This window comes from Artemia sp. Qi Xiang Cuo, chromosome 18 (assembly GCF_049724085.1).
Source record: "Artemia sp. Qi Xiang Cuo chromosome 18, ASM4972408v1, whole genome shotgun sequence".
Taxonomy (NCBI): domain Eukaryota; kingdom Metazoa; phylum Arthropoda; class Branchiopoda; order Anostraca; family Artemiidae; genus Artemia; species Artemia sp. Qi Xiang Cuo.
This window is the reverse complement of record NC_142811.1, coordinates 8,671,269-8,953,273: the sequence shown is the minus strand read 5'-3', so window position 1 is coordinate 8,953,273 and position 282,005 is coordinate 8,671,269. Positions and strand designations below refer to the sequence as shown.

General features: G+C 35.7%; 3 protein-coding genes and 1 non-coding gene across 9 annotated transcripts in view; 2 read left to right on the top strand and 2 right to left on the bottom strand.

Annotated features, from left to right (window-relative positions):
• The first annotated feature begins 11,363 nt into the window (after positions 1–11,363).
• Positions 11,364–11,555, top strand: LOC148941172 (U2 spliceosomal RNA). The gene has a single exon (XR_016143312.1). It is a non-coding gene; the product is annotated as a U2 spliceosomal RNA (small nuclear RNA).
• Positions 11,556–39,768: 28,213 nt separating this feature from the next.
• Positions 39,769–158,522, top strand: Cdc23 (cell division cycle protein 23). 3 transcript variants are annotated; one of them, XM_089104485.1, is made up of 11 exons: positions 39,769–39,787; positions 70,076–70,240; positions 105,072–105,184; positions 113,778–114,010; positions 122,628–122,805; positions 124,933–125,112; positions 128,734–128,898; positions 132,601–132,847; positions 140,256–140,457; positions 150,469–150,540; positions 158,421–158,522. In XM_089104485.1, the coding sequence occupies exons 2-11, from the start codon at positions 70,170–70,172 to the stop codon at positions 158,454–158,456; spliced, it is 1,497 nt and encodes a 498-aa protein (XP_088960611.1). In that variant the 5' UTR covers positions 39,769–39,787; positions 70,076–70,169; the 3' UTR covers positions 158,457–158,522. The 3 variants fall into 3 exon arrangements, with proteins under 3 accessions (XP_088960611.1, XP_088960610.1, XP_088960612.1); XM_089104484.1 differs by lacking the exon at positions 39,769–39,787 and adding an exon at positions 51,125–51,241; XM_089104486.1 differs by lacking the exon at positions 39,769–39,787 and adding an exon at positions 58,035–58,180.
• A 6,839-nt stretch (positions 158,523–165,361) lies between these two features.
• Positions 165,362–206,643, bottom strand: Naxe (NAD(P)HX epimerase). 2 transcript variants are annotated; one of them, XM_089104620.1, is made up of 3 exons: positions 206,608–206,627; positions 191,303–191,412; positions 165,422–166,369 (listed from the first exon to the last, which is right to left on the bottom strand). In XM_089104620.1, exons 2-3 carry the CDS (start codon positions 191,408–191,410, stop codon positions 165,665–165,667), a joined length of 813 nt encoding a protein of 270 aa, XP_088960746.1. In that variant the 5' UTR covers positions 191,411–191,412; positions 206,608–206,627; the 3' UTR covers positions 165,422–165,664. The 2 variants fall into 2 exon arrangements, with proteins under 2 accessions (XP_088960747.1, XP_088960746.1); XM_089104621.1 differs by lacking the exon at positions 191,303–191,412 and having other exon boundaries at positions 165,362–166,369; positions 206,608–206,643.
• Positions 206,644–251,386: 44,743 nt separating this feature from the next.
• Positions 251,387–282,005, bottom strand: part of LOC148941169 (secretion-regulating guanine nucleotide exchange factor-like) — a 74,437-nt gene continuing 43,818 nt past the window's right edge. Inside the window, exons 6-9 of one of the 3 annotated variants that reach the window (XM_089104386.1) lie at positions 265,082–265,237; positions 259,814–260,143; positions 254,724–254,840; positions 251,387–251,666 (exon numbers count right to left, since the gene is read on the bottom strand). In XM_089104386.1, the coding sequence (XP_088960512.1) occupies positions 251,470–251,666; positions 254,724–254,840; positions 259,814–260,143; positions 265,082–265,237 (800 nt within the window). In that variant the 3' untranslated portion in view covers positions 251,387–251,469. The remainder of the gene's footprint in view (positions 251,667–254,723; positions 254,841–259,813; positions 260,144–265,081; positions 265,238–282,005) is intronic. The other 2 variants (XM_089104388.1, XM_089104389.1) reach the window with 2 other exon arrangements.

Here is a 282,005-nt window from a genome sequence, read left to right as displayed (position 1 = left end):
TGAAAGGTCAACATCAAATGGGAAACCTCTGAGAATCCCAAAAAAGTGCTTAGATCGTTCTTTAACTGTTCCTCCGGTAATAAAGTTCTGAACCGATGTACAAAAATCTTCAGTTGCAGATTTATCGATATTGACATACCATCTGTCTTTAACAGGTTTCACACTACAAACTAATTCATGCCCAGCTATCTGATTGCGAACAGATTTGCGTTTAATCGGATTCGACAGATCTTAACACACTAGAGAGATAATAACTGTCGTATAAGTGTTAATTACTGGGGAAGGTATCGGAAGTTGAGGAAAATTCAACTGATAATTGTCAAGTTTCCCTGACATCACAAAAACCACTTGTTGTAGCTCATTAAACTTAAAGAGTAAAGAAGTATAAGCATTTGCAGGGAGACATGGCACCTCTGTAGGTCGCTTTATCACAAACATAGGTACAAAAGTGTCGCTACTGTCAAGAGATCTTAACAGAGAAACAATGTCACTAAAATGATTAGAAAGTGCATTGTTCCCCTTACGTAGTAAACTTTTAGCTTCTTTGACTATATTCACATCAAAAAACTCCATACCATGTCTTTTGATAATATCCTCCTCAATTCCGTTTAGCAAATTGCTTTGAATAAAATTCAGAACCGGAGAATATGTAAGTTCAGGCATTTCGTCAGAGCTTTTCATGGCTATCGCAATCACCACACAAATTAAAAAGTCTCAATACTAATTCAAGAAAAAATACTGAATTAATAAATATCGAAATATAGGTCAAACTAAAAGCAAAATCGATTCCATTTTATAATCCTCTAAAAGTTACTAAGAGGACTAAGTGGACTAAGTGTATTATCAGTTCAACCTTTCCAGTCTGTAAATCAAACCAAAAAAAATACCTATATACACCCCTGGATGTCCAATAGCCTGATAATCTCTTCATATTGTAAAAATGACCTTTATAAGTTAGCTTGCAAAACCAGTAGCGTTATTGACATAACTAATTATAAAACTTACAAAAACTTATATACCAAACTCATCCGTGAAGCAAAAAAAAATATTATTATTCAAAAATTACTCACTGCAAAGGGAACTTGCAAAAAATTTGGTCAACAATAAATGAAATTCTTTCAAAAAAAAGGAAACCAAGATCTATACCTATTAACCTTAAGGACATCAGTGGCAGATTAATTGACCCAATTTCAGTACTGGATGCTTTTAATGATTATTTCACCAATATTTCAAATGCTAACTCCTGTTCCCCCTCCGAGTCAGTACACCCTAGCAAGAATCCCAGATCCATATTTTTCTCTCCAACTGATAGTAATGAGGTTCTTCAAGTTATCGAATCTCTCTCTAATAGTAGTACACCTGACTTCCTTGGGATAAGTAATAAGCTTCTTAGAACTGCATCTTCCTATGTTTGTGAACCCATTGAGCATATAGCAAACCTGTCTATGATCAATGGAGTCTTCCCAGAAATATTTAAATCAGCAATTGTTATCCCGATTCATAGAAAAGGCGATCCATCTGAGATACATAATTACAGTTCTCCCTCCCGTTTACCACTTGTATTCAAAGTGATCGAGGGAACTGTTTCCGTTGTTGGTTTTTTTGTTCATGGGAGATCAACAATGCAGATTTATGAAGGTCTTTTAATAAATATTGCTTCAGGTCCAAACTGTAAAAAGCTCATTCACTCATCGACAGTCGACAGTTTACCGTTCCCAACTTGACCTTAAAAATACTGTACTTGGCTTATTTCTGGATTTTTCTAAGGCCTTTGACATGGTTGATCACAGTATTTTATTAAGTAAACTCAAGAACATAGGGATTAGTGGAATTCCTTTCTCATGGTTCGGCTCCTATCTCTCTGGTAGAGTACAGAGTGTGAGTCTGAGCGGCATGACCTCGCATTCCCTACCTGTCCGAAGGGGCGTCCCGCAGTGCTCTGTTCTTGGTCCAATACTTTTTCTCCTTTATATTAATTATTTGGTTACAGGCCTGGGCCCATCAGTGCACCCAGTACTTTTTGCTGACGATACCAACTTTTTTATCACCGGCCCTAATTTACCATCCGTCGTCACCTCTGCTCAGATTCATCTGAATAGAGTACAAGAATGATCTCTCGTTAACTGCATGACCCTTAACAGCAAGAACAGTCAGGTTGTATTATATTGAACCCCTTACAAAAAAATTGAACCTCAGCAAGCACTTGCCCTCAAGCAATCCACCGATCTCCTCCTGCAGGTAAAAGTTGCCAAGTTTATTGGTATCCACATTGGCTGCTCCCTATCATTTGCAACTCATGTATCCTGCATCAGAGCCATAATTTTGCGACAGGTAAGTATGATTAATCGTGTGAATAATTTTCTTCCCCGTGATATCCTTGTCACCCTTTATTACTTTTTTATTTACCCATATATATCATACTTCGGATCTGTTTGGGGCAACACTTATCCTTCAGTTACCAATAAATTAAAAACTGCCCAAAACCGTGCCATCAAAGCAGTTTTTTTGGCTGCCCCGACTATATCCCACCCAGGACTTGTTCTCCGATTTTGGTATTATTCCTTTTGAACAAATTATTAAAAAATTAAATTTATCCCTTGCCTACTCCGCTTACTATAAAAACCTTTCTCCCCAATTATTATCTTATTTTAATTGGAATAATTCTGAAGGCCTATGTCTCCGTTCAACCAACCGTTCCTTTATTGTCCCCAAGTGTGTCTCTAGCTGCGCCCAGCGATCCCCCATTTATAAATCTATACTTCAATGGAATATGATACCCTCCAGTATCGAGCTATCCACAAGTTGTTGCACGCTGTATAACAATGTTACTAAACTTTGATATTATAAATCTCTAAACTTTTAATCAATTTGCTTTAATTTATCCGTATTTTCTCTTTTTTTCTGTTTTTCTTTTTTTTTCTCTCTTGTTCATTTTCAATTTTTTGTTGTTATGGTCCTCAACAAGTTCGCTTCCAGGATCCATATTATTATTGGTGTTATGTTTCATCTTGTTTTTATTTCAATAAATTGAATTGAATTGAAAGCTAACTCAGGTCAACAACTCACTTGGAATAAATTATGACCTCACCAAAATAAATCCAGACAGGAATAATATCCAATTCAATTTTGGTGTTACCTCACTGAACTCTGAAACGAAACTGAGTTCAGTGCAGTTCAGTGCAGCAAAACTTTAGATATAAATACAAAAACTTTAACTATATAAAACACGAATATAACAAATGATCACTTTTACCAAAGACAGACTTGACTTACTTGACTTAAGACTCCTGCCGAGAGTTTGGCGTAGAGAACGATGAGACCAAGCGCCTTCAGGTTGACCTATCGCTTGCCAGGCTCGTAGCTTCTTCCACTTGCATATGGTCTTGGGTGAGGAATTCATCGGCTTTGTCTTTCCATCTAGTCGGGGGGGGGGGCATCCCCTGTACACCACCCCCAAAATAAAAAAAAATTAAAAAAACTAAAACCATAAAAAAAAGAAATCAAATACGAACCTTAATTTGAAACCAAAAACCCAGAAACAGTATTTAAAACAACAAATATAAACTCTAGCCTCACTCACAAAAACATGAAATCTACCGTAAATAACCCAATACAATACAAAACTTTGACCCCTTAAACATTAACTGAAACACGAGAGAAAACAGCTAAAACAAAAAAAAAGACTAGAATCCTACAAAACGAAATTTTCAATCTAATATACAAAAGTTACAAAAAAATAAAAAATTAAATACCAAAAGGGTCTAGAGATGGGTCTTCTGAGGAAAAAGAGTCTAGAGAGGGCACAACACCTACTTTCATTAGTCAGGGAATACTGAAATGCCCAAATTGGCCAACTACTAAAGCCATAAGAAAGAAAAATCAAGCATTTTTGCTTAGTCAATTTCCACTTTATTGAGCAATGTTGGTAATACTTATTATGCTCCAAAATTATACAAAACCGTTCCCTTTTTATTCAAAATTTACAAAATTTAAAGTGTTAGGTATTCGAAATTATAATATTTTCATTTATGGCTGAGTGCATAAAAGTTCATATATAGGAAATCGCGCAGTAATGTTGCTTTTTACCCTACTTTAGCAATCAGATTTCCCGTTTCAGTTCTTCTGTTTTTAAATTGAAACCCTAACATCTTCTAGATATAACGAGCTGACTAGAAGGTTTTTAACTTTTGATTTGCATCAAGTATTCATATTAAAAATTTAGATAGTATTTATTTATATTTAAATATAGATATTACGAACGATGAAAGGTAAAACAAATAGGAATTATTCTAAGACAGTGAAATATTATCTATGCGAATGTTTTGGATTTATGTCTAAAAGCCGTTATCCGCAAAGAAAAGCACAAATAAATAAAAATAACACTTGCAATAAAATACTTACAATTTAAAAGACAAAAAACAATTCTAGAATCACCATATCAAGGAAATTCAAATAAAGTACTGGTCAATATTCCTTGAAGTGACGATTCTGAAATTTTTCCAAAATTCCTGGTAAATAGTCGTTTTATTCCTGATTAGTTTCAAATCTTGTTAACCCTTGACGGGCCACAATAGGAATAAATGCCAGGAAAAATCTCCAACGCTTCCCATGTAATCTCTAGGTCAGACTATTGACGAAAAAATTTTTTTTTTGCATGATTTATTCAAAATTGTCAATTTTAGACCATGTTCTAAAAATACGACATTAGCCTCTCCAGTATATCAAAATGGGGCATTTTCACTTGGTGTGGAAGGCTTTAAAACATTTGTTTTTGGCAGTAAGGCACAGTGGAAAGCCACATTTTCGCATTCAAAAGTGGTATATCCCTATTTGCACTCTTTGTAGCGGCTCTGCTTTTCAGTCTTTTTTGGCCAGTGATCAAGTCCATCGGCTTGAGCAGATATTGCCGGTCGGATTCGATTGCGACTTCGAATGGGGCTGGGACTTGCTTCAACATCTGCGGATGATCTAGCACGTTTACGTTGGGGCATCACACGCGCCGAGGCATACAACCCTGCAACAACTTCAGACCTGAAGGCTCTCAAGATCATCGGTTCGTCTGTCCCTGAAGTCAGCGCTTTGATGTCTGACCTGAAAAGAAGCCAGCTATTGCAGACTGCTGTGTCAATAAGCCACCAGAAGATTCTCATATACCATTTTCGCGTCCAAAGATGAGTTCGGCACATTTCCACCAGCATGTCTGCTAAATCTACGCCACCCATATGACGGTTATACTCATAAACAAATGCTGGCCTTGAAACTTCAACCCTGGATTTATCCTTAACGTTCCAGCGTCTGCACGTATCCTGTGGCGTTATTCCTGCATACGTTGAAGCCAAGCAAACCGTGTTGTTATCTAACCATTTCACTACAATAACGCCCGAATGAATGTCAGTCCTGTAATCTGACGTTCCTTTCTCTCGTTTCTTCATTTCACCATCTGTGCGGAGCGGGTAGCCCTTCAGTTGCGCTTTGTTCAACGTACCAATACACGGGAATCCTTTAATTTTGAGCAAACTCATTAGTTTCAAGCTCGAAAACCAGTTGTCAAAGTAAATCTTGTAGTTCATTTTCTTTGGCAAGGTACTCATTAGACGTAAAACTATGTTGCCTCCTACTCCAAGATCTGGCTCTATGACGGCCACCTATATTTTTCTTGGACTTTCGATTTCTTCTTTGATTTTCCAGTAGTTGCTGTTACCGGTTGCTGTTGCTGACTGGAGGGTGGAGTTTCCCCCGAGTCATCGTCACTGGGTTCAGTGCTAGCCTCCACGTCATCCTGTTCCAAGAAGAAGTGGAGAGTGTCCAGTAGAGGCAACAAGTCTGCATCAGGATCATCGATAAGATCATCTGGAGACAGGAAGTCTGGATCATCGTCATCATCATCGTCGGACAAGTCAGACAACATGTCTTCTCGAACGTCAAAAATATACTTGGCCGCCTCTTCTGCGTCAATTCGGCGATTTTGAGCTCGTTTTCTTAGTCTGTCGTAAGATTCCGCCATCTAAAAAGAACACAAAAATTAGTTATTCGTTTCACAATTTTGAGCCACGATCGTCCGATGTTGTATTTTTACAACAGGAGGAAGTTTATCTTGCTACTGATCCAAATTTCAACTACAGTAATTCTAAACGGTATATCCTTATCCTTAACTATATATTTGCACATTAGGGGGTGGGGGTAGGGGGTTGGGGGTGGCGGTTTGTAAAGCGTAGCATATATTAGGTCCGTCGCCTCACTGAGGTACATTCCCCCCCCCTAAACCCCAAAAAACCACCGTCTAATATCGTCTGCGCAATGAAAACCACGCTATCATTGCCTAGTTTATAGCGGTAAACATGTCGAAAACGGGTTTTACCATGGCCTACTCTATAGTAGTTAACCCGAGAGGCCTGCATAATGCAAGAGTACCAAAAATTGTTGCAAAATTTGTCAAACATATTAATAGAAAGCCAAAATTTGAATCATTATAGAGAGAAACGGAAAAGATCTAAAATATTCTTTTCTTAACCAATGAAAAAGAATATGTGAAATAAAAACTGTCAGAAATTGTTATTTTATAAATGACAGAAATCTTTATTAAATAAATAACATTATTTGGCACGTGATGTAACTAAGTAGGACTTTTGTAATAGTATTTCTTAACAAATGCCTCACGATACAATGTAGGTACTGTAACGTGTCCTATACTTCCTTTGTTACGTTTCACCTATATTTGGAACAATCATTTTTTCTTTTGACTGTCCAAAATCATTGGTTGTATTCAACAAATTTCTTAAGATAGTGTTACACCGTAACGAACAGTAAGCAAAACTAATCACCTTTGTTGCAACTCCTTTGGTACATAAAACATTGAAATCAACAAGGTTAATGTAGCTTACTAATTACCATATAATGCAAAATCTAATTCAACGCCTCCTAGCGCAGTTGGTTATGCGCACAGGTGAAATCAATGCCGGATTAATCGTATCGAGGCTTGAATATTTTTTTTTTTTTTTTTTTTTTTTTTTTTTTGTTACCAAAAATATAAAAACCTTTAAAATAAATTTTGTTGGTGATGTTAAAAATCGATGCAATCTTATGTTTTTTGAAGATATTTTTTCTACGTCAAGATGTTCGTGGCTTTGCCAACATATAACGTTAAACAAAATTTTAATATAAAAATTTAAAATTAAAATTAGAAGTTAATATCGAACATCAGGGTATTTTTTTGTGGGGGGGGGGGTGGAGGGGGGATTTTAAACTAAACAAGAGACACTTCATGCTTTCAGTTTTGTACAAAGGGCGATACCTTAAGAACGGCTAAGGGTACTACGTTGAAATTGTCACGACATGTTCAATGGGAAATTGAACTAAATCAAAATACACCATTTTCAAATTGTTTCATTTTCTTTTGTGGGGGGGGGGGTCTTACAGGATCTTTAAACTTTTACCCGGATATATAAAATATAGTTTCGGTGTATTTTTTTTATAAAGGGGCTTGTTTTCTCTAATTTAAAGCCTTCTGCTATTTATAAATTTTTGATATACTTAGTCATTAAATCAAAGAATATGTTTTTCGTTTCACGTTTTTCGAAATTTTTCCAAAATTCCTGGTAAATAGTCGTTTTATTCCTGATTAGTTTCAAATCCTGTTAACCCTTGACGGGCCACTATAGGAACGAATGCCAGGAAAAATCTCCAACGCTTCCCATGTAATCTCTAGGTCAGACTATTGACGAAAAAATTTTTTTTTGCATGATTTATTCAAAATTGTCAATTTTAGACCATGTTCTAAAAATACGACATTAGCCTCTCGAGTATATAAAAATGGGGCATTTTCACTTGGTTTGGAAGGCTTTAAAACAATTGTTTTAGGCAGTAAGGCACAGTGGAAAGCCACATTTTCGCATTCAAAAGTGGTATATCCCTATTTGCACTCTTTGTAGCGGCTCTGCTTTTCAGTCTTTTTTGGCCAGTGATCAAGTCCATCGGCTTGAGCAGATATTGCCGGTCGGATTCGATTGCGACTTCGAATGGGGCTGGGACTTGCTTCAACATCTGCGGATGATCTAGCACGTTTACGTTGGGGCATCACACGCGCCGAGGCATACAACCCTGCAACAACTTCAGACCTGAAGGCTCTCAAGATCATCGGTTCGTCTGTCCCTGAAGTCAGCGCTTTGATGTCTGACCTGAAAAGAAGCCAGCTATTGCAGACTGCTGTGTCAATAAGCCACCAGAAGATTCTCATATACCATTTTCGCGTCCAAAGATGAGTTCGGCACATTTCCACCAGCATGTCTGCTAAATCTACGCCACCCATATGACGGTTATACTCATAAACAAATGCTGGCCTTGAAACTTCAACCCTGGATTTATCCTTAACGTTCCAGCGTCTGCACGTATCCTGTGGCGTTATTCCTGCATACGTTGAAGCCAAGCAAACCGTGTTGTTATCTAACCATTTCACTACAATAACGCCCGAATGAATGTCAGTCCTGTAATCTGACGTTCCTCTCTCTCGTTTCTTCATTTCACCATCTGTGCGGAGCGGGTAGCCCTTCAGTTGCGCTTTGTTCAACGTACCAATACAAGGGAATCCTTTAATTTTGAGCAAACTCATTAGTTTCAAGCTCGAAAACCAGTTGTCAAAGTAAATCTTGTAGTTCATTTTCTTTGGCAAGGTACTCATTAGACGTAAAACTATGTTGCCTCCTACTCCAAGATCTGGCTCTATGACGGCCACCTATATTTTTCTTGGACTTTCGATTTCTTCTTTGATTTTCCAGTAGTTGCTGTTACCGGTTGCTGTTGCTGACTGGAGGGTGGAGTTTCCCCCGAGTCATCGTCACTGGGTTCAGTGCTAGCCTCCACGTCATCCTGTTCCAAGAAGAAGTGGAGAGTGTCCAGTAGAGGCAACAAGTCTGCATCAGGATCATCGATAAGATCATCTGGAGACAGGAAGTCTGGATCATCGTCATCATCATCGTCGGACAAGTCAGACAACATGTCTTCTCGAACGTCAAAAATATACTTGGCCGCCTCTTCTGCGTCAATTCGGCGATTTTGAGCTCGTTTTCTTAGTCTGTCGTAAGATTCCGCAATCTAAAAAGAATACAAAAATTAGTTATTCGTTTCACAATTTTGAGCCACGATCGTCCGATGTTGTATTTTTACAACAGGAGGAAGTTTATCTTGCTACTGATCCAAATTCTTGCACATTTCGTGAATTTCAACTACAGTAATTCTAAACGGTATATCCTTATCCTTAACTATATATTTGCACATTCGGGGGGGGGGGTCGGGGGGTTTGGTTTGGTTGTTTGTAAAGCATAGCATATATTAGATACGTCACCTAACTTAGGTACATTCCCCCCCCCCCCTAAACCCCCAAAAATCGCAGTTTAATATCGTAAACGCACTGAAAACCACGCTATCAGTGCCTAGTCTAGAGCGGTAAAACTTTCGAAAACGGGTTTTATCATGGCCTACTCTAGAGTAGTTAACACGAGAGGCCTTCATAATGCAAGAGTACCAAAAATTTTTGAAAAATTTGTCAAACATATTAATAGAAAGCCAAAATTTGAATTATTATAGAGAGAAACGGAAAAGATCTAAAATATTCTTTTCTTAACCAATGAAAAAGAATATGTGAAATACAAACTGTCAGAAAATGTTATTTTATAAATGGCAGAAATCTTTATTAAATAAATAACATTATTTGGCACGTGATGTAACTAAGTAGGAGTTATGTATTAGTATTTCTTAACAAAGGCACCAGGATATATAGGTACTGTACAGTCTCCTATCTTTCCCTTTGGTCTTTTAAACTCTATTTTGGACCATCCTTTTATATTTTGATTATCAAAAATCATTGGTATTATACAACAAATTTCGGAGTATAGTGTTACACAGTGACGAACGGTAAGAACAACTAGTCACATAGATGTTGCAAATCTTTTGGTACATAAAACATTGAAATCAACAAGGTTAATGTATCTTACTAATTACCATATAATGCAAAATCTAATTCAACGCCTCCTAGCGCAGTTGCTTACAGGTGAAATCAATGCCGGAGAAATCGTATGGAGGCTTGAATTTTTTTTTTTTTTTTTTTTTTTTTTTTTTTTTTTTTACAACAAGGATAAAATACTTTAAAATAAAATTTGTTGCTGATGTTACAATTTTTTTTACGTCAAGATGTTCGTGGCTTTGCCAACCTATAACGTTAAACAAAATTTTAATATAAAACTTTTAAATTAAAATTAGAAGTTAATATCGAACATCAGGGTATTTTTTGGGGGGGAGGTTGTGGGATTTTAAACTAAACAAGAGACGCTTCATGCTTTCAATTTTGTACAAAGGGCGATACCTCAAGAACGGCTAAGGGTACTACGTTGAAATTGTCACGACACGTTCAATGGGAAATTGAACTAAATCAAAATACACTCTTTTCAAATTGTTTAATTTTCTTTTGTGGGGGGGGGGGGTCTTTCAGGATCTTCACCATTCTACCCTGATAGATAAAATATCGTTTCGTTGTATTTTATTGAAAAAAGGGCTTGTTTTCTGTATTTAGAGTTTTCTGCTATTTATAAATTTTTGATATACTGAGTCATTAAAACAAAGAATATGTTTTTCGTTTCACGTTTTTCGAAAATTTTCCAAAATTCCTGGTAAATAGTCATGTTATTCCTGATTAGTTTCAAATCCTGTTAAAAAAAAAACTCATATGAATTTACTATGATTTATTTTCGAAAAGCTAAATGTGCTCTCAGGCGATTAGGATGTTTTTATCAGAAAGAGAGCATGTTTTTACTATCTAAAAAAAAATCTAGAACCTTGATATGTTAATGTGAAAATGTTTCACAAAATTTGAATTTATCAAATCATACTTATTTGGATTTTGAGCTGCCTAGATCATGAAGGAGGTGCTCCTGGGGCACAATTTGCTATGGGGCAGGGGGGCTGCCCTCTCCAGACCAAAGCTTGACCCCCTCTCAGACCTCAGTTTGTCCCCTCCCTCCTCAGCTTAAATTTAGTTTCTGCAAAATATCATGTCAAACCTAAAATAAGCCTGCATAATTCAAGGATCCAGATAAACAGGTCAGTTTTGTTCTTTTAATAGCCTAAATCTTTGTCTGACTTCGGCTTTTTGAATGGCAATTTTGTCGAAGTCTTGATTGGAAAATTTTCCGTTTACCATAAAAATTTTGAGATAAACTTTGATATTATGGGAAATGTTTTATACTGTTTATAAAAATCTAAAGACAAAGTGATAAGTTCATTGAATGTTATTAGAGTATTGCAACCGAAATTAAATTTGTGACAAAGTTTCTTACTCGTATTCTGTTATAGTCTTTGACAATCCTTGTTTAATTATCGCTTCTTGGCCTTTTGGCTAAGATCAAACTGTAGTATCTGTTCTTATCAGCTTAATATCTGATACGGTCCCTACATGAGGCCCTGAATATTAAACTGATTTTTGGAAACCGGAGGGTTCTCGGGGCTTGCTCCGGTCCCTTGACGCGTTGACTCGGTATTGCAGTACCTCCGGGATCAGTGCACCCATCTCGAGGGGAAATCATAGCTCATGAACCTTAAACACTGACGTCTTGTGCGCTTCCTTATACATTGTAGAAACCATTTTCGTCGTTTCATAGCCGTTGAATATATTGAATATATATTTTTTTTGATCCGAAAAACGGTTAATAATATAGAATAATTAATTGTGAAGAAGCAAATGAACACTCTCCATAATTAAATTAAAATGCCCAACATGGATTGACGTCCCTGTGCATCTCTTTTCAAAATAGTATGCAATTATTAAATGCTGAAATTTAAATTAAACCAAGATTCGAACAGAATTGCTGAAGTGATTGTTTTTGGCCTCAGAGGGCATGGTTTTGTGGTGAGTTGTTAGTAGTAGTAATAATGACTAAGGCCCCCTTTTGTTCTTAAAGAGAAGAACGGCCACTGGGTTCTCAGAAATAAAAGTTTCGACTTTTGAGTCATATTGAGAGCAGAGTGAGAAACCCCTGATTTTATTTTCTCAAATAGGTAAACTTGCATTCAAAGGATCAAGATGTCCCTTTGTCTTTCCTTAAATTAGGCATGTTATTTTTTATCCTTTTAAAGCCACAATAACGCCTAAAAACTTACATCTATTTCCAATGCACTCTCTGAAAATGAAGGCTACTAGGAGGGAGCTGGAAAATATTGTTGGGATATTGTGAAATATCCGTGAATTTATCTTAATGAAAAAGGGTATTTCCTTGAAAGCTCTTCATTTGTCTTACATTTGCATGTAATGTCACTCCCCTCCTTCTTATCCTCCGTGGTTTCAGGCTAGAAGTCTTGGTTTTCTATAATACACGGTTCTTTCCTTGTATATTATGATCCCCTCCCTCATCTTTTTGATGAAAAATTTTGCCTTGGGGGTGTGTCGGGCTGGGAGAAACCCCTCGGGGGAATCGGACACTTCCCCGGAGGCTAGCCGTACGTAGGTCGGTACCTTGGTGGATGAAGGCTGGATAACAATGAATGTACACTTGAATATCTTCCCCAACAGACAGTTCCCCCTCCCCTGGTGTCCTCTTCCTCCGTCTTTCCTTAAATAAGGCTTGTTACTCTTTATCATTTTAAAGCCGCAATAACGCCTAAAAACCTACATCTATTATCAATACATCCTCTGAAAATAAATTCTACTAGGTGAGAGCTAGAAAACAGTGTTAGGATTTTGTGAAATTTATCTTAATGAAAAAGGGGCATTTCCTTAAAACCTCTTAATACGTCTTAAATTTGCATCTGATATCTCTCCCCTCCTTATTATCCTCCTGGGTTTCAGACTATAAGTCTCAATTTCCTATAATACACGGTTTTTTTGTGTATATTATGAACCCCTCCCTCATATTTTTGCTGAAAAATTTTGTCCTGGGAGTGTGTCGGGCAGGGACACACCACTCGGGGGGATTGGACACTTCCTCGGAGGCAAGCACCGAGCAGGTCGGTACCTTAGTGAATGCAGGCTGGATAACATTAAATGTATACTTGAATCTCTTCCCCCACAGATGGTTTCCCCTCCCCTGAAGTCCTCTTCCTTGGTCTTTCCTTAAATAAGGGATGTTACTCTTTATCATTTAAAAGCTGCAATAACGCATTAAAATCTTCATTTATAATCGATACTCCCTCTGAAAATGAATGTTACTAGGTGGGAGCTGGAAAACATTGCTAGGATATTGTGAAATATCCATGAATTTATATTAATGAAAAAGGGGTATTTCTATAAAAGCTCTTAATATGTCTTAAATTCAATCTAATATCACTCCTCCCTTCCCTACCCTCTGGAGTTTCAGGCTAGAAGCCCCGGGTTTCTATAATAGATTGTTCTGATTTGCGTATATGATAATGAAAGTTTTCTATGGCTTTTAATAGAAAAGCATCGCCGGGGATTTAAGCCACCTGGGAATTTTGTCTAGAAACAACGCAGGGGATTTTGCTAGCTGGGAGGTATGTCCAGAAAGGCATCGTAAGGGATTTTAGCTACCTGGGAATTTTGTCTAGAAACAATGCAGGGGAGTTTTGCTAGCTGGGAAGGTTGCCATCCCCAAAGATATAATTACTAAGCCTTTCAACAATTCTAAATAAAATGGCTCTCTAAATTATTTTTTTTCTGATCTGTTTTGGGGAATGATGGGCTTGGGGGAGGAGGGGCTGCTTACCCTCCATTCACTTTTGACTATTAAGAAAACACTAAAACTTCCAACTTCCAGCCAAATGGGCCCCATCCGATTCAAAGCTTATGCTACCGTCGGTTCCATGAGAACCTTATGTACCTTGGGGCATAGCTTACAACCCTTGCCCCTTGGTTCCGGGTGCGGGGTGAGGGTTTGTCCACCCTGATGACATTGTTATATGCTCTTTGGACTATTAGTAACAACATGGCTATCTCACAATTTTGATCGAATGCGTTTCAGGGAATAAAGTATGTCAGGGAGGGGGGAGGCTAGTTTTCCTCCATCACGTTAGACTCTCGAAAGGGAGCTAGAACTATAGATTTTACATCAAATGAGCTTCCTCTAAAGTTCACACGACCACCCCTTTAACAAAAACCTTATATGCCCCTGGGGCACAACTTACTACCCTTACCCCAAGACTCTTGGGGGCAGGATCAAACTCAAAAGTCTTTTTATGTGATCTTTGGACTATTTTTGAACAAATGGCTATCTCAAAATTTTTCGGATGCATTTGGGGAAAATACGACATGTGGGGGGGCTGCCCTCTGATCACTTTGACTCTTTAAAAGGGCGCTAAAACTTCCAATTTCAATTGTGTTTCCCCCCCCCCCCGGAAGTTTATACGATGATCCTTTTCATAAAACATTATATTCCCTCGTGACATCACTCACAAACCTTGACCTGAGGGTTTTTTTGGGGGGAGGGCTGTCATCCTCAAAGACATAATTTCTGGACCTTTCAAGTACGCTGAACAAAATAGCTATTTAAAAATTTTGCATGTACGTGGGAAAGCGATGAGCGTGGGGGCAGGGCTGGTTACCTTCCAATCAATCCAATATACATTTATGGATTAGCATGTGAATCCGAAACACAAGCAATGGGCATATGAATAGGTTCTCGTCACTTATTAACGGTTTGAATTACAAATAACAGACTTTGGAGCTTACAAAATTAGAATTTAGAGCTTACATTAGCTATTATTATTAGGGCTAATTAGGCATTTCATTGAAAAGCAAGAGAATCGGAGCTTCAACTAAATATTGGAAATAAATATTTAATCAATTAAAGGATTCCTGGAGTGGATCACCCTCTACCAAACTCCATGACTAAACTAAAACCGATATGACCTTCTTAGTTATAGTACAAATATAATTATAAAAAGCACGAACTCCTATTCTCTTCTTCAATGATTTCCTTTTCATTCAGAAAATCTCGTCCAGACTTTTAACAAGGACATTAAATCTCGTCAAGGCTTTTATCATGGACATTAAATCTATTACTTTTAATAATTGGGTACATTTTCGCATATTTTTTAATAAAGTTGGGTTTTAGTTTTCAGAAATATGAACATTCCCAGTTTAAAATAAATCTGATTTTATTGATAACATTTTCTTAGCTAGGTTTCTCAACCTTTCATAGATGTGTGTTGCACGAAACTCATGATTTGGGATGTTTAGTTTGCTATTTTGGACTTTTTTTAGCTAGATTTCATAACCTTTCGTAGGTGTATGTCTAGTTTTATTAATAATATTTGATTTTCTAATCAAGTTGGGTTTTAATTTTCAGAAATAAGAACATCTATGTTTAAAACTTATCTGATTTTATTAATAATATTTGATTTCTTTTAATAATTGGGTACATTATTGCATATTTTTCAAATAAAGTTGGGTTTTAGTATTCAGAAATATGAACATCTCAGTTTAAAATGCATCTGATTTATTAATAACATGTTCTTAGCTAGGTTTCTTGACCTTTAATAAATGTGTGTTGCATGAAACTCATGACTTGGGATGTCTAGTTTGCTATTTTGGACTTTTCTGGGCTAGATTTCTTAACATTTCATAGGTGTATGTCTTGTTTTATTGATAATATTTGATTTTCTAATAAAGTTGGGTTTTAATTTTCAGAAATAAGAAAAACTATGTTTAAAATACATCTGATTTTATTAATTATTATTTGATTTCTTTTAATAATTGGGTACATTTTAGCCTATTTTTTTAAATAAGGTTGGGTTTTGCTAGGTTTCTTAACGTTTCGAAGATGAATGTTGCATGAAAGTCATGATTTGGGATGTATTGTTCGCTATTTTGGACTTTTATCAGTAAGGAATATAAAGATAAATCAATGAAAAACAAAGTACCACCAAACGTCACTGACATCTTTGATCAAACAGTCAATAAACCAAATAATACCAAAGACGAAACGCATATTGAGCCTGTCGATGACACACCAGTAAAAATTGTGTGTGGCTCTAAATGGAATAATGATTGTTCTACTGATTACGAACTAAGAGAAGACAATAGCTACAGTAGCAAGAGAGAACATGGTGAACTATTTTATGGAACAGATTCAAAATGTCCAAAGTTGTTCATTGATATTAATAATTTATAATAATGTATCTACCAAATATTTATATTGATATTCTACATGTCATTATTCCATTAAATATATGTTATATATTACTTTGTTATATTCCCATTATATCTTGGGTATGCTAGCAGGTTCATAGAGGTTTTATTAGAAATTGAGTTAGGTTAACAGATAAACATACAGATAGAGTGAAGAACACATACAAATATATAGATTCAGACATGCAAACCGTCAAAGACAGACACTGAAACAAGCAGACACCCAGACACACTGGCTTAGAGAAAATTGTATGTAAGTAACAAACTCTTTCTTGAATTTATCTCTTGAATACACAATTCAGAAATCTCCTTCAAGAAATTGTAAAAAATTGTAAGTAAGTAACAAACTATTTCTTGAATTCGTCTCTTGGATACACAATACGGAAATTTCATTCAAGAAATTATGATCAAATTGTAAGTGAGTAACAAACTCTTTATTGATTTAACCTCTTGGATACACAATAAGGAATTCTCATTCAAGAAATTATAAAAAAATTGTAAGTAAGTAACAATTCATTTCTCGAATTCGCCTCCCGGATACACAATACAGAAATTTCATTCAAGAAACTATGACAAAATTGTAAATAAGTAACATACTCTTTCTTGAATTTGCCTCTTGGACACACAATATAAAAATTTCATTCAGGAAATTATAAAAAAATTGTAAGTAAGTAACAAAATCCTTGTTGAATTCACCTCTTGGATACACAATACAGATATTTCATTCAAGAAATTATGAAAAATTGTAAGTAAGTAACAAACTCTTTCTTGAATTCCCCACTTGGATACACAATACAGAAATATCATGCATGAAATTATGAAAAAATTGTATGTAAGTAACAAACTCTTTCTTGACTTCACCTTTTGGATACACAATACGGAAATTTCATTAAAAAAATTATGAAAAAATCCAAGTCTCTGATAAGAAAGTTCCAATGTTTAAATTTCCTTATCTGATTATGTCACCTTGTTATCCCAATATTTCTAACCGGTGATTGACAGCTGTCATCTTTTCCGTATCTGATGATGTCACCTTGTTATCCCATTATTTCTAACAGGTGATTGACAGCTGTCATCTTGTTCATCCTGTATTCACTGAGCATGTTGCGCCACTTCCGTTAGTATTTCTGACTCCCTGATTGGCCTAGAAAGAGGCACGTAATCTTGTTCGTCCACGGATTCTAGTCAGGGTAAATTCATTGGAGGTCAATGATCATGTCCTGGTTGTATTCACTGAGCATGTTGCGCCACTCCCGTTAGCATTTCTGACTCCTTTATTGGCCTAGAAAGAGGCATGTGATCTTGTTCGTCCACGGATTGTAGCCCTCTGATTGGCTGTTATCTTGTACTAGTTGTGTTCTAGCTCATTGGAGGTCAATGATCTTTCACTAGTCGTGTAGCAAGGCTCCCTCCTACCAGCAGGCTTAGTGGTATTGTCAACTCGTTTTGCAAAATAATTCGTTAGGTCGTTTTGAATTAAATTTGTGTGTATTGCATTTAGTGAGTAGGCTACTCCCCTAAATCCCTATTTAAATAAATATTATAATTAAGGTTGAGTATAATTTCAATTGCTTCTCGAACAACCTGTTTTATGCCTATCTCATTGCTAATAAGGGTAGTTTCTTCGAAAAGCATTTTATGGCTTGGGTTTCTAATGATATGGTTTGGGTTTTCAATCATATAGCTGCTTAAAGCAGAATCAAAAGAAATATTAGTGCTATTAGAATTTAAAGCTTTAGTTATATCTTCTTTGTGTTGTTGTAGGTGTTTTTCTAACTTTTGATGGGTTCTACCATCATAATAGTTGTCACTCTCACATGGTATATGATAAACCCCTCTTTGGAAAGTAACTGGGGTTTTAGTATTACTAGAGTTTCGGAAGTTCATTATTTTAAAATTATTAGTAAATACTACATACAGATTATTTTGTGTGAAAACTTTCTGTTTTATTTGTATTGCGGTAATTTCGAAAGTACTGGATGTTGTTTCTGGGTTTACGCCATTAAGGTTCCAGCAAGTGTTGTACAATTTTCAAGAAGATTTTTCCCGTTTAGTAGATTTTACCCTTGATCTATTAATATGGCTAGGAATCGAAGTGGCCAAATGTTAGTACTACCATTGTCATCCTTAAATTGCCAAAGATTTTCTGCGATGATTTCAGAAATTAAGGGATACTTGGACATTGGAATCTTTTGTAAGAGAATTCTGAGCGCCATGTTGGCAGCTATTCTAGTGCGTTCGACTGTTTTCAACATTGCCCGTGTACTAAAGTTATAATATATTATCTTGCTATTACTCTTAAGATTACTCTATCTTCTAGGGAACTTCTAGGTGATTTTAGTAGGAAGTGTAATGTTGTAAAGTTCAGTTCTTCCACTACCTTTACTAAGACATATTCACTCAATGATTGATTTACATTATTCATACTGTGAATTTTTTTATGCGTAACGAAGCATTGTGTGGACCTAAAACGCCATGTCTCGGATGTTGAATCTGGATTATTTAATTTCGGACAACTGATGAAGTTTATCATGTTTTTTTGGTTAATGAGTTAATATTCTACAAAGTGGAGTGAGTAACGTTCCATGTAGGTTACCTCTTTCCGATTTTTCGCTGGGACGATACGCAAGAGGTCGTCAGAGGTCGGCGTATCTGTAAATGCGTGATTTTAATTTTAACGAATGGTATATTTCTTCAGAATTTAAGTTAATTGGTTATTATCGAGATTTCTGAGGGAAATAGAATTTTCAGGGTTTTGGTTTGGGTTTTAACGTTTTAGGTTAGGATTTAGAATTTCCTGTTAGTTATATTAATTTTCTTGTTCTTGCCCTTGTAGGCATCTCTTTTTCTGTAGTGTGTTTTCTTACGTTTTAGAAATAATTTACTCCCTAGGTGTTTTTATTCTTCAGATTCAGGGTCGAATCAAAATTATTTATAATATTGAGTTTCCATCAAAGGGTGATGTACACCCTCGTATTTGACGCATCGTGGATTTTTCTCTAGGTTATAGCAAACTTTGGGAGAACGGCATTTGTCAAGTAATAAAAGATCTGTTTGAGTTGGCCCTTTAGAATTAAAGTATTTGATATTTAGATTCTTCTGTAGACGCCTTAAAGTCAGTTGTAAACAACCAAGTTGTATCGAACTTCTTTTTCTATATTTTCTTTTAACCTCCCCTCAAGCCGGACGATATTTAGAGGAATTTGTGAGTGCTAAGCCATATTTATAAGTGTGGGGTGCATACCCTTTGAGATTGTAAGTTAGTTCCCAGTTTTTCGCATATATCTCCCGTTCTTCTTCGTCGACCACCAACATAGCTACCGAGTGTATAATATTTTCCTTTGCGTTAATTATTGTAATAAATTCTGTATCAATAATCGCCTTTCGAACAGGCCTCGATTCTGTTGTCATGATCTGAAAATGATTAGTTTATATTTACGCATTTTTAAACTAGCAGCATTTATTTTAGTAGTATCATTTTTTGTAAACATATGGGTTGGTTTTGATAATGGAATTTGAGGCAGAATATGACCCACAACAGAACCAAACGTTACTTGGTGTCGAGCTACACCCCAAACTTCCCACGATTTAGGGTCCATCTATTTAATTTCGACAACATAACATGACAAGGAAGTGAGGAAATGGGCTTCATGGGTCATTTTCGTATAAATATATGTTGGTTTACATAGATGAGTTTAGGAACCTTCTCTCCTATGAACTGAATCAAACGCCGTTCGTCTGCGAGCCGGAATACAAACTTCCCACGATATAGGGTCCGTATGTTTAATGTCGACATACAAGGTTTATTTTTGGTTGTTATTTTGATTAAGTACCGTGTTTCTGCAGCCGAAGTGTTTTGGACGAAAGGCTCTTGTATTCACTCTTGTAGAGGTATAGTTGTTTTTCGTAAGTGAGCTACCCGATTGGCGGAATGTACCAAATAGGACTCTAAACACCACTTGTTATTATGAGCTAACCACGAGCTTCCCACGGCAGGCCTTTCATGTTAGCCACTAGTGTTTTGAATTCACTTATATTGCTATATAATTGATAATACTGCCTTGGGAAATACTGTATGAAACATTATCAGTCGCAAGAAAACTCCCAGTTCGACCCTTGGGGCTGATAGACCAGAAACATACTACCGGCCCCAATTGTTAACCATAAGTATCCACAATTGTTGGTACTTCTTCAATTTTTTACTTTTAAACTTACTTGAAATGTTCACAGACAGTAGATTGGGCGTACGTAGGATTATTTATTGTATTCGTGGGCTCGGGGAGTTTTGGAGTCAGTCTACTGGCTGGAGGTGTGTCCTGGTAAATTTTTATATTATTCTCCACCAAACCCCAAGCCGTCAGGCAACACTCTGCTTGCTTCCAGTTGGGCTGGATACATCGTACAGGAGTGACACAGGTAGAGTTTTATATCTAAACATATTAGGTGAATTAATCATATGCAATGTGATTTCAGCACGAGAATTTATTTTGTATATATTGCACATATATTTGTTTTCCTCCGAAAGTAGAAGGTTCATTCTCTAATTCCTCTTTTTGCACTCTGGAATCGGGAGAATTGAAAGATCCTTGAGAGCTTTGAAAGGAATCAAATGTTTCCGTAGGGTTCCTCTATTGTTTAAATGCCATGCCTTCAGGGGGATGAGGCATTTTTTGCACCAGGGTTTCCGACGATGTTTCTCGGTGTTTCTAAAGCTCTATTTAATTCCTCTTATAATGATAAGTGTGTCTCTATTCGGGTTGCTGGTGAGACCATGTCATCTGGAAATCTTTTGGGGGGACAAGGGGTAGAAATTCTATCATGAAAGAATTGGGTTTTTGGGGATAGCGTATAATCTAATTCTCCTAAACTCTCCGAGGATGAACTTTTTGGACTTTTTGGTGTTTTTATCCTCACTGGAATTAGGGACTTTCTATTGGGAACAACAAGGTTTTTCATACATAAGAATTCCTCAAAGTTTTCCTCATCACTATCATTTTCAAAATAATCTTGTTTGAAATTAAAGGGTTTTAATTAGGCCAACTTTGACTGAGGTGGTTTGTCTTCCGCGTCTGACAAATTGGCAGACGTGGGTTGCGATAGCCATCTTTCTGAAAATTTGGCTCTTTTTATTCGACTAACGTGTGCCTTATAGGTTCTTCCATTATCGGGGTTGGTCATTTTAAAAGTAAAACCGTTATCATACTTTTTGATTATTCTATATGGTCAAGAGTATTTATTGAAAAGTTTTTGGCCTTCCGTTTTAGCTTCATTCTTTAGGTAGACACAATCTCCTATCTTGAAATCTATTCCCATCCTGACTTTTGGTAAGTTTCTTAGTTCTTGACTTATTTTAGGTTTTTCCAACTCCTGCCTAATTATCTTGTAAGTTTTGCTCATTCTATTTATGAAATATTATTTGTAATCCTCTGTGTTATTAAAATATTGTCGGGATTCAATAATATCTTCATAAGGTATTCTGAAGACACGGCCAAATAATAAATAAAATAAAACTTTCTTTAGTTGTCTCCGAATAAGCAGTATTGATTATGTTGGTTAAATATGGTGAGAATTGATCCCAATCGTTTCTGTTATCTTTTGTGTAAATGCTTAAGACGTTCTAAAATATTTTATGCTTATTTTCTATTTACCATTGGCTTGTGGATGAAAGGAGATGTCACTAATTTCTCTACATTAAGAAAACTCATTAAATCTTTTGCTACTTTGGAAACAAAATTACTTCCGTTATCGCTTATTACCGCGTTAGGTATTTCAAATTTAAAAACAATTTTGCCAATGCTTTGCTTGTAGCATACGCGCCTTGATTTTTTAATGCTTTAGCAAAAGTAAACCTGGAAAAGTGATCTATAACTGAAAGAATACAAGTATGGCCTCTGTGGGAAACAGGTAAGTGTCCGCTGGTTCCATACAAGTCAAATGAGATAATATCGAAAGGGAACCTTGCTACTGGGACTCTTCCCATTGCAGGGTTAGGATAAGCTTGGTGATTTATTCTCAAATTACATGATTCACATCTATTTATAAGGTCATTGAGTTTGGTTAACGCCAATGGGACATAAAAATATTGTTTTAATTTATGGAAGGTTTTAGCTAGTCTTAAGTGTCCGCCTGTATCCAAATGAAAGAATTCGAAAGCAGGTTTTACCAAGTTTTGGGGTAAAACGGGCATTAATGAAGTTTGGTTTCTATTTTCCTCAACTGTCACAATTGTGCATATAATTTCTTCATCAAGATTAAAATAAAAATTTATCTATTTCCCTTCTAAGTTTTTTGCATTTATCGGGTAATAATCATCATTCACAAAATAGCTAATGAGTGCTAGACACATTTCGTCCTTATTTTGGTTTCTTGTTATATTTTGCAAGGATAAGGGACAATCGTTATTCTTCTTTTTTTCTATACTGTCCTTAGATTTATTCTTCTTGTATTTGTGTTTACTTTCAGTATCAATTGCATTAATTTCTTCAGCATCCGACAGGACATTTTCTGGGAATCTAATCAAATAATCACATGGTTCATTTTGTTTGCCTTTTAGATATTTGAACTCCTAATCCAAATCTTGGATTTTCATTATCCATCTAGCTAGAATTCCAGTGGGGTTTTTGAAAATACGCAAGTATTGCAGACTTTTATGATCCGAACGTAGCTTAAATTTTTGACCAAGTAAATAATGTCTAAACTTGTCCAAATGGTGGATTATAGATATTAGTTCTAAGTTTGTGGCAGAATAATTACTTTCCCCTTTCGGCAATGTCCTGCTTGAGTAACATATAACTCTTTCTTGTTTTTTCTGACCAGAGGGTCCCTGTAGAAGGTCAGAATCTTCTACTGGAATTATTTGAGAAAGAATTGTACCAATGCCCTTCGATGAGGCATCAGTCATGACCACAAATTGTCCGTTTTCGAAATTCAGTAGCGAAAACATTCGTTCGGAGGTGAGTGCCTTCTTGAGATGGTCTAAGGAAATTTGAGCTTCCTGGGACCAGGACATATTTTGGGGATTCCTTTTAGTTAATTCCGTTAGGGTTGTCACAATTTGGGCGTAATTGCGTAAATATTTTCTATAATAACCACAAAGGTCTAAGATTCCTCTTAGTCGTTTTATCGTTCACGGAGGTCTAATATTTTCGACACGTTTTTTCTTGTCAGGATCAGGGGCTATCTGACCTTGAGTCACCACTACTCCTAAAAGTTTGATTTCAGGTTGAAATAAATTTACTTTTTCTGGCCGGTATTTTAAATTGCCCTTTCTGAATTTCTCCAACGCTTTGGCTAATCTTGCTAAATGTTCTTCTGCGTTTTCTTCTACGCGTATCACATCGTCTTGGAAGTGAATGATATTTTTAAATTCTCTTAAAGGTGTAACAAGGGTCTACATAACGCGCTTGAACTTGTTTTGAGTCCAAGAGGTTCCCCTAAGTATTCATAGGAACCGCACTCAATTGTGGAAAACTCAGTTTTATAGACATCTTTTTCCGCAATCTTTACTTGGTGATAGCCGTGAGTAAGATTTAAGGAAGTGAAAATTTTATTTTTACTTGACATAAAGCCAAGAATTTCATCTGTTCTTGGTAAGGGAAATTTATCACTAACTACTTGTTTATTAAGTGTTCTATAGTCTACTACAAGTCTTTAGTCACCATTGTTTTTGGGACTAGGATGACAGGTGCTAAATACGGGCTTATACTGGGGCGTATAAGATTATTTTATTCTAATTCGTGAATTTTATTTACTAAACAATTCTTATGCTTATACGGGATACGATATGGTTGTTTCGCGACCAGTAACCCTGTGGTTTGATTTGAATGTTCATAAAATGGTATTAGTCCAATATCATCTTCAGATGTGGAAAACACATCTTTAAAATTCCATAAGAACTATATGCGTCTTTAACAGTCTTGGAAAGTATAAACAACATCAAATTGAACATTCTATGTATAATTATATTAATCGTTGAAGGATCCGTCATTCCCAAATTGTTTCTCACTGTAATTGTATTTTCATTTTTAATGCAGTGAGAACTGGAAAAGAGAATATTTGTAATGTAATTCATTTTCAGTGAAGCGCCAATGACGCAGTAGGTTTTTGGTTTTTATTTACAGTTAAGGAAGGAGGCAGTACCCAAACTCTTGTTTGTAGTGACACTATATTCGTCTTGAACAACTTTAAAAAAAGCTAATAAATTAAACTGAATATTCTATGTATAATTATATTAAAAATTTTCTATAATTTCAAGTTCAAAATTTTACTATAATTTTAATGTTTATTTTCAATATTAAGCACAAAAGAAAACATTTGTCATGCAAATGTTGCATTTTTGATTATCTCCCTTATCGTTTTCTGAAAGGCACAAATTAATATACTCAAGTCATTCTTGAGTTACGCCCTTTTGACGATCCGTATACACATAATGTGTTTTAATTAGTTAAACACCCTACTCAATATTCTTTGAAAGACTTCTCTGAATGTCCTTAGTCTTTTTGGAAAGTAAAGTTCAAAAGGCATACTTTATGAAGCTAAGAGAGGAAAGGAAATAATAAATGATAAATAAAACCAAAAAAGGGTGAGAAACGAGGATTTTGTCAGCCAGTGGCTAAATATGAAGATGAAAACGAGTAAATATTTTGACAAGGACCTCCGCCAAGTCGTCCTCAGTGCTAAAAAAATTAAATAAAAACCAACAAGAATCTTTTTTTTTCACTGAGGACGACTTGACGGAGGTCCTTGTCGAAATATTTGCTGGTTTTTCGTCTTCATATTTTACCACTGGCTGACAAATCCTCGTTTTCTCACCCTTTTTTGGTTTTATTTATCATTTATTATTGCCTTTACTCTCTTAGCTTCATACGTCATGTATAGCCAGTATGGTCTTATAAAGTATTTAAGGCATACTTTTCTCAATAACATATACTATATGTCAACAATGTAAGAACTGACCAGAGGACTGTGAGGAGGTTGACATCCCCAAAGACATTAACTGGATCTTTCAACAATGCTGAACAAAATAATTCTCTTAAAATTTGATCTGATGTGTTTTGAAGAATTGTAGATTTGGGGGGGGGGGAGGGAAAACTTGCCCTCTATTCACTTTTGACTCTTAAAAAGGGCACTAGAACTTTCAGCTTCCAATCAAATAAGCCCCTTCTGATCTGAAGTTTATACGACCACCCGTTCCAAAAACCTTATATGCCAATCTGAATTGTGTCCAATCTGAAGACATTGTTATATGCTCTTTGGACAATTTTGAACAAAATGGCTTTCTCAGAATTTCAATCGGATATGTTTGGGGAAAAGAAGATGTTAAAGAGGGGGAGCCTAATTACCCTACAACATTTTTCACTCTTAAAAGAGAGCTAGAACCATACATTTACAGTCAAATGAGCTTCCTCATTTGATCATAACGCTTGGGGGCTGTGTCAAGACCAAAGACCTTGTTATTTTAACTTTAGACTATTTAAAAAAATTACCATCTCAAAATTTCTATAAGATACATTTCAGGATAAAACGACATGTGTGTGAGTGGGCGGGGGGGATTAGCTGTCCTTTGATCGCTTTGACTCTTAAAAATAGCACTAGATAATCTGATTACCAATTCAAGAAACCCCCTTCGAGGTTTATACGATCGCTCTATCTAAAAAAAACTTATAAACCTTAGAAATGTAAGCACATAGCTTACAACCCTTGCCTTGAGGGGTTTTGGGGTTTGTCCTCCTCAAAGAAATAATTTCCCGGCCTTTTTAAGTACGCTGATTCAAATGGCTATCTGAGAATTTGGATTTGATGTGGTTTGGAAAATGATGGGCGTGGAGGGGGCTGGTAGCCCTCTAACCTTTTTTTACTATTAAAAATGCAGTAGCCCTTTCAATTTCAAATCGAATAAGTTCCTTTTAAAGTTTTTACAACAACTCCTTCTATGCGGAGTGCCCTGTTCTAAAAATAAAAACAAAATCCGAAAAACCAAAAATAATAGATTGTACCTACATCGCTCTTTACTTTGTCAGGGTTATTGAGCTACCTATGATAGGCTATTTTTTAGCTTAATGAATTCACCATCCAATGATAACCGAGTCTATTTAATAGTATTTTCATCATATTTTGCCTCAGTATATTCAGGAGTTTTAAAACATAAATCATTGACGGTTGCAACCCTGAATATCAGGCATGACCAAATCATGTACCGTGAGTAGAAAACGAAATAGCTTAAATCTTCTCTTTAAATATCAGAAACTTATTTCCTTCAAAAAATACCTTCGAGATAAGTTAAACTCTTTTTCATTAAGTTAGAATCCCATTTCAAACTTCTGTCTAATTCCTAATGAAAAAATAACCTACAATTTATCTCAAGCAGAAAACCCCTTTAAAAACACCAAATAAAAGAGACGATTAAATTCGCATCCCAGTCTAATGAGTTTTAAGCAAAAACAAATTCGTACTTTGTAAAGCTTCACATTCTTTGTTTCTGTGAACAAAAGAGACTTGAGCATTCCCAAATATTCTTGACAGATTTCAACAGCGGAAAAAATACGGGTTGACTTTCAATACAAAGGAATCACGTTCTATTGATAGCGAAAATGAGAGGGATTTGAATATTTGCGAAATCTACTTGACAGATTGTCGAACATTGTTTTAAACAAAGTATTGAGTACCTTTAGGAATGTGAAAGTTTATGATCGAAATTTGCTATAAAACTATTGGACTGTCGGACATCATAATGATAATATTTTGTTAGCACAATAAGAACGTTTGGGGTATCTCAAAAGGAGTTTGTCCAATGGTGAATTAGTTTTTATTGCTCAGAAACTAAACGAGTGATATATCTTAGCGAAATAAGTATTGATGGGCATTCGATTCAATCCTATTCTGTCGCTACGATTGAATCAGGACATTTAAGAAGATTTTTGAAGTTTTAAACTTGTACACTGCTGTATATACCAATGTAAGTCACAATAAACCTATTACATTCTTATTTATGTTTTTTTTTTCATATATGTCAGTATCTCGATTTGTAGTAGGTAACTAGATCAATGTGTCTGTAGAATTGCTCCCATAAAGAATCTAATCTTCATGTATTATAAAAGGAACTTTGTAAGGAGTTGACTCTGGACAATATGGCGACGCTTCTATGTTAGGAGTTCTTTAACAGTAACTTCAAGAGTCAATCCTTTTTCCCCCATTAGCATAATCTATTAAGATCCCCCCATTATAATCCCCTATTATAATTGGCGCGAAGATTAACTTAATTTAACAAATAACCCCCCCCCCTCATTATATTTGGTGCGGCACCTGTTAACTCGGAGGTAAACACGAGAACTAGTTATACTACGAAAAGAAAATTTTTATCTACTGAGAGGTATGGACCTATAAGAAAAGTGTCATATGTCTAAACCTAGAACCATTAAGCTAATAATAAGGACACCCTCTTAAAAATATCTCACATAGGAGATAATTAGTAGTTTTCCCCTTAGTAGGCTAAGTAAAAAGAGTCAATTGGTTGTTTTTGTGTAATTTTATAACGTTACAGAACAAATTAATTATTTAAAAAACCTGCCAATATGTCAGAAGAACTAAGCGAACTATTAATTGCGCAAAAATTTATCGCTAAAAATGTCGGAATAACGAAATCTATTCCTCAATATGACGGATTATCAGATAAAGACGAATTCAATATCCAATTGGCCCAATTTGTAGAGATAACTAAAACAGAGCTAAAAACATTAATAAGCATGCTCCTTCTAAGATTAAGAGGGCAAGCTGTAACCTTCCCAAAGCAAATTGAAAATACTGTAGGGGAAGATAACAATCTTCCAATAAATTTGGATGACAAATTACTAACAGCGTTCCGAGACAGATTTATAGAAACAAGTTCAACAAATAAATTAAAACACGGGACAGTCAAACACAGAATGTGAGTGAATACCTACACAGTGTAAGGGTTTAAGCTGAAGAAAAATTTGGAAAAGGGTCCAGGGAACTATATGAGAAAGCAATTCTACATACCTTCAAGCAAGGCTTTAACCATAAACTGTATCGCTTATTAATATCTAAAAATATTGAATCGCTAAACCAAGCCGTAAAAGAAATAGAAAGAGCGGTAGAGATCGATGCGATAGTACTACAACATAAAAAATAATCAATTAATAGCGTAGACAACTCAACCACAAGACCGTCACGTGAGGTTTCCCCTGCGTTCTTTTCAAGGGATAATTCCCCAGTACCAAATAAAAGTAGATCACAAGAACCCGCTAGGCAAAGAACTGTTCGCTTTCAGCCTACTAAAACAACTAACTATGAAAACGATTCATCAGTAATAAGATGCTATACGTGTAACCGTCCCAGACATTTGCAATGGAGTGCCGTTCTACAAACAATTACAGCTCAACAGCACCAAATTATGACAACCGTTTGGTCAGGAGAACAAACTTAAATGCCAATGGGTCAGGAAGTTAAAGGGGTAATCGTTTACGGCTACCATTACCCCACAACGCCTACCAACATAGCTTGGTATATACAAACCCTTCCCCCAACAGACAAAATAACTATCGGTTCCTAAACTCAAATACTCGACAAAACATATACCAGTACGGTGCAAGGACAGCATATCCAAATAGATTTAATAGTAATACGGGCAACAATAGCGGAAATTTTTTACCCTCGGCAAATTTTCCGACGGCACGAAATGAACAAATACCGCGAGCCGCTGCCACAAGAAATCCCAACCCGCGTAATAATACATGGAAAACTCGACCGACAAATGTCAATCAGTTAGCCAGAGAGATTCATACGGAATCTCTATTGCAAACATCAACATACGAAATTAACCCAGAGGGAAACGTATAAGGCCCCCTAGAAGAGTAGAAAGGACCAAAAAGGGAGCCAAAATCTTTTTATTTATTCAAAAGATGTTTATTTTAGAGTACTGTTTAATTCCGGCGCGAGAGTTAACATAATAAACTCAAGTGTATTCAATAAATTACCCTCGTATATAAGGCGACGGAAGAACTTTAATATTCCCAATTTAACTAGTGTAACAGGGCATAAATTGGATGCAAAAGGTTAAGTTCGCCTAGATGTGAAAAAGATAATACAATTTTTCAGACCTACTTTATAATAAGCGAAAATTTTCCATGCGAAGCCACAATCGGTGCCAATATTTTTAAGTCAAATAAAGTGCTATTAGACGTAGCAATTGAAAGGCTCATATACCCTGCAAATTCTTCTCCCCAACGAGTGGAGGAAGTAGATGACACAGTAAATAGAATAGAATCTTTTGTACCTCATTTCTTGTCTTGTGGAGGATATTGTGTTTCCAGAAATTTGCCCTCCTACGAGAGTAAAGGGGTAAATTCGAAAGACAAGCAGATTGATTCTATAAAAGCAAAAATAGGCGATATGCAACAACATAGGTCTAATAAAATTACGAAAATATCGGAATTACGGAAAAAAGTAATAAGCCCCAACGCGGCTCATGCCCAACCAACATTACGTACGGTAGATATGACGCAAAAAAACGCCAGTTTGAATGTAATAGAAAATGAACTTGAGGAAAACTGTTATGGGTTTACAGTACGAAAAACGAAAGTCCCTCCCAAAACAATGCAAAGAATTCAAATTTCCCAAATGATCGAACCGATAAATAACAAATCTGAAATATGGTTTGCGTCTCCGTCGGATTGAATTCCTGAGAATCTGTTATGCGAAGAACTGATTATATCCTATGAAAAAGGGGAAGGCTATATTTGGGTAACTAATACCCATGAAAATGATACAATTATGATAAAAAAAGGAACATGCCTAGTGCAAATTCAAGTTATCTCGGAACTTGATTTAGAGAAGTGGAACAATTCCAAAATAAACCTTGTTAACAGCATTAATACTTCAAATGACAAATACCCCCTAAATAAACCACAATTTTTAAACAAGTTTAACTTAGATCATATTACTAATATGGAACTAAAGAAAAAATTATGCGAGTTTTTAGTAAAGCGCCAATGACGCAGTAGGTTTTAAACTTTTACAGTGAAAGAAGGAGGGGATACCCAAACTCTTGTTTGTAGTGATTTTTTCTGTTTCAAGCTTGATTTGCGTATTCAATTAAAGTTTCACTCATTTTAAGATTTATTTATTCAATTACATTAATATCTATTGTATGTTTGTTTGCATTGATTGTTTATTTAATTACTGTTTGTTTTAAGTTTCATTTATACTTCAATAAGAAAATATTGTTTTTCATTTTAAGCTTAATTTTCATTTTCAATCTAAGCATTACTCGCTTTAAGATCTATCTATTCATTTGTATTATTCCTTGTTGTATGTTTTTTGCTATGATTGTTAATTTAATTTCTGTTTGTTTTGGGTTTCCTTTATTCTTTAATAGTAATTTCCGATCGTTTTGAGTTTGAATTTTAACAGGTATTTGTATCTGCTGACCTTAAGTTGAAAATGGCCTTTACTTTTCTTTGAAAACTTATTTTTCGGAAAGTTTTTTTTTTTAATTAATTCCTTAAAAGTTTCACCTTAGTACTCATAGCTTGTTTAGTAGTAATATTTGTAGTAGCAGTATTTGCGTATCATCTTTTGGTCACTTCAAGATCCCCTTCAACACGCACTGAAAGTTTCAACGCAATACTACAAATCGTTCCTGATACATTTTTTATACATCCTTTTCACAACCTGTTTTGGCCTAGCATGTTTCAATTTATTTCCATACAGTTTCAATAACCTCAAAATATTTTGCCTTAATACCCTTAGAATAAATAGTAGTAGCCTTGGTTTTAGTGGCAGTAGTAATAGTAGAAGTAATAATGATAGTAGCAGTAGTGGTAGAGTTTGTAGAAGCAGGAGCATTAAGATGCAAATATTTCCTTTTGGTTAGTTGAACATCCCCCAGAAAAAGTCCTGTTGATTTCAACTTCACACCACAAATTTGTCCTAAGATACTGCTGTTACACCCTTTTCACAACCTGCATATGGATGGCGTGTTGTCTTTCAGTTCATCTTCCACTTTCAAAATTACTTGAAAATTTTACTTTCGTACCATTATTAATAGTTGTGATAGCAGTCATAATAGCAATATTGGTATTACTAGTAGTAGGATTAATTATAATAGCAGTATTCCTAGTAGCAGAAGCCGTATTAACATATTGCCTTTTGTTCAGTTGAACATCCCTCTTATCAAATGCTTGAAGTTTAAACTTAATGAAATTAGCCATTGCTATGACATTGCTGATATGTTCTTTTGATAGCCTGTTTGTTAATATATACTTCTTGAAATTTTCATCTCAATACTCTTAGCCTTACAAGTAGTTGAAATAGAAGCAGTAGTATTAGTAAATGTCGCAGTGATAGTAGTATTATTAATAGCGTGTTGTTCCTTAGTATCCGCTGATATCAGATCAAAATTTTTGGATTTTGTGCAAATCGTGATATTGGCAAATGACTCACTTTATGGTTGTTAGGCATTTGATTTTAATTCTTATAATTTTGTCACTTAACCACGTTGGTTTTTTGGTTCTTCTTCGGCAATTTCCTTGTTTATATTATTTTGTTCACCCTGAAGAAGAGAGACGGTTCTTCTCTCGAAATATTCGCTTTGTGTGTTTCTTCTGTATTTTTGTTTGGCCTTTAAAAACCCCATTCTTGATCGTATTTCTTTCTTTACGTGCACAAATTACCTTTCGGTCAGATGATCTTCCCCTTTAAGTGTTCTCTGAAAGTTCCAACTTAATGCCTGAATTTATTTTTGATATATGCTCTTTTGATGATGTACATGTAAATAGCATCTTTTGACTTAATTCAAATTTCCCCTCAATGTTGTAATTGGAGTATTGTGGTAGAAATAGTGGTAACAGTAGCAGTGGTGGTAGTAGTAGTAGTAGTTGTGGTAGTATGGAAACGTTGCCTTTTTGATTATCTCCCTTATCGTTTTCTGAAAGGTCAAAATTAATATATTCAGTCATTCCTGAGTTACGCCCTTTTGACAATCCGTATACATATGACGTGTCTTGAATTAGTTAAACAACCTACTCAATATTCTCTGAATGCCCGTCGTCTTTTAGGAAAGTAAAGTTGAAAAGGCATACTTTTCTCAATAACATATACTATATGTTAACAATGAAAGAATTGGCCAGAGGACTGTAAGGAGGTTGACATCCCCAAAGACATAATAACTGGATTTTTCAACAATGCCGAACAAAATAATTCTCTTAAAATTTGATCAGATTTGTTCTGAAAAATTGTTGAGTTGGGGGGTGGGAGGGAAAGGTTGCCCTTCATTCACTTTTGACTCTTAAAAAGGGCACTAGATCCTTCAACATCTAATGAAGTAAGCCCCTTCTGATCTGAAGTTTATAAGACCACCCGTTCCATAAACCTTATATGCCCCGGGGCATAGCTTACAACCCTTGCTTCTCGTCTATGGGGGTGTTGTGTCCACCCTGAAGACATTGTTATATGCTGTTTGGACTATTTCGAACAAAATGGCTTTTCTCACAATTTCAATCGGATATGCTTGGGGTAAAGAGGATGTTAAAGAGGGGGGGAGCCTAATTTCCCTCCGTCACTTTTTACTCTCAAAAGAGAGCTAGAACCATAAGTAGAGATCTAAGTTATACTTCTACGACCGCCATAGGACCATGTTATTCTACGACCGTCATAGGACCATGTTATCCTACGACTGCCATAGGACCATTTTATTCTACGTTACTCTATGTTCCTTCCTGTGCTATTTGGGATTGCGTAATATGTTATGAAGGACAGGTTTCTGACATAATTTATGCAGGCCTGATTTCTACTTCATAATAAAGTTTGCATGATATAATGTGGTCAAACATGTTTTGAAAGTATGCAGTATGTTATTAAAAAATTGGACACTACAATCAGAATTGTTTGATTGACATTTAAAAAGGGGTAATGAAATTTGCGAATTGGAGTGTAGGATTTGCGAATTTCATCCTATTAAGGATTGACTTGAAATAAAAATTTTTAACAAGAAATGGCTGAAAAGTGTTTAGGGGGAGATGGGGATGATTGTGTACTGTATAATACAAAAGTGATGTTTGGACATTGTTGTTAATTTGAAAACAATCGGAATTCATTGATTGACATTTGCAAAAAAGGGGTAATTAGTGATTGGATAATTTTTTAACATGAAATCTCTAAATAAAATATTTTTGGAGCATATACTTGACGATGGAGAAAAAAGGTTAAAGTGATGAGCAATTACGAGCAAGGACTCCCCCCATTGGTACCTGACAGTAGGCTACGCATATCAAGTGGAAAATTTGACAGAATGAGGTATTTGAGGGTGAACTTGAACTAAATCAAAATACACTATGTGCACGCAGATTTTCAAAATGGCACATCTCAAAAAGGGATTTGTGTATTAAGTTGGAACTTTCAGAGAGTGCTTAAAGGGAAAGTGAATTCACCAAAAGGAAATATGTGCACGCTCAGTCCTGGAGAACAAAGGTTAAAGTGATTAGCAATTACGAGCGAGGATTCCCCCCACTGGTTCCTGGTAGTAGGCTACTTATATCAAGTTGAAAATTTGACAGAATGAGGTATTTGAGGTGGAACTTGAACCAAATCAAAATACACTATATGCAAGCAGATTTTCAAAATGGCATATCTCAAACAGGTAGATGTGTATTAAATTGGATCTTTCAGAGAGTATTTAATGGGAATTCCAATTCGCCAAAAGGAAACCAGTTCACGCCCATGCCGGTATAAAAGTGGGATAGTCAGAAGACATATCGAGATGTGGTTCCCCTACTTTTTCCTGGGAGTAGGCTACACTTACCAAATTGAAAATTTGACAGAATGAGGTGTTTGAGGTGGAACTTGAACTAAATCGAAATACACTATGTGCACCCAGATTTTCAAAATGGCATATCTCAAAAAGGGATTTGTTTATTAAGTTGGAACTTTCAGAGAGTGCTTAAAGGGAAAGTCAATTCACCAAAAGAAAATATGTGCACGCTCAGGCCTGGATAAAAGGGTTAAAGTGATTAGCAATTACGAGCGAGGATTCCCCCAATGGTTCCTGGCACTAGGATATGCATATCAAATTGAAAATTTGACAGAATGAGGTATTTGAGGTGGAACTTGAACTAAATCAAAATACACTATGTGCACGCAGATTTTCAAAATGGCATATCTCAAAAAGGGATTTGTTTATTAGGTTGGAATTTTCAGAGAGTGCTTAAAGAGAATGTCCATTCACCAAAAGAAAATATGTGCACGCTCAGGTCTGGATAAAAGGGTTAAAGTGATTAGCAATTATGAGCGAGGATTCCAATTTCTGCAGTAGGGTTCTCTGATACGCTGAATCTGAGAGTGTGATTTTTATTAAAGTTTTACGACTTTTAGAGGGTATTTCCCAATTTTTTTGAAAATGTGGCAAATTTTCTCAGGCGCCTAACTTTTGACGGGTATAACTAAACTTGGTGCAACTTATATATTTGAAATCAACACACAAATCTAATTCTTTTGCTGTATCTTTTGGTATCAAAATTCCGTTTTTTAGAGTTTCGGTTACTATTGAGCTGGGTCGCTCCTTTTTTTTAATTTAATTGGAATGAAAAATCAAAGTCTAACATAAGGAACAAGGTATTTAGGAGGGGGTAGCTAATGTCATATACAGGGTAATTTCCATTCGTGTTAGTTTTTAACAATGCTCATGATTTCTAATTGAAAATGGTTATTTTTTAACTTAATTTGGATGAAAAGTCAAAGTCTAACATCGCTTATGAGTGCTGACATATCTGATGAAATAATTTAGATCGTATGATAAATTTAATTTATTTTTTTTAATCCATTAGTTTTTCAGTAAGGACATTCGATATGCTAAAAGTGTTTGATTCAAACTTTTACCTTGAGCATCGATGTTGTTAGCAGAATTTCAAAAGGATCGCTTATGAGTGCTGGCGTATCTGATGAAGTAATTTAGGTCGTATGATCAATTTAGTAAGGACACTCGATATCCTAAAAGTGTCTGATTTAAACTTTTACCTTGAGCATCGATGCTGTTAGCAGAATTTCAAAAGGATTGCTTATGAATGCTGGCGTATCTGATGAAGTAGTTTAGGTCGTATGATAAATTTAATTTATTTTTTTAATGCAGTAGTTTTTAGTAATGACACTCGATATCCTAAAAGTGTTTGATTCAAACTTTTTCCTTGAGCATCGATGTTTTTAGCAGAATTTCAAAAGGATCGTTCATAAGTGTGGCGTATCTGATCAAATAATTTAAGTCGTATGATAAATTTAATTTATTTTTTAATCCAGTAGTTTTTCAGTAAGGACATTCGATATGCTAAAAGTGTTTGATTCAAACTTTTACCTTGAGTATCGATGTTGTTAGCAGAATTTCAAAAGGATCGCTTATGAGTGCTGGCGTATCTGATGAAGTAATTTAGATCGTATGATAAATCTAATTTTTTTTTATTTTTTAATGCAGTAGTTTTTTTTTAGTAAGGACACTCGATATCCTAAACGTGTCTGATTCAAACTTTTACCTTGAGCATCGATGTTTTTAGCATAATTTCAAAAGGATCGCTTATGAGTGCTGGCGTATCTGATGAAGTAATTTAGGTCGTATGATAAATTTAATTTATTTTTTTAATGCAGTAGTTTTTAGTAATGACACTCGATATCCTAAGAGTGTTTGATTCAAACTTTTACCATGAGCATGGATGTTTTTGGCAGAATTTCAAAAGGATCGTTCATAAGTGCTGGCGTATCTGATGAAATAATTTAAGTCGTATGATATATATTAATTTATTTTTTTTTAATCCAGTAGTTTTTCAGTAAGGACATTCGATATGCTAAAAGTGTTTGATTCACACTTTTACCTTGAGCATCGATGTTGTTAGCAGAATTTCAAAAGGATTGCTTATGAGTGCTGGCTTATCTGATGAAGTAATTTAGATCGTATGATAAATTAAATTTTTTTTTAATGCAGTAGTTTTTTTTTTAGTAAGGACACTCGATATCCTAAAAGTGTCTGATTCAAACTTTTACCTTGAGAATCGATGTTGTTAGAAGAATTTCAAAAGGATCTTATATGACTGCTGGCATATCTGATGAAATAATTTAGGTCGTATGATCAATTTAGTAAGGACACTCGATATCCTAAAAGTGTCTGATTCAAACTTTTACCTTGAGCATCGATTTTGTTAGCAGAATTTCAAAAGGATTGCATATGAGTGCTGGCGTATCTGATGAAGTAATTTAGGTCGTATGATAAATTTAATTTATTTTTTCAATGCAGTAGTTTTTAGTAATGACACTCGATATCCTAAAAGTGTTTGATTCAAACTTTTACCTTGAGCATGGATGTTTTTAGCCGAATTTCAAAAGGATCGTTCATAAGTGCTGGCGTATCAAATGAAATAATTTAAGTCGTATGATAAATTTAATTTATTTTTTTAATCCAGTAGTTTTTCAGTAAGGACATTCGATATGCTAAAAGTGTTTGATTCAAACTTTTACCTTGAGCATCGATGTTGTTTCAGAATTTCAAAAGGATCGTTTATGAGTGCTGGCGTATCTGATGAAATAATTTAGGTCGTATGATCAATTTAGTAAGGACACTCGATATCCTAAAAGTGTCTGATTCAAACTTTTACCTTGAGCATCGATGTTGTTTGAATCAAAGGTAAAAGTTTGAATCAAACACTTTTAGGATATTGAGTGTCATTACTAAAAACTACTGCATTAAAAAAATAAATTAAATTTATCATACGACCTAAATTACTTCATCAGATACGCCAGCACTCATAAGCGATCCTTTTGAAATTCTGCTAACAACATCGATGCTCAAGGTAAAAGTTTGAATCAGACACTTGTAGGATATCGAGTGTCCTTACTAAATTGATCATACGACCTAAATTATTTCATCAGATACGCCAGCACTCATAAACGATCCTTTTGAAATTCTTCTAACAACATCGATTCTCAAGGTAAAAGTTTGAATCAGACACTTTTTGGATATCGAGTGTCCTTACAAAATTGATCATACCACCTAAATTATTTCATCAGATACGCCAGCACTCATAAACTATCCTTTTGAAATTCTTCTAACAACATCGATTCTCAAGGTAAAATTTTGAATCAGACACTTTTAGGATATCGAGTGTCCTTACTAAAAAAAAAACTACTGCATTAAAAAAAAAAAAATTAAATTTATCATACGACCTAACTTACTTCATCAGATATGCCAGCACTCATAAGCGATCCTTTTGAAATTCTGCTAACAACATCGATGCTCAAGGTAAAAGTTTGAATCAAACACTTTTAGCATATCGAATGTCCTTACTGAAAAACTACTGGATTAAAAAAAATAAATTAAATTTATCATACGATCTAAATTATTTCATCAGATATGCCAGCACTCATAAAAGATGTTAGACTTTGACTTTTCATCCCAATTAAATTAAAAAATAAGCATTTTCAACTAGAAAATAAGGAGCATCGTTAAAAACTAACACGAATGGAAATTTTCCCGTATTTGAAGTTAGCTACCCCCTCCGAAATAACTTGTTCTTTATGTTAGACTTTGACTTTTCGTCCCAATTAAATTAAAAAATAAGCATTTTAAACTAGAAATAAGGAGCATCTTTAAAAACTAAGACGAATGTAAATTACCCCTTATATGAAGTTAGCTACCCCCTCCTAAATACCTTTTTATTTATTTTAGAATTTGACTTTTCATTCCAATTAAATTAAAAAAAAGGAGCGACCCAGCTCAATAGTAACCGAAACTCTAAAAAACGGAATTTTGATACCAAAAGATACAGCAAAAGAATTAGATTTGTGTGTTGATTTCAAATATATAAGTTGCACCAAGTTTAGTTATACCCGTCAAAAGTTAGGCGCCTGAGAAAATTTGCCACATTTTCCAAAAATTGGGAAATACCCTCTAAAAGTCGTAAAACTTTAATAAAAATCACATTATCAGATTCAGCGTATCAGAGAACCCTACTGCGGAAGTTGGAATCCTCGCTCGTAATTGTTAATCACTTTAACCCTTTTATCCTGGCCTGAGCGTGCACATATTTCCTTTCGGTGAATTGACTTTCCCATTAAGCACTCTCTGAAAGTTCCAACTTAATACACAAATCCCTTTTTGAGATATGCCATTTTGAAAATCTGCGTGCACATAGTGTATTTTGATTTATTTCAAGTTCCACCTCAAATACCTCATTCTGTCAAATTTTCAACTTGATATGCGTAGCCTACTGCCAGGAACCAGTGGGGGAATCCCCGCTCGTAATTGCTAATCACTTTAACCCTTTTATCCAGGCCTGAGCGTGCACATATTTCCTTTTGGTGAATTGACTTTCCCTTTAAACACTCTCTGAAAGTTCCAACTTAATACACAAATCCCTTTTTGAGATATGCCATTTTGAAAATCTGCGTGCACATAGTGTATTTTGATTTAGTTCAAGTTCCACCTCAAATACCTCATTCTGTCAAATTTTCAACTTGATATAAGTAGCCTACTGACAGGAACCATTGGGGGGAATCCTCGCTCGTAATTGCTAATCACTTTAACCTTTTTTCTCCAGGCCTGAGCGTGGACATATTTCCTTTTGGTGAATTAACTTTCCCTTTAAGCACTCTCTGAAAGTTCCAACTTAATACACAAATCCCTTTTTGAGATATGCCATTTTTTTGTTCACCTACCTATATTCATAAAGGGTATTATGTCGTTGCCTCATGGCAGCGCTTCGGCCGAACGTCAGTTTTTGCTGTTAAAGCTAGTTTGGACCCCCCCTCCGGAACAGACTGCTGCCAGAAACAATATGCGATAATGTGCATGTCAGGAGGGAAGTAACGAATCCAGAGAAAAGGGACATTCCAATTGAGCTGCTCAGGAGTGCGAGGAAGTGGAAGCGTGAGCTTAAATAATATTTTATTACTGTAAAGGTCTGTAAATAAAATTCTGTTACTGAACTTTTAGGGTGACGCCTTTAGCGCGTTGCCCCCGTTTAGTCCCATTTAGGCAAAATGGGACGGAAAATGGTAGTGTGGACTATTTTTCCTGAAAAAGTGGATAAAGGAGACAATAAGTGATAAATAAAAGTAGCTTTTAAATGTAGTAGCTCTTAAACAGAAAAAGGTTAATTGTCTGACTGATGCTTGCTTAATTTTTTTTTTCAGGTTCTTACTCAGAAAAAATCGGCTTGATACGGATAACAGATAAACTTGTACAGATTTGTTCAAAAAACTACACATCTTGACTAATTTTCCTGCTTCCATTTATCTGTCCTATTTTCCCAGAAAACGGATAGTCTGGACGCCTTATTACCCTACTAGGCAATTACGGACCGTTCATAGTGAACACCCAGAGATAACTTCGATGATTTTGATTGTAGTTGCTTCCCATATCAGTGGCCCTTTTTTACCATATCGGAAGTCAGTGTTCGACTAGCTATACAGAAATAAAAAATAAAAATTACTCTGGCTTATATGACAAGCCAAAGAGAAACTACGGTGCTAAAATTTTAGGCAGGGAGTTAGTACTTTTCTGTCGTGGTAGTACTTTTGAGCTATCCTGGCTAGTACCAGTAGTTTTGTTGAAGTGGCAACTCTGCACACAGACCGTTTCTAAAAAGTGGCTTGTAAAAAAAAATAGTTAAGGTGAGTCCAATTTGTGGCTAGATTTAGCTAGTGACATGATAACGCTAAGTTCCTTCCAACACCCATATATGGACTCACGTAAACAGCACAGCTACAAAGCCTGGCGCATATTAGAGGAAACAAAAATAATACCTAAAACAATTGGCTCAAAGGGAATGTCTTTGAAACGCATATTCGGAAGCTTTTGAAACTTTTGCGCTAAGTCGGCCACTCTCTCTCTCTCTCTCTCTCTCTCTCTCTCTCTCTCTCTCTCTCTCTCTCTCTCTCTCTCTCTCTCTCTCTCTCTCTCTCTCTCTCTCTCTCTCTCTCTCTCTCTCTCTCTCTCTCTCTATATATATATATATATATATATATATATATATATATATATATATATATATATATATATATATATATATATATATATATATATATATATATATATATATATATATATATTTATATATATATATATATATATATATATATATATATATATATATATATATATATATATATATATATATATATATATATTTTATATATATATATATTTTTATATATATATATATATATATATATATATATATATATATATATATATATATATATATATATATATATATATATATATATATATATATATATATATATTTATATATATATGTGTGTGTGTGTGTGTGTGTGTGTGTGTGTGTGTATATATATATATATATATATATATATATATATATATATATATATATATATATACGTGTTAAGAAACAGTTATCACTCCATAATATGACAAAAGATTGTGAAAGTTATATTTTTTTCAGAATTGCATAAAATGATTCATTATACTTGTAGACAGAAAGTTTATCATCCTTTCATCCTAGGGTAGAACTAACGTAAATAATAAGATTTGTGGGTAGGGGCAGAAAGTTTATCATCCTTTCATCCTAGGGTAGTACTAACGTAAATAGTAATATTTGTGGGTAGGGGCAATTGCGGGTGGGGCATTCGTACTTGAGTCAAGGTCTAAAGCTATGATATAGGTTTGATACATTAATAAACATTTATTGCTGTCAGATATTAAATAATGGTCCCGTTGTCGATATTTGAGTCTCTTAACTAAAATGGCTGCTGACCACTGTGTTAGGTGAATGCCGTGAACTTGAGTGCTTCTTCTGTTCTGAATGAAATGACATATTGTTTCAGTCTGCACAGGGGTAGATCCAGGATTTTTTTTAGGGGAGGGGGGCGCAAAATAGGTTGATTCGAAAAATCATATTTTAGGGGGGGGGCAAAATAGGTTGATCCGATAAACTTGCGTTATGAGCAAGTTTAATTAACGCAAACTTGAGCTAATTAAGTAAATTACACTACTTTAGACTACGCTAGGGGGCCCTTGCCCCCTCCCCTGGATCCGCCACTGAGTCTGCATTTGATTACTCAGATTCTGCAACAGGGAAGGTGTCCCATTTCAGGCAAATTGCTGACTCAAGTAAGTATTGGGCTGTACCTGTATCAGTGATTAAACAAATAAAAACAGGTTTTTTCAATTGAAAGTAAAGAGCAACATCAAAACTTAAAGCGAACATAAATTATTACCTATATAAAGTGGGTTGCCCCTTCATGAAAACCTTGCTCTTTACGCTCAAGTTTTTAGTACTTTTAAAAAAGCGTCTTATTGTTCTAATAACTAAAAAAAAAAGTTTTTTTAACTGAAAGTAAGGAGCGACATTAAAACTTAAAACAAACAGAAATTATTCCGTATATGAAAGGGGCTGTCCCCTCTTCAACGCATTGCTCTTTACGCTAAAGTTTTTTATTGTTTTAAAAAATAAAGTTCTGAGGCAGAGTCAAACTTTAGCGTAAAGAGCGAGGCCTTGAGAAGGGGACAGCTCCTTTCATATGCGGAATAATTTTTGTTCGTTTTAAGTTTTAATGTCGCTCCTTACTTTCAGTTAAAAAAACCTGTTTTTTTTAGTTAATTTCTGAACATTTTTAAATTAATGCAGCTTTGATTTTGGCTCAGAGTACATGAATAATTAAAACCAAATTCACATAGTAATTTTCCTTTTTTTGGTTAATTGGCTTTCTCGAAATTTTGTTCTGACGTAACTTAGGAATTAACTTACGTAACGAATTTCTATATTCGTATGTTTTTATTAGGTATATTAAAGAGTTCGCTCCCTAGTCAATGCTGATTACGTCGTATCCGTTTTGAAGTGACATAGATTAAATTGGTTTTTGATTCTCTAGAATACGAACGAGAAAGAATCCAGAAAAATCAGTTAAAAAAAAATCATAAATTAATTGCTTTAAAATCTGCCAGACATCTTTGTAAGCAGCTTATCCTGAACTTAAAGACCAGCCCAATTATTGTTTTAAAACTGGCAAATTTCCTCCTAAAAATGTAAAATTGAAGGGTTTAGATTTCAAACCTAAAAACAGAAACTGGTGGACAAATTTCAAAAGCCGTCACTTTCAAACATACCTCAGGTTCTTAGCACTTCATCGCCTGAATTGTTTTTTACTTTTTCAATATATCTGAATTTTATGACCTGAAGAACATTGATAAATTTAAAGCCGGGATTCACCAGCAGAATTTCTACAATCCAAGATTCTAGACTATTGTTTGACGTGTTGCATACACCGCATTTGGAATGCGAAGCCTATCCAGTAGTACATCCAAATAATCCAAAAAAGGATTTTTTAACTTGTAGGTTTCCGGAATTTTCAATCATACTATGAAAACGAAAGAAAAGAGGAAAAGAAGAAAAAAAGGAAAAAAGATTGTGAAAATCGTACTTATTATCCTCCTATAATAAAAATCGATGCTTGATGGTGCAATTTTTTTTCAGCATTTAGTAAAAACAGATGCGATCTAGTAAATTTTTCCTCTCCGATTTAGTAAATTCTTCTAGGCAGTGTTTCCATTTCGCCCGATTTTTCGGGAGATCTACCGAATTTCTAATCCATCTCCCGACAAAAAAAGAAGATACCGAATCTTCGGAAAATTTAATCCCCGGAAAATTTTACTTTGTGGTCATTCTTTGTTTGTTTTTTTTTTACCTGGCCGTTGTCTGTAGTCTCTTAGGGATTTTTCCTAACGTCCCAGGCAATTGAGGCAACGCGATTGGAATTTACTGCCATTTTTATCAACATTGTCCATTATCTGTTCCGCAGTGGTTGTATTGATTTTCTGTTTTTGATCATTTAAACACCTTCAAGGTATGTAATTAGCTAATTATTTTCAATTCATAAACTAACCACAGGTGTCGGCTTGCACCAAGAAGACGGGAACTAGCACTATGTGGGTCCAGCTGATTCATTAGGTTCAAAATGACCCAATGTTAATACAAATTTAAAGAAATATGACAAAAATTAGAATTTGTCTGCAGTTGCTATGTAGGACTGAAGGGGTTTGCATCAAAAACAATTTATCCTTTTTGCTGGTTGACAAGTTAGTCCCATTCCTGAAAATTATGCTGCATAAGAATGTTACTGATAAAGTCAGATTGGGTAAGCAGAAAGTGACGAATATAGTCCGCCAGGGCCAATCAGTGTATTATAAAACATAAAATCGCGAAGAAAGGACGGAAACGAGGACAATTAACACCCATTAAAAAAATTGAAATCAGCTTTACTGAAACCGAAAAAGGTAAGTCACTAAACCCACCCGTGACCCATATTTGAGACGCTACTCGTTGCCAGGGTGGTCGAGAAGTGCCATTGACAAAGAGTGGCGAGAGCATTCCGATAGTGCCAATGATGATGAAACAGTAGCTCTGACAGTCGTGGATTAGTGGAAATCGGTTTTGAGTACAAGGGACCACCGTGGAAACCAAACTTAGCAAAGTTTGTACAATACTTGTTTTCCTTGCCATTTTCGAACGTAACTTCAGAAAGACTGTTCAGCTTACTCAAGGAAGTAAAGATAGACAGATGGAATCGTTTGGTAACAGTAACTTTGGGTTCCACACTTCAGACGATACTTGGAATAAAACGTGCCGGAATTACAGCGGGCACACTGACGGTTGACCAGCCCCTCAGAAAGAGGCTAAAAGGAGTAGTAGCGTCAGCCAGCACATCAGAGCTACTGCATGATCAGAGTGGACTGCTCACATAAAAAGTCATGTGATAGACAAAGATTATGAATGTAATGCGGTATCTGAAAGTTTGCTATTTTTTTACTTCTTTTCAGTTATATAAGTATTAATGAGCTGCGACTTTGCGTTTTCTCTTTACCATTTGTGAATAACTCTGGGGATGGTGGTAAAAAAAAGTGTCCGCTTCACTCAGACTCAATGGTCAAAGACCTGGTGTCCGTAATTTGTTCAGATTTTTGGTCCAAATCCTGAACTTAGTGGGCTGTCACGTGGAGCCTGAAAGGGCGAGAAAAACGTAGGGGTCGATGAAGAAAAATGTCTTAATTAAACAGCTTTAGAGTCTGAATGAAATATGACTGCACTTAGCTTCAAAATTAAATACATTTCAAGCTTCTGGCTGCTTCTTTTTGTCATATTTGAGCGACTTGCGAATTTTCTTTCCGGAATTACAGCTGGCTCCAGTAAATCTGCTTTTTGAACTGTTAGAATGTGGTACTTTATTTGCAAGTCGCTCGAACACCTCCAAAAACTTAATACAAAATAAAACAGTTCTTACTGAAAATTTTACCGAATCCTGAGATCCATCTCCCGATTTTCTGCCGAATCCTGAGAGTCATCTCCCGATTTTCTCCCGAAAATTGTCAAGATTTTACAGATTGTATTAAACGGCAAGTGGAAACACTGCCTCTAGGCCACGGTCGCAACCAGTGGTGCCAAACGTGGTACAACTGTACCATTTTGGTACATTTCACCTCTACTGGTACAATTTAGTACAATCCCATAAAATATGGTACATTTTACAAAATTATGGTACAATGTGGTACAATTCAGTATTTTTGTACCTATGCCTGTATTCTTTGATCTACAAATATTTTATTTCATCCTGATCTGTTCGGCATAGTCAAGATAAGAGACAGACAAGCAGTCAGTCACTATTTTCCTTTTTCCGTAAACAAACACTTAACTTCCGGTGTCCAAACGTCGACAAAAACATCTTTTTTTTGTATCAACATCAAGTCTTACCGATTGAAACTGAAGCTATAATGACACTTGGATTCGTGATGGTTGAGAATCTAGTGGAATAAAAACAAAAGCCAACCACCCAAGGTGAATCTCCTCAGTTTGAAAATTTTTATTAAGGAAGAAGGACCCTGCTGAGAGAAATTAAAAGTAAGAAGAAATTTGAAATAAGGTGATCTAGCTCAACTATATATATATATATATATATATATATATATATATATATATATATATATATATATATATATATATATATATATATATATATATATATATATATATATATATATATATATATATATATATATATATTGTGGTTACTCCTTCGTTATACCTACTCTTTTATATGCTGCTAGTTTGGCTAATGCTAATGAAATAAAATAAGATGAATATATAATAGTTTAGAAACAAATTTGGGCTATATATTTGCGCTTTAGATGGGGGGGGGGTGGCAAACCATAGCATATATTAAATACGTAACCTAACCTAGGTACCTCCCCCCCCAAAAAAAAAAAAACAACAACAAAAACACTTTAAATATTTTATACGCAATTAAAACCACGCTATACATTGTATTTATCTACAGCGGTGTCTTGGATCATCCCGTAAAAACGGGTTTTTCGTCGCGTCTACAGTTTGGCATATATAAAAGAGTAGGTATAACGAAGTAGTACCTATATTACTATATATAACATAATATATTGTGCTAGGAAACCGGTCACGAAAAACCCGCCAGACGGGTTAACTGCAAGAGACCGCGATAGATAAATACAATGCAAAGCGTGGTTTAATTGCGTTTACGATATTTAAACTGGTTTTTTGGGGCTTAGGGGGGGGAGGTACTGAGGCTAGGTTAGGTTAGGTTACGTATTTAATATATTCTATCCTTTATCACCACTCAACACCTTGCTCTTTACGCTCAAGTTTTTTAGAAGTTTTAAAAATGCATTTTAGCCTATTGTTCTAATTAAACGGTCCTTGTGTTTCAGGAGTCATTCTGACAGAATTGGAACAAAATTCAAACTTTAGTGTAAAGAGCGAGATGTTGAGGAGGGAGTGACCCCCTTTATATACGTAATAATTTCTTTCTTTTTTAAGTTTTGTTGCTTCTCCTCACTTTTATATGAAAAAACTTGTTTTTTTTTTTTTTTAATTCTTTTAGATTTTAAATAATGAAGGGAAATCTGGCCCCACCACCACGGAGAACCCCGCTCCCCACGAAAATATTCTCTAGACAATTCAATCCCGGTGAAAATTTACTCCGGACAATTACTCTTAACCACTCCGCGCGTAAAATTGAGACGGAAAAGAGAAAGCAAGACATGAAAAAAAAACTTTGTATAAGAATTCTGGCAAATTCCCCCAATGCATAATTTCCCCTGAAAATTTCACTCATTGGAAAATTTCTTCACCATGGAAAATTTACCCGTGGAAAACCTCCCAGCAGAAAATTTGTCCCCCCCCCTATAATGTATGCATACAACTCAACAACAAACCCTCTGTCCAAACAATCGCCAGATTTATAACATAAAGACCTACCCCCTGGGGAGGTGGGGGGGGGGGAATCTTATACCCAAACGCATGTTTATTGGGCCTTTTAACTATTATGAACAAAATGCCTATCTCAAAATTTTAATCCGACGATTTTGAGAAAAAGGTGGGTGGGAGGGGGCCGAGCCCCCTCCCACGCACCTTGTTGTTATACACCTAATTGGTATACCTAAGTGTTATTGTTATACACCTAATTGTTATACAGATCTAAAGCTCCATAGATTCCCTGTAGGAATTTACTTATTATGGTGCCCTTATGATTATCATGATTCAAAGTTCCTCCTAAAAAAAGAGTTCTAATACTTTCAGTGAAAACAGCCTCTTAAAACAGAAATGGTCTGACTTTAATGAGCGTACAACTTCATTGTTTGAGCTACTGGGTTGACTGTTGTTCCCCACTAATTAATGACTTTATCTTAGAACATCTGGCAGAAGTCATCCTTCAAATATATCCATTCAAGCCTTCGTTTATCTGGTTTATTTTATTAACAAATATGTGGAAAATCAACAAGTGCACCATACCTTTAGTATTTTGTTATGTTTTACAAAGTGTATAATGACTGAAAATATTGCAGGAAAAAAATTTGGGCATGGGAAAAACTGTTAAGATTAGTTTTAAAACCTTGAGGAGCATAAATGTGATGATCGATAACTTGATGAAGAATAGAGTAAAATTTAAGGTACTAGACAAGCTAGACTGAGAAACATAATCGAATTTCGTTGTCAGATGAGTAAAGATTTGCCGTCTATTGGCAGTTTTTTCAAGCCTATTGGAAGACAGACGCCTCAGAATAAAATTTTATGCATTGACAAGGATCAGTCTCCAAGTCCTACAGGCCATATAATTGAGATTTCTTGTAGACAACAACCAACAACGAGGCTCCCAGAATGTTAATGGTTGTCTAGTTAGGAGAACTTCAGAAACATTGAGAAAAAGAAAAAGCATTGCAATATTCAGTAATAAAACAAGTGAAAAAGAGTCTCATACATACTCATAGATTTAGACAAATATTTGGGAACATTTTTCTGAAGTGGAATATTTAGACCGAAACAACAAAATACGATACACTCTTACTGTTGGGAGTGTTATTGAAGATTCAGAGTTGAGCCGGTCTGCGAGCACTTCTGTAGCAAGGAAAAAGGAAATTTAGTCTAATAGCTCAACTGCTATTGCTAGCTGTAGCAACAGTTTAGAAGATGACGAAACACCCTCAGTTACTTATGAAGCAGAATCACACGTTATGGCTGCTGGAGCTAAGAAAGCTACTACAAGGAAGCAGAATGACAAAAGAAAACTTACACCAAATTGGAATATTGACCTTGAGGGTAAACAGTACATCGGAAAAGGGCACACAGGGCAGCCTCGCTGTATTCTGTGTAATATCGACTTATCAGGTAGTAGTTTTCATATTAGGTGCCACCTGAGAAATCCTACTCATTTAAAAAAAGATGTCTGCAACACTTAGTACTGCTCCCATGGTACAGTTCTCAATAAATAGTATAGAAACGAATGACAGGCTTCTAAAAAGTCAGAAAATCAGGCAGGCCGAACTGATTTTATGTGGATTTCTGGCAAGGCATAACTTGGCAATCAATATTATGAAAGAGCTTCCCGAAACCTTAAAAAGAGCATTTCCTGACTCGGATATTGCAAAGGGCGTTCAGTGTGGCCCTACAAAAACTACACATGTGATGAATAAAATTATTGGAGAAGTAGCTTATGTGGACTTGTGCAACCTGATGAGAAAGAACTGTTTTTCGGTAATCATTGATGAAAGTACTGATGTGAGTAATTCAAAAAGCCTAATTGTTGTCATTCGTTATGTCGATAAAGTGAAGGAAACTAAGAATTGTGGATGGAAAAAAGTTGTGAATGACTCATTCTTGCAATTGATTGAAGTAAATCAGCGCACAGCTAAAGATATATATATATAGTGTTAACAAAACTTCTGTTTAAAGAGATTGGAATGCCAAAGCAGAATCTGATTGGTTTTGCATCAGATAATGCATTTGTGATGATGGGAGTACAAGGTGGTGTGCAAGTAAAGCTTTCGCTGGATTTACCAAACCTATTTGTTCTTGGGTGTACATACCACTCCATCCTTTTGTGTACCAGTGCAGCAAATCATAAGCTTCCTACAGACGTAGAGGAATTCTATCAGGACGACTACAATTTCATTGACAGAAGCCCCAAAAGGGCTGGTGAGTTTGTCGATGCGCAGAAGTTCTTGAAGCTTGACGAAACCTGAATCCTGCGTAATATCACAACTAAGTGGATTTCTCGACTACAAGCCATTATGCGTTATCTCGAACAATGGGATTGTTTGATACTTTTCTTCCGGAGCGAAAGCTTTAAAGAAGGAAACAAGCCAGCCAAAACCACAGCTATATATAAAAAATTGCTGTCCCCTACATTCAAAGCTTATTTTGCTTTTCTTGGACATATCCTACCATTTGTTACTGACCTTAATCAGTTGTTTCAGTCACAGGATACCAGAATTCACATATTAAACGGTCGAGTTAGTTAGCGGTATAAAGTGATTGTCAACCATTTTATGAAACCAAACTACGTGGAGACGACAGAGGCACCTTTGATACAGCTCAAGAACCCACAGCACTTACATAAAAGTAGTAGACCGTGGTAGTCGTGTAGAGATTATATTTATCAACGAGAAAATTTCGTTATCAGCTGCAACTACCTTCAACATGGTGTGTACGGAATATATTATAGAGCTGAGCAATGACATTAGGAAAGGTTTTTCAGTTCTAAATACTCCTCGGTTAAAAACTTAGACACAGTTAAACCAAAGACAGCCATTCCTCCAGACAACTCGAACTTAATCATTGTCTCACAATTTGTCCAGTTTCCAAATTTGGCAAAGGAAAATAATGTGCAAAACATTGGCAAAGAATGGAAAAGGCTGCCATTTTGCGCTGATCTCAAGAAATGTGCAGATTCTGACCCAGTTTATTTCTGGTTTAAAGTACTAGAACGATGTGATGGTCCTCAAGTCAAGAGTTTCCCATTCTTGGGTGCATTCATAATGAAAATGCTTATCTTACCATATTCTTCTGCTTGTGCCGAGAGGGCTTTTTCAACTATTAATTTAAACAAAACAAAATTGTGAAATAGACTCGGCTTTACTACTCTTAATGCCGTTCTGGGTGCTAAACGGGTCGTTACCAAGGAGTGGAAACCCCCCATGAGTATGGTGACACAACCCCAACTGGCAATATACTGGAAAAGGGTACAGAAAATCTGCAACTGCAAGTGCCGCCATGGCTTCTGACTCAGGTAGTGATGTTTAATGTCATATTTTTAATCATTTTCTGATGTATAGCTTTTGCAGTATTGTTGGAACCTCAGATAACCCAAAGCTTATAAAGACAGTTCCAGTTTAAAAAATAAAAGTTCCCATTATCCAGATGTTTAAGGTGATTTAAGAAATAGTGAACGACATGGCCTCTATTGTACTATTCGTTGGGGTATATCAAGCTCAACCTTACAAGGTGAGTAAAGGATCTTCTAAAGGCATTTTGGAGAAAAATATTGTTCCAACATTACAATCTCCAGTACATACTAGACCAGACCATAGCCCCCAAAGTCATTTCTTTAGTCAGTCTCAATTTAAAAAGAATTTTTTTTCCTCTATTGTTTGTAGTCGGTAGCTTATATTAGGGGATGGCTACAGGAACGATCCTCTCCTCTATCGAGATCTTCACAAAAGGGAAAAGGGTGATTTTTATGCAAACTATTAAATGGAAAATCAGGTTTCAGCAACTGCTTTTCGGCAATATGCTGTAAGAATACAAGGTTAAAATGCAATTTTAGTCCCTGATTTGTATTATAATCGTCATTTGGGATCAATTTCAAGCGGTGCTATAAATGGTCGTAAATGGCCGAAACGACTATTGTTGGCCTGTAGCAAAATGTTTCTATAGTAATATATGTTACTCCGAACAATTGTTTCAAGTAATGTCAGGATTAATGTACCGTATTAGAAGAGAAAGAAAAACAAAAGAGTGGAGAGAGAAAGTGAACGAAACTGTCTCATAAAGAAAGAAAAACTAGCAAAAATTCGATATTTAAAAGCCAAATGAAAATACTGAAAAAACACAACCAAGCGAATATTTCGAGAGGACAAATGCCTCTCTTCTTCAGCGCAAAACGAAATAATGTATCCGAGGAAAGTGCCGAAGAAAATACCAAAAAAAACAAGCGCGGAAAATCAATGTGAAAAAAACCAAAAAACCAAAGAAAAAACCAAAAACTTAAAAGAAGAATAAAATTCAAAAAAGCCAAAAGTTATAAGAATTAAAACCAAATACCTAACAACCATAAAAGCAAGTTATTTGCCAATATCTACGATTTGCACAAAATCCAAAAAATTATTCGCATTGTTCTGTGTTTTCAATATTTTCATTTGGCCTTTAAAAACCCCATTTTCGCTCGTTTTTCTTTATTTATGTTATGTCTGGCCAATGTGGTTTAAGAAATTATCTTTATGAAAATTTCTTATGAAAAATTTTCATAGATAGTACTTTACGTCACCGACGATCCGCGTGTTACGCGAAGCGTAACACGCGGAAAAAAATTTGAGATATGGTACAATTTTTTTATGTTTGGTACATTTTTCATGCAATTTGTGGTACATTTTGTTTTGACGTGTTGGTAACACTGGTGGCAATTAAAAAATTTGCTGTTGATTTGAAATATTCTAAAGATGGAAAAGTCTGACTTAGCTCATGAGCTTATCACAGGTATCCAAGCTTGTCAAGATCGAGGATTACTTCATTCTAGCAAGTGGTAAGACTTCTTGAAGTGATTATGGCAAAATTCAACTTTAGTGGTTTCTTGCTATTCTGAAATGTAGTTGAAATGTAATTTTCATGATTGAACCCAGGACCTTAAATATGCTCCAGAAAGGTTCTGTCAATACTGACCAGCCACTAATGGTTTGTGAGAGGTTTTTATTTGCGATTGGAACAACTATTAAATTTGGACAGAGCATAGCCTACGAAAAGGAATTGATTACTATGTTTGTCCCTATACTGATATTAGAATACTAATTGCTCATTTTATGACTAGAAAGTTCAGGGTATCAGTTATAGTAGTATACGCCCCTGTAGAACTGACTGATGGAGATACTAGTGACTCAGATGAATTTTACTTACAGTTACAGGAGCAAATAGAGAAGGTCCCAGGTAGAAACATGATGTTTTTACTTGGAGATTTTAACGTCCAGGTCGGTAAAAATAAGGATAGATGGTATCCCAGCTTAGGTAAATTTGATGTAGGAAAAGAAAACAGTAATGGATACAGACTTTTGCAATTTTGTAGGTATAACAATATAGTTATAATCAATATGGTGTTTGATCATAAAATGGATGATAAGTTAACATGGTATTCACTTGATGGTAAGACAGCAAACCTTGTTGATTATGTTATAGTAAACCAAAGACTGGCAGGATCAATACAAGATACTAGGGTATATAGAAGTGCCGTTATTGATGTTAAAAGTAAAGATCACCATCTAGTAGTGTCAAGGGTTAATTTAAAGCTGAAATATCAGAAGGGTAACTACCTCCCGGGAAGTTATGATGTTAGTAGACTCCAGGATGAGAATATGAGAGAAACTTTCCAGGAACAGTTGAATACTAAACTTGAGAGTTTAAAATTTGATAATGTGGAAGATGGTTGGAATAATTTTAGTAAAATAATTTGTGAAGTTGCTGAAGGTGTATTAGGGAATAAAGCTAGAACTGCAGCTAAGAATATTAGTGAAAAAGCTTTATGTTTAATAGAAAGGAGAAAGGACTTGTACAAGAATTATCTGAGTGATAGATTGCATGAAAACAAAACCGGACTTGTCCCAGTTAAAGATAGGAATGGGGTGGCAATTAGCGATAAGGAAAAAGCTAAAGCAAGATGGGCCAAACATTTTGAGAATTTGCTAAACCAAGATAGAGTTGCAGGAAAAAATATAGAGGAAAATCAAAAAGTTTGTGATACCTTGGATGTGAAGGAAGATTTGTTTTGTGAGAGGAATTAGCAACAGTACTAAAAGGATTAAAGAATAATAAGGCTCCAGGTGCTGATAGGGTAGTAAATGAGTTTCTTAAATATGGTGGCTCTGAGGTTAGAAATAAGTTATTGAAGATTATGAATATGATTTTTGAAAAAGGGGAAGTACCTAACAATTTTAAGAAAACCTTAATTAAGCCACTTTATAAGAAAGATGATAAAAGTGAGTGTGGTAATTATCAAGGCATTAGTCTGGTCTCTGTTGGTAGCAAATTGCTTAGTAATATGATACTTTTTAGACTGAGCGATGCCATAGACAAAGTCTTAAGAGAAGAGCAGTGCGGTTTTAGAAAAGGTAGAGGATGTGTTGACCAAATTTTCACTCTTAGGTTAATTATTGAGAAGCGCCCAAGTTTTCAAACACCTTTGGTCCTCAGATTATGAGCAAGCATTCGATTCAGTTGATAGAAGAGCTTTAGCAAAGGTCTTATCCTTGTATGGTATACCAGACAAATACATTAAAGTGATTAGTGCTATGTACAAGAATAACACTGCTGCAGTTAAGATAGGAAATGAGGTTAGCAGCAGGTTTTGTATACAAATCAGGAGTTAAGCAGTGGTTAGTGTTCTATCCCCTTTATATGGATTATTTTGATGGACATTGTTTTAAGGAGCAACAGGAAAGGCAATAGGAGAGCATAGAATCAAATGGAGAGGAAAAAGTTTCCTGGACTTGGACTATGCTGATGATTTAAGCATCCTAGATGAAAGTGTGAGCAAAATGAATGAAGTTTTAGAGGTTTTGCGAGTTCAGGGTGCTAGTATTGGTTTGAAAATTAATGTTAAGAATACTGTCATTAGGGCTAGGAATAAGTGAAGATGAAAAGGTGACATTGGGTAATGAAAAGGTTGATCAAGTGGGCAGCTTCACTTACCTTGGTAGTATTGTTGGTAGAGATGGTGGGAGCAGTGAAGATGTTGAAAATAGAATAGCCAAGGCTCAGGGTGTTTTTCTCACAGTTAAAAGAAGTCTGGAAGAATAGGAAGATAAGTTGTGCAAACCAAGATTAGAAATCTTAGAAGCTACAGTGATGACAGTGGTCAAATATGGCTCTGAAGCATGGACGCTCCAAAAAGCGGATGAAGATTTGCTAGATGTTTTCCAGAGAAATTGCTTGAGGATTGTTCTGGGTACCCGGCTGACTGACCGTATTTCAAACAATAGGCTATACAAAAAATGTGGTTCAATACCGCTTTCTAGGTCTATCATGAAAGAAAGGTTGAGGTGGCTAGAGTATTTTGTTCAGATGAAGCATGACAGATTGCCAAATATTGTTCTTTTTAGCCAACCATCTAGGGCTAAACAGAAAGCAGGTTGTCCCCGTCTGGGGTGGGAGGACGTCATAAAGGAAGATTTAAAGGAAATGGGAACTTCGTGGGCGGCTGTAAAAAGGGAGGCTTTGAATAGATTGGGGTGGAGGAGGAGCGTGTGTAGCTGTGTTGGCCTCATGCGGCTTGGTGCTGCAATGAGTTGTTAGTAGTAGTATACTGAGACATGTTTCTTTTTTCCCCTATCAGATTCTTGCCCTATACTAGGCCTAGGCAAGGGTGAATCTAGAGTTTAGAGAGGATATGGCAAATATGCCGACAAAATTGTCCAGTCTGTCTGGACATTTACAAACATAGGTCTAGGCTAAATTAAGATGCCAAAAATTTGGGTAAATATTTACCAAATCATATTATTGAGTTATGACTAAAGTGAATATAGCCTACCACTCGATGCATTTTTTTATGCTCTTTACAAATATAATAATCTTTTTTGTTGGAAATGAATTTTAGCCCCCACCCATATGTATACCAAATCAGGGTATATATTTGCACATTAGGGGGGGGGGGGAAAGTTTAAACTTACCTCTCATTTCCATCAGAAACAAAATTACCCCCCCCTCTCCAATGTACAAACATATACCCTGAGTATTCATAATTAGGTGTGGGGGCTCAAATCAATTACTGACAAAAATGATTATTATTTTCATAAAGAGCATAAAAAAGACGTTGTGTGGTACATTCACATTATATATAACTCAAAAATATGATTTGGTAAATATTAACTAAAATTTGGTTCTAGGTGTTTACCTTCCGGCAATTACCCCACCAGAAAATAGGCCTACCACATTTGGAAAATAAGGCTTTCCAAATTTGAGAATTTTATTTGAGTTATATTTTTTTTTAATTTTCCCTAGGGAGAAGGGATTTTGGTACTTGTGTATTATGCGCCACTCACTCAAGTTTATACTGTGTAAAACATTAGTTTTTTTCAGCTCAGTGCTAGACAAGTGACATAATATATGGGAAACATATGATTTGGGCTATATATTTGCACAAAAGGGGGGGGGGGGTCAAGTATTTGGACAGTTTGAAGTCAGAGAACAATTCTTTCTAGGTATATGGCCACTAAAAAATTACAGAAGAATAGCAAGGTATCTGGTAATTTTGTTAACTAAGAAAAAAAAATCCCAGTATAAAGTTTATGTAATGTTTCCCCAAGAGTTAAGTGTTTTTTTAGACCATTTTTCCAAGTATTAAGTACTGTTATTAGGTTAATATAGTGTTTCACTTAAGTGTTTAAATGATGATTGCTGATGAAAGTTTATGTTATTTTTGCCTTTGATTTATGTTATTTTAATGTGTTCATGGCTGAATATTTGGCTTTAGAATAGGCACTTATCTATCTAATATGCAGAATGGCTGTACCAGACACATTTTGCATTCAGGCCTCCTATGCTTCACCCTCCCCCCCCCGAATGTGCACATCTATAGCCCAAATTTATTTATAAAGTAACAAAGAAACTAACAAAAAAACTGATAAAGTTTGGTTAATGCTAATGAAAAAAACAACAAAATATAATGAAAATAGAATGCTTTATTAGCAAAATTCATGAATGACCTTCACAATTTTGCTGATAAAGTATTCTATTTTCATCATATTTTATTGTCACCAAACTTCCCTTCTTGACTGTGTTTTATGTAATAGACAAGTAGCCAACTATTTAATCTTTATTTAAAATCAAAAGGTTCTGGTAATTAGTGCAATATTTGTTTTGATAAGATTTAATGATCCTGTTCTTGTTCAGCTCCCTTGCTGTGAACATTTAACCAAATAAATAGCATTTGTGATTGGATTATATTTGAAGAGACAAAAAGGATAATTTATTGTGCAACCCAAGTATATTTCATAAGGAATATAAGGAATTGTAATTCTTGACCTAGATTCAGTGTGAGATTATCTTTTTAGATTTTGAAATCTCATTAATTCAGTGACATTGAAAACAATTTCTCAGACTACAAAGCTATATTTCCACTGTGATGTCACTGCCTGCTTGACTGGATTGAGTTTATATTGGGGATGGTTTTTGGCATTGATTTGGAGTGGATTTTTATCTATTGAATATTATTACCATAAGTGCAATTATGAAATAATGGACAACTTGGATATTATTTTAAATCCAATATTGAATTTTATTTCTCGATTGATGATCAATGGTATCAAAGTAGAAACAATAATTGCTAAGTCAACAAGCTTTTTCAGTCATGAAACCATTCTAAAGGCAAAGAAGGTTTTACATCAGGTGCTAGAAATTGGAACACGTTTAATTAGATGCCAAAAAGACAATGAAAATGTCCTTGACATTTGTAAGTGGTTATTTACAGCATCAAAAGAAAAACGGAAAATCCCAAAATTCGTGATATTCTCACCGTCTGAAATTCCAACAATTGGTGATGTGATTGTTGTAATGTTAACCTGTTGCATGAATGAACTTTCTCATAAAAATTGTCAGTTTGTCTTAGCTACATAAGCTACATAGGCAACTTCTGCCTGGCCCTCTTCTGCTCAGTTGTCTTGCACCAAAGACCAATCCCATCCTCCTACCTATGCTGTTGAGTTAAAAAATTGCCTGTCCAATCTTTCATCTCCACTATTAAGGAAAGATTTTATTGATAAAATATGTCCTGAAGGTGCAAATGATATTTCAGAGATGAAATGTTCTTTATCAGAATCAAAAATTGTCATTAAAAGTAAACCCACTGCCTCCTCAATTGCTGACCAGATGAAAAAGTTCCAACCTGGCCTTTTAGCCTCTGTTAAATCTCCCACCCTATTAATGTAATAAAAGACGTACCAACAGAAATGAATGAAAAAGATCTAGAGAAAACTATTCCAAAGTGTGTCAAAGCTTTGCAGTGTGGCAAGTCACGTGCCTACAAGATTTATTTTGAACAATGGAGTGATCTCAATTCTTTTCTGAAAAATTCTGTGAAGGTGGGTTGTGAAAAGTTAACTGTCCAGAATTTCATATTCATACCTAGATGGTGTTTTAGATTTTATCAACAAGGACATCTCGCTGCTGATTGTAAGAACACAGAACTGTGCTCTCACTGCAGTTCTACGGAGCACTCTTCCACCAGGGATAATCCATGTGTTCAGAATATGTTTTGCATTTCGTGTAAAGAGTCTAATCATACCTGTTACAGTATCAAATGCCCTGGCAACGCTCAAACCAATAAACGGGCAGCTAAGTAAATAAATGGATATTTGTTTTCTCTTTTGAAACATTAATGGTGGTCTTATAAAAAAAAGACCTATTCTTGAAAATATACTTCATAATCATGATATTCTGTGTTTGCAGGAACATTTCCTGATCAACCACAGCCTTAGTTTACTTGACATTAGTGCCACCTTTTAAACTTTTTCGGTTCCAGCTAAACATAGTGCTTCTAAAGGCAGAGCTTCTGGTGGTATTGCTAATTATGTAGCATCAAATCTTAATTCTAGTGTTTTATTTTCTAGTGATAGTTTTTTAGCTGTTCAAGTAGGTGATTGTGTAATAATAAATGTGTATTTACCCACAGATTACAAAGATGAAGATTTGGAGAGAGATTTTGCTTTAGTAGTTAGTAAACTTAGCTCTTGTCTTTGTGATGTACTTAAACTGAAAATCCCATGTTTGACTGTAGGTGATTTTAATTGTGATTTAAATTGCAGGTTGTCTTCAGCTTCTATCTGTGCTTCTTTTCTATTAGAAATATTTGGTGATGATTTTAAAGTTCAACAGAAATCTGCTCAGTTTACTTACATTCATTCTTACTCTTGCACATCTAACCTTGACCATGTTGTGTCATATAACCTTGATATTCCTTGTGTTGAGGTAGTTTCCAAATTTCAAGTTTCAGACAACCTTCCTATTGCTTCTAGTTTTAAACAAGAAGCTTCTCAGATTCCAGTGTTACAGGCTCATCTGTTCACGAGCACAAGTGGTATAGCCTATATTCACTGAGAGATTATGTCTTCCTCTTAAACCAACTCTGCCTGTAGGTTGACCCTTTCAGGTGGCTTTATAGCTCTTCTAATCTGTGTTGTGGCTGATTCAGGAAAATCACTATCTCTTTTACAGGTTCTAGTGGGAGATCCTGTCTCTGAATGCCTAGCCAGCACCATAAAACCATTGTTGGCTGTTATTTGGATTGCTATTGGTGCTAGTGGTGTTTGGGATAGCAGGGATTGGCTGCAGTCACTTTTTTAGGACTTGTCACTTTTTCACTGACTTTGTCACTAAAGTAACTTTTTTGTTCTTTTTGAGCTTTTTCTCCAGCTGTTTTGAGCTTTTTCTCCAGCAGTTTAGTGAACCAACAGAAGGTTGGACTTTAAAGTTCCTAGAAAAGGTAAGTTCACTCTTGATAAATAATCCTACCATTACTGCCCATAGGCCTCCATTTACTGAGCCCCTGCCCAAATTACCTGCTTAGAAGATGAACATTTTGACCCAGATTCTTAGGTTATGTTTCCAGTATTTGTTTTTCTTTTTGTGTCTTGCTGTTGCATATAGAGGTTACAAATTAAGACCCATAAGTTTAGGGGTGGTCAAAATGTAAGAAGGAATAAGCGTCTATCATTGGCTTTATGAGTTTATACTTGTTTGCGTAAATATATGAGTTGGTCAGAAAGCTTTCCAAGTTCATTTTAATGCCTGTTCTTTTTTCAGGTCAGTTTGGGTGATAGATAAGATGAAATTTTCGGAAAACTGGGTAGGTAGGGAAAACAGGACTGGACGTATAGTGCAAGAGTGGTTGGCTAAGAGTAGTGATGGTGACAGTTAATTTTACTTCAAAATATGCAAAAAAACACTCTGCTACCAAAATGGGTTTCAAACTCTTCTCCAGCATGCCGCCAAAAATGAACACAAGATGAACGCATCTCTGTGCTAAACCCTCGTCAACTCCGATTCGTTGGATCAACTTAAACCGAAAACAAGTCACAAGCTGGACATGCTGTTCCAGAGAAGGAGTTTGAACTGTTCTGCAAGAAAGATGCAGCTTCAAAGGAAGACACAATATGGGTCTTTAAGACCATGGTCAGTTCTTTTGCTGCATCTTCGTTTGATGGTGTTGCTCATGTTTTTCAAACTATGTTGCCAGGTCCTGTCCTGGAAGGCTTCTTGTCAAATGCCAAAAAAATGACGTACTTGTTCACAAAGACAATTTATCCTTATTTTGGTGAAATTTTGATTGAAAACCTCCAGATATCTGACTTTGTACTGGAATATGTTGGGACCACAAACAAGGCAAAAGAGCTCCAAGTAAGGTCCCAGTATTGGTCAAAGGATCAAAAACTAGTTATTACTTGGCATCTTAGAACATATTATCTACAACATGCCACTAGTGAGGATCTGAACAAGAAGCTCCTTCAGTGTATACCTGCAAATGAAGGACTTTATGAGAGACCGTTGATGCTTGCAAGCAATGGTCTTGGTCAATTGTTGACTTGGAAAAGAAAAAGTGGCATTCAAAAGATCTTTTAAATAAAAATACTGCAACATCCAAGCTTTGCATAATGTGTTCCAAAAAGGACTACAGGAATTTGAAGAGGACCATTCTGATATGATAATTTCTGTTTTCCATTTCTTCAGCGGAGGGTCTGCTCGTTGTGACGTTCTTGGCCAGTGTCAGCTAAAAGTTTGGGCTCCGCTACATAAGTTTGTAAAGCACGTCCCCACCAGGTGGCTTCCATAGGAGAAGCTGCAAACTGATTGATCGATCAATGGCCTGCTCTGATTGATAATTTTCTAGAATTTGTGCCAAAGAAAAAGAGCTTAAAGCACTTTATTTTAAATCCAAAGTATCTGAAAATTGTCAGTTGGCTATGAAAGCTGAAATTGAGTTTGTTGTGAGTTCTGTATTATGTTAATTATGTTAAGTGTCTACCAGTGATTATTACACTTACTCATGGATGCTAATCATACGGTTTCTTCCTGTTCGTAAACATTTCAAATTTCTGCTTTGCTTAGATTGTTTGTTCCTTGTACCCTAATCGAAGTTGTGCTTTCATTAAGGTTCTCTTTTTGTATTGGCAAATACATTAATTGAAAATAAAACTAGACTTCCAGCCTTCTTTTCCATAACCTCATGGGCTTTTAGAGGGCAATGATGATCATGAAGCAGTAATTGGGACTTGTGTAGTTCATCTGCCTGTGCTCTGAGTGCCTTTTGGTAGTCATTTTGTCACTTTTTTTAGTTGGGAAATAACTAAAGTCACTTTTTTTTGGAAGCATCGTTGTGGCCAACCCCGGGGATAAGGGAGAACTGGAGTTTCATGATGTGACTCTGCTGGAGACATGGAATCTGTCCCAGTGAGCTTGGTGAAAGATTTGTTTTGTGGCAAAGATGACCTGGGTGCACATCGATGATCATCTGCACTGTATTGTGAACAGGTGTTTTCTGTTCCTTCTAATCAATGATCCCTCTTCTGTTTCCACTGTATATGATCTTGGCTGCCGTGAATAAGCAACAACCATTGCTGGATTTAAAACACCTTGCAGGGAAGTTGAATGTAAACAGAATCACCAACTTTAAGAGGAGCTAGAGTTTTGGCTTATTTCTTGTAATGACGCTTTTGCTCTTGTTGCATTCTTTCACAACTTCTAAGAAATACTTCAACAGGTAATACTTTCTTCTTTAGATGATTGAATGTGCCTGGTGGTGTTGATTGCAACTGCTGACTCATAAGGAGGTAAGCTGGGGAAGTACAGCTATCTACAGGCATATTCCTATACTCCAGTAATCCTAGGTAGGTCATCACCATTTTCAGATGCCTTTGTCATTAGGTTCTTATCAGTCTGACTGATTTCTCAATTATGCAATTTGACTATGGGTAGATTGGAATAGATTTGATGTGGATAGATCTCCAGGCTTCTGCTAATCTTTGGAATTCTGCTAAGGAGTACTACAGGCCATTATCTGATATGAATGTCAATGGTGTGCCATATCTAGAAAAGTGAGTTTTCTACTTACTAATTGCTGCATTTAAATTTAAGCTGCTCAGGTTATCAACTTTAAATTTATTTTATTATTTTACCTTTAGCCAAGATTAAAGAAAAAAAATTACATCAAGAGTTTGAACAAACTTTGTCATTGAACTCTCTCCAAAAAAAACCAAAAGTTCATTATTTTGTAGGTGACCTGAAAGTTAATTACTTTGTATAAATATGTTAGTTTCAATTTTATTGCTTTAGTATTTCTACTGATGACAATCACTGTATATGTGATTGAAATATCTAAACTTATGCACCTGTTTTCACTGTCTAAATAAATGGCTGTATCCCCATTTGAAATTTTATTTGTTCATTAAACTCAGACAGAACTTCAGGCTGCAACTGAATGTATCTTTTTTGGAAATTTCACTGATGATCATGTTTTGAGTGGAAAAGTTAGGTATGAACTTTCCCAGGTAATTCAGTATTCCTAAGAGGATGAAGAGCCCTTCTTGGGTCTGGGGACTGGGCATTTGATTGATTGCTTTTGTCATTTGATTTTGTTCAAAGTAACTGACATTGCATACCAAACTTGCATTTTTTTCCTTATTAAACTTAACTCTCTTCTGCAGTGCACATTCTAGGAGAGCTTTCAGTCTCTCATTGTGCTCTTGCTTCACCCAAATACCTGGATGTCATCAATTATAACTTTGAACCCACTTAGCCCTTCAAATAATTCTTCCATTCTGCTCTGAAACTTGTCTTGGGGTCAAGTTATGCCAAATGGCATTATCTGCAGCCACTATCCACCAGATGTCATCATCTGGTGAAAATGTCAGTTTCACCATGGAGTTTTGATGTTACTTCTTCTATTGTATGGCTGCTTTATGCATTTGTTTAAGGTTAGTGAATCTATGCATAATTGCACACTTCCATCTCTTTTCTCTATCATTGTATTGGCTCAATCTGTGGGTTCAGCAACCTTTTTTATTATACTATCCCTCTCCATAAATAATTTCTAAGACCACACTGGCTATACAGGACGTATGAAGTTAAGAGAGGAAAGGAAATAATAAAGGATAAATAAAACCAAAAAAGGGTGAGAAAACGAGGATTTTGTCAGCCAGTGGTAAAATATGGAGACGGAAAACCTGCAAATATTTCGACAAGGACCTCCGCCAGATCTCAAGGACCTTTTAGCACTGAGCACGACTTGGCGGAGGTCCTTGTCGAAATACTTGCTGGTTTTTTGTCTTCATATTTTACCACTGGCTGACAAAATCCTCGTTTTCTCACCCTGTTTTGGTTTTATTTATCATTTATTATTTCCTTTCCTCTCTTAGCTTCATATATCCCTCTCCATAAGTGACAGCTCCAACAGCAGTTTACTTTTCAGTGCTTCAGGAACTCTTTGGGTAGGATATGCAGTTGGTACCTATCCATTCTTCTGATGTATGGTGTATTCACCCTCCAGACAACCAATACCATCAAAGACTGTTTTGTGCTGATTTTGTATATAGCCTAGTTGTTGGATTTGCTTTGAGTCAATATATAAGACAAGCTTTATCAGTTCCAAATCGATGGTTGACCTGTAGCCAATGATGGGGGCTGATGATGAGTCAACAATACAGAATTTGTGGATCACAGCTTTGCTGGACTTGTGCTACAAGGTGAATTGCAAACTCCAAAAACTGGTATCTTGGACCCACAATTGCTCTTGAGTCTTTTGACTAGTTGGGTGGAGCTTTGGTTTAAGGTTGAACTGATCAAAGATTGATTTAGGAATGATATTAGCCCATGCACTTGTATCTAGCTTGAAACAAACAGGAAGCTGGTTTTTTGTTATGAGGGTAACAATTGCTTCATCCTTCTTTTGATTCTGATTAATTACAAATGAGAATACTGTATCATCTTCTTCTGGGATTGTGCCTGTTTCTTCGATTTCTTCACCTATCATATTCACAATCTTGCTCCAACTGACTTTTGCAAAATGATTTGGCTTTTTGCACTGGAATTAAATTTTTCCTTTGGCTGGGTAAACATGTTCAGCTGAATATGCTCCACCAGTAAATTAGCATTCTTTACTTCTTGGGGTATTGCTTATGAATTCTCTCTGACTTTGGAAGTAACTTTGGGGTGACCTGCATGTAACACCATCTATTTCTTGTTTGATAGGTATAGATTTACTTCTGCTTAATGACTTTAACTAACCCTGGGTTGTTTTGTGGGTTCTACATTTTTTTTTACAGCATTTTCTAAAGTCAACGAACCCTCTTCAGCCAGGAGCCTCTCCCTGACTGCCTGGTTTCTTATTCCGCAGACAATTTGATCACAAATCATCTTATTGGGTTCCTTGTAAAAGCAAGGTTTGGCTAATGTTTATAAATCAGTAATGTACTTTTCCACACTTTTGCCTTCTAACTGGTTATGCTTTTAAAAAAGTACCTAGCAAAGAGGGTGTTTTTCTTTGGAGTGGTAAATTTCTGGAACTGTGCTATGAGAGGCTATATTTTGTGGGCATTACCATCCTCAAATTGAATGGTATTAAAGATTTTTCTGTCCTTTTCTCCTGTCCAAATTAGAAGGTAAGCGCACATAGACTTTTCAGTTTTCCCAGACAGAGGTCCAATAACATTAGTTGTGCATGTTGCTTCAATTGATTCGTTTCCTCTGCAAGGGAACTAGAGTCCCAATTTATTGTTGGCTGTTTAACATCCGTGGTAATAGAAAGATCCCACCTCTGACACCATGCAATATTTGTTTTGGATAAGATTTAGTGACCCGGCTACCCACACAATTAAATAACATATATGCAAGGCACTAGCATACAATAAGCACAAGCATAGCAGGATGCTGGAACTGGGAAATTATTTTATATCCCAAAGTTATATCCAGTTATTAAAAGCAGTGATCCTTATTCCAAATAATGAAGGGGTTGATGAGTTGTTCTGTGTTTTTGAGAGAACTAGTTCATTTATTCATATTCTACTTGCATGGTTTTTACCTGGAGTAGTTATTGTATGTATTGTTGGTTTCTTTTTTCTCTGTTTGTTCTCTTTTGATTTTTATTCTTTTTTTCTTTTATGCTTGATCAAATTCTTCTCCTTTTATAATGATGAGGATGTCTTGTTGAATGCATGGAAAATCTTAGTTCAACTGTCCATCTCCATTGTTTTGTTCCTACTGGCCAAGGATATGAACTATTGGGTCAATTCCCAATGTTATATTATTCAGCTTGAGCTCATCAAAAGCTTTGGACAAAGTTACAAGATGAAGGTGGATGCAACTAGTTCTTTGTGAGAGTTCAACCTGTCAACACCTCTCTAAGTTCAAAGCTACAGTGAATGTGACCTTTTGTCCAAATGGCAAAACAAAAACAATACTGTCCAGAATGCAGACTACGAGTTACTTCTAACTCAATCAAATGTGCAAATTGTGACTCTTGGTTCCACGCAGGGGCCGAAAAGTGTGCCAGGATAGACATTACTAATTGGAGTAACTCCTGGATGTGCCTTGGCTGCTCCACTAAATCCTAGGTAAACATTACTTCTTCTCCGGGTCTTTCTGTACCCAATTCTGGCTTCCCTCGAACGCCTCGTACCCCAGTTGAAAGAAAAAGAATTCTTAGCATCCTATGTGACCTAAGCAGTCTTACTCCTTATCATGACCCTCCACACAGCCAGCTTTCTGTTTCAACAGAAAAATCAACTAAGCCCAAGGAGGCTAGTTCAGTTGGTCCTACAATTGTCCTTGCCCCACCCCAGTACCAACTTCTTGAAGTTCTTCCCGAAGGCCCAATGCATGTATCATGCCAAACCACTGAATGCAGCGTGGATAAATATGTTCAAACGGACAGCGTCACGACATCCCCCTCATCACAAGCAGATTTTATAGAAACTTTGACTTTAAAAGAAAAGCTAACGGATGTGTTAATGCTAATTAGAGATTTTTTTGTCAATTTATGAAAATGATTCAAGCAGTCAACTTACAAATTATTCCATCACAAAGAAGGTAAATAACGCCTTAGATTCGCAACGTCAAAAAAATGGATTGTCCCCAAGCTCAATGAATATTAATACAGGAAGCAGAGGATTAAGTTCAATCATTTTAGCCACTACCAGCGATATAAACCCAAGTTCAGAAACTGTACCTGACCCCAATATCACCTCCGTTCAATCTAATTATAATCCTGACCTTGAGAACTCAAATCAGAGATTACAAAATTTGTATTAAAAGTAATGAAGTAACTAATAAAAAGGATTTCTCTACAAATAATCGCAAATGGGCTAACATAATTTTGGCAGGTATTTGCAAATTATGTGATAAATGTCATTTTGGACATGATGGTGCTCCAAGCAAGCTGCAGGAAAAAAGTATTCCTGATAATAGTGCTATAAAAAATTGCAAGTTTTTTAAGCAAGGAGATTGTAAATTAGCTCCAAAGCGCCCCTGTAATCATGGATCTATTACCCGTAACTTCAAAAGACAAAATGAAGCTAGTCCAAGAGTTTGTTCTCGATTTTTATATAACAAGTGCGACCAAAAGAAGTGCTCGTTATTGCACTTATGTTGTTTTTACCTCACTGGCAAGTGTACTAAAACAAAGTGTAATTTTGACCGCGTTCCTTTATGTAAGTTAGCATCAAGTGGGTGTTGTTTCGGGTGTGATAGCCTGCATATTACGTCCCCCCTTCCTTTTTGCGAAATAAATCGAGCTGCAAACAAAAAAAGGGCACAAACTTGGGCAGTCCCAGCTGTTACCAGTCAAGGATTCAACACTGGAAAGCCCCTTTTTTTAGGCAGCACTACGGACCTCATTTCTCCCTCATTAATTACCCCTCACTAACTACCTCCCTATCCTTTACAAAGAAACATGCCCCAGGCGTCCTCTGCTCAAAACACCCCTCCAACCCGAAATTTTACTCACGACCAGTCAAACCATCATCACAGACGTTACTGCACCAAAACCCTCCCACAATCTTCTCTTACTCATATCCCTCCCAGTCACAAGCCCCCTTGCATACCCTACCCGCTCCATGTGCCAAATATGCTGTTGACTGGTTCTGGCCTCCATCCGTCATTTGTCAAAGCAAATTCAACCTCCCTCCTCCCAGAAAGTTCCCACCCCACTTCCATTTCCCAGCACCTTCTTACCTTCCCATCTCCCCCTTTCCTCCCTACCAAAAATCCTCCCTATTCAACTACTTCTTACCCTATATCCACGAAACCCCGCCTCCGACCCATTTGTTTTACCCCGCGTGCCCACCCTACCAGTGTGACTCAGGTCTGAGACCTTTTGCATTTAATAATTGTCTTGTATTAAATCCTAATTGTTCGCACTTCCCGACAACTGAAAACAAGTCGCACCTTCCTCATCATGCTTCGTCTGTATCCTCGCCCTTCCTTCCACCTCCAAATCCCCAAGGTAAATCCTTCTCTTACCCTACTTCTCTGCAGCATCATAATATTAAATTGAAACCCCACCCAGAAAATTCTCAAACACACCAAGTATCCAATCGGTTTGTTTTTCCTAAACTTTTAGTTACTAATGCTGAAAGTCTTAATTTTGAAAATCTTACCGAACTCGAGGTGCTTTCAGAATCAAATCTAATCGATATTATAGTTATTACGGAAGTACAGTCCCATGACCCAGGGTCTCTGTGCCTGACAAATTATACGGAGTTTATGAAACTCCGTCCTTTAGACCACCCACTTGGAAAAAAAGGTGGTGGTGTTTTGTTCTTTACTAAGAGTAACCTTTACCCAATGCTTATTCGAGTCACTAGTTTCTCTGAGTATGATGAAATCCTCTGGCTAAGTATTAAACCAAAAGTTCTTCCTTATCCATTTAATATTATTGCAATAGCTGTTTTCTATTACTCCCCAAATCAAAATATCGAGTCAAAACGTAAATTCATCCAGCAATTGCAGACAAGTGCTGATTTTGTTATTTCTAAATGCCCCAATGCTGGTCTTTTTTTTGTTGGCGATGCAATTGACATTAAAACGGATTATTTTTGCTCCTCACTTAAATTTAAGCAAATTGTTGAAATACCAACGACTCGGGGAAATATCTCTCTTGATGTTATTTTAACTAATATGTATAATTTTTACAACCCTCCCTCAGCTTTGTCTCCATTAGGTTGGAGTTATCATCTTTCGATCCTTTTATCCCCCTCCTTAAATTTTAAGCATTCTTTCTTAATAACTTATGGCAGTTATCGCCCTCTTCAAAATTCTGTTCTTCTTTCTTTTGGTATGTGGCTGAATACTGAAGATTGGTCCGATGTTTATAGTTTAAAATATATTAATGAGAAAATGACTATGTTCCACAAAAATCTAATCGATATATATCATACTTATTTTCCTGAAAAAAAAATTAAAAAGTGCTCCAGTGATAAATTCTTTATTAACCCAACTATAAAAACGCTAATTAGAACCAAATTGAAGCTTTTCAAAAATGGTAAACAAGATGAAGCCAATAAACTAAGAAAATCAATTAAAAGAGAAATTCGCAAATTGGCACTATCGTACTACAAAAATAAGATAGAAGTATTGTTCACTAATAAACCAAAAAACTGGTATTCTGAGGTTAAAAAGCTATGTGGCAGGAGGTTTGAACAGCTTAACTTCAATCTACCCGAGTCCCCTGATATTACTGCCAATAATCTCATTAAATTCCTCGCTTCCATTATCCAGAGCCTTCCACCACTGTCTGACCAATTACCATCAGGTGCCCTTTCCCCTTCTTTACCCACTGTTTCCCCGTCTGAGATAGAAAGAAGAATTCAAAAACTAAGAAAGACAAGTATTTGTCCTTTGCATATCCCTTTTCCTCTTATTAGTGCCTTCGGTGATTTCTTGTCTAAGCCCTTGTCTTTCCTGTTTAACAAAATTACCGAGTCTGGGCAAATGCCTGCAATTTGGAAACAGGGTTTCATAACCCCTTTGAAAAAGAAAAACGGAAAGCCTGGTTTTGAAGGCGTTCGGCCTATAACTCTTACTCCTATTTTCTTGAAACTTTATGAAGGATTACATGTAGATTGGCTAAAGGAAAAAAATCCTACCTCTTACTGACTTGAAACAATTTGGGAACCTAAAATCCACCTCTACTTCCCATCACCTCGTTTCTCTTATTGATCACATCGGGAAAACCCTTGAAAAGCCTAATTTCTGACTAAATTTAATTTCCATTGACCTTCAGAAAGCATTCGACCTTGTTAACCACAATATTTTAATTGAGAAACTTGTCAATGAGTTCAATATTGATTCCTTACTGGTGAAATTAGTTGCCTCCTTCTTAACAAATAGATCGCAAGTTGTCAAATACCAAAACCATTATTCAAATCCTCTCCCTGTCCACAATGGCGTACCCCAAGGTACTCTCCTAGGTCCCCTCCTTTTTTCAGTAATGATCAACAGCCTCGCAAAGGAATTTTCTGACCGATGGAAATTTGTTGATGACCTAACGGTTGTTGAAACTTGCTTCAGAAATTTAATAAGTGACCCTATGAGTATCCTAATTGAAATTGTAGACGAAGCATTGGACTTAGACGTGACATTAAGTGCCTCTAAGTCCATGTTAATGCCCATTTGTTTCCTCAAATCCTCGCCCTATTTTCTTAATCCTATCCCTCCTGATATTTCCGTGTCCTCATTTAAACTACTTGGCGTCACAATTTCTTCCAATTTAAAGTGGGATATCCACGTTAAAGACATCATCCATAGAGCTAATGTGTCTATTGCCCTCCTTAAGCTCCTAAATAAATTCAGCGTCCCCCCTTCCCTGTCCTTACGAATTTACGCGTCTTTTGTCCGCCCGCATCTAGAATATACTTGTCCAGTTTGGCACCCTGGTATCTCCCGCGCAGAATCGGAAAAAACCGAATCAATTCAAAAAAGGGCCTTGCGAATAATTTTCAAAGAAGGCAATTTGCCATACTCTCTGCTCCTAAAAAAAGCTAGTCTGAAAACCCTGGAGCAAAGGAGGGTTTCGTTGTGCCTCCATTTTGCACAAAATGCCATAACCAACCTTCGGACGGCAAGTATTTTCCCCAAACGTCACTCCCCATCCAGATTACGGCCGCCTAGAGCTGTTTCTGAGCCCATCCCTACTTTGTCCCCCATTCGCTGCGTTACTTCCAGATACGAGATAACTTTTATCCCCTTCATTACAGAAAAAATAAATAAAATGTAGCAGTAGTTTCTTCCCCCCCCCCCCTCTTTTTTGTTTATTAGCTGATGGTACTGCCCAGGTTCTTGCACTCATTTGCTTGCCCCCCTTTTTTTTTACCTTTTTTTATTGTTTTTAACTCTTTTATTGATTTACTGTAGTTGAATTATTGACATTTTCTTAGTATCCCTTTTAATTTAATTGCATTTATGTCTGGCTCTAAGTTTAGTTTGACCAGTTTTTAAAGCATTTATGTCTCGCTCTAAGTTTAGTTTGACCAGTTTTTATCTTATTAATTTTTTAATTGACTTTTTACAGTTTTAATTATTGACTTTTAAATGATTGTTCATTATGGTTTTATCTATTTTATTGTTGTTCTTTGCATTTTTAGTTTAACCATTTATTTTGTCGACTCCAAAGTCCGAATTCGGCCCTTTGTGGGCTTGTGATAGCGATTTTTTTGAAATAAATATCTTATCTTTGGCTATACCAAGATGCGAGTAAGATAATTTAATGCCATGATTGCACACCAACCCAAGTGATATTTATAGAGGCCTTGTATAAAACTACAATGTACCATATATCATTACTTTATAGATATTACTTCTTCTTTAATGTAGACTCAAACTCATGAAGAGGATCAAAGAAAATAAATAAGAAAGAAGATTTACATGCCTCTCAATACTTAAGCCTCTAGTATCCACTAGCATTGTACAATTTTCTCCTCAAATTCTTTACAAGTTAAAACACTGTTTAACTTAGGAACTAACAATACTTGACAATTAGGCTAGCTTAGAAACTGTTTTAAGGTGTAGTCTGCAGCAATTTCAATTCTTTAAAAGTTACATGTATCAAAAGTTTCATAAATATGCTTTCTTTTTGAACAAGTAATAAAGCATTTATTTTTTTTTATAAAGGTTTGCACTAAAACTTCTCAAGAACAAGGAAATTATTGAGAACAACTTTAAGTTCTCTTAAATCCCCCATATTTTGGCAGATAATATTTGCATGGTGAATGGTTCCTTTTTAACTCTTGCCTAGGACCTTGTTTCGCTTAGTCTGAACTTCATTTATACCTTTGCCCAAGACTGCCAAAAAGGCAGATTGACTTCTAACTAGGCATATGCTTTCTTACAGGCTCTCTGAATTATTGTATGCCCTTGATGATAAAAGTACCAGCTGTATCCCTACACCTCAAAAATGCATTTTGAACGAAACATCTGAAGTGCAGATGGAAGATGTGTCTCAGGATAGAACATTTATTCTTTCAAAGTGCTACTTTGACCTCAAGGAATATGACAGGTAATTTAATGTAAAGGATGGACCATCTAGCCTTTGAATTTGACATGGTCTTAAAAATGAATTAAAAATTTTTCAAAATTATGAGTTTATGAGAAATTTTGGATATTTTCATTTAAAAAGGAAGCAAAATATTATTCCAATGGCGGCCATGCTGTCCAATCAACCCAACTTTTCAGTGCATTTTCTATTGTTTGGGGTCTAGCTGCATGAAGGGCAGCTTTGATCTTAGTATTTCAAGGCCTGAATCTTCTCTTGATGGTTAGCATAACACATATCCCCATAAAACTTCCAATAGAATGAAATCATAGTTCCAAGGGCTCCCCTCAAAAATAACGAACAAGATGAAATCCCAGCCTCCTAGAAGGCTTGGTGGCCAATTGAACAATATTTCACGTGATTATTGGATTTACAAAAACTTTGCAAAAACATCAATGGATAGGTTGGCTGTGGGGTAAGTGGCCCTGTCTTAATGAAAACAAATGTCATGTATGTCACACAAAAATTCTCTTCAATTCTTGGTAGCAAAAAAAAATATTGTAGGATAACATGATTGTGTTTGCTATTGGCATTAGTGGTGGCTCCTTGCTCCTTTCTAAAGAAGAATGGTCCAACAATGCTTCCAGACTAACAATGAGTCTATGATGCAGCCGAATTGATTTCCGGTAGGGAGTTATTAGTCTTTTTTTTAACAGTAGCTCCATTGTAACTGAACCCCTAACAACTGAACCCCTGTAATTGAACCACAGTGCAACTGAACCAACGTACAACTGAACCACCGTGCAATTGAACCACCATGCAGCTGAACCCTCGTGTAAGTGAACCCCCGTGCAACTGAACCCTCGTGCTACTGAACACTCATGCAACTGAACCCCCTTTAACTGAACCCTCGTGCAACTCAAGCCCCATGCAACTCAACCCTATTTAACTAAACCCCTGTGTAAATGGACCACCATGTAACTGAACCCCCGTGCAAGTGAACGACCGTACAACTGAACCACCGTACAACTGAACCACCGTGAAACTGAACCACCTTGCAACTGAACCCTCGTGCAACTCAACTACCGTACTTACATTGGGTAAAACACAAGTTGGAATCCTTACATGTTCAAACTTGTTGGAATTGTTTGCTTTTTTAAGTCTTTATATAAATTACTGTCGAGATGATTTAAAAAAATGCTCTGTTTTTTTGTCACAAAAACAAAGAAAATTGGACGTCAAACTCTTAAATCCAGGTTTATTTCTCTTTTTTATGTCTGTTAATGGGGGTTCCCTTCACCCTGTCACTTTCTACGGGTCTAAGCGTTTACCCCCTCCCCGCGGAAAATTTCCCCTCCTCCACCCACGGAAACCCCATCACCTGGAAAATACCCCCCGCGTGGAAATTATGGTTTTCAAAATTTAAAAATATTCTTTGAGTCGTGTTATTTTTTAGTTTAATTGAGAAGTTATAAGGGAAGTGGAAAAAAAGAATTTATGTGTAAATCTTCCCCCCCCCCCCCTCCGTGCAAATACTTTCTTCTCATGAAAGATCCTCCAGAAAACCCCCACACAAAAAATTTCCGTATGTTTCCCAATGACAAATACTATCTGTAAGCAATAGACAAATAAAAAAAACTTAAAAAGGATTTGGAACTTCTGCAATGGGGTTATCTGATTGTTTTTTAGCTAGAAAGAGAGGGAAATACCTTAAAGGGTGCATTTTGATGCCAAAACATCTCAGCTCTCATTGAGGCTTCAAATAAATACAGAATTAGCTCTAAGGGAGAGAGGACAGGAGGATGGTGGTAGAAATTGTTTTATAATCCCCAGGCATTTCTAGTCTTTTTTTGTAAGATGAAAATGATTGGAGACTAACCCACCGCAAGAAGTATTTTTTTCGGGGGGGGGGAGATTTTAGTAGAGATGCCATAATATCTCCCACGATTACACCACCCCTTCGAATCCCAATCCGGACACTTTTTTAAAACTCCCACGATTACACCACCCCTTCGAATCCCAATCTGGACACTTTTTCTTAAAACTCCAGGGGGGACTCCATATATGGGCATAGAGTCATTAGGGAGAATGGGGTCAATGACCTCTTTCTCCAGGTGTGTTTTTGGCACGCCCTCAGCGAATGTCAATGTTGTTATTGTTTCCGATGCAAAATGCCAAGGTCAATGTTGTTGTTGTTTTGAACAGAGTCATTAGGGAGAACACGTGGTTAATGGGGTCAATGTTGTTGTTGTTGTTGTAAGTGCACGCTCGAGGCAGATGTTATGATCCGGAAATAGTATTTGTTATTGTTATTCGAGCCAGATGTTATGAGGTTCCCGGAAACAGTTAATTAATGTCTGACAGATGACGTCAGGTTAATTAATGTCCTAGCATTTCCAAAGAGAATTGTCACCGAGAAACAGTTAGATCACACATGATGTCATGATTGATTGATTGACACAAAAGGGGAATTAATTTGTTGTTCTATAGAGAATTGATTCACGAAAGGGGAATTAATTTGGAGTTCTAACAAGAGAATCGTTTCCGAGGCAGATGTTTTGATCTTAGCGCGCGAAAAGGTTTCCAAATAATTTGAAATGCATTAGCACAGAGATGCCAAACAAAAGGAACATGCTGAAATTCCGTTTGGGGGGTAATTTTGGCGAAACCGTTTTAGCTATTTTATGGAATTATTTCGGCGAAACACTTAGAGACATTTTAAAATATGATTTTTGAAGAGATTTTGGAGGAGGTTTTGAGTGTGGTCGTTATAATACACAAGTTTCAATTGAACAGTGTTGTGAGGTCCTCTACCCCAACCCAACGGGCCCCGATTGCCCTACCCCAACCCCGAAGGAAGCCACCGGTCTTCAAAGGTCCACTGGGCTCCCAAAGGGCCCCCGGCTCTCAAGGTTCCCCCAGACCCCCCCCCCGGGGCCCAAAGGGCCCCTCCCCCCTTTGGCCCCCCAAAGGAGCCCTTCTCCTCCATCTCCTCCTCCTCCTCCTCCTCACATCCCCTCCTCCCCCTCCCCTACTCCCCCTCCTCCTCCTCCTCCTCCTCCTCCCCTCCTCCCCTCCCCTTCCCTCCCCTATTTCTTATACTTTTTTTTGTGCACTGAGACACAGAACGACCCCCTCCCCCGGCCCCTCCCCCTCCAAAGGTCTGAGTTTTCAAAGTTCATTTTGAATTTCTTTCGTTGAAATGCGAGAGTTGGAATATTTCAGTAGTGTTTCGTTGTGGTTTACATTGACACAGTTACATTTTCTTGATTTTTCAAAGTTCATTTTGAATTTTTTTCGTTGGAATGCAAGAGTTGGAATTTTTCAGTAGTGTTTGGTTGTGGTTTACCTTGCCACAGTTACATTTTCTTGATTTTTCAAAGTTCATTTTGAATTTCTTTCGTTGAAATGCAAGAGTTGGAATATTTCAGTAGTGTTTGGTTGTGGTTTACCTTGTCACAGTTACATTTTCTTGATTTTTCAAAGTTCATTTTGAATTTATTTCACTAAAATGCAAGAGTTGGAATATTTCATTAGTGTTTGGTTGTGGTTTACCTTGTCACAGTTACATTTTCTTGATTTTTCAAAGTTCATATTTGAATTATTTTTGTTGAAATGCAATAGTTGGAATATTTCAGTAGTGTTTGGTTGTGGTTTACCTTGTCACAGTTACATTTTCTTAATTTTTCAAAGTTCATTTCGAATTTCTTTAGTTGAAATGCAAGAGTTGGAATATTTAAATTGTGTTTGGTTGTGTTTACCTTGTAACAGTTGAATTTTCTTTATTTTTCAAAGTTCATTTGAATTTCTGTCATTGAAATGCAAGAGTTGGAATATTTCAGTAGTGTGCTGTTGTAGTTTACCTTGTCAGAGTTACATATTCTTGATTTTTCAAAGTTCATTTTGATTTTATTTTCGTTGAAATGCAAGAGTTGGAATATTTCAGTAGTGTTTGGTCGTGGTTTACCTTGTCACAATTACATTCTCCTGATTTTTAAAAGTTCATTTTGAATTTCTTTCGTTGAAATGCAAGAGTTGGAATATTTCAGTAGTGTTTCGTTGTGGTTTACCATTTCACAGATACAATTTCTTGATTTTACAAAGTTCATTTTGAATTACTTTCGTTGAAATGCAATAGTTGGAATATTTCAGTAGTGTTTCGTTGTGGTTTGCCTTGTCACAGTTACATTTTCTTGATTTTTCAAAGTTCATTTTGAAATTCCTTAGTTGAAATACAAGAGTTGGAATATATCAGTAGTGTTTGGTTGTGGTTTACCTTGTCACACTTACATTTTCTTAATTTTTCAAAGTTCATTTTGAATTTCTTTCGTTGAAATGCAAGAGTTGGAATATTTCAGTAGTATTTCGTTGTGGTTTACCTTGTCACAGTTACATTTTCTTGATTTTTCAAAGTTCATTTTGAATTTCTTTCATTGGAATGTAAGAGTTGGAATATTTCAGTAGTGTTTGGTTTTGGTTTACCTAGTCACATTTACATTTACTTGATTTTTCAAATTTCGTTTGAATTTATTTGGTTGAAATGCAAGAGTTGGAATATTTAAGTAGTGTTTGGTTGTGGTTTACCTTGTCACACTTACATTTTCTTGTTTTTTCAAAGTTCATTTTGAATTTCTTTCGTTGAAATGCAAGAGTTGGAATATTTTAGTAGTATTTGGTTGTAGTTTACCTTGTCACAGTTACTTTTTCTTAATTTTTCAATGTTCATTTTGAATTTCCTTCGTTGAAATGCAAGAGTTGGAATATTTCACTAGTGTTTGGTAGTGGTTTGCCTTGTCACAGTTACATTTTCTTGATTTTTAAAAGTTAATTTTGAATTTTTTCGTTGAAATGCAAGAGCTGGAATATTTCAGTAGTGTTTGGTTGTGGTTTACCTTGTCACAGTTACATTTTCTTGATTTTTCAAAGTTCATTTTAAATTTCATTCGTTGAAATGCAAGAGTTGAAAAATATTTTAGTAGTGTTTGGTTGTGGTTCACCCTGTCACAGTTACATTTTCTTGATTTTTCAAAGTTCATTTTGAATTTCTTTCATTGAAATGTAAGAGTTGGAATATTTCAGTAGTGCTTGGTTGTGGTTTACCTAGTCATAGTTACATTTTCTTGATTTTTGAAAGTTCATTTGAATTTCTTTCGTTGAAATGCAAGAGTTGGAATATTTCAGTAGTGTTTGGTTGTGGTTTACCTTGTCACACTTACATTTTCTTGATTTTTCAAAGTTCATTTTGAATTTCTTTCGTTGAAATGCAAGAGTTGGAATATTTTAGTAGTGTTTGGTTGTGGTTTACCTTGTCACAGTTACATTTTCTTAAATTTTCAAAGTTCATTTTGAATTTCTTTCGTTGAAATGGAAGAGCTGGAATATTCCACTAGTGTTTGGTGGTGGTTTACCGTGTCACAGTCACATTTTCTTGATTTTTCAAAGTTCTTTTCGAATTTCTTTCTTTGAAATGCAAGAGTTGGAAGATTTCAGTAGTGTTTGATTCTGGTTTGCATTGTCACATTTACATTATCTTAATTTTTCTAAGTTCATTTTGATTTACTTTCTTTTTTATGCACGATTTGTAATATTTTATTAGTGTTTGGTTGTGGTTTACCTTGTCACAGTTACATTCTCATGATTTTTCAAAGTTCATTTTGAATTTCTTTCATTGAAATGCAAGAGTTGGAATATTTCAGTTGTGTTTCGTTGTGGTTTACCTTGTCTCAGTTACATTTTCATAATTTTTCAAAGTTCATTTTGAATTTCTTTCTTTGAAATGCAAGAGTTGGAATATTTAAGTAGTGATTGGTTTTGGTTTACCTTGTCACAGATACATTTTCCTGATTTTTCAAAGTTCATTTTGAATTTTTTTTCGTTGAAATACAAGAGTTGGAATATTTCACTAGTGTTTCGTTGTGGTTTACCTTGTCACAGTTACATTTTCATAATTTTTCAAAGTTCATTTGAATTTCTTTCGTTGAAATGCAAGAGTTAGAATATTTCAGTAAAGTTTCGTGGTGGTTTGCCTTATCACAGTTACATTTTCTTGATTTTTCAAAGTTCATTTTGAATTTCTTTTGTTGAAATCCAAGAGTTGGAATATTTCAGTAGTGTTTCGTTGTGGTTTACCTTGTCATAGTTACATTTTCTTGATTTTTCAAAGTTCATTTTGAATTTTTTTCATTGAAATGTAAGAGTTGGAATATTTCAGTAGTGTTTGGTTGTGGTTTACCTAGTCACAGTTCCATTTTCTTGATTTTTTAAAGTTCATTTGAATTTACTTAGTTGAAATGCAAGAGTTAGAATATTTAAGTAGTGTTTGGTTTTGGTTTACCTTGTCACACTTACATTTTCTTGATTTTTCAAAGTTCATTTTGAATTTCTTTCGTTGAAATGCAAGAGTTGGAATATTTCAGTAGTGTTTCGTTGTGGTTTACCATGTCACAGTTACATTTTCTTAATTTTTCAAAGTTCATTTTGAATTTCTTTCGTTGAAATGCAAGAGTTGGAATCTTTCAGTAGTGTTTCGTTGTGGTTTACCTTGTCACAGTTACTTTTTCCTGATCTTTCAAAGTTCATTTTGAATTTCTTTAGTTGAAATTCAAGAGTTGGAATATTTCAGTAGTGTGCTGTTGTAGTTTACCTTGTCAGAGTTACATTTTCCTGATTTTTCAAAGTTAATTTTGATTTTATTTTCGTTGAAATGCAAGAGTTGGAATATTTCAGTAGTGTTTGGTTGTGGTTTGCCTTGTCACAGTTACATTTTCTTGATTTTTCAAAGTTCATTTTGAATTTATTTCGTTGAAATGCAAGAGTTGGAATATTTCAGTAGTGTTTCGTTGTGGTTTACCATGTCACAGTTACATTTTCCTGATTTTACAAAGTTCATTTTGAATTACTTTCGTTGAAATGCAAGAGTTGGAATATTTCAGTAGTGTTTCGTTGTGGTTTGCCTTGTCACAGATACATTTTCTTGATTTTTCAAAGTTCATTTTGAAATTCCTTTGTTGAAATCAAAGAGTTGGAATATTTCAGTAGTGTTTGGTTGTGGTTTACCTTGTCACAGTTACATTTTCTTGATTTTTCAAAGTTCATTTTGAATTTCTTTCGTTGAAATGCAAGAGTTGGAATATTTCAGTAGTGTTTCGTTGTGGTTTACCTTGTCACAGTTACATTTTCTTGATTTTTCAAAGTTCATTTTGAATTTATTTCATTGAAATGTAAGAGTTGGAATATTTAAGTAGTGTTTGGTTGTGGTTTACCTAGTCACATTTACATTTTCTTTATTTTTAAAAGTTCATTTTAATTTATTTCGTTGAAATGCAAGAGTTGGAATATTTCAGTAGTGTTTGGTTGTGGTTTACCTTGTCACACTTACATTTTCTTGATTTTTCAAAGTTCATTTTGAATTTCTTTCTTTGATATGCATGAGTTGGAATATTTTAGTATTATTTGGTTGTAGTTTACCTTGTCACAGTTACATTTTCTTAATTTTTCAAAGTTCATCTTGATTTTCTTTCATTGAAATGCAAGAGTTGGAATATTTCAGTAGTGTTTGGTAGTGGTTTGACTTGTCAGATATAGATTTTCTTTATTTTACACTTTTCGTTCTTAATAGGTTCCTTGAAATGAAAGAGCTGAAATATTTCAGTAGTGTTTAATTGTGGTTTAACTTGTCACAGTTACATTTTATAGATTTTTCAAAGTTCATTTTGAATTTCCTTCGTTGAAATGTAAGAGTTGGAAAATATTTTAGTAGTGTTTGGTTGTGGTTCACCCTGTCACAGTTACATTGTCTTGATTTTTCAATGTTCATTTGTATTTCTTTCATTGAAATGCAAGTGTTGTAATATTTCAGCTGTGCTTGGTTGTGGTTCACATATTCACAGTTACGTTTTCTTGATTTTTGAAAGTAAATATTTATTTATTTAGTTTAATTTAACCAGTTTGACTATTTCAGTAGTGTTTGGTTGTTGTTTACCTTGTCACAGTTACATTTTCTTTATTTTTCAAAGTTCATTTTGAATTTCTTTCGTTGAAATGCAAGAGTTGGAATATTTCAGTAGTGTTTGGTTGTGGTTTACCTTGTCACAGTTACATTTTCTTAAATTTGCAAAGTTCATTTTGAATTTCTTTCGTTGAAATGGAAGAGCTGGAATATTCCACTAGTGTTTGGTAGTGGTTTACCGTGTCACAGTTACATTTTCTTGATTTTTCAAAGTTCATTTCGAATTTCTTTCGTTGAAATGCAAGAGTTGGAATATTTCAGTAGTGTTTGGTTGTGGTTTACCTTGTCACAGTTACATTGTACTGATTTTTCAAGTTTCATTTTGATTTTCTTTTATTGAAATGCAAGAGTTAGACTATTTGAGTAGTGTTTGGTTGTGGTTTACCGTGTCACACTTACATTCTCATGATTTTTCAAAGTTCATTGTGAATTTCTTTCATTGAAATGCAAGAGTTGGAATATTTCAGTTGTGTTTCGTTGTGGTTTACCTTGTCACAGTTACATTTTCTTCATTTTTCAAAGTTCATTTTGAATTTCTTTATTTTAAATGCAAGAGTTGGAATATTTAAGTAGTGTTTGGTTGTGGTTTACCTTGTCACAGTTACATTTTCCTGATTTTTAAAAGTTCATTTTGAATTTTTTTTCGTTGAAATGAAAGAGTTGGAATATTTTAGTAGTGTTTGGTTGTGGTTTACATTGTCACAGTTACATTTTCATAATTTTTCAAAGTTCATTTGAATTTCTTTCGTTGAAATGCAAGAGTTGGAATATTTCAGTAAAGTTTCGTTGTGGTTTGCCTTGTCACAGTTACATTTTCTTGATTTTCAAAGTTCATTTTGAATTTCTTTTGTTGAAATCCAAGAGTTGGAATATTTCAGTAGTGTTTCGTTGTGGTTTACCTTGTCACAGTTACATTTTCTTGATTTTTCAAAGTTCATTTTGAATTTCTTACATTGAAATGTAAGAGTTGGAATATTTCAGTAGTGTTTGGTTGTGGTTTACCTTGTCACAGTTACATTTTATTGATTTGTCAATTTTAATTTGAATTTCTTTCGTTTAAATGCAAGAGTTATAATATTTCATAATGGTTTTGCTTTTGTTTAACTTGCCACGCTTACATTTTTTGGATTTTTCAAAGTTAATTTTTAATTTCTGTAGTTGTAATGAAAGAGTTGGAATATTTTATTAGTGTTTGGTTGTGGTTTACCTTGTCACAGTTACATTTTCGTAATTTTTCAAAGTTTATTTTGAATTCCCTTCGTTGAAATGCAAGAGTTAGAATATTTCACTAGTTTTTGGTTGCGGTTTGCCTTGTCAGAGTTACATTTTATTGATTTTTCAAAGTTCATTTTGAATTTTTTCGTTGAAATTCAAGAGTTGGAATATTTAAGTAGTGTTTGGTTGTGGTTTACCTTGTCAGAGTCACATTTTCTTGATTTTTCAAAGTTCATTTTGAATTTCCTTCGTTGAAATGCAAGTGTTGGAATTTTTCAGTAGTGTTGGGTTGTGGTTTACATAGTCACAGTTACATTTTCTTGATTTTTCAAAGTTCATTTTGAATTTCTTTCATTGAAATGTAAGAGTTGGAATATTTCATTAGTGTTTGGTTGTGGTTTACCTAGTCACAGTTACATTTTCTTGATTTTTCAAAGTTGATTTTGAATTTCTTACGTTGAAATGCAAGAGTTGGAATATTTCAGTAGTGTTTGGTTGTGGTTTACCTAGTCACAGTTACATTTTCTTGATTTTCCAAAGTTTATTTTGACTTTATTTCGTTGAAATGCAAGAGTTGGAATATTTTAGTAGTGTTTGGTTGTGGTTCACCTTGTCACAGTTACATTTTCTTAATTTTTAAAAGTTCATTTTGAATTTCATTCTTTGAAATGCAAGAGTTGGAATATTTCACTAGTGTTTGGTAGTGGTTTACCTTGTCACAGTTACATTTTCCTGATTTTTCAAAGTTCATTTTGAATTTCTTTCGTTGAAATGCAAGAGTTGGAATATTTTAGTAGTGTTTGGTTGTGGTTTACCTTGTCAGAGTTGCATTTTCTTGATTTTTCAAAGTTCATTTTGAACTTCATTCTTTGAAATGCAAGAGTTGGAATATTTCAGTTGTGTTTGGTTGTGGTTTACCTTGTCACAGTTACATTTTCTTGATTTTTCAATGTTCATTTTTAATTTATTTAGTTTAAATGCAAGAGTTGGAATATTTCGGTAGTGTTTGGTTGTGGATTACCTTGTCACAGTTACATTTTCTTGATTTTTCAAAGTTCATTTTGAATTTCATTCGTTGAAATGCAAGGGTTGGAATATTTCAGTAGTGTTGGGTTGTGGTTTACCTAGTCACAGTTACATTTTCTTGATTTTTCAAAGTTCATTTTGAATTTCTTTCATTGAAATGTAAGAGTTGGAATATTTCAGTAGTGTTTGGTTGTGGTTTACCTAGTCACAGTTACATTTTCTTGATTTTTCAAAGTTCATTTTGAATTTCTTACGTTGAAATGCAAGAGTTGGAATATTTCAGTAGTGTTTCGTTGTGGTTTACCTTGTCACAGTTACATTTTCTTGATTTTTCAAAGTTCATTTTGAATTTCTTTCGTTGAAATGCATGAGTTGGAATATTTTAGTAGTGTTTGGTTGTGCTTTACCTTGTCACAGTTACATTTTCTTAATTTTGCAAACTTCATTTTGAATTTCCTTCTTTGAAATGCAAGAGTTGGAATATTTCACTAGTGTTTGGTAGTGTTTTACCTTGTCACAGTTACATTTTCATGATTTTTCAAAGTTCATTTTGAATTTCTTTCGTTGAAATGCAAGAGTTGGAATATTTCAGTAGTGTTTGGTTGTGGTTTACCTTGTCAGAGTTACATTTTCTTGATTTTTCAAAGTTCATTTTGAAATTCCTTCGTTGAAATGCAAGAGTTGGAATATTTCAGTTGTGTTTAGTTGTGGTTTACCTTGTCACAGTTACATTTTCTTGATTTTTCAAAGTTAATTTTTAATTTATTTCGTTGAATTGCAAGAGTTGGAATATTTCGGTAGTGTTTGGTTGTGTTTTACCTTGTCACAGTTACATTTTCCTGATTTTTCAAAGTTCATTTTGAATTTCTTTCGTTGAAATGCAAGAGCTGGAATATTTCAGTAGTGTTTGGTTGTGGTTTACCGTGTCACAGTCACATTTTCTTGATTTTTCAAAGTTCATTTCGAATTTTTTTCGTTGAAATGCAAGAGTTGGAATATTTCAGTAGTGTTTGGTTGGGGTTTACCTTGTCACAGTTACATTTTCCTGATTTTTCAAAGTTCATTTTTAATTTCTATCATTGAAATGCAAGAGTTGGAATATTTCAGTAGTGTTTGGTTGTGGTTTACCTTGTCACAGTTACATTTTCTTGATTTTTCAAAGTTTATTTTGAATTTTTTTCGTTGAAATGCAAGAGTCGGAATATTTCAGTAGTGTTTGGTTGTGGTTTACCTTGTCAGAGTTACATTCTCGCGATTTTTCAAAGTTAATTTTGAATTTCTTTCGTTGAAATTCAAGAGTTGGAATATTTCAGTAGTGTTTGGTTGTGGTTCACCTTGTCACAGTTACATTTTCTTGATTTTTCAAAGTTCATTTTGAACTTCTTTCGTTGAAATGCAAGAGTTGGAATATTTCAATAGAGTTTGGTTGTGGTTTACCTTTGTCATGGTTACATTTTCTTAATTTTTCAAAGTTCATTTTGAATTTCTTTCATTGAAATGCAAGAGTTGGAATATTTCAGTAGTGTTTGGTTGTGGTTTACCTTGTCACAGTTACATTTTCTTGATTTTTCAAAGTTTATTTTGAATTTTTTTCTTTGAAATGCAAGAGTTGTAATATTTCAGTAGTGTTTGATTATGGTTTACTTTGTCAGAGTTACATTCTCTAGATTTTTAAAACTTCATTTTGAATTTATTTCGTTGAAATTCAAGAGTTGGAATATTTCAGTAGTGTTTGGTTGAGGTTAACCTTGTCACAGTCACATTTTGTTGATTTTTCAATGTTCATTTTGAACTTCTTTCGTTGAAATGCAAGAGTTGGAATATTTCAGTAGAGTTTGATTGTGGTTTACCTTTGTCATGGTTACATTTTCTAAATTTTTCAAAGTTCATTTTGAATTTCCTTTGTTGAAATGCAAGAGTTGGAATATTTCAGTAGTGTTTGCTTGTGGTTTACCTTGTCACAGTTACATTTTCTTGATTTTTCAAAGTTCATCTGAATTTATTTCCTTGAAATTTAAGATTTGGAATATTTCAGTAGTGTTTGGCTGTGGTTTACCTTATAACAGTTACATTTTCTTGATTTCTCAAAGTTCATTTTGAATTTATTTCATTGAAATGCAAGAGTTGGAATATTTCATTAGTGTTTGGTTGTTGTTTACCTTGTCACAGTTACATTTTCTTGATTTTTAAAAGTTCATTTTGAATTTCTTTCATTGAAATGCAAGAGTTGGAATATTTCAGTAGTATTTGGTTGTGGTTTACCATGTCACAGTTACATTTTCTTAATTTATCAAAGTTCATTTTGAATTTCTTTCGTTGAAATGCAAGAGTTGGAATATTTCAGAATTGTTTGGTTGTGGTTTACCTTGTCACACTTACATTTTCATGATTTTTCCAAGTTCATTTTGAATTTCTTTCGTTGAAATGCAAGAGTTGGAATATTTCAGTAGTATTTGGTTGTGGTTTACCATGTCACAGTTACATTTTCTTAATTTTTCAAAGTTCATTTTGAATGTCTTTCGTTGAAATGCAAGAGTTGGAATATTTCAGTAGTGTTTGGTTGTGGTTTACCTTGTCACAGCTACATTTTCTTGATTTTTCCAAGTTCATTTTGAATTTCTTTCGTTGAAATGCAAGAGTTGGAATATTTCAGTAGTGTTTGGATGTGGTTTACCATGTCACACTTACATTTTCTTGATTTTTCAAAGTTCATTTTGAATTTCTTTCGTTGAAAAGCAAGAGTTGGAATATTTCAGTAGTGTTTGCTTGTGGCTTACCTTGCCACAGTTACACTTTCTTGATTTTTCAAAGTTCATTTTGAATTTCTTTTGTTGAAATGCAAGAGTTGGAATATTTCAGTAGTGTTTGCTAGTGGTTTACCATGTCACAGTTACATTTTCTTGATTTTTCAAAGTTCATCTGAATTTCTTTCCTTGAAATCCTTCCCCCTCCAAACTCATAATTTCTAGGAACGTATTTTCATCATATTTAAATATTTACCTACGTACGCATCACTTAGGTTAGATTAGAGACGGACAAAAAGTTAGGTGTATGGTTAGGTTAGGTTAGATTATGTTAGGTTAGGTTAATTTAGGTTAGACTAGGTTAGCCTACGTACGCGCGCGTACGTAGGCTAACCTAGTCTAACCTAAATTAACCTAACATAACCTAACCTAACCATACACCTAACTTTTTGTCCGTCTCTAATCTAATCTAACCTAAGTGATGCGTACGTAGGTAAATATTTAAATATGATGAAAATACGTTCCTAGAAATTATGAGTTTGGAGGGGGGAAGGATTTCAAGGAAAGAAATTCAGATGAACTTTGAAAAATCAAGAAAATGTAACTGTGACATGGTAAACCACTAGCAAACACTACTGAAATATTCCAACTCTTGCATTTCAACAAAAGAAATTCAAAATGAACTTTGAAAAATCAAGAAAGTGTAACTGTGGCAAGGTAAGCCACAAGCAAACACTACTGAAATATTCCAACTCTTGCTTTTCAACGAAAGAAATTCAAAAAGAACTTTGAAAAATCAAGAAAATGTAACTGTGACATGGTAAACCACAACCAAATACTACTGAAATATTCCAACTCTTGCATTTCAACGAAAGAAATTCAAAATGAACTTGGAAAAATCAAGAAAATGTAGCTGTGACAAGGTAAACCACAACCAAACACTACTGAAATATTCCAACTCTTGCATTTCAACGAAAGAAATTCAAAATGATCATTGAAAAATCATGAAAATGTAAGTGTGACAAGGTAAACCACAACCAAACACTTCTGAAATATTCCAACTCTTGCATTTCAACGAAAGACATTCAAAATGAACTTTGAAAAATTAAGAAAATGTAACTGTGACATGGTAAACCACAACCAAACACTACTGAAATATTCCAACTCTTGCATATCAATGAAAGAAATTCAAAATGAACTTTGAAAAATCAAGAAAATGTAACTGTGACATGGTAAACAACAACCAAACACTATTGAAATATTCCAACTCTTGCATTTCAATGAAAGAAATTCAAAATAAACTTTGAGAAATCAAGAAAATGTAACTGTGATCAGGTAAACCACAGCCAAAAACTACTGAAATAATCCAACTCTTACATTTCAAGGAAATAAATTCAGATGAACTTTGAAAAATCAAGAAAATGTAACTGTGACAAGGTAAACCACAAGCAAACACTACTGAAATATTCCAACTCTTGCATTTCAACGAAGGAAATTCAAAATGAACTTTGAAAAATTTAGAAAATGTAACCATGACAAAGGTAAACCACAATCAAACACTACTGAAATATTCCAACTCTTGCATTTCAACGAAAGAAGTTCAAAATGAACATTGAAAAATCAAGAAAATGTAACTGTGACAAGGTGAACCACAACCAAACACTACTGAAATATTCCAACTCTTGCATTTCAAGGAAAGAAATTCAAAATGAACTTTGAAAAATCAAGAGAATGTAACTCTGACAAAGTAAACCACAACCAAACACTACTGAAATATTACGACTCTTGCATTTCAATGAAAAAAAATTCAAAATAAACTTTGAAAAATCAAGAAAATGTAACTGTGACAAGGTAAACCACAACCAAACACTACTGAAATATTCCAACTCTTGCATTTCAATGAAAGAAATTCAAAATGAACTTTGAAAAATTAAGAAAATGTAACCATGACAAAGGTAAACCACAACCAAACTCTACTGAAATATTCCAACTCTTGCATTTCAACGAAAGAAGTTCAAAATGAACTTTGAAAAATCAAGAAAATGTAACTGTGACAAGGTCAACCACAACCAAACTCTACTGAAATATTCCAACTCTTGAATTTCAACGAAAGAAATTCAAAATGAACTTTGAAAAATCAAGAGAATGTAACTCTGACAAGGTAAACCACAACCAAACACTACTGAAATAGTCAGACTCTTGCATTTCAATGAAAAAAATTCAAAATAAACTTTGAAAAATCAAGAAAATGTAACTGTGACAAGGTAAACCACAACCAAACACTACTGAAATATTCCAACTTTTGCATTTCAATGAAAGAAATTCAAAATGAACTTTGAAAAATCAGGAAAATGTAACTGTGACAAGGTAAACCCCAACCAAACACTACTGAAATATTCCAACTCTTGCATTTCAACGAAAAAAATTCGAAATGAACTTTGAAAAATCAAGAAAATGTGACTGTGACACGGTAAACCACAACCAAACACTACTGAAATATTCCAGCTCTTGCATTTCAACGAAATAAATTCAAAATGAACTTTGAAAAATCAAGAAAATGTAAATGTGACAAGGTAAAACACAACCAAACACTACCTAAATATTCCAACTCTTGCATTTCAACGAAATAAATTCAAAATGAACTTTGAAAAATCAAGAAAATGTAACTGTGACAAGGTAAACCACAACGAAACACAACTGAAATATTCCAACTCTTGCATTTCAAAGAAGGAAGTTCAAAATGAACTTTGAAAAATCAAGAAAATGTAACTCTGACAAGGGAAACCACAACCAAACACTACTGAAAAATTCCAACTCTTGCATTTCAACGAAAGAAATTCAAAATGAACATTGAAAAATCATGAAAATGAAACTGTGACAAGGTAAACCACTCCCAAACACTAGTGAAATATTCCAACTCTTGCATTTCAAAGAAGGAAATTCAAAATGAACTTTGAAAAATTAAGAAAATGTAAGTGTGACAAGGTAAACCACAACCAAACACTACTAAAATATTCCAACTCTTGCATTTCAACGAAAGAAAGTCAAAATTAACTTTGAAAAATCAAGAAAATGTAACTGTGACAAGGTAAACCACAACGAAACACAACTGAAATATTCCAACAATTTCATTTCAACGGAAGAAATTCAAAATGAACTTTGAAAAATTAAGAAAATGTAACTGTGACTAGGTAAACCACAACCAAACACTATTGAAATATTCCAACTCTTACATTTCAATGAAAGAAATTCAAAATGAACTTTGAAAAATAAAGAAAATGTAACTGTGACTAGGTAAACCACAACCAAACACTACTGAAATATTCCAACCCTTGCATTTCAACGAAGGAAATTCAAAATGAACTTTGAAAAATCAAGAAAATGTGACTCTGACAAGGTAAACCACAACCAAACACTACTGAAATATTCCAACTCTTGTATTTCAACGAAAAAATTCAAAATGAACTTTGAAAAATCAAGAAAATGTAACTGTGACAAGGTAAACCACAACGAAACACTACTGAAATATTCCAACTCTTGGATTTCAACAAAAGAAATTCAAAATGAACTTTAAAAAATCAAGAAAATGTAACTGTGATATGGCAAACCACAACGAAACTGTACTGAAATATTCCAACTCTTGCATTTCAACGAAATAAATTCAAATTAACTTTGAAAAATTATGAAAATGTAACTGTGACAAGGTAAACCACAACGAAACACTAGTGAAATATTCCAACTCTTGCATTTCAACGAAAAAAAATTCAAAATGAACTTTGAAAAATCAGAAAAATGTAACTGTGACAAGGTGAACCATAACCAAACACTACTGAAATATTCCAACTCTTGCATTTCAACGAAAGAAATTCAAAATGAACTTTTAAAAATAAAGAAAATGTAACTGTGACAAGGTAAACCACAACGAAACACTACTGAAATATTCCAACTCTTGGATTTCAACAAAATAAATTCAAAATGAACTTTGAAAAATCAAGAAAATGTAACTGTGACAAGGCAAACCGCAACGAAACTATACTGAAATATTCCAACTCTTGCATTTCAACTAAAGAAATTCAAATGAACTTTGAAAAATTATGAAAATGTAACTGTGACAAGGTAAACCACAACGAAACACTAGTGAAATGTTCCAACTCTTGCATTTCAACGAAAAAAAATTAAAAATAAACTTTGAAAAATCAGGAAAATGTAGCTGTGACAAGGTAAACCACAACGAAACACAACTGAAATATTCCAACTCTTGCATTTCAACGAAAGAAATTCAAAATGAACTTTGAAAAATTAAGAAAATGCAACTGTGACAAGGTAAACCACAACGAAACACAACTGAAATATTCCAACTCTTGCATTTCAATGAAAGAAATTCAAAATGAACTTTGAAAAATCATGACAATGTAAGTGTGACAAGGTAAACCACAACCAAACACTACTAAAATATTCCAACTCTTGCATTTCAATGAAAGAAAATCAAAATGAACTTTGAAAAAACATGAAAATGTAACTGTGACAAGGTAAACCACAACCAAACACTACTGAAATATTCCAACTCTTGCATTTCAACGAAAGAAATTCGAAATGAACTTTGAAAAATCAAGAAAATGTGACTGTGACACGGTAAACCACTACCAAACACTAGTGGAATATTCCAGCTCTTCCATTTCAACGAAAGAAATTCAAAATGAACTTTGCAAATTTAAGAAAATGTAACTGTGACAAGGTAAACCACAACCAAACACTACTAAAATATTCCAACTCTTGCAATTCAACGAAAGAAATTCAAAATGAACTTTGAAAAATCAAGAAAATGTAAGTGTGACAAGTTAAACCACAACCAAACACTACTGAAATATTCCAACTCTTGCATTTCAACGAAAGAAATTCAAATGAACTTTGAAAAATCAAGAAAATGTAACTGTGACTAGGTAAACCACAACCAAACACTACTGAAATATTCCAACTCTTACATTTCAATGAAATAAATTCAAAATGAACTTTGAAAAATCAAGAAAATGTAACTGTGACAGGGTGAACCACAACCAAACACTACTAAAATATTCCAACTCTTGCATTTCAACGAAGGAAATTAAAAATTAACTTTGAAAAATAAAGAAAATGTAACTGTTACAAGGTAAACCACAACCAAACAATACTTAAATATTCCAACTCTTTAATTTAAAGGAATAAATTCAAAACGAACTTTGTAAAATCAAGAAAATGTAACTGTGACAAGGAAAACCGCTACCAAACACTACTGAAATATTCCAACTCTTGCATTTCAATGAAGGAAATTCAAAATGAAATTTGAAAAATTAAGAAAATGTAACTGTGACAATGTAAACTACAACCAAACACTACTTAAATATTCCAACTCTTGCATTTCAAAGAAACAAATTCGAAATGAACTTTGAAAAATAAAGAAAATATAACTGTGACAATGTAAACCACAACCAAACACTATTGAAATATTCCAACTCTTGCATTTCAACGAAAGAAATTCAAATGAAATTTGAAAAATAAAGAAAATGTAAATGTGACAAGGTAAACCACAACCAAACACTCCTGAAATATTCCAACTCTTCCATTTCAAAGAAAGAAATTCAAAATTAACTTTGAAAAATCAAGAAAATGTAACTGTGACAATGTAAACCACAACAAAACACAACTGAAATATTCCAACTCTTTCATTTCAAAGAAAGAAATTCAAAATGAACTTTGAAAAATCAAGAAAATGTAACTGTGACAAGGTAAACCACAACCAAACACTACTGAAATATTCCAACTCTTGGATTTCAACAAAGGAATTTCAAAATGAACTTTGAAAAATCAAGAAAATGTAACTGGGACAAGGCAAACCACCACCAAACACTACTGAAATATTCCAACTCTTGCATTTCAACGAAAGTAATTCAAAATTATCTATGTAAAATCAAGAAAATGTAACTGTGACAAGGTAAACCACCACCAAACACTACTGAAATATTCCAACTCTTGCATTTCAACTAATGAAATTCAAAATGAACTTTGAAAAATCAAGAAAATGTAACTGTGACAAGGTAAACCACAACCAAACACTACTGAAATATTCCAACTCTTGCATTCCAACGAAAAAAATTCAAAATGAACTTTGAAAAATCAAGAAAATGTAACTGTGTCAATGTAAACCGCAACGAAACACTACTGAAATATTCCAACTCTCGCATTTCAACGAAAGAAATTCAAAATGAACTTTGAAAAATCAGACCTTTGGAGGGGGAGGGGCCGGGGGGAGGGGGTCGTTCTGTGTCTCAGTGCACAAAAAAAAGTATAAGAAATAGGGGAGGGAAGGGGAGGGGAGGAGGGGAGGAGGAGGGAGGGAGGAGGAGGAGGGGAGGAGGAGGAGGAGGGGATGGGAGGAGGAGGAGGGAGGAGATGGAGGGAGAGGGGCTCATTTGGGGGGCCAAAGGGGGGAGGGGCCCTTTGGGCCCCGGGGGGGGTCTGGGGGAACCTTGAGAGCCGGGGGCCCTTTGGGAGCCCAGTGGCCCTTTGAAGACCGGTGGCTTCCTTCGGGGTTGGGGTAGAGCAATCGGGGCCCGTTGGGTTGGGGTAGAGGACCTCACAACACTGTTCAATTGAAACTTGTGTATTATAACGACCACACTCAAAACCTCCTCCAAAATCTCTTCAAAAATCATATTTTAAAATGTCTCTAAGTGTTTCGCCGAAATAATTCCATAAAATAGCTAAAACGGTTTCGCCAAAATTACCCCCCAAACGGAATTTCAGCATGTTCCTTTTGTTTGGCATCTCTGTGCTAATGCATTTCAAATTATTTGGAAACCTTTTCGCGCGCTAAGATCAAAACATCTGCCTCGGAAACGATTCTCTTGTTAGAACTCCAAATTAATTCCCCTTTCGTGAATCAATTCTCTATAGAACAACAAATTAATTCCCCTTTTGTGTCAATCAATCAATCATGACATCATGTGTGATCTAACTGTTTCTCGGTGACAATTCTCTTTGGAAATGCTAGGACATTAATTAACCTGACGTCATCTGTCAGACATTAATTAACTGTTTCCGGGAACCTCATAACATCTGGCTCGAATAACAATAACAAATACTATTTCCGGATCATAACATCTGCATCGAACGTGCACTTACAACAACAACATTGACCCCATTAACCACGTGTTCTCCCTAATGACTCTGTTCAAAACAACAACAACATTGACCTTGGCATTTTGCATCGGAAACAATAACAACATTGACATTCGCTGAGGGCGTGCCAAAAACACACCTGGAGAAAGAGGTCATTGACCCCATTCTCCCTAGTGACTCTATGCCCATATATGGAGTCCCCCCTGGAGTTTTAAGAAAAAGTGTCCGGATTGGGATTCGAAGGGATGGTGTAATCGTGGGAGTTTTAAAAAAAAGTGTCCGGATTGGGATTCGAAGGGGTGGTGTAATCGTGGGAGATATTATGGCATCTCTACTGATTTTCCACGTGTAGGTATTTTTTGGGAGGGGGTATTTTCCGTGAGGTGTTATTTTCTGCGGGGTATTTTCCTTAAGGGATGTTTTTTGCGGGGGGGGGGGGTAAACGATGGCTCTCACCGTCTACATACTGCAATGTTTTTACCACTTTGATTATTTTTTTGTTTTCATTTCTTGGTATTTTCTACGCTCGTAGTTGTTTATCGTTTGGTTTTAAAAAGTTTAATTACCTGCTTCGATGGATCCGACGCAAAAGCTACTTTCTCTTTGTGTTTGGAAACTTTTGGTTTGATTTTTTTTTCTTACATAGATGAATCAGGCCTTTCCTGAACGATGAGTAATAAAAATCTGTTCTGAAAATATTGGAACTTTGAGAATTTAGATAACAGAAAAATCACTTTTTGTTGCGCTTTCTTTAAATTAATTAAAAAGATTCTTTCGAAAAACAATTTTTCGAATAAAAATAATGAGTCATATTAAACCAAAGACTAGCATAAATAAATTCCTATAATAATTCGAACCCAAAATGATAAGAATTACGGTACTGTTTTGCTTAACGGTACACAAAGGCTTTAGACAGTCGAATGAATGCCGTGATAGAGACCCGTAAGCGGGTAATTGTTATCTAAATAAAAAATTAAAAAAAAAATAAAAAAAATTATAAATTTTTTTTAATTAATATTAATTAAAAAATTTCTGAAAAATTAGTTTTTCAAAGAAAAGTAAAGGCCATTTTAGATTTAAGCTCAGCAGATACAAATACCTTTTAAAATTCAAAGTCAAAACGACCAGAATTTACTATTAAAGAATGAATGAAACCCAAAATGAACAGAAATTAAACAAAAAATCATAGCAAAAACATACAACAAGTAATAACATAAATGAATAAATAGATCTTAAAGCGAGTAATGCTTGGATTGAATATGAAAATCAAGCTTAAAACAAAAAAAAATATTTTGCTTTTGAAGCATAAATGAAACTTAAAACGAACAGAAATTAAATAAACAATCAATGCAACCAAAAATACAATAAATATTAAAGTAAATTAATAAATAAATCTTAAAACGAGTAAGACTTTGGCGCTTTACTGAAAACCAATTTTATGACAAATATTTTCTTTTGTACTTAATATTGAAAACAAACATTAAAATTATAGTAACATTTTGAACTGACGAGCTTTCAGCAATTAATATCAATATACATCAAATATTCAGTTTAAGTTATTAGCTCTTTTTAAAGTTGTTCAAGACGAATATATGTTCACTACAAACAAGTGTTTGGATACTGCCTCCTTTCTTAACTGTAAATAAAAGCCAAAAGCCTACTGCGTCTTAACTGAAAAAGAATTATATTACAAATATTTTCTTTTCCAGTTCTTACAGCGTTGAAAATAAAAATAAAATTACAGTGAAATAAATTCTTGAACTGATGGATCTTTTAACAATTAATATCATTATGCATCAAATATTCAATTTATTGTGGTTTATACTAGGTTTTAGACTTTTACAGTAAGAGACGGAGGGCATACCCAAACTCTTGTTGGATGTTTGTTCGTTTCAAGCTTGATTTGCATATTCAATTTAAGTTTCACTCGTTTAAGATTTATTTATTAGTTTACACTAATATCTATTTTATGTTGGTTTACATTGATCGTTTATTTAATTTCTTTTCGTTTTAAGTTTAACTTGCACTTCAATAGCAAAATATTTTTTTGTCGCTTTAAGCTTGATTTTCATTCTAAATCTAAGCCTTACTCGCTTTAAGATCTATTTATTCATTTATATGGTTACTTGTTGTATGCTTTTGCTATGGTTGTTTATTTAATTTCTTTTCGTTTTGGGTTTCATTTATTCTTTAATAGTAATTTCTGGTCGTTTTTACTTTGAATTTTAAAAGTTATTTGTATCTGCTGAACTTAAGTTTAAAATGGCCTTTACTTTTTTTTGTTTAAAAACTAAAATTTTTGGAATTTTTTTAAAATTAATTTTTGTTCGTTTTGATTGCAAAAAGTTTCAAGTTTTTAAAAATTCCTTATTTCAAAATCAAACTTAAAAAAAAAATCAAATATTCATCAAAATATCAAAACTGGTATCAAAGTGAAAAAAGGGGTTTGTGTCAACATCGGAGTTTTTATTATCTGATGTTTGAACTATTTTTAACAAAACGGCTATCTCAAACTTTGTATCGGATGGGTTTCTGGAAAAAGGGTGTGGGGGGGGCTTATTAACCTTCGGTCTCTTTTGACTCTGTAAAAGTGAACTAGAACTTTCTATTTTCAATCAAATGAACCCTCTCGGAAGTTTATACGAGAGAGAGAGAGAGATTTATTTTAAACAAACAATCAATTTAACATAAGTTTAGTGGCCACCCCAAGAAGTAAAAACTTGTCCAAGGGGGTGGCAAAAATACACTAACATAACAAAACAACAATAAAAGAAAAAAAACGAAAAAAATAATAACCTATCTATAACACAGTCCCCAAACAGCACCACAAACCTTAAACCATAACATTTTCATTAAATTTGCAATCATAATCATAATCATCACCCCCAGGAGCCATACATAATTAACAATAACTTAAAAAAAAAACAACAAAAAAAAACCACTAAAATTCATACTTACTAAAAAGCATCCCTTTAATTACTATCTTAACGAAGAAATATCACCTATATTTTTTATATTTTGATCAAGCTGGTTCCAACTTCTGATTCCCCTGTGAAGCAAAGAAAACATCGATCGGGCCGAAACTACCAGTGGAATATTAATCTCTGCAGACGACCTAGTATCATAATCATGGACAGAAGATCTCAGGTTAGCCAAGCTATCAAAACACGGGAGGTTTATACCCCTCTGAATCCTAAAAATGAATAGAAGTGTGTACAACTCCCTTAATCCAGAAGCTGGTAGTATCTTTACACGCTCATACACGTTTCGTACCGAGTCCCGGGGTTGTAGGTCATCTAACAGCCGAACAGCGTTGTTTTGTAGAACTCGTATTGGTCGAGCAATAGAAGGAAATGTTCCAAGCCAAACGCTACTACAATACAATATATATGGATGGATAAGGGAATAATAAAGAAGGCGCATAACAAAAGGAGGAAAAAAATGCTTAAGTTTTCTCATTATAACTAGGTTACGAGACACGGTTTTACAGACATAATGTACATGGCGCTTGAATGATAACACATCATCAATATAAACCCCCAGGTACTTATAAGAACACACCCGCTTTAAATCTCCATACTGTTTTGCAATATCCTGAAACCATGGATAAAAATCTGGTGAACGGGAAAAAATAACAAAATTAGTCTTACCCAGATTAATCTTTAATCTATTTACCCTCAACCAGGAATATAACCTATCAATAACATTTTTCATCGATGTTTGAAGTAATTCTTCTGTCTTCGCGGTACTAACAGCAACTGTGTCATCAGCAAATAATGACAGCGTCTCATTCCTGGGATTTTTGACCATATCACTAACATTAAAACAACAACCTGGGATACAATCAGGCATATCATTAATATACAATAAAAAAGAATCGGACCAAGAACTGACCCCTGCGGGACACCTCTAGTCACTGGGCGGGCGCCTGATTGTATACAAGTCATCTCTACAAACTGGTACCGGTTACTAAGGAAACTCCGTATAAAGTCAAGAGTTTTACCTCGGATCCCATAGACCTCGCATTTTTCCAGGAGTAGGCCATGGTCAACTGTATCAAAAGCCTTCTGTAAGTCTAGAAACACTGCACCAACCTTAAATCCTTCATCTAAAGCTATGTTAATTATACTAGTCAAAAATATCAATGAATCCTCTGTCTTCATATCTTTTCTGAAACCTAACTGATTATTATTAAAAAATTTAAACTTCTCTAAAAAATAGGTCAACCGATTACTAAAACATTTTTCAATAAGACGAGAAATAACTGGCAAGACTGATATTGGGCGATAATTACCCAAATCATTACTATCACCACCTTTATAAACCGGTGTCACTCTTACATTTTTTAAACAATCTGGAAACCTTCCTTGACGGAAGCAATCATTAATCAGTGATGTCAGAACACCAGATATACAAGGGAAAATGTATTTTAGAATTTTTAGGCTAACTAGGTCACTACCGGACGAACTATTTTTCATACTATAGATAATATCCCTTAACTCATCTAATGTAATCATCTTTAGATAGCGATACATTTGCAGGAGATGGTAGAGTAGATCCAAAGGGTGGGTCATCTGGAGACGAGGAAATCTTCTCGGCTATTTTTAGGCCTACTGAACAAAAATGATTTAAAAACTCATTACATATCCCAGTACCATCTGCAATTATAACCTCATTAACAGTCACTTCTGTTGGTAGAATATTAGACCGCTGACCTGTAACATTACGGATTATTTGCCAAGTTTTCAACGGGTTACTTTTAACATCATTAAACTTCATACTAAAATATTTTTGTTTAGCCTCACGGAGGAGATTATTCAAACAATTACGAAAAGCAAGGTATCGCTCTTTATTCTCATCCGTCGGTCTTAAAGCTTGTGACTTAAACAGTCTATCTCTTACATTTATTTTTCGAAGAAGGTCATGCGTTATCCATGGCTTCCTCCCATTATGTTTTCGACCATTCGAATTCTTCACTGCACACACTTCCTTAACCATTTCTAAAAGCTTACTATAAAAGAGTGAAAATTTAGTATTTATATCACTCTCATTTCCAAACAGAGATACCCAATCAATATGATCCATATTATTTTTTAGTTTCAATAGGGCACTGCGATCAAAAACTACAACTCTTTTACTCCGTTCAGGAGTTTCTCGCTTAGGGATAGATACTTCAAAATCTGCAAAAACACCAAAGTGGTCAGATTCCACATTTACAAGAACTCTTGGCGATCTAAAAGGTGAATTGGAAAAAATATTATCCAAAAGTTTTGCAGACGTCCTAGAAACTCTAGTTGGGATATTAATCGTTGGGAACAGTCCATAAGACATACACAAATTTAATAACTGAGAAGTCACAAAAGACTCCATATCCAGCATGTTAATATTACAGTTACCTAGAAAAAAACAAGGGTTAGTACTAATTTGTACTTTTGCCAGCTGTTCATGAAGATTCTCAAAAAATTCTTGAATAGAACCAGAAGGAGGCCTATATACAATTACTAAATATGTATCAAAATTATTCAATTTAGCTTGTAATACTAGTGTTTCACACACCATTTCCTTATATTCACTTAGATCATCTCGGACTCTAACACGGAGATCTTCACGAACATAAGCCGCAAGACCCCCGTGTTGACGTAACTCCCGGTTCCGATTAAACAAAGTATGTCCAGGTATATCTAAAAGAGCAGAATTGTGGTCCTTCAACCAGGTCTCCGTCAAAGCAAACACATGGAAAAGATTAAGTTTACCTAGATTCGCTAAAAAATCAAATGTCGTATTTAGGCCCTGACAATTCAAATGAAAAATCCCAAAATCTTCCGATCCACCATGCCGATACTCAACATCATGAAAATCATAACTAAAAACAAATTTAGAATCCTCAGGGGGGGTTAAAAGCTGGAACCACAAAGTCCAAATTTCTATTAATACATTCATTAAAATAATTATAAAAATTTACCTTCTTATTTTCCAAATCAATTATACTACGAGCCCCCAGGGGTAGAACAAGATCTATAACCAATATCTATTAAATATCCAAATGGCCTGTGGTGACGAATAGAGCATGTACCAATCACAATTAAAGATACTCTCTCATTACTCACAACAAAAAATTAAAGAAAAATAATCAAAAGAAAAAATGAAAAAATAAAACACCAAAAGAAATAAGGTATAAATTCTAAATAAAGGCAAGCGAAGAAAACAATGATTATTAATCACCAAAGAGCACAACATAATCACACAGAGGGTATCCAATCTAAACTCTAACAGCCAATTAAATTACTTAACCTTACATCACAAACTATAAAAACAAATATAATTTTCCTTGATTAACAACAAACAATCAAAACATTCACTTCTGCTTTCCGAATCGACCTTTTTGACTACGCCCTCCATAGTCATGGCTAATAACCGGTCTAGCGAGTTCAGTAATTACATCATTCTGAAAATACTTAGCGATCGATCCATCAGGGCGTTTAAATTGAACACAAGGTGGGAAAGATTTAGTAACCCATGCATCAAAACCCGCATCTCGTAACTGGGCTCGCTTATTAAATAAAATTTTTCTATCCCGACGTAACTCAGGGGTAGCATCATCACTAAGAAACGATTCCTTGAATGGACCAATATTCTTATTCTTTAGTTTTTTTGCACAGCGTAATAGACCAATTTTGTTTCCTTGTCACTTAGTTCAACTTTGAAAAATTTGGCATCCTTCTTACACTGAATAACTTTGAATGGTGGTACTGTAGGCTGTTCTAAACCCACTTTAAACAATATCCTGGAACAAAGCAACAGCAACATTTTCACTTTCGCAACCTGCATTCCAAACAATTATGTTTTTACCCCTCTGTTCAATTTCCAGTTTAATAAGCCTATCCGACATTCCAAAACTGCATTACCCTGGACCTTAGCTTCATCAACAAGAACTGATAATTGTGGTTTCAAGGATGAGTTCTCATTTGTTAGAACTTCAATTCTACTATCAAGAATAGCAACTTGAGAACCCTGGTCAGACTGGGTCACCTCTATTTTGGAAACACGATCGTCTAGTGTTTTTAACTTATCGTTCACCATGTCTAGTTTTCTACCATTTTCTTGGACAGCTTCAAGTACTTTATTAAAATTCTGTGATAAAGTTTCCACGGTAATTTGGGTGATAGAACTTCCGGTACTAGTAGATGTAGAATTCAACGGGTTTACTGAGTCCTCAGCAGGACGATTACGTTTACGATTACGACCCATACCAATTAAAGTAAAGAGACTTCGCCCACTTTAAATAGATAAATTGTTTGTTTACTCACTCTAATTTTAACGTACTGTTGGCTTTGGCCGTTAATTACTAGCACGGCTAAAAATATAACCAGGACAGGTACGCCTCAATAATGGCTAAATATCTAACTTGGGTGATAGAAGCGGCAACAGGGGAATATGGGCTTCGAAAATCCGTGAAGTAATCCAAATCTGCCACTGAACACTGATAACAAGCACCCTCGTGTGAACTACGCCGTTACTCGAGCGAGAGCATAATGATAATTCTAAACATTAGACGAGACTTACTCGCAAGGAGGGAGTTTGACTACCCCCCGAAAATCCAAAAAACGTGCTGTTTATAATCCTTTATATTCCAAGTTTTATAATCCAAACGTTGCACAATTATAATCCTTTTTCACTCAAATGTAATAACTATAGCTATTTACTGCATATATTGATCTTCACAGTACCACAGTAAATTAGATTGCAAAAATTACTAATCTGATGGTGCTCGTAAAACGTTCCAATTTCATTATGAAATAAATGTTCTTTTACTTCACTGAGATTAGATTGCGAAACTTACTAATTTGATTATGTTCGAAAAAATATCCGTTTTTAGATAGGTGTTATTGCTTTGAACTCTGAATGAATTACGAGCATCCTTTTCATAAGAACCACATACGGCCCCAGGACATAGCTTACACTGCCTGCCCCCGGGCCCTGGGGGGATGTGTCGACACCGGAGTTTTTGTTATCTGACCTTTGAACTATTTTGAAAAAAATGGCTCTCAAAGTTCTTATCTGATGGGTTTAAGGGAAAAGGGCGTGGAGCCCTTAAAAAGTGAACGATAACTTTCAATTTTCAATCATATGAGCCCTCTCCGAAGTTTATACGAGCAAACCTTCCATAAGAATCATATATGTCCCCAGAGCAATGCCTACAACGCCTGCCCCGGGCCCGTGGGGGGGGGGTGTCGACACAGGAGTTTTTTTTAAATGATCTTTGAACTATTTTTAACAAAATACCTATCTCAAATTTTTATCAGATGTATTTGGGGAAAAAGGGCTTGGGGGCCAGTTGCACTCCGATCACTTTTTACTCTTAAAAAGAACACTAGAACTCTCGATTTCCAATCGAATGAACCCCCTTTGAATTTTATTCAACGACCCCTTCTATATGAAGTGCCTCTGGGAAAAAATAAATGGAGTGTGGGGGTGGCTAACTGCCCTCCAATCACTTTTGACTCTTAAAAAGTGAATTACAACTTTCAATTTCCAATCAAATGAGCCCTCTATGGAAGCATCCCTTCCATAAAAACAATATATGCCCCCAGGGCATAACTTACAACGCCTACCCCCGAGCCCTGGGGGCTGTGTCGACACCGGAGTTTTTTGTTATCTGAACTTTGAACTTTTTTAACAAAATGTCTATCTCAAAACTTTTATCTGATGTATTTTGGGTTTGGAGGAGGAGAGGGGGGGGGGCTAGTTGCCCTGCGATCTCTTTTCACTCTGAAAAAGTGAACAAGAACTTTCATTCTCCAATCAAATGAGCCCTCTCCGAAGCTTATACGAGCATCCCTTCCATAAGAACTATATACGCCCTAAGAGCATTACTCATAACGCCTGCCTCCGGGCCCTGGGGGGTTGCGTCGACACAGGAATTTTTCTTATCTGACCTTTGAACTATTTTTAATGAAATTGCTGTTATAAAAGTTTTATCGGTTGGGATTGGGGGAAAAAAGGTGTGTGGGGAGGGCTAGTTGCCCTCGGATAGATAAAGTGATCGGAGGGCTTCCACCCCACCCTATTTTTTTCCCAAATACATCCGATCTAAATTTTGAGACGGCCATTTTATTTAGAACAGTTCAAAGGTTAAATGACTATACCATAGTTAAATAACTATGGTTCATAACCCTCAGCCTCTGGTGCAAGGGCTGTAAGTTATACAAGTTGCCTATTGTTAACATGTAAGTTTTTTTTATTAAGAAAAGATGGCATGTCTGATCCTATAAATAAAAAAGCATGCAGCATTAAGGTCAAACCTTAGGGAAATGTCAAGAAGAATGTCAAACACAATCAAAAAGCATTTATTCCTTTATTGGTTGTGAAAAGGAAATGCCAGGAACATTTACAATGGTATCAGCCGTCACATTGTTTGGAAAATATTTAGAAGCCTCTTCAACTATATTAAGAGGTACAATGTGCATCCAGTTTTAAAAGACGTTGTATCTGCTATGTGTCGAGGACAGCTAAGGGTATAAACCTGAGGATATGTTAAAACTTTCAAGGGCAAGTTGAAGGAATGTTGAAAAAAGGCTGGAGTGCATCCTGTCCCCCTCCCATGTCTTTTTTAGTTGCAATATCCTCAACGACATCTGATCAAAGTTCGTTATCTAGATTCACAAAGGTAAAATATTTTCAACACATATGTTTATTACTTAACGTCCAAAAGGTCTGATTCATCTGAAAAATACAGAATTAAATCAGCTTTAATGGTTTGTGACATTGGATCTTCTTTTTCTTTTGCAAAAATAAAACAAAGCTTTTTCGTGAATACTTTTGACAGGCGTTTATATCATAAATTTAAGAAGCAAACAATTTCAACAAGGTTGAACATGTAAAAATTCTAACTTGTGTTTTACCCAATAATATTGCCTAATATTTTTAGAGAACTGAAAATATGAGTTCAGTGGTTCAGTTGCACGATGGTTCAGTTACACGAGGGTTCAGTTGCATGGTGGTATAGTTGCACGATGGTTCAGTTACACGTTGGTTCAGTTGCACGGTGGTTCATCTGCACGGTGGTTCAGTGGCATGGTGGTTCAGTTGAATGGTGGTTCAGTTGCACGGTGGTTCAGTTGCACGGGGTTTAGTTACGTGAGGGTTTAGTTACATTGGGGTTCAGTTAAATGGGGTTGAGTTGCACGGGGGTTTAGTTACATGAGGGTTTTGTTAAATGGGGTTCAGTGCCCGGGGGTTCAGTTACACGAGGGTTCAGCTGCACGGTGGTTCAGTTGCACGGTGGTTCAATTACAGCGTTTCAATTGCTTGGGGTTCAGTTACACGGTGGTTCAGGTACACACACACCGTAGCCTTTTAGTACAAAAAAGTACATTTTTGGGTAGAGGTTTAATACTAGGGCAGGTGAATCTCTTATTTTTTTGCTCAAGTCTTTGGCTTGCTTACTGTTATATGAAAATACTAATGAAAACTAAAATTTGAACTCTCTATCCCTTTTTCCATCCCTCTCCTCTCATGTGCCAGAATGGTTCCAAATTACATACTATATTGCAGTCCCCATTCTTATGCTTATTCTGGTTTTGATTCTTAGTCAAATTTGTTGTGACATTATTATTAATTTATTTAACCTACACTTAATGGGGTGATTGAGGATTATCATACGTAATTATAATGTAATTCAATGTTTGTTTCTGGTGAAATTAGTCATCATGGATTGTTTTTGTACTATTACTTAAACTAGAACCAGTATAACGAAAAAAACAATTCGATGTACAAAAAATGTCTTAAAAACTGCTATATTGATATAGTTGAGCAAATGTTCCAATAAATTTAATATTCGTTATGAGTGATTTAATTGATTTTGTTACCTCCCTTACTTTTTATATATATAATGGAAAACAGGCATGTATGCCAAATCCTGGCCTTCAATATATATATATATATATATATATATATATATATATATATATATATATATATATATATATATATATATATATATATATATATATATATATATTATATATATATATATAATATAATATAATAATAATTTATTTTTAACCTACTATAAATGAAATGAAGTGGAGTAACACAATAAAAGAGAAATCACAAAAATACATTTAACATCAACACAAATAAATAAATATTACGCTCAATGCGCTATGGCTACTCGGATAAGAGTGTGGTTAACCCCTAAGGTAGCATAAATATTCTGTTGAAGACGGCTACTTTGTCTGACAAAACAACTTACAATATCCGGAGTGCCAAAAAAACCGCATGATCTTTCTATTACTGTATCTGCGAGGCAGATACAATAAAAACTTGCAATATCGGAAATATATAATTCTAATATGGTTAATATTCCCTGGTCGAAGCAGGATGTGAAGGCCAGCTGGGAACAAAACTGCATGGTCACAAAAACTCGAGTACAATTTAGCCAGTGCTTTTCTGTTATATCTCCCCCTGTTGGGGACAATTTTCGCATACCCCAGTCTCTTTAATATTACTCAATGCCCAGAAACCAAATAACGTAAGCGATTTGCACATATTGATCCCAAGCCATCGGAAAGATTTGACACATTTTACGGAAAATAAATCGTAATCAAGTGGCGTTGCTGAGGATTTTGAATTGAACACTAAATATTCATACTTGTCAGTGGTTGAGAGTGACAAACAGTATCGAAAGCTATAGATAGGTTTAACGCACAAAAATGAACTTCTGTTTTTAAACGATGTGCTTCTTGTAACACTGTTGCAAGTATACGGTGGGCATGCTGGAATCCTATGTGTGACTTAGAACCCAACTGATTTGCATCATAATCTACCTTATCTTGAATAAATGGAAGCAAAAATATTCAAATAGTTTACTTAAATTAGACGCTACAGTGACAGGGCGGTAGGATCCACAATTAAGCGGATCCTTCCCTCGCCTCAGAACAGAGGTAACGACCAACGGGTTTATCCTGGTGCAAGAGATGAGAGCACTTCAGATTGAAAGAACTCCTGAATTTCAGCATACTTATCTCACATGGAAGCGCTTCTGGAAAAGTGGGCATAGATATTTCGCGCCAAGTTTTCTAGTGTCTTAGGAAGTGATAAGCATGTATAGGATGAACATACGTGAATAAGATGGCATGAACATTTCACATTCAGTATATGGGACACCATGGCTTTCATTAGCGTTGAAGCAGATCTATTGCCTCCAAACCTGACGTTAGTAGTATTTGTAAAAAATCCAATAATATTTTGCTAGGGAATCGATTTTTTTTTTCAATGACTTGTTTGATGCAATTAGTAAGACCCTCAGCCAATTCATTACTAGATTCATTTTAGTGATGGTAAAGTTCAGGGGGTAAAGGTCATTTCTGACACAAATACATGTTAAATGTTGATTCAGGATGCAATTCTGACTATAGAGGTAAGTTTATTTCTTAGCTATCTGAATAATCCGTTAATATAAACCTTGCCCACAATTGCTGCATAGCCTAACCAATACTCCCTTATGTCGGTAGTTTACACCAATCAAAGCCATTGCATAAAAATTAAATAAATACTAGGCTACCTAAATAATATTCAGGGGTTGAGCTTTTTGAAATTTCGGCAATTACAGCACTGTAAGCCAGTGTTGCTGCATAAAATATTTTTTTAAAACCGAGCATACACAATATTTGAGAATTTTTCAGGCTTTTGTATGAAAAAATAAAATTTTCCCTTAAGATCCTTACTTTACCACAGATTTCCCTAAAAATCATTACTTTACCCCAGATTTTTCTTTGTCCCTAGATTAAAAATAAGTGTTTCTAACCGAAGGGATTTCTCCCTAAAATAGGGTAATCTCCCTAAAAGTGGAAGCCCTGTTGGTGTCCCTTGATTTTGTCAATGACATCGCGGCGTTTCACAGGATTGTTAAGCTCGGGAGAAATTCCAGAGATAACTACAGTAGTAGTGGATGTGTTTACATTTGGCTTAAACGTGGGAATGGACAAGGAGGGAAAATTTAGATCATAAGATGTCGCTTTTTCGTTTATCTGTTGAAGGGTTCGGTCTAGGGAGCTAATCTTACTGGCCAACCTGAAATATGCTACTGTGTGGATAACCGGCACTTCATTAGGTGAGACAATGACAAAAGTAGGCAGCAGGGAATTATAAGGGTCACATTGGCGCAGCAAGTCCAAAATATCTGTCAAATTTCTCTGCGAAGCTTGGTCACCCTGCCGCTTTGGAACAGCTTTATTCGGATCTGCTATTCCCCAAAACTCCGCTTTGGCATTTTAAATGTCTTTATCATCAAAAAATTCCAGTGCGTGATCAATTATCATCACTTCATCGATTCCTTCACGAAAATTTGATTGGAGAAAATTCAGAACAGGCGAAAATGCTTATTCCACTAACATGGTGCTCACGTCATAGCGATAATAACGGCAATGCCAATTCAAGGTCAAATGAGTCCATAGATATAGCCAGGTCAAAATCCAAACAATCAGTCCTTATACGCAAGACGAAAATATAAACTTTCTCGAGGAAAACAACTTCAGTAAAATTCTGTTATTTCATTTAATCACTGGGTCACTGAATTAAGAAGTAACCGTAGGAGAGGATTATACGTCACCAAGTCAATTGTTGTTACGAAATGATATCCTATTTGAGACGTTTTCACATTGAGATCTAAACAACGACTATATATATATATATATATATATATATATATATATATATATATATATATATATATATATATATATATATATATATATATATAAATATATATATATATATATATATATATATATATATATATATATATATATATATATATATATATATATATATATATATATATATATATATATATATATATATATATATATATATATATATATATATATATATATATATATATATATATATATATATATATATATATATATATAAATATATATATATATATATATATATATATATATATATATATATATATATATATATATATATATATATATATATATATATATATATATATATACTGTTTCATGCTGTTCTATTATTTGGATGTCTACTTTTCCCTCATCACTGAAGCCACTTTCAAATCTGCTACTGGTAAAGTCTGCAGGTGCATAAAATTGCAACAGCTTTATTCAGGATTGGCTAAACAGGCATGTACGCCATGTCTTTGCCCTCAGAAAAATTTCAAGATGCATCAACTGTCTTGTATTTAGTTTTAATTTGAATATTTATTGTGATTTTGATAAACCCGCCCATTCAAAAAATATTTCAAAATATTCACAATATTTCCGTAGAAACAAACATCTATTTGAAAGGAATTAAAACAAGAATTGATATGTATAACTTGGAGTTTTAAGGAACAAATTTTTGTTGAATTATAACAAAAATTACCTATTTGGTGTCTGATATTAAACGAAAAAAAATTGTGGTTGTTAAAGTCTGCAACTACATAAAAATATAATAATTTTGTTCAGGAGTAGCCTCATTAACTAATAGCATTTTTGTAATATTTTCTTTTCAATCGGAGATTTGCACAAAGTCTTACAACTAATGGACATATTTGAATAGTGTAGGGAAACCTAAAATTATCTTTGATTCAGGAGTCAGTTTTTTTGGTAGATCAGATTTTTAAGATTCCTAATTCTGATTCCGTTTAATTGTCTCAACACTAGTTGCAATTTGGTAATTTCTTTATTTACAGGTGTGCATATTTTGCTAAAAAACTGAAGAGCAAAAAAGGAAAGTTTTTATATTGGTACTCACAATATTTATCAGGGGAAAAGAAGAGGATTGAAGATATGTCAGAGTCAGAAAGTAAGTAGGCCTATGAATACCTAATAATTGAGGAATTTTTGCCAGGGCTTTGGAGTCGGAATTTTAGTAAATTTTTGCTGAATGGAGTCAGAGTTTGAGTAACAGAAATAATGTAAGAGTCTTTGGAGTCAGAGTTATCGGAACACATAAAGGCTGGATTCAAGCCAGATTCTCTTAAATACTACTCAAAAGTGGCAATAACAAACAAAATTAATATTGTAGGCTAATTAAAGAACAATATTACTTTTCTGCATTGTTCTCATTAATGTCAATTTTATCATTAGTTTCCTTAGCAAATGAGCAGTAAGGCTGTGGCGGGAGTTCCTACACATTTGAAAAACATATTTAGGAGTCAGAAGTCGAAGTTGGAGACGATATTAAAGTGGACCGACTCCGCAGCCCTGCTTTTTATGGAGTATTTATTTAGGTGAGCAGTCAATTAGTCCTATAAAAGTAGATTATGGAAATCGCAGCATACTTTTGTATAAGCTGATGAATTTCTAAAGTTTTCATTCATACCAATACAAAAATTCTATATTTATACGGAAAAAGTTGAAACTGTGGACAAATTGTACTAGAAGGCCCTTGAATGTACACTCAGCATGGTTCTCTGGAGTCTGGACGTTTCCCGTCAGTCACGAACCTTCTCTCAGCAATGGGTTGAATTGCATGGTGACGCATAACACCGTCGTGGGAGGATCCTCTATAGGAGGACAGTTGCGGTAGGCGTAAGATATAGATCTATGGACAAGGACTTCTGCAAAGGACTGAATCGACCCTGTCGAGGTACCCTTAAAACTGGGGAGATCGTGGTACACTATTCCCACTTGAGGAGTGGCATCCCTTGAGTAAATTATAGCCTAAGAAATGACACAGCATTTGCACTGGATTCTGATTACTGGATATTTCTTCTAGACTTGATCTGTTTTGGTGGACGTTTTTGGACTAAAATACTACTTCGTAGCTAATTTTTTACTATGGCTTACCCTCGTAGTAGCATAATATTTATAGGTATGAAGATATAATGAGTTGGAGGCAATAGGCTTGAGATTGTCTTTCCAGGATTTTGACTTTTATTGATAGAAGATCATCGCGAAACGCTGAAAACTATGTTGTAGCCAAGGTGGCCCTAAGAGTGCACAAATCCTCCATTCAATTGGAGGTCCCAGGGATTTCTTGTTGTCCGGTTATAAGCCGGCTGATGTGCTTAGTTGTAGATCTGAGAAGATATATTGGCCTCCTCTGTGAACTAATTCTGTGACCATTGCTTTTCCTGAAGCCAAAATAATTTCAATGATGTAAAGAGCATATAAATTGCAACTTCGAATGTTATGACGGTAAAAATAACTATATTATTGACAATTTGACCGACGAATTCAGACGTTTGGTTCTGGACTTATTAAGAGTTTCAGAAACTCATTTCTCATTGGGTAGGAAACATGAAAATGGGTGGTATAGAATTTGTTTACTCAGGCAGAAAGGATGGGGTAAGTAGACAGGGAATAGGGCTCATGATTAATAAGAAAGCTGCTAAGTCTTGTATTTGGTTGGGGAGGTATTAGTAATAGAATACTAATCACTGGTTGTATGACAAAAAAGTTCGGAGCATTGGTCATTGTAGTATATGCCCCTGTTGAGCCGACTGACGAAGATAGCGGTGACGCAGATGTATTTTACTTACAGTTACAAGAACAAATAGACTCGGTCCCAGGTAGAAATATGGTGTCTTTATTAGAAGATTTTAACACCCAGGTCGGTAGAGATAGGGATAGATGGCAACCTAGCCTAAGTAAATTTTGTGTAGGAAAGGAAAACAATAATGGCTACAGACTGCTGCAATTTGATAGGCAAACAATCTAGTTATAAATAATACAGTATTTGGTTATAAATAGGCTCATAAGTTAACATGGTACCGCTAACCTTATTGATTATGCTATTGGAAACTGAAGACTGGCAGGATCAATACAAGACACTAGGTTATTTAGGAGTGCTGTTGTTGATGTTAAAAGTAAAGATCACTATCTAGCGGTATGTAAGGTGAATTTAAAGCTGAAATTGCGGTAGAGTAATGACCTTCCGAGAAGTTATGACGTTGGTAAACTTCAAGATGAGAATTGGAGAAACTTTCCAGGTACAGTTGAATACTAAATTGGAAAGTTTAATTTTTGACAAAGTTGAAATAATTTGTTAAGTTGCTGATGGTGCCTTAGGAAAGAATGTTAGGAATGCAGCTATGGATTTTGATGTTAAGGCCTTATGTTTAATAGAGAGGAGAAGGGGCTAGTACAAGAATTATTTGAGTGCTAGATCATTTGAAAATAAGAGTAATGTATTACGCTAGTGTCTTGCAGTAATTGTATTACGCTTGAATGTTGGGCATTGTTAACTCAACTAATCGAAAAGAGGATACGCAGTAACCGTACACAAGATTGAGTTTAATGTAACCCGAGCATAAATGATACTTCACCTCTGTTCTTGACTTTATAAGTCCAGCTAATTCCAACCATGCTCCCCAGTGAATGGGTTCAAGACTTATAGCTTCCAGTAATATATTATATGCTTCGTCTAGAATTCTAAGTTTCTTCAAAACAATTCCATATAAATACAGGCTCCAGGCATCTAAAGACATTTTATTGTATGCAACACTTAATTCTTGCTTTAATTCAGTCAAGTGTTGAAGGTTCATGTTCTCTGTTGTCACTGCCAAAGAGAATACAAAATTAATGGGGGACTTAAGATCATATACCTAGTGATCAGGACTTCAGGAGTAAGAGTATTTTCTCCACAGAGCTGTATCCATGATTTTTTGGGGGGAGACAGGGGTAAAAAAAAATATGAAAAAATGCACCAAAAAAATTTGTTTATGCTCATTTTTGTTACCTTTTTACGAGCTAGACAAACATTTCAGGGGGGGAAGGGGTTAAACCCCCTAACTCCCCCCTGGATATGGCCTTGATTCTCCATGAACAAGGGGTTCAGAAATCCTAAAAGGTTAATTTTATATTAAAATTTTGTAACTATTCGAAGAGGGTTCTTTCGGACCAATCTCAGGAAGGGGTGTCCTAGCTAAATATGACAAGAAACGGTAAAACAATTAAACGACACATTCGTCCATTGATTTTGAATTCAGATCACTCTCAACAAATGATTCATTTACTCCGATACCCATCAATATCAGAAACAAAGAAATTATTCAATCACGGAATCTTTACTTATTTACTTAAAACAATATGCTTAAAACAATGGATAACTAATAAACAGTTAAATTATTAGTAATATACGCAATATATTGTCACAGAAAAATTCACACTAAGATTAAGAATAACCAGCGTCACTTAAATTGGACTCTTACGAAAAGAGACTAAATCATCAATTAGTTTAAAATTGCAACAATTAACCTAAGCGCGAAAACAAACACTTAAAAAAAACGCAACAAATACATCTTAACTACTGGGCCAGTACCGACGACCAAGGATGTTTCAACATAGTCAAACAGGAATTATAAGCACGACTTTGCTTTTCCATAGCTATAATGGGATCAGCGAAGCTGGATTTTCTAACTAGATAAGAGTTGGGGGTCCAAGGGGAAAACGTAAAAGATATTTTGCGAACCGGAAGAAGACTGACGAATTTTTGACTTGTCAGATTTTGTGAGCATTTTCCAAAACGGCGATATATACAGATAATTTGGTAGAGCGACAGAGTTGGAAAGTATCGAAAGAAGACGGCGGTTGAAGCGTAACTTATTCGTTACAAAAGAAGTATATGACAACCCAACTCTACGTTCAAAGAGTTCTCATTTAATACGAAACCAGCCACTAACTTCATTTCCTACTTTAACCGCAGCAGTGTTATTCTCGTACATAACACTAATTGCTTTAATGTATTTGTCTGGTATATCATACAAGGATAACCCCTTCGCAAAAACTCTTCTGTCAGTTGAATGAAACGCTTACTCATAATCTATAAAACTAAGAAGTAAAGGTGTTTGATGGTTAAGGCACTTTTTAATTATTAACCAATAATTAAAAATTTGGTTGACACATCGTCTACCCTTCCTAAAATCGCACAGTTATTCTCTTTAAACTTTGCTTACAGCATCTCTATGTCATAACAAGTATCATTATACTAAGTAATTTTCTACCTACAGAAACTAGTTTAATGACTCCATGATTACGACACTCACTCTTATCACCTTTCTTTTACAGGGTTTAGGATTTTCTAAAATCATTAGGTGCTTCCCCTTTTTCCAAAATAATATTCATAATCTTCAATAAGTTGCTTCTGACCCCATTACCCCATTTTGAAGAAACTCATTTACCTCAACATCAGCACCTTAAGCCTTACTATTTTTTAATCCTTTTAGCACTTTCATTAATTCTTCCTCATAAAATAAATCTTCCTTCACATCCAACGTATTACAAACTTTTTTATTTTTTCTCTATATCTTTTCCTGTAACTCTATCCGGTTTAGCATATTCTCCAAATGATCTGCCCGTTTCTCTTTACCTCTTTCCTTATCATTATTTGTGGCCCGTTCCTATCTTTAACTGGGACAACTCCAGATTGACTACTCCCTCTCAATTTTTTAACATACCAATACAACATTTTACTATTATCCCGTCTAGCTTTTTATGCTAGAGGGAATTTTACCATGGATCCAGCAATTTTATCCATGGCCTCCACTTCATACCACTTTAGATCAAATTTTAATACTCTCTCCGGTTTCTTTACATTACTCTTATTTTCAAATGATCTAGCACTCAAATAATTCTTGTACTAGCCCCTTCTCCTCTCTATTAAACATAAGGTTTAATCCAACGTATTACAAACTTTTTTATTTTTTCTCTATATCTTTTCCTGTAACTCTATCCGGTTTAGCATATTCTCCAAATGATCTGCCCGTTTCTCTTTACCTCTTTCCTTATCATTATTTGTGGCCCGTTCCTATCTTTAACTGGGACAACTCCAGATTGACTACTCCCTCTCAATTTTTTAACATACCAATACAACATTTTACTATTATCCCGTCTAGCTTTTTATGCTAGAGGGAATTTTACCATGGATCCAGCAATTTTATCCATGGCCTCCACTTCATACCACTTTAGATCAAATTTTAATACTCTCTCCGGTTTCTTTACATTACTCTTATTTTCAAATGATCTAGCACTCAAATAATTCTTGTACTAGCCCCTTCTCCTCTCTATTAAACATAAGGCCTTAACATCAAAATCCATAGCTGCATTCCTAACATTCTTTCCTAAGGCACCATCAGCAACTTAACAAATTATTTCAACTTTGTCAAAAATTAAACTTTCCAATTTAGTATTCAACTGTACCTGGAAAGTTTCTCCAATTCTCATCTTGAAGTTTACCAACGTCATAACTTCTCGGAAGGTCATTACTCTACCGCAATTTCAGCTTTAAATTCACCTTACATACCGCTAGATAGTGATCTTTACTTTTAACATCAACAACAGCACTCCTAAATAACCTAGTGTCTTGTATTGATCCGCAGTAACCGTACACAAGATTGAGTTTAATGTAACCCGAGCATAAATGATACTTCACCTCTGTTTTTGACTTTATAAGTCCAGCTAATTCCAACCATGCTCCCCAGTGAATGGGTTCAAGACTTATAGCTTCCAGTAATATATTATATGCTTCGTCTAGAATTCTAAGTTTCTTCAAAACAATTCCATATAAATACAGGCTCCAGGCATCTAAAGACATTTTATTGTATGCAACACTTAATTCTTGCTTTAATTCAGTCAAGTGTTGAAGGTTCATGTTCTCTGTTGTCACTGCCAAAGAGAATACAAAATTAATGGGGGACTTAAGATCATATACCTAGTGATCAGGACTTCAGGAGTAAGAATATTTTCTCCACAGAGCTGTATCCATGATTTTTGGGGGGAGACAGGGGTAAAAAAAACATGAAAAAATGCACCAAAAAAATTTGTTTATGCTCATTTTTGTTACCTTTTTACGAGCTAGACAAACATTTCAGGGGGGGAGGGGTTAAACCCCCTAACTCCCCCCTGGATACGGCCTTGAAACCTTTTAGAGTTCTCATTTAATACGAAACCAGCCACTAACTTCATTTCCTACTTTAACCGCAGCAGTGTTATTCTCGTACATAACACTAATTGCTTTAATGTATTTGTCTGGTATGGCGTGGTTTTAAGATTTTTAAAGTGTTGTTTTTTGGAGGTTAGATGGGGAAAAAGTACCTTGGTTAGGTTACGTATTTAATATATGCAATGCTTTGCGTTGACTTATAAAGTCAAAAACAGAGGTGAAGTATCATTTATGCTCGGGTTACATGAAACTCAATCTTGTGTACGGTTACTGCGGATCAATACAAGACACTAGGTTATTTAGGAGTGCTGTTGTTGATGTTAAAAGGTTAATTTTATAAATCCTAAAAGGTTAATTTTATATTAAAATTTTGTAACTATTCGAAGAGGGTTCTTTCGGACCAATCTCAGGAAGGGGTGTCCTAGCTAAATATGACAAGAAACGGTAAAACAATTAAACGACACATTCGTCCATTGATTTTGAATTCAGATCACTCTCAACAAATGATTCATTTACTCCGATACCCATCAATATCAGAAACAAAGAAATTATTCAATCACGGAATCTTTACTTATTTACTTAAAACAATATGCTTAAAAGAATGGATAACTAATAAACAGTTAAATTATTAGTAATATACGCAATATATTGTCACAGAAAAATTCACACTAAGATTAAGAATAACCAGCGTCACTTAAATTGGACCCATACGAAAAGAGACTAAATCATCAATTAGTTTAAAATTGCAACAATTAACCTAAGCGCGAAAACAAACACTTAAAAAAAACACAACAAATACATCGTAACTACTGGGCCAGTACTGACGACCCAGGATGGTGCAACTTAGTTAAACAGGGATAATAAGAACGAATTTGCTTTTCCATAGCTATAATGGGGTCAGTAATGCTGAATTTTCTAACTAGATATGAGTTGCGGGTCCAAGGGGGTAAACCGTAAAAGATATTTTGCGAATCGGAAGAAGACTGAACGAATTTTTGATTTGTCAGATTTGTGACCATTTTCAAAAATGGTGATATATACAGATGATTTGGTAGAGTGACAGAGTTGGAAAGTATCGAAAGAAGACGGCGGTTGAAGCGTAACTTATTCGTTACAAAAGAAGTATATGACAACCCAACTCTACGTTCAAAGAGTTCTCATTTAATACGAAACCAGCCACTAACTTCATTTCCTACTTTAACCGCAGCAGTGTTATTCTCGTACATAACACTAATTGCTTTAATGTATTTGTCTGGTATATCATACAAGGATAACCCCTTCGCAAAAACTCTTCTGTCAGTTGAATGAAACGCTTACTCATAATCTATAAAACTAAGAAGTAAAGGTGTTTGATGGTTAAGGCACTTTTTAATTATTAACCAATAATTAAAAATTTGGTTGACACATCGTCTACCCTTCCTAAAATCGCACAGTTATTCTCTTTAAACTTTGCTTACAGCATCTCTATGTCATAACAAGTATCATTATACTAAGTAATTTTCTACCTACAGAAACTAGTTTAATGACTCCATGATTACGACACTCACTCTTATCACCTTTCTTTTACAGGGTTTAGGATTTTCTAAAATCATTAGGTGCTTCCCCTTTTTCCAAAATAATATTCATAATCTTCAATAAGTTGCTTCTGACCCCATTACCCCATTTTGAAGAAACTCATTTACCTCAACATCAGCACCTTAAGCCTTACTATTTTTTAATCCTTTTAGCACTTTCATTAATTCTTCCTCATAAAATAAATCTTCCTTCACATCCAACGTATTACAAACTTTTTTATTTTTTCTCTATATCTTTTCCTGTAAATATCCGGTTTAGCATATTCTCCAAATGATCTGCCCGTTTCTCTTTACCTCTTTCCTTATCATTATTTGTGGCCCGTTCCTATCTTTAACTGGGACAACTCCAGATTGACTACTCCCTCTCAATTTTTTAACATACCAATACAACATTTTACTATTATCCCGTCTAGCTTTTGTTCCCGTCTAGCTAGCGTTACAAAAGAATAATTTCTTTGTTTCTGATATTGATGGGTATCGGAGTAAATGAATCATTTGTTGAGAGTGATCTGAATTCAAAATCAATGGACGAATGTGTCGTTTAATTGTTTTACCGTTTCTTGTCATATTTAGCTAGGACACCCCTTCCTGAGATTGGTCCGAAAGAACCCTCTTCGAATAGTTACAAAATTTTAATATAAAATTAATCTTTTAGGATTTCTGAACCCCTTGTTCATGGAGAATCAAGGCCGTATCCAGGGGGGAGTTAGGGGGTTTAACCCCTCCCCCCCCTGAAATGTTTGTCTAGCTCGTAAAAAGGTAACAAAAATGAGCATAAACAAATTTTTTTGGTGCATTTTTTCATGTTTTTTTTACCCCTGTCTCCCCCCAAAAAATCATGGATACAGCTCTGTGGAGAAAATACTCTTACTCCTGAAGTCCTGATCACTAGGTATATGATCTTAAGTCCCCCATTAATTTTGTATTCTCTTTGGCAGTGACAACAGAGAACATGAACCTTCAACACTTGACTGAATTAAAGCAAGAATTAAGTGTTGCATACAATAAAATGTCTTTAGATGCCTGGAGCCTGTATTTATATGGAATTGTTTTGAAGAAACTTAGAATTCTAGACGAAGCATATAATATATTACTGGAAGCTATAAGTCTTGAACCCATTCACTGGGGAGCATGGTTGGAATTAGCTGGACTTATAAAGTCAAGAACAGAGGTGAAGTATCATTTATGCTCGGGTTACATTAAACTCAATCTTGTGTACGGTTACTGCGTATCCTCTTTTCGATTAGTTGAGTTAACAATGCCCAACATTCAAGCGTAAATTTTGTGATTCACCCTTAACATTTTGGTCAATCTTGTAATGAGAAATGATGGAAGGTTAGAATGCAGTGTTTCCTATCTGTATGATGAATTTGGAAAAAGATGCCAAAATTGGGTATTGGTAGATACTACTTGGGAACAAATTATTGTTGATTTCAGTTTTTCCCGATTTTTTTTTTTTTTTTGTGTAATGATTCAGAAAAAAAAGTATCAAGTTTCCTGAGAGAAAGAAAAGTCTTAAAACGAATAATTTAGTTTTATAATTTCAAAAGGGCTTTTGGTCACTATTTTTTTCACTCTTTTAATTGAATTCCTTTCAGTTCACAAATGGAGAACATTTGATAGTTTAATTAAATTTTAAAAACGTCAATGGGCCGTTTTGAACCAATCTATTTAGTTGTAATTAAAGTGCAAATAGTATTCTCTCCTTTAAGGGGTTTGAGAAACATAGCGACCCAATTCTTCTTGGGCTGACATTATGATAATTTCTATTCGTCTTAAGTTTGGCTTTAGTATCACTTTTACTTTCAGTTCGTTGTAGACTTTGTCTATTTTTCATGATTTATTCTGTTTCACTGACATATTATGTGACTGTTTCTGCATATTTTAGGTTTTAATATTGTTTATTTTTTCCATTTTCTTCAGAAGTTTCTCTGAAAACCATTTCTTAATTTAGTTTCTGTTCGTTTTTTCGGTTGACATACTTGTTTTACGTACTAATTATAATAATATTTATTAGGCATTTCTTTTTAACTCTTTGGCTAAAGAAAAAAAATATTTGATAGTAATTCAAATACTACCAACAATTTGAAGATTAAATTTTTTTCTAACAGTCCATGAAGAATATCATTTCAAACTAGCATTTAGGGAAATCTAGGTGTCAAGTAAAAAAAAAAGCTAGTTGTCAAGTTAAAAAAAAGCAAACAAATGGTCGAAATCAAATTTTGGCGTTTTTTGGAAGATTCTGAAGAGTGATTGAGGAAAAGCATAAATTTACCTAATCAAAGCCAGATCAGTTTCATAGTTTCAATCAGTATTTAGAGGAAGGGGCATCTAAAGATGGCAAAGGGGCTGGTTTCCCTCCCATCACTCTTCAGAATCCTGCTCAATATACGGAAAGTTTCAACTTGATACCCTTAGCTGTTCCTAAAGCTTGGAAATTTTCCAATCAAGACGTGGACAAAATTGTGGCCTTATGTCAGAGATATATGATTTTGGCCCTTTAGCTGACATTTGTTGGAACTAGTATTCACAAATAATGTTAATTAACGGTATGTAAAGAGGGGGGGGGGGACATGGCACAAACTATTAGTGCCACTTTTGGCGTAGCGTCTGGTGACTTCATTAAAAAAAAAATTCAGAACTTTGAATATTTCATATTATTAATCTACAATTGCAATTGGATTAAAACTGCAATATCTCTGTAAGTGATAATTAGTCAGCATTTTTTTATTTTCAAGAACTTTTAGTCAAAAATCAGTCTGCATAAATTATGCCTTGACAAGCTTGTGAAAATCTTAGCAGTTTAAGTAAGTTATTTCGCTTTAAGTTGATAGGCCTACTGAAGACATATTTTGCTTTCTTAACCCTCTTCTGCATTTTAGAATCATAGGCAGTGCAATAGCGCTACCTTAGTAAAGAACGATGTTGGCACAATGTAATATTTTTTTTTCATACCAGGGCACTTCGTATTGAAGGAGTTGTCGTAGAAAATTCGAAAAGGGCGCATTCGATTGGAAATTGGAATGGCTAGTGCCTTTTTTAATAGTCGGAAGTGATAGGAAGGCAACTAACACCCCTTCCACGCCCACCATTTCCCCAAACAGATCCAATCAAAAGTTTGAGATAGCCATTTTGTTCAACGTAGTTGATTTCGAGAATTTTAAAATTATGTTTTTGAGGAGGAAACTCCACCACAGCCCTCAGGGCAAGGGTTGTAAGTTATGCCTTGGGGACATATAAATAGAAGCCGTTGTCGTAGAAACTTCCAAAAAGGTTCATTCGATTGGAAATTCAAAGGGCTAGTGCCCTTTTTAATAGTCAATAGTGATTGAAGGGCAACTAACACCCCTTCCACACCCACCATTTATCCAAACACATCCAATCGAAATTTTGAGATAGCCATTTTGTTCAAAGCACTTCAAAGGTCCGCAAATTATATCTTTGAGGATGATACTCCCCCACAGCCCTCAGGTTAAGGGTTGTAAGTTATGCCCTTGGGGCATATAAGATTTTTATTGAACACCACTTCCACGCCCATCATTTCCCCAAACACATCCAATCAAAATTTTTAAGATAACCATTTTGTTCAACATAGTTGAAAGGTCCGGAAATCATGTCTTTGAGGATGTCATCTCCCTCACAGCTCTCAGGGCAAGAGTTGTAAGTTATGCCTTGGGGGCATATATTGTTTTTTATAGAATACGTTGTAGTAGAAACTTCAGAAAAGGCTAATTCAATTGGAAATTCAAAGGGCTAGTGCCCTTTTAATAGTCGAAAGTGATTGGAGGGCATCTAACCCCATTCTCACGCCCACCCTTTCCCCAAACACATCCAAACAAAATTTTTAGATAGCCATTTTGTTCAACATAGTTTAAAGTTCTGGAAATTAGGTCTTTGAGGATGAACCCCCCCCCCACATTCCTAAGGGCAAGGGTTGCAAGTTATGCACCGGGGGCATATAAGGTTTTTATAAAAAGTGTTGTCGTAGAAACTTCAAAAATGGCTCATTTGATGGGCAATTGAAATGGCTAGTGCCTTAAGTCGAAAGTGATTGGAAGGCAACTAACACTCCTTCCTCGCCCACCATTTATCCAAACACATCCAATCAAAATTTTGAGATGCCCATTTTGTTCAAAGTAGTTGAAAGGTCCGGAAATTATATTATTGAGGATGCCACTCCCCCCACGGCACTCAGGTTAAGGGTTGTAAGTTATGCCCTGGGGACATATAAGGTTTTTATTGAAAGTTTTGTCGTAGAAATTTGAAAAAGGGCTCATTCGATTGGAAATTCAAAGAGCTAGTGCCATTTTTAATTCTAGAAAGTGATTGGTAGGCAACTAACCCCTCTCTCACGCCCACCTTTTTCCCAACACATCCAATAAAAAATTTTAGATAGCCATTTTGTTCAACATAGTTATAAGTTTTGGAAATTAGGTCTTTGAGGACGATAGCGCCCTCAGAGCACTCGGGACAAGGGTTGTAAGTTATGCCCTGGGGGCATTTAAGGTTTTTATAGATAGTGATGTTGTAGAAACTTCAAAAAGGGCTCATTCGTTTGGAAATTAGATATATGAATACAAATGAATGTGCATTATCAGTTTAATATACGTATACTGATATTTAGTAATCAAAATGTTAATTTATATGATTTATTAAAGTTATAAAAGTAAAAATATTTATATTTTTTTCAGTAAAGTGCAAATTATGTTCTGGCCTTGGGAAGGCATAGGGGTTTTGAGCCCTACTCATGTTAATTTCTGCTCGTTTTGAGTTTGACTCGGTTATTTACTGTAATTTCTGTTCGTTTTGGGTTCCATTTATTTATCGATGCTGATTTGTGGTAGTTTCATGCTTGGTAGATTATTTGATTTCTTTTTTGCTCATTTTTGGTTTAATGGAGTTCTTTACTTTTCTTTGAAAAACTAATTTTGCGGAAAAAAGTTTTTTTTAATTAATTACTTTAAAAGATACGTATCCAGTAGTTTTAGGTCAAACAAAGTCCCAAGTTACTACGTGACCCAGTTGATTTCCCTTTTCGATAATAGTGCCAGTTTCCACTCTAATAAATTTACCAGACTTGATGGTGCCATTCTTGAGCTTTCATAGGCTTGGAACTACTGGACTACGAACTATGTAACTGAACTATGTAGCTGGAACTACTGGACTACGAACTATGTAGCTGGAAGTACTGGACTACGAACTATGTTGCTGGAACTACTGGACTACGAATAATGTAGCCGGATTATTTAGCTGGAACTACTGGACTACGAACTATAGGTGGAACTACTCGACTACGAGATATGTAGCTGGAACTACTAGACTACGAACTATGTAGCTGGATTTTGTAGCTGGTACTACTGGACTACGAACTATGTAGCTGGACTATGTAGCTGGAACTACTGGATTACGAACTATAGGCGGAACTGCTCGACTACGAGCTATGTAGCTGGACTGTGTAGTTGGAACTACTGGACGACGAACTATGTAGCTGGAGCTGCTGGACTACGAAATATGTAGCTGGAACTACTGGACTACGAACTATGTAGCTAGAACTACTGGACTACGAACTATGTAGCTGGACTATGTAGCTGAAACTACTGGACCACGAACAATGTAGCTGGACTATGTAGCTGTAACTACTGGACTCCAAACTATGTAGCTGGACTATGTAGCTGGAACTACTGGACTACGAACTATGTAGCTGGACTATGTAACTGGAACTTCTGGACTATGAACTATGTAGCTGGAAGTACTGGACTACAAACTATGTAGCTGGAACTACTGGACTACGAACTATGTAGCTGGAACTACTAGACTACAAACTATGTAGCTGGAACTACTGGACTACGAACTATGTAGCTTTGATAAAGCTCAGCTGCTGTGATGTGTGAATTATGTGCTTAATTAGTTTGGCTTTGGACTTCAACATTGCGCTGTTAGCCTCAGATTTGTAATCACCAACTTTGTGAATTTTTAAATGTCAATTTTTGTGAAAACCAAACACTATTTGTGAAAAATCTAATTAATTTATTTTGATTATGAACTTTTATTATATATTTGTGGTATATCGCAAAATATATTTATGGTATATTCACATAATGTATGACACAATTACTGTGCTGTCATCGTAGTCTTCAGATTGAAATCGTACGTAGGGCCTGTATCTAGGTTAGAGTCTCAGGAAGTTCATTTTTGGCAAGCTGAGAAGGCCACCTGGCCGTCCCTGGGGCTATATGTGGAAGTCAAGGAGAACTGGGGCGAAGAAATTTATCTAAAAATAGGGTTGGGTCCGGAAGATTTGAAATGGGTAATATATGTAAGGGAGAATCCCATGCCTCTTGAACAATGTGGCAAATATTTAGGAAGGGCTAGATTCAGGGAGGGTTCTTACAGTTGTCCTCCGCGTGGAGAGATGGATAAGTCTTTGCATAATTTATTTATGAGAATGTAGGGAGTTGCGCTTGGAAATATTTAGTAGGGAGGTTGGGGAGAGAGACTGGATTTTGGAAACTTTGAAAAGTAGATGTCACTTAAATATAAACAGTATTGGAAAGTTCGTCCGGATAGGTACGAGGTATCGTGATGCTTTTCTTAAATAATCAGTTATAGTGTTTTTTCAGTTTACGTTTTGCTGCTGTATCTTTTTACTTGTTTTGTGTATGTTACCATGGCCCAACGGGGCTTTCTCGTGAATAAATCTATCTATCTATATATCTATCTGTAGCTAATAAACCTTATCAACTTTGGTAGAAACCATCGAATATTTGTTTATTATACACTTGATTCTTTTTTATTTATGACAGGCGCTGTTTGTAATCTGGAGCAAAGTGGGATAAAGACGGATTGTTTACACTGTTGATCAAAGGAGGATCGGAGACTGAGCAAAGGCACAATTTACCGTAAGTGGTTAGAGACAGACAGTATGCACTGTTTGTTTGAGACGGAGCGCATACACTGCTGACCAAAGGGGATCGGAGTCAGATCGCACACACTTTTACACCAAAGGAGGTTGCAGATGAGAGTGTGCACTGTTCATTAAAGTGGTTTGGAGACTCAGCTGACAACCTCTTGACAAAAGGTGTCGGAGAATATGTACTGTTTAAAAATAGGATGCAGGCTGTGTAATTTCGGTCTTTTTATAGGACTTATGTGATCCCCTGGATACGCTTGAATATAGAAACAACTTATTCCATCATTTCATCCTCTTGTTCTTGATTTTGTAATGGTATAGGTCTTTAAAAGAATTTATCTCCCGGTCATTTATAAAACAGTTTGGTATCGTTATCTTTGAAAAAAAAGGTATTAATTCACAATTGGGTCTCTTGAGAAGGAAATACAATAAGAAAACAGTTTTTACTTCATAATATGCAATAAAATAGTAGTTAGCAATTTTTGAAACTGCTTCCATTATAAATTACCCAACTCCCCCTTTTATGCAAATATGCATTTCAAATTATATTTTTCCCATGCATTTCGCCATGCGTAGCTCTTGTTTCAACTTAATACCCGTAAGTTGAATCAACGCTGACGAAATCAAGAAACGGAAAAAAATAAGAGAAATATATAATATGGGCTGTATATTTGGTTATTAAGGGGGCTGGTGGTAAAGTATAGTGGAAGCATTCTCAAAATGTGTCAACTACAATTTTTTGCATGTTATGAACTAAGAATTGTTTCTTTAACGTTTTTCCTTCTCAATAGCCCATTTGTGCATTACTGTCAAAAGGAATTATGTCTTTGTCTAAAACAATTGAGATGGCTGGTTATTATTTTGTTATTACTGTTTTTCACCGGGTAAGATTTCCAGATTTTATATATGTCTAATTATTTTAGTGTCCTTCTAGCCTACTCTGAATTTAAATCTATATTCTATAAGATATATTCTAAATTTTAGTTCTGTAGACGCACCATCTGTATATAACTGCTGTCCATATATAGATACATTCATTTATATTTAGATGTTTTAACCTTGAAGTAACAGTTACTACATTGGATGTTTGTTGCTGCTGATTTTTCAGTTTTTGTTTTGGTCTTGTGTATTGACATGTCCTTGTTAGGTCATAGTTAATACAGCGAAGAAACATTATCCATTCTACATTTTAGTTACTGTCCCTGTGTTTAATATGTGCACCTATATTTTACAGAACATATTGTATGCTTTATTTCATCGTCATATAGTAGATATCATTAGTATTCCCACTGTCTTAATGTCAAAATTTATTTGATAATGTATTTTGTATAACAAAAAAAAAGTATTTGGTCTTTTAAATGCACGCTAAACCTGTAGGTGTGTCGCAAAATTGCATTCAAAGGGAACATAAACCTAAAAAGGGAACATAAACATAAACCAAAGGGAACATAAACAGTTTAAAAGGAAACCTAAACCTAAAGAGGGAACATAAACATAAACCAAAGGGAACATAAACATTTTTAAAGGGAACATAAACCTAAAAAGGGAACATAAACAGTTTAAAAGGAAACCTAAACCTAAAAAGGGAACATAAACATATACTAAAGGGAACATAACAGTTTCAAAGGGAAACTCAGGACTATGCTCTGTCAACTAAGAAAAATGAAATACTATAACCGGAATTGTTTTTTTTTTTAATTTTCACATCAGTGTACACAGGGATTGAGCTGCAGGGATTTTCTACGCTAAGGCTTATAACACTGGTATGATCCTTGGAGTATAGTCAATTTTTATTTTGTCCCTTTTTGCTTTGATTTTCTTGACTAATGCGTTGAGACTGTCATTAACGTCTCAAAACGGATGGTAAACATCAAAACAATTAAAAGATTGCTCATTTGAGGTACAGTTTTCATTTCATCTTTTATGATCTTTGCCACTGTCTTAATGCCATGTTTTATTTGATAATGTATTTTTTATAACAAATACAGATGCAAATACAAATACAGAAAACAAAAAAATAAGTATTTAGTCTTTTAAATGCAGGCTAAACCTGTAGGTGTGTCGCAAAATTGCATGTTTCAAAGGGAACGCAAACCTTAAGCCAAATCCATTTGTGTAGATGATTCAGGATTATGCTCTGTCAACTAAGAAAAAACGAAATACTTTCAAGGAAGAAATGGCATATTGGAATAAAATTACGGGAAGCTGTGTAATAAATACGAAATAGTGAATAAAATACACATTTTTGGACGAAAAGAAATAAGACGAACTAAAACGAACTAAAAACAAACAGAAATTAAAATAAACGATCATACAAAACATAGAGGTTGCCAGTGTAAATATACACAATAATTTTATTCTAATATGCCATTTCTTCCTTGAAAGTATTTCATTTTTTCTTAGTTTACAGGGCATAGTCCTGAATCATCCACACAAATGGATTTGCCTTAAGGTTTATGTTCCCTTTGAAACTGTTTATGTTCCCTTTGGTATCATCAATTGTGAAGGTGTTGTCCTAATATCCTTTATTTATAAAGTAAATTTTATGTTTTTTTTTACATTCATTAACACGACATAATTATATTTACGAACAGTAGCGAAAACTCCTACACTCTCCATTAACGATTTTTGAAACAAATCAGCCTAAACCTGTCTTCATGACTCCGCCTCTTTGTACACGTGCAATGAAAAATGTTGAGCGCAATACATATGCTATGATCTAACTGAATGCTAAAAAGCAACTGAAACTATTGCTGTGACTTGCTGGGAACTTCCCAGTCAGCTATGATTTGTGTCATTTTTTTTAACAAACTTTTGGCTACTGTTCATGTATACTTATTCTGTGATTCATTAAAAATTGTTCTGTTTGTTATTTCAGCTCATGTCCCTGGCTGTACCTGACTCTTGGATCAAAAAGTTTTTTGTTGGCCATAGTTTGCTGGAAATGCAGCGAAACGAAGAAGCTCTTGACATATATGACTCCTTGAAAGCCGAAGGATTCTCGAAGAGCATATATATTGCTGCTCAAATCGCAATGGCTTATCATAATATGCGAGGTATTCTATCTAAAAAATATTTCTTTTAAAGCGCGAATATTTGATTTTTTGTAATATTAATTTCTTTTTTTTTAATGTAAAACTTAAGGACTTGAAAAATGAGATGCAAATATTGCAATATTACGCTATAATATACAAAGTATATTGTAATATGTTATAGACAATAGTAAAAAAAATAGTTTTCACTATCTTCTGCTTTGAAGTAGTGTTGTTTTGTTCTCAGGTCTTTTTATGTTTCTGTTGTGCTTTTTTATATTTGTTTCATTGTTTTTCTTTGTTTTCTCTTTTAATTGTACTCCAATACGACACTTTTATGTGTCTTTTTGGGAAATGAATGCGTCATCGTCATCATAAACAAAAAATATTTTTGTGAGATGTCTCTGTAGGTTCAGCCTCCTCTTTTTAGTTCTTGGGTACGATTCTGTTTATAGTGTTCGATTTCTTCTTTTAATTCCGACAGATCTTGGATTTCAAGAAGCTATCAAATACCACTAATCTAAAATAAATATAGTTTGAGAGAAAAATCCTGACTGAGTTCGCGCTGAAGCGTTAAATTCTCATGCTTAAAATATAATAAAATATATAATAATATAAATAGTATAATAATATGAAATTAAAATATATAAAATATATATGCGAAAGCACAGGATGGTCGACCCCTATATAAAAATATAATAATAAAACAAATATGTATAAATTCTTATGCTTCTAAAACCCTATAGTTATAAGCTCAGCTCTTCCGTTGGGGATGAATTAAGTTGATGTATTGTATTGAGTTGTTTAAACACATACGTTCATTAATTTTTTTAAGAGCTATTTTTTGCAACAAGTCTTGATGCGATTGCATCGCCTCTTTCGCCCTCGATCATCTACTTAGAAACTGCAAGCCTAAATGCCTTTTCGTCAGCCAAACCTTCTCCTACAAAAGGGTCGGTGTGTATCAGCCTCTTCTTTTCTTATTTTGTTCCCCGGAACTTGCCACAAAGTAGTAGCTTCGCAGCTAGGATTCCTGCAAATTTCACCCAATTCTTCCAAAAATCATGTGAGGTAAAACCTCAAGGTCGTTAATTTTCCATTTTTGCTCGATACTTTTACTTTTGGAGCTGACCTGGGGCTCGGTTTAGAGATTATGTGCAGAATTTTTCCTACAAATTTGGTATTTTATTTGATGCGGGAATTTGTATTATTCTGCCAAAAGAATCTTGAACTGAGACACTTAGTTTTAAAGACTCGGGTCGCTCAGGATAATCTACAACCAAAAGCATATACCTACGAAACAACTCCGACTAGGAGGGGCGGGGGGTGGGAGGTCTGAATGGCCAAAATGCATTTTAAAGTCTTTGTCTTATAATTTTTCAAGGATTGGTGGTTGTCTGGACAAATTTTAATCTTGGGGACAAATTTACACCTCCCTTCTCTCTGTAGGTAAGCACATAATTGTTATCTCCCGTTTGACAAAATTTTCTACTTATAGGAGAGTTACTATCAACTTTAGAAATTTGTTGAAAAACTCATTATGTCGTCTAGTTGTCGTGGGTCAAATTGCCGATTTAAAACAAGAATTTGAACTTACAAGTATTTTTCAAGAGACGAATACCTGAAACAGAAAATACTGTTGGTGAAACCTAGTATTGTTTCCTGTCAAATAAAAAATAATAATTAAAGAATGGATGATGCCTTCTCAAATTTTGTCCAATAAATGACAAAAAAAGAGTCAGATAAGACCAACTTTTGCTCTCAAAATATCTACATGTAAACACTATTTTTATCAAAAAGCAAAAGAATGAAATAATTATGAAAAAATCTGCAAAGGATAATCAAATCGTGGAAAAAATAATGGATAATAAAATCATCATTGATAATAATAATGAACAATGAAAGTTTCACAAATTAATTAAAATAAGTTCGAAAAAAAAAACTGCGAAAAGAAAAACACAAAAAGATCGTCAGTAAGTCGGAAGTGCCATCATATTTTAAAAGGTAACAATTTCATTTTATAATTCTAAATTTGTCTAAGGTTAACAACGTCACTGAGGTTAAGTATTAAAAAAAAGTTTCTAACCTTCTATTTAAGATTCCATTCTTATCAATTGTTGACCATGAGTAATTGATATATCCGTGTTTCAGACACCGATTCAGCTATGGTTGCGTTTGATGAAGTCGTCGAAGCTGATCCAATGAGGTTAGAATCTATGGACGTCTATTCCAATGTCCTCTATGTTCGGGAGATGCGAGTTCAACTGGCCGATTTGGCGCATCGAGCAAATTCGATTGATAAATACAAGCCAGAAACGTGTTGTATTATAGGTAATTAATTTATTTAATTAATGAGTTATTAATATTTGTCTATATTATTTGGTAATTAATTATTAACTAATTATAGGTATAATTCACTCGATGCGATTGGGTGCATCGAGCGAAATCGATTGGTAAATACAAGCAAGAAACGTGTTGTATTATAGGTAATTAAGTTATAATGTTGCTGATACGTGCGCAAAGAAGTTCGGAGGAGGGCTGTCACTCCCTCGGAATCTCCGATAGTTTCTTATATTTTCTTTCACATTTACCTGTTTCTGATCTTTTTAGAGAAGTTCACCCCCAACTCAATGAAAATCATGCAGACATACCCGTTTTGAACTAGTAGTTAATCAAATATTTAACAGATGCCTGGGTTTGAGTTGCAGATATCTTTAGGTATAATCAGTTTTGAATTTTTAATATCTTGAGCTAGATGAGCTTGAAATTGATAGTGCCTTTTCGCTTGGTTTTTGAATTTTTAGGTCCACGGGGGAAGGCATCATTCTGCGTAATTATGTTCATTTATGTCTAGTTGTGTCCTTATTTTTTATTGACCTTCTGCCACCGTAAAATATGCCAGCTAAGAGAAATACGATGTAAATAAAGAGCAAAGGAGCTTAAAGTTTTGCTCAAAGTTTTCTTACTTCTTTCATCTAGGTTTTTACATTTTAAAGTCTACGAGAGAAGGATGTGTTCTTTATGACTGTGCTCAATTATCTCTCTGCCACCAATTGACCGTCTGCCACCACATTAACTTTCCCTCTGTATGAATGTTAACGATTCTTACAGTTTTCCTGCTATTTGAAATTCGATGTAAATGAAGAGCAAAGAAGCTCAAAGTTTTGCTCAAAGTTTTTTTATATCTTTCCTATAAATTTTTACAGTTTAAAGTTTACGACAGAAGGATGTGTTCCTTATGGCTGTGATCAATTATCCCTCTGCCACCGTATAAGTTTAACCTGTGTATGAATGTTAACGATTCTTAAAATTTGCCTTCTAAGATAAATTCGATGTAAAAGAATACCAAAGAAAGTGAAGTTACTTATGACAGTAGTTTGATGTCTTTTGACGGAATTTTTAAAGATCAACTTCTACTACAGACTTAGCAGCTCTTTATGTATGTTGTAAGTTTTCACTCGGCAACCATTATAAACTCTCCAGATATATATATATTATCTGCGCATGCTTAGTAACAATTCGTAAAATATTCCTGCTAAGAGAAATACGATGTAAATAAAGAGCAAATAAGGTTAAATTAGTTCTGACAGTTTTTTTATGTTCGTCGACTATTTATATGCAGTTCAAAGTATAATTGACTCTTTTGATCTATTTATCTATCGTATAAATTTTCAACATTCCACCAGGTTACTCTAACACCCCGTATATAAGATATATGCTTATTATTGTTAACGATACGTAAAGTTGCCATGACAATATACGTAAAATTAACTTAAAGACAGCTGAAACTTAAGGTTTTGCTCAAATTTTTTTGATATTCTTACACTGAATTTTTACAGATCGAATTTTAAGACAGAATGATGTGTTACTTATGGATGTGCTCAATTATCCCTCTGCCACCGCATAAGTTTAACCTGTGTATGAATGTTAATGATTCGTAAAATATGCCAGCTAAGAGAAATACGGTGTAAATAAAGAGCGAAGGAGCTTAAAGTTTTGCTCAAAGTTTTTGACGTTTTTCCTCTAAACTTTTACATTTTAAAGTATACGACAGAATGATGTGTTGTTTATGAATGTGCTCAATTATCTCTCTGCCACCGTATAAGCATAATCTGTGTATGAATTTTAACGATTCGTAAAATATGCCAGCTAAGTGAAATACGATGTAAATAAAGAGCAAAGAAGCTTAAGGTTCTGCTCAAAGTTTTTTGACGTTTTTCCTCTAAATTTTTACATTTTAAAGTCTACGACAGAATGATGTGTTCTTTATGGATGTGCTCAATTATCCCTCTGCCACCGTATAAGTGTAATCTGTGTATGAATGTTAATGATTCGTAAAATATGTCAGCTAAGAGAAATACAGTGTAAATAAAGAGCAAAGGAGCTTAAAGTTTTGCTCAAAGTTTTTGACGTCTTTCCTCTAAATTTTTAAAGTTCGAAGTCTACGACAGTATTTTCTTCTATGTCTGTATAGTGTATAATTTCAACAGTCCGTTAGTTTTAGCTCTCTACCTGTATCTATGTTATCACCTCATTCATAGCAACGATAAGTAAAGTTTTCCAGACCATTTAAGATCGTATAACTAGAAGAGCACTTAAACTTAAAGTTTGGCTCAAATTTTTTTGATATTCTTTGACGAAATTTTTACAGATCGATTTCTACGAGATTTTAATCAAACAAAATATGCTAACAAGTACCATCTAAATTAGTCAATGTTCGTCTAATTAGTTCTACTAATTAGGTCAAATCAGGTCTACTAATAGTTCGTCTTTTTTTTTTTTTTTTTTTTTTTTTTTTTTTTTTTTTTTTTTTTTTTTACCTCCACGCCATGAAATATTTCATTTTTTGTATTTATTAATTTAAAAAAACTTAAGTTTATTAATTAAAAACTAAAGCCATGGTATATTTCTTCCTACTTTTCAGAGGGTCTTTATTTTTTTATTTATTAATTAAAAAAACTTAAATTCTATAATTAAAAACTACAGCCATGATATATGTCTTCCTACTTTTCAGTCATCATTTTTTTTTTTTTTATTAATTAAAAAAACTTAAATTTATTATTTAAAAACAACAGCCATGATATTTTTCTTCCTACTTTTCAGAGGGTCATCATTTTTTTTATTTACGTATAAACGGGACGTACCCAGGTTGGTGGGGGAGAGGGGTCTGAGGTCTCCCGTGTTGAAAAAAATTTATCCTAAATTCTAACTAACGGATGGATGGTAACGGCCGTAATGTTAATGTCATTTGTTTGATTTTTTTTTGCAAAACAAATGTTTAAAGATACCGATTATGTTTAAAGATACCGATATTCACTTAAAAGTGAATATTTGAGTAATATCTGTCACTGTTACTTTAATGACTTTTTTCTGAAAAGGTTTGTGTAAAAGTTGATTGGTCCTCCGCCTGCCTCCCAAAACCACCACTGAAAATAATCTTATACCACCCAGACCTATTTCTAAGTATGCTTGTGTACATATATATATATATATATATATATATATATATATATATATATATATATATATATATATATATATATATATATATATATATATATATATATATATATATATATATATATATATATATATATATATACATATATATACATATATATATATATATACATATATACATATATATATATACATATATATATACATATATATATATACATATATATATATATATATATATATATATATATATATATATATATATATATATATATATATATATATATATATATATATATATATATATATATATATATATATATATATATATATATATATATATATATATATATATATATATATATATATATATATATATATATATATATATATATATATATATATATATATATATATATATATATATATATATATATATATATATATATATATATATATATATATATATATATATATATATATATCTTTTAGGTAATTATTATGGCTTAAGGCAGCAACATGAAAAGGCAGTTCTTTACTTTCGAAGAGCTCTTAAACTTAACCCAGGATACTTAGCGGCTTGGACATTGATGGGCCATGAATACTTGGAAATAAAAAACACCAATGCAGCCATACAGTGCTACAGAAACGCATTAGGTAAGATTGTTTAATTAATTTTAAGTTTCTATTTAAGCTTTTTGTTTTGATTGCGATTATTGGGCTCATTGATGGGCCCTGAACGGTTGCAAATTAAACCCACAAATATAGCTATTGAATGCTTGAGAAATATATCAGGAAACATTGTTAATTTGGGCTTCTTTTTGAGTTGTTTTTACTTCTATGTTGAGTTTGATTCCGGATATTCGGTCGAAATGGTCAATCAGCAGGGGTTTTATGCTATAATTTTTAAGTAATGTTTTTACTCTAGAATTTCAGGTTTTTCATTTTTCATTTCATTTAATTCAAAAACAAGACATAGCTCTAATGGGTAAAGCCCAAATGTGTCTCTTAGTCATAAATAGCAAAATAAAAGTTGTCTGATAAAAGTTCGTCAGGATAAATAAACTAAAGGGTAAAAACACTTGAGATTGAGAATAAAATTGTCTGATAAAACTTCGTCAGGATAAAATAAACTAAAGAATAAAAACACTAGAGATCATTGTAATATTTCACAAAGCTTTTACTGTAGCGCATGGTGTTACAGTGGACTGGGGTCAGTTTCGGAACCTTCTCAGCCACTTTCTTGAGGGGACGAGATCTTCTCGGGACAAAAGGTGGGGGAAGGAATCATTTGTAGATGGGATGTTGAAGGAGGGAAGAGCCAAGTCTTTGGTATAAGTTTTCTCGGCGGGGAGAAAGGGATTCAAGCTTAAATTCTTTAAGATAAAAGGAAGTAAGGTAGAGGGGAATCACCACAAATGATTTACAGTGATCTCTTCTGAACTCGGTGTATTTAATCAGTTTCATCCTGGATAAGGGCAAAGTGCCAAACCGGACAAGCATATTCAACTAAGGGGCGGATGAAAGTGCAAAATATAAGTTTCAGCTCGTCATTAGGAACTCGAAATTTTTTCAGTGTTTTTAGCATTTGGATTGCGCCGTTAGCTTTTTTTACAATTGTCTTTGTATTCTCCCGCCATGAGAGGTCAGAAGAAATCACCTCACCTAGTAGAGTGATTTTATGACTTATTAGCTCGGAAGCGATAGGAGGTTCGAAAGACGGTTGTGTATTCCAAAGAAAAGAAAATGTCGACAAGTCGTCAACGTATTTCCGTCTGTCCTCCAGCTCAGCAGCAATTTCATTTATCATGAGCCAATTTTCATTTTTCATTTATCATGTCAAAGGGCACTATTACTCATATTATTTGAAAAAAACTACGTTTTCTAAAGAGTTAAAGAGGCTGAGTTACAAGGTCGAACCTTAAAACGTACAGGGATTAGGAGGCACAGTTGGGGGGCTGCCGCCCCCAAACCCCCGCTTTCGCAGCCTGTAAATAAATAAAAAAGTTTTTTAAAGTGAAAGTAAGGAGCGACATTAAATCTTAAAACGATCAGAAATTATTCCGTATATGAAAGGGGCTGTGCCCTCCTCAACGCCTCGCTCTTTACGCTAAAGTTTTTATTGTTTAAAAAAAAGAGTTGTGACAAAGTCAAACTTTAGCGTAAAAAGCGAGGCGTTGAGAAGGGCACAGCCCCTTTCATATACGGAATAATTTCTGATCGTTTTAAGATTTAATGTCGCTCCTTACTTTCACTTTAAAAAACTTTTTTTATTTATTTACAGGCTGCGAAAGCGGGGGTTTGGGGGCGGCAGCTCCCCAACTGTGCCTCCTAATCCCTGTACGTTTTAAGGTTCGACCTTGTAACTCAGCCTCTTTAACTCTTTAGAAAACGTAGAGGAGGGACCTATATAGAAGTTTGGAAAAATAGAGAAGGTCCGGAAATGCAGCGTACTTGTCTAAAATGTGGTGAGAATGATTTTGGGCTGGGTCATTTCCTCCTGCGATGCCGGCGGCTTTCTCATATAAGGGGGGCTGTTTTTAAAGAGGGTAATGAGTGGCTACTTCGGGGGATTTTGAGTTTGGATTCACCACAAACGGTAGTAGGTGTGGTGAATTTTGCATTGAAGGGTATGAGTGTTGATTAAGAGGATAGTGATTTTAGTATGTATTCATTTTATTTATCCTTTTTCTTTTCTTTTTGTTTTGTATATGGCTGTAAAAAAGCTTTAATAATACATTATTATTATTATACGTTGACCTCTAATCTGCAAGCCTATCGGAGACGAAACAAATTTGGGACGTTCTTCTGTAATTAAAAAAATTGAAAGATCAGGAAGATAAGTCGTCAAAATAGAATTTGGATATTGGAAACCAGGCTAGTGACAATTTTTAAGTATTGCTGTGAAAATATTGTGCTTTGAAAAAGGTCGAGAAAGATATGCTAGATGTTTTCAGGGGGAATTTTCCAAGAAAAGTGTTAGGTACTCTCATGACTGACCTTGTATCAAACAGTAAGCCGTATGAAAAACGTGGTTTGGTTCAATTTGCTAGGACTATGGTGAAATAGACTTTAAGATGGCTAGGCCACGTTTTAAGGATGAGGTCAGATCAATTCCCCAAAATTGCACTTGTTGGCCATCTACCTGGGACCAAGCGGAAAGAAGATCGTAGCTGAATTTTTATGGGGAAAGATCAAAATGAAGCATTGAACGTAAATTTGAACTTTGTGGGAATAAAAAGGGAGGTTTTAAAAAGATTGGGTTGGAAAAGGAGCCTGCGCGGCTTCGCCAACCTCAAGTGGCTTTGTGATTTGTTGGTTGTAGTACAATTAGTAGTGTTTATATGGAAATACTAACGGTTATACAGTAGTGCAGAGTCAAGTGCCAACTACTTGGGTATCCTTTTTAGGGCGGACCCGAAGGTGGGCCCGAAGGTCGGCCCGAAGCCTCAAAAAGTGCATTTTCAGGCCCACATTCCATGAGAGGTCCTTCAGTATTTTCTTCACATTAGGAAATAGGCTTTGTTATATATTGTTTAAAATATTGTTTCAGCACCGGATGGTTTGAGTGAATCTGTTCAGAGCTTCACTCTTTACTTAAGAGCTTTCCATGAACTTAATATTTCTTGTAAACGTGTCTTATAACCACTTCTCGTTCCATTTGAAGAGAAGACGTCCTTCTTTCTGTTTGGCTTGCTCAAAATCATTATTTTTCGCAGTCTATCATCTTTGGCAACTGTGTTGATGGCATTCTTCAGGTGCGTTTCACAGATTGGTGCTTCAAAGGCTGAGGAAGATTTATTAGATGTTATCCAGAGAAATTGTTTAGAGGTAGTCTTAGATACTCGTCTGGCTGACCGTATATCACACAATAAGTTGTACGAAAAATGTGGATTCGATCCCACTTTTTAGGGTCATAACAAACGAATGATTAACCTAACTAGGCTATGGGCTTTTCGGCCATCTATCTGGACCAAATGAAAATCAGGTCATAATCGAATGAGGTGGAAAGAGGTCATAATGGAATGAGGTGGAAAGAGGTCATTAGGAAGAATTAAAGAGGAGCAGCTTCAGTATCATCTTTCCCAATTTCACAAATGAAAATCAGGTCATAATCGAATGAGGTGGAAAGAGGTCATAATCGAATGAGGTGGAAAGAGGTCATTAGGAAGAATTAAAGAGGAGCAGCTTTAGTATCATCTTTCCCAATTTTTTGCCGTAGGTTTGGGAGACTATGAAAACCTTTCAGTGGACCTGTGTGAAAAAAAATTTGAGGCTTAATATTTGACTATTTTTTACGCTATTAGTTTTTGTATTCCTTTTTTGTTGTAGGCCAGTAAAATATGTTTTTTTTTTCAGAGATAAGCACCCAAGATTATAGAGCATGGTACGGACTTGGACAAACCTATGAAGTATTGAAATTGTATCACTACTCCTTGCACTATTACAGACAAGCAGCTGTCCTGAGACCAAATGACTCTAGAATGGTGGTAGCTCTTGGAGATATATATGAAAAGTTGGAGCTTTATGATGAAGCTGCCAAGTGCTATTGGAAAGCTAGATGTCTTGGTGATATTGAAGCCATTGCTTTGCACAATTTAGCCAGGTTTGCATTGTTTTTAAAAAATTTCTTAGTTATTTGAAAACAGGGGTGGCACTGGAATTTAGTATTCAAAGTTTGAGCAGAACGCTCAGACCTGAAGTTCTGGATCCAAGTTCCTTAGGCTCCCCTTCGAATTCAAAGGCTATACCTAGTCGGGTGTATTGGAACACTAGACTCCAAACAATATCGGCAACCCCTGACAAATGTCTTGTCAAAATGAAAACTTAAGAGTAAAGTGCTTACTCTGAGCTTTATCTGGAATAATATTTTTTTTTTTATTCAATGGAACGTAGCTTTAAAGCTTGTGACATTAATGTTTTAAGATTTTGATTCAACTAGCTAACGTAAGTGGGGAAAACCGAATCTTCGTACTTTAACAACTCTTTAACAACCTTGACTTAAAGAACTTTGCAACTCTTATAAGAGATAAGAACTACGTATACTACACCAGTATAGTGGTTCTAAGCTCAAATAAGAAAGTAAAACCAGAAGCTTGAAGCAGAAGTGCCGTAAGCAGTATGGTCAGGGTCGGATCTAGGGAGCTAGAGGAGTCAGGCGCCCGGGCGGCATGCCCAGGGGGCACCAAAACAAGCTTAATATAACAAACAAGCTATTAAATTTGTAATATTTTTGAGTAAATATTTACAGTATTGATCGTGCGGCAGAGGGCAGCAAAGTTTACATTGCCCTCCCCCTCCCCCCCCCCCCACATGAGAAAAAACCTAGCTCCAGCTCTGAGTATGGTGGTAAACATTTTAATTAGAATGGTAAAATAAAAAGGTCATCATATATGTACGACAACCAATATAGCGGTACGCAGTTTCATTGAGAAAATCAAAAGGTTAGCTTAGACTAAAAGCGCCGTCAGTAGCTTAGGTCGTTAGGCCCTCATTGCCTTATGAGTGTCGCTAAGAAAAAAGAATAAAGATCTTGAATTACAAGCGCCACGGTCAGTGATTGACGATTCAAAAGGATCATTTAATGAAGAAAATAAAATAAAAAGTTCAGAGTAAAATTCTCATAAGCAAAGTAATGGAACCTAGATGAATTAAGATACTAAAATAAAAGATTTAAAATATAAATGCCGCGGGCATTAAAGTGTAATTTACTTGAATTTACTCCAACTATTACAAGTTTAAATGTAGGTTGCCGAATATAGTGTAAGCTGTTAGTAAAAACTTAAAACCTAAACGCTGCGAGCAGCTGTGTAGACTCAGTTGACATAAGAAAATAAAATGGAAAATTCAGCACATATTTGCTATAAGCAGCCATGCGTTATGTTATTGAATTAAGGTATTGTAATAAAATGATCAGAATACCCGTCCCGCAAGCAATATGGCTGCGCTCGGTTAATTAATGAGTATGCAATGAGTGAGGTGTTAACACCGTCCCGTAAGCATATTACGGTGCTTAGTTGAATTAAGATTCAAAAATAAAATGATCAATATATCCCGCACCGTCTTTAACACCGTCCCGCAAGCATATTACGGTGCTTAGTTGAATTAAGATTCAAAAATAAAACGATCAATATATCCCGCACCGTCTTTAACACCGTCCCGCAAGCATATTATGGGGCTTAGTTGAATTAAGATTCAAAAATAAAACGATCAATATATCACTTCCGCGAGCAGTATATTGGCACTCAGTTGACTTCAACAATAAAGATAAAAGTTTGAAATATAAGAGCATGTAGTATAGCGTTACGCAGCCGAACCAAGCCACTAAAATAAAACGATCAAAATATCAGTTCTACGAGTGGTATAGCAGTACCCAATTACGATGGTAAAATAAAGAGGTGCCCAATTGAATGTCAAAAACTTAAATAAAGAGTTTGAGACTAGTACCGAAGAATCACAGTGTACACTGTTGAATTAATATATTAAAATGAAATGATTAAAATATTAAGTGTGCGAACAGTATAGCTGTACCCAGTTGAATGTCAAAAATTAAAATAAAGAGCTGAAAACATGAGTGCCGCAAGCAGTACTAGGGTGCTCAGTTGAAGTATGATAATAAAATAACATAATCCAAATAAGTCCACGAGCAGTATACCAGTGCCCAGTTGTATACCAAAAAATAAAATAAAGAGCTGTAAACATGAGTGCCGCAAGCAGTACTAGGGGGCTCAGTTGAAGTAAGATACTAAACTAACATAATCCAAATAGTTCTGCGAGCAGTATACCAGTGCCCAGTTGTATACCAAAAAATAAATAAAGAGCTGGAAACATGAGTGCCGCAAGCAGTACTAGGGTGCTCAGTTGAAGTATGATAATAAAATAACATAATCAAAATAATTCCACGAGCAGTATACCAGTGCCCAGTTGGATACCAAAAAATAAAATAAAGAGCTGGAAACATGAGTGCCGCAAGCAGTACTAGGGGGCTCAGTTGAAGTAAGATACTAAATTAACATAATCCAAATACTTCTGCGAGCAGTATACCAGTGCCCAGTTGTATACCAAAAAATAAAATAAAGAGCTGGAAACATGAGTGCCGCAAGCAGTACTAGGGTGCTCAGTTGAAGTATGATAATAAAATAACATAATCAAAATAATTCCACGAGCAGTATACCAGTGCCCAGTTGGATACCAAAAAATAAAATAAAGAGCTGGAAACATGAGTGCCGCAAGCAGTACTAGGGTGCTCAGTTGAAGTAAGATACTAAATTAACATAATCCAATTAGTTCTGCGAGCAGTATACCAGTGCCCTGTTGTATACCAAAAAATAAATAAAGAGCTGGAAACATGAGTGCCGCAAGCAGTACTAGGGTGCTCAGTTGAAGTATGATAATAAAATAACATAATCAAAATAATTCCACGAGCAGTATACCAGTGCCCAGTTGGATACCAAAAAATAAAATAAAGAGCTGGAAACATGAGTGCCGCAAGCAGTACTAGGGTGCTCAGTTGAAGTAAGATACTAAAGTAACACAAGCCAAATAGTTCCGCGAGCAGTATACCAGTGCCCAGTTGGATACCAAAAAATAAAATAAAGACCTGGAAACATGAGTGCCGCAAGCAGTACTAGGGTGCTCAGTTGAAGTAAGATACTAAAATAACATAAAGCAAATAGTTCCGCGAGCAGTATACCAGTGCCCAGTTGGATACCAAAAATTAAAATAAAAAGCTTGAAACATGAATTAAATTAATATTCGACAGTTTGTCCCGGTAATCTTTTTTTCATTATAATTAATTTAAAATTTTTTTCATAAAACAAGTTTTTCAATGAAAAGTAAAGAGCTCTATTAAGTAAAAAATGAGCAGAGATAGAGTCAAATAATCTTCCAAGCGTAAAACTTTCACAAATCACTATTTATAAGTAAATGAAATTCAAAACGAACAGAATTACAGCAAATAGTCGAGTCAAACTCAAAACAACCAAAAATTAACATGAGTAGGGCTGATAACCCCAATGCCTTCTCAAGACCAGAACATAATTTGTGCTTTACTGAAAAACACAAAAAACAAATGACCGTGGATTGTCAGTTTAATTGACATATACTGATATTTATTCCTTAAAGTTTTAATATTTTTTATTTATTAAAATAAAAAAGTGATAACATTTAAAACGTATTTTGTTTTCAGTAAAGCGCCAATTATGTTCCGGTCTTGAAAATTTCCTGAATTTTCTAAATTAATATAATCAAAAGTATGTCTTAAATTATGTCTTAAAAAGATATAATTAACGGACCTTTTAACTATGCTGAACAAAATGGCTATCTCAAAATTTTGATTTCATGTGTTTGGGGAAATGGTTGCCGTGAGAGGAGAGTTGGTTGAAATCCAGTCACTTTCAACTATTAAAAAGGGCACTAGCCCTTTCAATTTCTAATCGTATGAACCCTAGTTGAAGTTTTTACGACAACAAATGGCCATCGCAAAATTTCTATCAAATGCATTTCTGGAAAATACGAGGTGTGGGGGTCATCTGCCCTTTGATCACTTTGAATCTTAAAAAAGCACTAGAACTTCTGATTACCAAACCAATGAGTCCGCTCCGTAGTTCCTACGGCCACCCTTTCTGTTGCCCTGAGGACTGTGGGGAGGTTGCCATCCTCTAAGGCATCCGAACCTTTCAACTATGTTGAACAAAATGGCCATCTCAAAATTTTGATTGGATGTGTTTGGGGAAATGGTGGGTGTGGGAGGGGGGTTAGTTGCTCTTCAGTCTCTTTAGAATATTAAAAAGGGCAATGGCCCTTTCAATTTCCAATTGAATGAGCCTTTTTCGAAGTTTCTATGGCAACTTCGATACGAAGTGCCCTGGTCTACAACAAACAAACAAACAACCCAAAAATAAATAGATAAAAATAATAATACATTGTGCACACATCGCTCTTACTTAGGCAACGCTATTGCACTGCCTATGATTTCTTTGAAGGCAGAAACTAATTTTATGTTCTTTTTTTGTGCGTTGTTTATTTGCGTGTTTTTGTTTTTTCTGTGTTTTTGTTTTTTCTGTGTTTTTGTATGTTTTTATGTGTTTTTGGTCCTTATGAGGCAAGAAGTTTTAAAAAAGCTTAAAAAACACTGCCAAGAGATTGACGAAAATTTGGAAAACCAAAATGCCTCTCTTTAATCAGCATATATCTATTTGTATCATTACCCATATTTTATATTATTGTAAAGAAATACTTCTTGGGGGGAGGGGGTCAGTTTCATAGGTGCAAGTAGACGAGTAAGGCATAAGGTGATTCTGTGGATTTATCCACTATGTGCGCTCAGGGGATATGTGCTATATGCACATATGTACATCCACTATATTCACTATATGCACATCCACTGTGTGCGCTCAGGGGATAACTGACCCCACCATAGTGACACTGACTGTACACTGACTGTGGAATGCATGTATACCTGAAAACTCAAGTTGGACTCACAGAAGAAATATCTCAAACGCCACTTCACAGCTACAAGTTCGTCTGTAATACGGATTTTCCTTTTTTGTTTTTTAGTTCAGCTAAAGACGACTGTGCATGTTACAACACTTACGTTTTAAGCTTTGTTTTACCTTACTAATTGAACCGAGCACAGTCATACTATTTACGGCGAAGATGTTTCATGCTATTTATTTTAATCTTGGAATTCAACTGAGTACACCACCTCCCGCATCCTACAACAATACAACCCCGATAAAGATAATATTTGTATAGAAGTGATTCATATTGAGAGCTTCTGTCACCATACTACGGCTTAAGCTTTTTTGGGACATTATACATCTAAATACGTGAAATATTTTTATACTCAGATGGTGATTTGAAAGTTATATATTATGAAATTATAAAATACGTGCCGCCGTCTTTGTTCTGTCTGTTTTATAACAAAATAAATACTAAATAAATAAATGAAAAAAAGTAAATACGCAAAAATTCAAAATTTGTCATTCGAAAATTTAAAAAAAAAATTAAACTGTAATTAAAAATTTGTAATAAGCTTACTGAACGCGGTTAAGTGTCTTTCGTTTCTTCTGTATATATTTTATCAATTCAACTTATCTGTGACGTAAAGGAAAAAAATATTCGTTAAAAAAAAAGTGTCTTACATGAAAACTACAGCAACCATGCCAAAACCACACAGTTATTCAGACCCTTCTTTAGGAGCAGGCACTAATGAATCCAACAAGTCAAAAGATGGGGTAAGCAAGCTGTTCTTTTTCTATCATGATTTTTTTTTTTCATGGCAGCTATCAGGGCCATACCCAAGGTTTTCGCTCTAGGGATGAGGGGGGTTTATTAGAGGGTTCACCAAGAAAACATTACAAAACACATCAAAATTTGTTTATATGCATTTTTGTTACTTTTTTACGAGTCGAACAAAATTTTCTGGGGAGTGTTCAAACCCGGTGAAAAAATAAGGGTTTACCCCGTAAACCCGGTATAAAAAATAAGTACCTGTCAATGGCATAAAATGTAAAGTAGTCAAACTTTAAAAGCTTAAACTTTCCTCCTTAGACCTCAGCATTCCTTCTTCTGCCTTAACACAATTCTCATTTGCAACTTAATAAAAAATTTTCCATAAGCGTATAGAAGTACCCTCTGTATAATTGGAATGTTAAGTAGGTGAAACTATTCTCCCTTTTTCTTATTTTTTCATTATTGTGTAAAGCTTATTTTATTTATTTGTGGACACGCTGTTTTCGTATGCTTTATTTGACTTGTTTTTTCTTAATTTATATCTTCTCCATATAATGTAATTGATACCTTGATATGGGTTGACACCGTTCATTATTAAATAGTTTTAAGGTTTTTCATTGTTTCTGTTTTTTATTAATGTATAAAACAACTCCGGCTCTCCTAAAGCTTGTGATAATCTTTAAAAATAGAGTAAATATTCCATTATATTCCTCTTTATCAACTTGCTTAATACTAAGAGAACGCAATTTTTCTCATCAGAATGCAAAATTTTTGCAGGTTTTTGGGCGATGACGGGAAATGATTCACTGAGGACGTGTACTGCAAGGCTGTTAAAAAATAGATGGTAATATTGTTGAGACGGAAGATGTAAAGTTTTGAATATCTAGTGTGTATAATTCGCAATGGTACATCTTTTCTTTCACGGTCATCTTACATTTTCTGGAAATCTAAAGCACCAGAGAAGAAATACTCCCCCAGTTTTTCAAAAATTTGACTGCCACAGAAGCAAGAAAGTAACCTATAGATGAAATTAGCTGTTAGAGGCCGACATTTAGGATTAGGACATAGTCTGTGAAGATAATCCGTGACAGTTGGTGAAACGGTGGAACCAGTACTTTCTACTTCCCTAAATAAGGTTATCGAATGTTTCCGTGACATTCTCAAAAAGATTGTAGAGTGTTACGAAAACAAGAAAGTATCTTATAGAATATTGTCCAGCTTATTAGCGGATGGAGGCGCTTAGTTAGGATTAGGGCATATTGACAGTTGGCAAAATATATGGTAAGGCAAGGTTCCTCCACCGGAAACTAAGTATTGGTTCCTCCACCGCAAAATAGGTTTTCTCCACCGCAAAGGTTTTCTTTTTGGGAGGGGGGGGGGTGTTACCAATTGGTTTTTATTACTTGAGCTCAAGAGCGTGACAGTGCTACTTTTAAATTGGCATTTGTGCGAAGAACAAAATGCAAAATTTGAAAAAAAAACGCTAAATTGGAAACAATGGCAAAATGCCAAAAAACATTATAATCTAGATGGCGTTGGTCATTTTCAACGTTAAAAAACGTTTTTACTCTTATTGGTTAACCATACTCTTTGACCTCAACATCAAATCAGTTTCGTGAGTTTAACCACGCAATAATAATAATAATATGCTTCTTTAATTTTAGCACGTTAACTTTAAGTTAAACTGTTTATTTAAAATTAGATTCAGTATTGCCACGCCGAGAGCTGGAACATTATCTTTGAATAAAACAACGATTTACATTAAATGTTAATTTTAGGCTATATGAAAAGCAAAAGGACAAAGAAAAGGCGGCAAATGCATATCAGGCATATCTAAAACTTTTAGATTCTGGTGCAGAAGATCAAAAACCGTCAGTTCAGCAATTAGAAGCCGAATTATTCTTAGCTAGATATAATCTAGACAAGGGTTCATTGGAGGAGGCGTTTACTTATGCCCAAAAATGCTGTGCATACCCAGAGGTGAGTTTCTTGTTGTCGTATTCATTTTATGTTTTGTGGATTATTATGGTGACTATATTTTTCATTGTAACCATTTTCGTATTTCAGTCAGTAGAATGTTGTTGATATTAGTTACTAAAAAGGTGTATAGCACAATAATTATTTCTAGGTTAGAAGGTTAAGACAGTTGAATCAATCCTCGGAAATGGGAGGCTTAAAAGGTGTATTTTTTAATATATGCGTTGGTGGTTTGTTGTTTTCAGTTTTTTCTCTGAACTGACTTTAAAAAATAAAAATCAATTTTCATTTGAAAATACCCAAGAAAAGTATTTTTAGAAATGAATTATAAGAACACTTCCCACGAAATAAGTTTTTCAAAAAAGTAAAGAACTCCTTTAAACAAAAAATTAGCAAAAATAAAATAAAATCCTCTACCAACTCTGAACCTACTACAAATCAGTATTGTTCAGTAAATGAAACCCAAAACGAACAGAAATTACAATTATTAACCGAGTCAGACTCAAAACGAGCAGAAATTAATACAAGTTGGGCTCCAAACCCCTATGCCTTCCCAAGGCCAGAACATAATTTGCACTTTACTGAAAAAAATATAAAAGTTATACTTTTATAACCTTAATAAATCAAATAATACTGACATTTTGATTACTAAATATCAGCATATGTATATTAAACTGACAATGCACATTCATTCGTATTTTTTTTTTTTTTGTATTAAAAACGGCACTAGCCCTATAAATTTCCAATCGAATGAGCCCTTTTTCAAGTTTCTACGACAAAGATTTCAATAAAAAACCTTATATGCACCCAGGGCATAACTTATAACCCTTGCCCTGAAGACTGTGGGGGTAGTTTCTTGCTCAAAGGTATAATTTCCAGAAGTTTAAACTGCGTGAAACAAAATGGGTATCTCAAAATTTTTACTGGATATGTTTGGGGAAATGGTGGGTTAGTTGCCCTCCAATTATTTCGACTATTAAAAAGGGCACTAGGCCTTTGAATTTCCAATCGAATGAGCCTTTTTGAAGTTTCTACGACAACGCTTTTTATAAAAACCTTATATGCCCCCAGGGCATAACTTACAACCCCTGCCCTGGGGGCTGTGGGGGAGTGTCCTCCTCAAAAAACATAATTTCTATCTGGAAATCAACTACGCTGAACAAATAGATATATGAAAATTTTGATTGGATGTGTTTCGGGAACTGTTGGGCGTGGAAGGGGTGTTAGTTTCCTTCCTCTCACTTTCGACAATAAAAAGGGCACAAGCCACTCCTATTTCCAATTGAATGAGCCCTTTTCGAAGTTTCTACGACAACTTCTTCGATACGAAGTGCCCTATTCTAAGGGGAAAAAAATAAATAATACATTGTGCCAACATCGTTCTTATATGCCGCCAGGGCATAACTTAAAACCCTTGTCCTGAGGGTTGTGGGGGAGTGTCCTCGTTAAAAGCATATTTTCTATCTGGAAATCAACTACACTGAACAAAATGGTTATCTCAAAATTTTGATTAGATGCGTTTGGGGAAATGGTGGGCGTGGAAGGTGGGCTAGTGGTCTTGCAATCACTTTAGAATAATAAGAAGGGCACTACCCATTTCAGCATCTCATCGAATGAGCTCTTTTTAAAGTCTCTACGACAACTCTTTCGATACGAAGGGCCCTGGTGTGGAAAAAAAAATTATAATAAATTGTGCCAACATCGTTCTTTACTTTGCAGCGCGATTGCGCTGCCTATGACATAAAATGGATCTAGGAGGGGGGAGAGAAATGTTTATGACGAAGAAATGGGATGACACATTTTAAAAATCTGAAGCTTTTAAGGAACATGAGAACATAAAAGACGTAGAAAAATGGACTAGACCTGTTCGCAGAACGTTTTGAGTCGTCAGTTAGTCACGCTAAAATTTCACGTAACCTCTTTTGAGCTTACGTAACTAATGGGCATGCTAATTTGTCGAAGAAAATAAAAGCCGCCGGCTCTGGCACGCGGTAGGCTTCTATATATGGATTCACATTGTCGCTTGTCTTCTAATCGGAGACAATTTGAGCCTTTTCTTAATGTCATGACGTCACAGGTTCGATACAGCAACCCTGGGAATAAAAAGACAAGTTTTTTCAACTGAAAGTGAAGAGCAACATTAAAACCTAAAACGAACAGAAATTATTAGGTATATGAAGAGGGTTGCCCCCTTCTCAACACCTCACTCTTTACGCTAAAGTTTTTTAGTACTTTTAAAACAGCTTCTTATTGTTCTAATTAAACAACCTTTTTATTTCAGGAGACGTTCTGAAGGAACTGGGACAAAATTCAAGCTTTAGCGTAAAGAGCAAGGTGTTGAGGAGGAGGCATCCCCTTCATATACGTAACAATTTCTGTTCGTTTTAAGTCTTGATGTTGCTCCTTATTTTGAATTGAACAAACTTATCTTTTTATTTAATTTCTGATTGTTTTTTTAAATAAATCCAGGAAATCTGGCCCCACCTCCAGGAGGAATACCCTCCCCACGGAAATATCCTCTAGACAATTCAAACCCGATGAACATTTAACCAGGACAATCACCCTTAACAACTCCACTCGTAAAATTGAGACGAAAAAGGGAAAGCAAGATATATAAAAATAATTTTGCATTGGAATTCTTGCAAATTCCCGCGGTGTATAATTTCCCCTGACAAGTTCACTCCCTGGAAATTTCCCTCCCCATGGAAAAACCCTCGGCAGAAAATTCGTCCCCCTCTCTAGTTGCCCTCCAATTTTTTTGGTCACTTAAAAAGGGCACTATAACTTTTAATTTCTGTTCAAATGAACCCTCTCACGATATTTTAGGACTACTGCGCCGATACTATCACCCCTGAAAAACAAAAAATAAATAAACTCGCATTCGTGATCTTGCTTTTGGCAAAATATACAAGATTCCGAATTTTTGCAGATAGGAGCTTGAAACCTCTACAGTGGGGTTTTCTGATATGCTGAATCTGATGGTAGGATTAAGATTCAATAATTTATATGACTTTTATGGGGTGATTCTCCCTCTTTTTGAAAATCAGGCAAATTTCCTCAGGCTCGTAGCTGTCAATGGGTAAAACTAAACTTAATGAAACTTGTATACTTGAAATCAGCACAATAAGCCAATCGTTTTGATATATCTATCGGTATCAAAATTGTGTTTTTTAGTTTGGTTACTATTGAGTCGGATTGCTCCTTACTTACAGTTCTTTACCACGAATTGTTTGATTATCCAATCTTAAAATACCCTAGCTTTGTATGTTGGTTTTCAATAAGTTATATCAATTAAAACTACTGAAGCGAAACAAATTAACCCTGAAATTAAGTAGTTACTTTAGTTCATTGTATTCAACTCTTTTATTTATCAAGATTTTTATCTACATTATAGCTTTCATAAAATTTTTGAAATAAATAGAGTTGTTAGATTATAACAATCATTATTTGATTGATCAAAGTAATTAAGCATTGGTATTTGAATACTTAAAATAAATTTTGTTCTCATAATATTTAAGAAAATAGGTCAAACGGTTCGTGGTAACGAACTGTAAGTACGGAGCGACCCGGCTCAATAGTGACCGAAACTCTAAAAAACGGAATTTTTTACCAATAGGTATATCAAAAGAATTGGTTTTTTATGTTGATTCCAAATATATAAGATTTCATTAACTTTAGTCTTACCCATCAAAGGTTACAAGCCTGAGAAAAATTTTCTTAAACCACAAATTTTATCCTTAAGCCAGTCACAGAGGAAACCTTCATAAAGTTTGGAAAAAACAGAAGTGAGCGTAATGGGGCGAATGTTGGCGAAAGACAGACTGGCGCATTTTTTAGGGACAGGTGTTATAAAACCTTGTTTCCAGCAACTTGGGAATTTACCAAATTTTGTGATGTGGTTGAAAATATTTGATAAAGGCTCAGCAATTTTGTCCGAAAAGGGTTTAATTAAGTCAACTGGGATGTCCAAGGGACAAATACTTGATTTTCTAAGCTTAAGAATTTTATTTATAACATCAGAGGGAGAAATAAAGGGGAAGGAAGTATTGGGAGGAATAGTTGGACTTGAGCCAGTGAAAGGGGGGAGACTTTGCACGATGGAAGCAAGGTACAAGTTCAGATCGTTGGCAGTCTTATTAGGGGGTTCAGGGAGATGAAAATCAATTTCAGAAGGATTTTTTCCGCATATTTCTTTAATTTTTCTGTACCATTGCTTGGGTTTGTTAGAATATAGATCTTTGACTTTATTACTATAATAATGAGAAGCTGCATTTCTTCATTTTTTCTTTAGGAACTTCCTTAGACTATCAGCCTCAGTAATGCGACCTGCTTTGAAAGAGTTGATTTTTTTTCTTATAAGTTTTTTGAAAGACTCAGTACCATTAGGCTTATCTGTAGAACATGTTTTAAATTTTTTCTCAGGGAAGTGGAATTCATAAATACTCCTCAATAGATTTTGGAGGGACAAAGCCATGTAGTCAACGTCATTTGTTTGATACTACAGTGGACCAATTTTCAGTAGTAATCCAGGAGCCAAAATTGAAAAGTCCTGAGTCAGTGAGAGGTCTATAAGCGGTTTTAGTTATAGAAAACGACTGTTTAACTTTAGCCAGCGGAGATAGGAAAAGGCTAAAGTGGTAACTACCCCCTAGAGGGGGCAGAGTTGAGACGGGTAAAATTCGTGTTTATTTGTTTTGTTATTTTTCCCAGGGTGATCATATCGACCCAGTGGCTCTAGAATATCGGGAGAGGACTTATTCGAGCGGAAATTAAAAGTTATAGTGCCCTTTTTAAGTGAACAAAAAAATTGAAAGCAACTAGGCCCCCTCCCCGCCCCTTTTTTCCAAAATCGTCCGGAAAGAGTTTTGAGACAGTTATTTTGTTCATCATAGTTGAAAGACCTAACGACTACGCCTTTGGAAATAACGTTATCCACAAAAGCCCCAGGGGAAAGGTCTTTAAATTATAAATTTGCCCATTGTTTGCGCATAGTACTTATTATTGGAATGTAGGCATACATTTTCGGGTGGGATGGGGACAAATTTTCTGCTGTGGGTTTTTTCTCTTGGAATCTGTGGGGAGGGAAGTTTCCAGGGAGTGAACTTGTCAGGGGAAATTATACACTGGGGGAACTTGCCAGAATTCTTATACAAAATTCTTTTTATATGTCTTGCTTTTTCTTTTCCGTATCTATTTTACGCGCAGAGTGGGTAAGAGTAATTGTCCGGGGTAAATTTTCACCGGGATTGAATTGTCTAGAGGATATTTCCGTGGGAAGGGGGTTTCTCCGTGGAGGTAGGGCCAGATTTCCTGGCATTATTTAAAAAACGATCAGAAATTAAATTAAAAAAAAACAAGTTTTTTCAACTGAAAGTAAGCAGCTACACTAAAACTTAAAACGAACAAAAATGATTACGTATATGAAGGGTGCTGCCCCTTCCTCAGCACCTTGCTCTTTACACTAAAGTTTAAATGTTGTCCCAATTTTTGAAGAATGACTCCTGAAATACAAGGGCCATTTAATTATAACAATACGCTTTTTTAAAAGTTCTAAAATATTTAGCGTAAATAGCAAGGTGTTGAGGAGGGGACAGCCTCCCGTCCCCTCCTGTTGCTCTTTGCTTTCAGTTGAAAAAACTTGTTTTTTTTTATTTAATATCAATATAAAGTAAACAAGAAAATTAAATATTTTAATAGCATTTTGTATGAAATGATATAAAATAATTAGTCTTACCTAAACGGATACATATAATAATACATCTAAGCCGCTTTGGGCTTAGAATATTGAACGCATCATTTTTGGCGGTATTTTCAAATGTGATAATGACACTATAAAAACTTAATACTTAATTAACCGACTGTCAGCTTTCCTTCAGGTGCATTGAGTGCTATTTATTATTGTTAAACTCAAATTTACCTTAATTTTTAAACAAGTGACGTTAATCCACCCAATATTTTTAAACTGCCCCGGAAAACCGAGCTTCGCCCGCTGAATCAAATTTTAAACATAAAGGTGTCCGGCCCAGGGTTGCCAATTGTTCATGTCCAAAATGAGTGCAAATGAAGGCCAAAAAAGAGTGATTTTTGCTCGAAAAGCGTCTAATTAAAAAAAATTGCACGCGCATGGCAGCTTCTGCTTGAGAAACACCTCTGAGGTATAAAAGAGTGCATTTCAAACAAAAATTGTGCAAATTAGTAACCCTCTTCCTTGAGTTCATTACACTTCTGACCAAACTACCAACTACTGACGTTCAAAGTGAATGAAAACTAACACCCAAAAAGAGTGATTTTCACTCTTCTGCATCCTCTTTGAGGTAAAAAAAAAGAGTACACGAAAATTATGCAAGTTGCCAACCCTGCTCTGTCTTCCCCCTCCCAGTTAAAGCCTTGCGGCTTTATAAATATATATATACATATATATATATATATATATATATATATATATATATATATATATATATATATATATATATATATATATATATATATATATATATATATATATATATATATATATATATATATATATATATATATATATATATATATATATATATATATATATATATATGTGTGTGTGTGTGTGTGTGTGTGTATATATATATTGACCGAGTTCCGTTCGGTCTCTGGAACGCGGCAGGCTTGTTTATATGCCATTCTTGCTGTCGTTTAGTTCATGTTGAAGTCTTTTTCAGTTGGCTTTAATTAAGTTGTTACATTATTCAGTAACAATCAGGCGTGTTACATTGCACCTACCCTCTGAAACATCTGAATAAAGCATTAGCTTAATTATTGTGTTATTTTTAGCTTTGAGTCATGGGATGGCAAGTCATAGATTTTAATTAAAAGTAGAAATAGCGTCATGAATTCAATTCCTTTTTCTTTTTCTGCTTTTGGAAGAAAAAAACGCTTGGAGTCTAAAAGCATTCTTATTTTGGCTTCATACAAAAAAATCTCTTGTTTATTTGCTTCTAATCTTCTTATTCTTCCTTCCAATTGTAGTTGCAATTGACGACGCTGGAGAGTCAGGGTAACTATTCTAAACTATATTTTTGCACCTTAATAAACGAATAATCTCCTGGAAAATGGTTTAATCTTCATTTCCTAGCAGCTTGATATTAAGTATCACTTGTGTCTGGCGTTATTTTTATTTTTGTGAAAATGTTTCTTATTCTGCTTGTTGACTTTGCAATGATATTGCAAGTAAAGATGAGGTGTTGCAAAGTCTCAGGGACTGAAGAACAAATTCTCCCTACGGTTTATCTCTCACTTAATCATAGCTTTGTAGGATTCGTATTCTCGTGGGAGGTCATCATTAGTCACAGCTTTAATTTTACTTAATTACCTTTTAAGAATTGTTCTTTCTGTTACTTTGTGTCTTAAATGATTGAGAATGTCAACATTTTACACATTGAATGCCAACTGTGCTGACAGAAAATCAACTAATTAAAACCTTACAGAAAAGAGCCAATACATTCTTCACATTCTTGTTACTGGCTTGTGCGACTGTGCATAATTTGGCACGAGTGAACCCTTGGGGTCTTAGCCCGTTAAATAATAATCTAGTAAAAAATGATTTATGGTCTCATTATACAGCTAGAGCACTGATAAACAAAGAATATATTTGTAAAAAAGTGTTGTGACTAAAATCATTTAGTCACAACATTTCATGAAGGAGGAAGGACTATGTTAGCTTGTTATGTCCACAGAGATGCTAATCTCAACGAAGCTCTATTCTCTCTAAGTTTGAATCCATCCCTGTCTGAAACATTCAACGAGTGAAACTGGAATTACGCCTAATCTAAAAGAAAAAGATTGATCATGCATGTTTTAAACAAATATCGAAACGATTGAATAGAAATTAACTCCAAAAATTCCAGCGTGTAACAGAAAGTGTGAGTTTATTTTAGGATAAGAATAGATCAATCTGGATCAATCAACATCATTATATTGCAGCACAATTTCTACTTCCGTGGTATTTTCTTTTTTATATTTATATAAGTAGCTGTTGTATATATCGGTTAAATTTGTTGTTGTTTGTTTGAAGCACTCCTAGCAAGCTGCCCATTGTGCACGTCTCCATGACTGGCTAAATTTTCTTTATATTCTCTCTTTCTTTTTCTAAAATTGTTCTTTTTCTTCCAGCTGGCCATAGACTTAATGTCTTCAAAGGTTTTCTTCTTCGGTTAAGTAGTGTGCTCTGTCATTTTTTTCAAATACCACCTTGTAACATTCCCGCTGATGCTTCGTTTTCTCCCCAATCTTGAAAGTATTTGGGTATATATATATATATATATATATATATATATATATATATATATATATATATATATATATATATATATATATATATATATATATATATATATATATATATATATATATATATATATATATATATATATATATATATATATGTATTCGGGGAAAAAATGACGATTTTGCTTCAGATTAAAGTCGTTTGACCGCAAATTCGTCTTTCGTGACAGCTCTCTGGCTGTGCTATATTACTGCACTTTATGAAACTCGACAGATTTATTCAGGCTAGTCAGAAACATGTGGTTTTAGAAAATTTTTTGTTATTTCCGAAGCCTGCGAAAATTCTTTCATTGGTTAAATACGAAGTCGTTTATGCTCTCTACTCAATCGGGAAGATTACGAATTTTTACTCTGCATAAATTGAAAGACTCAGCTTTCTGCTATGACTCATTTGACTGATAGTATTTAAAACAGTAATTTATACGAACTCATCATCTATACGATATTTCGAAATAGCCTATGTAATATGGTCTCTAAAATAATCTATATACTACGATATATCGAAATAGTCTATCAATGTATAAAACAATAATCTATACGAAATATCTTCTATACGATATAGTCTGTACTATAATCTATACGAAAAATCATCATTTATATGACATATTGAAATAGTCTATAATCTGACTGACAGTATATCAAACAATAATCTATACGAAATATCATCATTTATACAGTATATTGAAATAGTCTATACGATATATCGAAATAGTCTATCACCGTACTGACAGTATATCAAACACCTATACGAAATATCATCATCTATACGATATATTGAAATAGTCTATACGATATATTGAAATAGTCTATATGGCATAGTCTATAAATAATCTGTACCACTTTATGTGATTGGGTGGTGCTCCCATTTCCTAGCTCTATTATAAAAGAAAGGTTATGATTGCTAGGCCCTGTTTTGCGGATGACAGATAACAGATTACCAACAATTGTGTTTTTTTTACCCTGGGCCAAAAAAAACACCAATAGGGTAGGAAGAGGTTATGAGAAAGGACCAGACAAATTGGCAATCCTGGGCCAGACAAAAAGCACCAATAGTGTAGGAAGGGGTCATGAGAGAGGGCCAGAAAGGGCCATCCTGGGCCAGACAAAAAGCACCAATAGGGTAGGAAGAGGTCATGAGAGAGGGCCAGACAAATGGGCCAGACAAAAAGCACCAATAGTGTAGCAAGAGGTCATGAGAGAGGGCCAGAAAAAAAGCACCAATAAGGTAGGAAGAGGTCATGAGAGAGGGCCAGAAAGGGCCATCCTGGGCCAGACAAAAAGCACCAATAGGGTAGGAAGAGGTCATGAGAAAAGATCTAAAGAAACTCGTTGAAATTATCTCAATATGAAGCTTTGAATGCAGTGAGGTGGAAGAGGAGATGGCGCAGTTGTTAGCATCAGACAGGTGCTGCAGTGAGTTTATTATTGGTAGTTCTGTTTATTTAGAGCCCTACGTTGGTGCCTAGAGAAATGGTTTTGTAACTCTGAGCAGTAACATAAGCGAACTGTATATTCGTGCATGTGAAAGATTCTTTTTCTTGGGTGGCCAGAAATCTGGCTTTCCGGATTCCGGTTGCCGGATTTCGGTGAAATTTGTCTCCCCTGAGAAATTAGCTAGTTTGGAAAATCCCAATCTATTTGATTGGCAATTGGTATCTTTTTTTTCATTTTTTTTTTTTTCGATTTTTTTTTCAGTGTCGTGAATCAGCTAAGGCGATCCTCAAGGAAATAACACAAGAAAGGGCTAAACTTTCCGATTCTATTAGGGTAAGTTTTTTCTTTGTTTTAAATTCATTTTATGATTCTCTTTACTTTATTAAGCTGCCCGTCAGTGAGGCTTGTAGAAGCCAAATAGAGAATTCTGCATTTTCAAATTTTCATAGTCTTAAAATACTTAATTGATTCTTCAGAGTATTAAGAACAGTAAAAATGAGACCTGATTCTTTGACTTGGTTAAGTGAAAACTTACACTACCATACACATCTTAAAAATATAAAAACCCGAAAAATCCATTTTAGGTAAAAAAAAACTCCATCATGTAGTGATGTAATTTTAACACCTAGTGGGCGCCAAGTTTAAAAACGAGGAACGTGTGATGAGCGGAAATATCATCAGCATGGAGCTCTAGAAATTATAACTTTCCAGATTGCTTTAGCAAAGGACAAACACTGCTATTAATTGGAAGTAAGCTGGGTGATAAAACCATAATTGAATGATCAAATTTATATAAACATATAATCATAACATCTTGTTGCAAATAGAAATTGAAAATAAATATATATTTCATTGAATAGCTGATACGTGTTATTATTAAAATCATTCAAGATTAAACGCATCAATTTGTTAGTTAATTGACTTGCCAAAAAGAAATCTTTTTACAAAGACAAACCAATTATCTTATTTTGTTAGGGTTTCGTACATCAATAGAATCCTTACTTTATTGTGATTCCGAAAATATAATTTTTAAATCTAATTTTTATCGTATAAACCACACGTATTACATTCAAATTTTTTCTTCAGATACCAGGAGAATAAGCCTGATCAAGTCCTGCCTGATGACAGTTATAAATCTGTGAATCCTTTTTTTGCCGGGGTAGGGTACTTTATGTCTATCTACCTTAGTTCTACCCTAGGATGGATGATAGACCATTGATCAACATTTTTAACATAAGTTTGGCAACTAACCCCTCTCTCACGCCAACCTTTTCCCTAAACACATCCAGTCAAAATTTTTAGATAGCCATTTTGTTCACCGTAGTTAAAAGTTTTAAAAATTAGGTCTTTGAGGATGACAACCCCCCTCCCCAGTCCTCAGGGCAAGGGTTGTAAGTTATGCCATGGGGGCATATAAGGTTTTTTTTTATAGAAAGCGTTATCGTAGAAACTTCAAAAAGGACTCATTTGATTGGAAATTAAAATGGCTAGTGCTTTTTTCAATAGTCGAAAGTGATCGGGAGGCAGCTAACACCCTTTCTATGCCCACCATTTAACCAAACATATCTAATAAACATTTTGGATAGCTATATTATTTGCCACAGTTCGAAGGTTTAGACATTGTATATTTGAGGATGTCAATCCCCCACAGTTCTCAGGGCAAGGGATGTAAGTTATGCCCTGGGGGCATATAAGATTTTATTGAAAGCTTTGTCGTAGAACCTTGAAAAGGGGCTCATTCGCTTGGAAATTCAAAGGGCTAGTGCCCCCTTTAATATTCGAAACTGATTGGAGGGCAACTAACCCCCCTCTCACACCGACCTTTCCCCCAAACACATCCAATCAAAATTTTTAGATATCCATTTTGTTCAACATAGTCAAAAGTTTTAGAAATTAGGTATTTGAGGATGATAACCCCCTCAGAGCCCTCGGGCAAGGGTTGTAAGCTTCGCCCTGGGGGCATATAAGGTTTTTATGGACAGAGATGTTCTAAGAAGTTTAGAAAGAGCTAATTTGATTGGAAATTAGAAGGGGTTGTGCCCTCTTTAATAGTCAAAAGTGGTCAAAGGATAACTAACACCACTATCACACCCACCATTTCCACAAACACATCCAATAGAAAATTTTGAAATAGCCATTTTGTTTGACATAGTTAAAAAGTTTAAAAATTATGTTTTTGAGGATGACACTCCCCCCACAGCCCTCAGAGCAAGGGTTGTGAGTTTTGTCCTGGGGACTTATAAGGTTTTTTCTTATAGAAAGCGTTGTTGCACAAACTTAAGAAAAGAATAATTCGATTGGAAGTTGGAACAACTAGTGCCATTTTTAATTGTTGAAAGATATTGGAGGGCAAGTATTCCCCCTCACGCCCACCATTTCCTCAAACACATCCAATCAAAGTTTTAAGGTATTCATTTTGTCCAACGTAGTTGAAAGGTCCGAAAATCATGTCTTTTAGGATGACAGCCGCCTCAGAGCCCTCAGGTCAAGAGTTGTAAGTAATGCCCTGGGGCATCTAAGGTTTTTATAGAAAGCGTTGTCGTAAAAACTTCAAAAGGGGCTCATTCGATTGGAAATTGAAAGATCTAGTGTCCTTTTTAATAGTCGGAAGTGAGTGGAGGGCAACTAACCCCCCTTTCACGCTCACCATTTCACCAAACACAATCAATAAAAATTTTGAGATAGCAATTTTCTTCAATGTTGTTAAAACTTCTAGAAATTACGTCTTTGAGGATGACAACCCCCCAGCCCTCAGGGCAAGGATTGTAAGTTATGCCCTGGGGGAATTTAAGGTTTTAATTGAAAGCGTTACCGTAGAAACTTGCCATAAAGAACGATGTTGGCACAATGTGTTGTTTTTTTTTTTTTTGTTTTTTTTTTTAGCTATTGGTCTTAGACCAGGGCACTTCGTATCGAAGGAGTTGTCGTAGAAACTTCGAAAAGGGCTGATTCCATTGGAAATTGGAGTGGCTTGTGCCCTTTTTAATAGTCGAAAGTGATTGGAAGGCAACTAACACCCCTTCCACCCCCACCATTTCTCCAAACACATCCAATCAAAATTTTGAGATAGCCAGTTTGTTCAGCGTGCTTGATTTCTAGATAGAAATTATTTTTTGAGGAGGACACTCCGCACATCCCTCAGGGTAAGGGTTGTAAGTTATGCCCTGGGGGCATATAAGGTTTTTATTGAATTCTTTGTCGTAGAAACTTGAAAAAGGGCTCATTCGATTGGAAATTCAAAGGGCTAGTGCCCCCTTCAATATTCGGAAGTGATTTGTGGGCAACTAACTCCCCTCTCACGCCCACCTTTTTCCCAAACAGATTCAATCAAAATTTTTAGATAGCCATTTTGTTCAACTTAGTTAAAAGTTTTAGAATTTCGGTCTTTGAGGATGATAACCCCCTCAGAGCCCTCGGGCAAGGGTTTCAAGCTATGCCCTGGGGGCATATAAGGTTTTTATAGATAGTGATGTTGTAGAAACTTCAAATAGGGCTAATTCGATTGGAAATTAGAAGGGCTTGTGCCCTTACTAATAGTCGAAAGTGATTGGAGGCACCCCTCTCACACCCATCATTTCCACAAACACATCCAATAGAAAATTTTGAAATAGCCATTTTGTTTGACATAGTTAAAAAGTTTAAAAATTATGTCTTTGAGGATGACACTCCCCCAGAGCCCTCAGGGCAAGGGTTGTGAGTTATGCCCTGGGGGCATATAAGGTTTTTTCTTATAGAATGTGTTGTCTTAGAAACTTCAAAAAGGAATCACTCGATTGGAAATTGAAACGGCTAGTGCCCTTTTTAATAGTCAAAAATGATTGGATGGCAAGTAACCCCCCTCTCGCGCTCACCATTTCTCCAAACACATCTAATCAAAATTGTTAGTTAGTTATTTCGTTGAAAGTAGCTGAAAGGTCCTGAAATTATGTCTTTGAGGATGACAACCCCCTCATAGTGTTCGGGGCAAAGGTTGTAAGTTATGGCATTGGGCATACAAGTTTTTTTTCGAAAGTGTTGTTTTAGAAACTTCAAAAATTGCTCATTTGACTGCCAATTGAAAGGGCTAGTGCCCTTTTTAATAGTCGGAAGTGACTGGAAGGCAACTAACTCCCCTCTCACGACCACCATTTCCCCAAACACATCCAATCAGATTTTTAAGATAACAATTTTCTTCAATGTTGTTAAAAGTTATAAAAATTAGGTCTTTCAGGATGACAACCCCCCCCCCCCAGACCTCAGGGCAAGGGTTGTAAGTTATGTCCTGGGGGCATTTAAGGATTTTATTGAAAGCGTTGCCGTAGAAACTTCAAAAGGGCTCATGCGATTGGAAATTGAAAGGGCTAGTGCCATTTTTAATAGTTGAAAATGATGGGAGAGCAACTAACGCCCCTCTCACGCCCACCATTTCCCCAAACACATCCGATCAAAATTTTGAGATAGCCATTATGCTTAATTTAGTTGAAAGTTCTGGAAATTAGGTCTTTGAGGATGACAACCCCCTCAAAGCCCTCAGGGCAAGGGTTGTGATTTATGCCCTTGGGGCATATAAGCTGTTTATAGAAAGGGTTGTCCTAGAAACTCAAAAAGGGCTTATTCGATTAGAAATTGAAAGCGCTAGTGCCCTTTTTAATAGTCGATAGTGATTGGAAGGCTTGACATTTTTATAGTTAAGATCGATGTGTGTACAATGTATTATTATTTTTTTCTTCTTTTGTTTAGACCAGGGCACTTCGTATCGAAGGAGTTGTTGTAGGAACTTCGAAAAGGGTTCATTAGATCGAAAATAGAAAGGGCTAATGCCCTTTTTATAGTCAAAAGTCATTGGAGGTCAACTAGTCTTCCTCCCACGCCCACCCTCCCTTTTGCAAATTATGTTTAAAAACTAAATGTTGCCTTAAGATTAAATCAAAATGCACTGTTAATGCTAATTCCAATAAGGCATCTCAGCAGTAATCCAAGAACGACTGAGGGTATTATGTTCAAACTTTTGGAGCTACTTCTGCTCTTAAAATTTAACCAAATCAAAATAGCGTAAATATATCCAAGCTATCAAAGAAAGTAAACAGATTTTTTTTTATAGAATGGTATCAAGTTATCTGTTTCAGGTCAACTAGAGGAGGTATGAAATTAAATTAAACACTACTATTTGTGTCCAGATTTTTAAAAGGGTGTAGGTTATTAAAAATTGCTGAAAATTTTTCTCCAGCATACAAACAGCAGGCCAAACTATAGTCTTAAAAAAAACGAAAAGATTTAAAGAATTATTTTCTTTTTCCATAAAAAGAATATGTCAATATAAAACCAACAGAAATTAATTAAAAAAAAAAAATTCCCACAAAATAAGTTTTTCAAAGAAAAGTAAAGAACTTGATTAAACCAAAAATTAGCAAAAATAAAATCAAATAATCTACCAAGCGTGAAACTACCACGAACCAGCGCTGATAAATGAACGAAACCCAAAACGAACAGAAATTACAATAATTAAGCGAATCAAACTCAAAATGGGCAGAAATGACCATGAGTAGGGGTAAAAACCCCTAAGCCTCGTCAAGCCTATAATGTAATTTTCATTTACTGAAAAAAATACAAATGAATTTGCATTGTCAGTTTAGTATACATATACTGATATTTAGTAATCAAAATGTTAATATTATTTGATTTATTAAAGTTATAAAAATAAAAACATTTATATATTTTTAGTCTAACTCTTGTAAGTGCATTTCATACATGTAAATAGGGCTGAAATAAATTATTATGATCATTGATAAGTGAAACTTAAAATTTAATTGATCTTCTTCTTCTGGAACATCACCTCTTCATCCACATTTATTCCTAATTCAATTGACTTAGTTTTCTTAGCCTACCAGGGACACTAAAAATGAAACATGATTTTTGAAATTGATGTAGTTGAAATTTATAAAACTAAATACGTCTTAAAAAATTGGGAAAACTTGATAACTAAATTTTTATTGAAAATACATACATGTGCCATTATGCACTTTTAACACTTAGTAGGCACCAAATTTGAAAAGAAGAAATGTGTGTGAAAAATCAGCAGAAAATGAGCGAAAGAAAAATATACTTTCATGAAGCTCAAGAAAGTATCACTTTCCTGGTTGTTGTTGCAAAAACGAAACACCGCCATTAACAGTAAACTAGGTGGAAAATGAATGAATTCAATGGGCGTCCATGTTTCAAGTATAACCTACTTTTAACACTTAAATTTAAAAAACCCATATAAAGGCATCCAGAAAAGCCCAAAGCACGAGCAGAGCTTGAAAAAATACCCCGAAAAAATGAATTAATTTCCCGGATTCTCACTTTTTAAATAAGACCCATAATTACAATTTTCTTACTTTCTGATAGTACATTTCTCAGAGCTAGGTCATTTAGCAAAAAATACTTATGCGACAACATCGACAAATAGTACTAAAAACCGCCACTGGACAGCTAGTGCTCTCAAACATTTAGACGTAGGCGTATATTGCACATAGTCTTTTGCGTGTTTAAGCAGAATATGGAGCCAGTGTTTTAGATTTGTAAGGTCCAGCATTAATGCAGATTATAAGTGATTGAAAATTGTGTTAGAATATAACCCCAACATCTTCTTATCCAATAGGAATTGAAAACAAACGTATATATCTTTGAACTGCTAAAAATCTAAGCAATGCATCCGTATGCCTATTGTTAACATTCTTCGAAATTTTATTAGATAATTTACTTACTTACAAGAATATATTTTAGAAAGACCAATCAGGCTAGTCTACTTTGTTATGTTTATTTTCCTTTAGTTGACTATTGGCATACCAATATAATCCTTGTTTTCTTCTGTTTCTGAAAATTCCACTTTTAATAGGTAATTTTGACATATTCCCAGTAACCTATATTTGTTCAATAGCAAACGGCTGTAGCGCCCTGTTGACGGTTGACAAATATAGTAGCCTATATTTGTTCAATAGCAAACGACTGTAGCGCCCTCTTGACTGTGGTAAAACTCGGTTGACGGTTTGATAGGTTTTACGGTTGTAGAATGTAAGATGCAGGTAAATTAGGCGGTACAATTGTTCGGTTGGGATAGCTGTGTGAATAGGAAAAGCTTCCGCTTGTTTCTGGTCACGATTCAGTAAGGCAACAAAAGAGAAACTATGAGAAGTTAAAAAGAGAAACAAAATGAGCAACAAATGAAACAAGAAATTGAAAAAAGAAACAAAATGAGAAACAAATGAAACAAGAAATTGAAAAGAGAAACAAAATGAGAAACAAATGAAACAAAAAATTGAAAAGAGAAACAAAATGAGAAACAAATTAAACAAAAAATTGAAAATAGAAACAAAATGAGCAACAAATGAAACAAGAAATTGAAAAAAGAAACAAAATGAGAAACAAATGAAACAAGAAATTGAAAAGAGAAACAAAATGAGAAACAAATGAAACAAAAATTGAAAAGAGAAACAAAATGAGAAACAAATAAAACAAAAAATTGAAAAGAAAAACAAAATTTTTTTTCAATGGTTTTACAACAACGAAAAGAAGAATCGTAAGAAATTAGGAAATCCTGGTTTTCAGGAATGAATTGACCTAAAATCGAGCCGGGGAGGGGGCAAAAACAGTTTTCATGTTGATGCCCTTGATACTTTAACGCTAAACTCTCGAACCTTACAAAATCATTCATTTAACCCTCTAATAATCTCAGTCTAGGAGAGTTTCACCTTCCCATTTCATACCATATTCAATTCTAACCTATTCTAACCCGTCAAATTCGGTACTAATATTTTTATTTGAACTTGTTAGACAAGGCCAGGCGGAACATATCCTTGGTTTCCAGGTGTTTTAGACCCGTGACATCTATTCTGGAGGGGGGGGCAAACGGCTTCTGTTCTTGGTTCATAACCGAAGTCAAATTCGACCGAATATCATGTTGTAATCTGAACAAGACTTGGAGCCTGTGTTGGCTTCAATATATAAGCGGAAGTCTAGTGCAGAATTTTTAAATCTAGTCATGTCTGGCATCGTATTATTGACTGAAACAAAAAACTGATCGTGTCTGGCATCATTTTATTGAAGTTTCATCAAGGTCATAATAGTCATGTAGTTTTTTTTATTATTGATTTAGACTTATTTTGATTTGTAGATTTGGTTTGGTTTAGATTTATATTGATTTAGATTTATGGATTTGATTTGAAGATTTATATTGATTTATTTTTCTATTTTAGATGGACGAGAGTCTTGAGATTGCAACAAGTGATTGAAGTCGAAGTAAACTGTTTCTTTATATTATCTTTTTATTAAAAAAAAAAAAAAAAAAAAAAAAAAAAAAAAATTCATAGTTGTAGTTAATATCTATGTCATCTTTATCAAAAGCGATCTGAACTGGAAAAATGTAACCAAAATACTTCTCCTATCTAATGTCAACACGGTCTACATTTGACTTGTTTAAACCTTAGCCTTCTTTTCCAGAAAAGCGTTATATTTTGTAATTTAAAATTTGTAGCTTATATATAGTGTTAGTCTTCCAGTGGGGAGTGAGCAGCTGTCCCCCTTGTCCTCAACTCAACGATTTCCATGTGCCTCGACAATATTATCTTCTCAGTAGATTTCAAACCATTCGTACCAAAGTTAAAACGCAGGGACGTTACAGGGGAGGTCTGACAAAATCGAAAATAACAGGGGAATTATGTTTGAGAAGTACATCTATTGCATTATCAAAGATTATGGGTAATTTACGAACTGTCACTAATGTCAACAAAAAATTATAATGTTATCTGGTGTTTCTAGGCATTTTTCAGTGTCACAATAAGGCGGCATTAGTGTAATTGGTAAATGAATGAGGTATTAAGTGTCTGATCTCAGTTTTTGAAAAAAAACACAATTTCTAAGTATAAAAAAATGCCAAGAGACACCAAACGCTAGGTGATGTTAGTGTGTTTTTCGGTACCAGCGCCAGTTCCAACTTTTATAAGTTGTCCATACTCTATGGATATTATGGAAAAATAAAGAGGCTTATACCGTCAAAAAACCATAATGGGAATTAAAGAAAATTGTGACAAATCCTACAAATCTTGGAATGTGAGGAAGTGGAATGCAGTTCTCCATCATATGTGTACATATTCCTGGTATGCAAAATTAAATTTTAGTATCTGAAACAAGTGTTTCTATAAAGTTTTCGAGGAAAAATTGAATTATATTTGAGCAAATTCAAGTCCATCCACTTTAAACAAAAATGTATCTTTACTTGTGTCTAAAATGAAAAATTTTCTGTTAAACACGAAAAATGAATGGATCAACCAGGGTTCAATGAGTGCTAGTTTATTAAAATTCATATATTAAAACAATGAAAAATAACTAGACAAGATCATGGTCGTAAATTCAAATTGAGCGTATAGAAATCCTTTATATATAGACTCGTTTATAACACGAGAGCGAGGTCTCTCAGAACGGCAAGGGAACGTATTCTGACAGTAGTTAAATGCATCCCTCCTACGCTCCGTCCGTGGTACGGTGACCCAGTATCGTCACTGTCAAGTACCCCACCTCCCCTACCTCCTGAGTTTTTCTTGGCGAAGTGCAGACTCCCAGTATCCTAGTATGTAATGCCCGACCGCTAAACAACAAAACCGACGAACTTGAAGTAGTTCTCAAACAGACGAGTTCTCCCATTGCTGTGATCACAGAATGTTGGGATATTAACGATGAAACCGGGCATATCAAAGGGTACAAGTGTTTTTTTTAATACGCGACCAAGGGATTGACCGACAAGACGGCGGAGTCGGCCTGTACTTTCGGGAAGACTTACCTTGTAAATTACTAAGTCAGCCCAGTGACTCATGCCATGAAGCAATATGGGTCGAATACAAACCAAAGCACCTATCAAAGCAATATTCGTGCTTGGTTGTAGCCGCAATTTACTACCCCGAGAGTGCAAAAACAGGAAAGAACTGATCCAGTATATTCAAAACTGTACTGATGATCTACGCCGCAAACACGCAGTGCCTGCTTTTGTAATCGCTGGCGATTTCAATAAGACTAATAAGTCATGGATCTCCAGCATGCTTAATCTCAAGCAAGTTGTCTTAATCCCAACGCACGTCAGTGGTAGTATATAAGATCTTATTTTCACAAATATTCCCATTTATTACGGAGTAGACTGCTCTCTTGGTCCGTTGCATAAGTCTGACCATAATACCCTTCTTTGGAAGGCCAAAGCCGGCCTTCCAGCACCACGTAAAGTAAAAATTGCCATTCGACCTATGACTAAAGAGTCAATTCGTTCCTTCGGACAGTGGATTTGGACGTTTGACTTTGATGAGATTTGCTCTTTGACAGATATCGACCACAAAGTTGATACTTTCAACTCTTTGCTGTTATTTAAATATCATGAACATTTTCCTGAAAAAAATAACTGTTAGTGACACTGACAAACCTTGGGTAACACCAGATCTCAAGATGCTTATCTTAACTCGCTGCCAGTTTCATCGCAGTGGTGATATTGTTCAAGCAAACAAACTTCGTAACCGCATTGTTAAACTGTTACGAGCAGCGCAGAAACGGTACGTTCATGACAAAGTCTCGCCTCTCCTTCAAGTCGAGCCCCGCAAGTGGCACTCTGAAGTCAAGTGTCTTACCGGTAAACGTACCACCAGTGACGTTAAGATACAGAAAGATGACAGAACGCTGATAAAATCAGCTGAAGTGAACGCCTTTTTCACTTCAACCTGTACTACTCACCCGTCCTTCACCGAAGCCGAAATCGAAGCCCTCATTGCTGACGTCACTGAAGATACAATCGATGAGGTATCCGAGTTCGTGATGTATAAAGAACTTCAAAAGTTGAAAAGCAACTGTGCTTCTTATCCAGGAGAATTGCCTGTTAAACTTTTGAGAGAATATTCTATGTTTCTAGCAAAACAACTCTCATCAGTGATCAATCAGTCGTTCAAGGAGCACAAATTCACGAGTGCTTTGAAAAAAGCGCACGTGCGCGTCTTACCCAAAGTCAAAGACCCGAAATCCTGTGATCAGCGTCGTCCGATTTCTATTACACCTAATATGGCTAAAGTGACCGAATCCTTTATTTATAGAGAGCTCCTAGCCCAAGTTCAGCCAGCCCTTGATCTGTTTCAGTACGGCTGCTTGAAAGGAAGTAGTACGATGCATCATCTAGTACGTCTCTACCACCTGATTACCGAGTGGTTGGACAAAGGCAGTAGCCTCTTTGACCTGCTTTGAGTTGATTATCGTAAGGCATTTGACTTGATCAGCCATTATACAGCAGCAAATAACTTCGAAAAGATGGGCGTTAGGAAGCATATTTTGCTCTTAGTTGTTGACTTTCTGCGTAACCGCTACCACTGTGTCTATGCCCTCTTCCCAAGTGACTTAAACTCTGAGTGGGCTGAACTGACGTGTGGCGCGCCGCAAGGCACTAAGCTGGCAGCTCTTTTGTTTTTAGCGGTAATTAAGTAAATTATCCTCGAGTTTGAAGACAGATTCAAATACGTGGACGATATCTCCCTACTTCTGAAATATCTTGCTGAAAAGTCAGACGTGTATCCCCAGTTAAGCAGTGAGATCAGTAAAGCCTTTCTCGAGCAGTGTAGCATTAATGACCTCCAGCTTAATGTGAATAAAACAAAAGTCATGAGGTTTAATCCGCTTAAGCTTGACCTCTCGTGCCCGGATCCGTGGTACCCTGCCGCCTAAACCTCAGGGATTCTCGGGGTTACTTTCAATGTCGACTGTTCATTTAGTGCGCATATCGCCGTTCTAGTGAAAAAAAGTAGTTGCGTACAATGGTCACTACTTACCTTGCGCCGACTGGGTTTATCACAGTCAGCTGAAGACGGTTTATGTCACACATGTGCGCCCTATCCTAGAATAAAAATGTCATGTGTGGGGCCCTCAGGCTCATAGTATTGACCACCTAAGTGAAGATCTGGAGGTCATTCAAAACGGGCAGAGAAAGTGATACTAGGCCTGAAACACAGCTCTTATGAGGCTGCCCTTAGTAGCTTACGACTGCCAACGTTGCATGATAGGCACTTGCAGTTGATTTGAAATTTCGGGCAGTCCCTTCTTTGGTCCCAGAAACACCGTCCGTTGCTTTTCTCACCTGCGCCTATCACCGCCAACACCCGCCATAAAAACCAACTAGTGCCGCCAGAGTGTCGAACAACCCGTCACAGCAATGCGTTCGTGCCTTTTTTTTGTCAGTTATTTTAACCGCCAGTGACCAGTTTTATGCAATGTACTAAACAGCGCCATTTAGTCACGGCCACGGCTACGATAATTGTTTATAAAATAAATGAGTTTATAAACGATCATTATTTATATTTGGGCAAGATAATGGTAGTAGTCAAATTAAGCGTAAAGAAGTTCTATATATAACTAGACAAGATCACGGTTGTAAAGTTAAATTAAGCGTATAGAAGTCCAGCACTGCTATAGAACTAGAAGTCCTTCAAAATTAAGGCTTCCGAGTCTAGAGAAAAACTTAGTATACTTGAAAATTGATGAGGATAAATAAACTCGAATTGCTCTGATTTTGGTAGTGGCAAAATACCAGTATCTGGAAATAGTTATTCTGTAAAGTATTATTAGCTGGAAAAAACTATTTCTCGTAAGATTTTTCCTTTTTTTCTAAGCAGCAATAAAATGGTATATGATTCTCGTGACATTTTTCATTGTAAATTCCTGTTATTGTTAAGAGTGATTGTATTGAAAAGGTGTTAAAAAGTAGAATTCGTGTTTTGCAGCCAAAAATTAAAAAAAGTGAAGGATTTGGAGTATTTTTTAGACCACAACCTTTGCATGTCTAAATAAAAAGAAAGTACAGAAGTATATATCTGGAATTCGAAATCACAAGTAAATCAATGGCAAATGTGGTTCGGAATCATCTGCGAATGTAATTTAAACAACAAAACAGGCCCCTAGTTTCATGTATTAAACAGATTTCTAGTTTCCAAGATTTGAAGTTCTAAAAAGCTTCAGAATTGATACCCAGAACTGAACCTTTAGCATTCAGAGATAGCATTCTTAATCCTACTCCACAGAATAGATTAGACACAGACGGCGCCCGTTGAGGGGGGGGGGGTCAATTGTCCCCTCCCCCTATTTTTCTCCACCCCATAGATTTATAAAAATACTCTTTTCAATGAAAAGAAAAATCGGTAAAAAGCAACAAATGCCCCCCCTCCAGATTTGGAAAAATATATTTTTCTTATATCTTCATATCATTTTATTTAATCTTTGCCCCCCCCCCCCCTTTTATTCGTGTGAATTGGCGCTCTTGTTAAACACCTTACCGCTCTCAGCTTGGCCATCCAAACCTAAAAGCTTGATGTAGGTTTTGCAACTCTTCAACAGAAGAGAGAAGATTTTTGACGAAAAAAAGAACTAGTGATTGATCAGATTTGGTATCTTTACTGCCGCTGTGTCATGCATCACGTCACCCCTGAGAGAATATTTTTAGGTATTTTTAAGATAATTCTAGGTATCTTTGAAAGGTATCAGATTTTTAAGGCATTAGATGTTTCAAAATTTTAAATGGGTTTACAAGATTTGGAGCCCTTGCTGCCTGGGTGGTGGGTGGCATTCATCATGTCACCCCCTGATAGTATTTTTTTTAGGTATTTCAAAAATTTTGATTAAAAAGCTATTTCATAAAGTAATGGCTAAAGACCAGTAGTGGTTTGATAATTTATTTGCAAATATTCCAATAGCGGCATTTGTGATCGCTAGCATCTTGCCCAAACTTGTCAGTTCACAATTTGTAAATGTGATGTTTTTAATGTTTCTGGCAAACGGTCACGTGCAAGTTGTCACTACTGCTGGCACTTACTACCATTTTGCCAGTGGTCAGTATTTGACAGGAGATTTGATTTTTGTTTCACGTTGTTATTTGACTTAAGAAGGATCCCTACTATAAGTTAGTGTAACTGTTATCAGCAAGGTACCATTTCACCGACACTTTCTTATAGGTGTTTTTGTTATCAATTGTTGACAAATTTTTTTATCGCTAATTTGCAGTTCTTTAAGAATCTTTTAGCAGTGGCTGGTAGGTGGTTGAGAACATGTACAATTGGAAAGTTAAAAATCAGGTGTTTCTATACACCTAAAAAAACATAGGTGTTTCTACAGAAATATTTTTTTCTTTTTTTTAGTTCGCAGTTTTTTACTTTACGGTGTATATCCGTCAAGAAAACTGGGTAGACTTAAGGTCAAAATATCCTTCTTTTTTTGTCATAGCCTTGTCTGACTGCAGAAAGAAGACCATCTTTTTACAAGAAAGTGTTACATCCTACCCAATCCCAGCAAGATTGGAAAAAATCATACAACTGAAATTGCCACATTCGGCTCTGAAATAAAAACAATAGAATTGCCGGATATAATTTACTTTCTCTACTTCATCTTTTTCTGCATGACCAGTCAGCAAAACATTAATATTAAACTTTCTTCAGAATGTAGCTGTAATTTATGTTTGTTAAGAGAAAAGTATAGGATACATTTCAAAAAGCATGCATTTGCACTTGGGGGCTGACTGACTAGGGTGATCTACACTCTTTAATACACCCTTTTTGGGAAGAATAACAATTTTCGGATATCTAAAAAAGTACATTCTTCATGTCCATAGGGTTCTGTTCTTGGGGAGGAATGAATGATTTTCGACATCCCTGTGTTTATTATACGCACTAAACCTAGGAAATACCAGTTAAAGTAGAAACTAAATACAGTCTGAGATTTTTGCTGGACAACAAAATCGAATTCAACCCCGAGTAATTATACTCGGGGGTACATGAAAGTCTATTTGTTCGTCTTAGAACGGCAGTGAGAAAACAACACCTAATTTAAAGATGTTACGTCGAAAATCAGCCCCTTTTAGAGTATACAGGGGAGGGTAGCAGTTACCATACATAGGATGACACTGCAGTGTCATACATGACACTGCATCTATGAATAAGAATAAGATATTCTCAAACGCAGCATGGCCTATAAGCCATCAACAGTACTACTAAAATCGTTGCAAGACTCTGAAGAACAGAAGAAGATCTCTGAAGAGCCACAATCCCTACTGGATTATGTAAGACCAAAATAGCATGAAATCAAACTCGCAAGGCTGTTATCGATTTTACTCCTGCTTCTTATATTTATAAGAAGCTTGGAAATATAAAAGAAAAATCAAGGCAATAAGAAATGGATACTTCCTATTTTTATTGGGGTCCTTTATGTTGACCTTAAAGGGAAGACAGGGATTGCTATCCTTAGTGAACGATCCCTGAATTAGCAGCTCTTATTCCCATGCTCATACTGATTTTTTCCAATAGTGATATCTGGTGATGTTTCTAGTTCAAAATCTAGAACAGAAGAATAAGGAAAAAGCCAGGCAATGAGAAATAGATGCTTTCTGCTTCTATTTGGGTTAACAAAAATACAAGTTTAACAGCAGTTGCACAAAAAATAATCACCAATTATTAAGTTTCACAACACATTCAGTTCCAGGATATTCTGGTAGCTCCAGTCCATACTTCTCTTTTAAAGCGTCAGGGACAAATCTGCCTCCAAGAAAATGATGCTTACCATCAAACTTTTTCATACAGATCTTTGGTGCTGTAAGAGAAATCACAAGCTCAGGTGAGAGACTGGGAATTTCATTATTTGGACCTTCTTCAACATTCCAACCACTTGGTATGTCAATGCTGCATAGCGGTATTGAAGTTTTAGAGAGTGTTTCAAGTATTGGTTGAAATTGTGGACGAACTGGTGGCTTGAAACTAAAACCAAACAATGCATCAACTACAATATCAGCTTGTTCCTGTATTGTCTGTTCACTTGGAAATTCTTCAACAAAATTAATTCCCATCATTTTACACTGGTTGGTAAGGTTTGTGTATAAAGGTTTATCAGTACGTTTGGGGTAGAAAATCGAAGGGATAAAACCAAACATTTTGAGATGACGAGCTGCAACAAGACCATCACCACCATTATTTCCCGGGCCAACACAAATAAGTACTCGCTTCTTATCTGGATAGCATTTAGCAATTGCAGTTGCAGAGCTAAGTCCTGCTAGCTCCATCAGCTGATCAACGCTGAATCTATAGATGTTGAACAGTTCTTCATCAATCGCTATTGCTTCTTTTTGACACAAATACTTCATCTTACTCATTGCCTAAAAATAAAGACAAAGTAAACTCGCGTGTATTTTCAATCTGCCATGAAAATGTTATTGTCTTAGCTTCCCGTCTTACAGTCAAGTTTATTTCCACTAAATTATTCCAACCAATTCCACAAACATCTAGCATACCAAACGTAGGCATGGCAAGGTATAAATCAATCTTAAGTAAGCATGATGCACAACAAACTAAAATATTTCTTTTTTTCCTGCTTTCGCTTTAACAGTTAGCTAATATTAAAGTACTATCCAACTTAAGGATTAGTTATTTGTAATAACTCTCTGTCTAAAAACAGATATTTGGTCAACATCATAACCAAGGGAGGCTGGTTCACATTTGTAAAGAACAGGACTAGAAAATAAAGGACAGTGGACTGCATTAGTTTTCAAGCGTTTTTTCCATAAATGTAGGTAATTTATAATATTTTATAATTTATAACTCAATAATAATTATATATTAATTCAAATATTAATAATAATATATTCAAATTAATAAAAATAATTTAAAATATAAATATTTTATGATAAAAATACAAATAATACTAAAACATAACAAGCAAAGATTGCATGGAGAATGAGAAATATGAAGAACGAGATCAGAAAATATGGGGAATCCCCTTTTAAAAGGGGATTTCCCTGATAAAAAATGCCCTACATTAGATGTTATTCCCCTTTAGTCCTCTTTCATCTAATATAAATAAAATCATATAATAATAATTCAAATATTAAAGAAATCCATTTAAGTACCCGAAAAGAATATCGAACTTTTAATTTCCAGTTGAATTAGCACCATTAAAAGTTTCAATGATATTGCTAGCTACTATAGAGTATAGCTGTCTGTGTTCTTGCTTATATAATAACCTTTTTAATGCCTGCAAATATATAGTTTTTTCGTTTAATTGAATCTCCCCCAAAACTTTCCCTAGAAGTTTCACCTTAATACCCATAGCGTAATTAGTTACAGTAACTGTAATGGTAGTATTAATAGTAGGTCTATACACTTAGTGCCTTCTGGCTAGTTGAAATCTGCAACAACGTACCCTTAAAGGTCTAACTTAATAATGTAGGGTTGTTGAGATATTGCTTTGTCACCTTTTGAAAATCTGCATACTCATAGTTCTTTTTTATTTAGTTCAACATCCACCTAAATATTCCCTCGAAGCTTTACCTTTATACCCTTAACTTGTGTAAGTAGCAACAGTTGTAGTAGCATTAAGGGCAGTATGCACATACCGCCTTTGGTTTCTTCAACACACGCTGAAAGCATGAATTTAATACCATCAAGTGTTTCTGAAGCATTGCTGATACGTCCTCTTGACAACCTGTGTGAGTATAGTGTGTTCCGATTTAATTCAATACAGTTTCAATATTCCCAAATTTTTACCTTATACCCTTAGCTTTAGAAGCAGTAATAGTAGTAGCAATAGCTTCGCTAAAACTAAAAGTAGTAGCCTTAGCGGGAGCAGTAGTATAAGAATGAGCAGAAGCAAATAGCGATGAAGACCACACTGCCTTTCCATCATAAAAAAATAAGTAGAACAATAGGGAATTTTTTATACAAGACAGTTGAACGCAACTTTAAATGAATATTTAGACCCTATATTCAAGGGCCCTCCTCAGCAAAACAGACGAAGAGAATAAAAACAATACAAAAGAAACTTACATTATAATTCAATCATTAAAACTGTTTAAAAAAAATGTTTTAAAACAGCCCTAATATCATTACTTCAAGGAAGTTCAATCAGGAAGTTCTCCTTGTAAGATCCTTCCAGTAAGATTTCTGGGCAATTCTTGCGATGAAAAATGAGCGTAGGAGGGACGCAATTACCCATGGCACTGCCGCAAACACACATAGTAATATTCTGCTGACGTTACCTTGCCAACCTGTTTCTGTCCTTTAGCCGTAACAATTTTCCCTGGCTTGTGGACTGTTGATAGTCTAGTTTCGTCTACATTCCAAATATTTTGCGCGGTAAATTTGTGACACTAGTACGCAGCACCAAGATTTTCAAAAAATCCCCACCTGTCACACAATAGAAAGCAGTTGCACAGCCGATACTGGTCTCTACAGGCGCTCTTACAGTAAGATGTGGGTGTATTGTCATATAACCACTGTAACTTACTTCACCTGCATCATTTTGATTGTCACTGGTGTCCATGAATTTGGTATGGTGAGTCCATTTGCAAGAGAATGCCTGCAAGCAAGCTGACGAACTTCAAGCGGTGTTAAACCATAATGAATATGGCAAACGACTTACAAGTATTTAGCAAGAGGATTTTCTTGTTCTTCTGTAAAGATCTGTCTTGTAGCATGAAGTGGTGAGAAAAATGAGAGAGGTAGAAGTTCAATATCCACATCCTGTTTCTCAGCCTTGAATGCAAAAGGAAAAATTGGTTTGCCCGAAGAAGAGCGAAAAAATTCACAAGTTTACATACGCAAGTTCTTGGGCGACGAGGAGCTTAATCAGAAGCGGTTTTAGGGGAGGAGCAGGGGGTGTACTTTCCCATGGCGCAGAAATTTTGGGGGTGCATAATTTCAAATAAATAATCTAACGGTTATAGTCATTTTGTGTTTTTTTAGATTTTTTTTTATTAAAATAAAGTAGAGGGCATAGTTAACAAATTAAATAATTAATAAAATAAATGTGAATTAAGCAATAATAATTTAAATAATTAAAGTAAAATAATTAGTAATGCTATATGCAGTGATGAATAATTGTCATATTGAATATTGTTAACTTATGAGTTTTTTTTCTTTTTAGTTTGTGAGTTTTTTCTGTTTATTTGTATGTTATATTTATTTTAGTTTAGTTTTTTTTTATATTTTTTCTCTTTTGTAAAGGCTTCCGGATGTGAAGTCGAAATATTCCAAAACTTATAGGCCTAGTCAGTGAGTTATTTATAAGTAGTAGGTTAAATATGTCACTGAGTTATATATTTCTGTATAAAACTTATATAGGCCTAGTCAGCGAGTTATGTATATTTGTAAGTAGTAGGTTAAATTTGTGACTGGGTTATGACCTTTGAAAAACAAAAGTGATCCGTGTATCTGGCCTCCCCCAGGCCATTCAGCGTGTCCCCAGGTGGCAATAGGGGAACACTCTACAGATATGTAGGGTACCTCCATAGGAGGCACGAACCAAGGGGGGACCTTGTCCCTGGCGGTCCATAACAGAAACCGGGGCACCCTCGCCCGGGGTCATAAATACAGGCGGAGGAAGAAGAAGGCCCCTCAAATGTACACTCAAAAGGGCCCACTGGTTTGTCCACAAGTTCCATGAGTTGCAAACCTTCTCCCAGCAATGGGTATAATTGCATGGTGATCCAGAACACCCTCGCGGGAGGATCCTCTATAGGAGGACAACTGCGGCAGGGCGGAAGATCCATATCTATGGACAACAGCCTCTGCAAAGGGCTGCCTCGACCTTTTTAGGGTACCAGCAAGACTGGGGACCTTGTAGTAAACTCTATTCCCACTTGAAGAGTGGCGCCCCTCGAGGAAATTATAGCCTAGTAAACGACATAGCATTCGCACGGGATTCTGACTAATGGACAATTCTTCTGGGATTGGTATGTTTTGATGGGCGTCTTTGGGCTGAAAAACCTCTATCTAGCTAATTTATCTATTATGGGCTGCCTCCCCGTAGTAGCATAATATTTGTAGGCATGAATATATAATGAGTCGGAGGTAATAGGCTTGAGATCGTCTGTGCAGGATTTCTACTCTTGTTGACAGAAGAGCATCGCCAAGTGCTGAAAACCATGTTGTGACCAAGATGGGCCCAGGATTGTACAAAGCCTCAATTCATGGAGGTCCCAGGGACTTCTTGCTGTCCGGTTGTAAGCCGGCTTAAGCACTTCAGTGTAGACTTGAGAAGATATGTGATCCCCGTCCTGCACTGGTATCCGGGATCATTGCTTTTCCTGAGGCGAAAAAAATTTCAATGATTTAAAGAACATGAAAATTGAAACTTTGAATGTTATAACACTAAAAAATAACTATCGTATCGACATTTTGACTGACGAGTTGAGACGATTCGAATTGGATTTATTAGGAGTTTCAGGAACTCATATCCCAGGGGTAGCAAGCATGACGTAATGTGATATAGAATTTATTTACTCAGGCATGAAGGATGGGGTACATAGACAGGGAATAGTGCTTATCATGAATAAGAAAGCGGCTTAGTCTTGTTTAGGCAGGGATGGTATTAATAATAGAATACTAATTGCTCATTTTATGACTAGAAAGTTCAGGGTATCAGTTATAGTAGTATACGCCCCTGTAGAACCGACTGATGGAGAGACTAGTGACTCAGATGAATTTTACTTACAGTTACAGGAGCAAATAGACAAGGTCCCAGGTAGAAATATGATGTTATTACTGGGAGATTTTAACGCCCAGGTTGGTAGAAATAAGGATAGATGTTATCCCAGCTTAGGTAAATTTGGTGTAGGAAAAGAAAACAGTAATGGATACAGCCTTTTGCAATTTTGTAGGTATAACAATCTAGTTATAACAAATGCGGTGTTTGGTCATAAAATGGCTCATAAGTTAACATGTTATTCACGTGATGGTAAGACAGCAAACCATATTGATTATGTTATAGTAAACCGAAGACTGGCAGGATCAATACAAGATACTAGGGTATATAGGAGTGCTGTTATTGATGTTAAAAGTAAAGATCACCATCTAGTAGTGTCAAGGGTTAATTTAAAGCTGAAATATCGGAAGGGTAATTACCTAACAGGAAGTTATGATGTTAGTAGACTCCAGGATGAGAATTTGAGAGAAACTTTCCAGGAGCAGTTGAATATTAAACTTGAGAGTTTAAAATTTGATAATGTGGAAGATGGTTGGAATAATTTTAGAAAAATAATTTGTGAAGTTGCTGAAGGTGTATTAGGGAAGAAAGCTAGACTGCAGCTAAGAATATTAGAAAAAAAGCTTTATGTTTAATAGAAAGGAAAAAGGACTTGTACAAGAATTATCTGAGTGATAGATCGCATGAAAACAAAAGAAATGTATAGAAAGTGGAGAAAGCATTGAAATATGAACTAAGGAGGTGTGAAATGGAGGCCATGGATAAAATTGCCGAGGATCTGGAAGATGCAGCTAGACGGCATAATAGTAAAATATTGTACTGGCACGTTAACACTTTGAGAGGTAGTAGTCAATCCGGACTTGTCCCAGTTAAAGATAGGAATGGGGTGGCAATTAGCGATAAGGAAAAAGCTAAAGCGAGATGGGCCGAACATTTTGAGAATTTGCTTAACCGAGATAGAGTGTAGGAAAAAATATAGAGGAAAATGAAAAAGTTTGTAATACCTTGGATGTGAAGGAAGATTTGTTTTGTGAGGAGGAATTAGCAACAGTACTAAAAGGATTAAAGAATAATAAGGTTGCAGGTTCTGATAGGGTGGTAAATGAGTTTCTTAAATATGGTGGCTCTGAGGTTAGAAATAAGTTATTGAAGATTATGAATATGATTTTTAAAAAGGGGAAGTATCTACCGATTTTAGAAAAACCTTAACTAAACCACTATATAAGAAAAGTGATAAGATTGAGTATCGTAATTATAGAGGAATTAGCTAGTTTCTGTAGGTAGCAAAGTTGCTTAGTAACATGATACTTTTTAGACTGAGAGATGCCGTAGACAAAGTTTTAAGAGAAGAGCAGTGCGGTTTTAGAAAGGGTAGAGGATGTGTTGACCAAATTTTAACTCTTAGGTTAATAATTGAGAATTGCCTGAGTTTTCAAACACCTTTGTTTCTCAGTTTTATAGATTATTAGCAAGAGATAGATTCTGTTGATAGAGGAGATTTAGTAAAGGTTTTATCCTTGTATGGTATACCAGACAAATACATTAAAGTGATTAGTGCTATGTACGAGAATAACACTGTTGCGGTTAAGGTAGATAATGAGGTTAGCAGCTGGTTTTGTATTAAATCAGGAGTTAAGCAGGGTTGTGTTCTATCCTCCTTTATATGGATTATTTTGATGGACTTTGTTTTAAGGAGCACAGGAAAGGCAATGGCAGACCACGGAATCAAATGGGGAGGAAAAAGTCTCCTGGACTTGGATTATGCTGATGATTTAAGCATTCTAGATGAAAGTGTGAGCAAAATGAATGAAGATTTTGAGGTTTTGCGAGTTCAGGGTGCTAGTATTGGTTTGAAAATTAATGTTAGGAAGACTAAGTCACTAAGGCTAGGAATAAGTGAAGATGAAAAGGTGACGTTGGGTAATTGAAAAGATTGATCAGGTGGGCAGCTTCACTTACCTTGGTAGTATTATTAGTAAAGATGGTGGGAGCAGTGAAGATGTTAAAAATAGAATAGCCAAGGCTCAGGGTGTTTTTTCACAGTTAAAAAATGTCTGGAAGAATGGGAAGATAAGTCTGCAAACCAAGATTAGAATCTTAGAAGCTACAGTGATGATAGTGGTCAAATATGGCTCTGAAGCATGGACGCTCCGAAAGGCGGATGAAGATTTGCTAGATGTTTTCCAGAGAAATTGCTTAAGGATTGTTCTGGGTACCCAGCTGACTGACCGTATTTCAAACAATCGGCTATACGAAAAATGTGGTTCAATACCGCTTTCTAGGTCTATAATGAAAGAAAGGTTGAGGTGGTTAGGGCATGTTGTGCGGATGAAGGATGACAGATTGCCGAAGATTGTTCTTTTCGGCCAACCATCTAGGGCTAAACGGAAAGCAGGTCGTCCCCGTCTGGGGTGGGAGGACGTCATAAAGAAAGATTTAAAGGAAATGGGAACTTCGTGGGCGGGTGTAAAAGGGAGGCTTTGAATAGATTGGGGTGGAGGAGGAGCGTGCGTAGCTGTGTTGGCCTCAGGCGGCTTGGTGCTGCGATGAGTTGTTAGTAGTAGTAGTAGTTATTTTTAGTTGCCTCACCAAGCTATTTTTCTGAGCCAAGCAAGGTTTGGTCCAATCATACTGAATCTTCCAGGCTAAAGTATATGGGATTGTCGTATCTTCATGGAGTGTATCTAACAAAATATGAAGTAAACATCAGTGAAGTTTGTTGCAAAAATTTAGCTTTCCAGATCTGCCAGGCCCAGATTCCCCAGTCCTAGAGTGGCGAACCAGGGCTGGTTTTTTTGTGGCGAAAGTGGGGTTTTTCTGTCCAAACGTGTGTTTTATACATATAATGTATATCATTAATAATTTACTAAGTCTCAGAATTTTCGATCGACACAAAAATTTCTCTCTTACCTTTACGTTAGAGAGCAACTTTTTCATTTTCCTTTAACACAAAAACTTACTTTTGAACCCCTAAAAATCAACTTACCATATAAAACCTTGAAAACGGTGTTCAACTTAAAGTTGAATACATCCAAACTTTCGCTACTAGATGGCAACTTGAACACTAAATTATAGGAACTTTTCTATTGATAGCTCCCAATTTCAATGCAAATGACGAACTTGGGTTGTGGCTAACCTGAGCCGGTCTCCCCTACTAGTAGTAGTGGCATGCAAATATTACCTTTCTGGTCAATTGGTCATTCCCATTATCATTTCCTGAAAGTTCCAAATTAATATACTCAGTCACTCCTGAGTTAAGCCCTTGTGACAACCTGTACACACATAACGCGTTTTGGTTTAGTTCAACACTCCCTGAAACATTCCCTGAAAGGCTCATCTGAATGCCCTTTGCCTTTTTGGAAAGCTATAACAATCTTATGAAAAGTCAATAACATATGCTATATGTAGTGGAAGTGGTAGCAGTAGCAATGGTGGAAGTTGTAGTAGTAGTAGTAACAGGCAAATATTACCTTTTTGGTCAATTGGTCATCTCCCTCGTCATTTCCTGACAGTTCCAAATTAATATACTTAGTCATTCCTAAGTTAATGTTTTTGGCAACCCATACACACGTAACGTATTTTGATTTAGTTCAATACTAGTAGAGAGGCCCTAAGATCTCCGAACGGGAGTCCATATATGGGCATAGAATCCCTCGAGGGGAGAGGATTTCCGAGAAATTGATTGCGTAACCGAAGGGGAGAGGATTTCCGAGAAATTGATTCCGTAACCTAACCTAACCTATCATGAGGTCCGAACGGGAGTCCATATATGGGCATAGAATCCCTCGAGGGGAGAGGATTTCCGAGAAAATGATTGCGTAATCGAAGGGGAGAGGATTTCCGAGAAATTGATTGCGCAAACTAACCTAACCTATCATGAGCTCCGAACGGGGGTCCATATATGGGCATAGAATCCCTCGAGGGGAGAGGATTTCCGAGAAATTGATTGCGTAATCGAAGGGGAGAGGATTTCCGAGAAATTGATTGCGTAATCGAAGGGGAACTAAATTTCCGAGAAAATGATTGCGTAATAGAAGGGGAACTAAATTTCTGAGAAATTGATTACATAATCGAGGGGAGAGAATTTCCGAGAAATTTATTTGTTGGTGTTCGTCCAGGAGAATTGTCTCCGGGCGAAGTTTGCACATGCGCATTAACGATGGGGAAGAGATATATTGATCTTAGAGATGAAGAGATTAACGCGGGAAAGGGTTTCCTAGGAATTTCAAATGTGACAGCGCAGTGATGCCAAAACAAAAGGAACACGCAGAAATTACGTTTAGGGATTATTTGGGCGAAATAGTTTTGAGACATTTTAGAAGATGATTTGAGCGTAACCGATTGAGGCATTTTAGAAGATGATTTTAGAAGATGATTTAGAAGAGGATTTGAGGGTGAAACTCTGTGATCGTTATAATACACAAGTTCCATTTGAATAGTCATGTGAGGTCCCCTACCCCAACAACCCCCCCTACCCCAACCCCGAAGCAACCCCCCGGCCCCCAAAGGCCCCCTTCCAGGCCCCCAAAGACCCCCTGGACCCAAAAGGCCCCCCGGGGCCCCAAAAAGCCCCCGAACTTTTTTGCCCTCCATTTTTTAAATACTTTTTTATTTGCGCATTTGAGACACAGAAGGGCCCCATCCCCCCAACTTTTGGCTCCCCATCCCCCCAACTTTTGGCTCCCCATCCCACCATTAGTGTTTTGTTGTGGTTTACCTTGTCACAGTTACATTCTCTTAATTGTTCAAAGTTCATTTTGAATTTCTTTCCTTGAAATGCAAGAGTTTGAATTTTCAGTAGTGTTTTGTCGTGGTTTACCTTGTCACAGTTACATTCTCTTGATTTTTCAAAGTTCATTTTGAATTTCTTTCGTTGAAATGCAAGAGTAGGAATATTTCAGTCGTGTTTTGTCGTTGTTTACCTTGTCACAGCTACATTCTCTTGATTTTTCAAACTTCATTTTGAATTTCTTGCCTTGAAATACAAAAGTTGGAATATTTCAATAGTGTTTTGTCGTGGTTGACCTTGTCACAGTTACATTCTCTTGATTTTTCAAAGTTCATTTTGAATTTCTTTCTATGAAATGCAAGAGTTGGAATATTTCAGTAGTGTCTTGTCGTGGTTTACCTTGTCACAGTTAAATTTTCTTGATTTTTCGTAGTTCATTTTGAATTTCTTTCTTTGAGATACAAGGTCCGAATTATTTCCACAGTGTTACGTCTTTCTTTACATAGTCAGAGTCACATTCTCGTGTCACAATTACATTCTCTTATTTTCATGCTTAACTTCGAATTTATTTAATTGAAAAGCATGAGTTATAACATTTCATTAGTGTCTTGTCTTGGTTTACCATTTTAAGGATAGATTCTCATGATTTTTGAAAGTTTATTTTGAATTTCCTTCGTTGAAATGCAAAAGTTGAATTATTTCACTAGTGTTTTGTCGTGGTTTACCTTGTCACAGTTACATTCTCTTAATTTTTCAAAGTTCATTTTGAATTTCTTTCTTGAAATACAAGAGTTGGAATATTTCAGCAGTGTTTTGTTGTGGTTTACCTTGTCACACTTACATTCTAGGTATAGTTAGGTTAAGATGTTAGGTTAGCCTACGTACGCGCGCGTACGTAGGCTAACCTAACCTAACTTAACCTAGCCAAACCTAGCCTAACCTAACTTGATCTAGCCTAACCTAACCTAACCATACTCGCCGGAAAATCCCCCCAGGTCTTTTTTGTACCATGCTTAAGTTAGGTTAGGTCAGTTTATCATGAGCGCTCATGATAAGCTAACCTGACCTAACTTAAACATGGTGAAATGTTTACTAGCTAACCTAACCTAACTTAGCTAACCTAACCTAACCAAACAACAGCCCAGACATGTAAACAAATAGATTCTGACATAGAAACAGATAAAGACATGCACTTTAGACATTCAAACCAACGAAGACAAATTCTTGGACTTGTAAAAAACCAACCCAGATACAAAACACTAGTGAAATATTCCAACTCTTGCATTTCAACGAAAGAAATCCAAAATGAACTTTGAAAAATCAAGAGAATGTAACTGTGACTAGGTAAACCATAACAAAACACTACTGAAATATTCCAACTCTTGCATTTCAATGAAAGAAATTCAAAAATGAACGTTGAAAAATCAAGAAAATGTAACTGTGACAAGGTAAACCACTACAAAACACCACTGAAATATTCCAACTCTTGCATTTCAATGAATGAAATTTAAAATGAAGTTTGGAAAATCAGGAGAATGTAACTGTGACAAGGTAAACCATGACAGAACACTACTGAAATATTCCAACTCTTGCATTTCAACGAAAGAAATTCAAAATGAACTTTGAAAAATCAAGAGAATGTAACAGTGACAAGGTAAAACACGACAAAACACTATTGAAATGTTTCCAACTCTTACATTTCAACAAAAGAAATTCAAAATGAACTTTGAAAAATCATGAGAATGTAACAGTGACAAGGTAAACCACAACAAAACCCTACTGAAATATTCCAACTCTTGCATTTCAACGAAAGAAATTCAAAATGAACTTTGAAAAATCAAGAGAATGTAACTGTGACTAGGTAAACCACATCAAAACACTACTGAAATATTCCATCTCTTGCATTTCAACGAAAGAAATCCAAAATGATGTTTGAAAAATCAAGAGAATGTAAGTGTGACAAGGTAAACCACGAGAAAATACTACTGAAATATTCCAACTCTTGCATTTCAATGAATTAAATCCAAAATGAACTTTGAAAAATCAAGAGAAAGTAACTGTGACAAGGTAAACCACGACAAAACACTACTGAAATATTCCAACTCTTGCATTTCAACGAAAGAAATTCAAAATGAACTTTGAAAAATCAAGAGAATGTAACTGTGACGAGGTAAAGCACGATAAAACAGTACTGAAATATTCAAGCTGATTAATGTCAATGAGAGAAATCCAAGATTAATTTGGAAAAGTCATTAGAACAAAACTTTGACAAGGTGAACTACAACAAAACACAATTGAAATATTCCAATTCTTACATTTCAACATCAGAAAACATTTCCGGGCTTTTAAAAATCCAGGGAATGACAGTCTAACAAGGTAAACCATGACAAAACACTACTGAAATATTCCAACTCTTGCATTTCAACGAAACAAATCCAAAATGAAGTTTGAAAAATTAAGAGAATGTAACAGTGACAAGGTAAATCACAACAAAACACTACTGAAATATTCCAACTCTTGCATTTCAATGATAGAAATTCAAAATGAACTTTGAAAAATCAAGAGAATGTAAGTGTGACAAGGTAAACCACAACAAAACACTACTGAAATATTCCAACTCTTGCATTTCAACGAAAGAAATTCAAAATAAACTTTGAAAAATCAAGAAAATGTAACTGTGACAAGGTAAACCATAATAAAACACTACTTAAATATTCCAACTTACATTTCAACGAAAGAAATTCAAAATGAACTTTGAAAAATCAAGAGAATGTAACTGTGACAAGGTAAACCACGACAAAACACTACTGAAATATTCCAACTCTTGCATTTCAACGAAAGAAATTCAAAATGAACTTTGAAAAATTAAGAGAATGTAACTGTGACAAGGTAAACCACAACAAAACACTATTGAAATATTCCAACTCTTACATTTCAATGAAAGAAATCCGAAATGAACTTTGAAAAATCAAGAGAATGTAACTGTGACATGGTAAACCACCACAAAACAATACTGAAATAATTCAACTCATGCATTTCAACGAAAGAAATACAAAATGAACTTTGAAAAATCACGAAAATGAAAGTGTGACAAGGTAAACCACGATAAAACACTATTGAAATATTCAAACTCTTGCATTTCAATGAAAGAAATTCAAAATGATCTTTGAAAAATTAAGAAAATGTAAGTGTGACAAGGTAAACCACAGCAACACACTACTGAAATATTCCAACTCTTGCATTTCAATGAAAGAAATATAAAATGAACTTTGAAAAATCAAGAGAATTTAACTGTGACAAGGTAAACCACAACAAAACACTACTGAAATAATCCAACTCTTGCATTTCAACGAAAGAAATTGAAAATGAACTTTGAAAAATCAACTAAATGTAACTTTGACAAGGTAAAGCACAACAAAACACTACTGAAATATTCCAACTCTTGCATTTCAATGAAAAAAATTCAAAATGAACTTTGAAAAATTAAGCGAATGTAACTGTGACAAGGTAAAACATGACAAAACAATACTGAAATATTCCAGCTCTTGCATTTCAACGAAAGAAATTCAAAATGAACTTTGAAAAATCAACAAAATATAACTGTAATAAATAAAATATATAAAATATGTAGTAAATAAATAAAATATAACTTTGAAAAATCAAGAGAATGTAACTGTGACAAGGTAAACCACAACAAAACACTACTGAAATATTCCAACTCTTGCATTTCAACGAAAGAAATTCAAAATGAACCTTGAAAAATCAAGATAATGTAACTGTGACAAGGTAAACCACAACAAGACACTACTGAAATATTCCAACTCTTGCATTTCAATGATAGAAATTCAAAATGAACTTTGAAAAATTAAGAGAATGTAACTGTGACAAGGTAAAGCAGGACAAAACATTACTGAAATATTCGAACTCTTGCATTTCAACGAAAGAAATTCAAAATGAACTTTGAAAAATTCAAGGGAATGTAACTGTGACATGATAAACCACGACAAAACACTACTGAAATATTCCAACTCTTGCATTTCAACGAAAGAAATCCAAAATGAACTTTGAAAAATCAAGTGAATGTAAGTGTGACAAGGTAAACAACGACAAAGAGAATGTAACTGTGAGAGAAAACACTACTGAAATATTCCAACTCTTGCATTTCAAGGAAAGAAATCCAAAATGAACTTTGAAAAATTAAGAGAATGTAACTGTGACAAGGTAAACCACAACAAGACACTACTGAAATATTCCAACTCTTGCATTTCAATGATAGAAATTCAAAATGAACTTTGAAAAATCAAGAGAATGTAACTGTGACAAGGTAAACCACGACAAAACACTACTGAAATAGTCCAACTCTTGCATTTCACTGAAAGAAATCCAAAATCAACTTTGAAAAATCAAGAGAATGTAACTGTGACGAGGTAAAGCACGAAAAAACACTACTGAAATATTCCAACTCTTGCATTTCAACGAAAGAAATTCCAAATGAACTTTAAAAAATTAAGAGGGTGTAGCTGTGACAATGTAAAGCATGACAAAACAATACTGAAATATTCCAACTCTTGCATTTTAATAAAAGAAATCCGAAACGACCTTTTAAAAATCATGGAAATTTAACTGTGACAAGGGAAAGCACGACCAAAAACTATTTAAGTTTTCCAACCCTTGCATTTCAATGATATAAATTCAAAATGAACTTTGAAAAATCAAGAAAATGTAACTGTGACATGGTAAACCATGACAAAACACTACTGAAATATTCCGACTCTTGCATTTAAATGAAAGAAATTCAAAATTAACTTTGAAAAATCAAGAAAATGTAACTGTGACAAGGTAAACCACAACAAAACACAACTGAAATATTCCAACTCTTGCGTTTCAACGAAAGAAATTCAAAATGAACTTTGAAAAATCAAGAAAATGTAACTGTGACAAGGTAAACCACAACAAACCCTACTGAAATATTCCAACTCGTGCATTTCAATGATAAAAATTCAAAATGAACATTGGAAAATCAACAGAATGTAAGACAAGGTAAACCATGACAAAACACTACTGAAATATTCCAACTCTTGCATTTCAACGATAGAAATCGAAAATGAATTTTGAAAAATCAAGAGAATGTAACTGCGACATGGTAAACCACGAAAAAACACTACTGAGACAATCCAACTGTTGCATTTCAATGAAGGAAATTAAAAATGAACTTTGAAAAATCAAGAGAATGTAACTGTGACAAGGTAAACCACGACAAAACACTACTGAAATATTCCAACTCTTGCATTTCAAGAAAAGGAAATTGAAAATGAACTTTGAAAAATTAAGAGAATGTAACTGTGACAAGGTAAGCCATGACAAAACACTACTGAAATATTCCAACTCTTGCATTTTAAGGGAAGAAATCCAAAATGAACTTTGAAAAATCAAGAGAATGTAACTGTGACAAGGTAAACCACGACGAACCACTACTGAAATAATCCAACTCTTGCATTTCAATGAAAAAAATCCAAAATGAAATTTGAACTATCATGAGAATGTAACAGTAACAATGTAAAGCACAACAAGACACTACAGAAATATTAAAATTCTTGCATTTCAACGACAAAAATCCAAAATGAACTTTTAAAAATTAAGAGAATGTAATTGTGACAAGGTAAACCATGACAAAACACTACTGAAATATTCCAACTCGTACACTTCATGAAAGAAATCCAAACTGAACTGTAAAAAATTAAGAAGATGTAGCTGTGAAAAGGTTAACCACAATCAAACACTACTGAACTATTCCGACTCTTGCATTTCAACGAAAGAAATCCAAAATGAACTTTGAAAAATCAAGTGAATGTAAGTGTGACAAGGTAAACAACGACAAAGAGAATGTAACTGTGAGAAAACACTACTGAAATATTCCAACTCTTGCATTTCAAGGAAAGAAATCCAAAATGAACTTTGAAAAATTAAGAAAATGTAAGTGTGACGAGGTAAACCACAACAAAACACTATTGAAATATTCCAAATCTTGCATTTCAATGAAAGAAACCCAAATGAACTTTGAAAAATTAAGAGAATGTAACTGTGACAAGGTAAACCACGACAAAACACTACTGAAATATTCCAACTCATGCATTTCAATGAAAGAAATCCAAAATGAAGTTTGAAAAATCAAGAGAATGTAACAGTGACAAGGTAAACAACGACAAAACACTACTGAAATATTCCAACTCTTGCATTTCAACGAAAGAAATTCAAAATGAACTTTTAAAAATCAAGAGAATGTAGTTGTGACATGGTAAACCACAACCAAAAAATACTGAAATATTCAAACTCTTGTGTTTCAAGGAAACAAATTCAAAATGAACTTTGAAAAATCTAGAAAATGTAAGTGCGACAAGCTAAAGCACGACAAAACACTACTGGTGGGATGGGGAGCCAAAAGTTTGGGGGATGGGGCCCTTCTGTGTCTCAAATGCGCAAATAAAAAAGTATTAAAAAATGGGAGGCAAAAAAGTTGGGGGGCTCTTTGGGGACCGGGGGAGGGGGCTTTGGGGGCCCTTTGTGGGTCAGGGGGCTCTTTGGAGGCCCGAGGGGCATTAGGGGGCCTTTGGGGGCCGGGGGGTTCCTTCGGGATTGGGGTAGGGGGGTTGATGGGGTAGGAGATCTCACATGACTGTTCAAATGGAACTTGTGTATTATAACAACCAGAGTTTCACCCTCAAATCCTCTTCTAAATCATCTTCTAAAATGCCTCAAACGGTTTCGCTTAAATCATCTTCTAAAATGTCTCCAAACTGTTTCGCCCAAATAATCCCTAAACGTAATTTCTGCGTGTTCCTTTTGTTCTGGCATCCCTGCGCTGTCACATTTGAAATTGTTAGGAAACCCTTTCCCGCGTTAATCTCTTCATCTCTAAGATTAATATATGTCTTCCCCATCGTCAATGCGCATGTGCAAACTTCGCCCGAAGACAATTCTCCTAGACGAACACCAACAAATAAATTTCTCGGAAATTCTCTCCCCTCGATTATGTAATCAATTTCTCAGAAATTTAGTTCCCCTTCGATTACGCAATCATTTTCTCGGAAATTTAGTTCCCCTTCGATTACGCAATTAATTTCTTGGAAAACCTCTCCCTTTCTATCACACAATTGATTTCTTGGAAATCTTTTTCCCTCGAAGGATTCTATGCCCATATATGGACACCCGTTTGGACTTCATGATAGGTTGGGTTACACAATCAAGTTCCCGGAAATCCTCTCCCTCCCTATTAAAAAACTAATTTCTCGGAAATTCTAACCCCTCAAATGATTCTATGCACCTATATGGTCTCCCGTTCAGACCTCCTGAGGTTAGGTTAGGTTACGCAATCAGATTCCTAGAAATCCTCTCCCCTTCGATTACGCAATCAATATATCGGAAATCCTCTCCCCCCGAGGGATTCTATGCCCATATATGGACTGCCCTTCGGAGATATTAGGGCCTCTCTACTAATACTCCTTTCAACATTCTCTGAAATACCCTTTTCCTTTTGAAAAGTAATAACAATTTTTCTGGAAAGTCAATAACCTATGCTGTATGTAAACAATGAACGAATTGCCTAACTTATAGCCCTTGCCCCGAGGGCCAAGACAAAGGCTTGTTGCCCTCAAATCACTTTTGACTCTTAAAAAGGACATTATAACTATCAATTTCCGATCAAATATCCCATCCGAAGTTTATATGACTCCTATACCATCAAAACCTTATATGCCCCAAGGGCATAACTTACAGCCTTTGCCCCAGGGACCTGGTGGGTTGCATCAACCTTGGAGGCATTGTTATATATCCTCTCGACCATCTGGACAAGATGGCCATTTCATAATTTTGATCAGATACGCCTGGGGAAAAGAGGGTGTTGGAGGAGGGCAGCTAATTGGCCTCCATCACTTTTGACTCTTAATAGGGAACTAGAACTTTTAATTTCCAATTAAAAGAGCCACCACTAAAGTTTGCAAAACCACCCTTCCATAAAAACCTATATGTCCCCGGGGCATAACTTACTACTCTTGCCCCCAGGTTGTGAGGGGTTGTTTCAACCCAAAGGCCTTGTCATATAATCTTAAGACTATTTTGAATAAAATGTTATCTCAAAATTTTGATCAGATGCATTTGGGGAAAAGAGGACGTGAGGCGGGGAGGGGGGCTATCTGCCTAATTATCAATCTGACTCTTAAAAACGCCATTGGAAATTTTGATTTCCTATCAATGAGCCTCCTCGAAAGTTTATACGACCACCCTTTCAATAAAAACCTTGTAGCCCCCGGGGCATAACTTACAACTCTTGCCCTGAGAGCTGGGGTCGGGGGGGGGCGGGCTGTCATCCTCAGACTTAATTACTGGACCTTTCAGTTACGGTAAACAAAATGGTTGTTTAAATTTTGATCAAGATAATTTCTTAAACCACATTGGCCTGACCTGACACATTGGCAAATAACTCGCTTTTATTGTTGTTAGGTAGTTGGTTTTAATTTTTTAGCTTTTATTGATACATCGTTTCGTTTCGCGCTGAAGAAGAGAGGCGTTTGTCCTCTCGAAATATTCGCTTTGTTTTTCCAGTATCTTCATTTGGCCTATAAAAACCCCATTTTTGCTCGTTTTTCTTTCTTTATGAAATTTTGATCGGATGTCATTCAGGAAATGATAGGCGTAGGGGGGGGGGGGGGGGGGTTTGCCCTCCAACCACTTTCGACAATTAAAAAGGGCACTGGGACTTTTAATTTTCAATTGAATGACCCCCTTTCGTAGTTTATACGACCACCCTTTCTATAAAAACCTTATATGCCGCCAGGGCATAACTTACAACCCTGTGGGCTGTGGGGGGTTCTCATCCTCAAAGACATACTTTCCAGATATTTCAACTACGCTGAACAAAATCGCTATCTCAAAATTTTGATTGGATGTGTTAGGGGAAATGATGGGCGTGGAGGAGCGAAGCTATTTGCCCTCCAATCTCTTCCGACTGTTAAAAACGGCACTGGCCCGTTCAATTTCCAATCCAATAGGCCCTTTTCAAAGTTTTTACGACAACTCCTTCTATACAAAGTTCCCTGGTCTAAAAGAAAAAATAATACATTGTGCCCACATTGTTGTTTATGATATATTTTCAATAAGGCCTAGTTCTTGCTTCAATCCCTATCCCACAAAGTCTAATGTATTTTAATACGTTTTTAATAAAATTGTAACTAATCGACAGCGAATTGCAACTGCTACATGAGGGCATGATTACACGAAATGTTGCTACCTTTCTCGGAAATTATAAGACAATTTCGAATTTCAGTCTTCGACTACAACGGAAACATATTTACTGCTACAAAATTACCTAACTTACCTTTATTATACTTCGTCTTCAAAAAGAAAACACTACGAGTCAGCATAATAGTCACCAAGGTTATTGTTACCAAGTTTTTTAGTTATCAGGTGCTAAGGTAAGGATTATCTAGGAGAGGTTGGACCATGGTATCCAACCTCAAAAGCTTTTAAAATCAAAAATTAAAACTAAGATGTAGGCAAGAAAAAAGAAATAAAGAAATTGAGATTTTTTTTTTTAGCTTCATCACACAAATATTTATATACAAATCCGTTGATTTTGAATTAAAATCAAGTATTTTGCAGTAGATATCAAGACTTGGCTAATTGTAGAAAAAGCCAAGAAAGATAGTCCGAGTAATTGAGAGGCAAATCTGGGATAACCCCTTTTTAGGATTGTATAAAACTGATGTCATTTCATTTGTTGATAGATAAGTCTATCTATCATCCATCTATAGGTCATTCCCAGGGCAGAACTAAGGTAGTATTCATAGAATGAAGGATGAAAGATTGGACTGATTTTGGGTTCTCGCATGATGGACAATGTCCACTGGACTTTTATGCAAAATCTGGGACTGGATTTGGTTGAACTTAGAGGTGGCGAACAAGTGAAACCTAAGCCTAATAGGCTCGGCCGTTTGTGGTCTAAAGGTAGAATACCGTGTCATAAGTACTGACATATTACCAACAAGTCCCCTGAAATTGCAGGTAATATATGTATATATATATATATATATATATATATATATATATATATATATATATATATATATATATATATATATATATATATATATATATATATATATATATATATATATATATATTGCATCGCGCCTTCGGGACCAAGAGATTCAGGTTTGGCTAACGGGTCTGGAAAAGTCTAGTAGCCTGCATTTTTATAGTCAGATTAAAGACGTGTATGGGGAGGCGTTTTATTTGAAGCTGAACCTACCGTGGAGAACCCTTAAGTATTGGTTGCAGGCGCGGGTAAATTGCATACCACTGCACCCACTAAAAGTCAAAAGATCTTAATGAAAATCACATCCTCAGATTCAGCATATCCGAGATCTCTATTGCAGAAGGTTCAAGCTCCTATCTACAAAAATGTGGAATTTGTATTTTTGTCAAAAGAAAGATCACAGATGCATGTTTTTTTTTCCCCTGGGGTAACCACATCAAAACAAAGTCCTAGAACATTGGGAGAGGCCTCATTTGAACGGAAACTGAAAGTCTAAGGGCCGTGTGTAAGTGACCAAAAAGATTGGAGGGCAACTAGCCCCCCTCCCACCCCCTTTCTCTCGAAATCGTCTGATCAAAATTCTGCGATATCCATTTTATTCAGCATAGTTAAAAGGCCCAATAACTATGCCTTTGGACATACCGTGACCCCCCACACCCCAAGGGAAAGATCTTTATGTTATAAAGTTTGCCCATTGTTTACATATGGGATTTGTTATTGGGAAGTATGTCTAAATTTTTCGGGTGGGGGTGGTGGCAAACTTTTTACAGGGGGATTTTCCACAGGGAGAATTTCCCGGGGGAGAATTTCACACAGGATGAACTTAAAAGAATTCCTATACAAATTTCTTTTTATTAGCATTACTTTCTCTTTGCTGACTCAATGTTAAGTGGAATCGTCCAGGGGAAATTTTTACCGGGTTAGTTGTCTAGAGTATCTTTCCGGAGGAGAGGGGATTTTCACGGGAGAAATTCGCCATGAGGGAGTTTTCCATGGGATAAATTCTCTAAAGTGAATTTTCTGCAGAAGAAACTTTCCGCTAAGAGGCGGGTTATTTGCAGCAACATCAAAACTTTAAACAAACACAATCTATTACTTATATGAGGGGGACTGCCCTCTCCTTAATTCCTCGCTCTTTACACTAATGTTTGAATTTTTGTCCCAATTCTTTGAGAAGGACTTCTGAGACACACTTGTTATAATAGAATGATTGAAATAACAAGCTTTTTTAAATGTTCTAAAAAAAACTTTAGCATAGAGAGCGAAGTATTGATGAGAGGGCAGCTCCTATCATACAAGTAACAATAAGTAACAATTTCTGTTTGTTTTAAGTTTTGATGTTGTTCCTTATTTTCAGTTGAAAAAACTTGTTTTTTTTTATTTAATTTAGCGAAGTTTCTGCCATGGAACCCTTAAGGTATTTTACTTTTAAGTTTAAGCAACTTTTAAGGTATAGTACTTCGATTCTGATCGGTCCCAAATATGCAAGTGGTTGTTCCAAAGCTCCAATCCTGCTGTTAAACAGCTTAACTTAATGTTTGACAAATAGTTCTTTACAAAACAGAATGTACTTTATAAAGCTTTCCAATCCTCTTAAGAAAGGATTGGCAAAAGGCACCCAATACTGCCGAGTATATATTTATATTTTTTAAACCTATTTGGATTTGGTTGGCTAGCCAATCAGTAAAATTTGAAATAAGAAATAATACAGTAATAACAACAGATTTGTTTAAAATTGGTAAAAATTAACAGGGAATATTGAATATGTCAACAGATTGACAGTCAAAAGCTACTGAAAAGTTAGTTTGAATTAAACAACAATGTGATCCCTCATCATTATTAAGAAATGCCTTGTCTATTCAATGTACCTACAGCTAAAGTAATATGTCATAAAAAAAAACTTTTCCCACAGAACCATCAAATACGGGCTAGTTGCAGTTGTCATATGCATGAACCATAGATAAATGAATGAAAAAATATTTGAAAATACAGAATACTTCAATAGTCAAGAAGTAGGCGAAAAATCATAGTCCTTATTCTGGTTACAGTCCTCTTTCAAAACATACAAAAGACAATCCTGTCTTTTCAAAAAATATTTGAAAAGAAAGAATACTTCTACAGTCAAGGAGTAGGAAAAAAGTCACAGTCCTTAGTGAAAAAAAGAAAATTTCACTTAGTGAGAAAAAGACACTCCTGTCTTTTCAAAAAAATATTTGAAAAGACAAAATACTTCATTAGTCAAGGAGTAGAAAAAAGGTCACAGTCCTTAGTGAAAAAAAATCCCTTAGTGAAAACAAGACAGTCCTGTCTTTTCAAAATATATTTTAAAAGACAGAATACTTCAACAGTCAAGAAGCAGGCAAAAAGTCACAGTCCTTAGTCTAGTCTGGTTACAGTCCTGTTTCAAAAATACAAAAGACAGTCCTGTCTTTTCAACAAATATTTGAAAAGAAAGAATATTTCAACAGTCAAGGAGTAGGAAAAAAGTCAAAGTCCTTAGTCTGGTTACAGTCCTGTTGCAAAACATACAAAAGACAGTCCTGTCTTTTCAAAACATATTTGAAAAGACAAAATACTTCAACAGTCAAGGAGTAGAAAAAAAGTCACAGTCCTTAGTGAAAAAAAAATCCCTTAGTGAAAACTATACAGTCCTGTCTTTTCAAAATATATTTGAAAAGACAGAATACTTCAGCAGTCAAGCAGAAGGAAAAAAGTTACAATCCTTAGTCTGGTTACAGTCCTGTTACAAAAAATATAAAGACATTCCTGTCCTGTCTTTTCAAAATATATTTGAAAAGACAGAATACTTCAGCAGTCAAGCAGAAGGAAAAAAGTCACAATCCTTAGTCTGGTTGCAGTCCTGTTACAAAAAATATAAAGACAGTCCTGTCCTGTCTTTTCAAAAAATATTTGAAAAGACAGAATACTTCAGCAGTCAAGCAGAAGGAAAAAAGTTACAATCCTTAGTCTGGTTGCAGTCCTGTTACAAAAAATATAAAGACAGTCCTGTCCTGTCTTTTCAAAAAATATTTGAAAAGACAGAATACTTCAGCAGTCAAGCAGAAGGAAAAAAGTTACAATCCTTAGTCTGGTTACAGTCCTGTTACAAAAATATAAAGACAGTCCCGTCCTGTCTTTTCAAAATATATTTGAAAAGACAGAATACTTCAGCAGTCAAGCAGAAGGAAAAAAGTTACAATCCTTAGTCTGGTTGCAGTCCTGTTACAAAAAATATAAAGACAGTCCTGTCCTGTCTTTTCAAAAAATATTTGAAAAGACAGAATACTTCTACAGTCAAGGAGTAGGAAAAAAGTCACAGTCCTTAGTGAAAAAAAGAAAATTTCACTTAGTGAAAAAAAGACACTCCTGTCTTTTCAAAAATATTTGAAAAGACAGAATACTTAAGCAGTCAAGTAGTAGCAAAAAATTCAAAGTCCGTCCAGTTACAGTCCTGTTTCAAAAAATACAAGACAGTCCTGTCTTTTCAAAAATATTAAGACAAAATACTTCAACAGTCAAGACGCAGGCAAAAAATCACGGTCCTTAGTCTGGTTACAGTCCTGTTTTTAGTTTATTTACACTGGGTAATGGTTGCCAGGTGTGCAGCACTGAGATCTGGTTGTACATTTCTATATATAAAATCTTAAAAACTGTATACATTTTTCTCTTAAAAACTTAAATTCCCCTTCACTTTTATGGCTTTTAAAATGAAAAAAACGGATTGAACTTGGAACTTCCTTCATTGTGAACCTATATCTATTCTATGCAAAGGCTTTAATGAATTATGAATGGGCTGCATTTTTTTCCATCAGAGAGGAAGGGGAGTAAGTGAACCAGTGCCCTTTTATATCGTTATTATTCTTTAGTAAAAACTTGTCTTCATACAAAAGAAAATGACAGAGCACTACAAAAAAAGAAGCAAAATATCACTACATAACTATGACAACACAACTAGAGTTGAAGAAGTTGTTTCCAAGCATGTCTTGAAATCTTATTTGTTGTAAAAGTAAGTAGGTATGATTGTTTTCAAGTTCTTTTAAAATTCTTGGTAGAGCAAGATACCCAGTAGTCAGACAGTCAATGACCACTTCAACAGATGAAATCACTGTAAAATCTATATTATGTTTCCTAAAAATTGAATTGTTTCACTACTGAGTTTGTGTTAACAAGAGCATTATTAGCTTGAATATTTTATCAATAAACAATACTGAATATTGAGAAGGCACTGATAGTCTGTAGTGGGGCCTAATCTTGGAAAATCTTGTCTTGGACACAGAATCTGAACTTTGAACAAAGTATTGAATTGCAGACAATCTTAATCTTCGACAGATTGAATCTAAGACAGGTGTTGCAAAGCAGAATAACTGTATTTAAATAGGATAGGCTGTAGAGGGACCTTCTGTCTAAAGTTAATCTTTGAAAAACAAAGTTTACCATGATTGAAGTCAGTAAGGCCTAACTAGCCAAATCCTCACTATCAGCCAATTCCCACTTTCTAAACCTACATACATCCTGTCCCAGATTAGAAGCCTATTGTTCACGTTCAGGAAAGATGCTTTTTAACCAAAATATCTGTCTGGGATTCGGCACTGTCTAAGTACTAGGGGTCTTACCCTAACCATTTTCTATGGCAAATGGGCCTTAGTGGCTTAGAATTGAATTTGCAAAGGAAGAGGTTATTATACTTGAAAAGAGTTTAGAAAGATGCATTTTTTAAGTTCCGTTTCTTTCATAAAATAAACAATTTCAAGACAATATCCCCAATGGTCTGATGGTCTGCTATTTGGGAAACAATTGATAATTCCTAATGAAAAATAATACTAAAAATATCCACACTAAACGATGTTCGAAAAGGAAACAAATCAACTAACAAACGGTTCCCAAAATATGTCTCCCCACCACCTGACAATCAAAAACGTGCCAAAATATTCCTTTTGTCATCAAAGATTTAACACTAACTAAACAACGCCCAACAAATCAATTAAAACGAAAGACAACATATAAGTAATATTATATAACATTCATTCTTAGCAAAAAAAAACCTTTTATGTGTTTCTTAAAAAACAACCATTTGGAATTGTGTGATTTCAGCAGGAATTGAGTCTCAACAAACTGAGGGAGTGGCTATAACGATATATCATCCTGGTCACCATACTTGGTTTTCCATTGGAAACACTTATCATTGCGCATGCGCAGATTTGGGGTAATAAAGTTTGTGTGGTTTTAGATGTGTGTCACAAAACTTCAATGGAATACAGAACTTTTCGCTACTGTATATGACCTCTACCGTATTGTGGACAAACGAGGTAGATAATTCAATATAAATAGATTCAGCGTGCTTAGCTAGAGTAGAGTTAGATACCAATAAAAGAACAAAATTGTTAACAAGTAGAAACCCATTTGGCAATAAAGAAAAAAGAAGAGCTTTGGGTTGATAAAGATTATATCTGAAATTAATCCTTACTTTGATTATTATTTTCTAAGCATAAAATTCATATCTAAAATCACCCTGTTATCACTTCCCCGCCACGTTGAGGCGTCGCTGATAGTACTTTTGATTTCATTTGTTTTGCAAAGTATAGACGTATTATTTAACAAAATACACATTACATAGCATAACATCCAAATCAAAAGTACAAGGGAAGGCCCATCATCACAACTATTCCCTTTAAAAATTCCCTTCGGTATCAATCTTTTCTGACACCTTTGCTTTAAAGTGTGTTCGGTAAACATTCATGGATTTTAACTTTCTGTTGTTCATCTTCTGTGGATTTGCATATTACACTTACCATTTCGCGCTTCTTTCTTCTTTGAAGCTTGCACATTTCATTTTTTTCTTTGTAAATGTTTGTGGATGTGCCACGAGAACCTCTTGTCTTCTTTTTTTGACCCATCATTCCTATAGAAATTAAATAAAAAAAACAAGTTTTTTAAACTGAAAGTAAGGAGCGACATTAAAACTTAAAACGAACAGAAATTATCCCGTATATGAAAGGGGTTGTCCCTTCATCAACGCCTTGCTCTTTACGCTAAAGTGTTTTATTGTTTTAAAAAATAAAGTTGTGAGACAGAGTCAAACTTTAGCGTAAAGAGCGAGGCGTTGAGGAGGGGACAGCCCCTTAAAACAATCGTAAAGTGCCACAAGGCACCTAAAACAGCACGTAGACTACGTGCAAAAATTGTCCTAAAAAGACAGAGCTAGTTTATTTGAAATTATTTTTCGAAAAAATATTGTATTATGTACAAAGCAACATTTTTTGTTTGCTTTAAGTCCAAAAAATAATTACAAATTGCAGCAAAGTCGAAGTTGAAATAACTTCTGCTACAAAAATCAATCCAAGTGGTACAAAATGTTGGACTAAAACTTAAGCAAGAATTTTACCCAAAATTTTAAAATACCTAATTGAGCGGCTGTCACAGAACAAAATCACTTAGTCTACTTGAGACAAAGTTCTTTCAATGAAACATCAGTTTGAATCAGAAATACTTCTGGTGTAAGACCACGTTGATGGAGATCTAAATTTGACCCCTTCCCCAACAGAAATTATAAACATAATTCACGGCTGGCGATTTATTTATAACAAGCCAACAACTTTGTGACCACAAAATATTTTCTGAAAGACATAGTCAAGAATTCACAGACCCCTAACGACGAAAACTCAGGCTCTGCGTATCAGGATAAACATAGTTAAATTTTACAGATGTCATTGGAAGCTTAGTTCAGAGAAAAATTGAATAATGCTTCATTTTCCTTCAAAAAGGAGATAGTGACTCGCATTAAAAGGGTCCACTGGTTTGCAATGCACAAGGGAGCAGCAAAAGCATTCAATTTTTCAAATAAACACTTTCGCCGTTGTGAAGAACGTGGATGAAAACAGTTTTTATCCAAACACTGATTCTTAGTTTTTGGAATTTCACCACTTCTTTTAGATTCAGGACAGCGGCTGATTCAGGATTTTTTTTAGTGTGGGGGGCAAAATAGGTTGATCCGATAAACTTGCCTTAGGAGCAAGATTAATTAACGCGAGCTTACATTAATTAAGTAAATTACACTACTTCAGACTATGTTAGGTGGGCGCGCGCCACCCTCACCCCCTGGATCCGCCAACTGATTCAGGATAAACGTTGATTTTTTCCCTGGAACACATAAGTCCTAACACTCAGTGACGTAATTTGTTTGGCGGACTAAACAATTGAGTTATAACATATAACAAGCGTAAAATATTTACTAAAATTTCTCTGATGTCTAATTATTTCGCAATGTTGTAGTGTTGCAAATTAAAAAATCAGCTAAATTGTAAGAATAGAAATTCGATGAATATTTTTTTCAGAATTTTAATTTATTGAAAATTATACAAATATTCCCCCAGAAACTTCCCAGAAAGTTAGTAAGTTGCACATTAATTTCATCAAATCACAATTAATTGCAAATAGACCACTATGATAGAAAGTCTATCAAAGGAAAATTAGCTGTTATGGAGTATTGTATAGTCGCATACGAGCTACTACGGCAGAGGCTGGCAAAATCTTTCATGGGGCGGTGGGTATCTAAGACCTTAAAAATTATTTCGAGGCCCAAATTTTTATTTTTAAGGTTCTTATAAGAGATACTTTATGTGCATTGGATGAAAATAGAGATGAATAAAATTACAGTTTTAAGGTCATGAAGGTTTAAGTTAGCAAAGCATTTCTGTCAGTGCTGCCACACTGAAACGACAAAATAAATAATTTAAACTAATTAGTTAAATCTGATAATGGTTTTCGTCTGTTAGAAAATCAAATAGTAGGCATCTCTTGATTTCCTTTAAAGAAAATCTATATCTTCTTAAACTGTTTCGTGCCGTGTTTTTTTACGCTGTTTTCGCTGATTGTTACGCAAGTTTCCATTTTTAATTTTGCACGTGTCATTACCAAAAACTATAACCGAAAAAGACATGAGAGTTAATTTTTTTAAAAGACATGAAATAAAAAAAAAATGAGCGTAAAAGTCTAAAGTCTGTTACGTCATTTATGCTTTACAGAAGACGAAATATGTTTCAAGATTTTTTTTATATTTACAGCACTTAAAATAAAAATTACAGTGAAATAAAAACTTAAATCGCTGATCTTCCTGGAATTAATGTTCATTATTTTCAATGGTTCCTTCCAGTTATACTGATTATTATAGATTTTATATTTATTTGTCGTCGATTTTTTGAAAAACAGAAGCACACTTTTCAAGATACATATAGTTTTCAATAAAACGGAAAGAACATAAGTGGCTTTAGACTTTTACGGTTTGGGAAGGGAGAAAGGGGCAGTAGCCCAACTCCTATTGGTAGTAATTTTTTCTTGACCTTATAAAAATATGCCAGACAACGCACATAGTATTTTTTCAAGAACAATTGATGCAATAGAAACAGCAAACAATCTCGGTGTCTACTTTGAAAATAAGCTTAAATTTTACAAACTTGCACTGCTTGCATCACTAAGTGCACATTCTCGACTACACATTCTCAAGTGTTCATTTCACAAATTCAAATTTGCCCAGTTTTAAAATGTTATCAAAAAGCGTTGCCAAAGTAAAGAGCCATAAGGCTTCAATGTTTTATTATTTGTTAAATTGAAAAAAAAACACGTTTTTCAATTGAAAGTAAGGAGGAACGGTAAACCTTAAAACGAACATAAATTATTTCGTATATGAGGGATTTTCTCCCCTCCTCGATACCGTGCTCTTCGCGCTAAGGTTTTTTTAGTATTTATAAAAGAGCTTCTCATTCTAACTAAGTGGCCGTTGTGTTTCAGGAGTCATTCTTAGAAAATTTGGGACAAAAATTAAAAATAGTCAAACTTAAGCGTAAAGAGCAACGTATCGAGGAGGAGGGAAACATCCTCATATAAAAATAATATCTGTTTGTTTTGAGTAATAACGCTACTCTTTAACTTTCAGTTGAAAAACATTCTTTTTCTTCAATTTATTTTCTGATCGGTTTTCAAATAATGGTGGTAAATTTGGCTCTCCCTCCATGAAAAATTCCCTCCTCTTACAATAAAATCAACCGGAGAATTTTCTTCCCAAGTAAAATACCTCTAGGGGATGAAGATAAATTCCACACGGAAAATTCCCCCTGACGATTTCAACCTGAGAAACTTTCCCCAATCGTAAAATCGAGCAAACAGAAATTAAGATAGAATTGAATTGAAGTTATCAAGTATTTTGCAGTAGGTAGCATAGGTTGCATCAAGACATGGCTAATTGTAGACAGAGAAAAGCCAAGACAGATTCATGACTCTCTTATTGGACACATACTTGTTTGTTAGTTTTTGGAAAGGCATGCCTGCCTAGAGTCTCAGGCATGCTGACCAAGAAATTAAAATTGACATAATTGACATTGACATAAGGGGAGAGTGGTATATGCAGGGACGGGTACAAGGTGGGACACAGTAGCCTACTTATCTGCCATCTAGCATTCTTTGAAAAATTCAAAAGTCACCTAGTATAGTTCATTCAATGGTGGACATGACCGTTCTATCATTTTGGTAATTTGCTATTTTTATTTTTGAGAAAATTGACTTCAAAGTTTTGAGTAAACCCCCAAAAAATATTTGGGCAATAATTTTTTGTGTTTTATTTTGTAATGGTTTGTGGAAACTGTGTGTGTAAGATAGCAAACGAAAGCTACTACATCAGGCCATGTTACGTGGCCATTTTGTCGAAAAACATGCAACAGTAAAAAAAATCGGACACAATTTGCAAGTAGAGGTCGCATGGTATATATTGGGACAAGGCCAAGTGGTATGCAGTAGGACATGATATACCACATATTGGAACCTTTGGTTCTTGTTTTTAAGATAAAAGTTCTTTTTTTTTCTCTTTTTAGTTTGTAATTATCCCTTTTCCTCTTTGTGGCAATCTTTAATTTTCTCTTAGTAGTGGTAAAACCATCTTCTTTTTCTTTTATTGCATAGGAAGTTAAAGTCACAAATTGTAACTGCATAGCTCTATGGGTGAGTCAATTTTGGTTCGAAATTGACGGGGAGAGAAAAGGGTAATAAAGTTGATTCATTTGAGTTGGTGTTGCAACTGGTGAGGGCTTGGATTGGCTGGAAATAGCATGTTTACGAATAGAATCCACCCACAGCCCATAGGCGGCTTGGCCGTTCTAGGAGCAAGGTTTCGTAATTATCTTCAGTTCTTATATTGAGTGCAGAGAATAGGCCTACAGTAAGAATTCTTTTCTCTCTCTCTCTCTCTCTCTCTCTCTCTCTCTATCTCTGTCTCTGTTTATATCTCTCTCTCTATTTCTCTCTCTCTCTCTCTCTCTCTCTCTCTATTTTTCTCTCTATCTCTCTCTCTCTCTCTCTCTCTCTCTCTCTCTATCTCTCTCTCTCTCTCTCTCTCTCTCTCTCCCTCTCTCTCTCCCATATTTGTTATGCTGTTGTGCAGTTTGCGAAAGAGTCTGGTATCACTTAACTAACAACACCACCTCACTGCAGCCACAGGTTCCAGCCATTGGACATTTGCGTGTATTTTCACTTCAAATGCCAATACAACAAGGCTGTGGACAACTAGATGCTATTCAATCCAGGGAAGACCGTGATGATATATGATTGCATCTCTTGTTGGCCAAAGCTTTCACACCAAACAACATAATGAAGGGCTTCAAAAAGGTATGGCTTTGGCCCTACAACCCAAACATCTTTAAAGAAAAGGATTTTCTAACCTCTACTGTAACTGACAGACCTGTACCTGATTCTTTAGATTTAGTTGAAACCGAAAACAACCTGGCCAAAACCTCCAGTACAGGTGGGCCTGAGCAAACTTCTTCGCCTTGTTCAGTTACTCTGACACCAAAACAAGCATGGCCATATCCTAAAGCAAAGCCACTTGTACTGAGTGGCAGAGGCAGGAAGAAAGGCTCTACAAAGATACTTACTAACACTCCTGTGAAAAGACAGATTGAAGAACAAAAAGCCAAAAGAAAAGATAAGAAAGCACAGGGTGGTAAGGCTAAGTTGGGACTGTTGGAAGAACTGGAAAAGCAAAAAAAGACAAGACAACAAAAAAGCTATTTGTGGATTCAGAAGGAAGTGATGATGAAAAAATGATTCTTGATGATGACAGTGATGACTCAATGAAACTAGGTGAATCGGAAGATGAAAGTGAGACAGAGAAAGACACTGTCTTTGACAGTGTCTCCACAGGAGATTTTGTTAAAGTTGTTTACGAAGGAGGATATTTTCCTGGCTCTGTCCAAGAGAAAAACGAGAACAGTGTCAGAGTGAGTGTCATGTGCATGGCCGGTCTAAGAAAGTGGAAGTGGCCCGATCGAGATGACTCAATATATTATCCAAAGGAAGACATTTTGAAAAAGTTCTCGCCTCCTACCCCAGCGCCCAGTACAGGTTCAAGAGCAGCGTCATATTTTTGTTTGCTAACTGCTAGTGTGCCTAAGATATTTTTACTTTTGAAGTTGAATTTTGAATAAAGTTTTTATATGACGAATAGTCAAAGTTTTCTACCAATACATGAATCTTTTACTATGTCCAAGAGTATACCACCTCGTTTCCCAAGATATACCACCCCCCGGTATTTAGTGGGACAAATGGTATAAACAGGGACACCCCTCGTTTTTTTTCTTATAGCTACACAAGAAGAATCTGAAAAAATCACAATTTATGCTGCAGTTCTGGGGCTTTCTTTTGAGCCATAAACCATTTTTCTACTCCAATGTTAACCATACACTTTGGAGGTTCTCCAAAATCCGTCCCTGCATATACCACTCTCCCTATAAAGAAAGAACAAAGGAAATTGTATAATTGCATATCAGCTATTATAAAGGAGGGGTGGCATCAGGGCCATATCCAGGATATTTTTCGAGGGCTGTTTTACACAAGGTTTTTTTTCAGCGGGGGAGGGGGGGGGACACAAAAAAACTAAAAAAGCATAAAAAATTGTTTATATCCATTTCTGTTACGTTTTTGCGAGTCAGACAAACATTTAAGGAAGGTTCAACCCCACTCTCCCTGTATACGGCCTTGGGTGGCACCTCTCACTGAGCTGGTTTGAGGGATACCAGACGCCTCAGAGAGTGCATTTCAATGCCCAAATAGTCAAATCTTCATGAACCTTCAGATAAATATAGGAAAGGGTATGGAGAGAGGAATTAAATTACCATCTCTCTTCATTTAGAATAAACATGAATAAATGAGAATATAATAATATATACTATAAAAATTCTACACTTAGCCTTTGGTATGGAGGGCATGGCAGCCCTGGAGGCACAGCTATTAGATACTTTGACTTTTTTCGAATGAAAAGGCTTTTTAAAATTTATGTCCATGATAAAGGCGACATCTGAAAGGGCAAAAAGGGAGGGATGAGCTGCCCGCCGTTCCTTTCTCAATATCTCTCAATATACTTTTAAAGTTTCAAAGGTATACCACGACAGGTTTCATACCAGCCGGTCCTTAGATATTGCTGCTGTTTCCGTTTGACAAGTACACCAGTGGAAAATACCCCCTCCAAGGAATATTCCCCCACCCCCCACAGAAAATACCCTCGCAAAAAAATACCCCCTCCCTGGTGGAAAATACTCCCCAGAAAATCCCCCCTCCCTGGTAAGTACTCCCCAGAAAAGCCCCCCCCCAGGAAAATAAGGCTTTCGAAATTTGAGAATTTTTTGACTTTTTTCTGTAGGGGGAAGGAAATATGGTACTTGTTTATTACACGCCACTCACTCAAGTTTACGCTGTGTAAACTTGTTAACGATGTGTGAAACTCGAGAACAAACCGGTTTCTTTGTTAGTTTCTTTGTTACTTTAGAAACAAATTTGAGCTATATATTTGCACATTAAGGGGGGGAGGGGGTTAAATATAGCGGGTCTGCATGCAAATTTGTGTTAGGTACAAGTATTCTGCATATTATGAAGTAAGAGTTGTTTTCTGACTTCAAACTGTCCAAATACTTCACCCCCCCCCCCCCACTTATTTACAAATATGTAGTCCAAACTATATATAGTTCCCATCTATTCTGTCACTTGTATTTGTCTTGGCTCACGCTAAGCTGAAAGAAAGGAACTAAGGAACCGGTTTGTTCTCGAGTTTTACAAAGCACAAATTTGAATGAGCAGCCTATAATACACAAGCACCAAGATTCCTTCCCCCTACAGAAAAGAAAAAAACCTCAAATAAAAGCCTCAAATTTGGAAAGCCTTATTTTCCAAATAAGGCTTTCAAAAAAAATTTATAGCTGTATAGGGACCTTCTGTCTAAAGTTATTCTTTGAAAAACGAAGTTTACCAATATTTTAGTCAGCCATGCCTAACTAGCCAAATCCTAACCATCAGCCAGTCCCAACTATCTAAACCTAAAAACATTCTGTCCAGATTAGAAGCCTATTGTTCACGTTCAGGAGAGATGCTTTTCAATCAAGATTTCTGTTTGAGATTAGGCACTGTCTAAGGGGTCTTACCCTGAACATTTTCTACTGGCAAATTGGCCTTAGTGGCTCAGAATTACAATTGCAAAGGAAGAGGTTATCATATTCAGAAAGAGCTTAGAAAGATGTAATTTTTAAGTTTCATTTATTTCATTAAGTAAACAATTACAAGCCAATATCTCAAATGGCTTGATGGCCTGTTATTTGAGAAACAACTGATAATACATAATCAGAAATAATACTAATGATATTCACACTAAACTATTCTCAAAAATGAAATAAATCAACTAATAAACGGTTCCTAAGAATATGTCTCCCTGTCACCTGACAATCAGAAACATGCCAAAATATTGCTTTTGTTGTCAAAGAATTAACACTAACTAGACAATACCCAACAAATCAATTAAACATAAGACAACATACAAGTAATATTATATAACATTCATTCTTAGGAAAAAAAAAACTTCCACGTGCTTCTTAAAAAGCAACTATTAGGGATTGTGTGATCTCAGCAGGAATTGAGTTTCAAGTAGGTTTTGCAGTTGCATCCAGACCAAAGTCTAAACAAACTGAGGGAGTGGCTAGAACCATACGTCATCCTGGTAACCAACTCCATATGGATTTCATTGAATTAGTCCAGAAAAGCAGAAGGGGGCTCTCCAAGGATGCATTGATATGTCAGCAAAGACAAAAATAAAATATAAACACCCTTCCTCTTCAGGACATCAACAGGAGTGTGTGTTGTTTATTGTGAGACCAGCTGCTTTACCTTGAAACTGGCAGACATAAGCAAGCAGAGAGAAAATGTAGACACCCACACAGACAAACAGTAATACAGATAAGGATAAATCAGATGGAAGTATAAAAGACAGAGGACAGGGTAAGAAAATACTTACATAAGTTTCCAGATGATTTCAGGTCCACACAAAACTTTGACTTATTAAATCAATATGCTGCTCAAATGACATTTCTATCAAAAAATTCACAGGAATTAAACAGATTTATATATTGCACAATTTGTGGAACTTCTTGGCATACAAAGTTTTGTTATCATGGGACAACTCTTACCTGTATGGGAATACATAAGAAGGTACAACTACTTTACATTTAAAGTAAGTAGATTATCATCAAACCAATGAAATATCTTCCCAGTAATTGTTTAAAGCATGAATGTAATTGTTTGATGTTTAATCTGTAGCTACAGCACCTAGAGTAGGCTACTGTCATCTGCAAATGCCCATTCTATTATCAGACACAGAAGTTGAGGCAGCCAGAAAGTAACTTTTATGAAACAATCTACAGCTGACATTGGAAGTTATGGTGCTAAAAAGCTAGCAGAGCTTGTTGATATAGATGAGGAAACAAGATGCCTCAAGAACTGAACCTTGGGGTACTCAACTGGACTTACTGGTTTACAGCCTCAGCAGCAATAAATCTGCATGTGAAGTATGAAGAGAGCTATGAAAATGCTTCCCTACGTACGCTGTGATGAGCTAGTTTACTGATAAGGATCTTGTGGGTAAGACTGTTTAAAGCTTTCTTTACATAAACGAAAATGGCTTCAGGAATGAGGTCAGAAATAAAGACTGTTGCATAAATTGAAGAAGTCTATTACATGCATGTTCTTTTGAATGTTTTGCATGGAATCCAAACTGGTCCTGGTGTAAAAAAATTCTTTACTTCCAAGAAACTTCAGTATTGCCCTAAGCAACTGAAGGCCAGTTACTTTTACACCTTTTGACATCTTTTTGGATCCTTTGGACATCTTTTTTTGATGTTTGAAACAATTTCTTTTAATTATTTGGCTTAATTGTCATATATTAGAATCTGGACCATATGAAAGGGATTTATTTGTCAACAGATCTGTAAAATTGTATAATTGCACTGTACTAGGCAAAAAAAACACATTTGATAGATTTGGTAAGTTACTATAGTATAAAGACACACACCCACACAAAAAATAAAGCTAGTGTAATCAAAAAAAGAAGAAAAGCAACATATTTTAGGCATAAAACCTTCACCTATAGTCTATTTCAACTTTAGTGACCAGGATGTCTTTCCTGTAGAAAACAAAATATAATCCTTTAATACTTTGATTCACATCAAGAAAAAACCTTTCTGTGTAGTTTTTCAAGATTTAGCTGTGTTGACATTCATTTGAATTTTTTGTCAATTTAACAAAATACAACAGTTCAAGCAGTAAAGAGTTTTTATCAATAGAACCTACAAGGTGTCAATGGTGCCAATGCTAAGATATGGGGGAGGGGTACAACAATATTTTTAAAATGAAGATACAATGAGATAAGTGTTTTTTTTTTCAAAATCTAGGTGTTAATTGTTGTCCTCTAGGTGGCATCCCTTGAACAAGCAGAGGGTGAAAGTTCTTATTCTAATCTTAGATTCCTTATAATGAATGTCATGGGATTTTACTAACAACAAAGTAAAACCAAACCAAAAGTTAAAGATTTCTAAGTCTGTAAAACAACAAATATAAGAACAAACAGTCCTGGTATATACTATAGAACAGCTTTTTCAAACACAAAAACCAAAATTTGGTAATAATTGCTTAATCTCTTTTTTTGCTGTTTTTTTTAATAAAAGAGATTGCTGTATTAATAGCTAATCAGGCACATTCAAAGGAAAATTTTATGTAATTTTTTCATGATTGTTTCAGAAAATGTCAAGGTGTTCTTTCTAACTTTTTCTTATAGCACTGAAGAAGAGGTGGTTGTCATCTCAAAATATTTGTTTTGATCAGCATTGTTTTTAGCCTTAAAAACTAATTCTTGTTAATCTTTTATTTATTTCTTTATTCCTTGTTATGTAGGCCAATGTAGTTCACAAATCTAAGGAGAATAATCTTGACAAATTTGAAATGTTAAATCATAAAATTCCTTAAAGAAAAAAAGTGCACTTTTAGAAGAATTCCCATTTTAGGGGAAAATCCTAAAATGGAACATTGAAACAGACAATGGGAATATGTGAATACAGAATTTATTTTTTTTAATTGTGAGTTAAAGATGGTTTCTACATTTTTGTATTATTTTATGTAGTAGCTACCTTTGTTTTCAAATTCTTTATAATGTGATCAGTACAAAGTTGCCAATATATTGGAAAAAATAAAAAATTTGCCAAATATCAAACAAATGTAATTTTTTTCAGTTTTTACTTTTGTTTTATGTAAGTAGTAAGCACCCCCCCCCCCCCAGATCAGCATATTGTTATAAATTACCAAAATCAATATATTAATTTGTGATAAAAACCAAAGGATTGAGTAACAAGTGGTATCTGCCTTACCAAAAGTTGTATCTGCTGTTTTTTAACCTTTGTAACATTTTCCTTGCATTTGTCAGTTTTTCCATGCCAATGATGGTTAAACAGCATTGTTGTCAGATTATGAACCAAAATTAATCCACAGTTTTTTTTAAACAAGCCAAAAATAAGACAAAGTCTTTGAAAAACAAGCCAACAATAAGCCAGACAACATTTTACCTCAAATCCTTCTCAACTTTTACCTTTCTTAATTGCTTTTGGTTGACATTGCCATAAATTTGCAGTTTTCAACATAATTTGGCTAGGATGAAAGAAAATACATCACTTGATACCTTTTCTAGGCTCTTTCATTATTCAATAATAACTTACGTGGGGCATTATATTTTGAGCCTTTACTGGTAAAAAAGTCCACAGTAACCAAAAGTTTAAAACATATTTCTAAAAAGAAACTGTTTAGTGAGAAAAAACTGCCATTTGTGGCTGATTCAAGAATAGTAATTATTATTTTTCTTAGTGTTAAAAGTAAATGTCTTTAAAAAGCATGTCACACCAAAACTGATGTCATTTTTGAGGGGTTTCTAGCTCTTTTTAAAAAAATTCCTGCACATTTGCTTTCAAAATAACACTTTACTGCTAACACTAAAGGAAGATAATAATTACTATTCTTGAATCAGCAACAAATGGCGATATTTTCTCACCAATCAATTTTTTAGAAATATGTTCTAAATTTTTAGTTACTATGGGCTATTTTGAACCTGTTTAGTCATTTAAGAGCTCACAATATGATTCACCCCTAAAGCAATTATTGAATTATGAAAAAGCATAAAAAAGGCATAGGCCTAAAATGATATATTTACTTTCATCCTAGGTTACTGTCTTTTCATGCAACACAACCATTTGTGCATGATTCTGGAAAATTCATCTATTTTTTTTTTGCTGCAGGTTTATTCATCATAATGGATCAATGGATATGGAAATTTTTTATTAGCTTCTAGAACTTGATTTAGCCTATTCCTATGGATGGATATACTATTTAGATATTTAGATATTAAATAGTAAATGGTAATGAATTGTAAGTAAGGATTAACTCAGCAAGTGACAGATCCAAGATTTTTTAGGGGGGGGGGGCAAAATAGGTTGATCTAATAAACTTGCATTAAGAGCAAGTTTAATTAATGCAAACTTGCATTAATTAAATAAATTACATGACTTTAGACTATGTTAGGGGGTGAATGCCCCCCCCCCGAGCTTTGGCCCTGAGCTCAATAGAAACAAAATTCTAGCACCAAAAAAAAGAAATAAAATGGTACTAGCCTACTTTTCTTTTACTAGCATGTTTTCTCATGGAGTGTTGAATTACTAAACTGATAGCCTAGCCAATTGCAAATTAACTTCAAAACATAGAAAATAACAGTGCAAATTGATGCATAACACATATCACTCTGCCAACTTTATGGTACAAATGGCTAGTTTGATCAACCTATAATGTTGCCACTAGTCATACCAGAACAAGTTTAAAACTTCCAAATGCTTCTTAAGTAAACAACTGTCTTTAAACTATTTATATGCCAAAGCCTTTTCATAGATATAAATTTGAAGGCTAAGTACAGCTTGTGTTATATATGGGGTTTTTCCGTTGTCTAATTGTTAGCCAACAAAATTTGTTTAGAGGGCAGAAATAGAATTGTCAGCTAACAATTTGTGGAAACACTATGTAGGGCAGGAAATTCAAACAAAATTCTGATCAAGATAGTGTTGCAGTGAGTTTATCTCAGCTTGATAATACCCAACTGAGGCCAAAGCTATAAATAATAGAATATTTCGAAGTATTCATATCTTATAGAAAATGAAACATAACTATTAATGCCAGCAAGTGAAACAAAGGCACAAAGCATTTTATTAATTGGCAAAATATATTGAATTTAGGTGAAAATTATAACACCAGTACATAAGCTTTTCTAAAGTAACTGTATAGTGTATTTACATAAATTATCCCATGCATGGAGGAAGTGGATCAACCTAGTGAAACATTATAATTTGATTGGAAAAGCAAAACTGTCAGATTGTTGATCATATAAAATTGCTATGAATAAATTATGCCATGATAATTCATATTGCTATGAATTAAATAAGTTGTCCATATCCCTTTCTAACAACTTGATTTATATCTTTTTGACATAAAAAAAACTGAGGAATCAATTTAATTGATAAAAATGTATTTTGACTAAAGGTACACATCAAAGGAAATTTCAATTAAGGAGAAAATTATCCATTGATGATGAAATGGGGGGGGGGGGGGGCTAACTAAAATTTGTAACAAATTATACTGGTAGCAATTTTGTTGTTTTTCTATTTTTAATATGAAAAATTGTTTTTTTTCATGAGATTACTAGTAAAGATATGTCTCAAAATCTAGAAGGGGAAGGGAAGAAAAGTAAGAAATTATAACAGTCCTTGATTCTATATCAATACTGTAAGCATAAAAAGTACCCATCCTGCTTACTTTTGGATATTTTGCGTTAAATTCCCCAACAATTTCCAGTAAAATTCTACTTTATCTACTTTTGGCATTTTTTAAAAGGGGTTAGGTTAGGAAAATGAAACTTTCAGATATGGGTCTACAGGCTAAAATATTGGTAGCAGTTCTATGAAATCATATTATTGAGTCAGGACTAAAGTGAATACACCATTTGATGCCTTTTTTATGCTGATTACAAATATAATAAGCATTTCTATTGGAAATGAATTTCAGCCCCCCCCCAATAAATGCCAATTCTGGGTTAGGTTAGGTATAGCCTATATAGGGGGGGGGGGGCTGAAATTCATATCCGATAGAAATGCTTATTATATTCATAATCAGCATGAAAAAAGGCATTGAATGGTGTATTCACTTTAGTCCTAACTCAATAATATGATTTTGTAGAACTTTACCAAAATATGTCCTGGGAAGGTATTTTGAAGTACTTACCTCCACTCCTTCTCCCTCTAGAGGATCCTGACCTTTGATGACCTTTAAAAATTTGTGTGGTATGAAAGTGAAACCTTGCAAAATAGATCTTCTGCTTAAATGAAGTATAACAAAATTTATTTTAGGCTAGCTTCACAACTTTACTTAATCCCAATTTGTAAGGTTTTAAAGAGATGCAAATGCACTTCCTTAATTTAAAAAAAAAAATATTAATATGAATTAAAATTCTACTGAAATAACAGGAATTGCATTTTCAGGACTAAAGCCAGAGAAAAAGAAACAGATAATTGAAAATTTGGTAAAGTTCTACAAAATCATATTATCGAGTTAGGACAAAAGCGAATACACCATGCAATGCCTTTTTTTATGCTGATTACAAATATAATATGCATTTCTATTGGAAATTATTTTCAGCCCCCCCCCCCCGATAATGGGTATAACGAACCTAACCCTGTAGTGACCTATATAGGGGGGGGCGTAAAGTCATTTCCAATAGAAATGCTTATAATATTTGTAATCAGCATAAAAAAAAGGCATCAAATGGTGTATTCACTTTAGTCCTAACTCAATAATATGATTTTGTAGAACTTTACTGAAAATTAAGGTAAAATGTTGTTTTGGGAAAATTTCAATAGGCTAGGCAGGCTAATAGGCCAAGACCTGTCATGTAGCCAAATTTCAGAACCCTCTAGAGAGAGAAGGATTGGAGATAGGTACTTCAAAATACCTTCCCAGAATATACTTTGGTAAATTTGTTGGTCAATATATACCAAATCATGTTATTGAGTTTCAAATAAAGTGAATACACCATTCGATGCCTTTTTTTATGCTGATTAGGCTAGGCCTACAAATATAATAAGCATTTCTATTGGAAATGAATTTCAGCCCCCCCTCCCCTATATAGGCTATACCAGTCAATATATACCACATCATATTATTGAGTTAGGACTAAAGTGAATACACAATTTGATGCCTTTTTTTATGCTCATTACGAATATAATAAGCATTTCTATGGGAAATGAATTTCAGCCCCCCCCCTATATATGCCAATTCAGGGTTAGGTTAGGTATAGCCTATATAGGGGGGGGGCTGAAATTCATTTCCAATAGAAATGCTTATTAGGCTATATTTGTAATCAGCATAATAAAAGGCATTGAATGGTGTATTCACTTTATTTGAAACTCAATAATATGATTTGGTTTATATTGACCAATTTTTGTTATTCATATTAGGCTATTGACTTAGAAATAGGCCTAAAGGAACATAGCCTACCACTTGATGCCTTATTTTATGCTCTTTACAAATAGGCCTATAATAATTGCTACAATTACAAATTTGTAATTTGAATATATAATATTCAAAGCTAGCAGTTTTCTGTTGGATGGTGGACAACCCCTATAAGCTATCCATAATGTGAGTAATTAATTTTTACCTGAAGTAAAGACCACGTTTCACTTTTGTTTAAAATTTGTGGGTTTGTGAGATTTAGCGCCAAACGCCGTCGCCAAAATTATATCCCTCAACTTTTAGAACTATACCCTTTAATTCGTCCTTTTCAGCCTTTGGTGCACACAGGAATTACAGCTCCGTTTTATGACATGAAAAGTATTGTAAGATAGTGATTTCTTCCCAAAAAAGCAGTTTATGCTGAAAATTATGCCAGGTCACAATAAAATAGACCAAATCTTAAGCCGGCGGGAAAATGCAACACTTTTCCGGCAGTTTGGCGGGAAATAAGCTCATAAGACAACCCTGGCCATAAGCCCCTGGCAATTCGGTGCATAGACACTTTTTTGAGTTGATTGCGCATTGAATTTTTCAAATTGGCGCATTGCGCCAGTCTATTGTTTACTGACAACTTCTACTGACAGATTCAGGAATCTGTCTATAAAGACAGGCGGAATTTTCAGAGCCCCGTAGGGATTCTCATAACGCATTCCAGGCTCCATGACGACCTAAATTTTAAATTATTAAAGCCTGCATTATCCTTAGCGTGAAAAACCAAATGGGAAAGTGGTCAAATTTCGAAAAAAAAAATACAGAAAAGAGTGGGAAAAGCTGACCTTTGTTCGACATAGCTCAAGCAGCTCTTTCCGTCTTAAGCTTACCCATCAGCAACCCTTTCGTCGAGAGAGTGTTTTCTGTTATGAATCTTGTCAAGTACAAAATTCGAAAGAAGATGCAACTTAAAATACTTAACTCTACTGTGACCATCTGACTTTAGCTAAATAGCCAAGGAAAGTACTGCAGGGGCTTTGATCCTATACCCGGTATGCTGAGTAGATTTACTATTGCCATGTATGACATCAAAAAAAAATTCAATGACAATGAAAATAAAACTCTTGAGGAAATTTTGGGCAATACAGAAGGAGGGTTTGCTGTTTAACTTTGAAAATGATCTTGAATACTAGTCGAAAACAAATACAATATATGATTTAAAAATGTACAAAACTAATTCGAAGTTCATTAAAAGGAAAACACAAATAAAATAACAATTGGAACTGTTGAAGGACCTTGTCAGATACAATTTTGTCTCATATGTATGTCTTTGGCTTCTGTTTCATGACAAAATCTCAGAACATAGTCTTTAGCCTGCAATTTTATAGATAGTTGCATTAATAACGGTCGGGTTAATTTCTTATGTTTGACTTGGTCGTTCATGTCGTTCTAATTCATATTTTGGAATCTATCAAACATTTTGTTCTCGTACCTAAGTTTGTTAGTCTACGTATTTTTCAAGATTAGAATTGCGCTGCCATAAGAACATTGTAAGAAGAAGTAAACTTTGATGTCACTTACCTAAATGAAACTTTGGAGAGACGTGACCTTCGAGGATGATGCTTCTCTTTAGTTCTACATTAGAAAATCCTATCTATTAGTTATCTTTATCAAATGTGCTTTTAATTTCCACGTTTTTTGTACGACTTATCTATATTGCAAGACCTGTATACTGAGTACCCATTTCTTTTTTTAGTTCTTTAATCACAATTTCTATTGTTTATAGGGAATAAATCAGCATATTAGCCAGAAAGTAATGTAAAATACCACCTTAGATATTGGCAAGTATTTTTTTTTTTTAGATCTTCTTTGATTCCCTTTTTTATTTAATTCTCTGACATGTGACATACCAGAGAACTAAGGATAGTATCTTTCTTGTCAAGCCAGAAACTGAGAACAGAAAATTTCGACCACAAAAGCGCATGTAATCAGTCAAAAATGCTTCACTGTTTCAGATTTCGGAATATGGTGCCGAAATCTGTCAATGAAGACTGAATCCTACCAATTTCGAGTTCTAGTATTCTGAAAAGCAAAATTCACGCTATCTGGTAATATTGTCTCTGATTTCTTCTTTTTTTTCACTCATCCCTGCAAGACCTAATTTACCCTGAATTTCGAAGTCCACCCAAAATTATATAGCAAAAATGCGCCGATGGCGCATTTTCGCTTCCCTTGGTGCGCAATCTAAAGTCAGGCACCTGGCATTACTGATTAGGTGCTTGTTCGATCTCTGGTCGTAGGTCTCTGTTCTCAGTTCTCAGGTCTCTCATTTGGCAAAAAAGACGTTTTTCTTCGCTGTTCTCGGTTCTCTGGTACGCCGCATTATAATACAGTATTTTTGGAGTATATAATAGGATTGCATCAGGTTTGGTAGATGCATAATGAACATTAAAGTCATCCAGTTTTCCTGTAGAGCACTCTGCATCAGAAGCTTAACATAGCTTTCTACTATCATAATATTATTAGCCTATTCCAGTATTTCTTTACCCCTATAAGAGTGAAATATTGGGACTCATTCCTCCTAAATGTTCTGTTTCTTTTGTTAACGATGAGATATAGTACCCCAAGGAAAGTGCTAAGAAATTTTCAAATGCTGAAGAAAGAATCTTTGGAAATTATAAATTGGGATTTAGTCATGGGTGGGTTCCAGTACCAATTCAGAAAATTCTTTTAAACGTTTTTAAGTGAGGTGATAACTTTAGTTGCAGCTAAGCACTTCCGCCTGAGAAGAGCTTTAGATAATAAAAGAAAGTTAATTTAGTGAATAAAAGATGCTATATTCAGGCTTGAAAGGTATAAGAAAAGACTAATTTGTTCAGTCTTTTCTTCTTTCCAGGAACATATTCAGATCACAGAGTTTGCAGAGAATGTTTTTCCAAAGATAACTGAAGCAAGGTTTCAGAAGCATTTTCGGTTGTCCAAGGCAACTTTTAAAGTTGTCTATGACATCTTAAAAGTAGAGCAAATGACTGATAGTATGTTCCCTCATGAGGCTCTACATTGGGGTGGTATGAGCAATGAATACAGTCCAGTAAAGCTTGAGAAAGCACTGTTAGTAACTCTATGGTATCTAGGAAATGCAGGATCAATGAGACTAGTTGGTGTGGTTTTTGGTGTGACACAATCAACTGTGCACAAATGTGTGCACAAGATTTGCAAGATTTTGAGCTTATTATCACCTAAATTCATAGTCTCGCCAAGAGATACAGTGGAGGTAAATAATATTGAGCATGACTTTTTCAAATTGTGCAAAATTCCATATCAGCTCGGGAATCCCAAATGTCGGTCACGAGTGTCACAAAGTCAACTACATCTGGCTGTTTGATCATAAGAGCCTTCTATTGCTCATACATAGTGGGTAGCAAGTATTTGAGAATCTTTTTGCTTCTTATGAGGGAAAAAACGGACCAAGGAGACTCACCAACTGCTGAGATTTGGAATTTTCAACAGCTGATACTGGCTGAATACCAAAAGCTACGGAGTTCACTGGCGTAAAACTAATTTTTCATTTTTGAATCATTTCTGAACATTCGTGAACACAAGCACCATGATCCTTGATCTTTGCCAGATTTTGTTTTAATTTCATGCTCAGAAGCAGTACTTAAAGTTACCTCACCGTTACTTCCCTACAGTTACTTTACCAATAGATGCATTAGACTCAACATATTATCAAGTTTCTTCTTCCCTCTCCTCCTCACTACCTGGCTTATTTCTTGTACTATTTATGAGTGACGATTTCACACCGTGCAAATTCTCTTTCTTGGATACCGTAGAACGGGGTAACTTTGAACTAAAAATCGTGAAAAATGAGGTTTTTTTTGCGATGTTTTTCTTTAAACTAGTATTTACTCAAAACTATTTTTGGCGTTTGGGGAATACGTCATTCTCCGCTGAATGGCAACTGTGCCAAACTGCTAGTCTTAATGTTGTTAGAGCTACACCTATCTAAAAATGGTGTTCAAAGTTAGCTCAAGGGGTGTTTAACTTTCAACACTCAAACACTTCAACAGATAACTTTGAACAGTCGATGAGTTCTTCTGGCGTAAGACTTCCAGTTAAAAAAAAACTCGTTTATTGAAAGAAAAGCTTTACTTCTAAATTAAAAAGGCACATGAGAGTCAAATTAGTGCAGTATCAGCTGACCAAAGTCATGATAAAATACAAATTTGTCGACGTGAGTGAGTCGGGGGGCTGGAAGATCTCCCTGTACCTGGTCAGGATGGATTGATTTTAAGTGAGGTTTTTAATTCAGATCACAGAGTTTGCAGAGAATGTTTTTCCAAAGATAACTGAAGCAAGGTTTCAGAAGCATTTTCGGTTGTCCAAGGCAACTTTTAAAGTTGTCTATGACATCTTAAAAGTAAAGCAAATGACTGATAGTATGTTCCCCCATGAGGCTCTACATTGGGGTGGTATGAGCAACGAATACAGTTCAGTGAAGCTTGAGAAAGCACTGTTAATAACTCTATGGTATCTAGGAAATGCAGGATCAATGAGACTAGTTGGTGTGGTTTTTGGTGTGACACAATCAACTGTGCACAAATGTGTGCACAAGATTTGCAAGATTTTGAGCTTATTATCACCTAAATTCATAGTCTCGCCAAGAGATACAGTGGAGGTAAATAATATTGAGCATGACTTTTTCAAATTGTGCAAAATTCCATATCAGCTCGGGAATCCCAAATGTCGGTCACGAGTGTCACAAAGTCAACTACATCTGGCTGTTTGATCATAAGAGCCTTCTATTGCTCATACATAGTGGGTAGCAAGTATTTGAGAATCTTTTTGTTTCTTAAAAAACGGACCAAGGAGACTCACCAACTGCTGAGATTTGGAATTTTCAACAGCTGATACTGGCTGAATACCAAAAGCTACGGAGTTCACTGGCGTAAAACTAATTTTTCATTTTTGAATCATTTCTGAACATTCGTGAACACAAGCACCATGATCCTTGATCTTTGCCAGATTTTGTTTTAATTTCATGCTCAGAAGCAGTACTTAAAGTTACCTCACCGTTACTTCCCTACAGTTACTTTACCAATAGATGCATTAGACTCAACATATTATCAAGTTTCTTCTTCCCTCTCCTCCTCACTACCTGGCTTATTTCTTGTACTATTTATGAGTGACGATTTCACACCGTGCAAATTCTCTTTCTTGGATACCGTAGAACGGGGTAACTTTGAACTAAAAATCGTGAAAAATGAGGTTTTTTTTGCGATGTTTTTCTTTAAACTAGTATTTACTCAAAACTATTTTTGGCGTTTGGGGAATACGTCATTCTCTGCTGAATGGCAACTGTCTCAAACTGCTGCTCCTACTGTTATTAGAGCTACACCTATCTGAAAATCCTGTTCGTAGTTAGCACAAGGGATGTTTAACTTTCAACACTTAAACACTTCAACAGATAACTTTAAACAGTCAATGAGTTCTTCTGGCATAAAACTTCCAGATAAAAAAAAATCGTTTACTGGGAGAAAAGCTTTACTTCTAAAATAAAAAGGCAAAACAGAGTCAAATTAGTGCAGTATCAGCTGACCAAAGTCATGATAAAATACATATTTGTCGACGTGAGTGAGTCGGGGGGCTGGAAGATCTCCCTGTACCTGGTCAGGATGGATTGATGTTGAGTCTTTCACCCTGGGAAAATAGAAGGATCCATTATTGTTTTTTCGCTGGCAGATCACGTTAAGCGAGCCGTAAGAGGAAGGAGCATCTACCTCCAAAACAGCAAAATACTTGTAAATATGGCCCATGAAGAACTTTGCAATGAACCAATGTCCATCCACGGAGGATGGTGGGTAGTTTGAACCCGTTTTGGCTGCTGCCCCGCTCAACAGCATAGAGAGCCCAGGTCTCGCTGACTCATCAACTTCCATTTCAGACTCGATCTCGCATCCTCTTGGGACGTCAGTCATGTCGGACTCGCAACTTGAATCCTCTGCGTCTCCAATACTTTTCCCTGGTGCGACGCTAATACATTTGCGCGTGACGTTCCTCACAGACTTTTTAAATCTGCGGGCTTGAGGACATCCAATAAAACTTTGCTGACGTTGTTCGCAACCTCGTGCGGAGTATGCTGGGCCAAAAGTGGGTGGTCCTGGAGGATTCTGGAGCGTGAAAAGCACTTGGCAAAGCTATTTTTAAGATTTGATTTTCCATTTGTGGATAGAATTACCAGGAGTAGCTTTAAAAGCTGGGAGAATTTGTCTTTTCTTGCCGCGGTTTTGCTTGGGTTGTCCATATTGTAATCATCAAGCATTTTCCTCCATGCTCTTTTCATTGGAGCAAAAAAAGCAACGTCCATTGGTTGCAGTATATCTGAAGTGTTTGGGGAGAGGCGTACAAAGCGAATGTTGTTTTCTCTGCAGACTTTCAACACTTTGGAAGAAAAGTGGGAAGACAGGTTGTCACCCTACAAAACTTTCACTCTTGATCTCTTCTTCAGGTGAGGGAGTGCCAGTGACATAAACTACTCTTCAGAAAATTCACTCTCAAAGCATCCGGACTTAGATACAGCATACCGAGCTCTTTTAGGGTCTCCTGTACGCCATGAGCTAAACATGCCCTCAGCTTTATAGCACACGAATCGTGGAAGCAGTTCGACTTCTGCATTCCCAAATATCATTAGGGATATTGCTCCTTTTGTTTCATTCATTATTCTGGAGGGGTATTTGGCAACAATGAAACCAGAAGGATAAAACCAAAATTTTCAAAGGAATAATATGTACAATTCAAATAATTTTACAATTCTAGGTTTTTCCAAAAGAGACGGGGAAAATCTCACCAATTTTTATCTACAATTGTCAGCTGTCGCACAGCAAGCTGTGAAAGACGACTCTTTCAAATTGCTCATGAAAGCTCTATTAGAGCAAGGTAATACAGAAACTTCAAATTTGGTATATGAGATTTACCCCACCACTCCCATTGATTGCTAACGGACTTCCATCAAAGAAGAAACAAAAGTAGGCCTGAAAGAATTAGGAAGTGGTCCAAAATGTAATTAGTAGTTAAAACCGAGTTTAACAGCTAAACTTGATTTGCGTTTTCCTGGGATCATCAGATTTGCAATGGATTCCTAAAGGTCTGAATAGCAGAGCACACTCTTTTGGTGTAATCTTTATAGTGTAATTTGCTCCACTTGCTTTGCTTAAAAGTTGGTTAAAATAAATTATTATTACACCAATTCAACGCAAATTTTAACAATTGGTCAGCACAGAACATTGAAATCCATATTGTAGAAAGACAAGGCTAACTTTGAACAAATGTTCAAAGTTACCCCAAAAAACAAAATACTTGCGGGAAACATTGAACACTGCCGCCATATTGAACCTATGGAATTAGGAAGAGATTTTACCAGAAAACCTAACCATTCGGTTCCTCAGCTATAGAAAAATGTCAAAATGAAAGTCCTAGTTTAGCTTATCTAAGTAAAAAAGGGTAACTTACTTTTAGCACTTTTTCACATTTTTGAACTGCTCAAATTCTTTTGCAATTAACAAGATAAGATTTTGTCAGATGCTGATTTCAAGAACTATCAACTGATTCAGACGCCATCTTGCAATAATCTAGTAATAAGTTCCAACGAGCAAGTGCAAAGCACAAGTGCTCCTTGATAGCACCACAGAGTCTTTCCTGGAGGGGATTCTCATAATTGATATTTTGCGAGATAAAACTTCTTAACGCTACAAAGTGTGACTAAGCTTTTTTCCAGTCCTTCTTCTCTAAAGGTTTGTTTCTAGTTTAGTCGGTCTTTTGCCAGTGTTGAACTAATCCTAGATAAGCATAAACTTTTTAAAATTGACTTTTACAGTCTAGCTGGATAATTAAAAACCAATCCCATCGCATCCAATAAACAGAACAACTCAACGTTTCAAAAAGGGCTATCTTCTTCTTCTATTTAACAGCAGGCGGGCTTTTCATTAAAACTATTTAGCCCTTTTCCTTTTGCTTCACTCTGTGGGCTACACAGCTACTGGCTTGATTGCCTCATATTTATTAGATATATTCAGATATCTTTCAGCAGATCTTTCAACTCAAGGAGTTCAAATATAAGATGATAGATGTCGATTTCTGTGCTCTGTGTGCAGGTATAGTTGACTAGGCTATTGGTTGATAGTGGGATTTTGTGGTGTTTTAAGTATTTTAACAGTTTACAAAGCAAGGTATGTTGTGCAGACGTCAGCATATTACATTCAAATAGGCAATGGTCAATTGTTTCATTATTCATATTACAATGCCTGCAAAGAGGGGACAGGGGAATTGAACCACTGGAATTAGAAAGCTTATGTGAGAATGCAAGGACATTTAGTCCATTTTTTCCAGAACGAATTCTGTGATAAATTTTAGAAAGATACTTATGGGGAAAGGGGAACAGGATAGAATTAATCTTATTAAAATTAATATCTGATAGCCTCCATCGGTAAATATCTCTAATTGGGATTGATCTCCCACTTGGCTGGTCAATATTTATAGCATTTTTTGCTATTTCATCAACCTGATGATTACCACTTATGCCAGAGTGGCTAGGAATGTACTGAAAGTAAGTTTTTATGCCACTTGAAGCAAGATTATCAATAATACTGTGACAATGATAAGTGTCAATGTCCAACTTATATTGAGGAGCTGAGGCCAGCAACTCAAGGCTTGATAAAGAATCGGAATAGATGATAATATTATTCGAATTTTCAATCACAGGTTGGTTTTGCTTAAGGTGTTCTAATGCCGTGATTATGGCATTTAACTCAGCAGACATTATAGATAAATTATTAAATAATCTCTCACCCATTGCAATTTTCAGGTGAGGAAGAAATACACCACTTGCTACCTTCTCATTCATTTTTGACCCATCAACAAATATTTGGAAGTGATTTTTATAGGCAATTGCATTAAGTTCTGCAAATTTTTTCTATACAAAAGCAATAGGGGTTAAATCTTTATTCCATTTTGAAAATTCAGTATTTATTATGGGAAATGACCAATTCCATGGAGGGGATCGGGGGAAAGTCGGTGCAATAGACTTTGCTGGTACAGGGAACTTCTTTTGAATATCGGCATACTCATCTGCAATGCCTCTATACATGGCTGGATTTCTTAACCAATTATGTAATGTGTGTGAGCTATTTGATTTAATTTTTGTAAGATGTTTTATCAAGAGAAAGCTACGCCCTTATTGTTGTTAATCCACTCTCCATAAGCAGAAACTTGGTGCTTGTGGGTTTCCTAAGACCAAATATGAGACGTATTATATCATCTTGTGTTGTTTCAATTTTTTGCATCTGGGTCTTTGCACATGCACGATATACGATGAGCCCATAGTCAATATGGGGTCTTATATGTGATTTATAAAACTGGAGTAAGTTTTCTCATTACAACCCCAGGGTGTGGAAAGAAGTCTTTTTAATATATTTGCTTTTCTATAACATTTTTTTATTGTGTTTGAAATGTGGAGGTGGAAATTAAGTTTTTGGTCAAGCATGAGACCTAGGTAATTAATATGATTATCTTCTGGAATAGTTGTTTTATTTAGAGTTAGCTTTGCATTAACATGGTTTCGCTTCCGGTGAAATTGGATTATTTTTGACTTGGTGGGTGCAATGGGTAAATCTGAATGTTGAGAGAATTTTTCAAACTGGAAAAATGACTTTTGCAAATTTGACTGTGCTATCTGAAAGGGGTTGCCAGATGACCATAGCACCAGATCATCAGCATAATGTAGATTCGTGTGGGGTAGGTTCATGTCCCAGAGATATAGGGCAAATAGGGGGCAACTGAGGACTGCTCCCTGAGGTAGGCCTTTGGATATTGTCTTTTGGGGTGAAGAGGCTGAACCAACACAAACAATGAAACTTCGCACTTCTTTGAAGGATTTAATAAAAGATACTATCTTAGGAGGTAATCCAAGGTTTGCAAGTTTATTTAAAAGGATTTGGTGGTTCACATTGTCATATGCCCCTTCAAAATCTAGGAAAGCTGCCACTAGGATATTATTTTTTGAGAAAGATTCATTTATTGTATTTGTTAGCAAAATGAAAGCATCTGTTGAGGAGTGGTATTTCCTGAATCCAGTTTGAGTGTGTGGGATCATGTTATTTGTCTCAACAAACCAGAGGAGTCTGTGATAGATCATTTTCTCCATCACAGGAGTAATCTATATGGGCCTTTAAGACTCAGGGTTATCTTTTGGTTTATTTTTTTTTAGGATTGGTAGGAGGGATGAACATATCAATATATTGGGGAACATAAAAGATACCCAAGCGTGATTATAAAAATTTATCGGTTATTGTTTGTATGAAGGTATAAGACTCTTTATCCATGTAGGGTGTATATTGTCATAGATGCTGCTAGATTTGGTTCTAACATGATGTATTGCATTATTCAATTCCTGGATTGAAAATGGGTTAGTTATGTAATCGGATCCTGGGCATGGTTGGTACCTTCGGTTCATAGGAATTGTGGACAGTTTGCTTTGATTATTTGATGTTGGCTTATTAACCAAAAGAGTTGCAAATAGGTTAGCCTTTTCATTATCATTTTCATAATAGGTTTTATTATGTATAAACTCATACAGGATTGGATTGGGGGAAGTTTTTTTCCCACATATTCGGCATATGACTTTATATATAATTGGCTCACTCGTTTCTCTGGAGAGATTATTTACAAAATTATTCCAGTATTTATATTTAGCATCTATTATAGTCCTTTTTAGATTAGATTCTGCTTGTAATTTTTTTAAATATGTAGTAGGTGATGTTTTTTTTATGAATTCAGTCCTAGCTGCCTTTTTTATCCTCCATTTATTTAGGCACTCATTTTTCCACCATTCTTTAGGAATTTGTTTAGTGAATGTTTTCTTATATGTTTTCATGGGGATAGCATGATTAGCTGTATTTATTAGTAAAGATGTCAACGCTTCAGCATGTGTGTCAACTGTTGTGTTAGAAATGCATGAACTTTGGGTGAAACTTGTATTTTCATCATTTAGCTTATTTTGAAACATAGACCAATTTGCTTTAGTGTTGATATATTTGGAGGTATGAGATAAAGTTTCAGCAGGCTGATTTAGGGAGCAAACTATAGCAAAGTGGTTTGTACATAGACTATCAATTTTATTTATGTAAATTTTGTTCAAAAAATTTAAAGACACAATTTGTAGGTCAATTGTGGAGAATTTGCCAATTTTGGGGTTTAAATATGTATTCAGGTTTGGAGGGGTAGCAACAGCTAATTCATTATTATTTGAAGTCATATGCTCAATAAATTTACCAACTTTATTTGCTGGTTTATTCCCCCACAAAAGGCTGTGGGTATTGAAATCACCACAAATAATGATATTTCTTAACATATTAGAATTATTTATATGAATGAATGATTTTTATTACCCATCTTTAACAATACAAAAAAAAAGTAAAAATGGAGTAGAGAGAAAATGAAAAGAAAACAACAACACCTCAAACAAACGAGCAACTTAAATTAATACTTCAAAAACCAATGGCAAAACTATTTACATAAAAAGACAACCATTACACAGTACTCACTATAGTTTCAAACATACTTTGCGTTGGGTCTAAGGATTTCTTGAACTTGTCCCTCCTGGTCACGATCACGACGGAAGGGTCATAGAATCCGTAACGTGATGAACTTTGGTGGTTTCTTTAACAGGGGGGATGGATAAGCAAATATTTTGCAAAATTATAGAACACTGTAAGGATTGTTTTTTTTTATCATCAACAATGAACAAATACCAGACAGGTGACAAAGATAAGATATGAGGCGTGGCCAAGGAACTGAAGATCCGTGCCAGAATGCGGCAGTTATATAGGCTTTTACATGATAAAATCATCCCATACGCTTTTTGGAGTTTCTGTTTGGGATCATTTATTAGACAGGACCGGGTAGCTTTAACATTAGACACAATTGGCAAACCAAGGTAAGTCGTTGATGCTGCTGCAGTAACAGTATTACTACCTGGTGCAAATATGACATGTGCCAACTCTTTCTTACAACAATTAAAGACAACCACCTCGCTTTTGCTGGAGTTGAATTCTAGGCCTATGCTAGCATATTCGTTGGACAAAACTCTGAAATTACTCTCTATGCCACTGACGGATCTACTCAGATTTAAAATGTCATTGGCATAATTAACAAGAGACAAATCAATTCCACGAAAAATAAAACACGTTTTCACCGTCTTCTGAGCCTCGATGATACTGTTATTATAAAGAGGCGGTGACGATGAAGCCCCTTGGCGAATGCCTTTTCGTACTGGTATGAGGAAATCAGATACAGTCAGGCTCTGGTTTTTTAGTATCCTTACTCTAACCTTCAACTTAAAATACATGTTCCTATAAGTAGCAATTATAGATCTTTCAAGAACTCTCTTAAATGCAGAGACGGGCTGTTGTGCATGGAGACCAGAATAAAAAGCCCCGCGGAAGTCGTGGCCTGCAAGTACCACGGTTTCACCTTTAGCATCAGCATCCAACAAAACATTAGACAATAGGCTATGCAGGTGCTCGCGGCTAATATTTCTCTTGAAACCGAACTGCGAGTCTGGCGTACTACAAACATACTTTATCTTCTCAATAACTAATAACTCTAACAATTTACAAAAAATGGGAGCAACGGCTATCGAGCGGTAAGAACAACATTCAGATGGGTCTTTACCTTTCTTGATGACAGGGGTGATTACACCGGTACATAAAATATCTGGCACTAGACCACAACTAAAAATCATTTGGAACATAAGTGCTAGATGTACTATTAACAGTTCACTACAGATAATCAGATGCATACCACAGATATTATCTACTCCTATAAAGTACTTCTTTTTTAGTTTAAGGATAGCTAAACGAACATCCGACTTACTCACTGCATGGCCAGGATCCGGTTCCAAAGATTCTAAACAGAAATCAAGGTCTATCTCAAACTTGCACTCCAATTCAGGATCAGGTGCAGCAAACTTGCTCGTGAAATAACTATTCCATTCACTTTCACTAGGGGCGGATTCGTTACTAGGCGCTTTAGCAGATCGATTCTTTTTGATGAACTTCCAAATTTTATTTGGATCGACTCGTAACGACTCACTATTTTCATCAATCACACGATAGCGATGCAAGGCGAGACATTTGGAGAACTGCCGCTTTGTATACAATCGAACACTGTTTACAACACCATGTTTAGGACGGCCCGAATCAATCCCCACACTATACCACATTTTAGCTTGTCGACACGCATTAACCAAAGCTGAGTTTTCCAACCATCCTTGAACTTCTGACCCAATTCTCACTTTACGAAGAGGACCCGCGGTTTTTTCTGCATAGCGCAAGGCATGAGTTATTTTACTACGGTAGATATTTAGAAGTATTTGTTTCTCATCACGTGCAATCAGGTGAGCTTTGGAGTAGTAGCTGGAAAGGGACCTTAATCTTTTCAAGGATTCCGTCACACACAGACCAGAACATGGCTAAATTAGCTTTTTGCCATTCAGTCTTCTGGAACCACTTTCTCCTTTGGAGCATCATTTGGGGCATTATTCAGGAGGTAATTAATAATGAAGGTATTAGCCACTGGAAGGTGATCAGAAACACAAAAGCCGATATCTACCTCACAGTCACCGTGAGTCCTCAAGTCGGGAGAGCAGAGCAGAAATTTGAGCAAGGACGTGGAACCAGAATTATGCACATACGTGACGTCCACTCTATTTCTCAGTACCCTCAGAATTGGTCAGGCGTCGAGCAGGATTTGACCTCTTGGATCATTAACATCAGAGAAGTTAGAGTTCATATATCCAGGAATAATAAATGAAAGTTTTCCTGCTAGACATAATGTAGCAGCAGCAGCTACTTTTCCACAAGCAATATTAAACTTATTTTCAGATTAAACATTCTTGTAGTTCATTGGCATACAGACTAAGAACACAACAGTATTTTCAATTTTCACTGCAATATAAAAGTCCGCTTCTTTAAACGTCGTGGCACGAAGTGAGGCACGGACAATGATAGCAACACCACCAGAAGGACGACCTCTTCCCAAGCTCCTAGAAGGAATGCCAAACAAATTTACGTTTTCGTTTAGATGTAAAAGCTGGAGTTCATCAGCCGACAGGAAATGTTCCTGCACGCTTACAATGTCAAATTTGTCAGCAAGGTTTTCTAATAGTGGTAATTTAGGTAGTACTCCGCCATTAATGTTCCACGTCACTATCTTCAGGGTGTTGGAGCTAGTCATCGCTTAGATAGGGTCTTTTTGGCTTCTGGACAACTAAAACTGTAGCAGGAGTGCTTATCGGAGCCACAAAGGGCGCACTTCATATGGTTCTGGCACAGGGTGTCTTTAGAATTAGTATGGTCTCCTCCGCAATTTGAGCATCATGATTTATTAGAGCAGTCCTTTGCAATATGCCCATAGGCCTGACACTTGTAGCAACGCCTCTGGAGAAAATGAAAGTCCTCAACTGGAATTCGTTCGTAGCCTATAATAAGCGAAGATTTCACCGCGGAGGCTAGATGATGCTTGGTCACAAATTTCAGTTTGAACGATCTCGTTTTACCCATCTGAGAGACTTCAGCAAAATTATTCCCAAGACCACAAAGATCGTCCTCACTAACGCTGGTGGGTACGTGCCTGATTATGCCAAAAAATGCAGGACTAGACACTTTTGCTGTAATACTTGAGTCGGACTTAGCAATAGCCTTTGCAACTGATTTTGCAGCATCTTGATCGTTCAGAACAACTTTTCAGTCGGTTTTGCGAGTTTTCAGTTCCACAATATTTCCACAATTGCTTCCACATACTTTATCGAGATAATCCTTTCGTGAAACGGGATCGTCCTGTCCTTTGAGGGGATTCTTTAGCACAACTACATAAGTCGACACTGTCGCAGTTTCCAGTGGAACAGAGGAGGCTGCCGGTTGGGACTGACTCGCGGATCTCACAAAACTGTCAATTAGCACTAAGCTCATTCACTTTCCTGGTCAGTTTCACTGATATTTCTTTGGCAATCCTAAGAACCTCGTCAGGCTCATAGATAACAAAATATGGCAAATTGACTTTGTTGTCATCGCAGTATTGCATTGCTCTTATGATGTCGAATAAGTGGTCAGTAGGTTTATCACGATTAGTTGGCCTAGTTGACTGGCCTGCCCCAGACTACAGTAATTTTTTTGAATTCCGTATATCATCCAACTCGAAGAACTCTGCAGCTTTGCTCATTATATCCGCACTCTGGTTTCCCGCTTTATACGCTCTTACTGTGAAATTCAACACGGCATTCCGTATCAATCTCTCTTTCGCACCAGTATCATCCGGCGGCATATTTTGTACAGAACGTAATCACACAGAGTCCAAGATCAGTCCGTGGGCGGAGCCAAAAATATTAATTGCAGAAATTCACTTACGAGAGAAGTAAGGGAAACGTTGGAGGCTGCTTACCTTGTCTCCGCAATTTAAAGGGCAAGTCCAGCGTGTACCTCGGCTCTTGTAGACAACTCTCTCACCCCTCTTCTGCTTACTTCTCTCCTGTCACTTTTATCACAGCGTAAATGCCTATGCTGTTCCGAAAACTATTTTTGAATTTTGGCTTATTTCATATCGTATGTTCAATCTATATTCGTACTGCTTAGTTTGATGGCTTTTCTCCAATTGTGAAATATCTATAATCCCTGAAGGTCACTGAATCAATTAACGAACATAGAGCAGGAATATAGGTCACTGTAACTAAGCCAATTGTTATTACGAAATGATAAATTACTTCACTTGAAAAATAGACTGGTTTAATAATATCCGAGATTAGATGTGGTCACTCTGAACTCTGAAATAAGACTCCTTGGCATATAATTAAAGAAATCCTTGGCATCTGTAGTTTGGCCATTAGGTTTATAAAAGTTTATTATGTAGGTTTTTAAATTATTCAGCCAAACACTTATACCAATTACATCAACATCATTTTCAAAATCTGGAAAATTGATGCCACAAAATTTTATATTATTATTAACTAATAAAGCTACACCATCCTCCTTTTCTCTCTGAAGATCTATCCTTTCTCAGGATAGTATATCCCAGAGACTTAATTTGTTGATTTTGGGTTAAATGAGTTTCCTGGAGGCAAGCAATATTAATGGAATTATTATTCATAAATGATATTAGTTCATTTAGCTTATTTTCTGTGAGTGATCTTACATTCCATTGGAGTATTGATAAATGTTGTGTCGTTGATTTATTCTTCATATGCCTGTGTATCAATGTTCAGATTTTTTAAAAGTAAATCAATATCTTTTTTTTCTTGAATGAGAATATCATCTGGGATGTATATTTTTGCCAATTCTGCAATAATTTTTGTTTTCTGTAATTGATGTATGTTCGTGGCCTGCACTGCATTACAGTTTAAAATGAATAAGTATATATTTGGGGATTGTATTTTTGGTGGTGGATCCTGTTTGTTGGTTAAGGGATTGAGACCTTGTAGTGTTTCTGGTGTGTTTTTTCTTGGGAGGGGGGCCAAGACTGACTTCATTTCAACCGACCAAGGAGCTTGTTTGCTTGTTGATTACTTCTGATACGGATTTGAGCTTGGGTGCTAAGAAGAGGGTGCTTTATGTTGGGTGCTTGATGCATTGGGGGCATTAGACTTGGGGGTGTTGGTTGGTTTCATTACAGGCTTTATTTGGTATTGTTGGGCAGCATTTGCTTCCATTGCTGCAAAGGGGTATGGGGTGGCCTTCTCTGTTGATATTTGGAGTGTTAGAGCTCTTTTCTTGTATGCAGGGCATAGTGATTTATTTGTAGATTCATGCGGGCCTTTGCAATTGATGAATGTAGGCTGAGTGTTGTTGCAAGTTGTCAGCTCTTTAGGATGGAGAGATTTACAATTACTACACTCTTGGAGAATTTAATTGCATTTGTTTGTCGTGTGTCCCAGTTTGAAACATTTCTGACACTGAATAGGCTTAGGTTTGAATTCCTTGTGTGGTTTGATTTGCCCAAATAGGAATAATTTTTCTGGGATATCAATTTTATCCTTCAGTGTGAATAAGAAGAATCTACTAGTTTTTAGGCCATTAGAGTTAGGTTTTCCAAGCTGGGTAACATCCTCAACTGGAATTGTGTTTCCAGCCCTATCTGAGAGGCCTTCTTTTAACTCCTGAGTAGATATCTCTGGGGGAACATTATAAACTACTATTTTTGTTGGTGATTGTTTTGGGTTCCAATTAGATGCAATAATTGGGGTATTCAGAAGGGATTTAAGGTTAATTATTGTATCTGCTGATTTCTGATCTTCTACAGCTATTAGCAGAGATCCATCACGGTTAATGTTAAGAGAGAACATTGATTTTAGCAGTTTAAAAATTGCAACTCTTATTGCAGTGATCATTTTTATTTCAAAGGGGGTTGTGGGAGTAATTTTAAGGTAAATTCCTAAGTTTTTGGAGGGGTGATCCTGGGCAGGGAGAGGGGAAATGCTTTTAATTGGGGAGATTTTTTTCGTTTTTTTAGAGCTTCTAGAGAGGACCTCTGGAAACCCATTATCATCATTTATGGTTACATTAGCCCCTACACTTATCATTGTCCTATTCTCCGCATTGGAGCTATCATTAGAACTTTCGAGATAGTGTGCTTGACCAGCCAGGATGGGTATCTTTCACTATGACACTTTCACTGGAATTTGATTTGGGATCTGGGGGGACTTTTTTCTTTTGGAGGACTTCTAATCATTGCCTATTGGAAAAAGCTTTAAACACAAAAATAAAAATAAAATAAGAAGGGAAAATAGATGATATCGAACCGTCTGCACTATACTATGGGGAGGATAAACACCACAGTATAGCCCTGAGGATGACTTGAGCAGAATTGGTTTGGTACAACTGCTGATTAGAAGAGATAATAATCACAAGAAAATATATTTCGATTTTCTTATAAGGAGCTATATAACACAGTAGCTAAAACACGTCCACAGAAAACTCGAATACAAACCATACAGTAACAAATTACCAAGATGAAAACTGGTACAAGCTATTTGTTGACATACCGTTCAACATCAGTGTAAAAAATTCCATGTATTCGCGAAAGTATCGGCGAATCGATCCGATGCCTGAAAGCATCGATACTTTCGTATCTATGAAGAGAGAAAAACATAACCTCAAACTTCATTGGTTTCTTTTATTCAGAAGGGAATATGTGTCGAATCTTAAACAGAGTTTTCATACAGAATCCCATATAACATAGTTTACAGCAGAATATAATTGTGAAAACAAAGTAAATGCAACAGGTTTCTTATACATTTCGTCCCACAGCTTTTTAGCTAGTTTTGCCAAATGGGGTTAGAAAAAAAATATTTCACCAATTGCTATTTAGTGTAAGCCTTTTATAGAATTTATTTCTTTCTTTTCACAGCCTCATTAACTGACTGCTATTGGGACCCTTTGGATCTAAAGTTAGGGCAGCAGCTGGCTAATCTTGGTACCAAGTTGTGGTGATGTCAACTCACTTGTTAACTTAGTATATATTCTGTGAGTTTAATGAATATCCCTGAACTCCGAAACCAGATGTAAGCCAGGGTGGTGTATTGAATGAAATAGTTAGTAAGATACCGGTGTTAAAGGTGAATAGATATGAATTTTTATATGTTGTACCCAATAGAGTTAATAAAACTTGTATTTCTCTAAACGGATTATGACATAAGTGTTGTTAGAAGTGGGATTGTTAACTGAAAATACAGTGAAACAGTGAAACTTGGATATTTGCCTGACTGAATTATATCGTAAATTAAGGTAAATAACCCAAAATTTTTCGTAACATTTAGTGCTGTTAAAAAGACACTTTTTGGATTTTATTATCGTTATCTCCATCGAAATATCTCTGATTTGGGGATATCGTGAAACGTTAGTAACGAAGAATTGGTTGTAACCTGGAATTTGCCCCAATTTTGCGTTAAATTTTCACTATTTATAAGCTGAAAACTATTCAAAATCTGTTTGTGCTTTAGTTTCGATATCTGGACTAGGATTGTCTTGATTTAAAGACGATCAGTAGTTTTCGTCGGTAGCTAACACTGCATTTACTGCATTTTCTTGGTGAACAAGGTTTGAGCCCCCCTCCCCCCCCAGTGGTGTAAGTGTAAAAGCTGTGCTTCATATCACATTTGGGCGTGCTTTCATAGCAAATTGCGGGTGCGTGATAGCACATTTGTACGTTTTTCAATAGCAAATTTTACGTGCTGCATAGCACATTGGGGTGCTTCATAGCACATTTGTACGTGCTTTTATAGCACATTACAGGTGCTTCATAGCACATTTGTACGTGCTTCAATAGCCCAATGTGCGTGCTTCATAGCACAGTGAGGGTGCTTATAGTACATTTGGACGTGCTTCTTAGTACTTTGAAAACGCTTGTATCTCATCGACAGCCAAGTTCGCAGCTGTATGAGCCGGAAGGAGGAGGATAAGGGCAAAGTGCGCACGAGGTCACAGACACGGGCAGAATAACACCTAGCTGAGGAAAAGACCAAGGAAACGGACGAAGAATATCTGATGGCCATGTTTCGCGCCTCCATGAAGGTAAGTATGAAAACAATTCAGACGGAACTAGAGCAAAAAAGGGAGACAAGCCGACGTCAGATGCAAAGGCAGCTGAAATCGCTTACTTCATAGTTTACACCTCTTGTTCAAGCTGTACAGACGAATTAGTCCATATTCAGAATGTGCCGGTTACAGCTGAGAATACAGCGATCCAGATTGTGAAGTTTACTGATGGTAGGGATATCGATTCATACCTCATAACCTTCGAGCAGACTGCCACCCAATAAAATTGGAGTCGTGCAACATGGGAAGTTAGACTCCAGGTCTTGCTGACAGGTAAAGCCGCAGAAGCTACTGCGATTGTTCTGACAGCCGATAGCTTAGATTACAACCTTGTAAAAGAAGCTATTCTGAGAAGATTTTGAATGACTTCTGAAAATTATCGCCAGCTATTCTGTACGACCCAGAAGGAAGCAGACCAGTCATTTACTGTCTACGGTAAGAACCTAGAGCAGCTGCTGACAAAAGGTTCTACGTTGCCGACTACAGGTCCATCGCGACCACGGATAGGCTGAGAATGAAGATTGCCGATATCCTTATAAAACTGGTGGTAGAGCAATACATCACTTTCATCAAGAATGAACAACTACTCATCTGGTTGAGAGAACTTGAGGACCCAACTCCCGTCGCTGTCTGCAAGGTTGCTGAAAACTTCTTTCTAACCCGCAAAGATAACAGAAGTGAAGGATTGAAAGGAAGTTATATCAGTGCTGTCTCTATTCTTCTATCGACTAGAGAGAAAGACTACACTGGATCGGAAGCTGAAACTCAAGCCCCAGCAATAAATCTTCCAGAAAATGACGTTTCGCAGATTATGGTAGAGTTGGAGAATAGGAATGACAACATGAGGCACAGAAAGAGTCGATGATGCCAATGAAAAGAGAAAACAGAGTGGAGACGAAAAAGCTTTGAAGAAACACCTTTAGAAGTTCATCCAGAGCAGCTGACTTCCAAGGAATTGGCTGACCTTCAGCAACAAGATTCTACACTGACAAGGTGTTTCGCTCTGGCTAGTTTAAGCCAGGGTTTTAAGCTCATCAATGGTACAGGAAGATCGAGATCAGGTTGGATAATGAAGAGATTAGATCCCAGGCCGTGTAGGTCATTTGTGCTTAAAATCGCCCATGATTCCCAATGAGTGGCCACACTGGAGTTGGACTCGTACTCTGCATCGGGTTATCCGTAGGTTCTTCTGGCGTGGGGTACGCCAAGATTTCAAAAGTTGTGTACGTACTTGTGAGCCCTGCCAGCTAGTTGCACGGCCGAGTCCAAAAGAACGGGTCCCCTTGTTAGGACTGCCTGTTATTGAAGAGCCTTTCAGGGGGATTGCAGCAGATATTGTCTGGCCATTGGTACCATCTCGGAACGGGCATCGATTCCTCTTGGTGATATCGGATTGTTGCACTCGTTATCCCGACTCAATACCCTTGAGATCGATGAATGCCAGAAACATTGCAGAAGTATTTGAGCAGTACGTCTATCAGGTCAGTATTCTGGAAGAGATCCTGACAGACCAGGTTTGAATTTCGCCTCTAAGAGTTTACTTGAGGTGTATAAAATTCTCGGAATAAAACCTATTCGGACACCACTCTTTCATCCGCAAACAGACGGCCTGGTTGAAAACTTAAACGGAACGCTTGTTCAGCTTCTAAAGAAGTTCGTCGTGGATAACCAGAGAGACTGGGATATTATCCCTTATGCCTTGTTCGCTTATCGAGAAACTCCTCAAGCCTCAACCAAGTTTATTCCCTTTGAGCTTCTTAATGAGCGAAGGCCAAGAGGCCCATTGGACGTCATCAAGGAACAATGGAAAGACGCCGGACACTCTACCGTTAGACCCTCACATAATCTCTTGTCCGTGCGAGAACACCCACGAGATCTGCCAGCAGACAACAAGTTCCTCGCCCTTCTGCCAACTGGAACTCATAAATTGGAAACCAGATGACAAGGACCCTTCAGGATATCTCGGAAAGTCGGGACTGTGAACCACGAAGTCCTGTTCCCGGAAGGAAGAAAGAAGAAGAAGATTTTACACTTCCATATTCGTCGGAAGTTTGAGAGTAGGCAAACGGATATCCTTCTATTTGCTTACAAATCTCTGAGTATGCCTACGGTTGACCAGAAATATAATTCTGATGACAAGGATGACATCCAGATTGTGATAGATTCGCTAAGACACCTTAAGGAAAGAGAAATAAAGGATTTTGGGGATACTAATGGGATTTAGAATGTACTTCTCCAAAATTACCGGAAGGACATCAGTGGTCAGATGGTCAGTGATCAGGTAATGTGTATCCTGTGCGTCAGAAACCCTACAGGGTACCACAAAGCCGACAACAATCCATTGAAGAAGTCAAGCAAATGCTGGATTGGGTATCATACAGCCGTCTTTAAGTCCCTGATGTTCTCCGGTAGTCGTGGTTGCCAAGTTTGATGGCTACCCCCTTCCTCGTATAGATAAATTGCTAAATGCTAAATTGCTAAAACAAAAATGTTTTCAGTGTTTTAGATCTTACCAAAGGCTGCTGGCAAGTAGAACTTACGCCAGACAGCATGGAAAAGACGGCCTTCCAAACGAAGTCCGGATTCTACGAGTTCAGAGTCCTTCCTTTTGGTGTTCACGGGGAAACAGCAACCTTCCAGCGTGTCATGGATAAGATTTTGACTGGATACCATTGCTTTGCAAGGGCATACCTTGACGATCTTGTAATATTTTCTGATAGTTGGGAAGATCACGAGCAACTTTTAAAGGGGGTTTTGGGAAGAAAAGCGGCTGTTGGTCTTCACATTCATCCTGACAAATGCAAGTTTGAATGGAATAGGTTCAGTATTTGGGCCACAAAATGGGAAATGGCAAAATCACACCGCTTGAAAGCAAGGTTGAGGCTGTGAAGAACTTTCCAGAGACCACCACTAAAAATGAAGTGACGTTATTCCTTGGCATCGTTGCGTATTACCAGAGTTTTGTCCCCAATTTGTCTTCGGTTGCATCGTCGCTGACGGATCTTCTTCAGAAATGAAATACAAACCACTTTACGTTGTCTCAGGAACAGAGAGTAGCCTTCGAGGCCCTGAAGACTGCACTCACTACCGCCCCTGTCCTGAGCAGTGCAGACTTTGCCAAAGAGTTCGTGCTTCAAACAGATGCTTCCAACACGGGGATTGGAACAGTCCTGACTCAACGCAACGGTGAGTAGCACCGCATCACGTATTAAAGTAGAAAGCTATTGCCAGCGGAACAGTGGTATTTGACAGTCGAGCGTGAGGCTTTGGCGTTAAATTTAAGGATGAAAAGTGTTCAGTAACCTCAAAGGTTGGAAGTTCACCGTATAAATTGATCATAACCCGCTTCGCTGGTTGAACATGGCTCGGAACAATAACGCTCGCTTGACATGATGGTCCCTGGCGCTCCAAGAGTACCACTTTGATATTCATGGTCGGAGTGGGCTAGAAAATGGGAATGCTGATGTATTATCCCGTCTGTTGTAAATACAAAAAAAATAATGTTTATTTTGTATCTTTATAAATGAGTATCATAGTCCTTGCCCGTATTCCTGAAGAAGGTTCTCAAAAGAAAAGGAAAAAACAATCTGCTCTAAGACTTCACTAAAAGTCAGCAGAAGGACATTGAACTCGCCCGTTTTTTCAACTTACAAGTCACTAACCAGGCAGATGAAAAGGGAGCCCAATTTGAACTTCGGGACGGTCTTTTATATCGGCTTGACCTGAGGACTACCGTAGTCAGATAATCCTGCAATCTCATTGTTCACCTCAAACTTCCCCGAACTTGGTTCATCGAGGCCATAACGCAACAGCAAAGATTTTGCTTACTTTTTTCTTCTGGCCCAACATCTACCATCGAATACCAAGAGTGAGCTGGATTCGTGTTCATGCCGAAGAAGCGAAGCGTTTGCAGATTATGTGGTGAAACTAAAATGCAGTTTTACCTTACCTGTGTGTCTAAGGGGGGAGGAATGTGGTGATTCTATCTAAACTCACCTGTCAATATATTATATACTCTGTAAGTTTAAGGACTAACCTTGAACTCTGAAACCAGATGTAAGCCTGGGTGGTGAATTTCGCTCCATTGAATGAAATATATAGTTAGATACCACCGTTAAAGATGAATAGATGTGAATTTTTACATGTTGTACCGAATAGAGCTAATAAAACTTGTATTTCTCTATATGGATTACGACATAATTCACCAAAAATGCTTACATCTGGTTTCGGCTTGTCGACCTTCGAGGTAATACCGAAAACTTTCCATCCCCCCTGCCCGCCAAGGCCTCACGTGAATGCTGAGGCTTTGAACTCGACTCTTGACTCTGAACACGTAAAATCCGAACTTCGTTTGGAGAGCCGTCTTTTCCATGCTGTCTGGCGTAAGTTCTACTTGCCAGCAGCCTTTGGTAAGATCTAAAACACTTGAAACCTTTTTGTTACCTACTTCCTACAGCAATTCATCTAAATGGGGAAGGGGGTAGGCATCAAACTTGGATACCTGATTTAAACCTTGGATATCCGAACAGAAACGAATGCTTCCATCTGGCTTGGAAACCACGATTACCGGAACATTCGCTTGACTTAATCTTCTAAGCCTTCTTGTCGGTTCTGTGGAGCCCTGTAAGGTTTCTGACGCACAGGATGGACATTACCTGTATCAATGTGGTTCCTGACCACTGATGTTCTTCCGGGAATTTTGGAGAAGGACTTTTGAAATCCCATTAGTATCCCATAAAGTCCTTTCTTTCTCTTTTCCGTAAGGTGTTTTAGAGAATCTACCACAATCTGGATGTCATCCTTGTTACCAGAATTATTTGTCTGGTCAAGCGTAGGCATACTCGGAGCTCCGTGAGCAAAGAGATGGAAATCCATTGGCCTAGGCTTAAACTTCTGAACAAGATTGAAGTGTAGAATCTTCTTCTTCTGTCTTCCTTTCAGGAACAGGACTTCGTAATTCACAGCTCTAAGTTTCCGATATATCTTGAAGGGTCCTTGCCATCTGATTTCCAATTTACGAGTTCCAGTTCCTCGTCGTCCACTGGCAGATCTCGTGGCTTGGCCTTCTTGTTTTATTGGGTTTTCTGCCTATCCAACACTTCCCGAAGATTTATATGGGCCTCTTCTAGGATCTTACGCAGTCGTTCTCGCACGGGCAAAAGCTCATGTGAGGGTCTAATGGTAGAGTTTCCAGCGTCTTTCCATTGTTCCTTGATAACGTCCAATGGGCCTCTTAGCCTTCGCCCATAAAGAAGCTTTAAAGGACTAAACTTGGTCGAGACTTCATGAGTTCCTCGATAAGCGAACAAGACGTAGAGTATAAAGCGATCCTAGTCTCTCGTGTTATCCACAAAGAACTTCTTCAAAAGCCGAACAAGCGTCCCGTTTAAGCTTTCAACCAGGCCATCTGTTTGCAGATGAAAGGGTGACGTCCGTATAGGTTTTACTGCATAAATTTTGTACACCTCAAGTAAGCTCTTTGCGACAAAATTCGAACCCTTGTCTGTCAGCATCTCTTCCGGAACAGCAAACCGACAGAAGTACTGCACCAATGCTTCTGCAATTTTCCTGACAGTCATCGATCTCAAACGTACTGCCGCGGGATAAAGATTGCAATAATCTGATATCACCGAGAAGAATAGATGCCCGTTCCGAGATGGTACCAATGGTCCCAAAATATCTGCTGCAATCCTCATGAAAGGCTCATCAATGACCGGCAGTCGTAACATGGGGATCCGTTCTTTTGGTTTCACACTATTTGGCAGGGCTCACAAGTACGTATAAACCGTTTGACATCTTGACGTACTACAGGCCAGAAGAACCTATAGATGATTAGATCCAGATTGCAGGCAACTCCAGTGCGGCCACCCATCGGGGATTCATCGGCGACTTTCCGCACAAACGACCTAAAAGGCTTGGAAACTACCAACTGTGTAATCTCCTAATATACCTCCTGGTCTCGATCTTTCTGTAGAGCAGACCATTGATGAGCTCGAAAGTCTGGCCTAAACTAGCCAGAGTGAATCACTTTGTCGGTGTAGAATCATGTCCTTGAAGGTCAGCTAATTCCTTGGAAGTCAGCTGGTCTGGATCAACTTCTGAAGGTGTTTTTCTTTCAAAGTTCTTTCGTCTCCAATCTGGTTTACCCGTTCTTCGACATCGTCGATTCTTTCTGTGCCTCATGTTATCATTCCCATTCTCCAACTGTAGCATATTCTGGGAAATATCATTTTATGGAAAATTTATCGTTGGGGGGGGTCTCAGCCTCCGAACTAGCGTAGTCTTTTGTACTAGTCGACAGAAGTATAGAGACAGCAGGCTTGTCTAGATCGGAACTTCGGCTACAAAGTTCTAGAAATCCTGGCAACGATTTTCCGATGATAGTGTCTACGGGTAGGTCATCAGAGAGGGTATTGCTTACAATCCCCGTGGACACAACATATCTCCGTGGTGGACGATGTTTGTTCACCCAGGGTTCCAACGTACCTTTTATGGACAATAGTGATGGATGCTCCACGTTCAATAAGGAGCTCTGCTGGCTTCCCATCTATAATACCACTGACACGAAATCTTGCCTTAATTCTTTCCTCCGGGAAAGGACTGCGAGCCAACAGGTTTTCTCGCCTCCTAGGTTCCCTACAGTCAACAGCTTTGTGACGAAGCTCTCCACAGTTTAAACAACCTCGTGCGTCTCTGTTATTTTGATGGCGCGGAGCGTCTCAACTGCTGGATCCTGTTGTTTATGATTTGGCATTCACAGGCTTGTTTGCAGGTTTAACTTGTTGTGCTTTCTTAAGAGCCATTCCTTTCCTTGAGGACTGATGTGAGCCTCCTTTCCATCCTTCACATCTGTCATCGTTGCGGGCTAGAAAGAAGTTTTCAGCCACCTTGCGGAGAGCAACGAGAGTTGGGTCCTCAATTTCTCTCAATCGATGCGTAGCTGTTCATTGTTGATGGAAGTGATGCATTGCTCTACCACCAGTTTTCTAAGGATATCGACTATCTTCGTTCTCAGCCCATCTGCGGTCGCGATCGATCTGTAGTCGATGACGTCCAGCCATTTGGTCAGCAGCTGCTCTAGCTTCTTACCGTGGTCGGTAAATGACTGGTCTGCTTCCTTCTAGGTGTAATGGTTTATCATTTTTCTTTTCATTTTGTTATTTTCACGTCGTGATATTAATTTTCTCAGATTGTAGTTCGTAAGTGTGTGATTTGAAAAGGCTAATTACCTGTTTTGGCGGAGAGCCAAGATATGAGCTAGTTTCGTTTTGTATGAATGTTTTTCGTATGAAATGGTCAGACCTTTACTGAACTTTGTAGAATGAAGACCTCTGTTTGAAAATCTTTCCTCTTTGTGAATTTAGACAGCGATAAGGGTTTCTGATTGAGACCAATGTTAGGACTTGGGTTCTAATTATTACTGTGGTAAAAGTTGCCACATTTTGTGTCTGGCGGCGGGATAAGATCCCTGAATTTAGAGAGGTGTTAAACGGTGGATCTGGAGTAGTTACAGAGCGTCTACTATTCTTGCAGGCCATCTCGTTTGAAGAGCTACTGATCTAATGGTAACTAATTCAATAACGATAGTGACATTATGGGGTTTTGTATAATTTACTTTTCTGTTTAGGATTTTGAGAAAATTCTAAACCTTATCAATTAATTCACGTTACCGAAATTTTTCTGTTTTTACAATTATAGTTTTCGGTTTAGGCTTTTAAGAAAAGTTTAAACCTAATTAATCAATTCACCTTACCGATATTTTCTTGTTTTTTAGAACTGAAGTTTTCCTTTTAGGCTTTTGAGAAAAGTCTAAATTTGATTAAGTTATTCACTTTACGACAACTTAACTGTTTTTATAGCATTCCAGTTCTCCTATTATATTTTTGATGAAAGTCTATACTTTCCAGTTGATTATATCGTGAAACCCACCTACCAGATTTTCCTGTTCTCCAAATTGTCAATACATTGGAGTGAGATTTTGCCGGTAATTGAGGCGGTAAAGAAAGACAATATTTTCGTAAACCTTAGAGAGATTATAGGAATTGTATATATATATATATATATATATATATATATATATATATATATATATATATATATATATATATATATATATATATATATATATATATATATATATATATATATATATATATATATATATATATATATATATATATATGTATATATTTTTTATATATATATATATATATATATAAATTGTAACCAAAGGTGGGTGAAGTCGTATGCCCCAGAATCCAACCGAGTGTGTGAGACAAACTAGGTCCAGTTCACTGGGTCGAGTTCACGTTAAGTTACCTGACACTTTAAACGACGGAGCATCAGCGATTCCTAAGAGGAGGACTAAAGTAGATCCTCTTAAAGTGTTTAACTCTAAGACGGCACAGATATTTCATTCACATATAACAGAGGTTGTAGGTGTGGCTGAGAGCTCGGCAGAGGGGATCAGTTCCCCATACAAGAAGGGAGAACAACAGAGTGTGAAGTTTTTGCCTGAGTCTATTCCTGAAACAGAAGATAGTAAGACAAGGGCAGAGAAAGCGGAAGGAAAGGTAGGGATAGAAGTATTGCCAAAAGCCTCAGGAAGTATTCAAGTCTTAGATAATAAGAATCTGATTACAATAGACGCAGCGCAGTCTAACTAGCTTATGAAATCGCACATGCAGCTTATGACAGCAATGAACGCCCTAACAACAAGCTTGGCGGGTCAACCTGCGGCAAATCAGCAGCAGCCTACAGCAGCACAAGCCACAATTAGGCCCAAGCTAATGAAGCTGATAGATAGTGACAACATAGACTCGTTTTTAAGCATGTTTGAGAGCACAGCGACGGCAAGTGTCTGGCTTAGGGAACAGTGGACAACACAGCTGTATCCAGTTATATCCGGTCCCGCACTGGAGACGATGTCAGGTTTATCGGCGACTACATTTGCTGAGTATGATGCGGTTAAGACATCAATATTTGAGAAGTATTCTTTCACAAATGAAACGTATCGCATACACTTCCGAAGTGGAAGAAAAGAAGAAAAGGAGTCCTACGGAGAATTCGGAAGGAAGCTGGCAACCAATTTCAATAGATGGCTCAGTCTAACATCGCCGATAGCGCAGGCAAAGAACCTGGCTGAAACAAGAATTTGGCCAGCCGGAGTGGTTGTGCCATTGAAGGATGAAGAAGAAATTTTTGAGCTTTTACTGGTGGAACGGTTTACGGAGGCAGTACAGTACCGCCTGCAGGTAGCCCTTCGTGAGAGGCAGTTTAAAACTCTTAAGGAAGCTGTTTCCTTTGCGGAAGCCAGCGTCCTAGCTCGTAAAACAACGAAAAATTATTTGAAGAGGGGTGGTGATAACAGAGACCAGCGTCCAGGCAAGGAGAGAAGGAAACAGAAGAGTTTTGACGGCAACCGTAAAGGAGGAGAGAGCAATCATCATGCGAGATCTGAGTCCAAAGAAGGAAACTCGCGCGAGAGTCACCAAGCAGGAAACAGGAGAGCCTGCTTTGTGTGTGATGATGCGTCATACTTTGCGAAGAACTGTCCAAGGAAAAAACAGCAGCCAGAAAATACGCGACAGGGTTTCCTGGCTGATAGCCCGGAAAGGCCCGATCACAGGGAGTCGGCAGGGGTAGCGGTAGTGCCCCAGCGGTAACTTCATGGCAAAGTAGACAGAAGAAATGTTGAAATGATGGTGGACAGTGGAGCAGGCATAACAGTTATGTACTCTGAGTTGGTACCAGAAGAGTCATGGGGCTGGGAAGAGCCTAGAAGTTTAAAATGTGTACATGGCGACACACACGAACCATAGTGGACGTAAGGGTGAAAAAAGCAGCTGGTTTGCTTGTTGAACTTCCAGTGAAGTTTGCAGTCTCAACTCGGATCCCAAAAAAGTTCCTGGTAGGTAGAGATTCTCCAGAGGTCTCGAGGCTGGTAGGAAGTTGATGTTATTGTGACAACGAGAGCCATCCAACCAAGATGGGTGAGTTACAAATGGATATTTCGGAGGCAAGACAGTTTGAATGCAATGACTCACTGTTTTCTGGAGGAGGAAAAGCACGGAAAAGTCGGGGGCAGAAGCGTAGAGAAAGGAAGGCCGCTTCTCAGGGCAAATCAGACGGAGAGAAGGCTCTCATGTAACTTGGACAGAAAGGGACAAGTTTTGCTGAGTTATAGAGGATGGATGAGATTTAGCAAGAATTCTGGTTGCGGGCTAAGGCTGAACCTACAGAAGCAAAAGATGTCCTTGTAAGGGATGAGATCGTCTACCGAGTAGTCAAAGATGGAGATCGGGACGAGCTGAAGTGGCAATTAGTGGTTCCTTTAGCCTACAGAATAGACGTGCTAAAACTAGCCCATAATTCACCTATTGGAGGGCATATGGGCAGGCAACGAACTACCAACAGGATTCTTGAAAGATTCTTTTGGCCGAATGTTTATCTGGACGTAGCAAAACATTGCCAACAATGTCATGATTGCCAGATGATAGCCAGAAAACGCCAGATAGATAAGGTGCCATTAAAACCCCTCCTGATCATTGAAACTCCTTTCCACAAAATAGGAATGGACCTTGTGGGATCTTTAGAGCGTAGTAAAACTGGTTTCAAGTGGATCCTAGTGATAAGCGACTATGCAACCAGATATCCGAAGGCTATACCGCTTCGCTCGACTCATTCACGAAAGATAGCTGACGAATTGATAAAGTTTTCTCTCGAGTGGGGATACCTCCAGAGATTTTAACCAACAATTGAAGTAACCTCATATTCCAAGCGATGCAGAAACTGTACGTAACCCTTGGCAATACGCCCCTTCGTACAAGTGTTTACGATCCGGAGACGGATGGATGGGCTGGGAGGTTAAATGGGACCATAGTGCAGATGCTAAGAAAATTTGTCAGAGACGAGCCGAAGAAGTAGAATCAGTATCTTCCATATCTTCTGTTTGTCTACAGGGAGATTAAAAAGGCTTCGACAGGTTTCTCCCCATTCGAGCTGATCTATGGGCATCACGTCAGAGGACCACTAGATGTGTTACGAGAGGAGTGAGAGCAGAAAAAGAAAGGTACGGCTGAATCAGTAGTCAGTTACCTGGTTAATATGTGAGGACGCGACTAAGAAAATGGACCGAGACTACACGTTGAAACTTGTTGGCAAGTCAAAAACAAAAGATTACCTGGTATTATGGCAACCAAAAACTCGGAGACTTTGAAGCAGAAGAGGAAGTTTTGGTCCTTTTACCGCATGGAGATTGCAAACTTGAGGTACAATGGCAAGGCCCATAAAAGAACCTGAAGAAATCTGGAAGTGTGGATTCCCTAGTGGAATTTCCCGAAGGGAAAAAGAAGTCAAAGCTTCTCCACGTAAACCTTCTTAGAAAGTACCACAGGGCAAATCTGAAAGAAATCTTACTCATTCAAACAGACAACTTTGCGGGCACAGGTCTCGAAAGCTCATGGATCGTGTTCTCAGAGATTTGAAATTCTGTCGCTACTACATTGACGATATTCTGATATTCAGTGAAAGTTTCGAGGACCAACTGAGATATATTGAAGCCAAAGAGTTAAGCTAAAGTGGTGCTTCTCTTGTAAGTAGTGCTCAAAGTGGCCCTTCCCCTTTTCTCGTCATAAATGAGCCCTCAAAGGAAGAACCCATGAAACCGTGCCTAAGGGGGAAGGGATCTGATGGTTTATTATTTTTCTTTTCTTATTTTCACGTCGTGATATTTATCTTCTGAGATTGTAGTTCGTAAGTGTGTGTGACTTGAAAAAGGCTAATTACCTGGTTTGGCGGAGAGCCGAGATATAAGCTGGTTTTGTTTTGAATGAATGTTTTCCGTGTGAAATGGTCAGACCTTTCCTGAACTTTGTAGAATAAAAACCTCTGATTGAAAATCTTTACACTTTGTGAATTTAGACAGCGATAAGAGTTTCTGATTGAGACCAATTTTAGGACTTGGGTTCTAATTATTGGTTGCTGTGGTGAAAGTTGCCACACTTGGTCGTACGGAATAACTGGCGATAGGTTTCAGAAGTCACTCGAAATCTTTTCAGAATAGCTTCTTTTACAAGGTCGTAGTCTGAGCTATCGACTGTCGGAACGATCGCAGCAGCTTCTGTGGCTTTGCCTGTCAGCAATGCCTAGAGTCCTACTGCCCATGTAGCACGACTCCAGTTATTTTGGGTGGCATTTCGCTTAAAGGTTGTGAGGTATGCATCGATATCCATACCATCAGTAAACTTGATGATCTGGACCGTAGTATTCTCAGCTGCAACTGGCACATTCTGAATGGCGGACTGATTAGTCTGTTCAACTTGAACAAGAGGAGTAAGCTGGGAAGTCAACGATTCCAGCTGCTGTTGCATCTGCCATCGGCTCGTCTCCCTTTCTCCCTCTAGTTCCACCATAATCGTTTCCATGCTCACCTTCAAGGAAGCACGAAACATGGCCCTCAGACGTTCTTTGTCTATTTCCTCGGTCTTGTCCTTAGCTAGGCGTTGTTCTGCCCGTGTCTGTGACCTCGTGCGCACTTTACTCTTATCCTCCTCCTTCAAGCGTTTCCAAAGTACTATGAAGCCCAGTAGTGAGCTATGAAGCACCCACAATATTCTATAAGAAAACAGCCAAATGTGCTAATAAGCACCCGCAAGGGGCTATGAGCACCCGCAATGTGCTATTGAAGCACGTACAAATTTGCTATGAAGCATCCACAATGTGCTATGAAAGCATACCCAAATGTGCTATGAAGCACCCACAATGTGCTATGATTCACGCACAATGTGCTTTTGAAGCACGTACAAATGTGCTACAAAGCACCCTCAAAGTGCTATGAAAGCACGCCAAAATGTTCTATGAAGCACCTACAATGTGTTACGAAGCACATACAATGTGCTATTAAAGCACGTACAAATGTGCTATGAAGCCCCCACCATGTTCTATGATGAACGCACAGTGTGCTATTGAAGCACCACGTGCACACTGGTACCCTGATACCACGGGGATCAAACCTTGTTCACCAAGAACACGCAGTAAATGCAGAGCTAGCTACCGACAAAAACTACTGATCGTCTTTAAATCAACACACTCCTAGTCCAGCAACTATCTCCCCTAGCGAAAACGGTTAATACGGGAATAATTTTCGCAAATTATAATAATGGTAAAACTTTTTCCGGATTATTTTGACTAGATACTAAAACTGAAGCACGACAGATTTTGAATATTTTCAGCTTATAAATAGTTGAAAATTTAACGCAAACCTGGAGAAAAGTCCAAGTTACCGCAAATTCTTCGCTACTAACTTTTCAAACTATCCCCAAATCCGAGATATTTTGATGGAGATAACGATGACAAAATCCAAAAAGTGTCTTTTTAACAGCACTAAATGTTACGAAAAATTTCGGGTTGTTTACCTTAATTCACGCTATAATTTAATCAGCCAAAAATCCAAGTTTCACCGTTTCACTATTTTCAGTTGACAATCCTACTTCTGACACCACTTATGTCATAATCGGTATAGAGAAATACAAGTTTTATTAACTCTACGGTACAACATATAAAAATTCATATCTAGTCACCTGTAACGCCGGTATCTAACTCTGCATTTACTGCGTGTTCTTGGTGAACAAATGTATCGGTATTCAAATGCATGGATAGTCAGAGATGCCGATGGCTAATTTCGGAGCTAAGAAAATTTGTACTCACATGGTACCATAGGTGACATTACATGCTAGGAATGCAAATGTCGGTAAAATAGATAGAATGAAAACTGAGAATAAATTTTCGAGGAGGTACTACCTCTAACCTTGTACCCCTAAGAACTAAAATGTTAAGTCAAAAGACTTAAAAACCTACTCTTTTATGATATATCCACAGGTTTTAAAACCCACAAAAACAGCAAGAATATATTCCCAGAGGTCCCCCTGGTTTATAGGGAAAAAAAAACATACTATAGCTGAAACACTATTTAATTAATAAAATGTCCCACGAGAAAACAGAATAGCTTAGCTGCTCAGAGATAGGAGGTACTACCATGCCCTCTGTGTTATTAGTTAGATTTCGCACTGTGTAGGAATTATCACGCTGCTGTCTCTCTTTTAGATACTTTTGGGTCCCGAAATAGGTAACCAACTACTTGATTTCAGATTCTAAGAAGGAGAGGACAGGCACAAATGACCCGACTTTGGGGAGAACCATCAAGATTATTGAATACAAACAATCAAATTGACCCTTCAATGAAATAGTGCCGATACATTTTCGTTATAATCAATTTATCAGAGAAAAATACAAAAAAAATCTATTAATTTGTATGAACCAATACATTAACCATGCATTAACCAAGATTGACTTGTCACTATCTTGGATAGTTTCATTTCCTAAAAGATACCAGTTACAATAAAGACGTACGCATGGGGATGGGGCTCTTAGCCCATGCTCTACATCCTAAATTTTCTCGAATCCCTGGGAACTTCTCAGTTAAATTGTTAATTCATTTTTTATTATTACTCCCCCCCCCCCCCCCGCCCCTTATAAAAAACCTAGTGCCCGCACGGCAGCATTCAAAATTAATAGGTAAAATGACCTTTCCAGTATGACGGTACAAACTCAGAAAAAGGAAGATCTGAACATTAAGAAATACTCCTTACCTTAGGCCTAGTTCCTCCAAAGCTATTGGTGGGGCATGGAGTGTCAATGAAGCCTCACTATTCGTCTCGAAGTTTTCCTGCTGCTGTGACATCTTCCCATTCAATTATTAATGAGGTTTCAGCCGTCCGTAGATCACGGTCTAAAGTTCGTCGCAAAGTGTTCTTTGGAAAACCATGTCTTATTCTGCCACTTGGTTTCAAATCGTAGGCTGTTGGAGGAAAGCGGTTTATTTTCATTTGGATTACATATATCTACCTCTTGTTGCCTTAAACAACACTGATAAGGGACCAAAATTTGGGATGGATCGTTCTAATCCAGATTTCAGAGTAACCGACTCTCTGTTTCCAGCTTACATTTAAAATTCTCCTCATTCACACTCTTTTGAATACAAGAATTCTCTCCTTGAGCTATTGGTCCATTTCCCTGCAATCACTAGCGTTGAAGAGCACTAGTACTGAACAGACGTAGCTCCAGTTACAGAGAATATTTGCCACTCCTTCTTATGGCTTTTAGACTTTCAAAAGGTGTGGTTGACCGACCGATTCTGCGTGTAATCTTGGTCATTATTTCACCATCACAATCAATCCAGCTACCCAGGTATTCGAACTCTTTGATATTTTTCAGCTTATTGTTATTGCAACGCAGAACAAGCGGTGGGCTTGTGATTTACATACTCTATGATTTGACAACATTTAAGGTTAGATCGACACTTTCTTGATTTTCTATAATTGCGTCTAGTGGCTGCTGTGACCTCTGCTTACAATCTTCTAACAATGCTATGTCATCTAACGAGATTGAAATCAGACATAATATTAATGCTTTCTGTTTATTTTTACGCCATATTTAGTATATAGTCCCATAGAACTACAAAAAGAAATGGCGAAAGTGCACATCCCTGACGGACACCAGACGTGTTCTTGAAAAATTTTGGAATCAGCAAAACACTCAGTCTCTTCACAAAGAGATACATCCATAGTACAGAGAGATCCATAGTACTTGAGGACTCTTCACAAGCGTTCTCGGTCAACCGAGTCAAATGCCTTTTAAAGTCAATAAACAGTCAATATAGATTGTTTTTCCACTCCTTAGATTCCTCAAGAAGCATTGTCAGTACAGGTATCAAATCAGAATAAGGTCTATGGGTTTTAAAACCCTGCTACACTTCTCACAGATGTATATTTAGAGGAACTCCAAGGATGAAGAAGCCTAAACTTTACTCTTATGATAAAAACATTTTTCAATAGCAAATAATAAAATTCACCAAACTGAACAATTTTATTTGACCTTAACTAAGGTTGAAATTTTGTTTTCTACGTTCTTTAGTTGTAAGGTTTAATATTCTATCCTCAACAAAATTGTCAGATTAGTCAATAAAAATCTAAGATTTACAAATGATGTATGTTTTTCCTTGATTTTAACATTAAGCTTTTACTATGGTGGTGAGAAATTAAAACGGCAAGAAATCTGTCTGAAAAGCTAAAATCAATATTAATTATTCCCAACTAAGCCTACTAATACTACATCTTTGTATCTCTGCCAGATTTATCTTATAGACACTCAAAACCTGTTCAAATCCTGGACCTTTTCTAAAGTCCAAACATTATCCCTTAAATCTTTACTCAGATTTCTTGATTAAAGACTTTTCGCTTGAAAGCCATATCAACTCAAAAATATCACGAACGGAATACATAATTGACGCTGTAGTTGTAAATAATCCGAAAGTGGGACTTTATCCAAAAGGGTGATCATAATGTAATCCGGAAAAAATTCAAAATACATTTGTCATCGCTGTGTTTAGTTTGATCATCTGAAAGATCATAGGCAGCGCAATAGCGCTGCCTAAGTAAAGAACGATGTTGGCACAATGTATTATTTTTTTTCTTCATCCATACCCGGGCACTTCGTATAGAAGGAGCTTGACTTGACTTGACTTGACTTTTATTTTCAACTAATAATACATCATACTTAACTGGCCGTTACAACACATTTTTTGAATAACATTATCAACAAACGTAGAGATGGTAAGAACGTATGACGTTTTATTAAGCCACTATTGTGACTTGAGCAGCGTCACACAATCTTTTATCATAAACCGAAACTCATTCACTCTTTCTACTCTTTTCATACCATTCAATACAAATTAACTCAATTTAACTTTTTTTTAACTATTTGTTTTACAACTTAATTACAATTTGACATTAAAAAAAAAAAAAAAAAATAAAAAAAAAAAAAAAAAAATTATTAATTAATTAAATTAATTCCCACCCAACAAAAACTTTTTAAATCTAATTTTAAACTGAAATTGGTTTTCTGACTCCCTAATGCTCTCCGGTAAACCATTCCACAAATTAACTGCATAATTTCTAATTAGAAAACCAGATCGACTCGTACTCCTTACTTCCGAGACTAAGCTTCCACGACCTCTAGTCCTATGATGATGATAATCAGAATTAAACTTAAAAAAAATCTCTAAAATATTCTGGAGATAATCTATTAAGCACTTGGTAAGTAAACACTCCCGCCTGATGTTCCCTGATTTGATGAATATTTAAAATTCTAAAACTAATAAAATATTCACGTATATGCTCATACTGAACAAACTCACCCAGTACTCGTAGTGCCTTATTCTGAAGAATCTGCAGTCTTTTAATATTTGAAGAAAAATTAGATGCATAAATACAGCAACCATAAACAATAAAAGGATGAAAAACAGTATGATATATATTTCTTAAGACACTTAAGGGTAACACGTGTTTCAAACGCCGCATCACTCCAAAAACTCGTGCAAGTTTAGAAGAAATCATATTTATGTGTTTCTTCCAACTCAAATTATTATCAACATAAATTCCTAAATATTTATTTTCAAAAACCTGTGAAAGCGACAAATTTTCAAATACTACGGAAGCACTATTTACAATTTTTCCTACCCTACTAAAAATCATATAATTTGTCTTAGAAGTATTAACAGCAAGGTAAATCAAGGAGGTAAACACCAAAAGGTTTTCCAGCGTTCGGTTTGCTTTATCTACTAGTTCTACCAGTGACTGTGCAGAAATTGTCAAAGCAGTATCATCTGCAAATGCTGTAACAGTTGCTTCAGGCATGTAGAACCTCAGAGTATCTAAGTATACGAGAAAGAGTAATGGACCAAGGACTGAGCCCTGAGGAACTCCACATTTTACAGGATAGACTCCGCTAACGATGTCATGTATCATTACTTTAGTTGACCTTCCATACAAGTATGATTTAAACCAATCCAAGCAAACATCTTTTATCCCCAGACTAGATAGGCGACACAGCAGCAACTCAAAATCCACAGTGTCGAAGGCTTTTTTGAAGTCAACAAAGATCGTTAAAGGAATAAGACCTTTTTCTAGATTTCCATTGATTACATCCAGAAGATGATGAACAGCATGGCTAGTAGAATGTTTACTGCGGAATCCAAATTGGCTGTCACACAATATTCCTAGTTTATCCAAATATTCATAAAGTCTCCTGTGAAATATCTTTTCATAGATTTTAGAAAAAATAGGCAATAACGATATCGGTCCCCAATCCGATAGTTCTTGTTTCTTCCCCCCTTTATACAATGGTATTACCTTTGCTAGTTTAAGACCACTAGTGAATTGGCCGGTCTGGAGTGATAGATTTATTAAGTCAGTTAGACAAGGTAATATATAAACTAGGATAGCATTTACAGCCCTAAGATTAAGTCCATCTATTCCGGCCGAGTTGGAATTCAGTCCTTTCACTGTGCTCTCGATCTCCTTTGCTGTGCACTTCTCGAACGAAAAACTGTGCCCTTCGCCTCGATTATCAATAAAGGACTTTAACAGATGTCTTCTAGACTTTTTAGCTACTTCTTCCTTAATACTTGCTCCTATGTTCGTGAAATATTTTCCAAAATCATCTGCCATTTCCTGTTTATCAGTGATTTCACTTCCATTCACCAACAGACTCTTTACTCCATCATTATCATTAGTCTTCCCTTTTCAAACCTCATTTATTAGTCGCCAGGTCCCTTTTGCATCACCACTATTACCATCAAAAGCAGAAGCATGATATGTTTTTTTCTCACTGCGACGCTTATGGTCAACTTTGTTTCTGACTCACTTAAATTCTTCAAATAAACTTGCATTTTCCGGGCTCTGTAAATGTTTTTCAAAAAGCTGGTTTCGAATTTCCATCATTTCAAGCAATTCTGTGGTCACCCATGGCTTTCTTGGCTCATTTTTCTTTTTCCTCATTTTCCTCAGAGGACAAGACGCCTCATATATCGGTAAGAGAATATTCATAAACCTGTCAAATGCTGTAGTTGCATTCTGCTCTTCGCTAACTTCATCCCATGCTATAGTACTAACTTGCTCTTTCAGCTTTCTCAAGTTATTATTTCTCATATCTCTATAAACTCTCTTACTTGGGTTTTTAGTCGAAGTTTTGATACTTTTTATCATACAAACAATAGGGAGGTGGTCAGAAGCAGGTTGAAGGAGAACATCACAGAATGCTTGCCTCAATAGATTTGAAGAAACAAATATGTTATCAATTAATGTTGCCGACTGAGCAGTGATACGGGAAGGAATCAGATTCACTGGGTACAAATCATGAGATAATGCAAGATTTAAAAATTCTAAATTAATACTATTTAAATTCAATAAATCAAAATTAAAATCACCCAGAATAACACACTCTGATCGATTAGACTGGGCCCTGCTTAAAAACATATCAAACTCCTGAAAAAAGTCCTCCGGATGAGCACCAGGGGGTCTATAAACCAGGCAAACAATTAACTTTTTACCATTATTTATTTCAATTTCAATAGAAAAAATTTCAATCTTACCTTCATTCCATAAATAAAAGTCCTCCCTTTCCACAAAATTCAATCCCTCTCTCACCAAAAATGCAAGTCCCCCGTGCCCCATTGAATGCCGCGACTTCGATATCAGTTGGTAACCTGGAAAAGCGTAGGAAGAGAGAAGACTATACAAACTCAAGAATGATTCACAAATTCCCAAAACATCACTCACACTATCAATATTACTTAAAAACTGAACAATTTCTTCAAAAGCAGACGTTATGTGGCAATTCCATTGAGCAACACACAAAGTATACAACTCTTTTTTAATTTGACCAAACTCTTCAAAACGAACTTAGCGGCTAGGACGGAGCGGCCCGGGGCATTCATCAACTCTATCTTGAAAATGTAGTCATATATTTTTTGATAAAACATCATAAAATAATAGCTAATTTTTTTATATCAAATCTAAGCTATTTTTTTTTATTAAAATAAAAATAATAATAAAGTAAAACAAAAATCCAATATATTGTTTTATTTATTAGGGATAAATAACATTAATAAATTATATAGAAATGAAATAGTAATAACTGAATAATAATAAGAATATATAAACACACATAAAGATTCAAAATTTAAACACAAAAAAAAAAAAAAAAAAAAAAAAAAAAAACACTAAAAAAAAAACACATATAAAGACTCATAAATTGAATAGGAATAATTGAATAATAATAAGAATAGATAAACACATATAAAGACACAAAATTTAAATACAAAAAAAAAAAAAACACATATAAAGACTCAAAATTTAAATACAAAAAAAAAAAAAAAAAAAAAAAAAAAAAAAAAAAAAAAAAAAGACACTCAATCACGATCGAATATGTCATTCAGAGACGAAAGTCTACGAGCAGAAGTTACATTCTCCGGACGTACATAAATCCGACCTTGGTTTGACCACACGAGCTTATTGCCGTATTTTTTCCTAGCAGCATTTAACAATTCTCTTTTTTTCTCTGTTAAGTTCTCAGCCACAAAAATCTTCGTGTTCACAAGGTTTTTTTGCAAGCAAAAACTTTCACAGCTGTGTGGCGGTCTTTAAACTTCACTAAAACAGGAGGAATTTTATCAGGGCGGCTATCAACAGAGTTCAACCAAAACCTATGCACAGATATAACATCACTATCAGCAAGACCTGAGAATGCCATCTTATTGTGTATAATATTCATTGTTGCATCTTTTATTTCAACGCCAGGGGATTGCTTGACACCGTTGAACAGTAGTGAATCCAGTCTCAACTCTTGGTCAGCATCATCGATCTTGGCTTCAACTCTAGCAACTCGATTTTCAAGTAATTCCTGTTGATTTTGACATATTTTCAGGTCTTTTTCAATCCTGTCAAATCTCGGAGTATATTCCAGTATTATCGCATCGTGAACTACGCCAATTATCTTTTCAATTTCAGCAGCAGATGGTGTGGTCGAGGGGTGAATTTTAAGTGCTTCGTTAACTTTTTGCGCTATAGCCTGTTTCATATTTTCTTTTGTTACTGCTACATCTTTAAGAGTTCGCTCAATAAGTCCCGTAGTATCTGAGCTTGTAGCCAAATTTTTATAAACAAGCGGGCTGAGAGCGAGTTCCTCAAAAGCGCCTTTAACTCCCTTTCCAACTTTTTTCATAGCTTCGGTTTTGTTAGATTCGAAATTTTTTTAATTTTGTTCCAAAACCATTTCTACTTCATGCGATCCGTAACAAAATACTTGGTACTTAAATCGACCAGATTTCTCTGCGACAGAACGAAGAATTCTGACTGGCCATATAGGATATCTCGCAAAGCTTGCCAGGGCAAGGTCATCATCCTGAAACAAGGGCATCACGGTTTCAAAGAAAAGGCAGGAAAAAAAAAAAATAAAGGCAGGAAATAGACTTATCTTTACGTGGAGCCTGCTCAGCTTAACCACCATTTTCTGACATCCCAATTCACGAAAAGTAAATATCTAATCAGTAATTATCCAATCTCAAAAATATCAACTTCTCGCCAAAAGTCTATCACCAACAAATTAATTGGTAAACAAGTGATTGTTTATTCGACAAATTAGTCGAAAGTGATTGGAGACTAACCCCCCCCCCCCACCTCACGCCCATCATTTCCCCAAACACATCCAATCAAAGTTTTTAGATAGTCATTTTGTTCAGCCTAGTTGATTTCCAGATAGAAAATATGTTTTTGAAGAATACACTCCCCCACAGCCATCGGGGCAAGGGTTTTAAGTTATGCCTTGAGGGCATATGAGAACGATGTTGGCAAAATGAATTTTTTTTTTACTTTAGACCAGGGCACTTCGTATCGAAGAAGTTGCCATACAAACTTCGAAAACGGCTCATTCAATTTGAAATTGGAGTGGCTTGTGCCCTTTTTAATAGCCAAAAGTGATAAGAAGGCAACTAACACCCCTTTCACGCCCACCATTTCCCGAAACACATCCAATAAAAATTTTGATAGCCATTTTGTTCAGCGTAGTTGATTTCCCAGTTTCTGTTGAAATCTTTGTCGTAAAAACTTCAAAAAGGGCTCATTCGATTGGAAATTCAGAGGTCTAGGGTCCTTTTAAATAGAACATCCTAAAAAAAATAGTAGAGAACGATGAATGTATTATTTTTTTTCCATACAAGGGCACTTCGTATCGAAAGAGTTGTCGTACAAAACTTCGAAAAGGGCTTATTCGATTGGAAATTGGAGTGGCTAGTGCCCCTTTCAATAGTCGAAAGTGATTGGAGGACAAATAGCCCCCCCCCAACCATTATTCCTCCAATAATATTCAATCAAAAGTTTGAGATAGCCATTTTGTTCAGCGTAGTTGATTTCCCCATAGAAAATACGTTTTTGAGGAGGACACTCCCCCACAACCCTCAGGGCAAGGGTTTTAAGTTATGCCCTGGGGCATATAAGAACGATGTTGGAACACTGTATTATTTATTAAGTTTTTCCTTTAGAACAGGGCACTTCGTATCGAAGAAGTTGTCGTAGAAACTTCGAAAAGGGCTCATGCAATTGCAAATTAGAGTGGCTTGTGCCCTTTTTAATAGTCGAAAGTGATTGGAAGGCAACTAACACCCCTTCCACGCCCACCATTTCCTGAAACACATCCAATCAAAATGTTGAGGTAGCCATTTTGTTCAGTGTATTGATTTCCGGATAGAAATTTGTTTTGAGGAGGACACTCCCCCACAGCCTTCAGGGCAATGGTTGTAAATTTTGCCCTGGGGGCATACAAGGTTTTTATAGAAGACTTTGTCGTAGAAACTTCAAAAAAGGCTCATTTGATTGGAAATTCAAAGGGCTAGCGCCCATTTTGACAGTCAAAAGTAATTAGAGGGTAACTCACCCCCCTCTACCGCCCATCTTTCCCCCAAACAAATCCAATCAAAATTTTAGACAGCCATTTTATTCAACGTGGTTGAAATTTTTGGAAATTAGGTCTTTAAGGATGACCCGACCCCCCCCCCCCCCCCCCCCCACCCCCCCACCCCTCAGGGCGAGGGTTGTAAGTTATACCCTGGGGGTATATAAAGTTTATATTGAAAGCGTAGAAACTTCAAAAGGGCTCATTCAATTGGAAATTGAAAGGGCTAGTGCCTTTTTTGATAATTGAAAGTGATTGGAGAGCGACTAACGCCCCTCTCACGCCCACCATTTTCCCAAACACATCCAATCAAAATTTTTACATATCCATTTTGTTCAACATGTTGAAAGTTCTTGTAATTAGGTCTTTTAGGATGATAACCCCCTCAGAGCCCTCAGTGTAAGGGTTGTAAGTGGGGCATATGCAATGGGGGCATATAAGATTTTTATAGATAGAGTTGTCGTAAAACTTCAAAAGGGGCTCATTCATTTGGAAATTGAGAGGGCTTACGCCCCTTGTAGTGGTCGAAAGTGTTGGAGAGTAACTAACCACCCTCTCACGCCCACTATTCCTCCAAACATGTTCGATCAAAATTTTCAGATAGCCATTTTGTTCAACGTAGTAGAGAGTTCTGGAAATTAAGTCTTTGAGAATGACACCCCCCCCAGCACTCAGGGCAAAGGTTGTAAGGTATGCCCTAGGGGCATATAAGATTCTTACTGAAATTTTTGTCTTAGAAACTTCAAAAAGGCTCATTTAATTGGAAATTGAAAGGGCTAGGGCCATTTTTAATAGTTGAAAGTTATTGGAGAGTGACTACCGCCATTCTCACACCCACCATTTCCCCAAACACATCCAATCAAAATTTTGAGATAGCCATTTTGTTTAACATAGTTGAAAGTTCTGGAAATTCGGTCTTAGAGGATGATAACCACCCTAACAGACCTTAGGTTAAGGGTTGTAATTTATGCCCTGGGGGCATATAAGGTGTTTATAGAAAGCGTTGTTGTTTCAAAAAGGGCTCATTCGATTGGAAATTGAAAGGCCTAGTACCCTTTTTAATAGTCGAAAGTGATTGGAAGGCTTGATATTTTTATAGTAAAGATCAATGTGGGTATAACGTATTATTTGTTGTTGTTGTTTTTGTTGTTGTTTAGATTAGGGAGTTGTCATGGGACCTTCTCAAAGGGCTCATTCGATTGCAAATAGAAAGGGCTGATGCCTTTTCTCATAGCCGAAAGTGATTGGAGGGCAACTAATCCTCCTCCCACTCCCACGCTCCAACCTCCCATTTGCCCATTATGTTTAAAAACTAAATGTTGTCTTAAGATTAAATCAAAATGCACTGTGTTCATGCTAATTCCCAATAAGGCATCTCAGCAGTATCCCAAGAACGACTGAGGGTATTATGTTCAAACTTTCGGGGCTACTTCTGCTCTTAAAATTAACCAAATCAATATAGCGTTTGTGTATCCAAGCTATCAAAGAAAGTAAACAGATTTTTTGGCGAAAGGTATCAAGTATTCCAATTCAGGTCAACTAGAGGAGGCATGAAAATAAATTAAACAGTACCTTTAGTGTCCAGATTTTTTAATGGGTGTATGTTGTTACAAATTGCTGAAAAGTTTTCCCCAGCATATAAACAGCTGGCATAACTACAAAGTCTTAAAAAACGAAAAGATTTAAGGTATTTTTTTCTGTTTCACTGAAAAGACTATGTCAATATAAAACGAACAGAAATTAATTTAAAAAACTTTTTCCACAAAATAAGTTTTTCAAAGAAAAGTAAAGAACTCCATTAAACAAAAAATGAGTAAAAAAAAAATCAAATAATCTACCAATCATGAAACTACCACAAATCAGCATCGATAAATAAAAGAAACCCAAAACGAACAGAAAATACAATAAATAATCGACTCAAACTCAAAACGAGCAGAAATTAACATAAGATGGGCGCAAAAACCCTATGCCTTACCAAGGCCAGGAAAAAATTTGCAATTTACTAAAAAAATACCAATGAATGTGCATTGTCTGTTTAATATACATATACTGATATATAGTAATAAAAATGTTGATTTTATTTGATTTATTAAAGTTATAAAAATAAAAGAATTTATATTTTTTTCAGTTAAGTACAAATTATGTTCTGGCCTTGGGAAGGCATAGGGGTTTTGTGCCCAACTTATGTTCATTTCTGCTCGTTTTGAGTTTGACTCGATTATTTATTGTAATTTCTTTTTTGTTTTGGGGTTCATTTATTTATCAATGCTGATTTGTTGTAGTTTCACGCTTGGTATATTATTTGATTTTATTTTTGCTCATTTTTTGTTTACTGGAGTTCTTTACTTTTCTTTGAAAAACTTATTTTGTGGAAAAAGTTTTTTTTAATTAATATCAAAAGTAACAAATAGATGTATTAGTGCCAATAGGCTTCTCATTATGACGGAAGTAATTTGAAAAAAACGGAGGACTAAAAACTAAGAAAAACACTAAAACTAAGAAAAATGGAAGAAGTCCGAACTTTATTGTTGCGATCATGGCTGATTTTGCATAAAAATAATTAATTGGACCAAAGTCTTTGACTTCACTCGGCGTTAACTGTCTACTTGCCGTCTTAAAATATTCTTCATTTTTTCAGTAATTTTGAACATCGGACCATGACCTGGTATTATATAGTCAGCTAATTCTGCCAGTTGTAATCGACTTCTCTCTTGTCTCTGGGGATCAGCAGACCCAGCTGAACGCCATATAGTTTGATCTTCTATATCTTCTTCTCGTTCAAAAATATCACCTAAGTGAAAATTAACCATTAAAATTACCCTGAGTAGCCCTGACCCGGATAATTTATGGCCTATTTGAGATAGTACTGATCTATAAGGAACAGCAATAAACAAAGACAACCATAGGGGATGGAACTGTGTCTCCCTCCCCCAAAATAAAGGCTCGTCCATTTTTCATAAGAAATGGAAAAATAATTCTTCCTAAAATTTGTATTTTATTCATAAACAACGTATTCCGAACTTTTTGCAGCCTTATTTCCTTGCATAAAATTCTGCAAGCAAACTTGAGGATGAAAAATATATGAAAAATATACAGATACATTGAACAAACAATAGAAAACCACTAAAGCAAAAACACCATCAAATACTGCATTGAAGTTTTTTTAACTAGCAGGCCTCTGAACCTCAGCCTGTAGTAAAGTGAATATTTCTTAACTAAATTTAAAGTTCATTACTTGTTATCGGCCAATCGTTACTTATTTACTTATAGTAGGGCTCCATGGCCGGAAATGCAGGCATAATCTTAACAGCGTATACAAATGACCTTCTTTACCTGGCCTTTAAGGAACTTACTTCAGTGCAGTTTAGTTCAGTTCAATTTTATTTACAACCAAAAAGGACATTCAAATAAACTGCCTGTACCCACCTCAAGGAAGGTACCAAAAGTACTTGCGACTGAACCGGTACATATAAAAAAAGCTGACCAATCTCTCAATAGCTCATAATAAAAATAGTAAAAAACCATGAGCTTCGATCTAATAAATATTTTTCAACTTAGTTTTAAACAGGACCAGATTCTCTGCCACCCAAATGGTCTCTGAAATAGAGTTCCATACACTAGGTCCTAAAAATCTAATAAGGAAGCCAGCCTTGGTTGTACTTCCTTATCACGCCAATAATCACAAAAAACCTCAGAAATTATTTAATTCAGACGTTGATTGACGACAATTCCAACCTAGTTTTCCCGTACCTGACCTATATTAAACACTTGGAACTTGCTGAAATAAGTTGCAGTGTTATGCACACTTTCAACACAGCCACTAATAAGCCATAGTGCTTTCTTTGGAGGAGCCTGAACACGTTTAAAAATCGCATAAAAATCATTTGTCTACGACATGGAGCCGTACGAAGCATTAATGTATCAAAGCCTGATATAAAAGCAATAAGACTCTCGAAGCGTAAATTTCTAAGAACGTCAAATTGCTCCAAAGTCACGAGCCACCTTTGTTGCAACAACATTATTGTGACGTGCCACTAAAAATTACAAGCAATGTAAAAGTCTAAATAACAAATTTTCTGATCTTGAGCTACAGGCTTATTACAAAACAGAATTCTACCATTAATGTGACTGGGCCTCTCTACTCTGGAATATAAAATAAAATTGTAAAAGCATTTTGAAAAAAGATATCTAATAAAAAAAACTCCCATTTGCGGCTGACTCTTAATGGTAACTATTATTTCGATTATTCTTAATAGTAAGGATATGCTGCGAAAAGCTATTTCAGAGCTCATTTGAAAGGAAATCGGTATATCTACGTGCCTTTCTAAGTGACAAAACATAATACTGAAAATTAAACACAAAATGTGGTGAAAACTGTATCTTCATACACAAGATTCTGTCATATGATGTAATGTAACTACTTTTTCCTGTGTGTGATATACTCACAAAAAATATCACAAAAAACACAAAATGTAATCACAAAAAAACAAGGTTGCAGCAATAACGTCAAAAGAATAAAGAAAGATCAACTGCCTATAATAACCAAAAATTGAAAAACACGTTTTGGAAAAAAAACTGTCAAGTGAAAAATTGCCATTTGCAGCTGTTTCAGATCTCGATTGATTTTAATGGTAAAAGTTATGGTGAAATATGGTAAAAAGTATGGTAAAAGTAATGGTAAAAGTGGTTAATGCTGCGGAAAAAAATTTATTGGTGCTTCGAAAAATAGCCTATATACTCGAAAGTGATGAGCATTGCTAACTTCAATTAAAGAGACGACAACTCCGTTAGATCTCCATCTTGAAAGAAACACATTAGCTATCTAGCCAAGATTCATTTAGGGGCGTATTTTTCTATGGGGCAGGAGGGCAACTGCCCCACCCGGCCCTCGGTTTAATCCCCCCGAGCCCAGTTTGCCCCCCGCCACCAGCTCAAATGCAGTTTCTTCCAATTTTTTTTTCAAAACTAAGATAAATCTGCATAATATAGGCATCAACAGAGACGGATAGGTTTTTTTTAGTTTATATTCATATTTATAGTACTTCTATAGTAATAAATAGTACCTTTATGGTACCTAATGGGTTATTTTTTAATTTTTACTGTCATTTTCACTTGATTTGGGAAAATTGACTTCAACTTCCCCCCCCCCAGGATTTTGATGAAATTACACCACTGAATTCATTGAACCTTGGCTAAATCTATGTGAGGTGAGCGAGCTGAGACTCTTTCAAAATCTATTTTACAATTTTAGTTGTAAAATTTATTTTATCGATGAGAATTTTTAAGTAATTTGTTTCTTTTCATTTATTTTTATATTATATTTGACAGACGATGGCTGCTGGATATATACCTAAAATATCCGCACGAAATTCTTCACTGTTTTGTTTTGTTTGATGGAAAGACAGTATGGCCTTCGTCAGTATTTATATCATACCAGCTAAACAGAAAATTTGGTTTTAATGATCAACAAAAACAAACTCTCGAAATAAAGAAGCTCTCTAATAATGTTTACCCTTTATTTACCCTGAAGGAATCTGGAAACTTCCCTCTGAAAACGCTTACAGTGTCATATTTAAGTATGTAGATCATTTTCTTAAAAGCAACGTATTATACCCTTTTTCTCAACAAATGAGTGGAGCTTCTCCAAATGGAAAGACTGACTATACACAGCTGATACAAAGCAAAGGGCGATTATTCTCCCAGGATACGTGTGATCACCGGCGGCAAGAGGCATTTGCCAACTAAGTAAAACCAAAGTTTTAATCTCTGATTCCACAATCGTGGATCCGCTTTTTGTGCCGTATTCTGAATATACAGCGAAGGAACAATAACTAATGCAGCACTTTACCTGCAACTACCACTGTTCCAAGACTACTAGTCTTCACAACAACTGAAACATCATCTGCTGTATGACCAGGGGAGGGAAGAACGTACAGCTGCTGACCATCTATCTCATAAGGTTTGCCTGAAAACACATTAGGATTTATTTGGATTTGTAGTGAGGAAAAATTGTTAATAAGAATTTTGAGCTTTTAGACGAAAATAATATCCCTAGTGGGCATCAATTTGGCAAAATAGTTGATGTAATTAAATTTTGTATTATAAAGAGTATCTGCATTAAAATGTTTATACTGAGTAATATGTAAAATCTTATTACGAAAGGATAAAGTTAGAATATATTGTTCAAATTTGGCTGCTCATTTTACTGCAAGCATACAACCTAACGGCCAAAACTGTGGCACAGCTGGAGAATTTTTAATTAACGAGGGGAGTATGATATTTAAATGAATTATAGTTTTGGTTCCAGTCTCTTTCATATAAACAAGTAATCTTCTTTATATGCAAGCCAACTATCCCCCCCCCCCTCTCACTAAGAAAAATTCCCCGTCCAAGCCTTCACTGATGATTCTCCAACATTTCGATCTGGCATACTCTGATCGGGGTTTTCGTATCATATTGGCTGAAATAGTTTCGTTTCATACTTAAAAAAAATTATCTTACAACGATGCTGACAAAAAATCACAAGCTTAGAAGAATCAGAGCTCGTTCCACCGCATATATGTTTCCTAATTACTATTTCAAGAGCAATGTATCACCCGTATTTTTATCCAAGGTGTCACCATAAGCATCGTTGCAAAAAATTGGGGACGAGTTCACTCGAACTATTCTGAATTACATGCCCTTTATTTGAGACAATTCAATCGGAAGGTAGTCATTGCCACATAACCCATGGTATCCTCTTAACCCTGTATGATATTCAAGCTCAAAAGTTCGGCGTTATCAAGGTCAAAACTTCAAGATAACGCCGCAATGGTCAAAAAGTGAAAAATTTTACCTCTAGAGGCGACCTGAATCTAGTGGCGGCTTTTTCTTCGTTGGAATTCAATAAATAACAAACTAAATGGAGTCAGGCAGCACATTCACTTAAATATGACATACCACAGCAAAGCAACTTTCAAAAGATACGTGTGTTGTATCATCTCTTGGCAAAAGATATAAAAAAAATATATGAAATAGTAATGATAAGGCCATTAATGACACGACAAGGTTTGAAGAATTTAGAAATAAAGTTAAGGGGAAAATGTATTCTAATTGAGAGCATTAAATTATTATTTGTCATTTTTATTTGTATTTTATTTATAAATTTATGGACTAGTAACAATATGATAATTAATGATATAAAATGGTTTGAAAAAAATTTAGAAATAAGGTCAAGGAAAAAATGTATCCTATTAATGAGTCCTAAGCTATTATATATTAGTCCTAAGCTATTAGCAACTCAGCAAGGAATTATGTATTTTTATTTATACACATATACATATAATTTTTTTTATATTATCAGTATTTCTGGTATAATTAATTTGTGCTATAAACTAGTTCTATTTTTTTCTTCTATTCCTGACACGCCCCTAAGACAACTTGCCTTTGCAAGTTCATGGGCAGGCTAGAAGATTTAGTTGAAAGACTTTGTTTTTTTCATGTATTATATATATTATGCATTTTGTGAAGTTCTATTTTTTATTAATAAACTAATTAATAATAATAATAAAAATATATGTGTTGTATCGTTTTCTTTCCGAAGATGTTGTTTTTTTGTTGTCAAAGATCCCTTGCATTTTAAACATTTTGTTTTTCTTAGGTACAATAGGAACTAGATATGGCAATTTCCATTCAAATGAGCCCTTAAACAGCTATATGATTTTCCAGTTCCCCACTGGCAGTGATGAAGGAGAAAAAGGAGAACACAACAGTGCTACCCATGAAAAACAGGGATTTTCATTGTTGTTCAAGCCAGAGGGCTGGAAGTATTCTGTGTAGAAATTTTGGCAATGGCATTTTCAAACGTCTATTTTTCGTTTTGATCCAACGCCCTTTTGAGGGGGGGGCTATTTATTAAATTCCCTTTTAAGTTTTTGGTTACTATGTCGTGGTTAATTCTTTATTACTATATTTTAAAACACATTCTTTTTATTTTTGGTTACTGTTGGGCATAGATTATCCTTTACTAGGCTGTAGCTACCACCGCAATCAAGATAATAGTATGAAAATCAGTAAAGGGTCCTAAAAAAACGAATATTTTTTCCTGTAGTTCCATGTGTAGATGACACTCTTTGTATAATTGATGTATGCTTCTAAGGGGACAACTGTGATTAATATACATATTACACACAAAAACAGCCTTTGGCTTCTTCTTAGTTGGGATAATCAGGCAGATGAGTCATTAAAATAAGACATAACCAGGCCTACCCCAGAGAAGACACTTTTCAAAAGACACTTGTATCGCACCTTCATGTACGTGATGATTCAGTTTTATCAAAAATCGTATTTCATTTCAATATTTCTGTTACTATGGGCTAGAGTTCGTTCTATACTAAAAATATCTTTTCAATCTGTTTTCAATGTTTTCTAGTATTTCATCTTTATTTCTGTTGTAGTGCTGTCTCCTTGCAAACATTGTATTGAAGTTGCTTGGCTTTGAAGCTTTTCTAGTTTTGTTTTCTGTTTGGATCGTTCTCCGTTGGATTTACCGTTTGGGCACAATTTTAACCACAAATGGTATTTACAAATGAGACGACTTGACAGCATGCATCCTTTTATCACATGCAGAACAATTTTTCCTTGGTACTTTTTTAATTTTATCAATAGAAAAACGTTATCGATGGCAAATTTTTCTATTAAAATAAAACAAATCTATTTAAATAAAAATTGCGTTTTGACGCGTTTTTTTATTTTTGGTTACTATGGGTCATGGTTCGTCAAACAAATAAATGTTCAAATGCAGATAAGTCCATTTATAAGACAGTGAAAGCAGATACAAAAGTCTGGATATTTCAATTACATATACAGCGATCGTCCGGAAGTATCCATAATTTTGTATCTGTTTTCACTGTCTAATAAATGGACTTATCTCCATCTGAACGTTTATTTTTTCGTTATAAACAGACAGTGTGGGTTTAGAAAAAAAATACCTAGTTTAATGTGTTACGTCGAAAATGGTTCGTCTGTGTACCAACAACACTGTATCAATATTGCTTCTCGGTAGCCCTGTTATGTTGAACAGCCCTTATCTATTACAAGATAATTCATGGGCTAAAACACCTATCCCCAATAAGCTATATTGAAATACAGTTAAGTGATTTTCAGTAACGCAACCACGATTACACATCACACACAGAATAAACTTTCGGCTATTTCTTAGCTGGATGTAGTAAAGAACGAACCCTGGTAGCAACAGTTGTCATCATGTAGTTTTAATACAACATTATTTATGGTTGTAAGCAACGATTAAGACGTCATTCATCAACTTGTATATGAGGATGCAATTTTTTTTGTTAAAAAATTGATTTTATTTTAAATATCATGTTTTGATAATTACAAAAGGCACTAGACATAACAATTTCCTTTCAAATGAGCCCTTAAATAGCTCTCTATGGTGGTACACTGCCACGCTAGCAATGGCCAAGGGAAAAAAAAGAAAAAAAGGACACATAACTGCTACCCATACAAAACCATGATTTTCCTTGTTGTTCAAGGCAGGGAACTTTAACTTTCACTTATAGGGATTCGGCTATGGCAATTCTAATGGTTTACTTTTTTCGATCTGACGTCTTGTCTAGAGGTTCCAGGCTATTTTTTGAAATTTCCATAAATTTGCTTTCAAAATAACGTTTTTCTATAGACTCTAATTTAGATGATAGTTTCAGTTCCTGATTCGGCAATAAACGGCTATTTTTTCTTACTTTCCAGTTTTTTTTAAAACGTGTTTTTTAATTTTGGTTACTATGGGCTATGGTTCATCTTTTACTAGGTTCCAACTACCACTGGAGACAAAATCTAGAAGTTCTTGAGCTGTTTCACTGGTCTAATCACCAGAATATCTTCTTGCTGAGTTGGCAATTTCACTGCTGAGTTGCGTATTAAGAAAAAATTAAAAAAGGAAATTAGATATGTACTGCAGCAAAAAGTACACCTGATGGTAGTATAAAAACGAGCTAGTTTCTAACTTGATTTAAGATTTATTAAGCTTCAAAGCTATATTTAGCGATTTCCCGCTGCCATCATTCTAGAGCGAACGTAGACAGGCACCAGCGTGATTAAAGCAGAATCAAGCAGGTTCCTGGGTTTCCAGGCACCCTCCAACATCCCCCACCTACTTTTTTTTAGCATAGTCGTGGGCACACCGAACCTTGTTTGAACCAAAAAAAGCAAGTTGCACCTGTTTTTAGCTGGAGAATCAAGTAAGGATGCACTACCAGTGTGATTGCAGGACTAGCATGGGCCCTTCCAGACCCTTCGTCCCCTCTCAACAACTTTTTAGTACAAATATTGACATAACATACCCTGTTTGAACCAGATTCATAATGATTCTATGTAAATACAAGCTAAATATTTATTGGGCATAAAACATTTACGTTCTAATAACGGCATTAAGCCAAGTCCCGACTTAGTTTAAAAACGAGTCAAGTCTTGAATCAGTTCATAAACGGTGTAAAACTTCCAAGTAGTAGTTAGTGCTATCCCAACGCCAGATCTTGAAAATAAAGATACACTGGTCGTAACTTGTTTGAACTGGAACGAGCACACGAGCTCATCAAAAAGTCCCCAAACAATTTTTAGCTAGACAGAGAGCCAGCAAATATATTCGTATATATAGCACATTCAGGCTGACCAATCAAAAGCCTTTCATACTTAATGTGCCTTCTTTTCATCCCTCAAGTTATCTGGAGCGTTCTAACTCAAACAGCAAGCGTACTATCTCTGTTATATTCTGTATACAGATGATTGATCCTCAGAGCAAGCCACATAACCAAACATCAAATTGAGACCCGCTTTAAGTAAACTTTCCTGAAATATAACAGCGTACTGTACAATATTACTTTTTTACTGCTAAATTATACTACTATGGCCTATGATTACTTTCCTTTCTACATGACTTACCTGAATCAAATGGATGAAACCAGTAGGTATCCTTTTCTGAGACACAATATCCGACTATATGAATCGCCTTGAGGAATAAATTATTGTTGCCAATATGGTCTGAATGTCCATGAGTTGAAATAACATAATCGACATCATCAGGCCTTATATTGAACTTTTCGAGCTCTCTTAGAATGAATGGGCCATCCCATGGCGTCATGGTATCTACTATAACTATTTTTGGGCCCCTGATTATGGTGCAGGAAGCATTCGCCTTGAAATGGGTAGTCTCGTCCACTGCATAGCCTCTATGGACTATGTCTATTAAGTAGGCTTTCCCTTCTTCTTTGCCTAAGAAAAAAGATTGAATGGAAAGCTTGGATAAATCTAAATAGGATTAATTCTCATTGGTACCCCACAACCATGACTGTTTTAACAAATCTAGCACCCCGACAATAGAATAATATGGCCCAAAGCATCAATGTTTATAATTGTAGTCAAACTCTCGAATAAAGTCGAAATTGCGCACGACAATATCCTATACAAGTCCGTATCCTATTCCTAATTTGTCAGTTTGTACTTACATGTACTTGTTGCAGGACCAGACACGAACGTCTCAACAGACATCTGGGAAACTCCGCATGGTTGCCTCCCATCTGTCGCAAGCTTGTGTCAGCTCTTCGGTAAACCGGATCCGGCAGCTTTCCCACCCTCTATCAAACATTCAAAATCCGCTAATGGTTCGCAAGTAATATCTGAAAGTTGTCCAGCAATTTTTCAGTCAACTGTCTGGTCATCTACGTCAATCACGCAAAGGAGCAGCTAGAAGCACTTGTTTGATAATGCCGTCTTTGGGTGTTCTCTGGACATACCCAAGGCAACGGATTTTTCTCTGTTTGACAATCGTAGCGGCGGGTTCAATTTTAAAGTAGCGGCAGGCCCATATAAATATTTGAAATTCTGTCGGAGAATAGTATCCGCAACATTTCTCGTAAACAACGGTGGTCAAAGGATTCCAAATCATGAACGTGAAGCGCGTTCAATGGCCAAGCCTCAACTGCATAGAAGAAAATAGATCGAACTGCGGCTTTATAGACACAAATTTTTGTCTTCAGTCTAATCTACAAATGGTAGCGAAGATGCGAGAATATGGCTTGGGCTTTGTTGATTCTGTTCTGAAGGTCCAGGTCATAACCTCCACGAGAATCTATTAGTGAGCCAATGTAAGTGAAGCTATCCACATGCTCTTGTTCTTGTAAGGGAAGCACAAGTTGATAATCCGACTGTATATTTAGTTCCAATCAGTAAAGTTGAACATTGCTAAACCTTCAACCATAAAATTTATGACTTACGGTGTCACAGAACTTCATTTTCATCATTAATAATTAATTATATGTTCTTGTTTTTGTATCAAGATAATGGATAACGCAAACTTATAAGCAACTTTTATTACTGTAAATGCAGAGCGAAATACAATGTTAGCCCCTTTTGTGTGTTACAATCATTTTAAACGCTAAATTTGCTTCTATCTGTCACTTCAAGCTGAGGTGCATACAGAGTAAATTTTCCAGGTGTAAATTACGAGGCACTAATTTGGCGGAGGGGTAGTATGGATACTGAAAAGGAATCTAAAAAAATAACACCCTCTTAATTCTGAAAAATACTTTTTTCCTGAATCTTCATTAAAAACACGGAAAAACAATTATACCTCAAAACGACCCCCCAAACACACACGCATCTTCGTGAATTGGCACCCGTATGTAAACTTTTTTTTAACTAGAAAAGTTGGAATCTCAGAGCCGCAGTTTTCACAATTGTAAGATGAGTTTGGCAAAAGATACAAATACATCGTAGTAGTAGGCAAAAGTCGTTATGCTGACGTAATTTTTCACAGCCAATTTCTTGCCATTTTCATTTCTCGTTTCTTCGGTACATGTGTGACATCAAAGTCAAGGAAAAGCACATATCATCCATAGATCTCACCTTTTTATTGACGTTGTAACTATGTAGTAGATCGGGGATGATAATCTCTAATTGTGACCAATTTAGGTCAAAACTATCAACGGTTATTTTATCTTTAGAGACAGATTTATTTTCGTATCAAAATTTACCATGAAATGTAATATTTTGTTACAAATATTTCCAGTCTCTGAATAGAAAATTCACAGGTTTATTTAGACCCAAACATATACACTAACCTTGGCTCAAACTACAGACGGTACTAACATTCTAAGTAATAACAGGTTTCTTGGTCATCCAGCCTAAAATCATGGATGAAATTTTGGTCATAAAAGGAACTGACTTTTCGTCATTCGATTTAACATTAACTTCATTGTGTTGTTACCACAGTATAAATATGAAACAGTAGCGAAAATATGGTTTAAAAATGGGACACGTCAAAGCGCACTGAAAGGGAAGTTTCCCTTTGATTCACAGCAATAGCTTTAGTTGCTATCACAGTCAGGGTTGCCACCGTCAGTAGGATTTTACTAGATCTAGTAAAAAAAAAATCTAGTAAATTTAGAGGACCTAGTAAATTTCCCGAAATCTAGTAAAATCCATTAAAAAGTCATGAATTAAATTGAACGAAACTTTTTTTTATTTTCAATGATTTCAGGGAAAAAAATTATCGTAAATATATGACAATTTACAATTTTTGCTTGTCTGTCTCTTAAGAGACAGACAAGCAGTCACCTATTTTCATAAACAGACACTTCACTGACGGCGTTTAAAGGTCAACAAAATCATCTTTTTGTGTATCAACTCTTACCAACTAAAAATGAAGCTGTAATGACACTTGGATTTGTGATGATTGGGAATCTATTGGAAAAGCCACCCAAAGTGATTTGGTGCATCTCCTCATTCTGAAAAAGTTATCTTTTTCTCAGAATTGCATAAAATGATTCATTTTACTTATAGATAGAAAGTTTATCATCCTTACATCCTGGGGTAGAACTAACATAAATAGTAATATTTGTGGGTTGGGGCAATTGCGGGTGGGGCACTCGTAATTGAGTTAAGTTCTAAATCTATGATATAGGTTTGATACATTAATAAACATTTATTGTTGTCAGATATTAAATAATCGTCCCATTGTTTATATTTGAGTCTCTTACTAAAATGGCTGCTGACCACTGTGTTAGGTGAATGCTGTGAACTGGAGTGCTTCTTCTCTTCTGAATGAGATGACATATGGTTTCAGTCTGCACAGGGGCAGATCCAGGAATTTTTAGGGTGGGGGGAAAAAAGATTGATCCGAAAAAAAATTTAGGGGGGGGGGGCAAAATAGGTTGATCCGATAAACTTGCGTTATAAGCAAGTTTAAATAACGCAAACTTGAGTTTGCGTTAACTAAACGGAGGAAAACTATTCTCCGTCACGTTTCACAGTCTGACCTCGAAAGTCCGTGCAAAATTTGGAAAGCTTTGTCCCTTTTTAAAGATGCTGCTGGAAATGAACTGTTTCCATACTTGCCAAAGTTCTTTCTGACTCTCTGCAGCTTGCCCCATTCATGTTCCGGAGAAGAGAGACAGTTCTCGATTTTGTCCGTCATAAAAACCAAAAATCGGAATAAGCTAAATATCTCGACTGTTTCGGCCCTTATGAAAACAAAGCAACTTGTCGTCAAGTGAAGTCCATGACAGGGTGATCCCCGGTGATTTGACTCGGGCTACCAAGAAATGGAAATAGGTGGATCCCTTCAGTCAGAATTCGACACTAGTTGATGCTTTAAATTCAGATGAGGACAAGGACGAGTAAAGCCTTTTAATTGCTATTTTTTCAATTATGACTTCATGTTTTTCTTTTTACTATTAAATTTGTATGATTTACCTGACCTGAAGACTTTTGACAAAATGGTATTTTTTAAACTAATTATTGTATGTTATATAATTTTTCTTTTTCTTAGCAGCCCTAGTCCAATTTGAGGTGCACTTTTTAACTTACATAATTTTACAACTAAACCGGTAGCCGATTACGTCATTTCCATTTTGAAGTGATATAGATTAAATTGGTTTTTGATTCTCTAGTATACGAATGAGAAAAAATCCAGAAAAAAATCAGTTAAAAAAAAACATAAATTAATTGCTTTTAAATCTGCCAGACATCTTTGTAAGCAGCTTATCCGGAATTTAAAGCCAGCCCAATTAGTGTTTTAAAACTGGCAAATTTTCTCCTAAAAATGTGCAACTGAAGGGTATAGATTTCAAACCTAAAAACCGAAACTCGGGGACAAATTTCATAAGCCATCACTTTCAAACACACCTCAGATCCTTAGCACTTCATCGCCTGAATTGCTTCATGACTAGTTGTAGCTGTTTGTCTTCGTTGATTGTTTTTTACTTTTTCAATATATCTGAATTTTATGACCCGAAGAACATTGATAAATTTAAAGCCGGACTTCAACAGCAGAATTTCCAGAATCATAGATTCCAGACTATTGTTTGACGTCTTGCAAACACCGCATCAGGAATATGAAGCCTATCCAGTAGTGCATCCAAACAATCCAAAAAAAAAAGGATTTTTGAACTTGTAGGTTTCCGGAATTTTCAATCATACTATGAAAACGAAAGAAAAGAGGAAAAGAGAAAAAAAGAAGAAAAAAGGAAAAAAAATTGTGAAAATCGTACTGATTATCCTCCTATAGTAAAAATCGATGCTTGATGGTGCGCGGGCGGCGTAGCCCCACGCGCAAAATTTTTTTTTGAGCATTTAGTAAAAACAGATACGATCTAGTAAATTTTTCCTCTCCGATTTAGTAAATTCTTCGAGCTCAGGGTGGCAACCCTGATTACAGTATGAATATTAAAGAAGGCGGATTCATTTAGAAAAGTGTGCGAATGATGTGTCCTAAAAATCTTTAACAGAGAGCTTAGGAGTTTCACTACTGTATATATTTATGCTGTGGTTGTTACAGTAGGATGTAGGCATACAGTGGTTCATATTGGACATAATTGACAAGTCTAGTGCTGTAACAATTCATATATTAAAATAAAACTACACCAAAGGGAAGCTCTGGATTTGACCTAATACCCATCTCCTTGACCAAATTGAAAAAAAAAATATAGAGGAGCTGGCTAAAGAAACCACCCTTTTTCATCCATAGTCTTATAAAAAGTGCCTGATCTCTTTTTTTGTGGTAATTACTCTACAATAACCCCTCCCCCAATAATTGTTTACACCATGAATCTCGAAAATAGGATTGAACACTTGATACAGATATATACTTATGAAGGAAAATCATACACATATAACGCTAAATCAGAAAGCAAGATTGCAAGTTTTACTTACTTATGGCAAAGTTGTGGCCATGTCCTGCCCATAAAGCGATAACTTTTTTATGGTGAAAAAATAATATATTCTCAGGGGCAATGATGTCTTCTGTTTTACCGTTACCACAATTACCATGTTCATTCCATCCCCATGCTCTGACTTGACCAGTACCTGCTCAAATAAGTTATTAAATCATATTATTCTTCATGTAGAGAACTTTTTCACACATTGCACTAATCATGTTGACTAATTGACATATTGACTAAAAAACAAATCATAATTGACTAATCATATTGCAAAACCTATGAGATGTCATATGGTCCTTTAAGTACATTAATTAAAAAAAACTTTTTCCACAAAATAAGTTTTTCAAAGAAAAGTAAAGAACTCCATTAAACAAAAAATGAGCAAAACTAAAATCAAATAATCTACCAAGCGTGAAACTACGAAAAATCAGCATTGATAAATAAATGAAACCCAAAACGAGCAAAAATTACAATAATTAACCGAGTCAAACTCAAAATGAGCGGAAATTAACATAAGTTGGGCGCGAAACCCTTGTGCCTTCCCAAGCCCAGAACATAATTTGCATTTTACTGAAAAAATACAAATGTTTTTTACTTTTATAACTTTAATAAATCAAATAACATTAACATTTTGATTACTAAATATAAGTATATGTATATTAAATTGAGAATACACATTTATTTGTATTTTTCCGTAAAGTACAAATTTTGTTCTGGCCTTGGGAAGGCATAGGGGTATGCCTCCAGGGCATAACTTTCAACCCTTGCACTGAGGGCTCTGATGGGGGTTACCATCCTAAAAGACATAATTTCCAGGACTTTCAACTACGTTGAACAAAATGAATACCTCAAAATTTTGATTGGATCTGTTTGGGAAAATGGTGGGCGTGAGAGGGGCTTTAGTCTCTATTCAATCACTTTCAACTATTAAAAAGGGAATAGCCCTTTCAATTTCCAATTGAATGAGCCTTTTTGAAGTTACAACAAGAACACTTTCAATAAAATATTCATATGCCCCCAGAGTATAACTTAAAACCTCTGCCCTGAGGGCTTTGGGGGGAGGGTTTGTCATTCATAAAGGCCTAATTTCCAAAACTTTTAACTACGTTGAATAAAATTGCTATCTAAAAATTTTGATTGGATGTGTTTTGGGCAAAGGTGGGCGAGAGAGGGGCGTTAGTTGCCCTCAAATCACTTTTGACTATAAGAAATGGTACTAGTCCTTTGAATTTCAAATCGAATGAGCCCCTTTTCAAGTTTCTACGACAAAGATTTAAATAAAAACCTTATATGCCCCCAGGGCATAACTTATAACCCTTGCCATGAGGGTTGTGGGTGAGTGTCCTCCTTAAAAATATGTTTTCTATCTGGGAATCAACTAGTGGGGGGGCGGCGCTAGTTGCCCTCCAATCACTTTCGACTAATAAAAAGTGCAATAGCCCTTTGAATTTCCAGTCGAATGAGCTTTTATTGAAGTTTCTATGACAACACCTTCTTTAAAAACCTTATATACCCCCAGGGCATCAGTTAAAACCCTTCCCCTGAGGGATTTTGGGGAGTGTCAGCCTCAAAAACATATTTTATATCTGGAAATCAACTACGCTGAACAAAATAGCTATCTCAAAATTTTGATTGGATGTGTTTGGGGGAATGAAGGACGGGGGGGGGGGGCTAGTTGCCCTCCAATCACTTTCGACTATTAAAAAGGGCACTAGCCCATTGAATTTACAATCGAATGAGCCTTTTTTGAAGTTTCTACGACAATACCTTCTATAAGAACTTTATATACCCTCAGGGCATAACTTAACACCCTTGCCCCGTGGGTTGTGGAGGAGTGTCCTCCTCAAAAAGATATTTTCTATCTGGAAATCAACTACGCCGAACAAAATGGCTATCTCAAACTTTTGATTGGACGTATTTGGGGGAATAATGGGCGTGGGGGGGCTAGTTGCCCTCCAATCACTTTCGACTATTAAAAAGGGCACTAGCCACTCCAATTTCTAATCGAATGAGCCCTTTTTTAAGTTTCTACGACGACTCCTTCGGTACGAAGTGCCCGGGTATGGAGAAAAAACAAAAAAACAACACATTGTGCCCACACCGTTCTTTACTTAGGTAGCGCTAGCGCGCTGCCTACGACACATAAACATACATGGTTATGTAAACTCTAAGATTTTTGTATTGCAAACCCGTAATATTTCTCTTCATTTTTATTGTCTATTTAATTTAGACTGGCGCTGTATTGCGTCATGTCTTCCGCCAATAACGTTGGTTGCGTATGAAATACGTTGGGGTTTACTACTTTTTTCTATAATTCCACTATTTCCTTGATTTCGTTCGATCTATATCGTCGCATATCTCCTGTTTTTATTTTTACCGATTCAATCCACTTATTATTTAAATTTACTTCCATATTCTGGGAGGAGGGCAAATTTCTGGCGATACAATGTCCTCTTCGTGGCGAGGAATGAGGTTCAAAAGATTGTATTCTATTCACTGTTTCATCCTCTTCTCCTACTCTATTATCCTTTTTCACGCCGACGGGTAGGGGAGAAGAATTTGCCGGGTATACGAGCCTTTCATTCGCTACGTCTAATAATACAATATTTGACTTTAAAAAATTAGCATCTATAATGACTTCATATGGAAAATTTTTGAATATTATAAAATTTGTTGGAAAAATTCTATTATCCTTTTTCACATCCAGGCGAATTGAACTTTTTGCATCTAATTTATGCCCTGTTACGCTAGTTAAATTGGGAATATTAAAATTCTTCCGTCGCTTAATATGCGAACGTAACTTATTAAATACGCATGAATTTATTATGTTAACTGTCGCGCCAGAGTCGACTAGGGCTTTAAAGTAAATATTAGCCAAACAAAAATCATTAAATATAGGTAACATGTTATTATTTTCACTAAAAGACGGTACTATTATTGGGTAGGACTTATAAAAGATTCTGGGTCCATTTTATTCTTCTGAGGGGCCTGATGCGTTTCCCTGCGGGTTTATTTCATATGTTGGTGCTTGCAATAGAGATTCCATGGCTACAGTGGGATGCTCATCACTGGCTAGCTTATTGATATTCGTCTGCCGATGCTGCCATGTATTATTACGGTGGTTCGGATTTCTTCCCAACCCGCGTAACGTCTGTTCATTTCGCGTTATCGAAAAATTAACATTCTCCGTCGGTAAGTTTTCTGTATTTCTATTGAATCTCGTGGAATATACTATTCTTGCACTATGATGGTTTTGCCGAGTTTTTGAGTTTTGGAATCGATAATTATTTTGTCTGTTGGAGGGACGGTTCGTGTATATTTGCGGGTTTGATGTATACAAATTCTGTTAGTAAGCATTGTGAGGTAATGTTAGGTGTATTCCTCCACGCCTATACCCTTGTGCGCCACTGGCATTTAAATTTGTTCTCCCGAACAAATGGTTGCCATAATTTGGTGCCGTCGGGAATGACGAATCAGTTACGGCCCCGATCCTAGAACGGCACTCTCTCGTGATATGTCCGGGACGGTTACACGTATAGCATCTTATTACTGTTGAATTGTTTCCATAATTAATTGGTTTAGTAGGCTGAAAATTTTGAAAATTTTGAACTGTACGCTTTCAGCCTACTGGGTTCTTGTGTTTTATTTTTGTTTGGCACTGGTGAATTATCCCTTGAAAAGAAAGTTGGGGAAATCTCATTTGACGGTCTTGCGGTTGATTCGCCTATGCTATTTATTCTTGAATTATTGTGGTTTGCTACAATCGTGTCAATTTCCATCATTCGTGCCACCTCCTGAATTGTCAGGCCTAACGTTTGAATATTTTTGGATATTACCATTCGATATAATTTTGGGGTAAGCCATTGTAAAAAGGCATGTAATATAATTTTTTCATACAATTCTCCTGAACCTTTTCCAAATTTTGCTTCGACTTCAACCCTCACACTATGTAGATATTCTCGCACATTTTTTGTTTGATCAAAGCATACTGTCCCGTGTTTTAATTTATTTGTTGAACTTTTTTCGATAAATCTGTCTCGGAACGCTCTTAGTAATTTGTTTACCGAATTTATTGGGAGATTGTTATCTTCCTCTACAGTATTTTCAATTTTCTTTAGGAAGGTTAAAGCTTGCCCTCTCAATCTTAGGAGGAGCCTACTAATTAATCTTTTTAGCTTTGTTTTAGTTATCTCTACAAATTGGGCCAATTGGATATTAAATTAATCGACATCTGATCGAAGCTGATGACGAAAGGCGAATCTCCGCATTGGAAACAAAATGTCTCCGTCGCATAGCAGGGATCACCTACATCAACCGAGTATCCAATGATGACCTCCGTAAACTCCTCCACTGCTCACACACTATCATGGACCGAATTAGAAGTCAGAAACTCCGCTGGCCTGGTCATATCCAACGAATGTCATCAAATCAACTCCCCAAAATCACGTTTGAAGGACGGGTACATGGCACACGACCTCGTGGCCAACCTCGGAAGAGATGGTACGACAACTTAAATGGCCAGAACCTCACCCAACTCCTGCGTCTTGCGCCATATAGAACCGAATACCGTCGCCATATTCAACTACTAGTGACAAGAGAAGAAGCCCCAATACAGCCTCAAAGGCCGGATGGGATATAAGTCAAAGTAATTCAATAGAAAATCGGTGAATTCAATTTTGCTTCAATGGCTAGGTCTTGCGTCATCCAAGGAAATAAATTTATTCGTGTCGACGTACATTTGACTCCCTTCTTAACTGGATCCTAGTTGAACCGTTTCAAAATAAAAATCGTCTTAAATAATAAAGCATTTTCGGCTCGAATTCCAAGCGGCGGGGTTTCAAGTCGTCCTTGAATTAAAATTTCTTCGTGCGGGCTGATGATTCAATAGGGGTTGAATTGTATTACCACCCCGCAAAGCTTTATTCAAAATTAATAAATCCAATTTGGCTAAAGTGGCTATATTTCGTGTCTTCCAATAAAAATTGTCTTCGCGTAAACAAATATTTGACTTGTTTCTCATTCGGATCAGGGTTGAATAATTTCCCTGGCAGACTAAGTGTTGTTTAAAAAAATACAGTAAAACAATTTGGATTCGAATTTTGCTTCAGAGGCTGAATTTCACGTCGTCAGCTAAAGAAGAAAAATTCTTACTGCAGGCAAATTTTTGACACGCTTCTCTTTCAAATCAGAGTTGAATCATTTTTTGGCCGACAAATTTTTATTTGAAATAAATAAGAAAGCAATTCGGAGTTCGATCTTGCTTAAGCGCTTGGATTTCAATGAAAAAACAATTCTTCATGTTGACAAATAATTGACTTACTTCTCAAAGCGTTATTTAAATAAATGAAAATAATTATAATTGTAACTATATAATACAATTATATAATACAATTAATTATTTTATTAATTAATTGTTATATAATTAATTATATAATATAATTATAATAATTATAATTATAATATAGTAAAATAATTTAGACTACAATTTATCTTCAGCGACCGGATTTCATGTCGTTTCCTTGTTTCAATAAACAAAATAATTTAAACTCGAATATCACCTCGGCAGCCAGTTTTCCCGTTGTCGAATGGCAAAAAAAAATCTTCACGGTGGTGAATATTTGACATGCTTCTCTTGCGAATAAGAGCTGAACCGTTTTACGGTTAGTAAGTTTCATACATCGTCTGCTGACTAGTAGAACTAGCAGGCTATTGCAAAATCGAAGAGAGATGTTTAATCACTCATTCTCAAGCTCTTGATCATACTTAAGAGCTTTTGTCTATTCGTCTTGATCACTTTAAGTACCATATGGTACATAAAAAGGGTACCATAATACTTTCCATAGTCAGTAACTCTCAAATCGAGCCTTAAAGCTCCCCTTCTGGCATAGTCCCCCTCCCAGTCCTCTTAATAAGTCTAAGTGAAAACTAAGAAATTCATTCTAAAAAATACTGCCTGAAAAAACAATCATTTAAATTTGATTTTGGACTAAAAGCTGTTATTTGTACTTATCTTAACAGTAAAAATTAATTACGAAAACAAATTTTCGAGAATTTCAAAATACTTTAGAATTCTGATGTAACTCTTTTATATTTTTTATTTTTCAAGCACTACCTGGGCATCAATACATCGTAAAGAGGAGTTTAAGAGCTCGTTTGAAAGCTAATGCTAACACCTATATACATAGCATATTTTTTCTTAGCAGCATCATCCTATGGCGGCCTATGGCTCCAAAATACGAATTTTGTGTCGTATACTGTTGAAATCTCCACGGCCAAAAATCGTCAACCGGATGCTTAGAATCTCCCAGTTCCCTTGGTATGTGTAAGTTAAAACATGAATTAAAAAAACCTAATGAAGCAATATTTTCACTCAAACTCAAAACTTAGTCAGGAATGAAAATGTGTGCTATTTATGTTTATCCTAACAGTAAAATTAAATTACAAAAACACACTTTCGGAGCCTCAAAAAAAGAGCTGGAAACCCTAATGTGCCTTCTTTTTTTCTCCAGTGCCAGCGGGGCACTAGGACAACGCAGGAGCGTTGAAATACGTAATCATGCGGAGTTTTTGTGATGAGGGTTTTACCCCCCTCCCGTCAAGGTGAACATGAATTGGCTTTTGTTTTTGAACGGGTCTACTACTGGTAGGCCGGGTATTGACCCCTGAAATTCGAAGAATTTTCTTGTATTAACCTTAAAGTTCATGAATCAAAAATAACTAAAATATTATTATATGAGAAGTTCAGAAATCTTTGCAGTATTGCGGCAGAATAAATGCAATAATAATAGCAGAAATCGCTGTCTTTTATAATCGTATAGTTTTTTAAAATCTCTATATATTTCAAACAAGATGTACCGTGAATAAAAATATGTACTTAAAATATGAAAAACTTATTTCCTTCCAAAAAATACTTCCGATATAAATTAAACTCCCCTTAATTGAGTTTAAATCTAATTTCAGACTTTCATCTAAATTCCTAACAGGGAAAGAAAAACCACAATTATTCTCTTTAAAGTACTAAGTAAAAAAAAGATGATTATATCTGCATAAGAGCTTGACAAATTCCAAGCGGACTTTGTAATACTTCGCAGAATTCCACACGCTTTATTTTACAGAACAATAGAGATGTATTCTCAAAGGCTCTAGACAGATGTAAAAAAGCTGCTGGTTGAGTTGCGGTACAGAGCAAATGAGACGGGTTTCGAATTTCACGAAAATACTTGACAAAAATCATACGGCATTGTTTTATACAAAGTTTGAAAATCTCTTAGGAATGTGAGCATTTAATGATCAAAATATTGCGAATAAACTATTGGACTGTCAGTCAGCATAATAGTCGTATTTTGTCAGCATAAGAATAAGGTGGGAAATCCTCCAACAGGAGTTGGGCCAATCGTGAAATAGTTGTGAATGCTCAGAATAAAAACCCGTGTTATATGGTAAGGAAAAAGTGTTTTTCCGCATCATTATGAATGTAGAAATCATTCGGAAATCATTAAGAATAGAGAAAGGACCGAGGAAAGATTAATCGGTATGCAACGATTGATTTGAAGCTTGTCTATATTTGTAAATTGCTGTATATCCAGATGTAATTCTCAATAAATATATTACTTTCTTATATGCGTTTCCTTTGGAATACGTCTGTATCTCGCTACAAAGTAGGTAACTAGTTCAACTTTACTCCATTGGTAAACGCTCTCTCAGGGAATTTGATTACTACGCAATATGAGAGGTACTTAGCAAGCAGATGACACTAGGAAGTGCGGTTACGCTCCTAGACTGATGTATAGGGAATTTCTTGACCTATTACATTGACCTATTTCATTTCCTCCCTTACAAGTGGTGCGGTTATAAGCGGCGCAAGTCACGCGGTCGTAAACTTGGAGGAAAACACGCGAACTAGTTATGCTTCAGAATTTTTTTTATTTCATTTTAAATCAATGGATAGATACATACTTATAACAAAAAGTGTCTAAGCCTAGAACCCCTAAGTTATTAATAGGGACACCCTCTTAGAAGATCTCATAGGAGATAAGTAGTTCTCCCTTCAATAGGTTAAGTGAAAAGAGTCAATTAGTTGTGTTTGTGTAATTTTATAGTGTTAACTTAACTATTTCAAAAAAAGCCGACATGTCAGAGGAAATAAGTGAACTATTAATTAAACGGAAAACGGAAGCCGACCAGGACGAAATTAATGCTACCAATACTAAGAGTGAACGCGAATACAAGAAAAACAAAGTTAAAGGTGGAGCAGAAGAAAATAAGAATAACTATTGTCCCTTATCTTTGGAAAATATAAAAAGAAATCAAAATATGGATGAAATGTGTCTAGCACTTATTAATTATTTTTTGAACGATGATGTGTTACCAGATAATTTCAAAACTCTTAGAAAAGAAATAGATAATTTTTAAAATGATCTTGACGAAGCAATCTTATGCAGAATTACGACAGTTGAGGCAAATAGAAACCAAACCTCAATAATACCTGTATTACCCCAAAACTTAATAATACCTGCCTTTGAATACTTTCATGCAGATATAGGTGGACATTTAGGAATAACTAAAACCTTTCATAAACTAAAACAATATTCTTATGTACTGTCGACGTTAACAAAACTTAAAGACTTTTTAAATAAATGCGAAGTGTGTAACTTAAGAAAAAATCCCAAAGCTTATCCTAACCCCCCAATGGGAAGAGTCCCGGTAGCAAGGTTCCCAAAAGATTTCCAGATCAAATGGTTTCACCAGCAACTCCAATAGAGAGACCCCTATCCCTAGAGGAGGAATTAAACAGAGCTGTAGGAACTCCGGGTAATATTGTAAAGAAAACTCCTCCTAAAGATTCAATTAAAACAAATCTACGAGAAGCTATGGATTTAATAAATTTTCCCATAAAAACGAGGCAAAGCACATTGCTTTTTGAATCAAACTGCCAAGGATGCCCAGCAATGACAGTATCACGACATAAACATATCCAAGCTTAAGCCTAAAGAATGGTCTTCATGGAGGAAGACGCTAGTGCAAAAATTCCCTCATCCCCCCGAACACATGGCATTCAAACAATGGAGGAACCCTGCAAAAACTTTTGATTCCTGTCAGAGCTCTCAAGAGTCTTTCAAGTCTCCCGTGTTGAGAATTCAAAATGAGGAAATTCTACTTTCTACTTTCTACTTCCAGAGGAAAAAAATTTAAGAAGGAAGGGCAGGTTCTACCTCAAAGACACAAAGTGCCGCTTCCAAGAGCTCTAATGCAGAATCATCGAAAATCCGAAGTTCCGAAGAGTCTGACGGCGAATCAGATCAGATGGCAGTTATAGACACAGGAAAATATAAACCAACCTCAGCGGCCGCGCATGCAAAAGAAACAAAATTAAAGGGTCAAGAATTCTTGAAAAGACAATAAAAAAATTAATCTTATATCATTAGCAAAACCTAAAAAGAAAAAAAAACACAAGAAACCGAGGAAAAAGTAACAACACAATCGGGTAAGACAGTTAAAAAACCTGACAGATGGAAATACCCCTAGTAAGTGCAAAATCAAAAAAAGGTTTCCAATAATAATGTTTCATAATAACGATTAATAAAAAAAAATCTTGTCTATAAAAATTTTAATAGCTGTGGAACCGTTAAATAAAGATTCACTCTTAATGGAGGGGAAAATTTTTCAACAAATTTCAGTGTATTTGCATTATATCCAAAATAAATTCTCGTGCTGAAGGCAAACGGTAAATATTTTTACAAAAAATTATATTAGTAAGAATAAAAACTACTAGTATAGATATGCGTAATTATAAACTGATCATTTTCAGATCATGACAACAGAATCGAGGCCAATTCAAAAGGCAATTATCGATACGGAATATTTCTAGCAAGGGGTGATGTAGAGCTAATCACACCTATATCAACGGCATATAAATAGCGAAAGCAAAGGAGAACATTATATACGTAGCAGCTACCTTATTGGAAATCCAATATCATAAACAATTTTTATTCAACCCTGAATCCGAGGAATACAAATCCCTAGGTAATAAATTATTTATGAAACGTAAGAAAACACACCAAAGAAAAAGAGACGCCTATAAAAATAATAACAAGAAAATTAAGAGAAGATTCTAAACTCTAAACCTAACATGAAAAAGAAATGAAAACCAAGACCCCAAAATTTATAATCCCCTTAGGAGTAGGAATGGGTAATTTCATACGAGACGAACACACTGCTGCCATCTATAATCGAGTCTAACGGGACAGGGTCAATGACACCTTTTTCAAAGTCAATCAGGGGATGTTTCTAAGCCTAATGGATACAGAACGTACAACGCACATGCGCACTGAATTCTAACGGGACAATGTTTTTGATCTACGAAGATCAGACTAGATTTCTGGGAAACTGAATACATAATCAATGAGGAATTATCGATTCTAACGGGACAGGATCATGTGTCTTTTTCAAGTTCAATCAGGGGATGTTTCCAAGTGTATTGATCTACTAAGGGGACATATTTCTGGGAAATTGATTGCATAATCGACGGGGAATTCGATATTGATCCACGAAGGGGTCAGATTTCTGGGAAATTGATTGCATAAACAACGGGGAATTCAATCAGACTAGTTTTCTGGGAAATTGATTGCATAATCGACTGGGACACGAGGGGACAGGATTTATGGGAAATTGATTTGCATAATCGACGGGGAATTCTAATGTATCATAAGGGGATTAAGAAATAATATGGCCTCTCTACTTTAGTGTCAGAGATAAATTAATATTCTATTTTTAAATATGGCTTCTCTGGTCTTTAGTGTCAGAGATAAATTAATATTCTTTTGAAACCTCAATAGTGTAACTAGGAACACCTTAGATATATTTTCGAGAATTCAAACGAGATCAAGACAGATTGAATATATTTTACGCGGGAAATGGTTTCCTGGGAATTTCAAATGTGACAGCGCAGAGATGCCGAAACAAAGGAACATTCGGAAATTACTTCTAGGGGATTATTTGGGCGAAAACAAATTAATCAACATTTTAGGGATTTTTTGGGTGAAACAGTTTGAGACATTTTAGAGGATGATTTAGGATGAAACTCCATGGTCGTTATAATACACAAGTTGCATTTGAACAGTGTTGTATGATCCCCTACCCCAACCCCAAGGCCCCCCTACTTTTTTTGCCAACCCCCCCCCCCTCATTTTCTTAAAATACTTTTTTGCGCGCTTGAGACACAGAAGGCCCCCCTCCTTCAAAGTTTTGGGCCCCTGCCCCCAACTTTTTAGGTCCCTCCCACCATTTTTTTACTTTTTTTAAGTTCTTTTTTAACTTTTTTTTATTATTTTTTAACATGATATATTTTTCTTCTTTTTTTTAGTTTAGAGTTATAGTTAAGAGTTTTAGAGTTTTTGAGTTTTAGCTTAGAGTCTTAGCTTAGAGTTTTAGTTGGAGTTATAGTTTAGTTTAATATTAGTTAATAGTTTCAGTTTAGATTTACATTTTATTTTATCTGAGGGTTTTAGCTTCTAGTTGTAATTTAGTTATAGTTAAGAGTTTTAGTTCAGAGTTTAGTGTTTTAGTTTAGAGTATTAGCTTAGAGTTTTAGTTAGAGTTTTAGTTTAGTTTTAGTTAAGAGTTTTAGTTTAGAGTTGTTGTTTAGTTTTAGCTAAGAGTTTTAGTTTAGAGTTTTAGCCTAGAGTCTTAGCTTAGAGTTTTTTGTTGCGCTTTTAGTTTAGTTTAGTATTAGTTAAGAGTTTTAGTTTAGAGTTGTACTTTATTTTAGTTAAGAGCTTTTGTTTAGAGTTGTAGTATAGTTTTTATTAAGAGTTTTAGTTTAAAGTTTAGAGTTTTAGTTTAGAGTCATATCTTAGAGTTTTTGTTAGAGTTTAGTTTAGTTTTAGCTAAGAGCTTTAGTTTTGAGTTGTAGTTTAGTTTTAGCTAAGAGTTTTCGTTTAGAGTTTTGAGTTTAGAGTTTTAGTTTAGAGTCTTAGCTTAGAGTTTTAGTTAGAATTATAGTTTAGTTTAGTTTTTGTTAAGAGTTTTAGCTTAGAGTTGTAGTTTAGTTTTAGGTAAGATTTTTAGTTTAGAGTTTTAGCTTACAGTCATATCATTGAGTTTTAGTTACAGTTATAGTTTAGTTTAGTTTAGTTAAGAGTTTTAGTTTAGAGTTATAGTTTAGTTTTAGGTTAGAGTTGTAGTTTAGTTTTAGTTATGAGTTTTAGTTTAGAGGTTAGAGTTTTAGCTTAGAGTCTTATCGTAAAGTTTTAGTTAGAGTTATAGTTTAGTTTAGTTTTAGTTAAGAGTTTTAGTTTAGAGTTGTAGTTTAGTTTTAGTTAGGAGTTTTAGTTTAGAGTTTTAGTTTAGGGTTTTAGCTTAGAGTTTTAGTTTAGAGTTTTAGTTTTATCTTAGAGTCATAGCATTCAGTTTCAGTTAGTTATAGATTAGTTTAGGTTGAGCTTAGAGTTTAGTTAGAGTTATAGTTTAGTTTAGTTTTAGTTAAGAGTTTTAGCATAGAGTTATTTCTCAGTTTTAGATAGGATTTCTAGTTTAGATTTTAGAGTTTTAGTTTAAAACCATAAACTAAAACTATAAACTCTAAACTAAAACTCTTAATTAAAACTAAACTAGAGATATAAACTAAAGCTTCTAACTAAAACTAAACTAAAGTATAACTCTAACTAAAACTCTAAATTCTCAACTAAAACTAAACCAAACTATAAATATTACTAAAACTAAAACTCTTAACTAAAACTAAACTAAGCAGTCTTGATTGAGAGTTCAGAGGAGACACTTCTCCTGTGATTCCTGTAATTTCGCAACCTAACCTGTGTACAAAAACGTGATTAATTCATGTTTTTGATAAGACTTCTCTTGTGAATTATTTAGAATCTGGATACCAGCAATTTTGCAACCTAACCTGTGAACAAAACGTGAACAATTCCTCTCTTGGATAAGACTTGTGGATACTTTGACTTAAGGTGACCCATTAATCTATTTAACTTTGTTAAAATAGTGAATATTTAAATTTTTGGCAACTGATTAGTAAACACTAAACCAGATTACAGGTACTTTTCTCGTTATTGTTGATTATTTTGAATTTATTGTGAAACAATTTCTAATTAGTGTTCGAATTTGTGAGTTTGAATAGCTCAAATGTTTGGAAAAAAGCAGCCTCCAAAACAACCTCCTGATAGGGATATGAGTAAGTCACCATTTCAACCATCTTTAAAAGTCCTTGCTAGAACCCCCCTACAACTGCGTATGTACCAGCGACCTCTCTGAAGAGTATTCATACCCTAAACACGGATACAACCCAATGTCCATCACCCTCAACAACTGATACTGAAAAAGATAAAGAAGGCTTTAAGATAGAAACTCGGCTAAGCGTAGAAAACAAAGAACAAAAAGTCCACCAGATTCAGCAATAATACATCTAACCGATACCACGAACAACTCTTCAATAAATCCAGCCGATTCCCCGGTAATTATTCAACTAGTTCCCCAATCTGATAATTGCTTGTTTACCAACCATGATCTACCAAAGTTGTGAGTTTCCCTCTTCAAGACCATTCGTTGCAACTTTAATATGAATATAAACAGATCAGGATCCCTAGATATCTTTTTGAACGATCCCACATCATTGAAAAAGGTAATGGAGCTAAAAAGTGTTGAAAATGTTGTTGTCACAGCCCACCTGTGGTCCCCAAGCCTAATAAAAACAAAGATAGCGCTCTACAATATCCCTAAATCATTTCTAAACACGGACATGAAGGAAGCATTGATGAATGGAAAAGGTGAATGCATTCCGGTCTCTAGTGCTCATACCCTGGGTCGCGAAACCACTGAAACCTCAAATTTTAAAACTGTGTTGTTTGAGCTTCAAGGACAATTTAATATTGACAAAGTGTTCCTCTTTGGCCAACAAAAATCTTTCAAGCCTTACAAATAAAAGCCATTACAGTGTATTAAATGTCTAAAGCTTGGTCACTCAGATAAATACTGTAGAGAGGATTCCAACATTTGTAAGATTTGCCTTGGCAAGGACCATAATGAGTCAAACTGTCAATTTGACCCAATATGTACTAATTGTAAGGGCAAACACCAGTCCCTAGATAAAGGAAGCTGTCCCAAATATAAACAAAGGGCAGAGATACTAAGAATAGCAAAAGAGCAACAACTTCCAATCCCTTTTGTAGCAATGCAAGTCCCAAGGACACCAAGAGTCCCCCGTCCCCCAACAGACCTCAGGCAACCAACAGCCCCTGAACCACCAACAGGCCCCAGGCAACCAGCAGCCCCCAGAGTTGAGATATAGATGATAATCAGCATGCCAACCCTATAAGCAGCCCCCCTGGTACCTTAACAAATGCTAGTTGTAAATACCTTGATATTTTCGATTTTGCTACTAATGTGAAGCCAAAACTAGTAAATAATAATTCCCTTAATGTTCTTTGTTTCAACATCAGAAGCATCCGGGATAAGTGGCTCAAGTTTAAAGATTTAATTTCAATTAATGGTGTCTGCCCTTTCGATGTAATAGGATTAACAGAGACATGGCTTTCCGATAATGATGACACAAGTGATTTTTTACTCCCTGGTTACCAAATAATCCATATGCCCAGGAGATTGACTAAGTATTCTGGTGGTATCTCACTTTACATCCGTTCGAATGTAAATTTTACCAGGCTATCAGAGTGCGAATCTTTTTTCTCTACAAAAATAAATCTCAGATGTATTTATTCATTAATTGTTAACATAGTTATCGGCCAAAATTCCTATATACTCTCCTTATTTTATAAACCTCCTCCATTTCCGACCTCATATTTTTGTAATCTATTTGATGATTTTTCTAATTTATTAATCTACCCCATAAAAAGGCAATAGTTCTTGGGGACTTTAATTGCAACCTACTCAATGTTGGTAAAAATATTGAATCTGACACTTTTTTTTAATCGGTAACCGCGAGTGGTCTTCTACCCACAATTTTTTTCCCCAGTAGACTCGATCCTGTGAGATCAACTTAAACAATAATTTACAACATTTTTTTATCCACATCCCTGGGAAATGACCTGTCCTCAAATATAGTATTTTAGGATCTGTCAGACCATTTTCCTATTTACTTGTCTCTACCTTCGCAACCACTACCTCTACGGTCTAGAATTAATATCCCAACACCTACTCGAAACTACAGTTCTACAAATATAAACCATTTCATCGATTGCCTAAGAACCACTGACTGGTCCGATGTCTTAAATTGTCACGAGGTAAATTCTGCCACAAATGGTTTTGCGCAAAGGCTAAGTGAGATTATCCATTCAACTTTTCCTATTCGTAAACCTAACCTGAAAACTATCCCTATTTGCCCCTGGATGTCACATAGCCTCATTGTCTCCTCATATCGTAAAAACAAATTATATAAGTTAGCCTGTAAGACCAGTAGTGATATTGACCTATCTAATTATAAACATTATAAAAACTTATACACTAAACTCATCCGTGAAGCGAAGAAAAATTATTATTATACAACAATTCTCAATTGCAAAGGAAATCTGAAAAAGATATGGTCCACCATTAATGATATACTTTCAAAAAATAGAAAATCAAAGTCTATACCTATTCGCCTTAAAGACACAAATGGTAGATTAATTGACCCTTTACATGCACCTGATGCATTTAATAATTATTTTTCGAATGTTCCTCATACTGACTCCCACTCCTCCTCACAGGCTGTAGTCCCTTGCTTCAATTTTAGATCCATGTTTTTCTGCCCAACTGATAGCAATGAGGTACTTCAAATCATCGGTTCTCTCCCTAACAGTTTTACTCCTGACTGTCTTGGATTAAGTAATAAGCTCCTGAAGACCATATCTCCTTTTGTTTACGAGCCCATCAAGCATATTGCCAACCTATCTTTAACCCATGGAGTGTTCCCTGATTTACTAAAGTCAGCCATTGTTATTCCAGTTCTTAAAAAGGGCAATCCAACTGAGAAAGGTAAATATCGTCCAATCTCAATTCTTCCTGTTATATCCAAATTGCTCGAGAGAATTATCTTCAGACGTCTGTCTCCCTTTCTATTTGGCAGCCAGCCCTCCGTTTCCTTTATTTATCCTCACCAATATGGCTTTAGGCCGAAATTCTCAACTTCTCATGCACTAATTGACGCCACACAGTTCATACGCTCACAACTCGACCTTAAAAAAACTGTATTGGGCTTATTTTCTAAGGCCTATGACATGGTCGATCATATTATTTTAATAAGCAAATTAAATAGTTACGGTATTCGTGGTGTTCCCCTCTCTTGGTTTGATTCTTATCTATCTGGAAGGGTACAGAGTGTGAGCCTGGGTGGAGTATCCTCTCAGCCCTTACCTGTTTGGAGGGGTGTCCCGCAAGGCTCTGTTCTAGGCCCTATTTTATTTCTCCTGTATATCAATGATCTTGTTATAGATCTGGGCCCTTCAGTGTATCCTGTATTATTTGCTGATGACAGCAACTTCTTCATCACTGGCACCAATCTACCATTGGCAGTAACCTCTGCCCAAGTCCTTCTGAACAGAGTCCAGGCGTGGTGCCTTACGAATAACATGACCATTAATAGCAAAAAAGTCAAATAGTGTTATTCAGAACCCCCTACAACAAAGACGTTATTCAACCTGCTCTTGGTCTCAGGTACTCCTCCGACATCATCCCACAAGTGGAGGTTGCCAAGTTTCTTGGTGTATTTATTGACTCATGCTTGTCATTCTCTAATCATATTTCTTACATAACAGCAATAATTTTGAGACAAGTAGCTATGATTAACCGTGTGAATTATTTTCTTCCTCCTGACATCCTAGTTACCCTCTATTATTCCTTTATTTTTCCTTACCTTTCTTATTGCGGATCAGTTTGGGGAAATACAAAACGGTCCTTCATTAAAAAACTAAAAT

Excerpts from the sequence above, each read along its gene's own strand:
- Cdc23 (XM_089104484.1), top strand. The coding sequence starts at position 51,159 with ATGGAAAAGTCTGACTTAGCTCATGAGCTTATCACAGGTATCCAAGCT. Across the intron at positions 105,185-113,777 it reads AGATATGTCAGAGTCAGAAA|TGACAACAGAGAACATGAAC; the intron begins GTAAGTAGGCCT and ends TCTCTTTGGCAG. Across the intron at positions 150,541-158,420 it reads AACTTTCCGATTCTATTAGG|ATGGACGAGAGTCTTGAGAT; the intron begins GTAAGTTTTTTC and ends TTTCTATTTTAG.
- Naxe (XM_089104620.1), bottom strand. The coding sequence starts at position 191,410 with ATGATGGGTCAAAAAAAGAAGACAAGAGGTTCTCGTGGCACATCCACA. Across the intron at positions 166,370-191,302 it reads GAAGAAAGAAGCGCGAAATG|GCAATGAGTAAGATGAAGTA; the intron begins GTAAGTGTAATA and ends CTTTATTTTTAG.